Consider the following 288,358-nt stretch of genomic DNA (forward strand, 5'->3'; position numbering starts at 1 on the left):
CTGCGCCGCGCCCCGCCCGATCCTGGGAGGGGTGAGGTGGGGAGGTTGGGGGGGGCACATCTAAGCCAATTTTGATTTCGCCTATAATGAGTGCCGGGCGAAGGCTGGAGAAGGCCTCTGGAACTTTAAATAAGAAAAACGTTGCTAATGCTATAATAGAAGGGGGAAGTCGGAGGGCTGGGATTGCGTCGCTCTGAGCCCCCCTTTTCGGAGGCGGCTTTTCTTATTCAAAACAGGCCCACAATGGGCTTCACAGTGCGCCTCGCCACGGCCCCATCTGACGAGCGGCCATTCATCAGGCCGGCTGGCCTATCAATGACATTGCTCCCATCGGGGCTCCTATAAAATGATGCTTTTTCCCATGAAACATCCGCAAACATTTTGACGGGTTTGGCTTTGCCCGGCTGGATTACTGAGTGTCCCCTCGCTCGCTCGCTCTCCCCCTTCTGCGTTCGCTCGCTCACTCTCTCTTTTCTTCTTTCTCTTTTCTTCTTTCTCTTTCTTTTCCTTTGCTCTTTTATCTTTTTTTCCCCCTCTCTCTTTTACTCTTGCACGCTCTCAGCCTTTGCTTCTCTCCTTCTCCGTTCCCTTTTGCTCCCTGGGCATCTCTAGCACAGGGGGATCCCCAGGCATCAGGACTTTTGGGGGGCGCCTGTGCTGTCCATGGGAAGAGCATGCATTGTGGGTTACTGGAGGAACCCGACATGGATTCCACAGGTTAGTCCTGCTGCTGGGGCTGGGGGCGATGTCGGGAGGGAAAGCCAAGGGGGGGGGGGCGGAATGGGGGGAACTTTCGAAAGAGTTGCAGAAAAGTTCAGCAGGGTCATCTTGACAGCGGGACCCCAGGGAAGGGCGGAGGACGTGCACACACAAGTCTCCGACCCGGCGCGCTGTGCGGTGGTGTGCAAGCCGATGCACAGAAACGTGTGCGAGTCTGTGGACGCGTGTGATTGTGCGGGTAGATGTGTGTGCGCGCGCGCTCGCCCCGGACACAAAGTTACGTAAAGATTCTCTGGCTCGCGGCGAACTCGAGGTGCCACTGGCAAAAACTTTGCGAGCCGACCGCCCCCTGCCAGGCCCGGCTCCTCCCCCGGGTTTGCAAGCCCCCCACCCCCGCCAACCCCCCATCCCCCCCCAACCCCCGAATAGCGGTGCGCTCTGCGCTGCCCGCGAGGGCTAGGAAGCCGAGCGGAACGCCCCGGAGGCGGGGGAGGGTGATGCTTGAGTCCCGCGCCTGGGAGGTGGGAACCGAGGCGCGGGCTGGTGGAATCGCGCGGCTGGCGAGAGTCGCGGAGGCCCAGCCGCTGTTCCCGAGGGAATCCGGGCGGTCCGGAGGTGGAGACCCCGGGTCCCCGCTGTTGGATTGGAGATGTGACCTCCTTCCGCGCCGGGGCACCGGGCCGCTGCAGAGCTGAGCCCGCTGGAGAGAGCGCGGGGCGCAGCGTGGCCGGCGAGGCCTGGCGGCAGGCTGTGCCGAATACTGTGCGTCCGGGGGGAGGAGGCCTTGGAGGCAAGTGGGGTCAGGGGTTGGAGTCGCGCGGCCCGCCGGTCCATCAGGACGGAGGGGGTTGAGGAATGTATATACAACGAAAGCGCCCGGGAGGCTTCTGGTCCTTTCTCCGGTAGCGCTAAAGCCACCGCCCACTTCTAGCACCTTTGAAGGAGCCGCCAAACTTCCCTATCGGCGCCCGGAGCCCCCAAGTCACATTGGGGGGCGGGGGAGAAGGTTCAACCCGTCCTCATAGTCTTTCAAGCAGTCGCACCTTCCAAGCAGCTCGCTGCAGTCTCGGGGTCCTGGAGGAGAGGGGATTAGGGAGAGGCAGGGATGAGTTGGGGGGCGGGGGTCTGTCGGCAGCTGGCGACGGTGGGAGCGGCCTGGAGCTTTCCGCTGCAACAAGTGTCCAGCCTCTGCCAGACCCCAACGCACATGCGACCCTTCAGCTCCCAGCGAAAAAACAAAGCCTCACCCGCGCCCCCAGCTCCACCCCTAGCAGCCTGGAAATGGGATGTGGGCTGAGGGCAGGGGTCGTCTAGGTGGAGCCCCGGATGGTTCTTCTAGGGCCCCTGAGAAAGCTTTCCAGCCCCTGCAGGCCCCACACCGTCCCCCTCTCTGAGCAGCGGGATGTTCGGCTCCCAGAGTCCTTGTCTCTGACCCCAAGGTCGACCACCCTCTCCACTGCACTGTCCGCAGTGGGTATGACCCCCTGGGAGTGGGGCAAGGCTGAGCCCCAAAGTCCTCCTGGCTGTATACTATGAGGAAGACAGGCAAGAAGAGGCATAACCCGAGCTGGTCAGGGTGCTGGTGTATGCATCATTGTGTGTGTTGGGGGGGGGGGGGTAGTGCGTACTGGGATCCCCTCTGCTAGCTCTGAGGAAAGCTCCCTCTAGAATGCATTATTCTATCAAGTAGCTAGCACTGCTGCAGCCTCCTCAACTTTAAAGAACCTTCTTGCACAAAACTAAACCCACGTCTGCATTGTTTGCCAAAAATCTGACCTGGGGGTTTCATAGAGGGAATTGGGGTCTCCTGCTCAGACATCCAGCATTGCCCATGAAGTAGGGGGGGCATTGGCTGCCCCCCTCTAACTAACGACTTGCGTTTCTGCATGTGTTTTGGAGAGTGCTGGGCTCTGGAAGCCTTCTGCTTTCGGTCACTTTGGGTCACAGCTATGTGGCCACTTTACCCTCCGTGGCAAACACCCCAAACATGTTGTGAAACCGAAATTTCTCCCCCTCCGCCCCCCCCCCCCCAGCACTCCCCGACCAGACCATTCGGAAAATCCGAGGATTCCCCCTCTCCCCATAACCTAAACTCCAAAGGAAAAGTGTGGGGAGCCGGCCAGCGAGGAGAGGACATGAGGGCGCACCCGGGGCTCGCCAAAGCCGTGAGCGGGGCCTCGCGCTCGGTGCGGTCGGGCGCGGGGGCCCTTCGCTCAGCTCCACTTAATCCAATTAGTTTTTCTCCTGCGTCCTCCGTGGTAGGTACAGATTATTTCCCGCGGCTGGCCGAGACCCGGGAGGCTAGGTCCTGCTCCTTTCACCGACGGCGCGACACCCAGCCACGTCATATTAACGATTCCATTCCGAAAGGGCTTTGGAGGCTGGCGACGCGCAGCGAGGCCGAAGTCGGGAGCGTCCCGGATCAGAGGGGCCGGCGAGCGGGGCCTCCGTCCCCTACTCCTTAACAGGAAAATCCCCGCCAAGTGCCTCGGGCCCGCGAGAGCGGTTTTGCAGGGGCCGGGGCTCTAGGAGCCGGCCTGGGGGCCACTTCAGCGTGACCTGCGGAAACGCTCCCCTTTGTTCCGCGCACCGAGCCGGTAATAGATTCCTCAAGTTTTTTTTCTAAAATACTCCACAAGTGGGGGGCTAAGACAATAGCCCCGTCGGGGGGAGGCCGGGAGCCGGCGCGCGCCTCCTGGGCCTGGGGCTTGGAGGCGGCGGAGCGTAACCTCGCGGAGCCGCGATCCCCCGAGCCCCACCGCCGCGCAGCCCAGCTCGGGCTGCAGCCGGGGAGTGCCGGAGTCGCGCGGGACCGTGGACGCAACGTCCAGTCGGCCGGGCCGCGCTTTGCCGTTCGGGCGGGTGAGCGACCCGGGCTGGGCGCTCCGGCCCCACGTGCGCGCAGCCTCGCGCGCACCGACCCCACGCGCGCAGCAGTCGGCGGCGGCGGCGTGTCGTGGCCGGCGGGGCCAATCAGGTGCGTCCTGCCCACACCTCTCACCCCCTCCTCCCCACCCGAGGCGAGCGTTGCTCGGCTACTCAAGGTACCCGGAAGATTCGAGAACGTGGGTGGGGGGTGGGGGTAAACGTAGGTAGAATGTTAGGCCGCTGAGAACGTGCGCAAATTGGGCTGGGCCCGCGGGGTCGCCTACGCAACAGAGGGGTTGTTTCTTGCTAACCGGGGTGGCGCGTTAGAGACCCAGGGAGCCGGGGCCGAACTGGAAACTTCTGCCTCTAGCCACTTTCCGTCCCGGTCGCCAGAGTCCGGAGCTCGGGCGGTCCGAACCCCCCTGGAACGGGATTTGAGCCCCTCGAGACCGCAACGGCGGGGAGGCACGTTTGTCTGCAGGCCCCCGGCCCAACACAAGGTCCAATCTGGCTCCGTGGGACCCCAGGTGGGAATATAAATATTGCCCTTGGCGCCGGGCCCTCGAGGCAAAGAGCGTCTGGGGGTGGGAGCGCGCCCCGGGCTGCGACCATCCTCTCTCAGGCGCCGGCGGCCACCCGGAGCCTTGGCCGGCAAAGGCCCAGGGGTTTGAGCTCTGCTCCCTCGCCCCCTCCCCTCCCCAGGCCTGTGTGTGTGGCCGGAAAGGGGCTCGCGCGCCCCCCACCCTCACCACCTGCCAAGCGGCGGCGTCTGGCTTGGGCTGCAGGGTCAAGGCAGTGCCGCGTGGTCCCGGGCTGTCCAGGCCGGTGGCCGCCACCCTCGCAGCGCGGACGCGTCGGACCGGGGGAAACCCCGCACCCGAGCCCGCGCAACGGCCGGGCCCAGCCAGCCAGCCTGCCAGCCAGCCAGACAGACAGACAGCGCGTTTTCCCACCCGGCCCTCAGGACCCCGAGAGCCAGGAAAGTTTACAGGGGTCGCGGGGTGGCGCGGGCCAGAGATTTCCAGAGCTGCGCCCGTCCCCCGCAGCCCCGCGTTACCATGGAGACTGCTGGAAGTCGGCTGGGGGGAAAACAGACCTGGCGCAAAGCAAAATATTATGAGTGCAGTTGGGGTGACTTCAGGGGGGCCGGGGACCGGAGGCAGGAGCGGGAGCCAGAGGCAGGGGCGGACAACAAAAGGCCGAGTGGGGTTTGGACGGGGCCTCCCCGCGGCGGGCCGAGAGCTGGACCGTCCTGCTTTCCCAGAGGCACCGCGGACTCTTAATTTCTCTCCAGCAGCTACACCTTTTCCCAGCCCGCCTGCCCGCCCCCGCCCACCCCTCCTCTGCGGGTGCGCGTCCAGCCTCGAGGTTAGGCGCCAGCTGGGCACTGCGCCGGCCTCCTCCACGACCCCCAACGTGAAAAGTTCGGGCTTTTCTTCTCCAAGACCCGTGGGTCGCCCGGGATGAGTTTCTCACCGCCCCCCCCCCCCCCCCTTCGCCCTTCTCCTCCAAGATCTGAAAGGGTGAGGGGTTAGGCTAGGGCGGGAAAGAGAAGAGGAGGAGGAGGGGGGTCCCTATTTGGTCGGAATAGGTGGTAAATATCGGGGCTGGGGGGCAGGCGGGGGATGGGGAGGACGCTCAGGCTGGTGTGTAGTCAGTGAAAGGGTGTGTGTGTGTGTGTGTGTGTGTGTGTGTGTGTGTGTGTGTCTGGATTAATTTCCTCCGGACAGTGGGAGAAGCTGTGAGCTGTAATTCGGATGCGGACACTTGTCTAGTTAGCTAAACTATACTCGCCTTCTGAGATTGCTTTTCATGGCCTGCAGAAAAAGAAAAAGGGGGTTCCAAGGAGCTCAACCACCCGGGGTTGGACCAAATTGCAGATCCAGGAAGAAGTATGTGAACCGGTTCCCCCCAACAGCCTTGCTCTGGGACTTGCTTCCCACGCCCTGAAGTCATTGCAGATCAGATGGAAGCCCAACCCCCTGTGGTGGCAGTTCTCAGTGCTCCTCAGGTCGCTTGAGACCCCAGCTGGGATAGGGCTGCTTCAGTGTGGAGTTAGGAGACTCTTGAGATGCTTCAGAGCATCAGATTTGACTGGCCTCTGCAGTGCCAACACGTTGCCATCCAAGGGAAACTGGAATCCACCCACACCCTTCGTCTGTAAAAGAATGGGCTGGACTTGATCAAAAGTCCAACTGCTCCATGAGGTGCTGGTGCCCCTGATGGCATCTGCCCTAGCTTATTCATGGAGTTTTTTCCATGAAGTTTTTTTGTTTTTTTTTTCATAAAGTGGTTCATGAAGTTTTTCAGGTGCTCAGAGTCTGCTGTGAGCTGGGCTGGGAGGCGTAGTTCCACCCAGAACCAAACTCAGGGTTTCTCAGTCAAGTGACTGTTCTGCGTGGCATCTTGGCCATGAAAGGTGGAGGCTGTATAATGTGGAATTCCAGTCTGCAGGTTTCTGTGGAACTTCCCCCCAACTCCCACCCCTTCCCCTGAGGCTCGCCTGACTTTTGTTACAGGAACCCTGGGCACTGGGTGTGTGTGGTGGGGTGGGCACATGAGCTCTGGCAGGCATTCCTGCTGGTTGTCATCTTTCCCTGTCATTGCAGAGCACGTTGCCAGTTTTATGAAGGTTTAGGGGAGAGAGGATGAACTCAGAAGATGGATTATTTGTATAGTTAGATAAACTATACCCACTAGGTGGGTCCTGTGCACCTGTGGGAGAAGGAGGGTAGGGCTGTGGTCAGGGTCTGAGGATGCATTTGAGGTGAGAAGACAGAGACTCTCGGGAGTGGGGGATTATGTGACTCAAAGGGGCAGTCCTCCTGGGGAGCACCCACACCAAAAGAAAGAGTCGCTTTCTTTTGTCTTCATAGGCTAGTCAACTACTTTCCCTTAATACAATTGCCGCCTATCTCTTTTTAGGATGATGGAGGGTCTGGCCCATGGTGGGGATGGGTCACAAGCTTTACGTGGCAGAACTGGAAGAGAGACCAGATTGGGAAAGCCACTCCTTCCCTACACCCACCCATCCTTTCCCTCTGGAAGGTTCCAGAGCCTAGCCTGGGCTTGCTCACAGGGCTCTGCCATCAGATGACTGGAACCCCACGTAAAGAGGGGATGGATGGAGGAGTGTACGCATCCCGGACTGTACTCTTAGGGCCCCGGAGAAAACCTCCCCATTGGTCTGTGCTTCTGCATTTGAAGAGGCTTTTTAAATGACATCAGTGGTCACTGTCACTGTCACTGTCCTCCCGTTGTTCATCGATTTGCTCGAGCAGGCCCAGTAACGTCTCCATTGGAGACTTTGTTGTTACTGTGTTTGGCATATCGAATACGTCACGGGGAGCTTGCCAGGGGCAAGAGTGTCTCGGTAGCTTGCCGGGTTCTCCGAGAGGGGCAGAGGAATCGAACTCGAGTCGGCCATGTTGACTGCGTGCAAGGCAAACGCCCTACCGCTGTGCTATCATAGTGGTTGTGGTTGATTTGGGACATATAAAGTTTTAGTCTACTTCATGCATTCATTCACCCATTCATTCATTCATTCATTCAAGAAAACTGCTCACCACCCATGGTGGGCCTGGTACATTGTCAGATACAAGGCTTAATAAAAATATCTTCTAGGCTCCTCAGAAACCTAAATTCTAGAGAATTTACATAGATTGGGCTAGAGAGAGTACAGGGATTAAGGCATTTGCTTTTTACATGACTTCTCCAGGTTTGATTCCTCAAACCACATATGGTCTCCCAAGGAGTGATCCCTGAATGCAGAGCCAGAGCGAATCCTGAATACAGCCTGGTATGAGCCCCAAACCAGAAACAGAAAAACAAAAAAACAATTTATGTAGGTTAATACATAATATATATTTTGTCGGCAAATGCATGTTATGTCACTGTCACTGTCACTGTCTTCCCATTGTTCATCGATTTTCTCGAGCAGGTCCAGTAACGTCTCTATCGTGAGACTTTGTTGTTACTGTGTTTAGCATATCGAATACATCACAGGTAGCTTGCCAGGCTTTGCCGTGCAGGCGAGATGCTCTCGGTAGCTTGTCAGGCTCTCCGAGAAGGGCAGAGGAATCGAACTCGGTTTGGCCATGTTGGCTGCGTGTAAGGCAAATGCTCTACCTGCTGTGCTATCACTCCAGCCCCATGTGATGTAGGTAAATATAAAAACAGCTGGTTTCAGATGAGGGAGTAGCATCCTGAAGGGGAACCTCTCAGTAATGAAGTGACTACATTACATGGGCAGAAGGTGATTCCCTTGCAGATGCCTTTCTTCCCAGAGGCCACAGGCCAATGGCCTGGAAGCTTCGCTAGGCTGAGATGAAATTTCCATAGGGACTGACTTGCTGCTATTTGAAGGCTGCTGTGATCCAGCCCGGTTAAGGAGCCCCTGAGAACGTGCAGATCTTGCTGATGATGTGTCTCCACCTGGATGCACAGTTTAGTCTAAATGTAGAACCTAAAACAGTGCCTAGACCAAATGTCTACCATTAATCACAGCCAGTATGGGCTGACGACAAAGTTCTGAGCTGGAAATGAAGGTGTTGAATGAGTTTTGCTGCTCTTGCAGGTTCTGGTAACACAGACCTCGGTGGCCAGGAGCAAGATATATCAAAATTGCGTGGGCCACAGGTGTTTCTGTTTCAGGGCCACACTTGGTGGCTCTCAGGGCTGCCTCCTGGATCTATGCCCAGGGATCATTCTGGGTGAGGCTTGAAGAGCCGTACGGGGTACCGAGGGACAAACCCAGCTTAGGGACAAACATGCAAGGCAAGCGCCCTACCTGCTGTACTATCGCTCCAGCCCACACATGCCTGATACGGAATGTAAGTCACACAGTTAACTTTTCCTTGGTATTTTTAAGACTGCTCTTTATGACATGGGGCTGAAGCGATAGCACAGTGGGTAGGGCATTTGCCTTGCAAGCGGCCAACATGGCCAATCTGAGTTCGATTCCTCCGCCCCTCTCGGAGAGCCCAGCAAGCTACCGAGAGTATCTCCCCCACACCGCAAAGCCTGGCAAGCTACCCGTGACGTATTCGATATGCCAAACACAGTAACAATTGTCACAATGGAGACATTACTGGGCCTGCTTGAGTAAATCGATGAACAACGGGAGGACAATGTGACAGTGTGACAGTCCTGTGGCAGGCATGCACGAAGCCTTTCCAGGGAACTCTTAGTTCCAATGTCAACCTCCATGGTGGAACCTGTTATCTATTCCATCTTATGCAGTGGGGCATGGGGGTAGATAAATATTAAGAAGAGGGGAAGGAGCCTAACCCGAGCCCATCCCCGCTTTCTCCGGGCCCCACACTCTCTGTGTCCAGAGTCCGAGGGCGAGGATGGTGGAAGGGATGCCAGGAAAGTGTTTCTCCCTGTAGCAAGAGCCAGACTATTTCTCCTCTTGATATCAAAGTGTTCTTTGTAGAGACTATTGTTGATAAAAACCAGGACTCAAATCAAAATATGCCCCCCTCCTTTTTTTTTTTTTTTTTACTACATGTAGGAAATGCACATTAGTCTTTAGAATTCCTTTGATGGTCAGTTGGGATTTATTTTGTTTCTGAGAATGGCAAGGCTCTGCATGGCTCGGTGCCCCTGTCCCTTCCCCTGCTCCCCAGGAAACACAGATCAGCCAGGGAGAGCCACTGGGAAAGATGTGTGTAATTTAACAAACAGGGTAGCAGCCAAGAGCCTGTCACAGCTCGGAGGCAACCTGTAATGCCAGATGTACGTGGTGTGGCTTAGTGCAAAGATCGTGAGCTCTGTTATCCGGACCCCCAAGGCTTCAAGCCCAGCTCTTATCATTTCCCAGTTGGGTCGCCCCAGGTGAAGGATCAAACTCTTCTAAGCTTGTTTTCCTCCTTAATGAAACCCTCACTATGCAGGGCTGTTAGGAGAGTAAAATGGCTCCTTTAAAATTGCCTGGGAGGTTCAGCTATTAAAAATACCTGATTTCCCTGGGGTGGGGTCCGAGTTGGGTAATGGGATTGGAACCTTGGTGGGCAGTTGGGGAGCTGGGTCAGGGTGGGGAATAGACATCTTCAGCATCTGGAAGTTTCCTGTGCTGCGAAGCTCTACCGCGTCTTGGTTGAGACCAGTCATTCTCTCATGTTCTGGAGAGCAGGATTTGTTTCTTTTCTACATGTTTTAAGGCATTTGATGTGTGTGTGTGTGTGTGTGTGTGTGTGTGTGTGTGTGTGTGTGTGATCTTGGTTGCCTTCTGGTGTTTTCCTGTTGGTTGAAGTAACTGGCAAATATGACTCTAGTGGTAACACCTCGTGGCTGGGATTTTGGTCCTGGAGTAGATTCCATAAGTCCTCAGGGAAAATAGACACAGGCTAAAGCTCCTGCCAATGTAGCGCCCTCCCACGCCCTCCCCGTGTGTGTGTGTGTGTGTGTGTGTGTGTGTGTGTGGCTCCCGCTCTCCTACCTGACACAGAACGTGGCGGCTCAGCCTCCTCACGGCCTTCTCAGAGCCAGCTTTCGACTTGTAAGCAGCATTGTTTACAGCATTACTTCTTTAGGCCACACCGGTGGGCCTACTTCTGGCTCTGCACTCCAGGATCACTCCTCGAGGGACTTGGGGTACCATACGTGGTGCAGAGGGTTGAACCCGGGTCGGCTGCATGCAAGGCAGGCACCCTACCCACCCAATTATCATTCCAGCTCCAAGCAGCATTGTTTTAAAGATGGAACAGGGTTGGAGCGATAGCACAGCGGGTAGGGTGTTTGCCTTACATGCGGCCGACCTAGGTTTGATTCCCAGCATCCCACATGTTCCTCCGGGCACTGCTAATTCCTGAGTGCATGAACCAGGAGTAACTCCTGTGTATCGCCGGGTGTGACCCAAAAAAGCCAAAAATAAAAAGAGCCTTTCTCAGAAATTCGTTTTAGCAGGATTCAGAAAGGTGGTAGTTTTTTTTTTTTTCACGGCAGAGCCTGGCAAGCTCCCTGTGATGTATTCGATATGCCAGACACAGTAACAACAAAGTCTCCAATGGAGATGTTACTGGGTCCGCTCGAGCAAATCGATGAACAACGGGAGGGCCTTTACCTTTACCATTTTACCTTTTTTTTTTTTTTTTGCCTTTCTTGCCTTTTGTTCTGTTTTGGTTTTGCTTGGGGAGCACACCTGAATCTGTTCGGGGTCACACCTGCTCTGTGCTCAGAGGTCACTCCCCGCTTGACTTGGGGACTATGTGGCTCTGGGAATCGAACCCAGGTCTCCAGCACGCAGAGCTATCGGCCTCTGCATGTTTTTTTCTTTTTCCTTTTGAGAAAATAATCCATGTTTTATTTCTATCTTTTTTGTTTGTTTGTTTCATTTTACCTTTGAATGTTAACCATCTTCTCTGAGAGCGATGAAGAAGAAGCCCTTATTAAAAAAAAAAAAAAGAGCAAAAGCCACAGATTATGTTCACCACGGAGTGTGGTCCCCTGTGGGACCTGTGTGGCTGTGGATGGTTTGATTTCACTTGTGCCCCAGCTGACACTCAGAGCTGACCCCTGGGCGGTGGCTTAAACTTCAGTAAACCAGCAACAGGTGATTCGCCCTGTGCAATTTAGAGTTATCTGTGGGCAGGGGACTCTGGACGGGTGGGGTCTATGTGGTGGCCGGCGTTCTACTTTATTTAAAGGGACAGGGTGGCCTTTGAGAAGGCTATCTCCCAGCCAAGGCTGGACGGGGCTGCCTGGCCTGAGCGCTTGCTCCCTCCCAACTGTGCTAAAGGTCAGTGCGGTTTAAAAACAGCTTCAGGGAGGTTGCTGGCTTTAGCAGGTTTTGAGTCAGACCTAGTGGAAAAGGACCCTTCCTAAGCAGTGAACCCCCCAAATCCCTTCTCTGGCAACAGAGGTGCCCTTGTCTGCACGCGTGAACTTCTCCTCAACTTTGTTGAGTTTGAACTGTCATTTGAAGAAGCTCACGTGTGACGAGCGATTGCTGATCACATTGCGAGCATCTGATTTTTGAGGCATTTTGTGGCGGGATAAAAAAAAGTCAATGTGTTTGTGTTGAATGATTTTGGGAAGAGGACACATTTCCTTTGCCCGTTCCCTGAGTAGAAGTCATCATTTCAAACAAAACGAGCCTGCACGGCCTTGTGGAGCCCATGGCAGCCGTTTCTGACGGGTTCATCTGGGTTTTGGGTGTTCACCCAGATAATACATATCTTTCTGATTTGTGGACTATCCTGAATGCTCCTGGGCAGGCCCAGTTTCTGTTGAAATTGTCAGGCTTTTGTAAAACTCCAGGCTGGGGTTTGTGACCTAAACTCTAATCTTAGGATGAAATTGATCAGTTACGTGAAACATTTTGCTTGGTCTTTGTGAGGTTCAGTTATGAGGTTCAGTTCCCTTGGCTGTTAGGAGAGGGAGAATGGTGCCTTTGTGAGTTGCCTGCCCCAGAGAAAATCCACTAATTTGGGGACCATGGAGATAGTACAGCGAGTAGGTCTTTGCAAGTGGCCCACTTGCGGTTTGACAACTGGTATTCCATATGTGTTCCTCAAAACCTGCCCCTCCCCCGTGCCCCCACCAATAGAGATTCCTGAGTACTGCCAGAAGGATCCCCAAAACAACCCCCCGAAAAATCCACTAATTTTTTTTTATTAGTAAAACACCATGAGGTACAGTTGTATTCTTACAACGATCAAGTACCCTTCCCTAAAAATCCACTAATTTTGCGACATCCTACATTACCACTAAATTGGTGGAAATTTTGTTTCTCAGAGTTTTATTTCTCTCCTGGTTTTGCAAACTTGTCTCTTTGCAAAGCAGCAGCGGTTTCCCCAAGGCTTTCTTTGCCAGTGGAGAAGAGAACTGTGAAAGCCCTGGGCACTTCAGGAGCAGGGTGTGAGGGGGCCCAAGGAGGAGCTGTGAGCAGGGCAAAGACGCTTTCTAAAGCTGGGCCCTGTCCTCGTGAGAGGCCTTGGGTTTCCCTGAACTTTTATTTTCAGCTCGGTGGGCAGAGTTGCTGAGGTTACTGTGGCTTGAGTAGGGGACCTTTTCAGAAATGTCAGGCTTTCCAAAAACAAACAAAAAAGCCCCATAGCTTTTCTTTTCATCAAGACTTGGTGTTAAAGTTTGGAAACTTAGCTGTGGTGAGAAGAATGGATTCTTTCTCTGCTTCTTTGGGGTTTCCTCTAAGCACCCAGGATGCAGATTATTCTACCTCATAGGGATCGGCAGCTGGAGCTTAGGGATGGGCAGAGCTGCTGGTCTATGAGCCAGAGTCAGGCCCAGTGGGGGAAGTTCCTGGGGGTCCCGGACAGGAGAAAGCCAAAGAAAGGAGTCCCATTGGGACTGTCGGTTGGCCAACTTTTTTTTTTTTTTATCTGAAAACACCAAAGCTGTGTGAGTGCAGCAAGTATCCTAGACCAGGTAATGATACATACATGCTTTTAGAGATGGAGGAAGGGGAGAGGGAGAAAGGAGATCATAGGAAGGCAGCAGAGCGGGCGTAAGAGGACAGGAAGGGCTTGAAGTCGTTTTGGTCATTACAGGCTTAATAAGCTATTCTCACAATTTTCTCTCCATACATATTTCAAGAAAGGGACTCCCTTCTTGAGATTGAATAGGGAGATTAATAAAATTTGTAATCTTGGGGCGGGGGAGAGAGGAGGGGCAAAATGAGGTGGTCTGGGAGTCATTTAAGCAGCGTGGTGGAAGGGTGCACTGGGTGGCAGTGAGCTGAGGAGCTGGACAGCGAAGCCTTAAACAGGAGCGCTGCTGTAAACTGGCACCCCAATTACAAAGAGAGAGAGAAAGAGGTGTCATCTTTTCTAAGGACTGTGCTCAACACTTAGACCTGTCACCTCTTTTTATCATTATTGCTCTGAAATTATGAGGCGATTGTCCTTGTTTATGGACGAGGAAACAGAGTCGGGGCAGAGAGCACAAAGAAGGATGAGGTAGCACTGTCCTCCTGTTGTTCATCGATTTGCTCGAGCGGGCCCAGTAACGTCTCCATTGTGAGACTTGTTGTTACTGTGTTTGGCATATCGAATACATCACGGGGAGCTTGCCAGGCTTTGCCCTGCGGGCGAGATACTCTTGGTAGCTTGCTGGGCTCTCTGAGGGGGTGAAGGAATAGAACCCAGCTCGGCCGGGCCAGCCACTTGCAAGGCAAATGCCTTACCGCTCTGCTATCACTCCAGCTACAAAGAAGGATGTGAACCCAGAATGCTCTGGAACCCATGCCAGGCCCCCTCTGCAGCTACTAAAACCCTGAGCTAGAAGGTAGAGATGTCCACACCCGTTACCCTCTGTACCAGAGAGTTCCAAGCACCAGCCTCCCCTCACCCAGACAGCAGATCCCAGTGTAGTAGGGTACACTCTCTGGGTGTATAGGAGTACTTTCTCTGGTGTAGTGCAGGTACTCCCTGGGTGTATGGGAGTATTCTCTCTTTGGGTGTAGTGGGGATACTCCCTTGGTATAGTGGGAATACTCCCTGGGTATATGGGAGTACTCTCTCTGGGCAGAGTGGAAATATTCTCTGGGTGTATGGGAGTACTCTCTCTAGGTGTAGTGGGGGATATTTCATGGGTAAGTAGGAATATTCCCTGGGTATATGGGAGTACTCCCTCTAGGTAGTGGGGTTACTCCTTGGGTATATGGGAGTATTCTCTCTGTGTGTAGGGGGGGTACTCCATGGATAAATGGGAATACTCCCTGGGTGTATGAGAGTACTCTCTCAGGGTAGTGCAGCTACTTCCTGGGTGTATGGGAGTACTCTCTCTGGGTATACTGGGCACACCTGCTGTCAGGTGCACTTGGAGATGACTCTGGCTGCAGGATGCTGCTGACCCCTAGGGTGCGCCTTCCGGGGCTGCTTTGTACTGCCCTGCTTTGAGTGCAGCCTTCTACTTCCCAGTGGAGAAAATGCCCCGCCCACCACTTACTTTGGCAGATGTGGACTCTGATCCCCCACACCCCCTTTCCAGGGTTTTGTCTGTTTATTTATACACAATTTTTCTCTTTTGGAGCTTACATTTTTTTTTTTTTGAGGTAAGATTGTTCATTTATAGGGGTGGGAGATGTCCGACCTGCAAAATCCTATTGCCTGGCCCTGGAGTGTTGGGGGCAGACACGGGTGCCTGTGGCCCATCTGCTATACTGTGTGACTCAGGAATGGTGTTATAAACCTCATGGCCCAGGGCAGGAAAAAGCTCCTCATCCCTTCTAACAGTAGGATCCGGTGTCCAGCTCTGTGTGGTTTTTTTGTTTGTTTTGCTTTGTTTTAATTTTTTTTTAAAAGAATCACCGTGAGATACAATTGCAGACTTACAAACTTTCGTGATTACGTTTCAGTCATACAGTGATCGAGTACCCATCCCTCCACCAGTGCCCATTCTTTACCAATGTTCCCAGTATCCCTCCCGCCACCCCCCATCCCCCTCTGCCTCTGTGGCAGGCACATTCCCTTTTACTGTCTCTTTCCTTTTGGGTGTTACGGTTTGCAATACGGGTACTAAGTGGCCATCATGTTGGGTCCATAGTCTACTTTCAGCATGCATCTCCCATCCTGAGCGAGCCCTCCAAGCATCCTTTACTTAGTGGTCCCTTCTCTATCTCAGCAGCGCAGTTTTAATGTCTGTGGCTACCACCTAATCTGACTCCCTCCAGAATCGATCCCATTTCCTGACCTACCTATCACCGGCCAGCCCCTCCCCGCTGGCCACCACCATGGGACTCTCATAGCTAAGAACCCATTTTAGTTTTGTCTTGTTTGTTTCTCGTAACTCTGGCTTTCCCAGGAGAGGGCAGTCATTTTGTCTTTTTTTGACTCTTCACTGGATATGATACCCTCTGGGTCCATCCTTGTCACAGTGCAGGGTTTCTTGTTTTAGTAGCTGAACACTCTTCTGTTGGGTCTCTGTTCCACATCATCCATCACTGTCTGTTTCCAAACCTCAGCTATTATCAGTAACGCCACAGTGAATATAAGGGTGCGTGCATCTTTTCAAATTAGTGCTTCAGGTGAAGGAGCCCGAAAAGGACTAGCTGGACCATCGGGTATTTGGCATCTTCATTTTTTGAGTAATCGTCACGCAGTTTTTCTATGGTGTCGGCATCATTTTACATAAGAGGAAGCATTATTAAATATGGAGAACACTAGCGCATGAGTCTGAATAATGGCGGAGTGAGCCTTTGGCAGAACGAGCCAGCTGACTTTTGCGTGCCTTAATGACATTTTCAGGATGACTTCTGATGGTCCCTGTTATGTGTTCCAGTGTGGAACCCCGCCCACACTGATGCTCAGAGCCCATGGCATTGCTGTGACGTTGTGGCTTACAGTGCCTATTCATTGTCAGTTGTGGGAGAGTTGGCAGCTAGTAAGCCGGCTGTTAGGATCATCATGCAACCAGTGGCCACTATTGGCGCAGTCATTGTAGCGAGGGCCCTGGTGGCTTTGCCCTAGGCTGGCTGCATGAACTCAGCTTCACTGTACCTCAATGTGCTTTTCAGCACGGTGGCAACTTGAAGTGGACTTACCTGCAAGGTTAGATAAAGCCATGCAGCCAAAGCTAAGCACGGGCCCTGGGCCATATGCTAAAAGTCAGCAGAGAGCCTTTGGGTCACCTGCTGCTTCTCCTTCTGGCCCCATACCCCTTGGACGGGTGCCACAGAGCCCCCATCTGTGGCTCTGTCAATATGCTCCCTTACTGCCCGTGAGTGAGGATCGTCCCCATCCCAGGGAAACTTGCCCCCCGGGATGCAGCCTTGCACACAGCCTCAGGACCCCGCACACTGGAGTTTCCTGTGCCCCCACAGTGGCCAGGAAGGTCCCCTCCACACCAGGGCGGCCTCTCGACTCGTCCTCACAGGGCACTGACCCTTGCTGCCCAATAGCACTGCCCGGCCTGATGGAGGCACCTTCCTCTGTTCCCCCACATCCATACCCATTGTGTCAGGATCTGGATATGGCACCTACCAGAGCTGCCTCCAGCATAAGCCCATGCTCCCTCCGTCCATGGGGATGGACCCGCGGACCTCTCTGTTTGCTTTCTGGGACTGGCTGGGTCTGTGCACGTGGCACCTGGCACGTCCATGTGGGTGAGCAACTCTCTGAAACTGCCTTCAGGTGCCAGGCAGTGTCAACATCTTGATCGCTTCCGTGCCTCTCTGTATGTCCCTTTTCCCTCTCCTTGATGACTTGCTCTTCTGTGACAAGCAGACCTGGTCCCAAACACAGGGCTGAGGGCTAAGGACACCCAGTGAGTCCTGGAGGAACTTAATAGTATTTCTCTTAGCCTTCATAATAACCTCTTTCTCACAATAACCTCATGAGGAGATCGTTCTTTTTTTCTTTTTCCTTTTTGGGTCACACCCAGAGATGTTCAAGGGTTACTCCTGATTCTGCACTCTGCAAACGAGACAGCATCCCTAATTCTTGACCATCAACAGAGGTCAGAACTCTGAATTCTTTCTCTCATTTGAGTGAAGCATGATACTCCAAGCATAGCTCTTTTGATTCCTCTTTGGGAGACCCGAGTAACGTTCTCATCCTGGTACAGGGGCAAGGGCTAAATTTAGGGCTCATCCAAGGGTTTTATTTATTTTTTTTTATGGGAGCTCGCCTACAGAGAGAGAGGGCATCGAGCTCACTCTGTGGGGCTGGGCAATGCTACGGAGAACTCAGAGAGACTCTGAGGATGTGTGTGGTTCAGCATCTGGGTTCATAGTCAGGGCACAGCCGGGTTCAAATCCCGACTCAGCTGCTGACTGGCTGTGGGTCCTGGAGCCGTGCCATTGCTGGGACCGGGATGGGGGTGAAGATGAAGGTGCTTAACCTGGACACCGCAGTCCTGCAGATGTCACTGTGTCCCCTGCTCACCTGGAGCCGGCCGCAATTGAGGCCCCAGAGGATGGGGGAGAGACAGCCGAATCCTGGTCACATGGATGGTCCAGCGGGGAGGATGCATTAGTGTCATAGGACATAGCTCTTAGCTGTGCTCATCCAGGCTTTCTCCCCCTCACTTCCGCCCTACCATTCTCTCTGGCCTTGCTTTATTGTGATAAGGGGGCATAATAATACCCACATGTGGGGCTGAAGTAATGGTAAAGTGGATAGGGAGTTTGGCTGGCACATGGTTCTACCTGGGTTCGATCCCTGGCACTCCATTTGGTCCCCTGAGCCACTGCCAAGAGTGATCCCTTGAGCACAGAGCCAGGATTAAGCCCCGAGCACTGTCAGGTCTGGCCTCAAAACAACATCAACAACAAAAAAAATCATTCTTGCACTCAGGATTTACAAAAAGAGCATTGTAAATGGTTCAGTACTGTGTGGGGTTCAAGTGTTGGCCCATATGCCTCATGGGTGTGAGGTGCTGGGTCCCATGCCTGGGACCACGTGCCCCAGGCCCTTTGGAGTGTTGCTGGGAGTTCAGTGTTTTTGGATGAGGGCTGGAAGAAAAGTGATTCTTTATATATATGTGTATATATATGTGTGTGTGTATATATATACATACATATATAATTTTCATAAAAGTAGTTTACAATAGTTCATTACAGATAATATTCAAACACCAATCCCACCATTTAAGCCTGTAGATAAGAGAATACAAGCAAGTATGTTAAAACCAAACAAATGTGTGTCATTTTTGATAAGTAAGTGAGATAGAGAGTAAGAAAGAGCTCTTGGGGCCGTGAATGCAGATGCGCGCTCCAGGAAATTCTGTGTTGTTCTCTTCTGGGAGCTTTAGTTTATAGTCTCTAGGTCTTGGCCATTGATGAGATTACATGGCACTGGGGGCAGTTTGTGGGTGTGACTGCCAAGCTACTGGAAAACTGGGGAGCTGGGGGGAGGAGGAGGCCCAGTCCTGATCTGAGCATGCTTGGAGATTTCAGTCATGGGTCCTGCATATCTGGGCTTTTCTGCTGGTCCCGTCTTGGGTGAGGTTCATCCTCTCTTAAGTGAGGCTCATTCGAGCGTGTGGACAGTAGCCTTGAGCATGGTGGTGGTTGGGTTCTGGAGGTTTTCGGCTACCGGAGTTCTGCTTGGGGTGGGGAGGGAAACTCAACCCAACCCCCTACGAGGTGCCCCTCGTAGCTCTAAGAGGCAGGCAGCAGACTCAGGAAGGATCCAGAATCGGGCAGGTCCATGGAACTGGGGCACCAGAAGCCTTTACATGTCTGATCTCCTCCTCCTCTTCACTGTGTGAACCCCCAGGCCCCTGCCCTCAGGAGAGACTCTCTCACTCTAGTGGAGAGTTAGGTTGGCACAAGCATCTGCTCCCATGGGAAGTTTCCCCTGTTGCCGATGCAAGACAGACAGAGCGGACAGGCTGGAAGAGTCTGGGGAGACAATGGGAAGCAGAGTGGCTGGGGAGGTTGGAGGGTACCGAGGCTGCCAGGGCAGTCAGTGATGAGGAATGGAGATGAGAGCACCTTGCACCATGAGCACTGTAGCTTCTATTAATGATATCTGCATGCCTCCCTCCTCCTCCTCCTCCTCCTCTTTCTCCACCCCTTCTTCCTCCTCCTCCTCCTCCTCCTCCTCCACCTTCTCCTCCTCCTCCTCCTCACTCCACCCATGAGCTTTATCAGGAGGCCTCTGGAGCCCATGTTTCCGTTGGAATGACTGGACACTGAGGTGCACACACAAAGGGCAGTTTGGGGAAGATGCGTTTTTAAGGGAAATAGAGTCAGGAGATCCTAGTGGTGAAAACCCAGTTGGAATTTTTTTCTTTTGGCGGGGATGGGTGGGACTGGGGGCACACCCAGAAGTTCTCGGGGCTTACTGCTGGCTCTGTGCTCAGGCATTACTCCTGGTGGGGCTGGGAGGGTCATCTGGGGGACTGGGCCTTGAACCTGGACTGGCTGTGTGTTCGGCCAGCACCAGAATCTGCTGTACTCGCTCTCCAATCGCCCACCCCACCCAGGCTAAGGTACTTGAAGACAGGTGGAAAGGGGTGAGTGGGCTGCCGGGCCTGGGGCTCACACATGGCCTTGCATGGTCAGTCCCACGTTCCATCCCTGGAACAGTCGCCCTGCTCCCAGAAAAAGGCAGACGGATGAGGTTCTTTCAGCTGAGCAGGCAGGGTGGGCAGGACGGGGGTAGGGAGTTGGTCTCCGAGTGAATGGCTGCTCTGAAGGAGGGAGCAGAGCCTCCCGGGGGAGGCGGGGGGGGGGGGGGGAGGGGGCTGGGGAGAGCCAGGCCTCGTGGGCTGGTGCAGGTTCCCTTAGGCCCTGCTTCCTGCCCACAATGGTGACGTTTCAGCCCCAGGGGCTGTAGGAGCGAGCGCCTCCTGGTCATGGACAGAGAGGCCGCAGAGGCCACCCGCGGCCCTCTTTGTCCAGGCCAGGCAGTGTGGTCTCCCTCCCTCTCTGTGACCTGGGCAGTGTCAGGGCGCCGTTCCACCACTGCTGGGACAGAAGTGGACACTTCCCCACAGTGGGGGCACAAAGCAGCCGCAGAGAAACGGGCAGTGAGAACGCTGGTGGTGCTCTTGGGGAGGCCGCGTCTCGGCAGCCCGACCCCTGACACGCTTGCGTCCAGCTGCAAATTGGGCTCCGGGGATGGGGTGCGGTGCGGGGATCCTGTGGCAGGGACTGGCTGGGTAAGGGCACCAGTGACACACAGTGTCCATTCCCGAGACTCTAGTCATGGCTTCCTGCCCATGTGTGCATGTGCATGTGCATGTGTGTGTGTATGTGTGTGTGTGCATGCATGTATCTGTGTGTGTGCATATGTGTATGTGTGTAATTATGGGTGGATATGTGTGTTATGTGTTAGATGAGTGGGTGTAATTATGGGTGTGTGTGGGTCATATGATGTATGTGTGTATATGCATGTAGTTATGTGTTACATGAGTAAATATATGTTGTTACATGAGTAAATATATGTTATATGAGTGTATGTATATGTGTGCATATTTGTATCACTGTATCACTGTCATCCTGTTGTTCATTGATTTCCTCAAGCAGGCACCAGTAACGTCTCCTTCGTCCTAGCCCTGAGATTTTAGAAAGTGCCACACAGGAGGCTCTTTCAGGGTCAGGAGAATGAGACCCATCATTGTTACTGGTTTTTGGCATACTGAATACGCCGCGGGGAGTTTGCCAGACTCTGCCGGGTGGGCAGGATACTTTTGGTAGCCTGCCAGGTTCTCCACACTAAGAACTAGATAATAAGATGTTGCGTGGCTGCGAATGTGGCCGCGCGCTTCCGGGAGCTGGGTTTTATAGTCTCTGGGTCTTGGCCGTTGATGGTATTACACGGTGCCGGCAGGCAATTGGTGTGTGTAACGCCTACCTATTGGAAGATGGGGAATCTGCATGGAGGAGGCCCCAGTCCTAATCCGAGCAGGCTTGGAGATCTACGCCCTGGGTCCTGCACACCTGAGTTCCTCTGCTGGTTCCTTCATGCTTGAGGCTTGTCCGAACATGTGGAGTGGTCTTAAGCATGGCTGTGGCTGGAACTGGAGGTCTTCAGCTGCCGGGGCTCTGCTTGGGGTGGGGAGGGAAACTCAACCCACCCTCCTCCAAGGGGCCCCGGTGAGGACAGCCAGGCATGGAGGCAGGAGACTCTGCGCTGTTCTCTTCCCAGAGCTGGATATGTGTATGCATGTATATAGGCACAGATGCATAGATGTGTGTATATATGTACATGTGTGTATGTGTGTGTGTGTATGCGTGTGTCTGTATGAAGCCTGGGACCCTCCCGGGCTAGGGTGAGCCTGGACATGAGCCAGCAGTGCCCCTGGCATGCTCTGAAGTGCCCAGGTCTGCAGCAGAAGCGAGGGGTGCCCACTCCCCATCCCGGCCTCCTGCCTCCCCACTTCTCTTTGTGTGGGGTGGCATTTAGCGACTGCTCTGCCTGTGTTGTGCTCCTTGGGAACTCAGAGGGGTTCCCAGCCAACTGGGCCCTAGACTCACGGCTCCTCTCTTGGGCCTGTGTGTGGGCTGATGCCCACGCAGGGCCCAGTGCCCAGCCCCCCGGGGAACGAACCGCTCAGGCCAGGCCTTGAGTGTGTGGCTCTGATGCTGGGTCTCCTGCCCGCCTGCTGAGGTGGCTCCTCCCGTGGGGCTGCCTCCTCTTTCTAGAACCTCCCATTTCCGATTCTTGAGTGCGTCCAAGGAGCTGCTTCCTCCAAGCAGTCTCTCTGGCTTGCAAAGATGGGGCCACCCCTGGCAGCTCCTGGTCTGTGCTGGAGCGCTGGGTGGGTATGGGTGGATGGTGGGGGCGCGTCTCTGTGTGACCATGTCACGGCTCACGCCCATCTATTCCCGGAGCCTACAGAAGAGGCCGGGTCCGGTTGTTCCTTGGCAGGGCCCTCTGGAAACACCTCTCAGGGGACTTCAGCAGGAGCTCCCTGGCTGAGCTGAGATAGTTGGGGTCCCAGGGGAGGGGTCTCTCTCCCAGCTCCCCTCTACTCCCTCCCGTGCCCTCCTGCTCAGGCCTGGCCCCAGCTCTAACTCCTGCAGAGAGGCCTTTGGTGACCCCGCTCCTTGGGTCAGCCCCTGCCGGCCCCGTCTCTCTGTCCCATTCATTTCCTCGCTCTGATGCCCCTTGTAGCCTGAGCTTGCTGTCCTTACTCGCGGCCTCCTGGGGCCCAGGCGCTGCAAACAGCAGGCGTTTCATGGGGCTCTCGGGTGAGGGAGAAATAAAAGAAGGGTGGGAGCTGGGTCTGCCTCTGGGGGGTGCAGAGAGGCTCCCCCTCCCCCCCAGGGCAGGACCTCATCACCATGGCAACCCACTGACCCCCCTTCAGGCACCCACCGGGCCCCCAGCTGTGCCCCCTGGTCCCAGACTTTCCTGTGTGTCCCTGTGGGGTAGGGAAGGAGGCTGAGAGAATAATCAGGCAGAAAGCGCCCAGTCCTGAGAGCAGGCCATGTCGGCCCTCTTCCAGGGTGATGAACAGGGGTCCCAAGGGGGGACATGGGCACAGAGGATGGGAGGGACTGGATCTTTCTCGGTAGCTGCCAGGGCAGCTCCCCAGCCCTTTCATGGGGGTTTCCACAGCTGTGGGCTCCTCAGCTAGGCCCAGTGCAGTGCAGGGGCAGGGAGTGCCCAGAGGCCTTTAGTTAACATTGGGGTGCCTTCCAGAGTCTCCTTAGGGGGTGTACCCTCCAGGACCCCCTTGCTTCCTGCACTTAAGGAGCATGGCAGGCCAGTTGCCCCTCCCATGGCTTGCCTTCCCAGGGGGTCTTTCTGCCTGCGGCTTCTTGGTCTAATGATGGGTGGGGGCGGGGGTCATCACAGCCTGCTTCCACCATGCCCCTTTCCCCCCTGTCTGCCACTACTCCTGGGGTCACAGGTCAGCGGACTCTTCACTCTTCCAAGAGCCCACTCATGACCTTTGTCCCTGAGACCCTGCTTTCCCCCATGGCCTGTCACCTGCCCCTGGCTGTGGGGGCCCCAGGGAAGCAGTCTGGAATGCTGGGGACGCCCATCCCTCTGCCTCCCTGATCAGGTTAGTGATACACATAGGGCTCCTGTGGCTCTGCATTCAGGAATTACTCCTGGCAGTGCTTGGAGGACCATATGGGGACCACATATGGAACCGGGGATTGAACTTGGGTCGGCTGCATGTGAGGCCAGCACCCTAGCTGCACTGGTCTCTCTCCATCCCTCTCCATGAAGATCCTTGATAAGGACCCCCGGCCCTTAGGTTCTGTTCTGTCATTCTCTTGAATCCATCCCTGGCAGCCCTATCTGCCTTTGTGCCTGATAATTCTCCAGTTACGGGGCCTGAACTCTGAACGTGATAGGCCAGGCCATCAGAACTTCTAGTGTTCATGGGGGAGAACAAGTAAAGAGATCATGATTTTCAGGTTCTGAGATTCTGGTCTCAGAGATAATCTGCATTTATTCACTTCCTGTTAAATAACTTATCTATTAGGATTTGGCATAGAAAGTGCTTGCCAAATGGATGAATTGGTGGCTGGGTGGATGAATAGACAGATGGGTGGATGGATGAATGGACGGATGGACAGGTTGAGTGAGTAGATGGATGGGTGGACATATGAATGAACAGACGGATGAATGAGTGGATGGATGAATGGTCAATGGGTAACTGGATGGATGGGTGGATGTATGGACAAGTGGATAGGTGGATATATAGGTGGGTGGGTAGATGGGTAGATGGATGGATGGAGAGGCAGGTGTGAGGGTGGATGGGTAGATGGGTGAGTGGATAGATGGGTAGATGGGTAGATGGGTGGATGTAAATGCAGGTGGGTGGGTGGATGGATGGATGGATGGAGGGACAAGCAAGTGGGTGGGTGGATGTGTGGGTGGACGGATGGGTGGGTGGGTGGGTGGATGGGTGGATATGGACAGACAGGTGAATAGATGGGCAGACAGACGGGTGGGGAGATAGTGTAAGAGAGATCAGCCAGTCTGTGCACAGTGAGCTGTCAGAGAATAAGCATAAGATCTAGAAATTGAATATCTGGATTTGAATATTAATACCTTCTAACGGTGTGACCCTGACTGACCTTTTCCAAACAGGTCACTTCCGTGTTCTTGATTGACCCCAGTTTCCTCATCTGTAAAGCGGGGTGCATGTTCTATCTCCTGAGGTCGATGGTGAAGTTCAGGTCACCTTCTCCATGGCAACATGTTCCATAAAAACTCCAGGGCCTACCAGGCTTTTGACAGCCCAGGTTGCTGCATATTCATGACGCCCTGCCCCGAGCCTGGATGCCTGGTGCTCGCTCTGTCCATGCCTTCACCTCTTCAGTTCTTTGCGCCTAGGAAGGGAACAGAGTCACCTAGAAAAACCCAATGTCTCTCATGGCTCTGCCCAGCCTCATTATTTGAAACAGGATTCCTTTTCAATTTGGATCTCTCAAATCTTTGATCCCGAGTGGGGAAGTGCCGAGGAAGATCTGTCTCCCAGAAGTGCGGATTAAACTTGTTAAAGTGAGAACCTGCCAGACCTTCTCAGCACCCACCCGCCTCTGTCCAGGGTCCCAGACAGATTGAGGCCAGTCACCTACACTCTCCGCCCACCACTGGATAATGCTGTTGGCCACTTAGAACAAGCTTGATCCTTAGTAAAAGATCCAGTGGCATGCATGGGCCAAGAGGAGGCCAATCAGGAACAGGAAGTTAGCCGGCATGGATTGTGGCATGGATCACAGTCTATCTTGTATTAGAACTGCTGCTTTGAGACATAGAATGGCTCCATTCATTTGTGGAATATAAAATATAATATGAGACTAACACCCAAAGATAGTAGAGACGGTGCCAGGAAGATTGCTCCATGGTTGGAAGCCTGCCTCATGAGCTGGCGGAGAAGGCAGCTGGGATAGAGAAAGGATCACTAAGTTAATGATGGTTGGAGGGATTGCTTGGGATGGGAGATGTGTGCTGAAAGTAGATAAAGGACCAAACATGATGGCCTCTCAGTATTTGTATTATAAGCCATGATGCCCAAAAGTAGAGAGAAAAAGTAAGAAGGAAATTGTCTGCCACGGAGGCAGGGGGTGTGGTGGGATGGTGGGGGTAGGGATGCTGGGAACATTGGTGGTGGAAATTGTACTCTGGTGGAGGAATGGGTGTTTAATCATTGTATGACTGAAACTGAAACATGAAAGCTTTGTAACTATCTCATGATTTAGTAAAACAAACAAACAAACAAACAAACAAAAACTTGCTGCTTCAAATCTCTATTTCCACATTCCTCCTTAGCACTATTCAAACCTATCCCACCAGTATTACTCTGTGCTTTCACTTAGACCACTGGGGACACACATTGTACTGTGCGTGCGGTAGGAACTTAAGGTTGCATTTCCAAAGCAGCAGTGCATTCCACAGCATCTGTATCTGCAGCACCAATGAGGCCAGGGGCAGAGAAAGCCACTGTCCAAAGAACACCAGTGACCAGTCCCTGCATTCATGAGTGGCAGGGTAGCATTTGCCTGGCTTCCTAAATCACCACAAAGGGCAGGAGCCAGCCGTTCTCATTCCTGGATCTCTCAGAGCTTTCGCTACCATAGCTGCTCTTCTTGTATGTAAAAAATGCTAAGTAAATGTTGCTGGAATTTTGTTGTTTCTTTTCTTTGCACCACACCCAGTGGTGCTTGGTGTTGCTCTTGGCTCAGTGCTTGGGGAGCCATGCAGTGCCAGGGAAGAAACTCAGACCCACTTTGTGCCAAGTATGCACTCCAGCCTGAATTTTGCTCTCTTCATAAGGGACCTTACCTTTAACTTTGATGGGTTGTGCTTTTTCATGCCTTTAAAAAGGGCTGGGGGAGGATCAGGACATTTTGTAGTCCAGTAGATATGTTCGTTTAGGTGCAGTGCATTCTTCGATGTCCTGTGTGTCAGTGATGAAGTGTTTATTTTTACTTTATTTTATTTTTATCGAATCACTGTGAGATACAGTTACAAAGCTTTCATGATTGAGTTTCAGTCATACAATGATTGAACACCCATGCACCAGTGCACATTTTCCACCACCAATGTCCCCAGTATCCCTCCCCCACCACGCCCCACCTCTATGGCAGGCACTTTCTTTCTTACTCTCTCTCTCCTTTGGGACATCATGATTTGTAATACAGATAATGAGAGGACATCATGTTTGGTCCATAGTCTACTTTCAGCACACATCTCCCATCCCAAGTGATCCCTCCAGCCATCACTGACTTAGAGGTGCCTTCTCTATCCCAACTTCCTTCTCCCCCAGCTCGTAAGGCAGGCTTCCAAACTGTGGAGCAATCCTCCTGTCTTCTGTCTCCTCTGTCCTTGGGTGTCACTCTCATGTTATGTTATGAAATGTTGATTGTGGCCGGACTACTGGAAGAACTTTGTTGCCGGCATTGGCGGAGGGTCAAAAGCAATGAAAGGGCAAATGGGTTCCTTTCTTAAATAATCTGAGCTCTAAAGCAAAGAACCTGCTATGTATAAAGGCCTGACAAAGAAATATACTAGGGAATTTGGCAAAAATGATCATATGTAACTAGGGTTCTAATACAAGTTCTAAAGCTATGTGACCTGGTGTCCATAATGTAATGTTGGTATTGTGTGCTATCGACTGTATAGGGAACATCAGAAAGTAATTCAGTTCATAGCAGGAGAAAGAAAAATGGTGATTATGCCCTGAGTTCAGATGCCGGCCCTGCCAAGTGACTTGGAAAAGTTACCTAATGTTTCTGAGCATCTTCTCACCTCTAAAGTGGACATATTCATGGCAACTAATTCATCCACTTGTAATGAGCTGTGGCATTACAGTGCAGATGATAGTGGTTTATAATATACATTTCTTTGCCTAAAGCCTGGTCTGCAAGAGCTCAGTTTGTGGTGGCTTTTATATTTAAGTCACACAATCTGCAGATAAATAACAGATGAGCATAGTACTTTATTAAAACCTTAATATACATGCCATTCCGCTCAGGTACTTGTCGGTATTTACAAGGCCTATACCCAGTTACATTTGAAGGTATCTGAACTGTCTCTTCAGGGGTCATAAGTAGAGACCTCTCATCACACAGAGCGTTCTCCTTTGTGTGGCACAAATTGCAGATGAGCCAGGGAGAAGACAAAGGGCAAGTTTACCTGTGTGAATAAGGTCTGTGGTGTGATGGCATATTTCATCGTGCATACATGCAATCTGAATTGCCAGAGCTTTATTTAGAATGCATTCACATGTCTAGAACAAGAGGAACAATGGTTCTGCCATTCTTGACCCTGCCCAGACCCATCCCAGGGACCAAGTAGCCCAGTGGTCATTGGTTCAGAAGACAGCCAGCAGAGTGAGGAGACGAGAAGGGTTTCCTCCCAGGGGAAACAGAAACAAGAGGGGTGCTTTGATAGATCAACAGAAATGTTTTCTCTCCCCACATCCCCTTATTTCCGCTTCCTGTAAGGGACACGGCCTTCCTCTCCGTAGGGCACAGTGAGTGGGGGAAGGGTTTCTGGGTGAGCCTTCTCTTTTTCTCATGGCATTACCGTGTAAACCGTAGTTTCTGGGTTCTTATGGATGGCAGCGTACCAGCCACTAGTCGCCTTCCGCATTAGGCTGTTACGCTCTTTTGTTCTTTCTAGCTCACAAGAGGTCATCAGCAACCTCTGTTAGGACAGGCCCCAGGGGCTGCCTTGCAGTAGCAGCTCTCCCCATGGCTCCTTCTCCCCGGCTCTCCTTTGGATTTTGTTGGAAGAAAGAGCTCCACGGCTAATTCACAAGTCTGTGAAAGGCCCCCCCAGTACCACTCAGTTGACCAAACTTGCTTTGAAAATGACCTGAGCACAGCAGTGCTTATTTGTCAAGAAAGAGAATCTTCAGTTGGTTCTGTTGGGCTGTTGAATATTTCAAAATTCATAAATTGGTGTTGTTGTTGTTGTTGGTGGTGGTGGATTTGCACCATACATTGTGTTGCAGGTGAAGGCTGGGTGGGCAGAGGGTGTCCGCTCCTACTGGTTCTGTGTTCAGGGATGACTCCCAGTGATGCTCAGGATCCCAAGCAATGGTGGGGACTAAACTGGGATCAACTGCGTGCAAGTCAAGCACCTTAACCCCTGCATTACTTCTCTGGCTCTGGAATGAATGAAATTTGACCAAGAACCATTCAAATGGGGCTCCCAGTGACCATCTTGCCTGCTGGATACTGAGCAGGGGGTCCTCAGCCCATGCACTGGGGGAAGCTCCATGCATTCTATCTCCTCCCCTGAGCAGAGCCCAGGTGACGCAGGGTGGCTGTGCTCTGAAATCTCTCGTGGAGAGTGCCCCTCCGCCCCTCCTACCTCCCCCCCTCCACCCGTAAGCAGTTCTGTGATTTTCTTTCTTTCTTTCTCTTTCTAGAGAGCTGGATTGAAAGATGTCTCAATGAAAGTGAAAACAAACGTTATTCCAGCCACACATCTCTGGGGAATGTTTCTAATGACGAAAGTAAGTGCTTGCTCCAGCCTTGTCCGAGGTCTCCTGGTGACCCATGTCTGGGTGAGCGGGACGGTGCTTCCGGGACCCAGTCTGAAAGGGGCAGTCGCCATGGGGGTCCTGGTGGCTAGAGACTCTCCATCCCTTGGGAGAGGGTCCCCACCTGCCTGGTAAGAGTTTGCAGCTGGGGTCCGCTGCCCTCAGGTCAGCGTGGAATAGGACCAGGGCCCAACTTGGCTGTTTCTGGATTCCTGTGGCCCGAGAGGGGTCCCCAGAGAGCCCGCAAAGGTGAAGGCCCAGGGGGGGAAATGTGGGATATGAGTGGGAAAGAGCCTTCTTGGGGTCACCGTGAGTGAATTTATTGTAGCCGTGCTGTGAGATGATGACTTAGAGCCACAAGTGTCCTTCCACGGGTGAGGCCAACTGGCTCCTGGCTTGTGGGCTGGGCAACTGGAGGCAGTGGCCCCATGTGAGCAGCCTGTCTCTCTCTGCCTTATGGCCTAATGCTGGGTCAGGGCATCTGGCAGCAAAACCAGGTGATATGGGACTTGTAGTGGCCCCTTAAACGCTACAAATGGGGGAGAGCTTGTTTAAAAATGTCCTTTCCAGGGACTGCAGTGATAGCACAGTGGGTAGGGTCTTTGTCTTGCATGTAGCCACCCCGGGTTCGATTCTCAACATCCCATATGGTCCCCCGAGCACCGCCAGGAGTAATTCCTGAGTTCAGAGTTAGGAGTAAGCCCTGAGCATCACTCGGTATGACCCAAAAAGTAAAAAAGTAATAATAATAATCATAATAGTAATAATCACTGTCACTGTCACTGTCCTCCCGTTGTTCATTGATTTGCTGGAGCAGGCCCAGTAACATTGTGAGACTTGTTGTTACTGTGTTTGGCATATCAAATATGTCATGAGTAGGTTGCCAGGCTTTACCGTGTGGGCGAGATACTCTTGGTAGCTTGCTGGGCTCTCCGAGAGGGGCGGAGGAATTGAAGGTGGAGGAATCGAACTCGGGTCAGCCAGGTCGGCTGCGTGCAAGGCAAATACCCTACCTGCTGTGCTATCGCTCCAACCCATTAATAATAATAATAATAATAATAATAATAATAATAATAGTGTCCTTTCCAGCCCCAGTGGGAAGCATCTTTCTCCTTTGTTGGGCAAAAGGCATCTCTTAGCTCCATTTTCTCAGAGCTCTGCAGACCCTCCCTCCACCCAACCCCCCTTGCCATATACCGCCCTTGGCTTCCTTCTATCATCACCATTTTACTCATTTGATAAGATTGAGATGCACTGACCGTGGAGTATGTGGGTCTTGAGTGAATTGTAGGATGCATTTTTTAAAACAACAGTGGTTGTTGGTGTTGGATCCCCGCCGGGGTGTGAAAAGCTTGTGCTCTGCCACTGAGCGACACCCCATCCTACCTATCGGTCACTTTTATACCGATAGTCCACCTGGAGTTCTTGTGTGAAGTGTGAGGGAGGAGTCAAAGCCCTTTCTATATATTTGATTTGATTGGGGTGGGGGTGGGGGTGGCAGGGCTCATTCCTAAAAAATCCCTGTCAACAGGGTGGGCAGTTCAACACTTGGGTCAGGCAGTGTGACACTGCTCAGGTCCAGTGGTGCTGGAGGCCACCAGGGTGACACCTGGAGGGGCTCAGGGGACCCTGTGTTACTGGGGATCAGACCTCGTCTCCTGAATGCCAGGCCTGTGCTCCAGCCTGCTGAACCCTCTCTCTCGCCCCTGATTTAATTTTTCACTGCCAGAGTAGACATTTCGGAGAAGAAGATCCTTCCCCCACTGCTCATGTATCATATCCTGTCCATGTGGAAGGGATCTGTTGTGGCCTCAGCTTGGAATCAGTGCTCTCCTTGTCTGCTTTGTTGGGCCAATATCAGTCTTTATTGCTGCATCTTTGCAGTGTCTGGGGCCAGAGGACCCCTTCTTCAAGACCATTTTGACTTGTTCTTAGTAAAGATTTTTGAATCGGCTTGCTTGTGTCACATAGCCTCCAGTCTACTAGGATTTTCATGGGGTTTCTGTTGAATTTGAAATAAATTTGCTAAGAGTTGACTTATTATCAGCCTCACATTTCTGTTTTTTTCTGCATTATTAAATTTAATTTATTAAATTAAAACAAGAATATATACTGCACTATAAGGAAAAACACTTTTGATATATCTGGTAATGAAAGAACAGGAGATATTTTAGGGAAGTTACAGGGTTTTTTTTTTCATTTGTCTTTTTTTTTTTTAATTTGATTTTTGTTAGTGAAACACCATGAGGTACGGTTGTAGACTTTCGTCCTTGGGTTTCATTCATCCAATGATCGAGTACCCATCCCTCAACCAATGCCCACTCTCCATCACCAATGATCCTAGTAACCCTCCCACCCCCCACCCCATCACCCACCCACCCCCACCTCTGTGGCAGGGCATTTCCTTTTGCTCTTTCTTTCCTTTAGGGTGTTGTGGCTGAGCCTCACATTTCTAATCTACAACTGTGGCTCTGGTGCTTTGTGTCTTAATTAGCCTCAATGTCCTCTCGAGCATATTGTAGATTTCAACATAGAGGTTTTGTATACTTGTCATGAGATGTATTCCTGATTTTTTTTTCAGTGCAATTTAAATGTAATTGGGCTTTCTGTGTTAATTGAAGTAGAATTATTATTTTTTTCTATGAAAATATAGTTGGCTTTTTTGAGGGGCTCTAAGTGGTGCTTAGAGAGCATGAGGCCAAATCTGGTGATCCTTGAGCAGTAGGGCCCACGATTCAGTGGAGGGACCCAAGGATGCCATGTGTCCCCTGTAGTGCAGGGGACCACCAGGGCCACACCAGCGATGTTCAGGGATCTGATGAGGCTGAGGACGGAACCAGAGTTGATCCACATGTGGGGTATATGTTCTGACCACTGGACAGTATCCATGGCCCCAGTTTTTAGCAGTTCTGTTAGTCAAATAATTCTTACTTATTGTGAGCCCGCCTTTTCTTTTTCTACTTATTTTCCTTCCTTCTTTCCTTCCTTCCTTCCTTCCTTCCTTCCTTCCTTCCTTCCTTCCTTCCTTCCTTCCTTCCTTTTCTTTCTTTTCTTTCTTCCCTCCTTCCTCCCTCCCTCCCTCTCTCCCTTCCCTTCTTTCCCCCTCCCTCCCTCCCTCCCTTCCTTCCTTCCCTCTCTTTCTCCCTCTCTCCTTCCTTCCTTCCTTCCTTCCTTCCTTCCTTCCTTCCTTCCTTCCTTCCTTTTCTTTCTTTCTTCTTTTCTTTCTTCCCTCCCTCCTCCCTCCTTCCCTCCCTTCCTTTCCCTTCTCTCCCTCCCTCCCTCCCTCCCTCCCTCCCTCCCTCCCTCCCTTCCTTCCTTCCCTCTCTCTCTCCCCCTTCCTTCCTTCCTTCCTTCCTTCCTTCCTTCCTTCCTTCCTTCCTTCCTTCCACAATTTTCTATCAACATCATCATATCTAAGAACAACAATAGCTTGCAATCACCTCTTGTTGTTGAATCTTAGTGCACACTGCCTGGGACCCAGTGCAGGACTGACTTGAAGTGACAGACAGTAATAGCCTTGATATGCTAAGGGGACAAAGCAAGGCTCAACACTTCACCCTTAGGGATCATGTTTTTTGTGGAGTATTTACAGCTACCTGCAAATCATGATCAAATTTCTGGTTTGTCAAGAGAATTTTCTTAAAGGGGTGTTGGACTCTATAGAACATTTTCTCTGCATCTCTTGAGATGCTCATGTTTTTCACCTTTATTCTATGAATGTTGTGAATTTATGGCGATTGGTTTTGTATATTAAGGCTTTCTTGTAATCCCTGAAACAAATTATACTCAGTCAGAAGTATTATCTTTATATATATTATATATCATATATATATTTCTAAATAGAATCATCAACTTTGGAGGTTTTGGCATCAGTGCCCATTTTGGCATCATTGTTTATGAGATTTATTGACCTCTGATTTTTCCTTTCTTATAATATCCTTGTCCAATTTTTGTCAGGATTATAGACCTCATAAAAAGAGCTAAAAAGTTTTCTCTTTTTTATTTTGAAGAGTTTGTGTAAGATGGGCCACTATTTATTAAATATTAGGAAAAATTCAGTACTGAAGTCCTCTGGATTGGAGTTTACTTTCAGTTTTTAAAGTAGCAATGGGATTATTCTCATTTTCCTTTTTCTGATTTTTTTTGTCATTTTATTTTCTTTTAGAAAATTGTTATTTTCAAATTCTAGTCTACTTGTCATTGTTTAAGCTTTCCCTTTGCTAATTTTTATCTCTTTTTACATATCCCTTTTCTTCTGGATATTGGGAGTTTGTGCTTTTTTTTTTTTGGTTTTTCTTAAACACTCTTGCCAGAGCTTATTATCAATTTTAGTATTTTCTAGGGTCCAACTTTTTAAAATTGTTTTTCCCAGTTTGAGACTTTTTCATTTATTTCTGCTGCGTTTTCTTCTTCCACCTGGGTGTTTCTTTATCTGTCTTTAAAGAGATAATTAGACCCATTGGCATTCAGCCTCTTCTAAGACAGGCATTTAACATGATATATTGTTCTCAAATTTATTGCTTTTATTGTTCTGTTTTTATAGCTTTAATGAGATTTTTTTAGTACTGGGTTCAAACCCCAGGGCCCTAGTGTCACACGTGCCTGCCACTGAGATACAGACTATTTCTAATTCGTTAATACTTATTCTTTCCAAGATTCTTCAATCAGCATGTACATACATGACTTATCTTGACCATCTTCATGATAGCCCAAAGAAAATCCTTTAATACTTCTGCAAGTACAGCACAGATCATGTGACATGTCTTTACTTCACCCATATTTTTGAAGGGCAGTTGTTCTCGACATTGCACTCGAATCAGCATTTCTTTTCAACTTTCTAAAGTGCTCGATTCATTGTAGTTTGACTTCCAGCATTCTGTTGAAAAATTGGTCCTTCAGCTTGTTTTTACTTCTTGGAAGGTATTGTCTCTGGCTACCCTTAAAGTGGCTTTCTTTTATTGTAAGTCTTCAGCAATTTGCTGGTGTTTGTCCGTAAATGCAGTTTTCTGATATTTGTTGTTCATGAGCGTTCACTGAGCTTCTTGAACCTGTGGGTTGTTGTTCAACAAATTTGTAAAAGTCTTGGCCATTGTCTCTTCAAATAATTTTTCCTATTTTCCAGCCCTCGGCTCCTAATTTAGAAATTAATTAGGAAAAGTAGATGAAAAGTGGGTCTAATCTACTGTGAGGCATCCACGTGATCTTAATTTCATCTATTATATTTTCCTCTATGATAGATGTTCATTTAATTCTTTTTTTCCTTTCCTCTCTTCCTCTTCTTTTTTTGTTGTGATGTCATTAATCAAACTCACTTGTTTTTTAAAAAGTCTTCCTTGAGAATCTCGGTCTTAGAGATTCTTTTTCATCACCGTGTCTATTTTTGAGCATGCTTTCCTCTGTCTCCTTACCCGTGTTAACTAAGGAGGTAGTTGTTTTTAAAGTCCTTGCATGACAGCTCCGAGAGCTTAGCCGTTTCTGTTTCTGTGAGAAATCTTGTGTGTGCTGGGGCCCTTGCTGCCAACCGGGAGCCTGGACAGGAGTGGGTGACGCGGACGAAACTCGCCGAGTTCCCACTGCCAACTGGCACCAGTGCTGTTTTTACCGCAGGAGGTGCCGATAGGTGGGTTTCTGTTCCCCAGCCCCAAGGAGCAAGGCCGAGACTGCACAGCTCTCCCTGGTCCCTACCATCAGGGTGGGCACCCGGCAGAAGCTGGCCCAGTGTTCCGTGAGGAAGGGGAGAACAGGGGTGGAAATGTAAAGTGTTTCAGCCCGGCCTAACCAGAGCCACGAATAACTGCAACCCCTGGGAGTGAGGTGTGTTTTGCTGTCCAACTCGCCGAGAGTCTTGCATCCATATGTTGTGGGGCTGGTCCAGTGTCAGGCCAAGTACACGGAGTCTCAGGTGACCCCGTCGGAACGATACGGCATGGGGTAGTGGCACCGCCAGCTTGCGAGGAATGCAGGGTCCTGGCCCCTGCTTCAGGGCCTCAGGCTCATGCTGTGACTCAGCAAGGCCTTTGGGTGCCGGGGTGGCCTGCTAAGGGGGGGCGGGGCTGCGGCAAGAGAACTGCGGGTCAGGGAGGCTAGAGGAGGAGACGGCAGCTCTGGACCTTCAAGGGTCAATGGTAGGGGGAAAGGGCGGAGTGACAGAAAGCCACAGGCAGGTTTCCTGCTTGCGGAGTGTTCTAGATCATTCTAAGGAGAAAGAAAGAGAGAAAGAGAGAGAGACAGAGAGAGACAGAGAGACAGAGACAGAGAGAGACAGAGTGAGACAGAGAGAGAGAGAATGAGAGATGACCAGAACTAGGGCTGAAAGGCCATTGGGACTGTGTTGTTGGTGGGTTTGAGATTCCTGATTTCTAGCTCAGGTCCCAGGGAAGGAGGCGGTACTGCCCCCCACACAGCTGGAGAGGTGTGTCTGTGTGTCTGTGTGTCTGGTTATCTGTGTGTGGAGCAGTCAGTGGTGGGTCAGAGCACAGGGCACGGCAGGGGCACCCCGCCTCTGGTATTGGTGACAGGACTGGGGCGGAGTGAGCAGGATGGAGAGAACCTGGGAGACCAGGGAGAAAGTAGAGTCACCCAGCAGGGACCCCGGCAGGACCCCTCAGATTTCCTGTTGCCATCCCTGGGAACTCTGTGTGTGTCTGGTACATGTTGCTAGGCGTGTATTGGTGTGTTGGTGTGTTGGTGTCTGTGCGTGTTTCTGTGCGTGCGTTGCTGAGTTTGTGTGCTGGTTGTATATGTGTCTGTGTGTCTGTGTGTGTGATGTGTGTTGCTGGGTGTGTGTTTCTCCCTGTCTCTGTGTGCTCGGTGTGTCTCTGTGGGTATATATGTATGATGCATGTTGTTGTGTGTGTGTCTTTGTGCTATGTGTTGCTGTGTGTATGTCTTTGTGTGTGCTATGTGTTGCTGTGTGTGTGTGTGCTGGATACATGCCTGTATGTGTCTGTGGTGTGGTGTGTGTTGCTGGGTATGTCTGTTTCTGTGTGTGATGTGTATTGCTGAGTGGGTGTGTATTGAGTGTGTTTTGTGTGTTTGTGTCTGTTTGTGTTTCTGAGGTATGTGTGCTATGTGTGTGTTTGTCTGTGATATGTGCGTTATTGGGTGCGTGCCTGTGTGTCTATGTCTGTGTATGTCTGTGTATGTGTGTGTGTGTGTGTGTGTGTGTGTGTGTGTGTGTTGCTGGGTAGGGGAGCTGCATTTTCTCCCTGCCGAGACATCCACCCAGCCCTTCCTTACTGACCTGGTGAGCACGAGGGCGCTGTGGCATGGTGACTTAGAATTGGGGTCCCAGCTCAGTGACTCATCATTATCTTATTAAATATCATTCCATCTGTGGGCCCTGCTATGCCCCCCCCCAACTCTCTCTCTGTTTCTTATACTGCTTGGGTCATTAAAGATCTCTCATAGGGGTCCAGGAGACAAGGAAGCAGTTAAACACTCCTCAACATGTGATGCTCAGTCCCCCCATCGCCCCCCGCCCCCAAAGAAAGGCCTCCAGCTGGCAGGGGCCTGAGCTTGCCCTGTTGAGGGGCGCCCTCCAGGGACCCCAGGAAGCTGTGCTCAGGGGTGGAGGTGGGCATGAAAGCCTGGGGGGACCTCAGCGGGTAGCTGCAGCAGCCTCTACCCTGGCTGGGAAGCAAGCTGTGGTCTGCTAATGGCCCAGCACCCCCCCGCCCCCCCAGAGTCTCCTGGCCTTCCCCCCTCCCTCCTCTTCCCCCCTCCCCCCCCACCCCCGAGTCTCTGCCCAGCTTCTTTGGAATCTTCCAGCACCTCTGCATTCCACACAGAGGAAAGGGTCTGTGTGGGTTGGGCTGACCCTCAGCACTTGCTCTCACCAAACCAGTGAAATGTTCCCTCGGGCGTTTCTTGTGTGTCCCGGGAACCCTGACACTCGCCATGGGGCGGGAACCTTCCTTCAAATGCTTCCCGTGCAGCAAGGCAGGAGCTTGTCGTTTGTGCGTGCTCGAGTGTCTCCCCTCCTTCCCTTCCCCTTGCCGTGTTGCTTCACAGGCCCAGTGTGGACCCGAGGGTCCCCGTCTGTGCTTGTCTGTGGTGCTTGTACACACTCGCTGTGTGGGAGATCACACACTTTCTTGTTGCTTCCCAGATTCTAGTTAGCGTGTATGTGTGTGTGCGTGGGGGGGGGGGAGGGGGAAGTGCCAGAGATCAAACTTGGGGCCTCAGGTCTGCCAGGCAGGTGCTCTGCCCTGGAGGTATCCCAAAATTAAGATGGAACAGGTCATGAATGGAATAGGTTGGATGGTCACAGTGCCTTAAAATGACAGCAATGTTGTCCCCCTCTCCCCCAATCCTGCCTTCCCATCTCGGCTTCCTATGGGAAATAAAGTAATAGTAAAGTAAAGGCCCTCCCATTGTTCGTCGATTTGCTCGAGTGGGCCCAGTAACGTCTCCATTGGAGACTTTGTTGTTACTGTGTTTGGCATATCGAATACGTCACGGGGAGCTTGCCAGGCTCTGCCGTGCGGGCGAGATACTCTCGGTAGCTTGCTGGGCTCTCTGAGAGGGGCAGAGGAATCGAACTTGGGTCGGCCATGTTGGCTGCGTGCAAGGCAAACGCCCTACCGCTGTGCTATTGCTCTAGCCCATATTTAAAACATGGGAAATAAGCACTTTTTATAAATTTATTATTATTTTTTTATTTTTGGGTCACATCCGGCAATGCTCAGAGGTTACTCCTGGCTCATGCACTCAGGAATTACTCCTGGCGATGCTCAGGGGACTATATGGGATGCTGGGAATCGAACCCGGGTCGGCCACGTGCAAGGCAAACGTCCTACCCTCTGTGCTATCACTTCAGCCCCATGCACTTTTGATATTTTGCTTGGTTTGTCATCTGTCCTCCCAGCATTCCTGTATGCAAATGTAAATTCTGGTGCATCACTCTGGCGGGTTTCATACTCAAGAGGAGCATCTTGCAGGCGTCCTGCTGTGGCTCGCTCTGTTCCCGCGAGGCTTAACCCTGGAGGGGCGCCTTCAGCAAGGACTTCGAGCATCCCCTTGCTCCCTCGTGGCTTCGAGTCCTTTCCCACAGTCATGTCGCCTCCCATGCTGAGCCTGCGTCCAGCTCTCCTGAGCCGGCTGAGCCGGGGGCCGTTTCCCAGCTTTGCTACCATGGAGGCAGCTGCAATGACTGACCCGTATGCAGGCATGTCCTGGGTGCGGGGGGCAGTGGGGTCCACTCCCTGGTGTGGGGCAAGTGGGTAGGATGTCACTATCTGCTAAGCCATCTTGCACCTGGGCAGGCTGCCATTGACACCCCCAGCCTCGTCAGGGAGAGGCACCTGTCCCCCGCCACCGCAGTGGGTGGAGTTGGTGCCAGTCTGTTGAGAAGTGGGCTTCCAGTGTGGTGCTCACATTGGTTAATGGAAACCAACCACCTTTCTGCTTTTTAAAAATGCTGTGCCTGTGCTCTCAGCTGTCTGTGTTATGCTGTGCCCATGTCCTCTGGGTCCCCAATCTCTTCCTCTTTTTTTTTTTATGCTCTTCTGTCACCTGGCCCAGAGGTATGTGGCATGACAGCAGTTTTCATGGTCTTACAGGGCTTGGTTTCTGATTGGTTGGTTGGTTTCTAGCACAGAAGCATTGGATTAGGGAGCGGAGTATGGGGGAGGGTCTCCCACAGTGCTCAGGAACTTAGGGCCACACTCCTGCAGTGACAGCTGATCCCGAGAGAGAGAGAGAGAGAGAGAGAGAGAGAGAGAGACAGAAGGCTTGAACTCTGTGTGCGTGTGTGGTACGTGTGTACGTGCATGTGTGTGTGCGTGTGTGTTCATGTGTGCATGTGTGTGCACATATGTGCGTGCATGTGTGTGTGCGTGTGTGCATGTGTGTGCATGTGTGTATATGTGTATATGTGTGTGTGGGTGTGTATGTGTGTTTGTGCGTGTGTGTATGTGTGTGTGCGCGCGGGTGTGTGTATGTGTGTTTGTGTGTGTGTGGTGTGTGCGTGCGTGTTTGCGCGTGGCTTTTCTGATGGAATCAAGTGTATCAGCATTTCCTTTGCAGGCTCTCGGGTTGCCTGTCAGAGTGGGAAGGGCCCTTCCTCCTCCAGGGTTCTGAAGGAATTCACCCAGCGGGGTGAGAAGGGCAGGTGTCCCCCCCACCCCCATGCCAGGCAGCGCTGCCAACATCACAGTTTTGCTTGGGACTCAGCCCTGTTCCCACGGGGAGGAGGCTTTGCTGCCCGCGGCTGGAGGCCCCGGGGCTCGGGCACCCCGAAAATTGGCTGGTGAGGTCGCTGCTGCCAGCAAGGAGGCAGAAGCAGGGGAATGCGGCCACTTGGCAGCCCTCTCGTGTCCCCGACGGGGGAGGTCCGGCCAGGTGCAGCCAGAGTCTTCGAATGAAAGGAAATAGAATTAGAACTTGGAAGCGAAACTCGAGATTCACATCAACTTGAACCTTTCCTGGGATTTGTGAGAAGTAATTACTTTAGAAACTTTCTCCCGGGAGGGCGAAAGGGCCCAGGCAGCTGACCCCAGACAGGGAAGGTTCTAGAACGGGGTTCCCAGATACGGGGAGAGGCCAGAGGAGAGATTGGCAGGGGATGGGTTCCCTTAAACGACAGCTTCTTCTGGCCAGCCCTGCAGGTTTGGTGGTTGGGGCTCAGAGGTGGCTTTTGACAACAGCTAGACAGAGCCCCTCCCTGGGCTCCACCGGTCACTGTGACCATTTTCCCTCTTCCCCTGATGGAGCCACACACTGATTAGGCTCCATCCTGGTACAAATCCAGCTGTGCTCTGATGGATGTGACGCGCCCCCTTCCCGCCCCACCCCCATCATCTCAGCAGCCATGGATATAAAACACACTCACGGGCAGGATTAGTATTTTATTCTATTTTATTTTATTGGGCTGGAGCGATAGCACAGCGGTAGGGCATTTGCCTTGCACGCAGTCGGCCTGGCTGAGCTGGGTTCGATTCCTCCGCCCCTGGCAAGCTACTGAGAGTATCTCGCCCTCACGGCAAAGCCTGGCAAGCTACCTATAAAGTATTCAATATGCCAAACACAGTAACGAGTCTCACAATGGAGACATTACTGGGCCCGCTCGAGCAAATTGATGAACAACGGGAGGACAGTGACAGTGATATTTTATTGGGGGTGATGGAGGGGTGGGGAAGTATATGGGAATGCATGCCACAGTGCTCAGGGCTTACTCCTGGCTCTGTGCTCAGCGACCGCCCCTGGTGGTGCTGGGGGATGAGGGTGGGGACCGGAGGAGCTGGGGACTGAACCTGGGGCCAACCAGACACTGGGCAGCATGCTGTGTCTTTCAGCCAGCTGCGTGGTGCACCAAGTTGGGTGGGCCGGCTCGGCGTGTCCTTTGCTCCCGGGACCGCCGTGCCCCCTAGAGTGGGCAGGTGATGAGACCCGCAGTGAGTTTGGTCTCTGCCTACCAAGCTCATGGACTTCCGGGTTGGCGAGTGGGCAGTGCCCCCTTCTTGTACCACGGCTGTGCTTTCCACCCCACCCCGGTGTGGTGCATTCAGAGGTATGACTTGTCCCAGGTGTGGCACTGCAGAAGCCGAGTGGGCAGGACAGGGTCCCAGGGGTGCAGGGTGCCTCTGTCCACCCTCACCGCCCGTGCCTGGTCCCCTGAGCACCCCCTCTTTTGCAGACAAGGAAAACTACGGCCCCACAGGTTGTTGAGGGTGGGCACTGAGGGCTTGAGCCTGGACCCGTCACACACCCCTCCTCCCTAAGTGTCTGTTGGGGACACAGAAATACTCAGCCCTAGAACTTGGTTTGTGAATGGCTTTGGGGTGCTGGGGGCGGGGTATGAGGAAGCATCCCTGCCAAGTGGAGCAGAGCAGAGTGGCATGAAGAGCAGCCTCCGGGGGCCTCTCTGGAGAGGGGTGGAAACCAGCTGCTGTTCCTGGCTCTGGTCCACACTTGGGCAGGTGGGCCTTGAGGCCGGACGACCGGGCATGAGCCGTGAGTGCTCGGGGATCGGCCTTACGCCACCTGCGAAGGCCTTTGTGCCTGTTCCAGTGAAAAGGAGCAGTGGGCTCGAGAGACAGTACAGCGGGGAGGGCACTTGCTGTGCTTGCAGTCAACCCCGGTTCCATCCCCAACACTCCACAGGGTCCCCAGAACCCCACCAGGAGGGATCCCTGAGCGCAGAGCCAGGAGTCATCCCTGAGCACCGTCGGGTGTGGCCCCAAAAATAAGGCATGAAAAAGCAAAGCAAAGCTCTGGAGCGGGACTGAGACTCAGTCTCGGGCTGCTGTCTCTGCTGTCTCTGTCTCCCCCTGACCCTCCTGTCGTGTCACCCCACTGGCCCCCACTTCCCCTTCAAGGCTGGGTTTGGGCTTGCTCCCCACCATGGCTATGCCCTGGCCCCCAGCAGCCCCCCGCCCGGCTCTTACTCCACACTCACGTCCACCCTGCTGGCCGCTGCTCTCCGCTCCAGTCAGGCCGCAGAGACACGGTGGTTCCCTCCCACCCTGCCTGCCTGGCACTGGGCAGGCTAGAGGAGACATTGGTGACATTTGATGAATGAATGAGTGTGTAACCAGCATGTGGGGAGAGTGAGGCCAGGGCACAGCGGGGAGGAAGGGGACACATTGCCCTCCCCCCAACTTAGGGCATTCAGGTGCTGTGTGACGGCTCTGCTGCTCTGAGGGGAGAGGGGCCTGCCAAGGTGGGCACCTGTTTTAATGACCGAGCAGAAGGTGTCTGTTGACTGACCGGCACGCTGCCCTCATTCTGATACCACTGCCCACCACTGTCCACTGCTCGCGAGTCCAGCCCACACGTTGTCTGCCTCCTAGCGTGGCCCTTGCCTGTAATGCCCGCGGTCAGAGGCGGCACGGCTGGCCGGTCAGCGTGGGGCAGGAACAGAGCCGGTAGAGGGGGAAGCGAGGAGCCGACCATGGACGTGCTTGGCTGGCAAAGGCTGCTCCTGCATATGTCAGCCCAGATGTGGACAGAGAGGAGAGTCCTGGTGGTGGAGGGCCCTGGGTGTGGGCGAGTCCAGTGACAGACTCTGGCTTGCACTCCGAGTTGGGCAGAGTTGGGACCCCAGGCCAGGCCAGCCTGCCCTCAGAGTCAGTTTGCTTCCACTGGCGGATGTTGGGAAGGATCGCAGCTCAGGGTGGAGGGGATCCAACCCAGGTGTCAGTAGGACAGGAGACACTGCAGTGAGGCCCGAACCCCCAGCCCAGTGGACCTTGGGAGTGTTGCCCCTCCCCGAGGCTCCCTCCTTTGCACAACCCCAGCTGCAGTGAAGAAGAGTAAAACACCAACGTTTAGTTGGCTTAGTCATGACCAGTAAGTCTTAGAACTGGCTCTAGGGAGCGATAGCACAGTGGGTAGGGTGTTTGCCTTGCACACGGCGGGCCCAGGTTCAATTCCCAGCATCTCATATGGTCCAGGAGCACCGCCAGGAGTAATTCCTTAGTGCATGAGCCAGGAGTAACCCCAGTGCATTGCTGGTTGTGACCCAAAAAGCAAAAAAAAAAAACCAAAAAACAAAAAAAACCTGGCTCTAGAAGAGAAGGTCTAGGACACATCAAGTCCAGAGGGATGTGCTGAAATTTGAAGAAGCAACAGGGTGAGGGGCAGAGCAGGGCAGAGCGGGGTGGTGTCAGTCCTATTGGAAACAAGTTTTACGGGTGCCAGCAGAGCAAAGGGGAGATATATTGAGGTGGGTTAGATATTTTGTTTATGTACTTTTCCTTGTTTAAAAAAATGTAGATCAGGTCAGAGAGGTAGTACAGTGGATGGGGTGCTTGCCTTACATTCAGCCGGCCCATATTGAATCCCCAGCACCCCATATGGTCCTCTGAGCCCCACCAGGAGTGATCCCTGAGCACAGAGCCAGGAGAAAGCCCTGATCACCACCAGTGTGACCAGAAAAAAAATCTAAATAAGTGAAAGAATAGCACTTTGTTATTCATGCCTGCCATTGTTCATCAATTTGCTCGAGTGGGCACCAGTAACATCTCCACTTTGAGACTTGTTACTGTGTTTGGCATATCAAATATGTCACGGGGAGCTTGCCAGGCTTTGCTGTGCGGGTGGAATACTCTCAGTAGCTTGCCGGGCTCTCCGAGAGGGGCAGAGGAATTGAACCTGCGTCGGCTGTGTGCAAGGCAAATGCCCTACCTGCTATGCTATTGCTCCAGCCCAAGTAAAAGAATAAAAAATTAAAAGGAAATTATATTTTATAACAAAACCTTTTTTATTTTGAAGTCAGTGGCCCCCCAAAGAATAACTTATGTGAGGCAGAGAGAAGAGAGGTGACCACTTTCACCTGGTCCACCTCTGCCACCTCGGGACTGGCTGGAAAGGCTCGGACTGATGAAGTTCGTAATGGACTCCTATGTGGCACAGGCCAGAGTCCTGCCAGCCCCACTAGGTAGCTGTCAAGCCCCACCTGACGCCCACTTGTTCTGCCTGGTACTGGACTTAATCCCCACCAGCCAATTTCTCGGGGAGCCATGGACTCAGGCTGGAGCCAGGAACTGCTCTTTGCAAGAAAAGGAAAACCAGGCTTAGGCCTTATCCAGGGCTTTGGGGTTCTTGTCTTTCTCACAGAAAAGAATTTCAGGAGTGGATGCCCAGAGAAGTGCAAAACAGATTTATTTGGAGGCTTTGAGGAGGGAGGGAGGGGAGAGAGAGAGAGAGAGAGAGAGAGAGAGAGAGAGAGAGAGAGAGAGAGAGAGAGAGAGGCGAGTAAGTAATGCGCTTGAGAGAGAATGGGACTTCTCCAAAGGTGGGGAGAGGCCCAGTACTCATCTCAAGATGGGAGATGCAGGTGGCATGTGTGCTCAGGTACCACACGTTCTTGGCCATGAGAACACCAGCAGCACATGGGCTCAGGCAGCGTATGCACATGCTTCCTTGGTTCAGGTTGACTTTTTTTTTTTTTTTAGGATTTTTACAAGCTGCCCCATGAGGGGCTTTCTAGCTAGATAAGAGTCCGGTTGCTAGGGTGGTTGCCACGGGGGTAGAGTTGAGATGGTCTTTTTGAACCCTCTTTTCTTCACCTTTGTTCCTGTCGGAGCTTCTCTTGGAGCATGGGTCCAGCCTTCTCAGGTCTGGGCTAGCTCCAGGTAAAGTCTTACCAGGCCTTAGTTCCTGAGCTCTCAGGGTGGGTCCTGCGAGGGCTAGGTCCCCCTCCTTATGAAAGCTCATTCCGTCTCCCTGTTTTCACAGCCCCGCTGTTGTGGAGGGGTGGGAGAACAAGGTGTTTTAAAATGGGGGGGGGGAGCTGGGAGGCCTCTTTTTGTTTCTCCCCTCTAAGTCGGCGTCTTTTTCTTGCCTTTAACAGATGAGGAAAAAGAAAATAATAGAGCATCCAAGCCCCACTCCACGCCAGCGACTCTGCAATGGTAAGTTTCACTCCCAGCTCATACTGGGCGGGGCGGGGGTGGGGGGGACACACTCCTGTGTCTCTCCCAACTGCAGGGGCTGCTGTTCTATGGAGAGTTTGACACCATGTTTAATTTGCAGCAGTGTGATACATGCTCAACGTAGATGCAATCTGGAGTTTTCTTTCCTTTCATCAAAACCCTGGGGCAAGGGCCGGACTCTCCATGGATGTACCAGTACACTGAAATGGGCTCGCTTTGGATAACCAGTGGTATTGCCGCAAGTGATAGAAAGCGCAGATCTGATTTCATACGTTGGAGCGATGACTATAAGTCTTTCTTTTTTCTTTTTTCATAATTTTATTTATTTATTTATTTTTCTTCTTATATTTATTTATTGAATCACTGAGGGAAAAGTTACAAAGCTTTCAGGTTTAAGTCTCGGTCATACGATGATCAAACACCTTTCCCTTCACCAGTACTCATTTTTCACCACCAAGAACCCCAATATACGCCCCCCTCCCACCCCTCCCAATGCCTGTGAGGCAGATGATTTCCACTTAACTCTTCTCTACATTGATTACATTCATTATTTCGTCTGTCAGCAGCTGTAGCATGAACAGAAACGATATCCTTGGGGCGGATGGAAGGGCAGGGAAACTTCTCTTAATATTTACAGGCCTCTCTGAGCTGTCATGGGCTGGAACTATAGCACAGCGGGTAGGGCATTTGCCTTGCATGTGGCCAACCCGGCCGACCCAGATTTGATTCCTCCAGCCCCTCTCGGAGAGCCCAGCAAGCTACTGAGAGTATCTCACTCGCATGGCAAAGCCTGGCAAGCTCCCCATGACGTATTCGATATGCCAGACACAGTAACAAGAAGTCTCACAATGGAGAAGTTACTGGGCCCGCTCGAGCAAATCAGTGAACAGCGGGAGGACAGTGCTACAGTGCTGAGCTGTCATACTCTGAGTGACTGCATGTATATTTGCTTTTTTTTTTTTCCCCAAGTGAGTCCTCCCTCTGGGAGCTTTATTTCACTTCCCAGTTACATCGCAGCTTTGACACTCGGGCTCTCGGTGCCGTGACTCCAGCCCTCAGATCTTGTCAATGAAGGGCGGCCGTGAGATCGCCCGCAGTGAAGCTCAGCAAGCACAGCGGGAAGAGAGGAGCCGGCAGGGAAAGAAACTAAGGCACTGTACTCCAGCCGGCCTCCATGCCCAGCACCCAGGGGGAGCCCTGCCCTGCCCTTTGACACTGTTCCTCTGAAGTAGGCCAAGCCTTCTGCCGAAAACACCCAGCCACCCAGGGGCGAGAGGTGGCTTAGGCGCTTAACGTGCAGAGCCCCAGCAGTGGCGCAAAGGAGGAGAAAAATGGGGCAGGATGGAGGGAGAGGGGATCTGAAGAGGAAGTACCCGGGCTTTGCTGGGCAGATACCAAGAGTCGCTGGTCTAATCCATCCCAGGGGCAAAGGACGCTTTCAGGAAGTAACTGGATCCTCGGGAATGGGAGTGCCAGCCCTCACTAAGCTCCCTGGCCACCAGAGTCGCTCAGGATGTTTTGGGGCGCTCCCTTCCCAGCCTTCTGGCCAGTTTCCATCACTTAGTCCCCTCCCGTCTATTCTCATGGCATTTGCTGCTCTTTACTTTATTGAAAATTTGACTCTGCTCCCCTTGTCAAATTTCCCCCATGCCCTGCCTCCCCCACCACCATCACCCTGCCTCCAAATCCCGCCTGCGTATCAAAATTCCTGTTGCTCTCATACTTTGAAGGAGGTGGCAAGGACCTGTGGGGGTGAAGGGGACCGGACAGGGACATACACTTTAATAACTGAGCAGGTCGGTTTTTCTCAGGAGGAAAACTTTGAAAGAGGCTAAAAGAAAGCCCTCTTTTTCTGTGTCCATTTCTCTGGGGTTCGTGACTCGGGTCACAAAAGGACCGTGGCTGGAGCAGTCTCTTCAGCATCTGCCACGCCTTTGGCCCCAGCTCTGCTGTTTGGGTGTGACTCAGGACAAGGTCCCTGAGCTCTCTCCGCGTTAGTCTGTTCACCTCTGTGCTGGTTGGGACTCCTAAGGCGCCTGGACGGCCCCAGGTGTAGTGTGGGCACCCAGTCAGTCCTAGAGGCCACCACTCGGTGCGGGGCTTCCTCCTGGCCAGTGCACACAGCGTTTTCCTCCTCCCCTGTCTGTCCGAGGCAGCCACTTTTCTACCAAAGGCCACGTAGATTATCCGGGAAAACATTTTCATCTTCCAATCGTGGGTTGTGGCGGGGGATTTTGCACAGCTATGCCGCTATTTCCACCTCTTCTGTATGTTGCTGTTCAAGGTCAACGCAGATCTGAGAACTGGCCCATTTTGGTTCATCAAAAGTCACCAGATTGGGGCTGGAGTGACAGTACACTAGGTAGGGTGTTTGCCTTGCACACTGCTGCCCCAGGTTTGATCACCGGCATCCCATATGGTCCCCCAGTACCACCAGGAGTAATTCCTGAGTGCAGAGCCAGGAGTAATGCCTGTGCATCCCCAGGTGTGACCCAAATGCAAAAAAAATAACAAAAAAAAAAAACAGTCACCAGGTTGTTCGGACATCAAGTTGTCCTTCCATTTCATTCATATTTTTGCCTGGAGGTAGAGGAGAGAGGCGTCTGGGGTCACCCAGAGGTGCTTGAGGCTTCTCTGGGATCAGGGCCTGGGCAATCAGTCCTGGTGGTACCCGGCGATGTGCAGTGGTGAGCCCGGGCTCAGCCAAGGAGCCATCTCCCTGTCTCTGAGGCTCCACGGGGCACAGAATTTCCACTGGTTACTCAGGAAGCGGGAGCTGAGCGGCCAGTCTTTGCTGGATTCAGAAAATGCAGCAGTGGACTAGAGCCCGGTGTGGGTGGCAAGGAAGGGTAATTGTTTGTCAAATGGTCACATTCATGAGATGCAGGTGGGACTCCACCCATGTGACAGGCGACACGACACGTGGCCTATCCTATGCGTCCAGCATTTATCACACTGGGCTCGACCATTGGCCCCAGTCATAAGCTGCTGTCTCTGTTGCCTGGTGGAAGCGGTGGCCTGGAAGGTGATGTTTTTGCTGATAAGGTGACAGTGTCAGAATTGGGGGCCCAGAGAGCAACTTCACCCAAGGCAGACTGAGCAGAGAGGGGGCATCTGGGTGGTTTATAGGGCATCCTCCTAGGCGTGAGGGGTGCTGGAACCAGCAGAGTGTGTGAGGGGCTGCCAGGAGGCTTCCCACAGGCTTCTGCTCCCTGGGGGGAGTTCTGGTCCCTCCAATTGGCCCTTTCTAGACGGCTGGGATGGAGGAACAGGTCCCCTCAATATTTCCATCCCTTTACCTTGCCTGAGGAGACTGTTCCTCTCATCCGGGGGTTCAGCATTCTAAATTACTAGAAGATCTGCTCAAGGGGGGAATTTTGTCTAAGGGCGTATTAACTTTCTCCTTTCCTTAGCTAGTAATCCATTTAAATAATCATTAAATTTACTTCTTACTTCTTTACTTCTTACGTCTAGTCATTTTCTACGAACACAGTGGAAAGATAGATTAGGTTTAAGGGTGGCTCTTCCTGGGAACATCTCGCTATACATTCCAAACTACAGTCCTCAGGCCAGGTTAGTCTTTGCTAACCCCATCAGGGTCCTTATTCAGTTACTTCTTTTTGGGTCATGACAGGGTTTGTTCCGTGACTGTGCTCTTAACTCATTATACTTCTTATGGTGCTTAGCTTGTCCCTTTTCGATGCTAGGGTAGCTTACAGCTTGCCCTGATTCCATCCAAATCCCTCACTGGGACCCTCCTTTATGGGGGTGTTAGGAAGTAAGGGCAACTGAAACTTATGTCAGGTAAATATGATGGATGCCCAGGAGTAAATATTATTTGGAGTCAATTAACTCCTATGTTACAAAGGCATAGCATCAACTGTCTTCCTGTGTCTATACAAAAAGGACATTGCTAAGCCATGCAAAGAACATAAAGGAAAGAGAAAAACCAAAATCAGATTAGAGTGCCTAAAGGAATTGGGTGTGCCCCGGGAGCACTGTTGTGGGAGTATCACTGCACTGAACTGTCATACTGTTGTCCCATTGTTCATCGATTTGCTCAAGCGGGCACCAGTAACATCTCCATTGTGAGACTTGTTACTGTTTTTGGCATATTGAATATGCCACGGGGAGTTTGCCAGGCTCTACCGTGCGGGTCGGATACTCTCGGTACCTTGCTGGGCTCTCCGAGAGGGATGAAGGAATCGAACCTGGGTCGACCGCGTGCAAGGCAAACACCCTACCTGCTGTGCTATTGCTCCAGTTCATAGTGGGAGTGACTCAATAAATCTAAGCTCCCTGCGGCAGGAGCAAGGACAAACCAATGTTTTTTTGTTTTTGTTTGTTTTTTTGTTTGTTTTTATTTTCTTTTTGGGTCACAACCAGCGATGCACAGGGGTTACTCCTGGCTCATGCACTCAGAAATTACTTCTGGCAGTACTCAGGGGACCATATGAGATGCTGGGAGTTGAACCTGGGTCTGCCGCGTGCAGGGAAAATGCCCTGCCCGCTGTGCTGTCGCTCCAGCCCTGGACAAACCAGTGTTATCCAACACTTCCCCTCCACTTAAGTAGGACCCCACACATCAGGCTTCAGACTCTCCTGAGGGCTCCCCAAATGCGACTCCAGCTGTTGTGTCACCCACGGGTGGCAGATGACCTGTCAGAGGACCCATTGCCTCCTCCCCCATGCCACATCCTGACGCTTTAGGGTGCCAGCAGAAGCACCCTGTTCTAGGGCCCCACCCCTGGGTGCCCAGGAGAGGCAGTACTGGCCCCTCCCTGGACAGTCCATGCCTGGCCTTCCTGCAGGTGCTGCCCAGAGCTCATCCCCACTGTTCCCTGCAGGGCCCCATGACGCACCTGCCAGGTGCCCCTTTGCACCCCTGCAGAAGTGAAGTGCATGTATTCTTGCACCAGGCACAGCAAGTGCTCTCGGGAGCACCAAGAGGGCTGCACCACCTCAAGTCTGTCCCCCGGCAGAGCACACAATGCTTCCTCAGCACACAGCTCTGGCTCTGACCCTCAGCTGACATCCCCTCAACCCGGGGGGGAGGCAAAACAGGGTGCCTCAGGATAGTAAGGGTGTGACGGGAAGGGAAGGTTCCAGCCTCTGCCATGGGGCTGCTCTGCCCCAGAGTGCCCAGCTCAGCAGCAGCACCCGGGGTATGGGTGAGGAGCCAAGAGCCTCCTCCCTCCCCTCCCCCCTCCCCCCTCCAGCACCCCAGAGACCGTTCCCCCTGTGCTTACAACATACAACGCAGCCGCCAGGCAGCCCGAAATAATCAGGGCCACGTGATCGGGAGGCCTCTCCCAGCAGAAAACAGGCAAATATTGTCGAAATGCCTTTGGCCAAGCCCTTCTCCAGCCTCCCGGGTCACGAGGTTAGTGCCCCCCTTCACTCCCCCCTGGGGAACGGGGAGCCACAGTTGGAATCCCGGCGTACAATGACCTCTATTCACGGGAGGATCTGGGCACGAAAGCCCCAGTCCCTCCCTCCCAGCCTGCCTGCTGCCCGCACATGCCCCTCTCCCCACTCCCAAGTCCTGATCTTACTCACCTCCTGCCACCCTGTCACCCCCGGCTCGCCCAGAGACCGCCCAGTCAAGTCTGCAAGACCGGATGGACGGTCACTGGTGAGGCAGCCGAGAGAGTGGGGGAGGGCACGACATTTTCTTGTCTTCTTCTGAAGAAGTGCAAAGGAGGTCTGCGATGGTTGATAGACTTTACATATCTTAGATTTGTATGAAGAGCGTTTCTGCTTGAAATGCCCTCTGAAGCCTCTGGTTGAAAATTCACTTGGGGCCGATTTAAAGGGCCTTTGATAGTTGTTGGGGTGGGTTGTGATTCCCTGACCAGGCCTGAGAGTTTCTGGACTTTTCTTACTTGATTTTCCCCCACCTTGGGGCGGTGTGTGTATGTGTGTGTTTGTGTGTGTGTGGCGGGGGGGGGGGGGGGGGGGGGAGAGACAGGATGCATGTGAGATCTGCAATCCAGGCTTCTTACATGCAAAGCATACATACCCTGTCCACCACTTGACAGGACTCCTCAGTCCTGACTTGGTTCTTTTTCTCCCCCCACCAACTTAATTTGCAAACATTACGGTTTGCAAAGTTGTTCATGATGGTCTGTTCCAGGCATTCAGTATTCCCACATCAATCCCACCATCATGCCACCTTCCCTCCACCATTATCTCCATTTTCCCAACCACCCCTCTAGCCTGCCCTGATAGCAGGCCCACAGTCATTTATTTTCTATTGCTCGTTACCATTAAATGTCAAAAAGAACGATCCAAAATTATTTCCATAGAAGAAAATTTGCGAAAATTATGGTACCTCACCATAGGGACTCTTAGTCCTTGTCTGAGACTTTACTAAGCTGTTTTTGCAGGCTAAGCCTTCTGTGTTAGTGTTTTTGTTAGTCGAGATTGGTTGTCTTCTGCGTTACATCCCACCCAATCTGATGTGCTACTACTGGGATGTCAGTGTTGGAGAGTTTGGTCTCATCGCATGGCCATGTTTGTGTGCTCTCCAAAATTCCAGAATATTTAGCTGGGCAGTTAACTGGGCAGTTACATATTTTTAATATATTTTTAATTATAATTTTTTGACATATTGAATATGCCAGACACAGTAACAACAAAGTCTCCAATGGAGACGTTACTGGGCCCGCTCGAGCAAATCGACGATCAACGGGAGGGCCTTTACCTTTACCTTTAATTATAATTTTTTAATTACGGTGCCATGAGGTACAGTAACAAAACTTTCATGTTTGAGCTTCGATCATACGGTCATCAAACACCCATTCCTTCAGCAGTGCACGTTTTCCACCACCAAAATCCCCAGTATCTCCCCCACCCCCGCCATTCCACACCTCCCCCTGCCTGTGTGTCGGACAGTTTACAAAATACTCTTTCTCTACTTTAGTTACCTTTGATATTTTGAGACCAGTCCAACCACCCCTCATTCCTGCCGAATATGCAATGCTAGACAATGTGTTTTGTATTGCTTCTTGTGGATGTAATATAATGTCACGAGGCCCTCTAGGAATTCTAAGATTTTAATAATTAGGGTCTGAAGAAAATCGCTGCAGCAAGTTGCTCGGGTCCAAGATTTGTTTGTGTGTCTCTGGATCGTGGCTGTGTGGGAGCTTAAGTAGACAGTGGGCGGATGTGGCATCATCTTGGAGTCCCATCGGGGCAGAGGGAAGGAGAAGGGCCTACTCCTCCCCTGTTCCATGAGCCTTGGGATTTTCCATCACCACCACTCATACCTGGAGCTTCTTGCTGACTTCTAGAAAATGGCGGCTGCCAGAACTCTTAAAGGGCAGGTGGAGGGACAACACCTGCCCCCGCCTGGAGCAGCCCAGTGGAGAAGCCAGCATGAGCCAAAGTCCAGGGCCATCTCCGCTGCAAGTTGCTCAGGTTCGAGATTCATTTGTGTGTCTCGCAGTTACATATTTAACTGGGCATGGCAGCTGGGTCTTCCACCGCGAAACCAGCAAGTTGAGTCTGAAGGCATAAACTGTCCATTGCCAGGACGGAAGTGCACGTATCTAAAGAAGAGGGATAAGAAGCTGAGATCGCAGATGGGGTGAGCCCTTGCCTGACCTGGTTTTTGTGGGGCACATTCAGACCACTGTTTAGCTCTTAGAGCAAGTCCCCCACATATACCCACTCAGATAAGCCCCTTAGCAAGTTACTGTGACCATTTTTTCAAAAATCAGTTTTCTACTGGGCCTGCTTGAGCAAAATTGATGAACAACGGGAGGACAGTGACAGTGACAGAAATAGAAGAATAGCGTTCGTTCTGGACAGTTTCTCCAAGGAATGAACAGAGTGGAGGGTGCTTTGAGCTGAAGGCCCGTGTGGAAGTGTCAGAACATGCAGAGTAAGGACAATTGGGCAGGGCGTGAGAAAGACATGTGCCATCGTGCAGCTCTGGGATGGATGTGCCTCCCGTTGCTCTGGGGCCCCACATGCCCCCCATACCTGGCAAGGAGGTGTCTAAAGATTGACCGCACGGATAATGGCTCGTGCTGGCTCTGAGACTGAGTTCATTATCTGCACATAATAGGCTCGGCTCAATTCAAATATGATCAAGAAGTTGTTAAGTAGAAAATCAGAAAGTGGAAGAAACAGGGAAGTGTGTGTGTGTGTGTGTGTGTGTGTGTGTGTGTGTGTGTGTATGCACGCGTGCGTGTGATCATTACGAAAACCCAGGTAATAATGGAGCGTATTGTTCACCGAGTCAGGCTAATGAGACCCTCTCCAAGAGAGGAGGACAGGGAGAAGTTTCATCCGATATGAGAAGAAATAATTAATGGCCTTTCTTGCCGCCTCTGCCTCGCCTGGGGAAGCGGACATTCCAATTAGCAACCCCAGAGGACACGCGGACCCTCTGGATCTCGTGAGGAGGCTGGGGCGGCGCCGTGACGTTCTTCCTCTTAGAGAAACTCATCAGGCGTCCGAGGTACCCTGCATGCCAATTACATTTCTCCCCTCATGGAACTTATTAAAATGCTTCATAGTCATAAGCCGCCTAGGTGCCTTGTGACGAGGAAGGTCGAATGAGGGAAACACGTCTCTGGCCATCGGGCCATCAGGCTCCCAGAAGGCACAGGCCTTCAGCTGGTGACCGCTTCATTAGTCGGCTTGCAGAAACTCACGCAGATGCTGAGATCCATCTCATTCAAACGGTCCGTTGCTGCTAGGGGCTCCTGGAATGGGGCGTTGATTTTTAAAACCTTGATCTCGGGGGCTGGAGAGATAGCACAGCAAGGTGAGATGCTTGTTTTATACGTGGCTGACCCAGCTCCCCAGGTGGTATCCCAAGCTTGCCAATAGCAATCCGTGAGCAGAGAAAACCAGGAGTGAGCCCTGAGCACCACTGAGTATGTCCCCCCAGACCAAAATAAAATAAAATAAAATAAAACAAAACTTTGGTCTTGAAGTTTTTATCTTGGGGAGGTCACACCCGGATTTTTTTTTTTTAATTTTTATTAGTGAAACACCATGAGGTACAGTTGTAGACTTAGAAATTTTTGTGCTTGGGTTTCAGTTATACAATGATTGAGTACCCATCCCTCCATCAGTGCCCATTCCCCACTTCCTATGCTCCCAGCATACCTCCCACCCCCTACCCCCATCCCACCACACCCCTGTAGTAGGGCATTCCCTTTTGTTCTCTCTCTCCTTTTGGGTGCTGTAGTTTGCAAAAGAGGCATTGAGTGGCAATCATGTTTGGTCCATAGTCAACTTTCAGCATGCATCTCTCATCATGGGAGGATCCCCCGAACACCCTTTACTTGGTGCTCCCCTCTCTATCTGAGCTCCCTTCTCCCCCGGCATGTGTGGCTGACCTCCAAACCATGGAGTGAACTTCCTGTTACTTATCTTGGCTATTCTTGGGTGTTAGTCTCCCATTTTGTTACTTTATATTCCCCAGATGAATGCAGTCTTTATGTCTGTCCCTCTCTTTCTGACTCATTTCACTTAGCATGATACTTTCCATGTAGTACCACTTGTATGTAAATTTCATGAATTCATATTTTCTAACAGCTGCATAGTACTCCATTTTTTAGATGTACCAAGGTTTCTTTAACCAGTCATCTGTTTTCGGCTACTCGACACCCGGATGTTTTTTCATTCCTCTCTCTTGGTCAGATTTAATGGGCAAACAAGACACTAGATTGACATATAGAAACTGGTCCAGAGGCCATAAGTACACTAGGGAGCAAGGAGGAAGCAGAGAGCTACCCAGAAGTGGGGGCCCTCTAGTACCTCTCCTCTCCCAAGTAGTTGGGTCTCCTGCCCCTGTCAGTCACAGAGGGAATTGGAACCCCTGTTCAGCCATTCAGCCCAGACACCCTAATGGTCCCCTTCGAGAGACACCCTAAAATGTTCACCCCCTCCTTCAGCCCTTTTTGCGTGGACTGCTGGAGCATCCCTTAACTGGTATGAGATGAGTTCTTCATATATTTTGGATATTCACCTTTATCCGATGTATGATAGCCTTTGTCCATCCCTTCATTCATTCAACAAGAACTACCAGTTTCCCTATGCCAGGCCTCAGCTGTCCACCTTGCTCAACCCCTCCCCCCCCCACCCATAGAGAGGTGCTGCTGTGACCTTTTCAAAGGATAGGAGTGGTCCTCCCAAAAGCCTGAGTGACTCTCTCTTATTCCCCAGGAGCATGTGACTTCGTCTGGGTTGAAATACAGACCCCCAGCCAAAGCTACGCTTAGGAAATTATTAGCATGACAGCTTCATTTTGTTGCTCAGTGGTTTTGGGTTTTTGTTTGTTTTGAGGGCCACACCCAGCGGTGTTTAGGGGCTACTCCTGGCCCTTCACTCAAGGATCACTCCTGTCGGTGCTCAGGGGACCATTATGGAGTGCTGGGTCGGCCATGTGTAAGGCAAATGCCCTACCTGTTTCTCTTCCCCTCCCCACATTCCTGCAAAAAGTTCCAAGGAACCCATGTTCTTTGTGTGTCCATCATTCTGGAAAATGTTCTGTTGTACAATAGTCTAAAGAGTTGGAGCCAAGACTCTGTAAAGGTACTGCTTAGTGGGACAGTCAGTGCTATGAAAAACCTAGGGACTGTGGGTATATGTTTTTACGATCTTCTCAATCCAAATGGAACATTTACATACGTGACATATTTAATATGCCAAACACAGTAAATAACAATTGTCACAATGGAGACGTTACTGGGCCCGCTCAAGCAAATCAATGAACAACGGGAGTACAGTGACGTGACAGCGATTAATTATTGTAACCTAAATGGCTTTACATTATTATTCGTTACTGTTGTTATGGGCTGGAGCTGATAGCACAGCGGTAGGGCGGTTGCCTTGCACACAGCCAACATGGCCGACCCATGTTCAAGTCCTCCGCCCGTCTCGGAGAGCCCAGCAAGCTACTGAGAGTATCTCGCCCGCACGGCAGAGCCTGGCAAGCTCCCCGTGACGTATTTGATATGCCAGACACAGTAACAACAAAGTCTCTAATAGAGACGTTACTGGGCCTGCTCGAGCAAATCGATGAACAACGGGAGGACAGTGACAGTGACTGTTGTTATTGGTCAGATTATTAGTCCTGCAGCATTCCAGAAGCACTCAGCCGCCGTTCTCTATTTCTCCAGCTTGCTAGGAACATCAAGTCCATTTCCTCCTGAACTTAGCCTCTGCACAGTTACTCTTTCCTTCCGTGTCATATTCTTAGGTAGTATCAAAAGATTCCTGTACTTGCCTCTGCCTGGCTCTTCCCTTTTGGACCTATCTTTACCAGCTTCCTGTCCTTTCCTCCTCCTTTCCTCCCAGCCTCCAAAGTATGGCCCATGTTCGTCACATCTTTGCCATTCTCCTAGTTTGCACCCCTCCTCCAACCTGGGCACAGTACCCAGTGGTCGGCTTATTTAACTTTTTTGCCTTTGGGGGTTATACCTCCGGGTGCTCAGGACCTACTCCTGGCCATGCTTGGATAGTTAGTGGTTTCGAGAGACACACACCCTATTTCCAATTTCCTCAGGGAAATGAGAGTCATTCTCTCAGCCTTGGTGTCCCCATTTAAAACCTGGCAAAAGGGGCTGTGGAGGTAGCCCAGGAGTAAGGAGTGTGTATTTTGCACACATAAGACCCATTCTAGCGCACCATGTGGGCCCCTGGGCACTGTGGACATGGCCCTGGAGCCCCCCAGCACTACCAGTGGGGAGGCCATCCTCAGGTTCCAGCATTGAACCAGCCAGTGGGATTGTACCGATGTCGCTGGGACTGCCCTGGGGAGCCACCAGGCACATCCCCCAGAAAAACAAAACCCAAACCACATGGTCATTAAACCTGCCTGATTTGATTATCATAAAAACTGAGCAAATTATAGGATCACCAGTGCCTGGCACTTAGTAAAAACTCCAGACACTGGCTGCAGTTTCAAAGTACCCGTCTCAGTTCATTCAGGACCCCTTAATTATTGCCTTCCACGGACACCCTCATCGTGGGTGCCTTATCTTCAACTGCAGCTGCAAGGTGATAGTACTTAAATATTTTTTTAAAAAATACACAAATCTTCATGCATGATCACTCTTTATTTTGTTGTTGGGTAATTTGGGATATTTATTTGTTTTGAAGGCCCCAGGGTTCCTACTGTCTCTGCAATCAGGAATCACTCCTGGTAGTGCTCAGGGGACCTTTATGGGGTACCAGAAATCGAACCTGGGTTGCCCACGTGTAAGGCAAGTGCCTTCCCCGCTGAACTCTCTCTCTCTCCAAATCCTTTAATATTCTTATTTCTGGGCCTGACTCTCCCCTGGACAGGCAGCAAAGGGAACTAGGGCATAGATCGGGTCTTATGTCAACACGGCAGTCTGCGAGACCCAGGCAGGGAACAGAAAAATAGACTTGGGTGGAAGGAAAATGGGGAGGAGTGAGGACGTGGGCCAAGCGGGGGGCACACGTCCCTCTGGCCAATTGTTGCCGTGCGGGAATATGGGCCCAGCATTGCCACATCTCAGCCTTTTCAAAAGGAGCCAGAAATCCAGATTCATCAGCGAAATGTCCTGAATTTCAGAAGTTGGGCCAACAGTGTGCAGGCCAAACAAAGCAGGCCTGTGAGACCCCAATTTGTGAAAACGGTCTCATTCACATGGCCCCAACACGTTCGTGCGCAAGCTGGTTATTTGGACCTTTGAACTCACTTTCACAGAGAGAAGCGGCTCTGAATGGCTCAGGCGGGTGGGGGGCTCCTGGCCCAGCTAGGAGATGGATTCCTGTCTGTTCCCCCTCACCCACTGCCCCTCCAAAACCACCACCACCACCACCACACACAAACACACACACACACACACACACACACAGTGCTCAGGATAGTTCTAAGGAAGCGCAGTTCAAGCTGGGCCCGTGAAGGTGGGGAGTGTGGACAGACCAGCGTGAGGGTCCGCTCGTTGCTGTTTCCATAATGTCCCGGGTACTGCCAGACCCTGGAATGAAAGGTCACCTGAGTCTCTCTAACCCTCTGTCCACCTCTCAGCTGTTCCGTAGACGCAGACAAGGACCATGTTGTTCCCCAGGGCCGCTCCAGCCCCCGGCAGGTGTTAAGATCTCAATACATAGCTATGGAATGAATCTAAGGCCCAGGCCAGCTCTCCGGCATTCATTATTGAGCCCCTGGTGTGTGCCAAGGATGTAGGAGTGAATCAGACACTGGCCCGGTGTCCGGGAATTACTTGAGGAGAGAGATGGCCTAGATTAAAAGCCCAGAAAGGATTGCTTAAACGGTTTCCTGGAGCTGATCTAAAAATTGACCAGGTTTCCTCTGTTCCCCTTCCCGGAAGAGCAGGGGATGGGCGAAGTGACCTGGGGGTCGGGTCTCCTTCCTCCTCCTGAGCCCTCCTGAGCCCTTCGCCCCAACCCCGGGTTCCATCCACCCACAGGGCCGGGCCATGCCATGGCTGCTCTGAGCCACTTTCCCCGTGTGGTGGCTCGAGTCCAGTACCCGCCGCTCTTTCAAGTGGGCACCTTGGGAGGCCGTGTCCTCATTCCACTGGAGTGACGATGGCGCTGGACTGCTGCTTTGGCGAGTGTCCTCGGAGAAAGTTAGAAGCCACTGGGGGGACATTTATTTCGTCGCTTTAGAATTAATTGTGTCTTGTTTTTTGACTCAGAAAGAAAAGAAATGTTGGGAGAAAAGGGTTATTCTTCGTTTCAAGTGACTCTGGGCGGTTTTCTAAAATCCAGTTTATGATCAGAGGAGAAATCTTTGCTGCCGGTGACTCACGGAGCCAGGATCCTAAGGCAGCAGGGGTCTAGAGAGGGCGAGCGGCTTGGGGGGCAGCTTGGAGGAATTCTCGACTGTGGATAAGAGGCAGGGGTCCCGGGGAGACCTACATTCTGGGGTTTGATTAAAACGGGAAAATGACCTGTGAATCTCATTCACTCTTTGTTTTTATTTTGGGGAACACACCCAGCGGTGCTCAGAAGCTGCTCCCAAGGTGTTTGGGACCATGCAGTGCCAGGGTTCAAACCCAGGCCTTCCACATGCAAAGCTCATGCTCTGGCCATTCGCTTGAGCTCCTCTGTGACCTCCGATCTGCTTTATTATCACAGAGCCTCAATATCTAGCACAGATTTTAGACCTATAGGTGTCCCCCAAATTGATTTGTAGGGAGGAAAAATGGAAGGGGGGGAGCAAGGAGGAGGAGGAGGAGGAGAAGGAGGAGGAGGAGGCGGCGTCACATCTAAGTCCTCCTTGTGCCAGGCACGATTGTCTCTGATTGTCACCGCAAGCTTATGGATTAGACAATGTCACCTGCGGAGGAAACTCCAACTAGGGGTTTGAGAAATGTACCCAAGGCCACCAAGCCAAAGAATGACCAAGTTGGGGTTGAACTCCAGTGGAAAGCTGTTACCCCCTGAATTCCTAACCTTTCCTCACCGGGTAGGTGGAGGGTCTGGCAGGGAGAGTGAGTCTGGGGGAAACTCCCTCCCGAGATCCCATACTTCCTCACTTAACAGGTTGGTGGAAGTGCCAACCACAGGTCTTCCTGGCCATCATGCGCAGCTCCTCTTATTAGCCAAGGAGTTCCAAGGTTTGAACACTGAGTCTAAATGGCTCCTCGAGAGGGTAGAGAGGTAGTACAGTGGGGAGGGTCCTTGCTTTGCATGCGGTCAACCTGGGTTAGGATCCCCGGCATCCCATGATGGTCTCGGGAGCCCCCCCGCAGGAGTAAGTCGTGAATGTAGAGCCACAGTAACTCTGAGCATTGCTGGGTGCGACCACAAAACAAAAAACAAAATACCAAAACACACACACACAAAAGAAAGAGAAAGAGAGAGTGAGAGAGTGAGAGAGAAAGAAAGAGAGAGAAAGAAAGAAAGAAAGGAAGGAAGGAAGGAAGGAAGGAAGGAAGGAAGGAAGGAAAGAAAGAGAAGAAAGGAAGGAAGAAAAAAGAGAAAGAGAAAGAGAAAGAGAAAAGAAAGAAAGAGAGAAAGAAGAGAAAAAGAAAGAAAGAAAGAAAGAAAGAAAGAAAGAAAGAAAGAGAAGAAAGAAAGGAAGGGAGAAAAAAGAGAAAGAAAGATAAAGAAGAAAGAGAGAAAGGAAGGAAAGAAAGAAAGAAAGAAAGAAAGGAAAGAAAGAAAGAAAGAAAGAAAGAAAGAAAGAAAGAAAGAAAGAAAGAAAGAGAATGGAAAGAAAAAAAGAAATGGCTCCCGGGAGGGTGTCTGGCTGGCTGACCGGAATTCCTGCAGAGCTCAGCAAGGTTTGGGGGGGAGTTCTGTAGAATGTGACTTCTCAGGAATATGGTCAGGCCAATGAAGCACAGAGGAAGGACAGGGGATTTGGGCTGGAAAAGTGACCGGAGTGCTGACTGACCATCCCACTCCATGCCCCTGTGCCTCATCTCCCCACCTGCAGGAAACTTGTTATGCCCAGGCTCTGGGAAGCGGAGCTCTTGCCTCTTGCGTGCCTGCGGGCTTCTCACCCGCCCCTTTCTCTCCCCAGGCTGGAGGAGAACTATGAGATCGCGGAAGGAGTGTGCATCCCCCGCAGCGCCCTCTACATGCACTACCTGGATTTCTGCGAGAAGAATGACACACAGCCCGTCAACGCCGCCAGCTTTGGGAAGGTGGGTCCAGGGGCACCGGGCTGGCGCCTGCTCCCTTTCTCAAGTGCGAGTCACTTGTGTGCGGTTCCTCCTCCTCGCTTAAACTCGGAGATCGAGTCTTTAATGTTGCATATGTAACTTTTGCTCTCGGAGTTTGCTGCTGAAAGTTTGAATGCTTGCAAACCCAGTAATACCATGCCACACGCTAAGACATCAAAAGTAATAATATCAAAGCTTTTTTTTTCTTTTAAAAAATCAAGATGGTTCAAATGCTGTAAAAGAAGAGGTGACTTTAATTTGAATTTCCCTGGTAGGAAATTGGAAGACTGGGGTGGAGAGAAAAACTTAAGGTTTGAAAATGGGACAAAACCAGACATCCTGCAGGGGAAGGGCATCGTGCAGGGCCTTTTCTTGGTCCTGAGGGCAAGGAGAACATGAGGCGGTCACAGAGTGACCAGGGGGCTTGTCCCCAAGGCAGTGCCGGCCTCACATGGAGCATTGGCAAGCAGGTGAGTTTTCTGTCCAGCCTTGCACAATTCAGGCTGGTGAGTCACTGTTTGTCTGAAGGATTCAGAACCGTGGCTGTAATGGCACCGAGGGGTGGGACCCAGCACCTAAACCGGGATGGGTGAAGGGAGTGAAGGAGAGCCTAGAGTTCTTAGCACCCTAACAGGGGGAAGGGTTTCTTCCCACATCCCATGGACAGGGCCAAAACTGCACAAGGGCCAAGTGTCCAGGAGAGCTGGGGTTCTCCGTCAAGACGTTCTTTAGGCTTCTTGTTGCACAGGGACTTGTGAGGATGTGTGTGGGTGGGAGGAAATGTTCCAGTGCCACTGACAGCTGCCAGGGCGCCCCGATCCCAGGCATTCCTGCTCCTACTTCCTCTCCCCGACACAGAGGGGGCTCCCTGGGGGAGGAGGGAGGGACTCACACACACACACACACACACACACACACACACACACAGCCTATCTCCAGAGCCCAGATGTGCAATCGGGTTTCTCTGCTGGCTTCACGGCAAAACCTTTTCCCTTTGGAGAAATGGGCTTCATGGCCCTCAGGGATGCTCTCCGCAGAGCATCTTCCCATTTCTGGAGGGGAATCCATCTGGGAGCTGATAAGGGACTCCTCGAGGCTTCTAAACTGACCCTTTTCTGACACTTCCATCTCTTTTGTGCCCCCGAGGGTGGAGTAAACTGGTGAGAAACTGCAGGTGAAGCCAGTGGGCCTGGTATGCTGGTATGGTTCCCCGATGCGTGAAAAAAACTTCAGCGAGGAGAAAGAAGCTCATGAGAGGAGAGAGTTTGATGTATGGACTCAAATCAGGAATATTGGGGGTATAAATTATGGGCGGGGTTCTGGAGGGATGGTCTCCCAAGCAGTGCTCAAAGGCTCAGGGGGTCCCTCCAGAGCTGAACTCCGGTGCACAGGCCTGAGGGTGGGTACTGGAACTTCGTGGGTTCCTGGTGGTACTCAGGAATCTCTGGGGGGTGCTGTTTGTGATTCTTGGGGGCAGAGGGAGTAGGAGCAGTTAGTTGTTCAGTTAACCCTTGTCACCATTGGCAGCCTCTGAGCAGAGCTGTCCCGACTTCAGGGTGCACCTGTGGAGCTTTTCACGCAGTCTCTGAGGCCCCGATGCCTCTGCTCAGCATTCAGGACCAAAAAGAAGAAAGAAATAAACGGAACCAGCTCAGCACTGGTCTCTCCAGCTGTCTGAGTGGGTTTGAGTGAAACAGAGCCCAGCAAGGGGGCTCCCGGTGGCCCCTGCCTGGGTCTTCCGTAGCCTCCCTCGACCCACCCACCCCCAAGCTGGCAGCCGGTTCCGATGGTGATGGTAGCTGGCCTTTGCTGCCAGGAAGACCTGCAGTGACCCAGCCCTCTGGGCACCAAGGCTCCCGGAACTGCTGAAGCTCCTCACTGGCCCGGTCTGGTTCAGAACACAGAGAGGTGCTCTAGGCTGAGTCACTTCCCACATCCCCGTGCCCGCATCCTGGTCCTTGCGTGGGCGATAATTCCTCTCAGGGTACTCCAGGGGTAAAGCAGGACAGAGCTTCTGAGGGATTTTCTTGGGGGGTGGGGTGGGTTTCATCAAGGTGCCAGGGATCAACCCCAGGACTCTTGCATGTTATCACTCATTTTACCAGTGAGTCATCATCTCTCTCCTATTAAGGGGGCAATTAGGAAAGCCAAGGGAAGAAAACATTGACTGTGGCTCAAAGTGGCCCTGTTCTTTTCTCCTTTTTCTTAATACAGTTGAACTAGTCTATGTTATAGCATATGATTGATTACAAATATATATCACAGCAAATTGACTAGTTATGACATAATAGCCATATCTAAGAATTTGCTTGAGCACTGTCCTCTTGTTATTCATCGATTTGCTTGAGTGGGCACCAGTAACGTCTCACAACAAATTGTGAGACTTGTTACTGTTTTTGGCATATTGAATATATCATGGGTAGCTTGCCAGGCTCTGCCATGCGGGCGGGATACTCTCGGTAGCTTTTCAGACTCTCCGAGAGGGGGGAGGAATCAAATCTGGATTGGCCGTGTGCAAGGCAAACGCCCTACCCGCTGTGCTAATGCTCTAAGAATTTATCTACAAAATCATCACATCTTCTCTAAGCAAGTGCCTCTTAAACTTTTTTCTCTCAGGGGCTCTTGTCACCTGAGAAATTTTTGCATGGCCTCCAGGTCTGTAGGTATTGAAAATGGATTTATAAGTGCTGGGGAGGTGGGTCGGTGGGCTGAGTGCATGTGTGTGAGGCATGGGTTTGATCCCTGCCACTCACTGCATGTCCCCCATGCACCCCTGGGAGTGAGCTCAGGGCGGGGTGTAACCCAGATACAAAGATTAGAATAGGGATTTAAAAAAAATCCACCCACAAACTAATAATAAAGGAATTTATATTAAAAGGCTGGAGAGGTAGAACAGCTGGTTGGGCGTGTGGAATCTGGGGGCGCTGGAAAGTACAGGGTTAAGGTGCTTGCCTTGTACAAGGCTAACCCCAGTTCTTTCCCCAACATGGCAGATGGTGCCCTGAACCCTGCCCAAAGTGATCCCCCTGGGCTTAGCCAGGAGTAGCCCCTCAGCACTGCCAGTGTACCCCCGGAGGAGAGAGGAATCTCTCCTGGCCTCTGGTATTGGTGATACTTGAAGCCCAGAGCTCCAAGACATACCTGGGATCTCTCAAGCCTGGATGACTGGAAGGAAGGAACCCAATGCCCAAGGACAAGCCTCCCCTAGCCCAAACTACCCATAATCACACGTTCCCTAGGGAAGAGGCAGAGTTGATGCAAACTATTCAGATGCGTATACACACCCCCAGACTCCCTTGCTCTGCCCCCCCCACCCCAGATTCCTTATCATATGTTTCCCACCTCTTTTGTGACACGCGTGCACAGACACCAGAACAAGACAGTCCGGGTTTGAATCCTGTTACCACCACTTACCACCTGTGAGAGCTCAGGCGATTTCCCAGCAGCTCTGAGCCTCAATCCTCTCATCTGTGAAGTGGGCAGTGTTGGCCGCCTTCTGCAGAATGGTTGTTCAAAGGGCTGTGGCTGGCCGGTGTGAACTCCAGTCCAGTGAGCTATGGTTGGCACTTCCGTTTGCCACAGCAACGGTTCATGCTTTTCATTACTTCTTAACATGTCATCACGAATATAGCATGTTTCAACCTAGCTGCTCTTCCTTCTGAACAATTACGAGAACAATTGTTCTAAAAATTCTCATCACACACATACACAATGCCATCACCACCCTCACCCTCTCTTATTACTGTCTTCAGAATCTTTCCATTTCTGACTTACCCCATGTCTTATGTAACTCACCTCCTTCTAGCTGAATTGGTGTGTGATGACTGACTGTGTCACAGTCACACATGTGACCCCCTCCTCCAGTCAGCCGAGGGACCAGGCTGGGTTCACAGGGGTATTTGAAAACCCCTCAGCTGTCGATGGCTCCCCGCTATAAGCTATGGGTTCCCGGGTTCCCTGTAGCCTCTCGAACCCTCCCTCCACCCCCAGGCCTGATTTGCATCTCACTGCAGCAGAAGTGAAGTCTTAGTGTTTTGTTTTATTTTTTTTTTTTGGCATTTCTATCATGGAATATTCAGTAGAACCTGTAGCCTTCTCTATCCTCTCAGCCCCAGTGTGTGGTATTAAAAAAATAATAATTGCCAAGGGGTTGGGGAGACAGTACAGCGGGCTTGAAAGTACACTTGGTATGCTTTAGATTGGAACTTTCTTTTTTCTTTTCTTTTTATTGAATCACTGAGATACACAGTTACAAAGCTGTTCATAGTCAGGTTTCAGACATACAGTGTTCCAATACTCATCCCTCCACCAGTGTTCATTCCCCAGCACCAATGTTCCCGGTATCCCTCCTGCCACCCTGTCCCCAGTCTGTCTATGACAGGCCCTTCTCCCTCCCCACTCTCTCTCTCTCTCTCTCTCTCTCTCTCTCTCTCTCTCTCTCTCTCTCTCTCTCTTTCCTCCCCCTCTCTTTCTCTCCATCCTTTTAGGCACTGTGCTTTGCTATACAAATACTGAGAGGCCATCATATTTGTTCCTTTACCTGTTTTCAGCATGCAGTCCTTATCCAGAATGGTCATTTCCAACTATCATTGCCATAGTGGTCCCTTCTCCATCCCAACTGCCTCCTCCCCCAGCACTTAAGGCAGGCTTCCAACTGTAAACCAATCCTCCTGGCCCTTGTTTCTACTTAGACCCTGATTGTGCTCCCCCTCCCACCGTGTGACTCCCAGACCCCCACTGGGGGTGGCCCTGATGGCTCCCAGCACAGCTGAGCTGAGCACTGGGCTGTCAGGCCCACAGAGCTGGGTCGAGTAGCACCAGGGGGAGTATCTCCTGGGCTCCCCTGAGCCCTCCTGGGTAGACACCCCCGCCCCGCCCAAAGAGTTGCTGATGAGGTAGAGTTACAGCAGCATTATCCAAGTACTCGGGCCAGCCCCCACTTCTAGATAGAATCACTGAGGGTTGGGTGCTTCCCAGCCCTTCCCCAGACCACCTGAAGGAGGGGGTGAGGCTTATGGTCTTAAAAGAAATTAGGTTGCTCCAGGGAGATGGCTTCAAGGGCTGGAGCATGTGCTGTCCCTGAAGGAGCCCCCTGCCCCGAGTTTGATCCCTGGCACTGCAGGGTCTCCTGAGGATGCCTGGGAGAAATCCCGCAGAACATGGAGCTGCTGACAAGATCCCCGAGCACTGTTGATTGGAGAAAGAGAGAGGAGAGAGAGAGAGAGAAAGAAAGAGAGAGAGAGAGAGGAGAGAGAGAGGAGAAGAGAGAGCAGAGAGGAGAGAGAGGGAGAGGAGTGAAAAAGAGAGGAGAGAGGAGACAGAGGAGAGAGAAGAAAAGAAAGTAGATTTTCCATGTTTAAACTTAAACTTCCAGCAATTAGAAGTTCCTTTAGTCACCCTGGCTCCCAAATCATTTCTCTTCTGTTAAAAAGAAAGAAATGCGTGTTTCCAGCGAGAGTCCGAGACTCCTGCATCATTTCTGCATCAAATGGTTCTAAAACAGCATTTGTCATTGAACCGCTACTCTCACTTTTTGCCTTTTACAAAGCACTTCTTGGGACCTGAGAGGTAGAACAGCAGGTAGGGCGCTTCCCTCGCATGCTGCTGACCTGGGTTCAATCTCTGTCCCCCACCCCCCAAATATTCCCCTGAACCCCAGCCAGGAGTGATCTCTAAACGCAGAGTCAGGAGTAAGCCTTGAGCACAGCTAGGTGTGCCCCCCCTCCAAAAAAACAAACTCATACAAAAAGGCACTTCTCCCTCCCACCCCTGGTCCCAAGTGACTTGTGCAGTGAACCCAAGGGACCCTGACTGGGTAACTTTCCGGCTGTGTGTCCCTGATGCATGAGTCTGCATGACCATCTGCCACGCTCCAAGTGTAGAAGGACCCCGTGGAACCCTGACCCTCAGCTTCCCAGGAGCCAGCTCTGGTCAGTGGCAGGTCTTTGCTTACTAGGCAAGGACTGAAACTGTCAGACCCACCAAAGCCCCAAAGCCTGCCCATCCCGACTGCAGCTCCTTCCCTAAACACTGAGGGTGGCCATGAAGCCAGGTGCTGATGCTGGACTCACATGGGACACGGCACAAGCGGAGCCAGTTTGGGTCGGGCCACCTTGGATTACCCTGGTTCTCATTCAGGAATTGGGTTCCTGCAAACTCCCTGGGACTGTTCATGGTGGGTGGTGCCTCGTGTCCACGTCTCATCCAGTGCAGGCCAACTCCTCTTCCTCATCTTCAAGAAGAGGGCAGGGTCTCGAGCAGACCATATGAGGGACTTTGGCTTAAAATAAATCAAGCCAAGATTTGACCTCAGGTGGTCCAATCACTCACCTGTGGGTTTTGTTGTTGTTGTTGTTTGTTGGTTTTTTTTTTTTTTGAGCCCTAACCAACGGTGCACAGGGCTTACTCCTGCTGGGGCTCAGGGGACCATATGGAATACCAGGAATTGAATCCCAGGTCAGCCCTTAACCACTGTCCTATTTCTCTGGCTCCACTCATGTTTCTCTTTAAAAAAAAAAATGCAGCCTAGAGAGAGAGCTCAGAGGGCTAGAATGCAGGCCTAGCATCCATGAGACCCCAAGAGTTGAATCCCAGAACTTCTTTCCCAACCCCTCACCCCCACAGGGGCCCTGGTGACACCCCCCAGACCATTACTGCTGGTCCAGAGCGGCACTGAGCAGTGCTCCCCAAAATGCACCCTCCAAATGATTTCAGGGTCAGCCGCAGGCTGATGTCCAACTGGGAGGGAGGAGAGAGTATGGTTTGGGAGAAGCTGCCTGGGCAGAGAAGGGATCACCTCTGGTTCCCGGGGCCCTAAAGAAAGGACTGGAACAGTCCCGCCCGCCACCCTCCAGGAGAGTGGGCCAGAAACCCCCCACTCCACAAAGCCCCCCTCCACTCCTGCGTCCTGCCTTCCCGGGCTGAAAGGGAGAGTCGGGGTGATGTGGTGGTGGGGGGGGGAAGCGCTTCTCAGTCATTAAAGGGAATTTGGAAGCCGGGATGTTGCGGAATGTTAGATCAGTGGCTGGAACAGCGTGTGGCGTTCTTTAAGCAGGCTTCATTGAGCCCACACAAAGGGGCTGCCTGCCCGTCTGCTCATTTATGCAGCCGCCCGGCTCCCCCTCGCACCCGCCACAAAAGTGCTGCTCAGCCGGTCCCCGGGCTCTGTCCGGGAATGAAAAGCAGCCGGGCCCGGCCGGCCGACCCAGGAGTTTCAAGAGGCAAAAACTCCTCTCGGAGGGGTTGGACTTGGGGAAGCTGGGACCGGGCAGTTACTGGGTGAAAGGCAACGAAGACCGTTTGTGATCTGCAACCCCGAAGAAGAAACGTTTGAATAGGGAAGAGCAGCCCGCCCCCCCCCCTTCTTCCCAGAAATAATGTGTGTGCTGGGAGGAGGAGGAGACCCACGCCCTCCCTGGCGGTCCTCGCCCTCCTCTAACCTGGGGGCGGGGGGGCGGTTGAGCTTCCTTCTCTGGGCAAAACATGGTCACCGCACCCCCGAGGCCCCCGCCTTGGACATTTCCTCTCCTCTGAGTTCCTTATTGGAAATGACTTTCTTCTATTTGGGGGAGGAGGATGAGAGGATTTGGCCACCAAGTATTCTTTTAGATCAAAAGTTTGGTGTGTTTTTTTTTTCCTCCCCAACGGAAGAAAGACTCCAGCTGCACAGCTGTGGAGTCCTGGGGAGCCCCCAGCCCTGGCAGGAATGAGGGGCCACGCACAGGGCCTCCAGCTGCCTGGGAAGGGATTAAGGAGGACACAGGAGGCCAGACGGGGGGACACAGAGATTGGCAGAGGGGGACCCTCCCTGGCAGCTGGTCACCCCTCTCCTGCCAGGCGACCAACCCAAGCCACCCTCCTCCTGGCCTTGGGACTGCTGAAGCCCAGGGGCCCGGCTGGACACTCACTCCCCGCTCCTGCCCTCTTCAGCTGGCCCGCGTGTTGAGCTGGGCCAGTGCATCTGCATTATCAGATCTTCCAAGACACTTGGTGCTCCAAGGGAAAAAAGAGAGAAAGCTCCTTTTCAGTCTTTGGATTTAGTACATTTTTTTAAGAGGCTGAGGGTGGCAGAGTCGGGGGAATGACTCGGTGTGTGTGTGTGTGTGTGTGTGTGTGTGTGTGTGTGTGTGTGTTGGGGGACTTGAGCATCACACATATATCTAGTGATGCTCAGGGCTTCCTTCTGGCTCTGTGCTCAGGTATCACTTCTAGCACTGCTCAGGGGATCATATGAGAGACTGGGAGTCGAACCAGCTTGGCTGCATACAAGGCAAGTGCCCGACCCGCTGTACTATCCCTCCAACCCCAAGACTCAGGGTTTAAAAGCACCTTCCTTGCAAGCACAAGGCCTTGAGTTCGATCCCCAGTGCCACCCGCATGCACTGGACACAGTCCCTGCAGCTCGGCCATCTGAGACCCCTGGTGCCACCTCAGAGCAGGGGCCTCCAGCACACACCAGGGGAGCAACACCGAGACCCCCACGAGTGCTCCACAACGAAGTGTGTGCGACTCTCCCCTCCTTCCCCTCTACCCCCTGCCCCTCCCACCCCACCTCTCGCTCAATCACCCCAGCCAGAGAAGCAACAAAGGGACAGGACAGGGGAGCATGTGTTAGGCTTCTGTGCCTCGCAGGAAGCACCTGGGCCATGGTGGTTGGAGAACCTTTAGGTCTTCTTGAGGCTTGCAGGAAGGAAGCCCTGAGCATCACTAGATATGTGTGTGATGCTCAAAGCCCCCAACACACACACACACACACACACACACACACACACATCCCGAGTCATTCCTGTGTTGGATCCCAGCTCAGAGGTGGACCCTTGCTTCTTGTGTACATGGCCCCGTGTTCAATCTCTGGCTCCATAAAAGAAAAAATAAAATTAAATCAACAGCTCTACCCTTGAAAAACTATTGGGAAGGGGAAAGCACCTTCAAACTTAAAAATAAAAATTCCAGGGCTGGAGCCATAGTACAGCAGGGAGGGCGTTTGCCTTGCACGCGCCGACCCAGGTTCGAGTCCAACATCCTACATGGTCCCTCAAGCACCTCCAGAAGTAATTCCTGAGTGCATGAGCCAGGAGTAATCCCTGAGCATCGCTGAGTGTGACCCAAAAAGCAAAAAAAAAAAAAAAAAAAACCCAAAAGAAAAAGAAAGAAAGAAAGATAGAAAGATAGATAGATAGATAGATAGATACATAGATACATAGATACATAGATAGATAGATAGATAGATAGATAGATAGATAGATAGATAGATAAAAAAAAAATGCCCCACTACAGAATAGCACGAGGAACATAAGGAGCTCCAGGCTCGCAGCACGACTGAGCTCAGCACCACCCTGGCACCGGTCTCAGGGGGACACGGGGTTGGGACAGCACTCATGCTTCCGCCCCAACCCACCCCACAGAGCAGGGCATGAGCCCACCCATTTCCTCCATGGGCGCCCGTTCTCCCTGCAGCCCACTGGTGCTCCTTATTCCCCTCCCACAGCCAAAGGGACCCGTTGGAAAGGGAAGTCGAGTCTTGCCCCCAACTCCGGGCTGAAAGGCCTAGAGTCAGCCTGGCTGTCTCAGAGTGTGTTGACTGCCCGAGACCTGGCAAACGACTCTCCATTCACCCCTGCTGGCCTCCTGGCAACAGCGGCTTCCCCAGAGCAGCCCCAGCTCCTGCTACCTGGCACTGCCGGTCCCCCACCTACCCCCCAAACCCGGCTGGCCAGCTGACTGCTCTCGCCTCTCTGCTCAGCCCTCCTGCCCCCCAGCTATGCTCCAGGTCGATTCTCTCCCTCCAAGAGGCCACTCAGATGCCATGAACCACAGAGTCCTCAGCACCTTCTGGGAAAGGACAGCCCCGTTCCCTACCTGACCCTGTTGCTCTCCCTCAGCACCCCCTAGCTCCCAGCTGAGGTCAGAGGCCAGTGACTTCGTCCCTTGTCCGGCGCCCACCAGAAGCTGCTTGATTGTGTTTCACTGGTTGTGTTTTGCTCAGTGGTGACGGTGGCATCTTCTTCGTGTCTTGCGAGGAGTTTGGCCCATAGCAGAGGTTCAGTAGTTAGCGTCGATGGGAGCGGCTGCATGCCAGGCACGGGGAGGCATGACAGATGGTGACAGTGGCACAGGCTCCGGACTCCACGGACACCATGCTGACACCACGCATGCAGCCCTGGAGGGCTTCTGGGGAGAAGTAAGATTCATGCTAAGCCCGGAAGTCTCAGCAGATGTTAGACTGTCATGGGGCCTGGGGAGTGAGTTCTGAGTTCTGGAAAATCAAGGCCAGAGCCATGGCCTGGGGCTGGAGCCCGGGAACATGGAGAGATGGGGGCCTGGGATGAAGGCAGGGCCGATCCTCAGGGACTGGCTGACTGGGAGCTGGTGTGGGGGGTGCCTGATGTGATGACAAGGAAGAGCTCTTAAGCCGAGACTGTGCTCCAACATCAGGCTCTCTCCCAGGCCCCTGACTTGGTTGAAACACTGGCAGATGCTTTTTTAATACAGTGATCTTCTGCCTTTTGGGTTGGGTGCCATGCCTGGCAGTGCTTGCTCCTGGCTTGCTCCTGGCTCTGTGCTCAGAGATCACTCCTGGTGGGCCTCAGGGGACCAGATGCAGTTCTAGGGATCAAACCTGGCTTGGCCGTGGGCAGGGCAAGGCAAGTCCCTTATCCCATGGATTATCCCTTGGGGTTTTCCTGAAGCAGAAATGTTCAGTTGCCAGATTTCCATCTTCTAGGGTTTCAGGTTGATTTCTTTCCTTCCTTCCTTCCTTCCTTCCTTCCTTCCTTCCTTCCTTCCTTCCTTCCTTCCTCTTTTCTTTCTTTCTTTCTCCTTTCTTTCTTTCTTTCTTCCTTTCTTTCTTTCTTTCTTTCTTTCTTTCTTTCTTTCTTTCTTTCTTTCTCTCTCTCTCCCCTTCCTCTTTCTTTCTTTCTTTCTTTCTTTCTTTCTTTCTTTCTTTCTTTCTCCTTCCTTCCTTCCTTCCTTCCCTCCTTCCTCTTTCTTTCTTTATTTCTTTCCTTCCTTCTTTCTTTCATCACCATGAGAGATAGACCCTTACAAAGCTGCTTGTGCTTGGGGTTCAGTCGTTTTAACACCTGTCCCTCCACCAGGGTAATTTCCCAGCATCAGTATCCCAAGTTTCCCTCCCACCCCTCCCTGCCACCCCCACCCCTGCCTGCTTCTATGGCCGGCACCTCTCTCTCTTTCCCTGGTGCAGGTTGGTTTAATAGGAGGGGGGACGCTGGCTGCCTGTCACCAACCTTTCAGCAACCTTCCCCGGCCACCACACCCTCTTTCCCCAGCTCGTGTGGAGGTGAGGCCTCAGATACTGCTGAGGGCAGGAACTGCCCGAAAGGAAGTGCCTAATGCGTCTGGCATAGCAGGGCAGGGAAGTGCTGCAAATGGACGAGAGGCTGCTGTTGGTAGAAGGAAAGGGGAATCTTGGGGGGCTCGGGGACCCCCGGGTTCTCAGAGGCAATAGTGTGGCTATGGGCAAGCCAGCTGCTCTGCCTCTGGTGAGATACGTGGCCTCAGTTTACCTCCTGTGCTGAGGAACTAGCACTAGGCTTGTCGCTTGTCTGGTTGGAGTGCCTCGTTGAGCCCCCCGTGAAGCAGTGGGGAGGGGGCGTGTCTAAACCAGGCCTTGAACCCGGGCAAGCCCAGTCCCACCAGGACCTGGGAGCCCAGGTATTTATAGCAGCTGTGGGACATCTGGGGATGGGGTGAGACTCGGAGGAAGGGGAGAGCTCCTTAGGGGTGCAGGGATGGGGACAGTGTGAATTCAGCGTTCTGGGCAGAAGGAGCGATGTGGGGGGACTCGCAGACCCAGCTCGGGCTGGGGGGCACGGAAAGGCGTGGTTGAGTCCATCACCCAGGGCTTGGGGGGCAGGCCTCACTGTTCTGTTTGTTGCTTTTTTGGGGGGGTGGTGAAGGGGGGACTCTACCCAGCAGTGCTCAGAGGCAAGTCCAGGCTCTGTGCTCAGGAGAGGGGCGAAGCACCCAGTGGCATTCAGAGACATAGTGGCGAGGATCAAACATGGGTCTGTCACAAGCCAAGGCCATGCGCAGTGTTTCAAGCTTCATCTCTGCCCTGGCCCCAGCGTCCTCAACAAGGAGATGAACTTGGCCTTTTGGTTTCCAGAAAGACCCTGCCGGCAGGGTCAGCGTGACTGCCGCAGGGGCCGTCCATGGGGAGGATGAGGCTGGGGTCAGGTGCGAGGTGGTCATGGTGGTGGGCAGGGGCCATGGGGGGAATGGGGAGAAGAGCGGAGCTCCAGATGCCCTGAGCAGAATGGCCAGCATGTGGTGGGTACAAGGGGACCCCTCCCCCCCAAACCACCACCACCGAATCCCGTGTCTTCTGCTCTCGTGGTGGGTACGTCAGTGGCGGGTCTTGCCACGGAGACAGTGAGACAGCATGTGTCCCACACAGCCCACTGAGCACCAGTGGATGGGGGCCTGGAGACAGCTGAGGGGTAAAGGCACTCACTGGGTTCTAGCCCTGGCACCCCTATGCCCCAGGACGCAGGGACCCCGCAGCACCATGTCTCAGCACTTAGCTCACAGGCAGGCGGGTGGGCTGCAAAGGGGTACTGATACATACCGGCAAGGTGGATGCAAGCCCCGTGGACTGCCTAGCTTCCATGGCAGAATCTGGGACTCCCATGATCACAGCCAAGGCCAGGCACTGCTCACTCCTTACCCTGTCATGGGGCAGCATTGGGATAAACACCAGGACCGTGTCAAACCTTCACCCAGGCTCTTAACGGATCTCAGAAATACCCACCAACACATGGCTTCTCCCAGCTCTTCCTCTACATATTATTGGCAGGGGATAGAGTGTCTTACTGTTGTTGTTTTTTTTTTCAAAGAAAAAGTTGAAAAAGGAAAAGAAACCTCCACTCTAACTACTTCAGTAGACTTTTGGTGAATATTCTCCGTGATCTTGAACTTCGCTTGTCATAACTGAACATTTCTAGTGGGATAATCCTTTGCATTCACACCGACAAAAAAGATTAATTTCGTACATAAATGCTGTACATAAATTTTTTTGTGGTAAGCACAATCTCACTACTCTAACAAACAGCATTTTTATTGTTTCACATTCCCTTTCCATGACCTCTGTGTACAAACATAAATTATGACCCCAGTGTTGCCCCAGAATGATTTAGTTACCAATTATGTTGTAATTTATGTTGTGCAGTAATTTAACATTTGGTCATAATGTTTTATTTTTGTCACGGCAATGTTTTTCACATCATTTTTAATGCTGGTGATGCTTTATTGAATATGCCTACAATCTTTTAGTCAGTTCCCTATCATTGACTATTTATGTTGCTTTTGTATTTTCATTTTCAGGAGCTCGAGTTCTGGGCCAGAAAGACAGTACAGTGGTTAGGGTGCTTGCCTTGCATGCATCTGACCCAGGTTCTATCCCCAGCACCATGTCTAGTCTCCCAATCCCCACCAGGAGTATCCCTAAACTTAGAACCTCAAATAAGCCCTGAACGCCACTGGGTGTGGCCCCAAAACAAACAAGTCCTACATGTTTGATTTTTTTTTTCTTTTTGGGTCATACCCAGCGATACACAGGGGTTACTCCTGGCTCTGCTCTCAGGAATTACCCCTGGCGGTGCTCAGGGTACCATATGGGATGCTGGGAATCGAACCCGGGTTGGCCATGTGCAAGGCAAACGCCCTACCCACTGTGCTATGGCTCCAGCCCCAAGATGTTTGTTATTTTTAGATTCTTTCCTTGAACCAAAGAGATCACAGCGCATGAAGAGTCTGTGTTTCTTAATAAATTTAAAACTGCCTTGTGGAAGGGTTTACTTAAAAAGGACACTAGGCACTGGAGGGATTGTAGGGTGGATTAAGGCCCTAGCCTTGCTCATGGTCAACTCCGGGTCCTATGCCTGGCACCACATATGATCCCTGAACCCTGTCAGGAGTAAGCCCTGAACACAGCTAGTGGCCCACAAACAAACAAAAATTCAAAACAAATAAAATTAAAAAAAAAAAAAACCCAAACCAGATACTAGCCGCATCCTTCACCGTCTCACACTCCACACCCAGATCTCTGTCAGTGGAACGTTCTTCAAATGTCTGCGAGTAGTAGGGAGTTAAAGTTGGTGCCTGAGAGAGTCAGGTCCAAAGTCACAATAGGCCAGAAATAGAGAGTAATCTCTGCTTTCCCTAAACCTGGTGTATGTTTATCTTATGAATAATGTGACTCCCATGACATTCTTTTTTTGCTTGCTTTTGTGTGTGTGTGTGTGTGTGCGTGTTTGGGTTTGTGTTTTTGTGTGTGTGTTGGTACCATATCTGGAGGTGGTGCTCAAGGCTTTTGCCTGCCTCTGTGCTCGGGGATCACTCCTGGTGGGCACGGGGTGACCCTATGGGATCAAACCCGGGTCAGTCACACACAAGGCAAATACCCTACCTGCTGTACTATCGCTCTGGTCCCACTAGTAACATTCCTGTGTTCTCTTGGCCTGGGTGGACGGGAAAATCAGACCCCAAGTTACAACTCACTGCGAACTAATGTGAAGTGTTTCTCTGTAATGCTTTTCTCATTTCCTTCTCACCCTCTCCTGGCATCCAGATGCCTCCTCTGTGGCCTACCTTTGTGGACAGCTGCTTCAGATCTTGGCCTTGAAACCCAAAAAGCGCTCAGAGCCTGGCAGGTGTGCGTGGCCAAGGATAAAAGGTGTGGCCACAGCCAGGAGCCCCCTTGCCCTTGGGGTGGCCTCAGCGTGAGGCTGACAGACTGTGTGCACCCCCCATCCCCGTCAGCCCTGGTATAACCCTGAAGACTTCCGGGTTGCCACTGTTTGGAGGATGAGGAGGGTTGGGGAGGACATAGCAGAGTGAACAACAGCTTACATCCTCAATTTCTAGCTCAGATCCAAGTTAAGCAAGACTATGGCACTTGTAAGAGTACCCCTGATACTTAACTGCCTGGGGAGATACCATGAACATGAAGGTGGTTTTCCCAGGGCGAGGCTTATCTATCCATTGTACTCTGGATGTGTTGACCCCTGCAATTTCCCCAAATGTGGGAAACTCGACTGCAGAATTTGTGGTAGTGGAGGGCTATGTTCATGCTTTCCCCGAAAGAAAAAAACTGTCCCCCTGAAGAGTTCTGGGAGTCCAAACCTTGTGGGTTCAGCATCATTTTGGAGACAGTATTTCAGAGCCGTGGTTTCCAGCTGCTTCTGGGTAATGTGGCAGCTGCATTGACTTTCTGGCAAATGAATTTCTGTCGACCCGCACCAAATTGCAAACCAATTTGAAGGCCACTTTCAGAGGTTCTTTTTGTTTCCAAAAGCGCTGGGTTTTGTTTGTTTGTTTTGTGGGATGGGGTAGGGAGCTCCCTAACAGTGCTTAAGTGGACCCCATGGTGCTGGGGAGCAAAACTGGGGCTCTCCCGTGTAGGTTAGTCCTTTGAGGGTTCTCCCTGCGTACCCCTCAAAGTGGTCTGTCCTGTACCCTCATGAGATCTTGTAGCCAGTGTGGTGGTACCACACTGAACAGAGGAAACAGTGCATCCATTCTGCACCCCGGAAATGCACAGGTCCACCCAATATAGACGTGAACCAGCGTCTCACTCCCCACCCCTGAGCTCGGGCTCCCTCCACGGCATCTGCCTCTGCCTTGGGTGGATGCTGGTTCACCACGGCCCATCATCATCATCATCATCATCCATGTGGGGCAGGGAAGCCGCACACAGACTTCTGAGCCTTCCCGGGCAGAGCAGGAAGGGAAACATCTGCGCAGAATCAGATGCCGGCAAGGCGTGAGCATGTGTGTAGAGGCACAAGCAAACGGATGAGAGGGACGTTCGGTGCGGATGGGCGGATCGCAGGATCCAGGGGCGCACTGGACCCAGGGACACTGCTCCTTCCTGGCAGTGGGAAACCAGCCAAACAGCACCCTTCCATGGTGGACAGCCCGTGGGCTCTCCCTCTCCAGCCACGCAGCCTGGACTAGAGGGAAAGCACGAGGTCGGCCTTCAGAGGAAATCCCCACAGTGGGTTGGAGCTCCTACTTTGTAGGAGAGAGGCTCCAAGTTCAATCCCTGGAACCACATCCACCCCCTCCTGCCCCAACACTGCTGGGGTCATCCTGGTGGTCCCCAGCACCTGTTGGGCTGCATGGCATGACTGGGCCCTAACACTGAACCACCTGAAAGGGTGCTAAGTGCAACCCCCCCCCCCACGTTTCAAATTATTTGCTTAAGAATTGTGGGGTGGAGGCGGGGGGAGATAGTACAGCAGCAGGTAGGGCGGTTCCCTTGCATGTGGCCAACCTGGGTTCAATCCCCAACATCCCATATGGTCCCCTGAGTCTCCCAGGAGTGATCCCTGAGTACAGAGCCAGGAGTACTCCCGGAGCACAGACAGATGTGGCCCCCAAAACAAAACCAAAGAATTGTGTAGGGTAGGGTTTTTTTAATCCAATTTCACAAATGAGGAAACGGAGTCATGGGAAGGTTCAATGAATTGCCTAGAGCAGTCCCCAGTGCTGGTGCAGGCACCCCCTTCTCTTCAGTGCTGGGCCTGAGGCTCTGGGGCTGGGTTTCCACCCTGGCAGAAGGTCTCCTGGCCAGGTCACTTGCCTAGGGTGCATCAGGAGGGCAAGAGCCCCACTCCAGGGCAAGAACGGGCTTTGGGGGGTCAATCTGGATTGAACGGGAGCCTCAGGCTTCCCTGAAGGGAAGACTCAGGAGAGCCAACAAGGTGGATATACATGCCATGTGAGATGCCACGTGAGGGGCCACGTGAGGGACCACGTGAGGAAGATCAGATAGCAGGGCCATGTGGGCTGGTCGGGGTCCTCAGAGCAGACAGTAGCCTTGGCCCAGGGCCCCCCCCACCCAGGCTGGAGGACAAGGCGCCCCTCTTGGGAAGGTCTGGGTTCAGCCTCAGTGTGGGCCAAGGGTGCCCCATGAGGAGGAAGCCCAGAAGTGTCTTGGGAACAGGAAAAAATCCTCACTGAGGGGCTGCGGCTGTAGGCTGAGGCTTTTGTTCCGGGGCTCTAGAAGCTTCTGGAAGGCTTCAAACAAGGGAGAGGCCAGTACTGGCAATCTCCCTACACTGTGAGCTGGGTGAATAGCACACGGAGCTGCCGGGGGTGGGGTGGGGTGGGGGAAGTGACCTCCAGGCTCCAGAGCCCCCCAGAGTCCCCACTCACATGGATGCTGCCCTACCCCCCCCCCAGGATTTGGGTCTACCTCCCTGCCTCGGGTGCTGCGTGTCACCCCACTTTCTCCGACGGGTAACCGATTCTTGTGTTGACTTGCAGATCATAAGGCAGCAGTTTCCTCAGCTAACCACCAGAAGGCTTGGCACCCGTGGACAGTCCAAGTAAGCGCCCAGCTCGCCCGTTCTGTGGTACCCTGCACCCCAGCCTTGCGGGAAAGAAGTGTGACTGGAGGAGCATAGAGAAGCACAGAGGAGCAGCTGTGGACGGCTGGGTGCCCTCTCCGAGAGAGAGAAAGGCTTGGCACCAGCCCAGAGCCCGCCAGTCCTGCACCAGGACCTGAGGCTTTGGGGGGTCCTAGATGTGGGCAGCAGTGAAAGATGCCCCTTGAGGCCTCCAGGAACCATCCGCAGCTCACTTGGGTGTCTTGACTGGAAACTTTCTGCAGGCATCCAGTGGGCCAGAGAGCCCGCCCTGACCCTTGCCGAGTGAGAGATTGGGGGGAAGACTCAGGTCATGGCAGGTTGACTGCCTCCCTGTCATCTGCTGCACTTGGCATATCAAATGCAGATGCAAAGTCTCGGAGTGTGAGAGCAGAAATACAGATGGGGAAGAAGGGGGGGGGGTCCTGAAGTAGAAGGGGGGCCTAAGAAGGTGACCCAAGTGCATGTGAGAAAGGCCTGAATTTGAGCCCCAGCTTTGTGTGGTCTCTAAACACTGCTGGGACCCAGCGGCTCCTAGACTCCAGCAAATCTGCTGGACAGAGCCCCACAACTCTGCCCGTGTGAGCCCGGGCAGAGGTCACTCACTGATGGTGAAGAGAGTTGTTCCTGGGAAACCCAGAGGGGAGGCCTGGTTGGGGCGGTCTGTGGAAGAGATGGGTGGGTGGGTGGGTGGGTGGGTGGGTGGGTATGAGCGAGGGGTGCGGGGTCTCTGCCTCAAGGGCTCAGGCTGCCATCAAAGCTGCATTTTTCTAAACTCAAGTGATTTAGTATGGGGAGGGGGGGAGAAGGATTCAGACATTGTTGGACATTCATAAGCGTCCCTTGCAAAGGGGCTGGTGACCTCAGTCTGAGGTGGATGGGTTCCCTGATGGCAGAATCCTCCAAACCTTTGATACACCAACATAGATATGGCTGTGCTCCAAGGGGGCCTCATTAAGTAGTGGGGTGAAACTCTTCAACAGGGCAATGCCTACTGATTTATCCATTACCATCGCAGCTTCCCAAAAGTCACCGAGACTTGTGTCCAGGGGGGGTTTCCAAAGCACCCCCTCCCAGGTGGCCTGTCATCACCATCCTGAGGGATATGGGTGTGACTTTGCAACCAAGTTAGGTTAAAAAAGAAAGAAAAAAAAAGAATTATCAAACCTGAAAAGAAAAAAGTCTTAGTCAAATTCCCCCCAAATGTAGACTCACTTGTGTGTATATGTATGTCAGAAGCTCTCGAGGCAATTGCCAAGAGAAAAATCTTCGAGTACAGGAGATTTGGGAATAAGTACCTAGGGCTTTCCCAAGGGAGTCACACTTTTGTACTAAGAAGTTCTGGTATTGGTTTGACAATGGCGATTGAGCCTTGGTACAAGGATCCCTGAGAGTACAAAAGCCAGAATCTTCCTCATGTGTCTGTTGGTCAGCCCAGTGCTTAGTGCCCAACGGCCAATTCAATGTGCTGCTTGGACAGATGAATGGATGGCCGGCAGAATGTTGGACAAAGGGTCGGGGGGGGGGGTGATCGTTTATATGTGCGAGATCCTGGGTTTGATTCACCTCGCAGTGGGGGAAATAAAAGAAAGGAAGTTGAGTAAATAAAAATTGATTGGTTTCCTCCTCCAGCTTAGAGGTCTTCAAAGAGTCACAGTCTCTGAAACATTGGTTCCCATTACTAAGAAGAGTAGAAATAGAAAGACAGGGAGTGGAACAGAGAAGGGAAACATTTTCCATCCTACAATAATGCAGCGCAAATCTCCTCCCTTCTATGTACTAGAACCTAAATAGTCTTTGCTATTTGCTTGTTTTGGTTTTGATTTTTGTTAGCCTAGAGATTGGCAGAATGGGGTGGTGTCTTCTTAAAAGTCCGGGTATAGTCAGTTTCACCCTCTCCCCCATCATGGGAAGTTCTCATTTCTCCCTAGCCCCCCATACCCAACTCCCCAGCCTCAGTCACTTGGCCTTACAAGGGGGGAGTGGGAAATTCCTTGCCAGGATCAGTTGGAGGGAGTGTCTCTGGAGAGCGCGTGGATGTGCCCTATAGAACAGGAATGGGCCCAGTCAGTGGCAGTGGATATGCTAGTTAGCGATGAACTCAGCCAAATGCTCCCTGTGGCCAGCAGCGGCCTTAGCTGAAGCTCATTCTCACTTGGACTCAAGGAAATGATCCATCCAGGGGAGCTTTGTCTAGTTAAGGTGGGGGGCAGGGTGGCTCATAACTGCCCTCCCCACCTGCAGGAGGCTTCTGGAACTACCGGAACCCATCCCCTCCCCCTCCCGGGAGAGCCTTTCAGAGGGAGAGGCAGTTATGACAGTTGGGAAGTAGAAGGTCCAGAAGATAGATATCAGCTCAACACAAAAGAAGAACTCTCTGATAACTGATAACTAGACGGACCAAAGATGAACTGGGCCACCTTCGGAGGGTCTGAGTTCTTCGTGCCAGGAGGCATTCAGATAGACACGAGATGCCCGCTGAGCCCGCTGAGCACCAATATCACAGAATGGTATCAGGAGGAGGGAAGTTGGTGGGAGGCTCCGGGCTCCCCTCCCCAGGGTGGCTACTGGCCGCCTCGTCTCCATGAGTGGAGGAAGCGCAGTGAAGATGTGACGGTTTTGATTAGACTTGGATTCCCATTGTCACACGTTGGCAGGAACCTAACTCCAGACTTAACTCAGGGTCTCTGTGGCCTGGAGCCCAGGGGACTGGCGCGTCAAGATGTTTTATAGGCGACTCTCACCAGTGCTGGGGGCTGAGCGTCCTCGGCTGAGTTGGTGAAAACCTTCTAAAGTTTCATCTCGGCCTCTTACTCACAGGGGCCATCCTTGGGGTGGTTCTTAAATTCTCTGGGCTTCAGATTCCTGGTCTGTAAAAAGGGGACAGGAGTTAGCTAAGCCTCAATGGGGTGGAGGGGTATGAAATTAAATCAGGAAGTGTGTGTCAAGTACTTAGCACGCAGGTAAGTAATGAGCAAACCACCCCATTTTTAATGGTAGAGACCGGTTTCTCCTACATGGGGGTTGGAAGTCAGAAGGGTACCCAGCGGGTTCCTGGTGGGCCTGTGATGGCTATTTCTCTCCCGAGGCTTGGGGCCTTGTGCCCTTATGCTGACTCCATCATTTGAGGTGGGACTGGGGGAAACTGTTTCCCTCTGGATCCTGACTCTGCCCTATACCTGCATGTATTTTCCTGCTGGTCTAGTGGAGATGCTTGTAGTCACAGAGCCCGGCTTGGGTAGGTCACCTCCAGGTTCTCAATGTACAGGGTGAGGAGGAACCCCCCTCTCAGTAAGATGGTTTTTTCTCAAAAGGCACTGGAAGGTCTGCCTCTAGGTAAACATCCCTTTGATTGTAATTATCAATCCAAATGGAGCCCCCTTGGGCCCTGTCCTCATTGGAAGTATCTCCATTATGAGCTGGGTTTTTTTTAATTATTTTTTTTTTGCTTTTGGGGTCACACCCGGCGATGCTCAGGCGTTACTCCTGGCTCTGAGCTCAGGAATTACTCCTGGCGGTGCTTGGGGGACCATATGGGATGCTGGGAATCGAACCCGGGTTGGCTGCGTGCAAGGCAAACGCCCTACCTGCTGTGCTATCACTCTAGCCCCTATGAGCTGTTTTTTGAGGTAACCGGAAGCTAACTTTTTATGCCCTAGTCTATGTGAACTGAAGCTCTGAATGTATCTCTTTAATGTTCCTTAAGAGTATCCTTTTTTTTTTTTTCAAAGAAAAACATCAGCCAATTTTTGGTTGGTTTCATTAACAGTTGTAAACACAGTCTTATTTGGGGTCCCCACAGATGGTGGGGGTGGGGGGTGGAGGCTCTCAAGTACTGTGTCTATGGAATCATATTTGGCTACATAAAGTACAGATGGGTTTTTTAATTTTTTTCCCAGCCACCTTTTTGCTTTGCAAAGTATTTGACTTCACATTTTCTGTAGGAGGCAATTTTGGTTATTTTTACCTGCTTGATTGATGCCTGGCAACATGGAACTTTGACTTAATTCTAGATCCCAGAAAAGTGGAGCCTGACAGAAGTCTTAACTCCTGGGACCCTGGGCTGGAGGGGTGGGGTGGGGTGGGCTCAGCATCCTTGGCTTTGGGCAACCCCCCCGCAACCCCACCTGCTAACAGTGCCTGATTATCTATCTCTGTGGCCCAGGTACCATTACTATGGCATTGCGGTGAAGGAAAGCTCCCAGTATTATGATGTGATGTATTCCAAGAAAGGGGCTGCCTGGGTGAGCGAGACGGGCAAGAAGGAAGTGAGCAGACAGACGGTGGCCTACTCGCCCCGCTCCAAGCTCGGGACGCTGCTGCCCGAGTTTCCAAATGTCAAAGACCTCAACCTGCCAGCGAGTCTGCCGGAAGAGAAGGTGATGGAGTCGAAGGGTTACCGGGTCTGAGTTCTCTCCTACCCCTCTCTCCTCTCCCCTTCCCCCCATTCCTTCTCTCACTTCCACTTACCACACACACACACACACACACACACACACACACACACACTCACACACACATACACTCACATACACTCACATACACTCAAACACACATACACTCATACACGCTCACACTCAAACACACACACACTCACATACACTCACACACACACTCACACATATACACACATACACACTCAATACACATACTCAAACACACACACATACTCACACACTCATACACGCACAAACACACACCCTCACATACACACACTCACATACACTCACACACACATACTCACATACACACTCACACACATACTCACATACACACACATATTCACATACACTCACACACACACATACACACTCAATACACATACTCAAACACACACTCACACACATACTCACATACATACACTCACATACACACAAACACACACCCTCACATATACACTAGCACACTCACACTCATACACTCACATACACACATACATACACACACTCACATACACACTCACACACATACACTCACACACACATACACTCACACACACATACACTCACACACACATAACTAATACACACAGACTCACATACACACACTCAAACACACACATACACTCACACTCACACACACACATATACACAGATACACAATACAGATACTCAAACACACACTCGCACACATACTCACATACACACACACCCTCACATATACACTCACACACTCACACTCATACACTCACATACACACACATACTCACATACACACATAACTCACATACACTCACACACATAATCACATACACACACTCAAACACACACACACACACACACACACACACCCTTACTGCAAACACAGCAAGTGTAAAATAAAAATAAATGAACTTAAGTGTGGACTTCAGCGAATGACCACAGCTCATCCTTGCCCAATACCTGTGACCGAAGGGCCGACCTCTTGCAGCGCTTGGCAGGAGAGGTCACGGGCGGTGAGGGCTCGGGAACTCCGTTTATTCCTTCCCTGCAAACCCAGCAGCGCCTCTTTCCCCGTCTAGCTTCCCTCCGGACTCACCTGCCTCCCCTCACGCGGGAGGACGGCCCTCTTCCCCTCTTTGGGACCACTTCTTTGCATTCAGAGGGTGAAGTTGGCGGCCTCGGTGCCAGCCGACGCCAGAAGCTGCACAAAGTGATGGGGATCTGCTAGGGTTGGGGCTCGGTTAGCTGGAGTGAGTTAAGCAGGGACTCGCAGGAAATGCCTGCAAATACAATACCTTTGCTGGGCTCTCATTTCTCTCAGAGCCCAGCCAGAAGTCACCCCAAACACCCAGAGGTGCTGTGCGTTGGAACCTGGGCTGAAGGGGAAGAGGGCAGTGCTCGCTGTAGCTGCCTCTGTCCCCTGGGACAGACTCTCCCTGCAGAGTGCTTGACACTAAGAACCAGACTCCCCCACCTCAAATTTGCTCTTTAAAATAAAAAAATTTGAAAAGCTCCCTAAATGATAGCTGCAAAAAGTCTTGCCCAGCTGGAGCAGGAGAAGAAATTCTCCTGAACAGATTCTAGAGAACATCTCAGGGTGCTTTGGTGTGGCATTGGTGTGGCGGTGTGAATGTAGCAGAATCACTGCTTCTTAGAGATGCACCCAGGGTCGGGCGTGGGGGTGGGTGGAGAGATGGGACAGCAGGCTGGGTGCTTGCCTTGCACGCAGCCACTGGGTTCAATCCCTGGCCCCCCATATGGTGCCCCAAGCCCATTAGGAATGATTCCTGCATGTAGAGCCAAGTAAGCCCTGAGCATGGAGGGGGTGGGGGGGAAGGAAGGGAGGGAGGGAGGGAAGGAAATAAAGGAGGGAGGGAAGGGAACAGAAGGGAAGGAAGGAAGGAAGGAAGGAAGGAAGGAAGGAAGGGAAGGAAGGAAGGAAGGAAAAATGGAAGGGAGGGAGGGAGGGAGGAAAAAAGAAAGGGAGAAAGAAAGGGAGGAAGGGAGGGAGGGAGGGAGGGATGGAGGGAGGGAGGAAAAAAGGAAGAAAGGGAGGAATGAAGGAAGGAAGGAAGAGAGAAAGGAAGGAAGGAATGAAGGAAGGAAGGAAGGAAGGAAGGAAGGAAGGAAGGAAGGACGGAAGAGAGAAAGGAAGGAAGGAAGGAAGGAAGGAAGGAAGGAAGGAAGGAAGGAAGGAAGGAAGGACATGCACACATGCCTGGGTTTCTGCTTTGCAGTCCTGGGGGAGTTGGGGGGGAGAATTTGGCTCTAGTCCCCTTTCCAGCTCCTCCGGGCTAATGAGCCACATGGGAGGAGGGCGAGGTGAAGACCAGGGGCTCTGAAGGGCTGACACCCCCACATTGTGCTGAATAGCTAGAGGAGGGGCAGAAAGGGGACTCCTGGGGCCTCTGGGGTTTGGACTCCCGGACGAAAGCTACAGACCTGAGAGGAGCACCCCAGGGGGGCGGGGGGAGCGGGACTCCGTGTTCTCGGGCACCCTTGTTGTTGACCCCTCCCCACCCCTTAGGTCTCCACCTTCATCATGATGTACAGGACACACTGTCAGCGAATCCTGGACACTGTCATAAGAGCCAACTTCGATGAGGTAGGTCCTCCCGCACGGGGCTGGGGACACTTGGGACTGACATCCAGATCCCTCGCGTCCGGCCGGGAAGCTGCTCCTGCCAGGTACCAGGCCTGCTGGAAGCCCCTTTGTGCCCCACAGTCACCCTTGTTGCTCGGGTCCAAGTGTGAACAGCCCGGGGCTGGCCTTTCCCTGGCCCAGGGGAAGCAAAGCTTTGTTGAGGGCGGCAGCACCGCGGGAACCACGAGATCCGAGCCATGGACGGAAGGGATTGGGCCTAGCTCTGTCCTGGCGGGCCCCTTAGGCTCTGTCACTCCGGGTGCTTCAGGGGCTTCTTCCCTCTCCTCTCAAGGTCTGGCGCACCCAGAGAGCACGACCACCGGGACAGCTTAACAAAGCAGGCAGTGGGTTCTCCTTGACCTAGACTGTTTTCGGTCAGAAAGGAGAAGCATGAAAGCAGCTGAGAGACAGCAGCACCTGGCTGACCATACCATCTCAAAGGCCCTTCTAGAGGGGTAGCATTGAACCACATTGTTCACCCCCTTCCCCATAAACTAAGACTTTTCTAGAGAAAACACTTTGCAGGATGGGGCCGGAAAGATGATACAGTGGGTAGGGCGTTTGCCTTGTACATGACCCACCTGGGTTCGATCCCCGGCATCCCCTATGGTCCCCTGAGCACCGCCAGGAGTAATTCCTGAGTACAGAGCCAGGAGTAACCCCTGAGCATTGCTGGGTGTGGCCCAAAACACACATACACACACACACAGACCTTGCAGGAAAGAACAACTCCCCATCCTCCCCCCAAAAAAGACAACCTGGGGATTGGGTGACATGACATTCAGTTTGGAGGCAAGTAATGCAGACTCTCAAAGGTCTTAGAACACCAGTAGGAACTGGTGGGAAAGATTCCAGAGCTCTCCTGGGTGTTCAAGGGGGGTTGAGCCCTGTCGCAGGTGGTGGGCTACAAATGCTTCACTCCACTGCCCCGCCTGTCCCCGCTGGGTCTCAAAGCACTGGGCGTTCACTGGGCTTTTGCTTTACTGGGTGTTAGGACCCTCTTGGTCCCACAGACAATGCACGGGGCAGTTGGCTTCTGTCAGCCATGCCTTGACTCACCCAGCTCCAGAGGAGAGGATTGTCTTAGTAAAGAAATGCTAGATTGGGGCTGGAGCGATAGCACAGCAGGTAGGGCATTTGCCTGGCATGCAGCCAACTTGGGTTCGATTCCCAGCATCCCATATGGTCCCTCTAGCACCACCAGGAGTGATTCCTGAGTGCAGAGCCAGGAGTAACCCCTGAGCATTGCTGGGTGTGACCCCAAAAAGCAAAAAAAACCAAAAAAACCAAAAAAAACCCCTGCTAATTTGAGGTGGGGGAGGGGCGTGGGGGAGATAGTACAGCAGGTAGGGTGCTGGCCTTGCATGAAGCAGACCTTTTTGAGCCCTAGAACTCCATATGGTCCCCTGAGTCTGCCAAGAGTGACCACTGAGCACAGAGTCAGGAGTAATCCCTGAGAACCGGAGAACAGTTTCTCTCTCCAGAAGAAACACTAGTCTGTATTCTTGTGACTGTTGCATACTAAGATTTTATTTTATTTTTTTGTTTTTGGGGCCACACCCAGCAGTGCCCAGAGTGTGGACCCAGGACCTGATTCCCATAGGAAAGCATCCGTCCCTTTTTCTAGAAGTGACAGCAGAAACAATAGCCTGCCTGTCTAAATCAGGCAGGATGATTGGGAGGTGAGACATGTCTGGCCAGAGCTTTCTGTAGATAGTAAAGGGTCTTACAATGCTGGTTCTTATCAGGTCAGTCAGCTGATGAGTCACACTGACCAGAGTTGATTCTGGCTGACACCTGGACAAGTGCCTTGGTCACCAGACACCTCCAACCCCATATTCTTCCCACCCTCCTGGCAGGAATATTTGGTGACCAGGTTTTTTTCTTTTCTTTTTGAGTCACACCCGGCGATGCACAGCGGTTACTACTGACTCTATGCTCAGGAATTACTCCTGGTGGTGCTTGGGGGACCATATGGGATGCTGGAATTTGAACCCGGGTTAGCCACACGCAAGGCAACCACCCTACCGCTATTATCGCTCCAGCCCCTGGTGACCAGTTTTACGATGATTAATTGTGATGTAGTTCAACTCTAGCCTCCACCAAAGAATTAAGGGGATGAAAGGGGGATAGTTTATATAGTCTGGATTTCTCTGCCAGCTGAGAAAGGACCATGGCAAGTGGATGGTGGGTGCCTAACACACCCTCGCTGTGCTCTGATGAGGTCCTCAAGATCTTAAATTTGTGTTGAGGTGACCACTTTTGCTACTTTGACATATAACATTGCCTTATTTGTTGGTTTGTTGTCTGCTTTCTGGAATCACAGTGGAAGGTTTTGTGGATGGGATCTCACCTGTCCAGGCCAGCCATACTCTTAGGGTCTCAGTAAACAGTAGTTGGGTAAGTCTATGAACAGCAAACAGCTTGGATGGGTGGATGGGGGGATGAATGGATAGGAGGGTGGATGTAACAACTTGAGGCATATCGGACAAGTCCACTAGGCATTATGGCCAAGTTCGCCTGAGGGGCCTTGCTGCAGAACATCTTCCAGGTCAGGTTGCACAAAGATCTGTGACAGCAGAGAATGGGTGAGACCCAGTGCTGCCACTAGTAGCTCGTAACGTCTTTGAGCTCCGTATTTGTTTGATTTTTCTCGAAACAGACAAGAATCATATTTGGCTCACAAAATTGTGAGTACATGGCAAGTGTCTGCTTTTGAACGCAAGGGCGTAGTAAAGGGTCGCTGAGTGGTTTGTGCTGGTTGCCATCTCTTCTGCACTGTGGCAGTTCATTGGAATTCATCAGATGTGCTTCCTTCCTTCTTCCACAAAGGGACCAATCCATTAGCAGTGAGCTGAAACTGAGACAGAAATTAAAAAAACATATTGATATTCTTTTTTTTTCCTTTTTGGCTCACACCCAGCGATGCTCAGGGGTTACTCCTGGCTCTGCACTCAGGAATTACTCCTGGCAGTGCTTGGGGGACCATATGGGATGCTGGGAATCAAACTCGGGTCGGCCACGTGCAAGGCAAACACTCTGCCCGCTGTGCTATTACTCTAGCCCCTATATTGATATTCTTAAGGAAAGGATCACCGAATACGTCAGGGTTGAGACTTAAGGGAACTGAAGCAGATCCTTCTGGCTTATTTTACCCGTTTTCCGTCACTCCACGGATCCTTCCGCCATTCACACTCAGGAGGAGTGACGAGACTCCCTTCTGTCGGACGACAGCTTTTCGTTTGTGCAAAGCCTCCCCTGTGCCAGGCATTCTACATATGTTATTGCACTCTGCAAATAGCTCTGACAGTAGTATTTTGCCTAAAAGCTGATAAAACTCGTATTTTTAGTCCTCGGCACCAGACTGAATTGACATCCCACTTAACATGGTCAAATCAGACCTGCAATTTTCTGCCTCAGCTGTTTCTGCCGAATCTTTGATGCCTGTGCCTCTTGTTTCTAAAGCTGCAGACCTCTCTCTCTCTCTCTCTCTCTCTCTCTCTCTCTCTCTCTCTCGTTCTTCAGACTCCACTAGGAGGTCGCAGTTGGCTCTTCCCCTCCCCCCCCGCCCCGATTCCAACTCTTGCATCTGTCGGTTCACCTTGAGATTTCGTGTCTGCCTGTTAAAACCATCTTCCCCCCTGTTCCTTCTCACTCCAGGACCCAGGATTACTGGGGCGGGAGATGGTCTGGAACACAGAGAGCAGTGAAAGGAGGTCCCCACACAGCAACACACACACACACACACACACACACACACACACACACACACACACACACACCTGTCTCCAGAAATTCCTGGAGATGGAGGAGTCATGCTCTGTGCCACGCGACAGGCTGTAGGCAGGCAGGGAGAGGCCTGCGCACGGCACTGATTTCTCCACAGATTTGTTGAACCTACACAGCCATGGTTCTTTTCCAAAATTTCTGCTAGAAATTGACTGCTCGTTTTTTTTTTAAAAAAAAAAAGTGTCAATGCCTGCAAGGAGAGCTCCGGGAAGCAGATGAACTGGAATCTGCCAGATCCAGGAATCAGCTGGGCAGAGCTGCTCTCTTAAGAGATTGTCTTTTTGTGTTTGTGTGTGTGTGTGAGTGTGTGTGTGTGTGTGTGTTGGGGCCACCCCAGGCGATGCTCAGGGGTCACTCTTGTCTCTGCGCTCATGAATCACTCCTGGTGGTGCTCAGGGGACCACGTAATCCAGGGCTCGAACCTGGGGCAGCCACATGCAAGGCACCATGGCTCTGGCCCCTTCAGAGATGTCCTTAAGTGCTGAAGGACAGCAGGGAATGACCCCCAGGTACCAGCCCGAGGCTGGTGCGCCCACAGGCTCGCGTCCCGGCCAGGGAGCAGAGGAGGGCCTGCAGAGGGCAAGGTCCTTGTCCAGGACCCAGGACCATCTGCGGGCAAAACCAGCATCAGCCACCAGGTGTCCCAGTGACAGAACAAGAGCACTGGCAGGGGAGCAGAGCCACGGTGGGAATCCTGACTGAGAGATGCCCAAAGTCAGGCCCAGCTCTCCCCGGTGCTGAGGGCAAGGCCCTGACTTCCTGGCAAGTCCCAGGGGTGACAGCACATCAGGTCCCCTCTATTTCACATTCACCCCGTCCATCTTTGCCATAAGCGCTTTTAAGGAATTTTTTCCCCAAACCTATGCCCCAACATTCTCACTTCAAAGGTAAAGAAAAGTACCTCTAGGGGTTGGAGCGATAGTACAGTGGGTAGGGCAAATACACGCGGCCGACCTGGGTTCGATTTCCAGCATCCCATATGATCCCCTGAGCACTGCCAGGAGTGATTCCTGAGTGCAGAGCCAGGAGTAACTTCTGTGCATTGTCAGGTGTGACCCAAAAAGCAAACAACAACAACAAAACCCACGTACCTCTAGAGCTAAGAGATAGGCCAACAGGTAAGGCGCTTGCCTTGCATGCAGTGGACCTAGGCCTGGCCCCCAGCACTACGTGTGGTCCCCTGAGCCCCCCCCCCCCCCCCCCGGCAGGAGTGATCCCTGAGCAGAGGTGGTCTCCGACCCAAACATCATCTCTAAGCTGAAAGACCGGCTCCCAGGGTCCAGGATTGAAACCCTGGGCTGTGGCCTTCAGGCAGCTGGAGTTTCTTGGCTTGCGCTGCCGTCTGGGGGCAGAAGGGGCAGGGTCTGTCCTGTTTGGGCAATAAATTCAGCTGTGTCCTGCCGTTCTCACTGGGCACACCTGCCTCCTCTCGCCACATTGCTCCTGCTTTGGGTCATTCACCATCTCCCCCACTTGCTAGGAAGCCCAGGATGGGGCTGGGGGCTGCTTTCCTCCCTAACCCTTGACCCCAGACCTCCCATCAGTACCTGCACCTGGGAGGTCCGGGCAAGCTGCAGAGCAGACTGAGCAGTGGGCTGAGGGGTGGGGGGGCGGGGGCAGGGAAGCCTAGTGAGAGGAGAAGCAGGCAGTGAGGCAAGGAAAGACGGGCTCAGGGATGGGGAGGGCCCGGGTCAGCGCGGGAAAGGCAGAGTGGCCCTGGGGAACAGACTGCGCAGGCTCCAGCTTCTCCCTCTCTGGCCCTGGCTGCCTTGGGCTGGGCATTCCGGGAGGGAGAGGGAACAGGCGCTGACTTCACTCTCGGCAATAGCCAATGACTCTCGCCAATGGCAGGAGCAGTCCTGTAGCTGACCCTTCGGACCAGTCGCTAAATGGTGCCTGGTGTGGGATCAGGATGGTTCATGTGGCTCCTGGTGCACATAGTGGGGCTTCGGGTGTGCTCCTCCAGCAGACGGGGAGAGGGCTGCAGAGTCCCGGAACTAAACTGGGCCAGGAGGGATGCACGGGTTTGGGTCATTGTCCCTTAGCTGCAGGGGAAACCGCCCTCAGGCACTAGCCACAGTCCGGGTATTTCCCGAGTCTGTCTCCACCTCCGTGAACTGCCGCCTCCTGTTGCCCCTCACGCCCTTGTTTCGTGCCCCCTCTTCACCCCTGCCTTCTTTCCCCCCGCCCCAACTTGCACTAGGATGGAGGTGCAGGGTCCTAAGGGGGGCTGTGCAGTTCTGCCCATGCTCAGCACTCACCCAGCTGGGGCCCAGCTGCTGCCCAAAGAACAAGAACCGGCCCGTTTTGGAGCTCCTACTACTGTGTTCCTTTCTGTGCTACTGGTTGGGATTGGGGTGTCCGTGTAGCCCGAGAATGGCTGTGTAAGGCACCTGCAGCTACATCTCAGAATGGCCACTGCCCAGGGCTCTTGGGGGACGTGGAGGCATTTGGTTGGAGACCCTTGCTCAGCGTCCAGCATCAGTGTCCAGTTAACTGAACAAGTTGGCATGAGGGAATTTTCACTCTGGCTCCCTCTCTCGTTCCTTCCATACACCCACAAACCTCCCTTCCTCTTTCTCTTCCTCCCTCCCTCCCTCCCCTCCTTTCTTCCCTCCTTTCTCTCCCTCCTTTCCTCTCTTCCTTCCACCCTCCCTCCCTTCATTTCTTCCCTCCCTCCTTCCCTCCAACCTTCCCTCCTCCTTTCCCACCCTCCCATCCTACCTCCCTCCTTCTCTCCCTCTCCCTCCCTCCCTTCTTCCCTCCCTTCCTCCATTCCTTTCTTCCTTCCTTCCACCCTGACTCCCTCCCTTCATTCCTCTTTCCTTTCCCTTTATCTTCCTTCTTCCTTCATTCCTCCCTCCCTCCCTCCTTCCCTTCTTCCTCCCTCCCTCCCTCCCTCCCTCCCTCCCTCCCTCCCTCCTTCCTTCCTTCCTTCCTTCCTTCCCTCCCTCCCTCTTTCCTTCTGCCTTTTCTCCCTCCCTTCCTCACTCCCCTCCCTCCTTCCCTTTCTCTTGCTTCTTTCTTCCTTCTTCCTTCTTTCTTTTATTCTTTCATCCCTTTCTCTTCTTCCCTCCTTCCCTCCCCCCTCCCTCTCTCCTTCCTTCCTAGACCCCACAGCTCCCCCACACCCCTAGGGCTGCGGGGACTGCAATGAGCCCCTCATCCTGGGCTTTCTAAGGCAGTAACCACCCTCCCCTTCCTCACACTCCCAGCACCTAGTCAGAGTGAGGGGGCCATGGCTTCCCACACCCTTCCCATGGGGCACAGGAGAACCCCAGCTGTCCACCCCTCTGGAGCCCTGTGGAGTGCACCGGGCAGAGACTAGGGGCAGGAGAAAGAAGTCCGCGGGGCCGGGACGGGTGCGGAGAGGCTGGCGCGGTGGGCCGGGCCAGCCTTGTGACTCCTGGCTCTTGTCCCCTGGGCCCTGCAGGTTCAGAGTTTCCTTCTGCACTTTTGGCAAGGCATGCCGCCGCACATGCTCCCCGTGCTGGGCTCGGCGACTGTGGTCAACATCGTTGGCGTGTGTGACTCCATCCTCTACAAGGCCATCTCCGGGGTGCTGATGCCCACCGTGCTGCAGGCCCTGCCCGACAGGTACGCACACCTCTCCCCTGCCTCCTGCCTTTCCCTACCTCCCCCCACCACCACCACCAATGACAGTCTCATGTGTGTGAGGGGCCGTCCCCAGCCCCTCTCTCCCTCGGGATGGTTCTCTGGGTGCAGGGCATCAGGGAACGTCTCCGGCTGGTGCAGCAGCTCTGATGGGCTGGGGATACGGTGGGACTCCTAGTGTCTGTCCATGCTTCCTGGACTTGTTCCTTGGCAGGAAATGCTCAGGTCTGCAGGTAGTGTGGCCCATGGCACCCCTGGTTGACGGGCTGCTTCAGGCTGCCTTTCCCACACCTTCCTGGGGCTACAGTTATAGGCACTAAAGCCTTGTGTGTTTTTGTGTGTGGCGGGGTGTGGGGGGAGGTGACACCCTGGCTTTGCAATACTGTTGATGATAGTTTCTTGCATAAAATAGAATATTTCAGCACCACACCGTCCGCCAAAGCGCTCACTTCCCACTACCATCGTCCCAGAGTCCACCCCCCACCTGCCGGGAGCTTCCTGCTGACCACCAGTCTCCAGCCTCTGTTGCCTTCATGGCACCGGTTATTCCCCTACTGTGTTTCTTTATGCCCTACATATGCGAGAGGTCGTTCTGTGCCCGTCTCTCTTCCTCTCACTTCACTCAGAATCAAACTCTCCAGATATGCCCATGAAACAGCAGATGGTGTGATTTCCTCTTCTCTCATAGCCAAGGAGTGTTCCAGTGTGTGTGTGTGTGTGTGTGTGTGTGTGTGTGTGTGTGTGTGGCAGTTTCTTTACGCAGGCATCTACCTGTCCTTGGGCACTTGGGTTGTTTCCAGACTTGGGCCGGTGTGGCAGCGAATATTGGAGCGCATATGTCTTTCCCGAATCGAGCTTTTGGGCCCTTAGGGTAGATGCCAAGAAGTGCAGTTGCTGGGTCCTATGGAAGGTCCATTCCTAAGTTTTTGGAAGAGTTCCCATATTGATCTTCAAAAAGGCTAGACCAGATACCAGAGCATAGTGGGGTAGGGCACCTGCCTTGCATGGGGCCAACCTGAGTTTGATCCCCGACACCATATATGGTGCCCCAAGCCCACCTGGAGTGATTCCTGGGTGCTGATCCAGGAGGAAGCCCTGAGCATCGCCAAATGTGGACCCTGAAAACAAAACAACGACAATAAAAGTAAAGGCTAGGCAAATGGACGTCCCCACCAGCAGCGAACGAGGGTCCCTTTCCCCACATTCATGCACGTTTGCATTTTTTAAATTACCAGGATAGGTGGATTGCTCATCTTTCCTTGGTTCATTGAACATTTTATAAAAAGTGATTACTATTATCCACTTGGGTCGGCCATGTTGGCCGCTTGCAAGGCAAACGCCCTACCGGCTGCACTATCGCTCCAGCCAGGGGCCTGATCGAGCAAATGGGTGAACAACGGGAGGACAGTGACAGTGACAGTGACGATTATCCACTGCTTTTTATTACCCAGAGAAATGACAATTGTTCCCTAATACTGAACGATTTCACATTCCTACAAGAAACCCCACTTAGTATCGGATTTTCTATAATTATCTAGGATTTTGTTTGCTAATGCCTTATTTATTTAGAATTTCTGCACCAAAAGTTATTTTTTTTTCAGTAATAATGGTTTATTTAGGGGTGAGCAATATGGATTTGTAGATTATTTCCTTTGTGTCTGGTTATTTCTGCTATTCTGCATTTCAGCATGGAGTTTATAAGTTTTCTGCCATTTCTGGCAGAACTGGCTACCTGTTTTTCAATAAATAAGCTCTTGAACATGTGCTGCTGCTCTTACTATTTTTCCTTAGGAAAATTTTTAGGAAAACCATATGTGATGCTGAAAATCAAACCAGGGTTGGCCCTGTGCAAGGCAAGCACTTTACCCACTGTACTCTCATTTCTGTCCACTCTTGATTCATTTATTCAACATATATTTATTGAGTGGGGCTGGAGCAATAGCACAGCAGTAGGGCGTTTGCCTTGCACGCAGCCAGCATGGCCGACCTGAGTTCAATTCCTCCGCCCCTCTCGGAGAGCCCGGCAAGCTACCGAGACTATCTCGCCCGCACGGCAGAGCCTGGCAAGCTCCCCGTGACATACTTGATATGCCAAACACAGTAACAACAAAGTCTCCAATGGAGACGTTACTGGGCCCGCTCGAGCAAATTGATGAACAACGGGAGGACCGGACCAGACATAAAGACTGGACATAGTTATTGAGTGCCTCCACTTTTGTATCTGGTCGAATCCTGAGTTGCTTGAGGTAGACTGGTGACCAAAAAGAACTTGCCAAAAATTTGCTTTATTTACTTGCTTTATTTCTTACATTCTTGTTTAGTAACATAAATATTTTACGTTGGGATTTTTCTATGAACACTATTTTTATTGTAATTAAGATTTTGGTTTCTGGAGCACACTCAGTGATGCTCAGTGGCTACTCCTGTGTCATTTGTTTACTATTATTATGAAGTCATAATAAAATAATTTATTATAATAATAAAATGAATTTTATTTTTGTATTTTATAAATGAAGGTCATTTTCCCTACCCATCCCCATCCTCGAGCACTAGGTTAGTTGTATCCCCTGGATTTTGATGAGTAACTTTTTTTTTTAACTTTTTTTTTTGATGGGTAACATTTTAAAATTTTATTTTCAAAATATTTTGCAGCTTTGTCTGGGGTGATAGTAGAAGTGGGTAGGGCACTGGCCTTGCACGTGGCCAACCTGGGTTTGATCCCCTGAACCGCTTGTGGTCCCCTGAGTCCTGCCAGGAGTGATTTCTGAGAGCATAGCCAGGAGTAAGCCCAGAGCACAGCAGATGTGCTGCCCTCCCTCGATGTTTGGGGAGGTGGGGGGGGGTTGCAGCTTTAGAGTTTGAACTAAGAATCTCAAAAGAGCACTTTAAAATTTCCACTTGTTAGGAACAGTTTTCTGGTTATTTTAACTTTTATTGCTTTGTGATTTAGTGGCATCTTCCAAACTTTTTTCTCTTGAAAGTCTGTTAAATGCTTTTTGTTGTTTTAATATATGGTCAGTTTTGCAACGCTTGGAAAGAAAAGAAGTGCTCTGTCTTCAAGGTGCATTCCTTGAGAAAACTGTTATCTGCATTGTCGTCAATTCTCTTGTTTGTTTTTGGGCCACATCTGGTGGTGCTTAGGGTTCACTCCTGACTCTGTTCTCAGGGATTATTCCAGGATTGTTGGGGGGTTAGGGAGATGAGGGTGTCATATGGAGATAGATCCCTGGTTGGCCTCGTACAAGGCAAATGCCCTACCCACTGCACTATCTCTGTGGCCCTGTTGTCAGTTCTTTATTTTCATCTCTGTAAGACTGAAAGTGAATTGAGCTCTAACTCTCTTATGAACCCGTGTTAACCTGTTTTACCACACATCTCCTATAGCTTGAATTTTGGAAAGCTCATGCCATGTTCATTGTGCATGGTAGTACCAACTATGAAGTGTTATTTTTTTCCCCTTTGAATGTTACTGATGCTTGATTGTTATCCAATGTTTAACCTCCTTTGGACTGTTGTTGTTATTTTTTTTAATTCATGGGGTTTTAAAATTGAATCACCAAATCAACACTAAATCAATCACCAATCAACACAAGTTACAAAGTTGTCATGGTTGTGTTTCAGTATTGCAATGTTCCAGCACCCATCCCTTCACCAGTACACATTTCCCATCACCAACGTCCCCACTGAAGTGTCATATCTTGGCTTTGTAAATTTTCGTTGCAATTTTTGTTTCTTGGCCAAAATCCTAACTTGTCTGATAATCTGGATCATAAATGCCTGTTTGTAATTTGATTTCATTTGCTTAAATACCTCTCTCTCTCTCTCTCTCTCTCTCTCTCTCTCTCTCTCTCTCTCTCTCTCTCTCTCTCTCTCTCTCTCTCTCCTTTTCTACCTTTGTGACTTGTCTGTTGTCATTAACATTCACTGTTTTAAAACAAAATGGTTTCTTTCCCTCCAAAATTTCCCTCTGGGCTCCCGTGTCATCCTAACATTTCCCCTCTGCCAGTCTTGGTAACCACACCTGTCTCTTCTGTCTTTCTGCTTTCCCCTTTCCAAAAATGCCTGTCAGTGGGATGCTGCACCAAGTAGCCTCCAGAGTTAGACGTTCTTCTCCTAGCGTAGCTCACACTGTGGGTGTCAGGGACGGGACCTTTCTATCCATGCATTAGCCAGACTGTTTGCTCTGCTCACCAGCCGAAGGGCATTGGAGTGGTTTCCAGTCTGGGGCCCTTTGGCATCTCTCCCATAGTATCACTTCCCACACAGGTTTTTGTGTGTTTGTTTCCTTTGCTTAAATACCGGGAAGTGGAATTACCGAGTTAAGGGCTGAGTGTAGGTTTCACATTACAAGAACCTGCCAAACTGTCTTTCACAGTGGGTCCCTGCAAACAATGCTGCTTGCGGCTGCTGTGACACTGAGCCCTGATGGGGACTTGGTGTGGGAGCCATCCGCGGGGCTGTATAATGACATCTCGTGGCTGTCAGTTGCATCTCCAAATAGTCAAATGAATGATGTTAAACTAGTTTTTTTAAGGCTCTTATTTGCTATCCACGTATTTTTTTTCTTAAGTATCTGTTCAAACATTTTGCCAACTTTTTGGTCATTGAGTTTTCTTGGTGTGGCAAAGAGCGACACCTGGCAGTCCTAGGGCTGTGGGGCCACTGCAGTGGATTTCCGTCTGGTGATTGCAATAGTTCTCAGCCCAGAGATACTCAGGGGTGACTAGGACCAGAACCATCCCCAGTAGCAGTGTTCAGGGGCCCCCAGGGTTACCTAAACAAGTGGTGCTAGGGAAGGAATTCGAGGCTACACATGATCTCTCTGGCCGCAAATTGTTTTATTTTGTTACTGAGAATTATTTGTATATTCTGGGAATAGTTCTTTATCAGATGTATATTTTGAAAATACCTCCCCCCCAGTCATGGTTTTTAATTGGAAGGAATTATCATTTGAAGAATAGAACCTTTAAGTCTTGTTAACACCCAACTTATTTTATTTAGTGGACTTTTCCTTGGTGCTCTACTAATTCTTTGTCAAGACAGGTTGCAATATTTTCTCACACATTCTTTTCCAAAAGTATTACATCCTTTCCAGAATATAAGGTTTCGTATTTTTTTAAATTTTATGATATTGTTGACTGATTACTTTTCTAGACCTTATTTCAATTGATTCATTTTGAGTTTTTTTGTATGGTATGAGGTATGGAGATAAAGGTTTGTTTTTGCTTTTGCAGATGAAGGTACAAATGGTATAGTACCATTTTCCAAAATGACTAACCATTCTCTATTAATTTGCTTTCACATTTTATGGCATATTGGCCAGATGCGTTCAGTATTTCTGGATGCCCAGTTCTATTCTATTCCCCTCCCCCTCTCTCCTTTCCCCATCCTGCAGTCTGCTGATTACTATAGTTTTATCCTGTCTTCCAGTTCAGTAGTATGAGTTTTCAGTTTTATTCTTTCCCAAAGTTATTTTTTCTAATGATTTTATAAAGCCATCAAAAGTGGGATTGCATTGACTCTGGAACTAAATTTTGAAATAATTGACATTTTCATAACATTGTGTCCTCCAGTCCAACGCCAGGTACACCAGGTGCCCCTGTCCATCCATCCCTTTGGGTTTTGACTTTTGAAGTTGTGAACATAAAAATCTCAGCACATTATTTCAGGCTCTTTGGTGCTATAGTGTTTTTGGCTTTATAAAAATAATGATTTTGTATCATGGTGTTGTATTCAACTCACTCATTCGAAAGTTTCTTTTTTATTTTTTATTTTTGTAGATTCTGATTTTCTATAAGTATTAACCTATAATGTCAGAATAGAGACACTTTCATTTCTTTATTCCCAATCTCTATTTCTTTCCCTCCCTTTCTTATTGTGCAGAATGAGTCCTCAGGTGGAGTGGCCCACTTTGGCCTTGAAGGGAAAGCACTTACTCTTAAAAAAAAAACATGGTGCTGGCCCTAGGATTGTTCTAGATGCCCAAGATCAACTTGACAGATTCCCTTCCATTCCGACTTTGCCGAGAACTTCTATCACGAAAGGTTCCTGAACTTTGTTAAGGACATTTTTATGTTGAGAGCACATATTTTGTCTTCATCATTTGGTTCATGTTATGGATTGTCTTATTTTTCTTCTTATTTTTTTTTTAATTTTGGGTTTGAGGGGCCATATTTCACTCCTAGCTCATGGATCCAAGGATCAAACTGGGTTTCTGCAAGGTGAATCCTTTAGTTCCTATTCTGTCTCTGGGCCCTTGACTTTGCCACTCAGCCTTTCACACTTAAGGTGGGCGCTCCAAGTCAAGGCTCCATTCCATATACACAGAACTGCTAGGCTCCGATTGCTACCGTTATCTTGAGGGTTGTGTTGTCCGGATTCATGCTCTGGCCCAGTTGTGAGAAAACCCTTTGGGTCTGCCCTTATTCCCTGAGAGAGACATCTCTGGTCCCCTGAGCCCTGTAGTATCTCCCAGGCCAGAGCTTGTGGGGGTTTCCCAGTGTTCTCTGCCTTCCTCCTTGTTAGGGTCACATGGCTTCTGCTCCAGGGAGAATGCCTAGGTAGGCTTGATGCTTTGCCATGGCAGGGTTGTGGCTCCTCCAAGAAGCATCTCTAGAAGGAAACTTGGTCTTTTCTGCATCCTCTCAGATCTGCCCCCCAATCCCTGTCCCCAGTCTTTATCACAGAAGATAAGCCCCCCCCTCTCACCTGGTGAGGTCTGTAGAGAAGAGCTGGAGAATCGATCAGAACTTCCTCCCAGAGCTCTCTCTGTCTCTCTGTCTATCTGTCTATATCTCTCTGTGTGTCTGTCTCTGTCTCTATGTCTCTGTCTTTCTCTGTCTCTGTCTCTCTCTCTCTCTGTCTTTCTCTGCTGCTAGCTCACCCTCAACCTTTGGCAATTTGTTGGAAAATTGGAACTCATTTCTTTCTACCTCATAGTGGGGATGATCACGCCCCTCCTCTCGTACAGAGGGGCTGTCTCCAAGTCCTTCTGTCTTTGAGGCACCTGTCTTCCGGGTAGTTCCAGCTTAGGAGGTGCTCAGGGATCACGTCCAAAGTGCTGGGAGATGATGTGAGGGAGACCAGGTGGTGCTGGGATCTAAACTAGGGCCCCCAGCCTTTGTTTTTAAATATATATGTGAGGGCCAGAGAGATAGTGCAGGGGCTTAGGAGCTGGCCTTGCATGTACCAACCCTGGTTTGATCCCTGGTACCACATGTGGTTCTCCAAGCACAAGCAGGAGTGATCCCTGAGCACAGAGATAGGAGTAAGCCCTGAACAAAACCATGTGTGCCCTTAAAACACACACACATATAAATAATAAGGCCCTCCCATTGATCGTCGATTTGCTCGAGCGGGCCCAGTAACGTCTCCATTGGAGACTTTGTTGTTACTGCGTTTGGCATATTGAATACGTCACGGGCAGCTTGCCAGGCTCTGCCCTGCGGGCGAGATACTCTCGGTAGCTTGCCGGGCTCTCCGAGAGGGGCAGAGGAATCGAACTCAGGTCGGCCATGTTGGCTGCGTGCAAGGCAAACTCCCTACCGCTGTGCTATCGCTCCAGCCCCACACACATATATTATATATAATATATATAAATCATACAGACCCCTTTCATCTTTGAGTCACTAAATTCCTTTTTACATGCTGGATAAATTCACTTGGTACTAATCTTTGCCTTCATTTTGGGCTAAAAGCATACCTAGCCTTATAAGAGAACTTCATAAGCTTTTTAAGTACTTCTAATTGTGCTTTACAGGGGTTCACTCATCCGACACATGTCTAGTTTATTGTCAAGTGGTTCACGGGGTAGAAACAAAATGCTAACCCAGCCCTACCTCCTCCCCAGCTGGCTTCTTTTTATAGATGTAGTTGTTGAAGTTTAAGAACTGAGATTTCTTGGGGCTGGAAAGATAAACGAGGCAGCCGGGCCCCAAGAACCATCATGTGCTGGCACCGGGCTGGGCTCTGGGGGAGCCTCAGGGAGGGAACGCATGCTCCCTGCCCTCGGTGACCTGACAGTCGGCCAGGGGCTTGCATAACAACCAGTGTGATCTTTGACTTAGAAATCCAGTGCCCTTTCCATTACATCAGGAAGACAAAGTCATTCACAAGATCAGAGCTGATCCGATGGCTGACGTCGGAGTTTCATGCATCCATCCAGCCCCTAGGTGGTGCTTCCTGTGAGTCAGGCCCAGCTTCCTCTCCGGGCGGAAGTGAGAAGGGCTTCTCCTTTCTTCCTTATTTTGTTGTTTGGGGGCCACTCCCAGTGGGGATACTCCAGGTTCCCTCCTGGCTCTGTGCTCAGGGTTCCCTCCTGGCGGTGCTCAGAGGACCAGAGGAGGTGCTGGGGATGGAACCCGGGCCGGCCGCATACAAGGCCAGCGCCCTACCTGCGGCACTGTCGCTCTGGCCCCACGTTCTTCTTTTGTGAAATGCTCACTCTGCACCCAGGCAGCCCGGGCTGAGACTGTGCTCCTAGCCCCCATTCTCAGACCCACCATTGTCTTCCCAAGCCAGTAAAGTGGATTGAAACTCACAAGACAGGATTCGAGAAATGCCACCACTGTAGATAAGAAAGCCAGCCATCCTCCAATGTGGCCCTCCTCTCTGTTCTTGGCAGTGGGCGTTACTGATGAGTTAGGTTAAGCAGGAGATAGTACAGGGATTGGGTGCTTGCCTTGTGCATGGCCTGGCCTGCCTCTTGGGTCTCCAGCACTATGTGGTCCCCCTGACACTCTCAGGAGCAATCCCCCCCAAGCACAGAGCCAGGAGTAGCCCTATGGCCCCAGAGAGTACCGCTTCTTTTGACCCAAACGAATGAAATGTGATGAGTGACGTAACAGAAGGAAGAAAAAAGGCAAGGGTATGCGTGCGTGTGTGCGTGCGTGCGTGTGTGTATGTGTGCATGAGTGCATGCATGACTGTTGGGGTATGGGCAGTGGACAGGCAGACAAGAGCTGGGGGCAGAGACACAGAGATGACCGAGGACAGAGTCCGGGCACTGAAGCACTAGCTGGGCCACTGATGACCAGGCAGAAGTGCCCGATCTGGAGATGGGGCTCGAATCTGGCTTCTTCCACTTCCCTGCAGACACACCCATACAGACAGCTGAAATCACTTCTTTGGGCCTCAGTTTCTCACGCTCTCAGGGATGAACTGCACAGGCCTGCTGAGTATGGGCTTGCCGTCAGGAGGCAGTGAAACCCTGGTGGGAAGTGCTTGGTGCTGGGTCCGAGGCAGCTGACCTCTGACCTCTGCTGACCTCTACTGCTGATGCAGCTTCATAGTGCTGGCGGGTGGGGGATGGGGGGGATCAGTGGCAGCAGGAGAGTTGTGAGTGGGGAAGTCAGAGGCGGGGAGGGTGGGGAGATGGCCCACAGGGTAAGCGTGTGGTCTTGGCCCCACCAGAAGTGACCTTGGAGCAGAGTCAGGAGTAAGCCCCGAGCACCGCCGCACGTGGCCCCCAAAACAAAAACTTAGGCAAGAGGAAGGTCCCAGATAGACTCTATATCCGGAGGCCACCTGCAAGCATGACCCCCACAAGGACAGGGTGAACTGGCGCCATGGCAGCCTGGGAGAAGGTTCTGCAGTCGTGGGCTGGCCCTGCGTGTGTGAGACCCTCGTTGGGCGGGAGTGGACGCAGGGTCCCTGGTGCATCCCAGAATGCCCGACCCCTGTGAGATCGGCTCAGTTCCTCCTGAGATGCAGGTAGGTGGCGCTGTTGCAGGAAGAGGTGAGTGGGAGGCAGCCCCCCTCCACCTGCTCAGGGGACCCCAGAATAGAGCTGGCTGATTGTTTAGCTGACTCTGCCGCCCGGGGTCCCAAAATAGAACCTATTCCAGGCTGAACCTTCCCTGCCGTTCTTCACTTTACAAAAAAAAAATCGCACGATTGCCCCAGAGGCAGGCAGGCTGCATCTGCCCGCCAGCGGGCTAGCTCTCTGCTTCCAGACGGTGGTGGCCAGTGGCCAGGGCCCCGATCCGGGGATGAGGGTCCCCACTCCGAACTGGGCTGGGTTTCCGGCAGCCACAACTTGGGGGCTCCCAGCACCCCTCCAGACCGTGGACCCTTCACTTCGAAGTTGGACGATGCACGCTAAGAGCACAGTGCCAGAGCTTTGCCTCTTCCAGACAAATGTTCTTTGGGGCGACTCGCATTTCCCAGCAGCGTTTCTTACGCTCCTGCTGTGTGTCACGCCCTCCGCTAGACACAAGGGTGCATATGGCCCTTTTCTTTCCAGAAGACAGACACGGGACAGGCATGGGACTTGGTGCACTCAGGGCCCCTGGCCTCACCGTCATGGCCCCAGTGGCCACCCCCATCCGGCCCCCTTTCACCCCTGGAGTCCCCAAGTCACTTCCCAGCGTGCTGCCAGTCCTTGCCTTCCTGGCATTGATTTGCTTGGTTTGTTTCTCTTTTTTGGTTTTGGAGCCACACCTGGCAGTGCTCGGGGTCGCTCCTGCTGGTGTTCAGGAGTGGGGTGGGGTGGGGGCACCATAAGGGATGCCGCAGCTGGGACCCGGGTCAGTCACGTACCAGGCAAGCACCTTACCCACTGTGCTGTCACTCTAGTTCCTCCTCCTCATTTTCTTTCCAAGGTCAAAATGATTTCTGAAAACAGCTGATAGCACAGAGAGCGTGGGCTGGGGGGTGGGCTGGGGGGTGGGGTGGGGGGTGGGGTGGGGTTAGGGGTGCAGGGACCAGGCATTTCAAATACTGCAGCGACCTGCAAACACATACATAGGTGCTGGCTGGGGCAGGGACCTTCCTAAGGAGAGGAAAGAGCTGGGGGGGGGGGGGGGGGGCGGGGTTGGCCGAGTAGGGACACGAGCTCAGTCATGGCCTGGGACACAGAAAGGAGGAGGATGCTGGGAGTAGAGAGGGGGAGATGGAGGGCTCATGGGGGGCTTCAGAGGGACCAGTTGTGAGGCCTCCGCATCGTTTTACATTTGGGTATGCCTGCGAGTGACTGGCACTCTGCTGGGTGCAGGGCAGATAGCGAGAAGCAAAACAGACACAGGCCCTGCCCTCTGCCTGCCCAGGGAGGGGCCAGGCAACCCATGCCCAAGTTGGGGGGGGGGGCAGTGCAGAGTCCTTCAGAGGCTGGCACTGTCAGGGGGCCTCTGACTTGGCCCCGCGGGCCACAAGTTCCCAGGTTCCTCTGAGAGGGGAGAGGAAAAAGAGGGGAGGAGGTAAGGGGAGATGCTCTCAGGAGGGGTGAGGAGGAAAGGTCAAGTGAAGGTGGAGAGGAAGACCAAGGCCTGAACGGTGGAACGGCGAGGGGGGGGGCAGGAACAGCAGAGGGGGGGCAGGGATGAGGGAATGGGGTGGGGTGGCATCATGGGTGAGGATTTGGGAGCATTGAGGACATTTAACCAGTGGGTGAGGTCCATTGGGGGGAAGCCCCTTCAAGCCTTGTCCCATGGAAGATGGGGAGTGTGGGGTGGAGGGATGCAGGGGGGAGGAGGACAGGGTGGAAAAGGCTCAGGAGACAATGCAGGGGCCCAGGTGAAGGAGGCTGGGAGCTGGAGATGGGGAGAAGCCGCTCCTGGGGAACTCCTGGGAAGAGGGGCTTCTGCCCAAGTGTTGGGAACAGAGGCAGGTGGGCTGCAGGCCAGGTGGGGTTCAGGGCTCAGAGACCTCTCGTCATGTTTCCTCGCCCAGTAGTCCCGCACCTGTGTCCAATCAGATCTTTCAGCCAAACGGCCCAGCTTCCAGGAAGCACACAGGACAGAGGAGCAGGCTAAATGACACTACACAGATGAAATCAAATCAAAACGTGGGACCTTTTAGGAACCAAGAATATGGCATTGCCAATGGCGCGCAGTAGGATTTTTTTCTTAGGACTTAGTGGATAGAACAAGGCAATGTTCTATTTCTTTTTTTATGTAATGTCTAGACCCTTGTTTGGATCTGAGTCGAACCACGAAAATGAAGTCTTAGAGAAATTTAAATACAAATGGGTCTATAGGTAATATTAAGGAATTACTAGTCGTGTGTGTGTGTGTGTGTGTGTTATTTTTTGGTTCGTTTTGCTTGGTGCCCTCCTCACCCCCGCCAAGCTCCAGCTACCCATCCCATCTCTCTTTGGGCTCACTACTCTGCGTGGCGCTTCTGGGTAGCTGCCAATAAGGGATGAGGGGCACTAAATTCCTCTTAAGAGTAGAGGGTGGCGGCTGTTGGGAGGAGCAGGCAATACAGTATGTGCATGTTCCTTGGGGGCCAGAGCCATAGTCCAGCAGGTAGGGTGCTTGCCTTGCACTTGAATGGCCCGGGTTCAATCCCTGGCACCACATGTGATCCCCTGCAAGCCATCCAGGAGTGATGCCTGAGCACAGAGCACAGCTGGGTGCGGCCCCCACAATCCCAAAACAAGAACCAAAGTGTATTCTTTGGGGACTGGAGCGATAGTACTATGGGTAGGACACTTGCCTTGCATGAGGCCACCTGGATTTGATCCCCTACATCCCTTAACATTCTCCTGAGCTCCACCAGGAGTGATTCCTGAGTGTAGAGCCAGGAGTAACCTCTGAGCATCGCTGGGTGTGACCCCTCCCGCTTAAAAAAAAAAACTGGGGCTGGAGAGATAGCACAGCCGGTAGGGCTGTTTGCCTTGCAAACGGCCGACCCGGGTTCAATTCCCAGCATCCCATATGGTCCCATGAGCACCACCAGGAGTAACTCCTGAGTGCAGAGCCAGGAGCAACCCCTGTGCATCGCCGGGTGTGATTCCCCCCCCAAAAAAGGGAAAAAAAAAACCTAAAAAAATATGATTTCTTCTTGCAGTTTGACTCAGGTGATTCGCAAGTTTGCCAAGCAGCTGGACGAGTGGCTCAAGGTGGCTCTCCATGACCTCCCAGAGAATTTGCGCAACATCAAGTTTGAACGTAAGTACAGAGGAGTTTGGGAGCAGAGCCAGGAAGAACGGTGTTTTGGTGCCAGATGTTTGACATTCTGGGTTGATGATGATGATGATAACAACAACAACAGTAATAATGATAATAACTGCTATGTACTGTGCCCCTACAAAGTCCCAGGGAGTCCGACGGGCCCTTTCCCTGCCTCCACTCATTGAATCCTTGTTGATTGGGGTGACAGCCCTCCTCTTGCAGACCTAGGTTGCTCCTGGGTCCTTTCCAGGCCAGATTCTGCTCATGCTGGCCTTCCTTCCTCACCTCATCCTGAACTGCAGATGAGGCTCAGAGAGGCAGGGGAATGTCCGCAGAATCACACAGCGTCACCTGATACTCCTCCCTCTTCCACCTCTTCCCCCCGCCCCAACCCCCCCACCCCTGCACCATCTCTACCCAAACTCGGACATTTCCCAGGAGCTCCTGCTTGGTAATGACTCGGGATTCATGTGCTGAATTTTCTGCGTAATGAGAAAACCAAATGGAGAGCTCTGGTCCGTGTGAGCGTGTGGCTCCCCCGCCATCCCGCGACCTCCCCCTCCCACTCCCCCCGCCGGGAATCTGCCTCTGCCTCTGTGCCCTGTGTGTGGGGGGGCTGTGGCCGACCCACGTGCTGCCCAATTCAAGATGACACGATGTTTAGGCCAACCGACGGTGTTGACCAGGGCCCCTGAATACTGCAGCTTTGGCCTGTCTGGTCCGTGAAAGTGCGAGTGAGGGAGGACGGGGGAAGGGGGATCAAATTACCCAGGCACCGGGCCGGGAGCCTTTCAGAGGGGCTTTGAGGCCGCCTGCGGTGCCCATCACCTATTGATAAAGCCGCTTTATTTCACGCCTCTCACTTCTTTTCTTTGCACCAGCACTAAATTCCACATCACAAAGTTAAAGAAAAAGTAATTAAGGAGAGGGATTAACGATTGATCAGCCTGGAAAATTAGAAGTTCATCTGTCCCCATTCCTCACCCCCCTGCCCCCCCCTCCACCTCCTATATCCCAACCCTGCACGGGTGCGCACACGTGTGCGCACACACACACACACACACGCACGCACGCATGCACACACACACACATTCGTACCCTTCCCCAACCCAACAATGTCTGTGTTGTGGGATATTTATTTATTTATTTATTTATTTTTAGTTCAGAGACTAGTCTTCCTAGGAAGAATAGTCCTAGGGAAGTTTCTTGTTTCTTGACCAGTTCAGAAATTAGTGAGAAGAATGCCCCCTTCCCCTTGACACGATGCTGGCAAAACACCCGAGGCCGAGATGGGGCGGGCCTCGGGGCCTCGTACCTGAGGGTTGCCAGGAGGCAGACTTTTCTCCCCAGTGCCTGACTCCAAGGACTCTCTTGTCAGAGTGAGTTTTGGCCTGTCAGCTTCAGACCCCACAGACGCACGACCACCCGCCTCCCCTGAGTACGGGAGATGGAACTGTCTCCGCATGCAAAGGAGCCTTTGATGGGTCCCGAGTGTCCCCAAGGTGCTCCACACACCTTTGCGGTTTCTGTTAGCTGCTGCACTACTTAACAGGGCCTTCTTCAAAGCTGCCTCTTGATGTCTGCAATTACTCCCTGCACGAAGTGATTGCACTCGCAATTAGTGAAATGAAAGACAAGTAAATAATTGCTCTTACTCACGGTTGATTGACGCCACAAGTTCTCACACCTGCCAGGGCAGCCTGTCCATGTGACTTGAAATCCCAATGCCCACCCTACCCCCCCACCCCCACCCCATCCCACCAGCACCGCTATCTCTGTGAGGCCAGTCATCTCCCAAGAATAAAGACTCAAATGCTGGGGTTAGCGCAAGCAGGGATGGGATGGGATGGAAGCAGGCGGGGTGGGGCGGGGGGGGGTAGGGAAAGTCAGGCAAAGCAGGAAACCAGAGTTTGGATTCTGTCCCCTGCAGCGTTCAAGGGAGGGGCATGGAAAACGCAAGTATTTTAAATGAACTCTTTGCTTCTTGCAGTGTCAAGAAGGTTCTCCCAAATTCTGCGGCGCCAGACATCTCTAAATCATCTCTGCCAGGTAGTTGTCCTGTGTTATGTGTTCTAAGTGCTGCTAAGGTGTTGCGCATCAGGGACAGTCCCACGAAACGACTCCCTCTGGGACCAGAGAGGTAACTCGGGAGCACAGGCTTTGCGTGCAGGAAGCCCAGGGTCCCTTCCTGGTACCCGCCCATCCCCGCCAGACCCATCCAGAAGCATCCTGAGAATAGAACCAGGTGCAGCCCCCAAGCCCTCCCAGGTATGGTCCAAAGACCATCCCGCTCAAAACACTCTGCTCCCTGCCTTTGAATGGAACCTCCTGCCTGGCCTGTGCTGGGGCCTGAGCTTGATCCCCAGCATCACAGACCTCCCCAGCTGACTAAGCAGCAGCATCATGGGGGGCACCTCCCCGAATAAGAGCAATTGCAGGATCTTACAGGAAGCTGTTGATACTAGTTTCAGCAACAATAAGAATTATTTTTACCTCCCTGCCCCCCCCCCCCCCCCCGCCCGCTGTTCCCGTTTTGGAAAAGGACAGTACCTGGGACTTCACACATCTGATGCTTGTGCTCCACCCCTGCATCTCCAGCCCCCAAATGCATAAATTTCTAAACCACCAGTTTCCCTTAAACCTGCTGGACATGTTTTGAAGCCACAATTTTCTGCTTCCTTTCAAGTTAAATTGGGATGTCCCAGCCACTGCTACCACTTGAGTTGGGTGATCCTTTGCCCTGGGGACATGGGCTGTGCATTGCAGATGTTCACTTTTGTAGATTGTACATGTAGATTTTGTGTTGACACCGTAGATGTTTGATATAACCAGTGGTCTGTACCCACTGGCTGCCAGTAACCTGCCTATCCCAAATACCACGTGAGTTGAGACCATCTAGGAAGTCACCACACATTGCCAGAGAACCCAGAGGGTGGGTCTGGGGGTGCAGAATCACCCCTGGCCATGAAGCACTGAGATACATGAACCCAAACAAATAGAGGTGTGTGTGTGTGTGTGTGTGTGTGTGTGTGTGTGTGTTTGAGAGAGAGACAGAGACAGAGATCTAAAAGAATTTAAAGCCCGAGTTTATTCAACAATTACTGGATTTTGTTTATTCTTCCAAATTTCTATTCTTTTTTTAGCACAAGTGACTTACAGGGTCTCCAACATTTCAAACATAACTACTCTGTCTCTAGACCACAGAGGGTGAACCTGCCCCCTTCTAACTCCATCGTTCAAGTCTGATGATGTAAAACCTTTCCACCCCTCTTAGTTTAGTACATGACGGAGGGGAATTTAACTCTTCAATCTTAGGCCTCTCTTCCTGAGTCACCAGTATCAGTGGACTTAGAGCAGAGGGGGTCAATGCAGGTCACAGGTCATATGTACGGATACTCTTATGTTTGCTTGTACACACACACACACACACAAATATTTACACAGTTGAAGCTGGGAGGTAACAGCCCCAATATGCAGCTCTCGAACCACATTTCCCCGGGGCTGCCCTGGTTCTGCCAGTGTCCACCCCAGTGTCACCCCTCTCCCTCCCTCACCATGTGCCCATTCCCATCCCTTTCTGTCTGCTCGAGGTTCCCACACCCCTCTGGGGCTTTGCAGCTCCCACCCACTGCACTGTTGCTTCTGGGCAGATGCTGGTTGGCTAAGGGTAAAGTGGAGTGGTGAAGCCCGAGCAGGCAGGAGAGAGGCGCGAGGCCGGGACAAGAACATTTGCTCCGAGGCTCACCAGCCTCTGCTGCTCCTGGCAGCAGAAGAGATAGCACAGGCTGGGACCTGGAGACTGGGGAGAACCGTTGGCAGTCGTGCTGCCAGAGTGGGCGGTGTTGGGGCACAGCTCAGAGCCTGATGGATTAGTGGGGGTCGAGGGAAGGGAATGTTGGCCAGGCTCAGCGAGAGCCGTCTCTCTAAGCATCCTTGCCCGTCTCTCGCCAGTCCGTCTTCTCTCAACCCTTCCTGAGAAGGGTGTGTGGGGCTGTGTTGTCTTTTGCATACATCAGAGAACACTCACACTCAGAAGAAAGCCCGCGCTATGCCAAGATGGGCACTGTGATTCATCCCTGACGGAAATGGTCTATGTGGGATGAGTGCACCTATGATCCGTAATATCCCCCAGCTTGGAAGAGCCCAGCCAGGATCCTCACAGGGAACCAGACACGGGTTTGGTGGCTCCCTCTGGGGCTTAGACTGTTGAGTGCCCATGTAGGTGAGTTTCTACACCACGGCATGCTTGTGCATATAATCTTTCTCCATTTTCCACACAAGCAGCACCTAACTAACGCACAAACGCTGCTTGTCCGTTTTCACTGGACAACTCCCAGGCGCATTCCTGGGCCAGCCAGGGGAACTGGGCTTTGATGCTGGCACCGAAGCACCATGGAATTTAAGTCCCTGCTCCTATCCCTGTGACCTTTCCTGCTCACGCACAGGATGAGCCAGACTAAACAACCCCCGTCAAAAGCTCACCCTCCAAGGCTTAATCCAAGATCCAAATATTCAAGTCTTGGTGGGTAAACTAAGCAAGGAACCTGGCATTCACATCTCAGTCATTTGTTCCCCTCTCCCCAAATCTGTTTTCAGTCTCTGCTTTGTGCCAGGCCTTATGCTTAGTGGTACTTATGCTTAGAGTAGGTAAAAAGTACCATCCCTCCCCTCCAAAAAAATACCTCCCGCCAGATGATGATAATGGAACTTTTTTTTGGGGGGGGGGGAGGGGGTGGGCCGCACCTGGCGATGCACAGGGGTTACTCCCAGTTCATGCACTCGGGAATTACTCCTGGCGGTGCTCGGGGGACCAAATGGGATGTTGGGAATCGAACCCAGGTTGGCCACATGCAAGGCAAATGCTTTCCCACTGTGCTATCGCTTCAGCCCCAATAATGGAGCATTTTGATCCTATTACATGGGTAGGAGAAGGCCTCTCCGTTGGGATAATGCTTAGGCTGTGGCACACACAGAGTGGCAAGGTTGTTGCAGGGTAAGGGAATGAGAAGAACGTTCTAGTTGACTACAAGACCATGTACAAAAGCCCAGGGGGTTGGCGTGTTGTGCCTTCTTCAGCCCCCAACCCCCCAGACCCCCATATCCCAAGGCCAAAGGCTGCCTCCCTCCTCCCTGTGCTCTGCGTTTTCGAGCATCATCACCCACCCACCTTCAGTAAGTTCTGCTCCATCTCCATCAAGTGGAGGGCTGCAGCTGGAGAGATAGTACAGTGGGTAAGGCGCTTGCCTTGTCCGTGGCTGGCCCCAGGTTCAATCCCCAGCACTGCATCTGGACCCCTAAGGCCCCTCCCTCTAGGAGTGATCCCCGAGCACTTCCAGGTGGAGCCTCAAAACAAGAATAAAACAAAAGCAAACTCCCCCCCCCCTCAAACGGAGGTTCATCTGCTTGCAGCTGTCGTCAGTAAAGGCAGGGTGCTGGGATCCAGGACCCCGTCATGGTGAGGCTGGTTCTGTAGCTATGATGATTCCAGCAAGGATGAATAACTCAGAGGGAAGAAGAAGGGAATTCGCATTGACTAGAGCTTGACCCATCTCCTGCATGCCTGTCCTCTATACTGAGGTGCTGGGATTAAAGTCGAGGCCTGAACACACCTGGCAAGAGCCTCACTGCTCACACACACCCTTGCCCTGGATCCAGGAACTCTAGGCCTCTGCTAGCTTGAGGGAATTCTAATAGTTTTGAGTATGATTTTTACTGATGCTTGGACGGCCTGGGAATGACGAAGGATTATCAGTGTTTACCGTTACCTGGACATTCACAGCGCATTAGGAGACTCCCAATGTCCGTGTGTATTTGAAATTTTACTAACGACATTTATTTAAAAAAAAAATGCAAGGAAAGCAAGTGGTCCCGGAAATGTTTTTCTTTGTTTTTTATCAGTCCCTGTTCCAGTTCGATTACCCCCAGCATTATTGCTTCAGCTTTGCAAATTCAAGTTCAACTAATGGGGATTTGTGTGGAGAAAGTCAGGAATTAGAACACACACAGACACACGCAGACACACACACACACACACACACACACACACACACACACACACGTATAAGTGAGCCCAGAAGGTTAATTCCCTTTTCCTTCCATCTCAGTTTTTCGTCCTTGCTGGAATCATAGTTACATAAAAAGTAAAATGCAGACCGGTGGCGGGCAGCTTCAGGATACTTTTATTCAGAGTGAAGTCCCCCCGTAGAATCTATTACTGGCCTGAGGCAGCAGGAATGCTCTTAGCTATCTGCTGTCCGGTCTTGGGTGCTGGAGACACATGGGTTATCTAGCAAAGGGCCCCCATCGTCCTCATCCTTACATCCAAAGGCTGACAGCCTCCAGGCCCGCACCCAGTTGTTCCGCAGGCTGTCCTGGGCAGCAGGGTTGGATCTGGCCTGGACTCCCTGGAGTAGCTGCAGAGAGAGAGAGAGAGAGAGAGAGAGAGAGAGAGAGAGAGAGAGGAGGAGGAATGAAGAGACAGAGGAGAGAGAGAAGAGAGAGAGGGGGGAGGGGGAGGGGGGGAGGGGGGAGAGAGGGGAGAGAGGGGAGAGAGAGAGGGGAGAGAGAGGAGAGAGGAGAGAGGAGGAGGAGTGAAGAGACAGAGGAGAGAGAGAAGAGAGAGAGAAAAAGAGGGTGGGCATCAAGCAAACAGGGCATAGCTCTTCTGGGTTCTGGCTCTCCTACTGGTTTCCTGAAATGAGCTTTCCTGCGTTTCGAAGCAGTTTGCTGACTGCCCTCACCACACACATTAGAACAGTGCGAAAGGTTGCCGAGCAGACAGAGGGGCTTGGACCGACGGGCCCTGAGCTCATGAGCTCTCGCCCTGGCTTGCAGGCATCCCGCACGGTGATCCACAGCGCAGACATCACCTTCCAGATGCTGGAGGACTGGAGGAACGTGGACCTCAACAGCATCACCAAGCAGACGCTCTACACCATGGAGGACTCGCGGGACGAGCACCGCAAGCTCATCATCCAGTGTAAGGCGTGCCGCCAGGGCTGGGGTGTTCTGCTTATTTTTAAAAGAAAGAAAAGAAAGAGGCCAGGGCGATAGTACAGCAGATAGAGCGCTTGCCTGGCACGCAGCTCGCCTGGCTTTGATCCCTGGCACCACATAGGGGCCCCCGAACCCCACCAGGAGTGATCCCTGAGCACCACTGGGTGTGACCCAAAGTCCTACCCTTCCCCCACACCCCCAAAAGAAAACAAAACGAGAAAAGAAAAAAATTGTCTCGGTGAATATTTGAGTGGCATTGTTTGCCCCAGCATCCTTTAACCTCGGTTTCCTCCCTCCCGTTTCCAACAAACATCAGTGTTGCTGCAAAAAAGGGGTTGGGGACCCCTTAGGCAGCACCCAGTATTATGCAAGTATCTGCCCACACGTGGCCCAAAGTGTCATGTGCGTCAGCTCATCTGTTGAACAGCTGACCCCTTGGATCCTCTTGGGTGTTTGAGAGAAGAGGGTGGATGGTGGGTCGCTGCTGTGAATGTCTCTTGTGTCCTGGTGGACAGAGATGGTGGCAAGACCGCCCCGGGGTCTGTCCCAATTTGGTCAGCGGGCTGGTGTTCAGGTGGCATGGCCCCGTGGTTCCTCCTGGGGCTGCCCGCTCATGTCCTCTGCTGCCCAGGGCAGCCCCCTTGCCTGGGTCTCTGGCGGCTGGCCCAGCCATGGTCTGGTGACCGCTTCTGTGCTGGGCTCTGCCTTCCTTTCTCATGCCTGGGGAAGGGTGTGGGGGCCGGTGGGGGCCGGGAGGGGGGACCTGACCAGGGTTGCAGAGCGGAACTTTGGGCTTCACTGCCCACTTGCCCTGCACACACCACTGAGGCTCGGGGTGGCAGCACCCCACCCCTTCAACCAGACCGCTGGGAAGATGCCACTGGATCCAATCAGCTGGACCACAGGTCACCTACAGCAAAGTCGGGGGCTCTGGGAGCCCCTCTGCCGAGAGTCAGTTGATGAGCTTGAGGAAGGGCGTGGTGGTGAGCCTGGCCCAGAAAGTTCCTACCCCTCCCCTCCAAGGGCGCCAGGGCACAGAAGCACAAGCCAACAGGCAATGAGGTGCTAAGAGCCTGGGGCTGAATGCCCCCACAAAATTTGATGGCAGTCTGGCTCTTGTGTGCTCCAGACCTCCACGATGTGGAGGATGCCGGGGACTCAGCTGGGCAGCGGGTGGCTGCAGTGCAGTGTGGGAGGCAGATCATAAGTAAGTCTGGCTGTGTCTGAGCTGCTCCTCGGCCACTCACTTAGGGGAGTCCTGTTGGGACGTGAGTGATTGCTGAGTGCCTCAGTTTCCTCATTCGTCCAATGGGGGGGCAGGGGTAAGTAATAGTACCTACCTTGGGTTGGTCCTATGTTCATTCCCTGAACATTTAAGCCCTCACTACAGGGCAGGCACTTTTGTAGGTGCCGGAGTAGGACACAGCTGCCACGACTCAGTTCTGGCCTCATGACAGTCACAGTGATCTAGGGCTGCCTAGAGTCAGACGGGCACAGTTCCATGCAGCGTCTAGATGAATGCGAGGGTAGCAAGCTCTTGCCACTGTTCCCGTCGGGCGAAGCTCAGATACATGGTGTTGGGAAAGGGCGGAGAGGAACTTGGAGAAATTCAGAGCAAGGGAGACAGGTCCTGCACTACCCCGAACCCTGAGTTTGAGGGAATCACTTCACTCAGATGCTCAAAAACAGTAGAATTACATGATTCTCTGTGATGCTGGACCACTGATTCCATAGCGGTGACTTGGGGGAGAGGGGGTGCAGGTTTGGCTGCTGAGGCTTCCAGCCACACAGGGTGATGATGGAGGAGGCTTCCTACCCCCCTCCCCTCCAAGAAGACCCAACAGTTTTCAGCCCCCGTCCCCAAACTGATATACCTGTAAGTTTCATCTGTGTGGCATTCCTGCAGAGATTAGCTGTGGAGAAGCAGTGAAGTCGGGCCATTTGTGTGGTCATGACTGGGGGGGAGGGGGCAGTCAGCCAGGGCTTAGCAGGGTAGGGGACTCTCAGCCTACCCCTCTGCCGCTAACAGCTCCCCAGAGTCTTCAACCCGAAGACTCATGTCCCTGAGAGTTTTGGCAGCGTGGCTTGCATCTCTACCGAGATTAGTTGTGAAACTGTGGTTTGATTTTTTTTTTTCAGATTCTAGATTAGTCGTGAAGCTGTGGTTTGATTTTTTTTTTTCCCCAGATTCGGTTGTTTGACTTGAGGCTAAAGACAGGCTAGATAGAAAATGGTCTTTTTGTCTCTTATGAAGTGGAAATGGGGGAGGGGGGCACAGAGTTGACTTCCCTTAACCCCCCCCAATACTAATCAGACCTCAACTATCTGTTGAGCATTGGGAGGCCAGGTTGGCTACTTGTTTGATCTAGTTGTGATTCTAGAATGTTTTAGAATGTCTGATCACATGTGCCTGACCCTGAGGCGGAGGGCAAGGGCACAGTCATGGGCAGGTGTGCATGGGAGAGAAGCTTTAACGTGCAGTGATATAGCAGCTCAGAAAGGGCTAAGACAGAACCCTAGGAGGGACATACACACACACACACACACACACGCATGCACACACATACACACACATGCATGCACACAGGCACACACAGGCATGTGCACACACATGTATGCACACACATGCATGCTCACACACACGCACACATGCACATGTGCACATGTGCACATGTGCACACACATGTATGCACACACATGCACACATGCATGTGCATATACGTGTGCACACATACGCATACCCCTAACTAGAACATATTTTTTAATGATACAATGCAAGTAGAATATAGATAACAGTGTGGTGAAAGTATAGAAAAGGGAGTGGTCAGTTCTGTCGAGGAGGGTCGCTTCAGCTGGGTCACAGTGAGCCACAGGGTCCCTGCAGCAGGAGCTGCCCAAGAAAGAACAGCCTAGAAGCTGTGGGAAAGCAGGGCTTAGTGGGGGGGGGGGGAGAGGATGGTGGTGAGGGGAGGGTGGAAGTGATAGGGGGTGACCTGCCTTTAGAAAGGTCCCAGTGGTGACCTGGGTGGAGTTCAATGAGACAACACACGTTTTGCATGTCTAAGGTCCTAGTTACAGTCCCTGGCACCTGCACCCAACCCCCAAGAAACCCAACAAGGCATCCACAGGCTTGGAATAGGTGAGTCAGAGCCTGTTTCAGTTGCCGTCAGGGCTTGGCAAAGGCCTCGGGGTCTGACGCTGTCCCTCTACTGCCTTTGCTCTGGAATGGCGCAGTGACGTGTGTTTTCCCTCCCTCGACAGTGTACCAGGAGTTTGACCACCTCCTGGAGGAGCAGTCTCCCATTGAGTCCTACATCGAGTGGCTGGACACCATGGTGGACCGGTGTGTGGTGAAGGTGAGTCCGTCCCAGCAGCCTGTTCGTGGGCTTTGTGGCACTGGGGAAACACTGGCCCCCACCTCACTTCGAGCCATCTGGGCTCTCCCTAGGAAGGGAAGGGAGGGACAGGGCTCAGAGGACCCCACCGGATCCACCCAGCTCCATGTCTCTCATTTCTATTATGTTCTTGCGTTTTGGAGGACAACTTACTGGTACTCTTTCTGCCCCTAAAAACACAAAGTTGGGGGCTGCTGCTTCCAGCCTCCCCGTGTCTTCTCGGAGGGTGAAAGGGCATGCTCCTCCCCCCACCCCATTAATCCTGTTCCCCTGCCTCTAGGTGGCCGCCAAGCGACAAGGGTCCCTGAAGAAGGTGGCCCAGCAGTTCCTCCTGATGTGGTCGTGCTTTGGCACCCGGGTCATCCGGGACATGACCTTGCACAGTGCCCCTAGCTTTGGTAAGCCACCCCACCCCCCACCCCGCCGAGCCCTCCCACACTCCACCTCTGGGCTCCACATCTGGCGCCCACCTTGCAGAGCTACCCCAGCTGTCTCTGGGGTCACTAAAACACCACACAGGAGCGTGTTTGTTCTGGGGGGCACAGATGGTATTCAGACTTGCGGGAAGAACAATGGCATTTGTGCACCTGTTGACTCATAGACAAGTATTGGGGTCTAGATGAGAAATAGCGGTGACATGGCGCCTCGTAGACCTCGTGCTGCTTCCTAGTTGGCTGCTCCTAGGGGCTACCCACGCTGGGCCCATGAAGAGTCTCTGAATTGGAACACTGGCCGGTGACCTGAGTGCCCACTCTGCCTGGTCCCCCTCTGAGAATCAGTGTCCTAGTGTTCCTCAGTGACACAACTGAGGAGAGAGCCTTAGCATTCTCCCTTTGTTTGATGGGCCCCTGGGTGTTGGATCTCTTTTAGGAGACCACTGCCCCGATCCCTCAGCATAACTGAGATTTGAAATCTCTGCCCAGAGGTACTGGGGACACTCTCTGTGGGCAGGAACCTAATTGCTGATGAGGGCGGTAAATGCTTTCTACATTGGGGGACAGGCTTGCGTGCTTTCCCCTAGAAAGAACTGAGTGGGTACCGAGTCTGGGTCATCATTAGCCGAGAGCGGTGGGACTCGGAGGCATTGGCCAAGCCTCTGAAACCTCAGACGGCGGGAGCCTCTGTGTCCTGGGCGTTTCGACAGAGGGCTGTCGGTAGAATTTTCTGGGTAATTGCTTCAGCTCTCTATTTTGCCTCGCACGTTGAGATGTGGTTTCCTTTCTCATTATCTCCAATTAAGCCCAGCAGCTCTGGGTTTCTGCTCTGGGTTTAATTTGACACGTTTCCATCTAGCTTTTTTTTAGGGCCCTGTCACCATTTTCCAGTTGTGCTATACAACCCAGGGGGAGTGTGGCGAAACAAAGGAGGCAGTATTTTTTCCAAACAGCTCGGTTCCCTGAAAGACTGTGTTTACCCAATTGGAGAAGCGTTTTGTGGTGGCTTTTTCTTTCATCTCAGCCCTTGGCAAGTTCCCTGAACCTGCCCCCAGATGGAGGACGTGCTCTCTGCGCTGGGGGGAGACAGGGCCTGAGGGCTGTCACCTGGGCAGGGCCCATCCGACCTGGGTTTTTCGCTGACTCATTCTCACTCGATTGTTCAGCAGTGTTAGCGTTAGCACATGATAGCTGTGCGTCAGGAAAACTGTTCATGCAGAACGGTTTTCAGTTAGGCAGATGGTGGAAAACTCTTTGAGATGGTTCTCATTTGCCTCAGAGTCAGAATGAACACCAACACTCACATACTCACACACACACATACACACACACGCACAAACACACACGCACCCACAAAGCAAGCACCCTGTCCTAGCGTTTATCCCTTACTCTTCAATTTGCTATTTCTAAACCTGTGGCTATGTATATGGCCAAGTCTGCTTCATTAGACAGGGAGAGTAATTCTCTTTGCAGTTGTCTTTGAAACCCCCTTGTTTTTGCTATTAACAGTCAATGCGAACAAGAGGTTTGGACAGTAGAACAATGAGAGTCCTGTGAATGGGTTGAGTGTAGTACTAAGAAAGCCCATTCCTAAACTTTTTTTTCTTTTCTTTTTTAAAAAATTTTTATAAGTGAAACACCATGGGTACAGTTGTAGACTTATAAATTTTTGTGCTTGGGTTTCAGTTATACAATGATCGAATACCCATCCCTCCACCAGTGCCCATTCTCCACCACCATGGGTCCCAGTGTCCTTCCCACCTTCCATCCCCCCATCCCATCCTACCTCTGTGGCAGGGCATTCCCTTTTGTTCTCTCTCTCTCCTTTTGAGTGCTGTGGTTTGCTGAACTTTTTTTTTTAACCACACGCAACACGTGCACGCACGAATGCACACACACACATACCTACACACATGGACACAATCGTTGGAAAGAGCAGGCACGTGGGCACCCTGCAGGCAACGTCACGAATCTTAGAGAGGAGATACTGCATTGCGGTATCTTTGCAGTTTTCACTTTCACAGCACGTGAGGTGGAACCATACCTGAGTGTCATTCCCCGCCCTCCCCGCCCCCCCCCATCCATTGAACAAGCGCTCTGAAAAGGCCCTGCTCATCCACCTCGTGGTAGCTTTCTGTGGCTTGGGGGGTGACAGGCAAGCTGAAAGAATGCGTGGCAGACAAAAGCCCAGCTCCCCCTTTCTGCCTGGATGTGTCAAAGACACAGTCGGTAGCTTGTGTTTGGGTCATGTGTTTGCTGGATGGAAACAGCTCATTAGGAGAAAGTGCCGCCGTTCCCGCCCCTCCCCCGCCCGTGGGGTATCTTCTCACTCCCACACCCTCCTGCCCGCACTGTGCGGCTGTGAATGGTGGCGGGGTTTGGTGTCAGTGGAGCGGGCTGTGGTGACAGTGATGGAGTGGGTCGCCACATGGATGCGGGGGGGGGGGGGTGGGGGGGAGGGGGGAGAGGAGCAGGGACTCAATCACCTCTCCCCAGAACAGCCTCTTTCAAAGGTAGTTGACTCCTTTCTTTTTAATTCCTCCTTTTTTTCTCTCTGATTCCTTTTCACGACAGATTCTAGTCTTTCTCTGCTGCTGAGCAGTGGTGTGTGTGTGTGTGTGTGTGTGAGAGAGAGAGAGAGAGAGAGACGTGCGTGCATGTGTGTTTTTAGCAAAATTAGGCAGCAAAGGTAAGGCAGCAGGCAATGAACTTTGAGTCCTCATGGAGCTGAGCAAATCGACATCTTCTAGAGAAGAGAGAGAGACAGAGACAAACAGACAGAGTCAGAGAAGATGAGAAAGAGAAGGAGAGAGAGAGGGAGAAAGAGGAGAGAGACAGAGAGGAAAGAAAGGGAGAGAGAGAGAGAGAGAGAGAGAGAGAGAGAGAGAGAGAGAGAGAGAGAGAGGAGAGGCAGAGAGACTTTTGGGTCTTTTTGGGTCACACCCAGCTATGTACAGGGGTTACTGCTGGCTCACGCACTCAGGAATTACTCCTGGCGATGCTTGTGGTGGCGGCATATGGGATGTTGGGATTGAACTTGGGTTGGCCGCTTGCAAGGCAAATGCCCTACCCACTGTATTATTGCTCCGGCCTTAGATTTCTAATTCTTCTTTTTATTTTTTTTCCTTTTTGGGTGGGCTGGAGCAGATAGCACAGTGGGTAGGGTATTTGCCTTGCACACGGCCGACCTGGCTGACCCAGATTCGATTCCTCCACCCCTCTCCGAGAGCCTGGCAAGCTACCGAGAGTATCTTGCCCACATGGCAAAGCCTGGCAAGCTCCTCATGACATATTTGATATGCCAAACACAGTAACAAATGTCACAATGGAGACGTTACTCGAGCAAATCGATGAACAACGAGAGGACAGTGACAGTGACAGTGCTTTTTGCATCACACCCGGCAATGCTCAGGGGTTACTCCTGGCTGCACTCAGGAGTTACTCCTGGTGGTGCTTGGGGGACCATATGGGATGCTGGGAATCAAATCCGGATTGGCCGCGTACAAGGCAAACGCCCTACCCACTGTGCTATCTCTTCAGCCCCTCGGATTTCTAATTCTTAATCCCCCCTTTGAATTTTGATTATTTGAAGTTTAAATTCATATGAAAAACAAAAGGCTAAGAGGAGTAGAAAGGTTGAAGGTAAAGACGCAGGTGTGGGGACATGATGCCCTGACGTGCAGGTTTGTTCTGGAGTCAGAAAGTGTGGACTTTCTGTTAAACAGTTAAACAGTTAAACAGTTCTGGTCATGATATGGAGCAGTGGTACCTGGGAGACACTCCAGCCAGCTTGTCTTCACCCCATCAGAATGCATCCATTGTGTGGCAGGGATACACAATGGTGGCACTGATCTTTGTAAAGAAATACAATTAGACCTCATCCCTACAGCTTCTCAGAAGGAACTGTGATTTTGGGGAAGAAAATAGGGAATAGTATGTTTACTAGGAAAGTGATTGCTTTAAAAGGATAAATCATTCCCCCCAAATTGCCAAAACTGATTCCATTTGGGTTTTAAACCTCAACAGAAAGCTGGAAAGGAAAACAATCAGCTCACCCATGGGGGGCACTGGGACTGGGGCTAGAGATTGAGTGCCTGCCTTGCAGGTGGGGGCCTGGCTTCCGTCCAGGGCACTGCAGACAAAAGTCGGGTCAGATAGCTTAAAGGGGATGTGGAGGAGCTAAGTTCTATCCCCAGTTCTGAATGGCCCCCAGCCAATGGCAGGTGTGACCCCAAGTGGTCCCCTTTATGACTGGACCTGAGCTTTGAACAGCCAGATCCCAAGTACCTCTGGGTGTGGTCCTCTAGCCCCCCTGAGCACTAATTTGGAGGTCCCCCCCCCAATAGAAGCCATAGAAAGTGAGGAGATGTTTTGCAATGCAATAACAAAGAATTATTTTCTAGAACATGCGATAAATCCCTCTAGTTTAAAAGAGTCTATACCCCAGTTAGAATGAATGGGCAAAGAATGTGATGAATAGGAGGAAAATCAAGTGGATAATCATATGAAATATATGTGGCTTTCTAGTAAGTAGAAAAACACTGATTATAAAGACACTTAAGACACCCTTCATACACTCTTGAGACTGGCAGATATATTTTATACACTACCAGTTAGAAATGTTAAAATTTTGATGAGCAAATTTATAAGACTTATTTATGCAGGGGAGTCTTATAAGACTTGAGATGTAGATTGTCTTGAACCCTGAAATAGACTTCCTAACCTAGGCACAGGGAACCAGTTACACCAACATTCATGGGCCATAGTATCCAATAGTAAAGAACGGGACACGACCACATAACTAAGTCATGGTCCCTTCACTGGAGTCCCCTGTGTCCACATGGAAAGACTGCCCAAAGCAGGTTGCAGAGTACTCTGTAAATAAGATGCCGTTTAGATCAAGTGTGAAATATATCCTCTTTTGTTTGTGGCTACAGAAATGTGTGTAGATAAAATGCACATGAACAACAAACACCAAATTTCAGCAGAATAATAGAATGAAGTGGAGATTTCCAGGGACCTCTAGCTTCAATTTTTAAACACGGTCCGGTCTTCCCGTTGTTCATCAATTTGCTCGAGCGGGCCCAGTAACGTCTCCATCATGAGACTTGTTGTTACTGTGTTTGGCATATCAAATACGTCACGGGGAGCTTGCCAGGCTCTGCCGTGCGGGCGAGATACTCTCGGTAGCTTGCTGGGCTCTCCGAGAGGGGCGGAGGAATAGAACTCGGGTCGGCCATGTTGGCTGCGTGCAAGGCAAACGCCCTACAACTGTGCTATCGCTAAACATCTTTTTCAAATAGAGTAAAAGATAGAGGAATCTGGGCATAGATAGGTGTTCATGGGGCTGGAGCGATAGTACTGCAGGTAGGGCATTTGCCTTGCACATGGCTGACCTAGGTTTGGTCCCTGGCATTCCATATGGTCCCCTGAGCACCACCAGGAGTACTTCCTGAGCGCAGAGTCAGGAGTAACCCCTGAGCATCGCCACATGTGACCCAAAAAGCCAAAAAATAAAAGTTTATAAAATGTGGTAACAGTGATACCATGTAACAACAACAATTATCCTCCTTTGGTCACTGGTGCTTTTTCCATGACAGACCCTTGCTTTCTTTAGTTCTCTGACTTTACACAAGTTCTGAGGCTTCCCCAGGTATTCACTGAAGACTGTGCTCCTACTGTCTTCAGAACCGGTGGTGCAAAGTTTAGAGGACTTACCATAGTACACCTGCTGAGTGCTCAGTACCTGCCCCTTGGATTCATTCATCTAAAATACTGAGTCTTGGGGCTGGAGTGATAGTACAGCGGGTAAGGTGTTTGCCTTGCATGCGGCCAACCCGGGTTCGATTCCCAGCATCCCATATGGTCCCCTGAGCAGTGCCAGGAGTAATTCCTGAGTGCAGAGCCAGGAGTTAACCCCTGTGCATAGCTGGGCGTGATCCAAAAATTTAAAAAATAAATTATCTCAGGTATTAAAATACTGAGTCTTTGCATGTGGTTGGCCCCATTCTGGATGCTAGGTAGAGAACAGAAAGGGGGGAAAATGCTGTGTTTCTAGAACTCACATTCTAGTGTCGGGAGGCACGTGATCGAGATAACTAGTGTAGCAGATGGTGCTAGGCAGCGAGGAGAGAAAGTGTCGGAGATGTTAGTAATTGCCTCTTTCCTGTCTGTGTCTCGGCAGCGTCTCTCTTCCTCTCCCCTCCTTCTCCTCCGCACCATCTCCACCTCCTCCCCCCACCAGTCTTTCTGTGTTTCCTCTTTTATTTTCCTTTCCTCTCTTCTGTTTGCACTGCCCCCCCGCCCCCCGAGCCCTGACGCCCTGGCACACAACTTGGCGTTGCTCAATCACCCTAATGATTGATTTCTGCTTACTAAGGACACTGGCTGTTGTGGCCTTCTGGACCGACCTTTTAAAAGTTCCCCTTGGATTCCAAGCTCATAGCCTCTAACAGTCGGCAGGTAGCAGTAGCTTTCCGAATTCTTGCTGAAAAGGTGACTGAAAAGTATCCTGCCATTGGGGCTGGAACAGAGGGTAGGGTGCTTGCCTTGCTTGTGGCCAACCCGGATTTGATCCCTACCACCCCAACCGGCCCCTGAGTGATCACCAGGAGTGATCCCTGGATGCAGAGCCAGGGGTAAACCTGAGCACTTGTGGGTGTGTTCCAAAAATTAAACATGAAAAAAAGGAAAATTACCCATCCAATTGGGTCATTGATCAGAGCCATTAACAAAGGGAGCTTCAAGTCCCAAAGCAAAAGCAGCACCCCGTGGAGGATTGAGTGGTGCGGAACCCCATCTCGAGAGCTGGTGGTTTGTAACCCTGGTCTGAGGGCAGTTTTATGCCACAGGGTCGTCTTTCTTTTGTCTAAGCAGGAGAGACATGCACATAGCTTCCAGGACAGCTGCCTGTTCTGAACCTGCTTTGATTTTCTAGAATTTTCCATCCTTTATTTGTTGATGTAATTCCCCCCCCCCCCCCATTGTTCACTTAGAGCAAATATTTCTTCATTTGGGATGTCCTTAGTAAGAACCTGGTGCTTTTCTGTTTTACTTCTTTGACTCTGTGGACTAGAATCTCACCTGCAGGTTTCAGCACACTCGTAGCCAAGGGGACTTCGGGATTTGCAACTGCGCTGACTCACACTTCTGTAACCTAGGCTTTGCTCCTGGTAGAGAGTCCTGTTGTCTTGAGATGGACCGGCAGCTTGAGAATCAGACAGTCCCGGGTTCAAGCCCTGGGCTCTTCCACTTATCGATAACTGACAATGTTCTCTAACTTCTGTGAGTCACAAATGGGGAGTGTGGCCCATCTCATACTTTAAGGATTGGCTGTGACAGTAAGTCTGCCGTGTGAATGCAGGGGAGTGATGTAGATGCTATAGGTGAGTAGCTGGGTAGCCAGAGCCTCATACTGCAGCAACATTGCACTCTCCCACTGAGCCCCGAGCCCTGCCCAGGAGTGGCCTATCTGAGGCCAATGCGCCAACTCCTCCAGAGTCCATGGAGAGAAGTGACTGTGAAGTTCAGAGTTGGCATCTGCCTTCACAGTGACTCAGCAAAACCTGCATCTTGCTGGATTCTAAACAGGATTGGAAAACAGACACAGCACCCAGGGGGATGGAAGGAAATGTGGATAAAGTGAAGAATGGAGGGCCGGGGGCAGCCCCAGGGCTAGAGGCTGGGACTTCAGCTCTCCGCAGAGAGGAGTAAGTCCCTGGAGAGATGGGCATGACCTGCCTGAGAGTCATCCTCCTGGACCGAAAGAATTCATTTACTTGGGTTTTATTCTGTTTTGTTTGGAGGAGAGAACATAGGGGTAGTGCTCAGGGCTTATTCCTGGCTCTGTGCTCAGGGTTCACTCCTGGCAGTACTCAGGGAACCACCTGAGCTACTTGGGATCAAACGGATGGACCAAATGCAAGAGTCTTCCCCCATACTACTCACCAGTTCAAACAAGTATTTGAAAAAAAGAGGTGTGTGTGTGTGTGTGTGTGTGTGTGTGTGTGTGTGTATACAGGTGCACAGACTACTGTATAAGCTGGGCACAGAAAGGAGAAAATTAACAACCAATTCCATCAAGAGAGAGTCTCCCCAAATCCTCCAACCCCCCATCTTATTTGTAAGGGAATAGCCCCACAAAATGCCCCTTCGCTGGATCAAGTTCTTTTTGCCATGTGGCCCTTGTGTATCCCCATCTGTGCTATGATGATGTGAAGAGAAATGGGTACAGATTCTGTAAGCCAGAACAAACAGAGGCGAAGCCCTACTTCATTTCCTTAATAGAGAAACTCACATTCTAGTCTGCAGGCACTTCTATTAGACAAGATTGGTTTTTAGTGTTTCGCATTGTTCGCTCATGGCATAGAGTAAGCATTAAGTAAATGGTAGATGTGATAAGGAGAAAATGATGGACAGTGACATGATGGTGGTGGTCATGATGGCAGAATCACCAGTAAAACAATGCCAGAATGGCCAAAGTCCAAGGCTCCCAAGAAAGCAAGTTGGGTGGGTGGGGTATGTCTGTGTGTGTGTGGGTGGGGTGGGGGGGGGTGATCAGGAAGGGGATGCTGGACAAGATGCTTTGGACATTTTATAGGACAGCAAATATCCTTGTGAAGATATGGCCCTTGGGAGTTGGAGTCAAGGGGGTGGAGACAAAGGCTCAGCCCTTCTTTTTGACTCTTGCATCCATCTTAGACCAGACACTAAAGGAAGCTCCTACCACCTCCCCTCCACCCAGTACCAGTTCCCCTGTGATCTGAAAGAAGGACAATCCTATTGGGTAGAATTTGGAAGGTTATTTATGGGTCTTGGAACACTCAAGAGCTCTTTTAATGTGAAATTAATGGTAATTGCATTTCCAGACTGCAAAATAACCCACCAAATCAGACCAATTAGAAAAGTGCTTTCAGAGAGCCAGGGGGAAATGGCTGTGTGGTTCATTGCAGTGTCCACAGTGATAGCAGGACCTGCAAGAAAAGATTCCTTCAAAATATTGCATTGTCTGCTAGTGGGGTCATCATGTACCAAAGTTAACTTACAAAATAGGAATGAAACCTACAGGGTAGTTATAGAGATTATATTCAAGAATGTAGAACTGAGCAGAAGCTTAATATGTGGAAATAGTTAAACATTATTATTCACATCCCTTCTAATGACATAACCTGCTCTAAGTTGAAAATAAATATTACTTGGAAATATGAAGTCTTTTTCATTTAAGATCTTTTCCCAGAACCAAATGCTAAATGGGGGTCTCAGAAACATTTAAGAAAATAGCTCAAGAAAAAAAATGATAAAGAGCTCAGCTGCTTAGAATTGGAATTCTGTCAGATATGTGGGTCCATCCAGTGAACTAGAAGGAAAAGCCCCTGCCATGAACGTTCTGAAGTCCAGTCAGAGGAAGAAATAATTATGGAAGAAATAAAAATAAAACACGAGGACTGGAGCAATAGCACAGCGGGTAGGGCGTTTGCCTTGCACGCGGCCAACCCGAGTCCAATTCCCAGCATCCCATATGGTCCCCTGAGCACCACCAGGGGTGATTCCTGAGTGCAGAGCCAGGAGTGACCCCTGTGAATCGCCAGATGTGACCCAAAAAGCAAAACAAATAAATAAAACACAAAGGCAATAGATAGTGAACGAAGTGAAAGATATACAGATGGGGGGAGTGGGGGGGTTCAGAAGCACCTAGAGAAGATGACTCAACGGGCCAGTTTTGATGATGTCACATTATTACAGTTGAGCAAGGAAATTGACTGCTTGCCATGACATTTCTTACTCTTACTGCCAAGGAAGAAACTAAATTATATATAGAGCAAAGAAGCGCCTTTTCTGAAAATGAGGTCCCAACTGACTGGGGATGGGGAGTGTAGCTGAACAGTTCCAGATTTGGGCGAGGAGATCCCAGACACAAGGGAACAGAAGCTCTAGAAAGGAGCATGAGAGCACCGGTACCTCTGCCTTTGGGGCTAGTCTGTGAGGTGCCCAGACTCACCTTTGGATCTTCTCTCCTCAGGGTCTTTTCACCTAATTCACTTGATGTTTGATGACTACGTGCTCTACCTGTTAGAATCCCTGCACTGTCAGGAGCGGGCCAGTGAGCTCATGCGTGCCATGAAGGGAGAAGGCAGCTCTGGTAAGCCAGCCTCGTCAAGGGGGGGTCTCCTCCTCTCCAGCAGCTCAACTGTTGTCCTTCCTTCTGTGCTCTGTCTCTAACTCACCTGCCAAAGAATCGAGTTTGGGCCAGCACAAGTGGCACGATGAGACCCACAGTCAGTCTCCCTTCTAGAGGGGCAGGTATGCATGCGTGTGTGTGTGTGTGTGTGTGTGTGTGTGTGTGTGTGTGTGTAGCATTGCCAGGCATGTGTGATGGTGATGGAAAGGAGGGCATCAGTGTGTGCCACCCATGGACCTCACTTGAATGTGGTTGAAACAACACAACATCAAGAGAACATTTGAGTCTAAGAGCCCACTTTGTCTTCCCCACAGCAGAAGCCCAGGAAGAGATCATCCTGACTGAGGCCACCCCACCCTCTCCTTCCCCAGTGCCATCGTTCTCTCCAGTGAAGCCCCCCACATCCGTAGAAGTGCCGACTCCCTCGTCTCCTATGGGCAACCCGTCCCCCGAGTTCACGGGCCTCAGCACTACAGGTAAATGGGGGCTGAGAGGCCTCTCCAGAAAGTAGGACTAGGGGGGCTGGAGTGATAGCACAGCGGGTAGGATGCTTGCCTTGCAGGTGGCCAACCCGGGTTCAATCCCCAGCATCCCATATCCCATGGTACTTGAGTCCACCAGGAGTGATTCCTGAGCACAGAGCCAGGAGTCATCCCTGAGCACCATTGGTATGGCCCCCAAATCAAACACCTCCTTAACCCACCTCCAGAAAAAGAAAACAAAAACAGGAAGTAGGGATGATGGGATGCCAGATGCCAATCCATTGCCCCCAGAGTGGGGACAGGGGCCTGAATAGAGTTAGTCAGGAGCCAAGCTGGGGCTGCCCTGCACTGGGATGTGGGGCTGATGCCCACAGAGCCCACCAGGTGCACAGAATTGGTGGATTATGAGCTCATGGCCAAGAATCGTGCCAGTCTGGGTATATCTCTCTCAGCAGAGATATGAAGTGATATTTGCACACTCAAGTTCATAGCAGAGTCATTCCAACAGCCAGAAGGTGGATGCACCCTCTGATGTACCCTCCCTGTGCACATCAGAGAGAGAAAGGATAAATAAAACGTGGTCTTGGAACCTCAGGAAGTGAGCGTATAACATCGGGGCACTTGCTTTGAAAGAAGAAGCCCTAGTTTTTGTCCCCACCAAGCACCACCAGGAGTGACAGACAAAACAACACCAAACGTGGCCTGTCCATATGCAGGAATATTAAGCAGACTTAGAAATGAAATTCTTTCACTTGCTAAACTGGTGGATGAACTGTGAAGATGTCATTCCAAGTGAAACCATCCTGACCAACAAGCAACATTGTCGGATGCCCCTTGCAGAAAGTTCACAGAGAAGGAGGAATAGTGGATCCCAGAGCCTGTGCAGGCAGAGCAGAGGGTGTGGAGTTCCTGGTCAACAGGAACAAACTTTACGTTGAGGAGGATGGAAGCTTCTGGAGACAAGTGGTGGTGATGGAGGCATAGCAAGGTGAATAATGACACTGAACTCTACATTTCATAATGATAAAAATGGCAAATTTAGTGTCATGTCATATATTTTTTCTTCATATTTTACAATGCACAAAAAAATTCATCTCAGGAAGCCCTACCCTATGAAAGAAGAAGAAAAGTTTAAATATGAATAAATGAAGTAGATTCCTGAAAAAGATTTTAACATGAGAATTAAAGGGGTTAGAAAGAAAATACAGGGGTTCAGCACATGTCCCGTACACGACTGACCCAAGTTTATCCCTGGCACTGTATATGACCTCTCCAGGGTGACCCCTGAGCACAGAGCCAGGAGAAAGTCTTGAGCACTGCTGGGTGTGCCCCCCCCACCACCAAAAAAGCAAAACCTTTTAAAATAGATGATAATTTTAAAAAAGGAATCACAAACCCATGAAAATTAAGATCTCAGAAAAGAGATAATTGTCAATTGGTAAGAAGATGATTAGTTTCCCACAAAAGAGAATTAGTACCTGAACTAAAGACTGAAATAAAGAACTTCTGATGTGACACAGAGACTATGGAATGTTGACCTATGAAAGCAATCCAAGTGAACGAGCCAACAAATTCAGAAACTCCAATATTCATCGAATTAGTGTTCACAGTGTGAATGATAAGGTGGAGAAATCATAGATGTACATTTAAAAAAATGCATACCCATGCATAGACACGGGACTCTGGAGTCAAAGACTTCATGGCATTTTCCCACCCTCTACATCTGAATTCTTCATATAGTGAAGCTTTTCTAGAACAGAGAAAAAGAGAAGCCTTCTCTGGTAGAAAGCTCTGAGTACTGTGTTAAAAAATACAGGAAAGGTCGGGGACTTGGCTCAAAGGGCTGAGCACGTGCTCTGCATGCAGAGGGCTGGATTCTTCCCCACCCTCACCAGGAGGGACTCCTGAGCACAGAACCTCAGACTTGAGGTGTTTACTAGGTGCCAAACTGCATGTGTCCCTGAGCCCCACTCGGCGTGGCTCAAAATCAAACAAAAATGTACATGGGTAAAGGGAGTAAGTAAGTAAAGTAGAGGCCCTCCGTTGATCATCAATTTGCTTGAGCGGGCCCAGTAACGTCTCCATTGGAGACTTTGTTGTTACTGTGTCTGGCATATCGAATACTCTCGGTAGCTTGCCGGGCTCTCCGAGAGGGGCGGAGGAATCGAACTCGGGTCGGCCATGTTGGCTGCATGCAAGGCAAACGCCCTACCACTGTGCTATCACCCCAGCCCTCTAAGGTAAAGGGAACAGTCACAAAATCACCTGCTGGCTCACTGGGAAAAAAAAATAAAGGCGATTAATCAGGTCCCCAAATGATTAAAAACATCTTTAACCACCTCCAAATAGAAGAAAATTCAGACTCCTCACCAGCTTTGTTGGATTCACTCTATGAGGAATTCAGACACAACGCAGAAAATGCATATTTTCTCTGAAACACTCTCTCTGCTCCCAGTTGTGTGCTGGGCACTATAGCACTGTAGCACTGTCCTCCCATTGTTCATCGATTTGCTCGAGCGGGCTCAGTAACATCTCCATTGTGAGACTTGTTGTTACTGTGTTTGGCGTATCGAATACATCACAGGTAACTTGCCAGGCTTTGCTATGTGGGCAAGATACTCTCGGTAGCTTGGGGGATCTCAGAGAGGGGCAGAGAAATTGAACCCGGGTCAGCCGGGTCAGCCTCGTGCAAGGAAAATGCCCTACCCACTGTGCTATCGCTCAATAATTTTTTTTTTAAGATATGCTGGGCAATATGGGAAATATGCAGATTAATATAGTCTCACACTGAGGACAACACACAGGACAGTGGCGATGGAAGGAAACATGTGGCAGGTGCAGTGACAAGATACACGAATGCTTACGGGGTCACCAAGGGAGGAGGAGGTGCTGGAAGTATCCCCGACAGCCTCCCGCAGGAGAGGGTGAGCTGGAACCTGACTTGACTTGGCTGAGGAGGAGCAGAGGGGCTTTCTCAGGTGAAGTGAGTGCGAGGGCCGGGGGGCGTGTCTACTTCCCAGAGAGGGGCAGCCGCCAGCGGAAATGTCAGAGATCCAAGGCTGGAAATACAAACTGGAGCCATAGCCCAGAGAAGCCTGAAGGTCAAAGACAAGCTTGGGAAGTAGAAGAGATATTTTCAAGGCTAGTGACAGCGCCTGGGGCTGTGTCTGAGAGTGACTCTGAACACACAGAGGGGTCTTTTTGTGACTGAGCCCCATGACGTGTGCAAGGTCGATGCTGTTTCATTTTATGGAAGAGGCAGAGAACTCAGGCGTGGAGAAGAGAGTCAAATCCTCATAGGACCAGGTACCAGAGCTGATGGTAGACAAAAACAAATTCCTGCACTCACTCAATTCCTTGTTCACGTGCCTTGGGGAAACGGTACATTGCATATGGGCTCTTGTCTATGGCATATTAGCAGAGAAGATGATGTTTGTGTACGTGTGTCCCCACTTTATCCCAAAGGATTGCTGAGGGGAGCCAAGTGAGATAAGAGCTTCTAAGGGCTTTGTGAACAGCGAAGGGTGCTCTGCCCACTGGCCTGTGGCCTCCTGGGCTGCCTCTCCTGCAGGGCCGGGCCCAGGAATGGCCTCAAGCTCCTTTATTCTCCAAATCACTTGTCACACTCACCCTGTCCCAGCTCTGCTCCTTCCGCCCTCTCTTTCCACAAAATCCCTGTCTGCTCTCCAAAGGAGACTTTTCCTTTGCACCCTCATCACGTGGGCTAGTTATAGCCAAGTTGTACTTAGAAAAAGCAGATGAACCTGGGCCTAAGTGTTCAGCACTGTGCGAGGGTAGGGCCTGTCTCTTTGGCCATGGTTTACCACCACCACCCCTTCCTGCTTAGTCTAGCCTTCTTTCAAGTAGTGATTTTTCTAGTGCTTCTCTGTGTCGGATACTTCGGAGGACTGGTGATTGGCTGACATGGGGAGTGGGTTGTCTAGAGCAGAGATTTTTGGTCGCTGGTTCATGGGAAAATTATAGCAGCTTACCTCATCATATTCCTGGATCACAGAGTGACGCGGTTATCAATATTGAACTCTTCCTAATCACTTAAAACATGGTTTTCATTTCTGCCTTAGCTGTCAGTTCAAATAGTTCTTCCTTTTCCGTGGGTCAGCAGTTAAGGTGGGAAGTCACTGTTTTAGAGGTGATGGTTCTGATGAGCAGGCTCCTGGTTATGACAGAAGGCGATGAACACAAAGCTAGAAGGAGGGTGCGGGTGTCCGAGCAGCCCAGGCACCCTCCAGCCTGGATCTGGTGGCCTGGAAAGGCTGATACGTGAGTAGGTAGATGATGCCCTGAGCAGAGGAGGTGCATAGCCCAAAGACCTGCAGCCCAGGAAGTGCCTGTGAGTTTCAGGACGTTTATTCTCACTCCCTGGAATCTCGAGGAATCTTTCCCTGCAGAACTAGACCTACTTAAGAGAAGGAGTGAGCAGGGAGAGCCCCTGATGTGCCACTCTTGCATACTCTTCCAGGGGCACAAACTTGCCAACAAACTCAGTATCCTTTGACAAGGGACTGCTAAGGAGATAGGATTCTTCTGAACACTGACAAGTAATCTGTTGAGTGGGGCTGTGATTTCACTTTGAGTTCACAGCTAGTGACTGCCCTCCTCCTCCTAAGGATTTTGGGTGAGACCATCCCTATGCTTATTACAGAGGTGCCCTCAAGTCACGTTCGTTCTTTGCTTTGAGAAGGATGAACACCGGTCCCTCCCTCCCTGCCATATGCTCTCTGTAGAAGGTGGCTATAGTTACTGCTCAGATCCAGGCTAGGGGGAGAGAAGTGTTAAGGAACAGAAGAGCTTCATTCCCTGGAAGTGAAAACAGGGAAAGGGGGCCCAGGGATGTGGCTCAGTGGTAAAACTTCAACCTGGCCGGTGAGAGACTGTGATCAATTCCTGGTAACTGTACAAAGACAGTGATGACAATAAAGGGAAGCGAATGAGGGAAGGGAGGGAAAAAATGGTCAAAATGAGACCACTTTAAAAAATAAAGAAGTGGGAAGTTTCTAAGACTGGATTCATGGGGAACCATCCCAAGATGCCCAGTTTCTCCAGGAAGAATGCCAGGATTCACTGTAATGGCATAATTTTGCCCGTGTTCCGAGAGTACCACCCCAGGAGACGGGACCTTTAAGTCAGTGATCACAGACTTACTCTGAAAACAGAGACATTGCACAGAATAAAACAGCTCTTGCAGAAAGAACTTGGGTTGAATGTTTTCTTCCCATGCCAGGAGAAAGGCAGGAAAGCCAGGGAGGGCAGGCAAGTGCAGGAAAAGGTTCTAGCGTCTTCTTCCTAGTTCCCCTCCAGCTGGTGAGCGGGCTTGGCTTACTTTGCAGCAACTTGGAGGCCTCTGGGCACAGGAGTGGCAAGCCTGTACCCCTACATTTCTGTGCAATGTGTTCAGGCACCATAAAAGTGGCTTCTCAGAAATAACAAATGTGAAACAGGTTCTCTTGTGATGCTTATAACCTTTGAAGATTTGGGCACATTCCAGCTTTGTTCTCCACTATCTCTAGGGGGCATTAAAAATGTCATCCTATATGAAACTATGCGTAATATTTTCCTCCCAGTTCTACTTCTGAAACACTCCATTGCTCAATTAGGCTGGACCTTGCCATGCATGGCAGATCATGGTCTTGGAGGTTTTAGGGCTATTCCGTTTTAAGGCACAGATTATTAATCCATGCTGTACGCCTAAAATTTAGGAAACTGCTCCGATAAGCTGCTTAAGTTGGGGAACTTGTGCACTCCTTCATTGACTACTATAAATTGGAAAAACAGTTATTATAACCCTTATAAAATTTATTGCCAGTGTTTCTTCTTTTACATAAAAGTTATAACAACATATGGTTCGAACACCCAGTTAATTTTTATTTCCACCTTAAAGTTATTGCTTGATTTATATAACACGACTTTCTCCCGAAGTATCTGAAGTGCTTCACAATGAAAAACAATTTTTTTTTTTTTACAAAGGACCCTAACGAGGAAGCAAGTAATGTAAAAGAAAAATAGGAAACAAATTCTGGGCTAAAGAGAAAAAAAAAAAACACAATTTATGAATTGATCCCTTAAGTAGAATTGCCCGTAATCTCCGGTGACTTGGCTGGGTCACTAGCATGCGCAGGGCCTGCTGACCAGACTGGGGATGCGCTATCGAGTCCAATGCCCTGATCAAGGTCATGCCGGTCTCTGCAGCTCTTCCACAAATCAAAGTCTCACTTTGCATGGACACTTCCCCATTTTTCAGCTGGAGAGAGAGAGAGAGAAAAAGAGAGAGAGAGAGAGAACAGCATTGTTTGAGCACGATAAGCACAGATAAAACATTGCATCTTTGTTCACAGGGATCTGGCACCCTAGTAGTTAGGATGTGTGCATGCGTGCGCGCGCGCGCACACACACACACACACACACACACACACACACTTCTCTGGCCCTAACTATAGGTAAAAGGTAAAAGGCCCTAACTATATGTATTCCTAAATGTTTTCTAACCACCGTGGGGTATTTTTTCCTGCTTTTTAGTTTTATTTTTTTTATTTTATTTTTTTTTTGCTTTTTTTTTTGGGTCACACCCAGCGATGCACAGGGGTTACTCCTGGTTCATGCACTCAGGAATTACTCCTGGCCGTGCTTGGGGGACCATATGGGATGCTGGGAATCGAACCCGGGTCGGCCGCGTGCAAGGCAAACGCCCTACCCGCTGTGCTATCACTCCAGCCCCTTAGTTTTATTTTTTAATTGAGTCACTGGTGAGCTATACAGTGACAAAGCTGGTCACGATCAGTTTTCAGACATACAATGATCTAGTAGCCATCCCTCCACCAGTGTCCATTTCCTACCACCAATGACCCCTCCTGCTACCCCCCTCTTCCCCATCTTGCCTCTATGGCTCTAGGGTTTCTTTCCTTCCTCACGCCTTCCCCCACAATCCCACATTCTTCTGGGCACTATGGTCTGCAACACAGACACTGAGATAACCACTGTGTTTAAAAAGTGTGTGTGTGTGTGTGTGTGTGTGTGTGTGTGTGTGTGTTTGCATGTATGTCTGGAGTTTGCAGGAAACAGCAGTGGCAAAGAGAGTGAAAGAGGAGTATCAGGAGGATCAGCGTGTGCCCAGCCTGGGCCTGGCAGGTGAAAGTCTGACATGATAAGAGATTGATTCAAGGATTCCATCATAACATTTCCACAAAGTCAAGTCTACCCCCCACACTTTTGCGGGTTCACCAACTCCTTTGTGATTCAGCAATGTGCAAGGCCCTTGACTTCGTGAAGGAGAGACTGCCATCCACCCCTGTGGAGCCAGGTGGGTGGTGCCAACCTGGGCCGACCGCTTCACATGACGTGGTGCTGGGCTGCATTTCTTTCCCACCCTGGAAAGCACTGGGTGAAGCGGCTGCTCTTGCCCTGGGCAGGCCCCCAAAGGGTTCTAAGGCCTCATTTACGATATCCCCTTAAGTAGTCACTCCTTCAGCAATGACAATAAAAGTTAACAATTAAACTCAATGTTTTCAACTTCCCACCATGGCTTCCCTGCAACACAAAACCAGCGCATGAAATCATTGCGATGCAGGGCTGCCTCAAGGAATAAAGGCCTACTCCTCCTAAAAGGCTTCACCAGAGCACATCTGGCCCGTGCAGCTGTACCTTCTCTGTGGTCACTGGAGGGTGTAACAAAGATAATTGGTCCCAGGCCCTTGCGTATAACAAAAGCTCAGGGATTCGGAGGGTGGCTCCCAGTGGGCTCTGTTGGGCCCTCAATGACTCATTTATAGAATCTTGATGGCCACTGCCAGGGAGATGCCCCCACTTCCATTCCAGGGGCTCCCCTGTCTTTAAAAGAACAAAATTCAGAAATGTAAACTGCGACCCAAGCTAAGTCTGTTGAATCTGCTCTTGCCGTCACCACCAGCAAGTGTTGGCTTGGTTAGTATTTTCTTGTCCAGTTGTTCCATCAACAAATTATGTTGGATCAGTGCCATGTTCAGGGGTTATGGGAATGGGGTTTCAAGTGAATAAAACCCAACTGGCAGTGTCTGTTATATGACATGGGCATTCGAATGCATAGGAATAAAGAACAAAAGTCAACCATCAGCGATGCACATCATTTCAAATGGCCATCCATGCTCTGAACAGAGTGCTCTCAAATAGTAGTAAATGGGGACCTTCCTTCCCCAGAGAGGAGATAGTTATCTGGAGACCTGAAGTATCACAAGGAGTCACTTGCATGAAGGATGGGGAGAGCAAAAGATCATTCTAGATGACAGGCGATAGCGTGTGTGTGTGTGTGTGTGTGTGTGTGTGTGTGTGTGTGAAATCTTCTGTCTCAAAGTTACAAGAAATGTTTGTGAAGCATCAATTACCATCAAGCAATATGGTCAAATAGAACTTGACAGACGGAAGCGGACCTTGGTGAAGGAATTAGTTGTATGTATGTATGTCTGTAACTCAGTCATGACTAACTTTCTGATTCACGGTGACTTCATTAAATTTTTTCAAATGAAATTGAAAAAAAATTTTAAAAAAACACCCTGCTGTGATACTGTAGTGATAGAAAAGATTGGATTTTATTTTCCAGTTTGAGCTGTCCCAGGCAGTAACACCAAGCCCACATAGCTGCTGAGTGACTGAAATATGGCTCATGCCACTAAGGAACTGAATGTTTTAATTATGTTTCATTTTGGTTGATTTAATTTATCCTGTCTGTAAACCTACATATATAGGGCAGGGCACCTCGAGAATCCAGACAGACTAAAAGGAGAGATATCTCAGGGTGGCACTAACAAAGACTTGGGTTAGTTCAAAACTTGAGCAACGCCCTTGAGGATTCTTAAAACCTTAGTGTTGGGGGTGGGGGGTGGTTAGGGAGGTGGATCAGTGCTAGTTACTTGGCTTGTCTCTGGCAGGTGCCACAAAGGAATTAGTCCCTGATCTAAAGGGTGGAAGGGCATGGCCTGCCCGCCTGCCTGGGAATTCTAAATTCTAAATTGTCCTGAGTCTTGACCAGAACCTCACCATTTCTGATTTGGGTGGCCCTGCGCTGCTTGGAAGCAGGCCACAAGGCCTTGAACCCAAAAGCCTGGCCATTCATAACGTGCTCCAGGGACCAGCCACGCATCATCATCTGGGACCAGCCTGTGGCCAGTGCAGAATTCCCAGCCTCCCTCCCGACCTCCTGAATCAGAACCGCATTGCTAACAAGATGATTCCGCGCTTCCAACGGAAGCAGTGCTTTCAAGTGTGAGACTCAGCAGCTGTTGGGTTGGAAAGGAACTGGAGTTGGGCAGACCTAGATTCAGACCCCAACCCTGCCGCTGACCTGGGGGGAAACTTGGGCTTCACCTTTCCCAACTGAAGAAGAGAATAGTATGACTGATGATAACAGGCTCTGGTGAGAAGCCAAGGAGTCAATACGGAAAAGAAACTCTGTTGTTTATTACATGGTAATTCATTTTTCAACAGTTCATTATAGTCTATTCTATTCCAAACGCCCCTGTCCTGTGCTTAAAATTCCTCTTAAATCAACCAAAAGGGTGGGGGAAACTCAGTGCAGAATGCTGTTTTGTTGGGGATGGAAGGGAAAGAAAAGGCAGTGGCAATCCCGTAACATGGATGACAGCTTCTCTTTGGAGGATTCACAGACCTTTAGACTCTTTGCAGGATATTCCCAACCATCAGGCGCCCCCACCGCCCGCCTCAGCTGACCACCACTCCTCATTGCTCGATGGAGCAATGAGAAGAGGCCAATAAGATCCGGGACTTAGACAAAACGGGGGAACGTTTGTTATTGTTTTGCCAGCAAATAAAAAGGCATTAGAGCTGTCTTAAAAATTAAGCACAAACTGTTAACCGCACAGATTTTCTTTTATGAGTCTGAAAAAGAAGAAGCGGCCAGTCTCGCTGGAGGTCCCCCTGGTAGGAAAGGGAATGCAAGGGGGGTTTCTTTTCTGCTCCCCAGGCAAAGAGGGTTTCTCCCCCATGCCAGTAGGTGTTAATCTGCTTAAGCCTGCCTGAGTGGGTTTGTTAGATTGCTGGCACATGGCCATTTAGTGGTTTTGTTTCCCAGACCACAGGAGCCCATTTTTCCAAGAGTTCCACTAGCTTTTTGTTTGATAACGTCTATTTCCAGCAGCCTTTACTCCTTCAACAACAAATTCAATGGAACAAAAATTTACTGAACACCTACTATTTGGCAAGCCCCACTGTTGGGGACACAGAGATGAATAAAGAACAGTTGCTGGGCTCCCGGAACGCACACAAAAGTAACTTCTGCTGCATTCTCTCAGGTGATGGCGATTATCACTGCGTCTTCCCTCCGCTTGGGGAAAAAGAAAAAGAAAAAAAACCCTTTGGCTTCCCGAGCTGCCCCCTTTAAATACCCATTGACCTGGCAGTGCTTTGCCAAGGTCCCAGGGGCTTGAAGGGTTAATCACTTGACAGTGGTGGCAGCTTCATTGTTCTCCCAAACTTCCCACCCCCCTTCAATTCCGTTTCCAACTGTAAAGTTGTCTAATATAGTTTAATAGTGCTTTTCTTTTCTCAGAGACCATCCACAGACTCCACAGAAAAAAAAACAAGATAATCCAAACAAAGATGACATAAAACAAAAAGAACCAAGTGGGTAGAGCAATTGCCTTGCATGCAACCAACCCAGATTTGATCCCCAACACCCCAGATAGTCCCCCACCACCACCCCTTGAACCCATCAGGAATGATCCCTAAGTGCAAAGCCAGGAGGAAGCCCTAAGCACCACTAGGTATTGCCTCAAATTTTTTAAATGCTCGAGCAGGCCCAGTAACGTCTCCATTGGAGACTTTGTTATTACTGTGTTTGGCATATTGAATACATCACGGGCGGCTTGCCAGGCTCTGCCGTGCGGGCGAGATACTCTCAGTAGCTTGCCAGGCTCTCTGAGAGGGGTGGAGGAGTCGAACTCGGGCCGGCCATGTTGGCTGCGTGCAAGGCAAACGCCCTACCGCTGTGCTATCGCTCCAGCCCAAAATTTTGAAATAATGAAAATAAATACACACAATAAAAAAAAGCAAATTTCTCCGTTCCCCAGCACCCAGAGAGAACCCTTTATTAGTATCAGCGGTGTTTTTTCAAAATGGTCACAGCTGTAGGATTTCCTATGAATTTAGAGGAGAGCTGTCACTCACATTTTAATCATCTGAAATGTCTTTTTTGTTGTGTGTGGGGAGGCCGGGTGGTTCTTCTAGTCTTCCTGAAGGTGGTTATAAATGATTCTTAAGGTCAGGTCAGGGAGTGAGTTGCGGTGTTTCTTGTGTACAGCCCCCTGAGCACTGGGGGATGTGGTCCTGGTGTTTCCCAGAATCCGGGGATCAACATTGAAACATCCAACTGGGTTGGCTAAGAGTTTCTAAGAAGCTCCTCGAGCAGAGTTTGGCAGCCCCCCCCCCCAATAAGTATAACTAACGCAGAGCCTACTTAGTGATGGGGTTGGGTGGAAATATGGGAAACAGAAAGAGGGACTTTCTAGCCATCCTCGTAGATGTGGGCACATGTGAGTTTTGTAGGAAAACATGTTTAGAAGTTGGCTATAATTAGCATTTAGCCATTTCTCTTCCATTGTTGTCACCTCTGGTGACAGGATGTGACCCAAGCAAGTTGTCTTTAGTTCTTGGAATCCGAAACGGGAAATTCCGAATTTTCTACTCTTAAGAAAGTCTGACATAAAACCATCTGAACTCACCGTGAAAGTGTACTGGAATATTATTAAAAAGCCCAACACAATGCCAAGGTTTTTGACACGTTGTCTAAGCTTCTCCTCACAATGATCCAACACAGGTAGATGCCACCATTTCTGTGTGAGAGATGAGAGAAGGGCTGAAAGGGAGAGGCCTGGTCAGTGTCCCCAGAAGAGAGGGATGGGATCCAGCATGAAAGAAATCCCTGTGTGAGCTGAATTCCAGGACAGTCTGCTCGCAAGCCTGGGCCCACTGTTCTAGATGCCCAGTCACCAGGTGTCCCTCTTGGAAGTTGAACCTTTTGGGGCAGAGCCTATTTGTCTCATTCTTGATGATACACTTTTGTTTTTGCTCTACTCTGTCTTATTCTGTCTCATTTCTTTCACTCCTACTTTCGTTGGGGCGGGGACTGGAGGAGTTGTGCTCAGGGCTTATTCCTGGCTCTGTACTCAGGGGTCACTCCAGCAGGTTCTGGGGACAGTATAGAGTGCCAGGTGCTGGGGATGGAGCCCGGGTCAGCCACGCACAAGACAAGCACTTTACCGACCGTGCTACCTCTCCAGCCCCCTTCACTCCTACTTTTATATTCTTGAATCTTCCATAGTCCCGAGTTCTCCACTCAATTTGTAATTCTTGAAGTTCTTTATTTATGAACTGGGGCAAGTGTTTCTTTAAGGACCTATATTAGATGCCATTTTAAGGGTCTAGTAGATGAGACAAGGGACTGACTGGGTCACCTGACTTAGATACTGTATTTCTCATGCTGGGAATGAAAAAGAAAGGAAGAAAGGAGAAAGGAAGAAAGAAAAAGAAAGGAAGGGAAGGAAGGAAGGAAGGAAGGAAGGAAGGAAGGAAGAGAGGAAGAAATCCTCAGTATATGCATCCCAAAAGATATTCTGATTTACAAAAACATTTTATACAAAGTTCTTTTAATAACGGTATTAAAGAGGCTTCCTTCTGCCAGGCCTTTCTGTGCGTTTCTCACTGAGTGTCTGTCGTGCCACGAACAGTGCCGAACCTAACTCCACTTTCCCTGCTGCTCCGTGACAGGGCAGCGGCCCTCCTGTGCTATCTGCCTAAACAAATAGACCGGATTTCTTAAATGCGCCCTTTGTCTTCCTGGAATTTTAAGATAGAAACGGTCTGCAGAAGAAAATGCAGAATTGGAGGAGCACATTTCCCCCTCTCCCTTTAGGTTAAGAGTAGCCTCTCGGGATGCCAACACTGATGGCGGGTCCGGAGTTGGACTGAAACTCTGTTAGTAACAGGATTGTAAATCGTGCCACCTAAATAAAAGCTAAAGAACAGCCTTCCCTTCCCATGCACCTTCAAGGGGATGTTGGATCCTCTTCACCTGCCTTCACAACAGATTCAATGCTCTCCAGCCTATCACTGTTGTAACATTTCCCAGAATCACACTGATGGGTTTACTATCCCTTTGAGTGAGTGAGTTCTAAAATGTCTCGTGACATTCTCCAGCGTGTGGAGCATTCAGTGTTGTCATTTTCTTTTCCCAGCGCCCAGCATTTTCAGGGTATCCAATTAAAAAGTAAATTAATGGCACTAATAGTGTGTATGGAATAGGTCACCGTTAAGGTCACTGTCTAATAATCTTCAAAAAGACCTGAGCTTGGCCGCCCCTGGTAATCTGCTTATGCTGCTGAGAGCAATTTGTTGGATCCTTCACACCTGTTGAGTGTTGAGACATTATTTTGCCCTTCCTGTCTGAGCTACACGGCCCCCAAGCTCTCTTTGTCCTCTCTCCTTCAGTCTTTCTTTTGGGGGTTGGGGGCAGGGGTTGAGCCCACATCAGCTGTGCTCAGGGCTTACTCCTAGCTCTGAGCTCAGGGATCATTCCTGACAGTGCTCAGGGGACCATATGGGTACCTGGGGTCCAACCCCAAGTCAGCCGCGTGCAAAGCAGACACCTTGACCCCTGTACTGTCTGTCTGGTTCCCCTCTTTAAAAAAAAAAAATCTTCACTATCCCCTTTCTTCCTCTTCTTCCTTCAAAAGTTTGTATTAGCCATCATTGCCCTCCTTCAAACCGGGCTTTTATATTAAGCTGATGGGGATCCAATAGTGGAAAAAATAGGAACCCCTCCCAGACCCCCTCTCCCCACACCCTGGCCTGGGAGATTACAGGCTGCCTGGGAGTGGAGAATAGACACGCCTCAGATTGTGCTGATCAGTGGGCGTTGCAGGTAGCAGCAGGATGAGGGGAGATCCGATCTGGTCAGGGGTTAGGAGGGTTAGGAGGCTACATCATTCTCTCTTGAAAAATGAAGACCTCAGGTACCAGGAGGAGAGAGGGGGTCCAGGCAGCAGCAGCAACAGCAGGGGAGAGACACCGCTGTACTGGAGCTCCAGGTGTCCTGGAAGAAATGAAAGGAGCAGCGGTGTGGTTGGATGCACTAGAACAAAGGTGGGGGGACTTCCAGTGAGAGGTGGGCGGGGCCATGAACTCTGGTTTTGTAATGGTTGTGGGGGGAGGGGGGACGGGCAGAGACAAACTGAGGACATTGGTGACCGGGAAATGTACACTGATGAAGGGATGGGTATTGGAACATTGTATGACTGAAACCCGATCATGAACAACTTTGTACCTGCGTATCTCACAGTGACACAATAAAAAAAAATCAATGCAAAAAATAATAAATAATGAACAATTTGGGGGCTGGAGCGATATCACAGCGGGTGGGGTGTTTGCCTTGCACACAACCAGCCCGGCCGAGCCGGGTTCGATTCCTCCGCCCCTCTTGGAGAGCCCAGCAAGCTACTGAGAGTATCTCACCCGCACAGCAAAGCCTGGCAAGGTACCCGTGACATATTCGATATGCCAAACACAGTAACAACAAGTCTCACGATGGAGACATTACTGGGCCCGCTTGAGCAAATCGATGAACAACGGGAGGACCGTGACCTGTGACCCGTGAACAATTTGGACTTGGGCTGAAGAGCGCTGGGATGGCTCAGGAACGTTTCCACGAAGTAGGTGTGACCGACGCCCCTTGATTTGTCTCCACAGGCGCCATGCAGTCCTACACCTGGTCTCTGACCTACACGGTGACCACGGCGGCGGGGTCCCCCGCGGAGAGCTCCCAGCAGCTGCCCTGTATGAGGAGTACCCACGTGCCTTCTTCCTCTGTCACCCACAGGATCCCAGTCTACCCCCACCGAGAGGAGCACGGGTAGGTGATGCTCCTTGCCCACCTGCTGCAAGTGAGTGAGTGAGCGAGTGAGCGAGCACTGGTTTCCTGGAGGAACTTTGGGAAGGGTGGGTGGTTCTGGCAGGGTGCTCAGCATGATTCCCCACTGTCATTCCCCGTGACAGTCAGCGGAAGTGAGCGTCAGGGACCCCATTTTTCAGGTGAGCACATTGAGTTGGGGCTAGTTCAGTGCAGTTTCCCTGGGGCTCATGGGGCTGCTAATCCTGGGACGGCAGCACCTTCTGGGCTCTACCCACAGCCCATGTGTTTTTCCTTATTCCTTCATCCCTTGCCCAAAACTCCCTTCTAGCTGTTCCCCTCCGTGGCACTGTGCAGCCTTAGAAAGCTTCAGAGTAGGTCTTTGATGACGATGACTCATGCCCAGGATGGCTTCCCTGCTGGCCTGCTGAGGGATGGGGATCCCTGGGGGATGGCAGTTATTAATGGGGATTAGGGGAACCTCTTGGTGTCCTTTGGTACCTTGCCCCAGAAGAAGAAAATCAGTCATTTTTCCCAATTGAAAAAAAAGAATTCTATGTAGTAAAGTGGCGACAAATGAACTATAAATTCACTTGGAAGAGTTAGCTGAATCGGAGTATGCTTTTGGCTGCTGCATTATACCTTGTCCTTAGAAGATACCAATCATATAGTGTCATGGGGGCAGGTGCTGATAACCACTCATGGCGTTTTAAAAGGAGGCAGAAGTGATAGTACAGCAGGTCGCATGCTTGCTTTGCATGCGTGGCCAACCTGGGTTCAGCCCCTGCCCCCCCCCCCACCCCTCGAGTATTGCTAGTAGGGGTCCCTGAGCACAGAGCCAGGAGTAAGCCCTGAGCCCAGCCAGGTGTGGTAAAAAATTAAATAAATAAGTAAAAAATTAAAAGGCCCTTATCTAGGACAGTCACCAAGCCTCATGGACTGGGTTCCCATAGACCAACTGAGGAGAAGACCTTTCGAGTCCTTTCTTCATGGCTGTCCAGCAAAACGATAGCAAGGTGGTGACCCCAAGCCATGACGCAGACTTAGATGTTAGTGTCCATCATTTCTAAATGTTCAGGCCCCCTGACCAGGTAGGAGGGCAGCCAATATTCTACCATGGGGCCTCTAAGAGAAGTCTTCCACGCTTTTTGGAAGAGACTGAAAATGATTTCCGCGAGCTCTTGGGTTCTGCAGGAATGGCAGATCAGACAAGCTCAGGGTCACGTGTTGGCAAATTGGCTGGAAAGTTGTGAAAAGGAAGAGCAGTCAGAGCCAGTGTTTCCCAGGACTGACTTCCGGTGTTAGAGGCCATCTTTATCTCTCTGACTTCGGCTCTCTGACAGAATGCAAACTAGCTGAGGAGGAGCCTATGGCCCCCTGGAGAGAGAGTCGGGCTTACAATGGAGGGTCCTTGAGGCCTGCCTGGGAAAGGCTCACGCTAATGCACTAGGTCCTTCCCTGCTTGGGCAAGCAGAGACCTGAATCCCAGAACAGAAATTCCAGTCATTTCTTCCTTCTTCCCTACTTGACTTCAGGTTATATTACGGGACTCTCAAACACCATGGGAGCAGGGGTTCTCATAGCTAATTATGTTTTGCTCAAGGCTGGCTTGCTTTCCCCACCCCCAAGAGCCCCAGCCTGGAGGTAAGGGAGGTACACTGGGATGTCTGGGGTGGGGGGAGTGGGAGGGGCACGGAAACTCACCTTGGGGATTGAAACTTAACACAAGGCCACAGAGTGGAGAAGTTGAGGATTGCAAGGAAGAAAAGTTGGGCCATGGGGGACAGGAAGAGAGAAGAGAGAGAGAAAAAAAGAGGGAACTTTAGGGAAGTTGAATTTTAGAGGTGCCCTGTCCCCACCGTACCCCCTTTATTCCCCCCGGCCCTGTGAGTGACCCCTGTGTCAACGTGTCTTAGGTACACAGGTAGCTATAACTACGGCAGCTATGGAAACCAGCATGCTCACCCGATGCAGAGCCAGTACCCGGCTCTCCCTCATGACACGGCCATCTCGGGACCGCTTCACTATGCCCCTTACCACAGGGGCTCTGCACAGGTGAGTCGCTGGGCCTGCTGGCTTTGTCCAGGCCGGGGAGGCATGATGCCAGGTCTGCTCAACTTAACACAGTGAACGAGCACCTTCTGTCAATTGTGTGTTAAAAAAAAAAAGTGGGGGAGGTGGTGGGAAGGTATTTCCCTCAGGGTCATCACCCATGCCCAAGGGAGCTCAGCTGTGTACTCACTCACTCACTCACTCACAAGACACTCATGCAAGAGACTTTGAAAACAGTTTCCTAGAGTTCTTGGGTTCTGTGGGAATGGCAGAACGGACAAGCACACCATCAGGAGGCGGCAGATTTGCTGGAAAGTTTGCCTCGAGCAAACAGGAGCAGGGCCGACCAGCTGTCTCTTCTCTTTGACCTCGCCATCCCAAGGTCAAGTCAGCCACACTCTCTGTGGCCCTTTTCAGGAGGTCCTCCCATTCTCGGAAGGGAAGTCAGTCCTCTTTCCCTTCACCCTCCTCCTCATCTCCACTGAGGACCGTCATCTGTACTGCTGTCTATCTCCCATTTCCACTCCTTTTCAGCCCACCTCCACCCCTTCATGATTTTACCAGGAGGGACCTTCCAAAGTGGATCTTTGGTCAGATTCGTCCCCACCTTGTGTATTTTCTGGAGAGTGCTTGGTGTCCAGCTAGCCTTGTCTGTGCTCTGAGGTGACTCTTCATGGTGGTAACAGCCGGAGCAGTTGGTACCTTTTGTTGTCCTCCTCTCACACTGTCCCGGACACTACAGCTTGCCCATGCATTCAGTTGTCCGTACACAGTGGCTCTGCACCCCCACGACCCTTGCCTCTGCTTAGGTCTTGGGGATGGTGAAAACCTTCCCATTGGTCTCAGTCCCTGTCTCTGCTCCACCCCCTGGCACTGTAACTGGAGGGGTCTTTTGGACAAAAATCAACTGGCCATGTCTTTCCCTCTTTGGCACATCTCCATTTTCGGGTCAAGTTCAGTTCTTTAGTATGTCTCTCAAGAACCGGCACCATCTGGCCTCCGCCTGCCTTGCTGGCCTCAAACCCTCCTCTGCCCCCACTCCCAACACACACACACACACACACACACACACACACACACACACACACACACAAACTGTGTGTGTGTAGTTCTCCACATCTTCGGAGAGATTTCTCTCTGTCTGGCTTCCCCCCCCCCCCCCCGCCCCCGATCTTGACGACTTGCTGTTCAGGACAAGCGTTGCTCTGTCTTTGTGGCATTTCCTGAGATTGCCACCCGCTTCCTTCCTCTTAGCCGAGGTCAGGTCAGGTACCCACCCTCGACTCCCTCAGTACCCTAGGCTTCCCTCTGTTGATCTAACGTCTTGCCCACATTTCCCGTCACTGACTTTCCTGACGCCCATGACAGAACCCAATACTCGTGGAGAGCAAAATGAAGTCCACCATCTCTGGGCCACAGGACGCGGCCTCTGTCCCAAAGGGACTCACTGGTTCCGAGCACTTATCATGGGCCGGTTCTGCATGAGCACTTCACGCAGCCCTCTGGTAATGCTTCTAGAAAAGGGCATGAGGGTAGGTTATACCCATCACAGGTCATCAACTACATGATGGGAGTACTGAAGTGAGGAGTCAGCAGTAGGCGCGGCAGCTTAGACATGGGTGCGGGCTGGGGGTACACACTTGCCATGGGCGTGGGGCCCAGGGGAAGTCACTGTATCATGGGTAGCATGTGGAGTCTGGCCCAAGAAAGAGCATTTTCGGGTGATCTGTGTGAGCTAGAGATGGAAGAGCCACCAGAGGTAGGCGCTCGGCTCTGAGGAGCTTATAGGAGTCTAGAAAAGACATGGCAGCCCTCATGCTAGGTGCGGGCCACATTACATCAGCTGTCGGCACACAGATGGGCCTCTGAGGGAGCTCGGCGTCTCCACAATACGGGGCGCTGAGGGCACACAGGCGTCTGTTTTGCTTTCCATCGGTAGCGCCAAGGGGGAACCTTGGTTTGGTCCCAAGACAGTGCAGAAGTTGATTCCACTAAATCACCACCTGGGGGATTCATTATAGGGCTCCGACTGCGTCACGAAGCCTGCAGATAGCAGTGCTGGTACTCCCTCCTGCCATCCTAGGAATAACTCGAAGTTGCCACCGTGGGCGGGGTCCTACTCAGCAAGTCTAAGCAGCTCACACTGTCACTCAGGCATTCCGTCCCCAGGCACGTCCTGGGCACCCATTCTGTGAGGACACAGTGGAGAAGGGGAACAGGAGACCCCAGTGTCTACACGGGTGGTGAGAGGGAGTCATGCACCCTCCCAGCCCCCCAGTCACAGCTCCCAGAATTAGTGCCCCTCTGTCTTCACTCTTCCATCCCTGTTCATGAGATACGAGACTCCTGGAGCTGGTTATTTTTGGGTTGTTTTTGTTTTTGTTGTTGTTGTTTGTTTTTTGGGTCACACCTGGTGATGTTCAGGGGTTACTCCTGGCTCTGCACTCAGGAATTACTCCTGGCAGTGCTCAGGGGACCATATGGGATGCTGGGAATTGAACCTGGGTCGGTTGTGTGTAAGGTCAAAGCCTTACCCACTGTGCTATCACTCCAGTCCCTGGAGCTGGTTTTCTTGGGTGATCACTCCAAAACCATGGCCGTGAAGAGAAGCTAAGGTCTCCTCCAGGCCCATATAGATGCTGGCCTGAAGAGAGAGGCCCTTAGATAAAGTTCTTATTATAACTTCTGCCTATACACATGTCCCCACGCACGTGCGCGCGCGCGCGCGCGCACACACACACACACACACACACACACACAATAGTTCCTGTCTCAGTCTCGTTTGTAAGGAGCTGTGGGGGTAGGGGACAGTGACTTCACGTCTCTACCCCAGCTGGTGGGTGAAGCCAGCAGCTCTCAGAGCTGTGGGGAAGGCACAACCCCAAAACCCATTCTTCCTTGATTCTCATGAGCACATCATGCCTCAAGCTCAGTTCTAGGCATTTTTCCTCCACAGAACCATAGCTCACAGCAGGCTTGAGAAGGCACGTGTCTCAAAGAGGAGGAAATCGCCTCAAGAAGCCATTGGCCCCAGCTCATATGGCCAGCTAGGCGCCAAAGCAGACTCAGATTAAAAATTCCCCAAGTCTGACCCCCCAAGTTCACGGCCACTCAACCACCATGCTGATCATGGAGGGTGGGTGGGAGGTAAATTCTAGAAATCATCATTAATACACTCAGTGTCACACACCCAAGATCCTATGCTTCATTCCTTTCCTGGTCCTCTGGCGGGAGCTTGAGCGTGGAGGGGGAAATTCACGGTAAGACTCCTCGGTGTTAGCTTTCCAGAGCAGAGATCAGGCCCTTCCAGTTCCGAGGACTGAACATCACACTTTATTATATCAAGAATCACTAGGGAAACAGCTCATCTACATTGATGGAGGCAGGGAATCACCGTTTAGAGAAGAACAGTGTTGAAGAATATGTTGGCCATTAACATAGGAGTAACTGAAACTGAGTTGGCATGCACAACCCCCACCCCACCCCATTCCCACCTACCCCTTAGCTAAGTTACTTGCCCTGTCTACAAGGTGCTGTGATAGTGGACCTTCTTCGGGCATTTCCACACTCAAAATAACTGGAAGTCCTTTGGGGTGTTTTTTGTTTTGTTTTGTTTTTCCAATCTACTCTGCCTGTGTTTTTGTTCATGCTGCTTATTTGCACAACACAGGCTCTCTTCCAGGGTAACACAAAGGTAAAATGTCCAACCCTGTTCCACTGCTCTTAATTTCTCAATCAGTGAATCCAGACTAAGGAGACTACCCAGTGTAAGGTTTGATACACAGCAGAACAACACCCCTCTGGCCCCTGTGAGTGACAGGGGGCTGGTGGCCACCACCCCTGCCCTAGCTTCCTGCTCTCATTCCCGACTCACAGGAGAACACAGAGCAAAGGCACAAACTGCAAAGTATTGCTGAGCCTCTTTCAACGCATGTCCGTGCAACCACTACTCTGACTGCAGCCATGAAAGGGCATTGGACCTTTGAGGGCCACTGGATTTGGGCTAGAACCATTCCTAGGATGGCTAGAAACCCACCTAGAGTGCACCAAAAAAAAAAAAAAACTGTTTCTTTTGTCTATGTGCCCCTCCCCCACCCCTGTCTTCACTCCTCTGTCCCTGTTCACAAGACACGAGACTCCTGGAGCTGGAGCTAGAGTTTTTTTTTTTTGCTTCCCGTGGCAGAGATCTGATGACTGCTCCAAGATTTGTGTAGGGCACTCACAGTGGGAAAGTACCTTGGGCCAAAGGACCAAAGGGGGTACAGCTCATTCTGTCATTGTGGTGGGTGATTTTGCCCTAGGGTCAGACTCAGGATACAGACCCTAGCTCTCTGCTCCTGAGTAGCTCCATGCCTTAGTTTTCCTCATCCGAAATATAATTCTAGTAGCTATCTCCTAGAATTTTTGTGAGGATTAGATGGGTGAATAAAGGTCTGAACAGGGCCTGGCTGGTAGTCAACACTATCTGTGTAGTAGTAATAGTAGAATTTGAATTTGTAACACTGCAGTTAATGTAGCATATGTTGTATATAAAGTTTGTGTTGGTCTCTGTCACTGCACTAGCTCTGTGAAGTTGTCTGACCGTTATATTCCAAAGTCCTGGGACAAGTTCAGCCCTTACCATGTCAGTGCAGTGAATGAGGGGCTGAATTCTTAGCGTGGAACTGAGTTGCTGGGTGACCTCTCTTGACCCCAGTTCTCTTATCTGTAATATGAAAGACAGGACAGTCACTGAGGCCCCATCAGGAATGGCTCATGGTCCACTGAGGCCCAGAAGAATGCTAGCTAGAGCTACCCCATTTCAGAAACTAACTTCAGGGGCATCTTTTGGTAACTCACACTCACTAAGCCCGTTCATCCTGGCCTGAAAAAGCTCAGCGGACAAGAACAGAGATTTGTGGGGTGCCGTGTCCTCTTCCCCCATGAGGTTAGGAGGAAGGCTGGCGGGGCCAGACCCACGGGCAGCACTCGGGTGCGGTGAGAGACGCCTTTCATAGGGAGACAGTTTGCACTCCTGACTGGGCCACCTCTCACCCCTTGCTCAAGTAGCAGCCCATTCAGGAAGGGTCAGGGATAAAGGGCTCATTCTTCCCTCTCCATGGGCAGGAAAGTCAGCCCTTGGTGTGGGGAGTCGCTTCTCAAAATAGAACTTCCTAATATGGTTCCAAAGAGGCCCAGAGTCCATTGCAGCTGAGGACGGTCTTACACCATAGCTATTTGACAGAGCAAGTGACCACGCACACACATGCACGCAAACACACCATATACAGGCACCCTTCCCCAGCAGGCCCACCCCCCGTGGCAAAACACACACACACACACACACACACACACACACACACACACACACACACTTCACCACACCACATGTACCTCTCAAAAGGTGTGAGCTGGTGGTTGACAAATACATCAGTAGCAACAGTGTGTGATTTGCTACACAACACAGTCACTTCCTGTTATGGGCCTTCCACAAAAAGCGCCTTTATCCTGTGCAGAGCTCTCTGGACCCCCGGGTTTGTGCCCGGCCTGCCCAAAGGGCCCTGCACGAACCCGGATGTGAAGTGTGAGAGGTGAGGCGGGTGCCACAGGCCAGCCAGGGCTCTCCCGCCAGACTAAATAGACGTTTCATTGGTGGCGTTCACCACCAGGCCCAGGCAGCAGGCCTGTGGGCCGCTCGTCTTTCAATGGGCTCTTCACCACGGGAAAACGCGTGCCTGACTCATTTGCAATTAGCTGACCTAACGGCACAGAATTTTCCATGCCGGATTCTGTGGTAACAGAATTTTATTGTCACATTGGAGATATTTTGAGCCAGTCTCATTTCCAGGCAATTACTCCTTTGAGTCTGTGACACAAACCGCTGGGTTACAGCTGCATGGACGGTCCTTGACGGGGCACAAAAGCCACATACTATTGGTTCTGTGGGCAGGAGACTTTGACATTTTACCTACAGAAGGCAGCGCATGTGAGGGCTTGGTTTGGAACCAGCAAGATGAGGCCGAACTGAGAGGGAAGAACACTGTGATATGTAGGAGTGGAGATAGTCACGGCGATTCATGTTTCATGGTCCGAGTTTCCCAAGGGGAGAGCCCTTCCTCGACCATGCGGTTCAGTCATGGTGGATCACCATTGTGGGGGGCAGATTGTTGTGGGGGCCATGTGGGGAACCCAACCACAGCTCTGGGGTTGGGCCAGCTCTTCCACATCTCATGATGTGACTCCACAGGATGCCAGGGAGGTCGTGGGGGAAGGAAACAGTGGGGTCACAGTGGGTAATGTCAGGAAACGCCAGGGGTTCCAGTTTTCTTCCCTGTACTGGAAGCTTGGATCCCTAAGGTTCTTTCTAATGTTACTGTCCAAGCATTGGTTCACCCAATAGCTTTCACTGCCCACTGGGTGTCAGGCATGATTCCAGAGGTTGAGTATATGGCACTAAGCAGGAATACAAGCTGGTGGAAAGAGACAGCTGCCATGTGGGGATGGTTAGCTCTTGAGCTGAGGGGCAGAGTGGGGACCATTGCTTGGCTCCAGGCAATGAGGCAATGAAGCATTCAGAAAGGGCTCTTCCCTGAGGGGATAGTTGATAGACTTGAAAAGTGCGGACATGCAAGAAAGTGGAGGGCTCAGGCCGTAGTGTTCTAGACAGAGGAAAGAGGTGGGATGGGAGTTCCTGAGATGGGAACCATCTGGGCAGGCTGTGGCACCAGCGTAGAGAGCCCAGCCACAAAGAGCACTGTGAGCTGAGGTGACACATGTCCTGGGAGTTGACAGAGTATCAGGAGAGAGGAAAAAAAAAAGACCACTTGGGTATGACTCTTTTTTTTTGTTTGTTTTTTTGCTTTTTGGGGGGGTCACACCAGCGATGCACAGGGGTTACTCCTGGCTCTACACTCAGGGATTACTCCTAGTGGTGCTCAGGGGACCATATGGGATGCTGGGAATCGAACCAGGGTCGGCTTGTAAGGCAAATGCCCTACCTGCTGTGCTATCACTCCAGCCCCAGGATATGACTCTTTCTTGAGCTGAACTGTTTCACAGAGCTGGGATTTCCTTTCATGGACAAGGCCTAATTGACCTGGTCTCTGAGGTAAATCCCACAGTGTGAGCCTGCTAGACACTCAGGGCTGAGGCCTGAGGACCCGCCCCGGCTGCCTAGCCAGTGGCCTGCTGTCCATCCTTGCACTGCAGAGCACACATGGGCATCTTTCATGTTTCTTCGTGTTCTCCGTTGGGCCTCCAGAGAGCCTGCAGTCTCCCTGGCAACGGACCTTGATGTTTTCTCCCTTGCTTCTCAGACACCAGGGCCACCTCTCCAAGGTGGAGTTTCCTGCTCTGTTGACACTGGAGTGGCTACACGGTGCATTATGACACGGGCTCTCCTGTGTGGGAGAACTCTGTCAGTACTGGAGGCCAGAGCCATCTTAATACCTGGACCCCTGAATCGCTGCTTCTCTTGCAGTGTTTCAAGTCTAACAAACCCCCTTCCCCTGCTCCCCTAGGCTCCCCCTCAGAAAGGCAGAAGTGTTCTCTTCGGTCTCCTAGACTACAGCAGCCATTGTTGTCATTGCCCCTTCTCCGGCTGTCTAGGCTTCAGCCGGTCTGTCTCCCTCACAGGAGGCAGCCACCCACCTAATCCCTCAGGGGCTCCATTTTCCAACTGTCAGGAAGACAGCTGGGGAGCAGCAGAATTCAGGCTCACACTCTCTCACCCAGGCTCACTGTCCAGGCCCTCCCTGACTGGCTCCTGCTCCTCCATGAGCGACTCTGACTTTTGCACAGTGAGAGAGGACTGGCTGGCACACAGGGGCCACACAGGGAGCCCACATTTCCTCTCCTTCCTCCCCTCTATGGAAAAGGGACTTCTGCGCATAGCAGACTCAGAAACAGCAAAGAATAGAAAGGAAGAAACGCTTCACAGGAGCTTCTCTGATAACTGATTCTTTCTAGACTGCTTTCCCTTCTTCCTGTAGCTCCTGAACACCCCTTTCCACTGACCTCTGGAGAAGTACCCCTTCCCTCCCCTCTCAGTTGGCCTCTCTTGATGCCTTCATCCACCATCACCCTGGCCAAATAACCTACCATTTCCTACCTGCGAATCTCCTAGGACCTCCGTGAATGTAAACTAAAAAGAGATGTTCTCTAAGTGATCAGCACTAATAATAACCTTGGAAGCTGTTGACTTGCTTCCTCTTCAAAAGCCTGCTTTGAAACTGCAGTTCATAATTGAATTCAACTGTAAAATGCTATTTTTAATCATGTCATTGTGTTTTACTTGGCAGTGTTCTCTTGGATTGATGGAGTGGGACCTATCACATCTCCACAACCCATGATAAAACTCACAACCATCCATCCAGCCATCCATAGCTATCTGGACAGGCTGTTGCACGCGTGCACACACACACACACACACACACACACACACACGCACACCCCGCTTTATTCCCATGGGGCTATTCCTTCTTTTGGGTTTGACTTCCCAAAACATTCTCGATTAAGAGCATAACGTCCTCTTTCCTTGCTGAGTGTACATCAGCCAACTCCGCCTATGACATCCTTTCCATATCTTCTGTTGATAACTTCCTAGACCACGGACTTTTAGAAATGTATTGATTCCTCCCCATGAACTTTCAGGGGTACACCTTAAGAAATGTAACTTGAAACAGATTGGAAACATGACTGATTATGTGTGTGTGTGTGTGTGTATGTGCGTGCGTGCATGCATGCGTGAGTGCGTGTGTGTGTGTGTGTGTGTGTGTGTGTGTGTGTGTAACTTCAAGCTAACTTTAACTTTATGGAATTTCTTTCCCCTTGACAAGTACCCTTTTAATAGCCCCACTTCCCGGATGGAACCTTGTTTGATGAGCAGTACTCCCAGACTGCATCCTACCCCAGTCACTCCCCGCTGGCCAGAGGTGCCCACAGCCAACACGTGCTACACAAGCCCGTCTGTGCACTCCACGAGGTACGGAAACTCTAGTGACATGTACACCCCCTTGACCACGCGCAGGAATTCTGAGTATGAGCACATGCAACACTTCCCTGGCTTTGCTTACATCAATGGAGAGGCCCCCACAGGATGGGCTAAGTGACTGCTATCATAGGAATCCATATTTAATATTAATAATTATTAATAATAATAATAAACCCAACAGCTACCCCTCTCCCCCGAAGACTTTGTCTCTCTACATCGTAACTTGTGGACTATTCCTAGGTGTCCAGTTTCCTAATGAATGCGAGGCTGGGATTCAGTGTGGGTTGAGTAAACGTTAGTTCAGAAACAGGACTCTCAAAGTCCATGAGATCGGGCTCCTGGAGCCCAGCCAGACGTGGCTGTTGGATAGAGCACTGTCTCTGCCAGGCCAGTCTGTGCCTTTTTCCTCGGTTCCGTGGCTTTGCTTTGTGTTGGCAACCACTCCCAGTAAGTTACTTCTTTTCCTGTTGACAAAAGCTCTTTTTAGTCTTGAAGGATGGATACTAGAGATGGAATCTGGTGTTGTGTTCTTGGATAGGCACATAATTTGCCAAGAGCACTCACCTTGCCATCTGTCATCTCACCTACAATGAACAGCTCTCAGCCATGCCATGCATTCCTTCTTCCTGGTGATGTCATCGCTAGTTCCCAGAGCACCAGGGCAAAATGTGGGGATCCGGAAACTCCAGATTCTCTGTTCACACTCAAGTATGTCACAGTCCCTGCATTGTCTTGGAGTGTAAGCACTGTCTAGAGGGAAAGAGAGGCCTGTTTTATATGCCTTAAGTTAATGGAGGTCTGTAGGGGACTGGTTCTTCTACATCTAAGTATATGCCCTAAGTTTGCACAATGGCCAGTGTCAGCAAAAAGGCAGGAGAGAGTTGTAAAGTCATATGAGAATGTGGGTTTGTGGCACTGAGTATCACACTCAGCTTTGTTATATATATCAACTTTGTGAAACTGAATGGGCCAAACCTTAATGTACCAAGAACTCCGTGTGAAAGTGACTTTTGTGGTTCCTTCATAAGACTATAAACATTTCCGACACTTTGATAGAAAAAAAAATTCAAAGCTGTGCCTTTGAGTCTATACTATACTGTGTATGTGTGGAAATAAAAATGTATTGTACTTTTGGAAATTTTTTTCGTAGGCATTTTTCTGTCAGATTTGTAGTAATATGAGTTTGTTAGAGATTAACATAGGTTTTCTTTCTGTATTATAAAATGCACCAAGCAATTATGGTGGACCTATTACCCTATGGGTAAGAAACAAATGGAAATATGACATCGGATGTTTTAGCAATTGTTCTGTAAATAAAAATATTTGATCACACCCCTAAGTGTGATAATCATGTCTACAGCTAAAATGGAAATAGTTTTATCTGTACAGTTGTGCAAGAAAAGAACGGTTTCACACTCAAATAAAAAGTATTGAAATGCTCTGCTTTCTTCATTTTCATTTTGCATTTGCTGACCTCTGTAGCAAACAATATTCTGAATTTTGGGGTGGAAGTGGAAAAAAAAGCCCTAAATGGTCTTCGAAGGTTAGGTTTATCGAGTTTCCTGCCATGTGTAAAACAAGAGTCAAGGAGAAATCACTCATCCGGTCCTTGAATGCCAACTTCACAGTGACATAGGGTTGGGGTATGTTAGGGTCCAGAGGCCAGCACTTTCAGCAGGGATTTCTCTTGTCTTTGCACAGTGACCACTGCCAGCCAGTCAAGGACATAAGACTTCCAACCCTTACAGGGAATATTATTCTCCAACACCAACATCATTAAGTGGTCCCCTGACACTTAGTGCCTGATGCTTTAATGATCACCGGTGTAAAGTCATTTCAAGTGCAGTGCTTTAAAGCTAATAAACATCTGAAACACAACAATAACATTATGGATAGCTAATAAGTGCAACAAGAGTTCTTCTCCTGGGCTACATTTTGATTCTGGAGCTGAGTATTGAGACTATAGAAAGGTCAAAGGAAAAAAAAAAGAGTATTTTACCAGACTTTAGGGAAAACTAAGATCTCTGAGAAATTCAGAGCCTCAGACTCCAAGAAATTGCAGGAGTGACTATTTTAACTAAAATGCATGAGAATCTGACAACTCAATTTGCATTTTCAAAGATTTATTTTTAAAGGCAAGCTCTTACTTGCTATTATGTAACCTTTATAACCTGCACTAACTTGAAGATTAAAATGATCTGCTGTATATACCATCCCCTTCAACTATTTAGCAAAGTTGCTACCAAAAGCCAGCAGAGGTTGATTTCACTATTTGAAGGTAAACGGATTTGCCTGTTTAGGTCCAGGCCTCTGGATTGGTTCTTTGTGGAAAGGAAAGGAGAGAAAGAATATGTAAGATTGTCACTGAATAAAATAACCCTAATGCCATCCAGGCCAGTGGCTCTCTTACAGTTCAGAGCTGGTACTCCACAAACAAAAGGGTCTAAGTAGGACTTTGGGCTTAACTAAGCACACCCCAAATGAGGGAATAGCCAAATTCTGTGGTTGGTCAGCATCAGTGTATAATCAGCAAAGCCCAGGTATGGGAAACAGCCATGAGCTCATTAAATGCACACACTTCTTTAGACAGGAGGCAAAGAGGGCCTAATTCTTAGAGCCGGATGCTCACTTCCAGAAGTGGCCGGGAGGGCATCTGCAGGCTGCATCTCCCAGTACACCCAAGAACTGGGAGCTGGTGGCGCTGCCAAAAGGAAGCAACTTCCAGTAAAGACAAGTGGCCCCTGCTGGTTCTTTCTAGGGTCCCAGGTACCCATCTCTGGGGAGCTCTGCCCTGCCTCTATTCCCAGTTAATTTCAGCCTTCCACTCTCGAATTGAGAAGGATCTGCTCAGGAAATGACCACAGCTGCTGGGAGCCCAGGACTTGAGGGCACCTTCCTGGCATCTGAGGGGGTCTTAGCCCATTGCCAGAATGGGGGGTAGACAGGCAGGCCCCTGGGAGTGGGGCCAGTCACTTGTCAAAGGAAGACCAGTGGAGCCTTGGCAATCACGGGGCACGCCCCTCTTTAGGACCCTTTCAGAAAAGGACTCTGGCAGCTTGAAAGTTACAAACGTCAGGAACAGCAGCCAGGCGGGCTCACCCATGTGGCAGCCTTGGCTGTCCTTGTCTGCAGACAGGAAAAGGGAGTCTACAGAAGCCAAGTCACGGCCCGGTTCAAAAACACCTGTCATGGAGTATGCTGCCCTCCACGGGGGGAAAACACTGAAAGGGACCTCAGAGCGGTCACCTCCCTACTCCTGGACCTGGTGTGCAAATCCTCCGCCTATGGCATCCCGAGTTCTTGTCTGTGTGATGGAGCAGGGATGGAGTGGCGGGCTTGAGGGCAGAGGTGTACAGCTTAAGAGAAATAGAGGGCTGGCTTCTGGGCAGGGTTTTGGGGAACTCCAAGAAGGTGACAGCTGCTCTACCAACTGGTGCTACCAAGTGCAACCGACTGTGGCTTGTGGCCATAACTCAGCCCTCCACCCCAGGCTCATCCCCAAGCTTTGGCCCTTCCTCACATCCTCACGCCCTCAGAGGACTGGCTTGGGTGACTACTGTGGGGGTCTCTGCTCATTTTCTTCTCCCTCCAGAACTGTCTTTCACATTCGTTTCTAAGTGACTATCGAAATGGCAGAAGTCTGAAAAAGGCAAAGGGAAAAGCAAAACAAAAGCTATTTGTCCCATCCTATATATCTTTTTTTTTTTTTTTTGCTTTCTGGGTCACATCTGGTGAAGCACAGAGGTTACTCCTGGCTCTATACTCAGGAGACCATATGGGATGCTGGGAATCGAACCTGGGTCGGCCATGTGCAAGGCAAATGCCCTACCCACTGTGCTATCACTCCAGCCCCGCACCCTATATATCCTTTAAAGGCAGTGGTAGAACATCACTTGTTTTATAAGGGTGAGGCCGTGGGTCTGCCCCTCACCCCCACCCCCAGTACCACATGCACATGCACACAAATACTTTTAGAAAGGAAAATTTAAAAAAACCCTTTGACAGGGGAGGGGGGAAAAGGGGCTCCCAGAGTCTGGAGAAAAACATTAAGTCTGAATTATGCGAAGCATCATCCCTGGGGTCTAAAAAAAAAAAGAAAAATTGAAAGTGCCTTCAAAGTTAGGTAGAAGTGAGATGAAGTCCTGGATCTACCAAGGACCGTGTGGCAGGGGCAGGGGCACTGTAGCACTGTCCTCCCGTTGTTCACAGAGGGCCCAGTAATTTCTCCATTGTGAGACTTGGGAGTTACTGTGTTTGGCATATCGAATACGTCACGGGTAGCTTGCCAGGCTTTGCTGTGTGGCAAGATACTCTTGGTAACTTGCCGGGTTCTCCGAGAGGGGCAGAGGAATCGAACTCTGGTCGGCTGCGTGGTCTGTGTGCAGGGCAAACGCCCTACCTGCTGTGCTATCGCTCCAGCCCATGGCAGGGGAATTTCCACTCTTAAGTTCAACTGGCCATCAGGGGTTCTCAGCCCTGGTTGCTTACTGGTCCCCCAGTCATTGGTGTGGGGGGGATGGAGAGGTCCCACCCACAGTAATTAAGCTGTAATGAGACACAGCAATCTGTCCCCGCAGCAATCCAGGTGATTCTAACACATCCTAACATCCACCTTGAAGCTCTAGGATGCAGGGATGGCTTTGCACTCCCCGTTTTTGAAAGGCGTCCGGGGTGTCCTGTGTGGAGGTGAGTGGTGGCTTGGGGAAGAGTCTCGGCTGTTTACGTTTTCCCCACCGCTGACAGGCCTTTCCCGAACGGCTCCATTGTGTTGGGCCCTGCCACCCAGCCCCTGCCACGCTGCCGCCTGCCCTTCTAACCCGGAGCTCCTCGGCTTCGTTCAGTTCCTTGGCAGGCGAAGCCAGCTCCACACAGCCCGGGTGGTTTCCTCTCCTTCTGAGGTCAGAACCTTTTGTGCTTCGGCAACCTCCTCCCTGAAGTTCTTCCCCCGGCCCTCTGCCTCCTGCCCCTCCCCCGTGGCCCTCCTCCACTCCCACCTCCGTCACCCCCAGACTTTTGCTGCTACTGGTGTAGGTGGGACGGAAGCCGTGGGCCCTGAGAGTGGAGGGGAGGGGGGGGGGGAGGGAAGGAGCCGTTGCTAGGAAAGGAGGGTGGGAGAACAGAGCTGGTGGGCGGGAGAAATGGGGCTCCCCGGCTTGATTCCTCCGCCTGTCATCATCAGTGCCTCAAGAGCAAAAACCAGTTGTTTAAGAACTATTATGAAATATAATGAGGCCTGACCGTGACAGGAGGGGTGCGAGCAGCCGCCGCAGAGACAGCTGTTGGTGTTTCTAAGAGTCTTTTATGAGACTTGGTATTTATAAGCATCTCCCCATAGGGAGGGGAAAGTCACTAGTGGTGGTGGTGATTTGGAGGGGGGACAGAGAGGAAGTCGAAAGGGAATGCTCCAGGACTTGCCACCCATACCCCCGATTGGGGATGGTCCCCCACAGGTGGGGGTCCCTGTTGGGTCTGTCACAAACTGCGACTGCGGAATCTTCTAAAGCACCTGGGAGCCCATCGGGGGCAACCAGGAAGCTGTCGCAGGCTCTCCTCATTCCACCCACCCATTCTCCGGGCTCCCAGCTGGGTAGGGGAAGAGGGGCTGCTCCGTGCCGGGCCCTCACCTGGAGGCATTACCTCCCCCTTCCCCTAGGCACCCTGCAACGCCAGCGTGCTCATCCATTCTGTTTACAGGTAAGGAAAGAGGCTGTGGGCAGTCTAGTGCCCCCTCACCAGAAGCCACAGGAAGTGCAGAGTAGGGACCAGCACAGTGGACTGCCCTCCCCTCTGCCTGCGCACCCATTCTTCCTACCATTCTTCCTTCCTTTCACCCATGGTTCCCACCCTCATCTGCGCCCCAGCCCCCTTCTTCCCCTTAAGCAGCTTTGCAGTTTCTAAATCAACCTTGACCCTGGCAAAAAGTGGTTCAGGAGTTCTGAGAGACTCCTGCACGCCTGGTGAGGGCGGTTTCTAAGTTGGGCACGAATCAGTACTCCCCTCACCCCAGCTGAGGTGCCACGCTGTCCTTCCTGATCTCATTTCCCAGGGTGCCTAGGCAGTATCAGACTGAGATTAGGTGGCTCTATAGGAAAAGGAGCCCCCTTCCCCCAAATCACTAATAAGGTAAGAAACCAAACCGGGTCACAGGAGGATTTTGATTAGCAGTTTGGGGGTCTGGGGGTGGGGGGCTCTGCAGGAGAGCAGTCTGGAGGGGAGAGTTCACTAGAATGAAATAATTGAGGGGCTACAGGGAGGGGCAGGGTCTGGCCACCTCTTACTGTTCAGGTCACTACCCTTTGTCAGCGGTGGCCTCTGACCCCAGTCACCTTACAATTCTGTTTTGACTGACCCCGAAACCCATGAAATTCAGATGTAGGCACTGTCCAAAAGTTGATAGAGCTGACTAATATGGGAAAAGCTCCTGGATGTGCCCCCAGCTGAAAAGAGCTGGCAGTTCTCTGGCAGTTGATTCTATCCTCCTCCTTTCAGGAAAATGCTAATCCCTCATAGGCAAGCAGAGGGGACGACTAGAATGTGTTGATGATGAATGGCAATAATCCTTTGTCTGTGGCCACCTCTTCCCAGGGTGGAACCTTAGGAGTTTAATCAAATGTTGATAAGTAAATTAATACTTGACCGCACTCGAGAGTTATAAAAGGAGGGTGGTGGGAAGAAGGGTTGTGAGAATGGATTTCCTCTGACTTGGAAGTCTCTGGCACTTAATTGAACACTGCACTGCACTGTTCTCCCGTTGTTCATTGATTAGCTCAAGCGGGCCCAGTAACGTCTCCATTGTGAGACTTCTTGTTACTGTTTTTGGCATATCGAATACGTCATGGGTAGTTTGCCAAGCTTTGCCCTGCGGGCGAGAAACTCTCGGTAGCTTGTTGGCCTCTCCGAGAGGGGCGGAGGAATTGAACTTGGGTCGGCCCGGTTGGCAGCGTGCAAGGCAAACGCCCTACCCACTGTGCTATTGCTCCAGCCCACTTAATTGCAAAGACACAAACAAAGTGTGTTGTATGTAGGGTGTTTCAGACTCTTGTACACACAGGAGAGTCACTCTATCACAGTAATGGCTAAGGCCATTACTGTCAAGGTTTAAATCTCTAAGTGGCATATTGGAATTTTCTGTTCTGACAAGTAGCAGCAGCAGCAGCAGCAAGAACAATAAAACATGCATTGGTGTGACAAGTACATGACTTTCATCCCTAAACTTCACCAAGTCATCCTGAGGAAAGGTTGCATTTTTCATGCTGCTCCAGTTCCAGGTTTGCCATGCTGGCCACTTTGACAGCCATCTCTTTAAAATCTTACAATGTCCCACCAAGGTGGTATGTTCGCGGGAGTTGAGAAAAACTAATGCGCAAAGAGGCATGCTGACTTATCCTTGAACACTCAGGCAAAGTTCAAATTCAAATTTGGCTTTTTCAGGTTCTCCCACTGGATAAAAATAAAATAAAAATTTTAAAAAAAAAGGTTGCCAGAGGGTTTTAAGGAATTTGTCTAATGGTCTGCTTTGGAGACTCACATGGTGAGTCAGGGCTAAAACCAGGTTTTCAATTCCCAGTCCAGGTTCTTTCGCCACATTACAGCATGCCACCCAAAGTGCTGGGTTTTCCCCAGAGGTGTGGGGATGGGATTCCAAGCCAGCCAGATGCAAATAAGTATGACCCACATTCCAGCTCTTGGATAAAATTAAAAAAATAAAAAAATTTATAAAACCTCCAAAAGGGTAGAGGCCATTTATGTGCTAAGTTTGAGAGTCTTACTGTCAATAGTCAATATTAAGCAAAGGTGGGCACATTTGCCATGGACTAACAGCCATTGTATTTTACATGGAGTGAGTGCTCAAAGGCTGGATCAAGCCATACATTTTTAAAAGTTTGAGTTTTTAAAAGTCCTTGAAATACTCTAGCCTAATGCTGATTTTATGTGAGGCCAGAAAAATTGAAATAAGTACATGGACTGGATGTTGGCTTTCGCCTGATTCTGCTCACTTTATGGGATCTGGCATGTGCTGGAATACTTTGTTTTCAGAACTGTAACACATTGAAAGCTGAAATTAGATTGGCTGGTTAGAGCATCATTGCCATTAGTTATGAAATGCCTCTCCGATTTAACTTTCCCCTAGCCCGCTGACAAACTGACCTCAGAGATCTCCATCGCTAGCTTTCAAATTCACAAAATTGGGAGCAGTTTTCAATCACTGTCTTAATAATTTTAGCCTCCTGAACTCCCTCTCCATTCATGCTGCTCAGCTCTGTCTAGCAACCAACCCTCTAAGCTCTCCTCTTGTCTCTCTCAATGGTCTACTTCCTCCAAGAAGTCTTCTCAAGGTACTGTATTTTTACCACCAGTGTTTGTCTTTGACTTTCAAAGAATTTCAGTTTGTTCCACCCTATCAGCAGAAAATATTAGTTTACTGTCAGACTGTTTCTTATATCCCTGAAGGACAGGATCAATCATTTTCATTTTTTATGGCATCTCAGACAATGCTATACACCAGTAAGCACCAAATCTTTGTTAAATAAAAAAAAAACAACAAAAAAACAAAAACATGTTAAATAACTTTCCAGCTGAAAGGGAGACTTCACCCTTGATAGACAATGCAATTAAAATAACTTTCATCTTGCTAGTTGTTTCTCAAGGTTGAGTCACGTGCATGAGTTTGGCAGTCTGACAAAAACCAAGTTAACTGGTGGTTACTCTATCAAAACATTGACCCAGTGGTTCGGGCTAGCTGCTTATGTGAATCAGTTGAGCAGCCTGCAAAACTACCAGTACTCAGGTCTCACCACAGACAAGTGACTCCATCTTTGCAGAATGTGCAAGCAATGATTTATATAAATCATATTGCTAGTTCATCTGTATATTGATCCAACCTCAGTCTTTTCCTAATGAATGGATGTGTTCAAATATGATTTTGTTCTCAGAATTATAAATGCTTTAACCTTAGGGAGAATAAAAATACTATCTGGAGCAGTATCTTTACTTTGCTACAGATGACACTGTGGTTTGGGTGACAGAGACTCTTGTCAATCCTGATGGTTGTTGAGTGACAGATTTAATCTTCAGTGAGGAAAACTCTCTGAACTCTAATTCTGGAGCTAGGCAGTGACTGGACCAAGTTGTTTAGCTTTTTAATTTCTTCTTCCTAGAGGGAAGAAAAGGTGGAAAACGGTGACATGTGAAAGATCTGGATTTTAAAAGTAGTAACAGGTACTCCTTAAAAAAAAACATTCAATTTGGCACATTTCAACTATCCCATTGTCATGAGAGGAAACGCCACAGCAGGATATATCAAAGTCCAAAATAAATGACTATTATCTATTTGTAGGCTTTCCCACTGGCCCTGACCTGAAAGTCCAGAGTGGTTTATAATATCAGAGCCCAGAACACTTATAGCCCTATAGCCCTTAACTCTACCACTTATTAGCAGACTGATTGCTTATGAGCCAGCTAATCAACATCCTGAACTTCCCTTTTCTCTATAAAAAGGAAGATAGTGCCTGTCCTACTGACCTTGTATTTTTCAGCTATTATAAGGATTAAATAAAATTATGTGAGGGATGGAGCAAATCTATAGCTCATAGGACACTTATCTTGTACCTGGTCAACCTGGGTTCGATCCCTGAGACCACACATGGTCCTTCAAGCCCTTCCAGGAGAGATAATTGAGCACAGAGCCAAGAGTAAGCCTTGAAACACAGCTGAGTGGGTTTCAAAAAGCAAAAGAAAAAAATTTTATGTAGAGGGGGCCAGAGAAATAGTATGGCAGGTAGAGTGTTTGCCTTGTAGGCAGCTGGCCTGGGTTCAATCCTCTGCACCCTATATGATCCCCTGAGCCCTCCAGGAGTAACCCCCAAGCACAGAAGCAGGAATAGGCTCTGAGCACAGCCAAGTGTGTGCCCACCCCTCCCATCCAAAAAAAAAAATGCACATGGAGATATTCTGATTGAAGCACTAACCATAGATATGTACCAAGATACACTACTGTCTCTCAGAGCAGTTGACTTGTGAATAATTCATTGCATTGATGACCCAGGTTTCAAAGCCTATATAGTACTACATCATTCCCAAGTCAACAGGAACTGGAGTCTAGAGGCTGTAGAACATACTATTGCTAAATATTCAGGAAGGTAAATGATGTAGGGACTCAGGATTTGGCCAGTCTAGGCTCTAGTCCCAGAGTCTGCTTCTAACTATTGACTTTGGACAAGTCACTTAATTTTTCTAGGACCAGAGTCTCGTCAGTGGTCAAAGGAAGACTTGAATTAGAGTCAAAGATCCTTTTGATTTATAAAATCAGAATATTAGCACTTAATTAAAGTGACTAAAGTACAACTTCCCAAACTGTTAACTTGTGTGGTTTCACATTAAAAGTTTTTCTTTTTAGAAGTACATAGTTGGAGCCTAAAAGCATAAACCTATTTTTGTTAAACAGGTCTTTCAAGCACATCCTCTTTAAAAGAAGCATTTGTAGGACTGGAAAGATAGCTCAATAGCGTGAGCACATGCTGTGCCTGCAGGAGGCCTGAGTTCTGTCCCTGGTACCACATGGTCCCCTGAGTACTGCCACAAGCAATTCCAGAGCACAGACTAAGAGTAGTTTCTGGGTACTAACAGGTATGGCTCAATGAATAAATAAATAAATAGAAAAACATTTACATTCAGATACTTTCTGCTCTTCAGTATCCTATCAAGGAGTTCTTGTTCATTAATCTACAGTAACCCCCCCCCCAAAAAAAAGCACATTAACAGTACTGGACATAAAGCAGCATCCAAATTTTTATTATAGCTCTGAATTTCAGTTCATGTTACTAGTACATTTGAATCAGCTTTTCTTTTATGTGGGGATACTACTTTCTTCAAAGTTCCAATGAGACTGTGTATATGAAAATGTTTTGTACACTGTTAGAAACAATTGCAATATTTATAGTTACTAAAGGAATGTAGTGCACCATCCTGTGACCTAAGTGTGCTTTTTCAAAGAAATGAATAAAAAATTTCCTGGCTTATTATGTACACAGCACCTACCCCAAAGCCTGGCTCAACATGGGTGCCTAGGGCAGACAACATTCACATTGGTGTAAAAAATCTACAACTAACAAAAAAGTCCAATCTCTCTAGTATGTTTAATGTTTGCTTAAGGAAAAGTATAACCTTCCCACAGAAAGACCAAAAGCTCCAGGGGTTCAAATTGCTTATTTTTATCTCCAAGTTTACAGACAAAAGAGATATCTGATACAGAAGAACTTCAGTAATTATTAGTGTATAAATGTTTGCCACCTTTACTTCCTATTCAGTACAACTCAAGAAGAGATTTGGAATGCACAACTGGAGATTTCTTGGAGAATCCATCCATTACCAAACCATCTGGGAAAGGAACAAAAAAGAGCCTAGACTCTGAGTTCAAATTCAGTTTCCAAATTCTGCAATCTCAGGAAATTAACCTCTCCAATATTCCATTTCCTCGTGCGAGAATGAGAACTGCTACTTCCCTCCTAAGTCTAAACACTCGAATGGAAAGCTTGAACAAGCGTGGGGACCACTATTTGGACAAGCCCTACTGTATTTACAATGAACAGTGATGCAATGAGCTAAAGAGCAGTAGTTGGCCCAGCAGAGGTTCTCGAACATTCATTCACATTAGGAACCTGCACAAGACTGAACTACAGGGCAAATATGCAGTCCAATGCCCTTTATGCTAACGAGCTCTTGCCACAGGTGAGCCTCTGTCACCCCCTTTATCATCCCTACCACCATCAGCACCACAGAATCAGATCATCCTCCTCACCACCATCCTCACCATCATCAACAACCAGCAACCACATCACCATCCTCCTCACCACCATCCTCTTCATCACCACCATCCTCATCACCAAGACTGTACTCTCCACCGTCACCTCATCCATCCTCACCACCACCATCATTCACCATCATTGTCCTCCTCCTCCACGTCGACACCACCACCAGCACCCACCACCACTGTTAGTGTGTCAGGATCACAACATTTACTGGGGAGGGCAGAGCAGAAGCCTGGAGGGGTGAGGGGAGTGTGAGTGTGTGTGTGAGTGTGTGTGTGTGTGTGTGTGTATGTGTTGGGGGGAGTGGTGTCTCAAAATTGGATTCAAACCGCGACGACCCCCATGGACCGGCTCTGGGACACGGAGCACGGGCACCTGGGCTTGCCTGCCACCAAAGCAGCTCCCGTTTCGCGAGCAGGAGCGGCTCCCTGGAGGCGGCGGTCGTCACGGGGGGCAGGTAACACTACCTGCGGCTCTCCCCCCACTCTCCCACCCCCCGGCATCGCCGCCAACGCGGCAGGAAGCCAGGACTTTCCCCGAGAAGGAAACCGCTATACGCGCGCGAGGAGGGCGTGAAACCGGGCTCTGACACCTCCCACCCACGGGGGTGCCAAGCGGCGTCCGGGGCTGGCCAAGCGCTCCGAGCCGAGCCTTGCGCTCCAACAGGTCCGCGCTCGGGCACGGTCGGGAACTAAAAAAAAAAGAGAAAAAGAAAAAGAAAAAAAAAAAATGAAGTCAACGGCGGCAGCAGCCGCGGCGGCAGCAGCAGCAGCAGCCGCGGCTGCAGCAGCGCCGCCAACGCGCTGACCCTCCCCCTAACGGTCTCGGAGCCGCTGGCCTCAGGCGGCCGCCAGCCTCCCGCTTCCGGCCGCCGCCGGACCACACTTCCCAGCATGCCGCGGGCGGGAAGTCGGCTCCCGCGGGAGGACTACGACTCCCGGCAGGCCGCGCGGCCCGCCCGTAAGGGAGAGGGCAGCGCGGAGCGCGCCCGGTGCACGCCGGGAAGCGTAGTCCGTCCCGCGGCCGGCGCTTCAGAGAGGGGCAGCTTAGAGCCGGGCTCGCTCTCGTCAGCTGAGGAGAATGATTCAGAGCGGAGGGTCCGGGGCGCACAGTCGGGTCTGCGAGCGCCCCCGGAACGGGGCGGACGCCTCCGTGCGGGCGGGAGAGGCCGGGGCGCCGGCCGCGCCCCGGGCCTGACCCCGCCTCGGGCCCTCGCCAGGCCTGGTCTCCCGCGCCCCGGGGCCTTGTCGGGGGCGGCCTCGAGGCGCCGGTTGCTGGGGGAGCGGTGACGTTGCGGGGTGAAAGTTGAGGGGCGGTGACGTCGGGGCCTCCCGGGCGGAGGCTGGCGGGTTGGGAGGCAGGAGGGAGGGAGGGAAGGAGGGAAGGAAGGAAGCTGGGAAGCCGCGAGCGAGCGAGCGAGGGAGCGAACGAGCGAGCGGGCGGGCGGGCGGGCGAGCGAGCGGGGGCGCGAGGCGTTTACCTGGAGGCAGCGGCTGGGGCGCGCAGCGCGGCCGCGGCTCCCCCGCACCTGCGGCCATGGATGAGGAGCGCGCCCTCTACATCGTCCGGGCCGGCGAGGCAGCGGCTATCGAGCGGGTCCTGCGGGAGTACAGCGAGAAGGTAAGAGAGCCCCGGCCCCCCCCACCCCCCACCCCAAGCACCCCACCCCGGGCGCGCGCGCGATCGCGCCCCCCGGGCCGCCCGCCGGGCTGGCACTTGGCACCCGCCTCCGCCCCCCACCCCCGCCGCCCTCCCGCCCCTCATTCCGGGGATGCGCGTGGCTCTTCCCACCCCCCCTCCCCCTGAAAAAAACGTTTCCGGCTTGGGCATGCGTGGTGGTGCCCCCCAGCCTTTTTTTTTTTTTGGTAACCCCCTCCCGCGGTGCATCCTGCATCCCCCTCCACACCTCCACCCCTTCCACCCCGCCCCCGCGCGGGCGCCCACTCCTCGGCTCCCGGCCCCCCGCGGGCTGTCTCTGCCCTCCCCGGCAGCGGCGGCGGCGTGCAGGCACACCCCCGGAATCCCCGGTTGCGGGTGCGCCACGCGCCCCGCTGCGGGATGCACGGATGCATGGATGCCCGCCCCGCCGGGGGTCCGGAGGTGGGGAGGGGGTGTTGTCTCACCTGTCGAGTGTGGCCCGGGCGAGATTGCGCGGCTCCACGACATCCAAGGCAGCCCCTGGCTGGCACCGCGCACGCGGGTCCGCCACGACGGCAGCGCTCTCGCCCCCACCCCCTCCGCCATGGACCCCCAACCCCCCGGCACGGGCGCTGCTCTGCTCGGGGCTCACCTGCTTCCCAGGCTGGTTCTAAGCCGAGGTGGGGTGGGGGTGGTGGGGGAGCCGCTCCTGCTGCCCCATTTTAGAGATGAGCAAACGGAGGCACACGGCAGCCCTGCCAAGGTCACTGGCGAGTTGTGTTCTGAGTAGGGGGACGCGGGAACTGCCCGCTGACCCCCCCCCCACCCCCCGCCGACGAACGCCTTGCAGCATCTTCGCAGCACCCCCCCCTTCACCCCCCATCCCTCATCTCTTTTCATCTTGACAGCAGCCCCTGGGAGGGTGTTTTGGTTTTTGGGTTTTTGGGGTTTTTTTTTTAAATCAAAGAGTTTGGCCATGCGGAATCTCCTTTTCATTAAGTAACTTGCCCAAGGTCATACTTGTGAGTGGGAATTCCAACCTGGGTCTTCAAACGACCCATTCATTGTGCGTTCCTCTTGACAGCTCTGCAGTTGGAAAAAAAAAAAAAGAGTACCTGTCTGGAAGTCACTTCTCTGAATCTCCCTTCTAGAACCCTAGGCTCTCTGTTCCTTTTCCTTCTAGGAATTTGACATGCTCCTTTCAAGAGGTAGTAGCCACCTCCTAACTCCTTCATCTAGATTGGAATAATAGATCATTATTCAGAAACCAACACCGAGTCACACTCTAGGCCTAACATCTCTCTGTCTCTGTCTCTGTCTCTGTCTCTCTCTCGGTTTTATTTCTTTCCATTCATTGTTTCCCCTTCTATGCCCACCACTGCGCATTCATATATTTTGGAGCTGCCAGGAAGCTCTGCTTGTCCTAGGAGGAGAAGACTCCAAAATAAGACATCTTCGCTCCTGTTTAATCCTCATGCCAGTCCTCTGAGTGATATTCCTCAAAGTGGTATTCCTCATCTCACAAATGATAACGTTTAGAATAATGTCCATGATCTGCACCACCATCGAGAGATGGGGCTGAGATTTGAACCTAGGTGGTCTGACTACTCTTTGGGAAGATGCATGGATTCGTTTCTGTTCATACTTTAGCTCCTTCACTCAACTGATAATGTTCTATGGGTACATAGGCACCTAATTGAGAAATTGATTTAATACATTGGTGTGCATTATTATGGAGAGTATTAGCATCTACCGTGATTTATAACTTTTCGGAAAAAGATGTGAGGCAGATTTGCAAAAGACAGAAATACTACCAAAAACCTGGTCTTTGGGTGAAATCAATTAATGACCATCTAGCACTTACTATATGCCAGATAGCCATCAATAAATAGGAGCTTTGCATCTTGTCACCTCCATCTCTAATTCTCCTTCCCTTCTTGGTAAAACTGAATTAGGACTCGAAATTGCCTTCCTCCAGTTCATCTCTTCCTCTCATTGACCTTCCCCCAGGTTGGTTTTTTCTTAGCATTCTTGGCCAAGTGCAGTCAGAGCTTAAGTTTGGGACATGTCCAGCTCCCCTTCCACATGGGGAATGTTTTTAATATTGTAATTCCCAATATATGTTAAGAGATGGTGTTCCTGAAGTGTTTGGGAGTATTCTGAAACACTTGAAATTTGGGCCCTAACCCTGAGAATGCTCAGGCTTCATGTGTACCAGACCACCCATGTTAAGTAAAGAACATTTGTGTTTATAGTGAGACTGATTATAGCGGAGCTAGGGTAAAAGAGATAGCTGAATTTTATGTTGGCAGTGGGGCATTACCCCTCTAGGAAAGAGGGTTTAGGAACAGAGGAACAGGAAGGGGCAGTAATGACCACAGTGACTGAGTCTAAGCATGGAGAGGTGGAATTAAAAAACATGGAGTCTACAGCTCTAACAGAGTAGCTGGATACCATGGGACTCATCTTCCTTATGGGAAAAACAGATTCGAGAAATGTTCAGCGTATGGAATGATAATGAAGCATTGAGTCTTGGTTAGACTTAACCAGGAAAAGAAATGAATGACATAGAGAATGATTGGTTCACTGTGGTGGGGAAGGTTCTCTTCTGCAACCTTATTTCTCAGACAGGTCCAATTCTTAGAAAGAAGGTATTCAAATAGAGTGAGAAGGTGGAATTTGTAGTCAAATGAACCTGGGTTCAAATGGGTCATCTAGTAACTTCATGATTATGGATGTGATTTTCAAGTCTTTGAGGATCAGTTTCTTTATCTGTAAGGAACAGATCAGATACTTATCTTCTAAGTTACTGTGAGATTTAAATGAAATGTAGTGCTGGATACTGGGTAGTGTACTCAGAAGGCATTTACTTAGATAACGTTTATAATAGTCAAGGTGCTCGAGTCTTGTGGCCAGAGCACAGGCTGTAAACTGGATTCTGATCCTCACTTAACCTTCTGTGAGGTCTAGGACAAGTTATTTAACTTTGTTGTGTTTCATTTTCCTCATTTGCCAAACAGGAATAATAATAGTGCCAATAGCAACATGGATTTGTTGTCAAGATTAAATGAGATGTATATGTAAAGCTCTCAGAACAGTGTTTACCACTGAGGAAAAAATCATGTGTTTTAGTTTTGTTTATGGTTTTGGTTTTTGAAGTGGAGGTTTTGAACCATACCTGAAAGTGCTTGGATCCTGCTCCTAGCTCTGTACTTGGGGGAGTCACTCCTAGTGGTGCTCAAGAGACCACACTGCCCAGGGAATCAAGCCAAGGTTAGCTACACACGAGAAAAGACCCTTCATCCCTGTACTATCTCTACAGCCTGTAGCTGTTAATTTTGAACCAAAAAGGACAGAAATTAAGCCTGTGGCACTGTTTAAAGCCTGAATGCCTGTGGCACCTAAGCTGTTGACGTAGCCCAATAAAACATTTTGGAATATGCTCCATTTCTTCTTTTGCCTTGATAGTTACTGTTCTTCTGTTGGGTAGCAAAATACATTCTACCATGTTTAGAGCGTAGTTCCCTGTATGACTCTGGGTAACTATGTCGAAGTTGTGCTGTGTTGCAGAAACTTTCATTTCCAGCTTTGCTTTTTTCATTCTCTGTCCCTTGGTAGATCTGTGGATCCCATAGAAATGGAAAGTTGTCTGTTTCACAAGGACATAATGCGAGTTTCCCTGTACAGAAAAGTATTGTCCTGTCCTGTCCTCCCGTTGTTCATTGATTTGCTCAAGCAGGCCCAGTAACGTCTCCATTGTGAGACTTCTTGTTACTTTGTTTGGCATATTGAATACTCTCGGTTAGCTTGCCAGGCTAAACAAAAAAACAAAAAGGAGTACCCCACCTGAACATAGCCTAACCTGTCCCTGTGTCTCTCCAGAGCTACCAGGTATGGCGCATGTAGCCTTTGAGTCCTCTGGCCATGTTGGTCTGCACTCTACCAGGAGTGGCCCCAATAAAAAATAAGTAATATCAGAATTTTCTTCACTCTTTTCAATTCACCTCTTAACATTTTTGAGTATCTGCTTTGTACTAGAGCACAGCGGGTAGGGCATTTGCCTTGCACGCGGCTGAACTGGGTTTGAGTCCTTTGTCCTTCTCGGAGAGCCCGGCAAGCTACCGAGAGTATCCTTCCTGCATGGCAGAGCATAAAGCTCCCATTGGCGTATTCGATATGCCAAACACAGTAACAACAAGTCTCACAATGGAGACGTTACTGGTACCTGCTCGAGCAGGTCAATGCTACAGTTCTACAGTACGATGTACTATGTATTACTCTGAATGCTTTTCACTTGTCATCACGCATAATCTTATGTGAAAACTTTCAGAAGAAACTGGATGTGCTTTTGTGTGTGGAGGGGGAGTGGCTGGGGAGGGGGTACTTCATTATGAAACTGATTTTCATAATGACAGACTGACTGTGGGGTCAAGAAAACCAAGTTAGAAAGTGACATTCTTGTCTTAGATTCCCAAGATCACAGTTGCCTTTATCCTGTCAGAAGTAAGCTCTTTTTAGGAGTACTGTAGTGTACATCTCCTTTGGCGACTACAAAACCCTGATCATCTCCGCTATAGTTACAGAATGAGCTATTAATTATGGCAAATATATATTATCCTAGCTAGCTGTCCAAGCTTTCTTTTTCCCTCCTTCCGGGCCTGTTATGTATTTAGTAGAGGTTGGTTGCCATTGCTATAATCAACAACAAATAGTCATCAAAGGCCCTGAAGTACATGCTAGTACCACAGTTGCTTGAATCATGGCTATTTAGACTAGAAGGAAACTCAAAAATAATTGAATCCAACCTCCTCAGTTAATAGGTAAAGACACTGAGACCTAGAGTTATCAACCATGATGATAGTCGGAGAGATGGTTTGGCAGCCACAGGTGCCATCTGGGCATATTATTTCCCTATAATAGGCTCCAGCAGGCTTCCACTTTGGAATTATAGCTGGTTAATGGTCAATGAAAGGTAAAAGTTATGTAATATTACAGATAAAACGGTAGGTCTCCAGGAGTAGTCCTCAGAGGAGATGAAAATTATACTAATAGCAATATTGTCCTTTATGTGGTGGAAGAATCTGATTGATAGGACCTAATATTAGGACAGTTCTCAAAAACAGAGCCTCCACATTTCATAGGGTATATATCTATTTTGTATATATCTATTTTGGACTGTGAAAGAACATTTTACTTTCCACTTGGAGTTTGGACTCTCATTCCACAGGCCTTTGAAGAGGTGTGTTTAGTGGGTTGTTCTTTTGTTATACCTTGTTCTTCTTTCCACAGTGAGTTAGATTATCTCAGTTACTGGTGTTTAGTTCCAGAAATAAACCCTGTTCATGAAACAGTACATGTATATACCTACCTCTTTTTGGTTAATTCTCATGTATTGATACTTTTCTTTGAGGATTCATTTGAAATAATACCTATTTTTTTTTCCCCTTTATTGTATTTTATTTTTTTAATACCTAGTTTTTAACAGACCAGTATTTGGCCAGATGCCACATCACAGGCCACACAGTAATACCACCAGTGACCCTTTACTGAACACCGGCTATATGCAGGGTGCTGTCCATAAAGATAAGAAAGCTAGTGAGCAGTAAAACTGAGTACTTGATCAAGTTGAATACTTGACCAAAGTCACACACTTAATAAGTAATTTCAGACTCTTTGCTACCGAGAGTATTCGATATGCCAAACACAGTAACAACAAAGTCTCCAATGGAGACGTTACTGGGCCTGCTCGAGCAAATCGACGATCAACGGGAGGGCCTTTACCTTTACCTTGTATAGCATTACATACCAGTATATTTTCTTTCTTTAGTTGTTTTGTTTGGTGGTGGGTTTTTGGGGGGGGCGGGGGGGGGTTGGTTTAGTTTTGTTGCTGTTGTTGTTGTTGTTGTTGTTACCAGGGACTGGGGGAAAGAGAGGAGTGGGGAGTTAGTGTAGTTTTGTTGCTGTTATTGTTTTGTGGTGCCAGGGACCAAACCCAGGGCCTCCTGCATTCTGCCACTAAGCTACATCCCAGCCCTATGTATTTTCTAACTAAATTCAGCTGTGATGGATGAGTGATAATTAAGAACTAGAGCACTTTCCTTGTTTGTGACCAATCCCAGTTTGATTGCCAGCACCACTTGGGCCCTCGAACCACTGCTGAAAGTGAACCCCCAAGCACAGAACTGGAAGTAGCCCCCAAGCAATGAAAAGTATGGTCCAAATCCCACCCTGCTAAGACAATTCCGCCCTCATGGAAAGGGAGATAATTTAGAGGACCAGCGCGCGTACTCTTTATGCTGGAATCCCAGGTTCTATCCCTGACTCTAGATGGTCCCCTTGGGTGCTGGTGGGACCAACATCTGAGCTCTAGTGTTGGGAATAGCCCCCAAGTATGCGGGGGTTTGGCACAGAAATCCAAAGGGGGGCAAATGTAGTCCTTATGCTAGTTAGAAAAGGCTTTTGAAAGCTTTTCTTTCAATGTTGCAGTTTTATGACAGAATCAAGCTTGCATTTAAACATCAAGAAAAAAAATTAGCCTGAGATAGTTATAAGTTATCACCTTAAAAAAATTAATTCTGCAGGGACACTTTGAAACGTATTTTTCTATCTTTCAAGGGTCTTTTTTCAAGAGTTTCTTTTACTGTCCCTTTTGCCATAAATGTCAAAAAAAGATTATCATGGCATCCAGATTACTTATAGAATTAATATTTCACATATAATGAAGAAACAAAATTTTCTGGTTCCTAAGTATAGTTCTTTTCATTTGTGTTGGACCCTTCCTAAGCTTCAGTTTTCAACCTTAGTTTGATATCTGGCACTGCTTCATCTTTTATCTGATGTTAGTCTCACTGACTTCATGTCTATAAAATTCTAAGTTACAGCCTTCAGGTTTCCAACTTGTTCTTTCTTCCTTCCCTTAGTTTTTTCTTTTAATTAGTTTGTCTTTTATTTTTAAATTTTCTCTTTTAATTATAAAAATGTTATTCCAGCAATGAGTTTTGTCATAGAAATAACCAGAAATAATACCATTCTATTTTAGTTGCTTTTATTTTTTTACACTCAGATTTTGAATACATGCAAATATTTACATAGGTACTGTCATCATAAATATATAATTCAATGTTTTACTATTTTTGATGCTGTCATAAGTAATTTCCCTTGTTGAAGAGCTTTTTGGTCATCTTATAGCAGAAAGAAAAAAAAAATCATATCTGATGGATGCATCCACAACAGTTGGTAAATTTTGTTGAATATTCAGGTTTTTCCTCTTTTTCATTCTATTAAGTAAATGCTACAGTGAATATGCTTACAAACATGATCTCTCATTCTGGATGACTTCTTTAGGATAAATTCCTTGGAGTAGAAATTCTGGGTCAAAGGGTATGAATATTTTTATAGTTTCTAATATGTGTTGCTAAATCACTTTCCCTTTTAAGTTTGTGTCATTTTATACTGCTGCCAGCAACATCACTCTGGGAATATTAATTCCTGTATCTCAGAGAGCTTTATGTCCTTAGTCTTGCGCTCTTCAGATTTGGCCTTTAAAGTAGTGTCCAAAATACTCTTCCAGAATGCTCTACTCTTCAACCAAAGACTCTTTTATAGTCTTTGGTTGCCTAGCTGCCAGTATAGGTATACATTTTAAAATTCTAACCCTTTCCTCCTAATTTCATCCATTTTCATTGTTTTGCCAACCATATTTGAGGCAGCCTCTCTTAGCTTTCTTCAAAGGACCTTTTCTATCTAACCTTTTAAGTCTTCCCTCTGACCACCTCTTATGTTCAGGGCTGTGTTTCAGTTCCATCTCATTTAGTTTCCAAAATTGCTTCTTTTAGAGTGGTCAATCACAACTACCTCTAATAGTGAGATATTTAGTACTTAGTGTACTTAATACCTGATAGATTTCGAGTCAATGTCAGTGTGGTAATGAAAGAAATACAGCAGAAAAGCAGAAAGATACTTAGTGAATTTTTTTTTAAAGGAGCAGAATTCCTGAGTATATGTTAATAAACTCAAGAATGAGAAATTCTTTAAATTTTGGGTGCTTTCACTTTTTCTGTGACAAGTCAGCTTAGTCTATACTCAATTTTATCTTTTAGGAGAAAAATACTGTGTTCAGCCAATCATTTCAGGAGAGTAATAACACTGTCTTTTCTTTCAGTTGTTGTTTACTCAGTATTGTTATCATTGTCTTTATAACTCTAATAATTCTAATATATGCTGAGTGTTTGCTTTGTACCGGGAACTGTGACCCGTTATGTGCCTTAGTACTATAAACTCTCATAGCAGCTCAGTGAATTAGGCAGACCCTCTTTTCACATGACAATTCCAAGTATAATTTGAAGTAATCGTTAGTAAGTGACCATGATCCTTATCCTCATTCAGCTTTCTTTCTAAAATGCAATTATAACAAGTCTTCTCTACCTACAGTTCTCTGATGTTACTTACTACATAAGAAAAAGAAAATAAACTCCTCAGCGCAGTTGGAAGGGTCCTTCAAATCTCTGAACAATCCATCTTTCTATTTTGATCTTTTTCCTCTCCTCTTGTTGTCTAACATTTGTTCTGTTTTTTTCCTGATACAACTGTTCACTTCACACCATTTCCACATTTGAGTCTTTGTTTCTATCTCTGGACTGCTTTCTGTTTACCTCCTGATAAACCCCTCTTCATTTCTCAAGGTTTGTCTCAGATGCTCTATACTTTACACAAAACATTCTAGATCTCCCTGGGCTCAGTTAGTGACTTGGTACCATGTTGTCCTTGGTACCGTGTTGTTTTGGTATATATTTCTCCTGTAGTTTTTTTTTTTACACTGCTTCTTGATTATTTGCTTATGTGCCTTTTCTCTTAAATAACAATATTAAGTTATGTTATAGGAAGGCATAATTTTTACAAAGACATTCAGAATTTTAGATCTGTATATTTAAAATAACATTGTTTCCCTTTTTTCCCATTCAGCATAGGGCTACTTTCAAATTTGAGTCAACTGATGAAGATAAACGAAAGGTAAGTTTTGTTAACTCTGTGTGTGTGTGTGTGTGTGTGCGCGTATGTGTGTGTTTTTCATGCATTTTCTAAGAGGCAGACTTGTTTTCATCCTATGGTTGTTGATTAGCTTTAGTTTTCCTTCAGTTTGTGTATTAGAAAAAATTCTGAGAAGAAAGGTAAGTTCCAGATTTAGTGTGGGTTTTACACAACTCCCTTCTCCATAGGACTATTACACTCCTATGGAGAAGGGAGTAAAAAAGAGAGTGTAAAAAAAGTGAAACTTAGTTCTTCGATCTTGACTCATCTCCAGAGATTGACTTTGGTTGGTGGCAGGACTGTAGACTGCCCAAAATGGAATATTATAAAGCTTGGCTTTATAATCAAGTTGGCTCTGGGTTGCCTTTTGGGAAAGCAGCCATTCAGTTGGGAAAGCATTCATGCTATTGCCCCTTGACCAAATCCTGTTCTCTGTTTGCAGTATATATGTTGTTTGACTGTTGTTTAGGTCCTTGTCTAGGTGATTTCATGGGCATAGTGAAAATGAAGTTGAGAGTCACCAAATAGGTTACTACTACAAGAGAGGCTTTGTCAGAGGTTTGACCTTGTAGTACTGAGTTTGCCTGTTGGGGGTGTGTATATTTGTTTTACTTAGTTGATTAGAGCACGATGCTAAAGGAGCAGCTCACCAGTTCTGCCTATGCTGGGCCCCATATGTCTTTCCTTGACTGTATATACGTCAAGACCAGGTAAAAGAACATGATCAAATCAGAGTAAACCTGTCACAACTTCTGGAGAAATAACTTGAATTAGTGCTTTACTGGTAGTTTTTTATTTTATTTTATTTGTCTATTTATTTTTGCTTTTTCGGTCATACCTGGCAATGCTCAGGGGTTGCTTCTGGTTCATGCACTCAGGAATTACTCCTAGCGGTGCTTGGGGGACAGTATGGGATGCTGGGAATCGAACCTGTGTCAGCCATGTTGGCTGCGTACAAGGCAAATGCCCTACCCGCTGTGCTATCGCTCCAGCCCATCTGGTAGTTTTTTATAAGCTTTAAAATTATTCCTTCATTTCCTCTTGATCTTCACATCTGGTGTCTATATTGTGCTCATTTTGCTTAAGATTTCTTCAATCCATTCTTCCTTTAATACTGTCCTATTTCAGTTTATTTGAATTACTGTACCAAGTTTCTTATTCTTTCTTTTTCCAGTTAGTTGCTCTCTAGTTCATCATCTGTTAAGTCTAAAAGAGTAAGACAATAATCTGATTGTGTCACTCCCGGTCTTAAAATCCTTGAGTGTTTTCTTTCCTTATGTAGAAAAAGGAAATGTATAAATATAGAAGAAAGTTTTGACTTCTTAACATAATAAACTAGATGCTCAGTGATCTCATCTCTGTCTAGTTTTGCAACTTATTGTTTCTCTAGCTAGTATTTTAGGGCTGGAGCGATAGCACAGTGGGTAGGGCGTCTGCCTTGCACGCAGCCAACATGGCCGACCCGAGTTCGATTCCTCCGCCCCTCTCGGAGAGCCCGGCAAGCTACCGAGAGTATTCGATATGCCAGACACAGTAACAACAAAGTCTCCAATGGAGACGTTACTGGGCCCGCTCGAGCAAATCGACGATCAACGGGAGGGCCTTTACTTACTTACTTACTTTAGCTAGTATTTTATGCCTTAGTAATAGGAAATGTTTCCAGTAACACATGCATCCTTCCTCTCTCTTACTTCTTGTCTTTGCACGTTATTTTCTACCTTCAATGCTCCACCTCTCTTCTATACCATTACCATTTGGATAATTGCTATTGAGCTCAGGAGCACCTCCTTTAGAAAGTTGCTTGTGGCACTCCTGTTCTGGTGAATTACCCCATTTTAGTATTGCCACTAACTATGTAAGTCTCTAGCTCTGTGCTTATACATCGTTTCATAATTATGTATCTGGTGTTGTTTTATATATATATATATATATACATATATATATACAAACACACACATATGTGTGTATATGTATATATATTCTGTAGTACCCAGCACACAGTTGCCACTGAAAACATATCCAGTAAATGACTGATGTGATGTACACTGAGGGGCAGAAACTTAGCTGATTTTGTTTTGGATTTGAATAATATATACTAGACTGGAATACTTGGACGAGCAGGTTTTTTTAACCAGGGATATGCAATTTTCAAGATAAGTCTGCTCATGTCTATTCTTTTATCTACTGAGTCAGAATTTGGAGGGTGGAATTCTGGCAAATTAATTTTTATGAATAATCTTCAGGAAATAAATGCTCATACATTTGATCTTAGTGCAAAATAGTAGAGTCCCTCTTGCACAGAAACTGGCACATCTACCAAAATTACAAATGCAGTTTGAAGGCTTGTTCATCAAGCCTGTGCTCTCCCTCAAACACCTCTCTTGCCTGCTTGTCTTCCATGTTTCTTGGCTTGCCTGTTTTCGCTCTAGAGAAGCCTGTATTCTCGCTTGAACATGTTCTTTCTCTCTCCCCCCTCATACGTCTCTTAATAAGTTTCAATAAAAACCTTGCTTCACACACACAAAAAGCATTTTTCACTTTGCCTGCTTATTAAGCAGAGGCGTTGTATGTAGTAGCAAAATTTAATAAATGGGAGTCCAGAAGTTAGGAAATTTGAAAATATTTTTGAGCACTTCTACATATTGGAACGTAGTACTACAATTAGAGAGTTAGAGGGAAAAAGAGACTGACTGATATGCTGGTGAGAAAATTAATTGGGGGAAAAAGTGCTAAAAAAGGACTTTTTTTGCATACTTGGGAGATATGTATAGACTAGAAAGGCAGCTACTGTTGTATAGTTTAGCTAAAAGAACCTTCTGCATCTTTAGATTCATAATGTCTTAGAAATATGGCACTAGAATTTTTGTTAGTGCTTTTATCTGATGAAAATGTATACATCAAGACATATATTCCATATAACTTTCAGTAGAGGGAAAAAGTTTTTCCATGCAGCTATTATAAGCATATTGATTTCCTATAGGGTAATAGCAAAACCCAACATTTTCAAAGTATTGTCTTGTACTGCCTTTTAGATAATTGGAGAACTAACTACTGTGCTGGTATTATTTTTCCACCATAGTGTAAATTTCTGCTTCCTGGAGATCTAACATAAACAAATGTCACTAGGGACCTAGCTGTGTAATCTTCATTAATGGAAAAAACATTGGCAAACAAATCCATTTTGGTCTCCAAGGGTTAAAGCCATTAGTGACTCTTTCATGGTTAATACCTAAAACAACTTTGAAATCAGAGCTATTGAACTGCTCCAAAGGATTTACATCCCAGTAGCTTTTCAAGTTCACTTCTAGTGTAAGATGACACAGATTATTAGGTATATCTCCATATTAAAACCAGTCTGAATAAGAGGAACTAAAATTACAGTCCAATTTGTTTTGCTTCTCTTGTTTTCTTTTTCTCTTTTCTAAACAAGTCTCTGGAGTCTTCTGCTAGCAGTTCATTGGTAGTATCAGCATTAGTTTGAATGTATTGCTCATGCCATCTCTCTGAAAAGAAAACAATGCCTTTTTATCTGTTTCTTTTTGTTTTGGGGTCATACCTGGCAAGTAAGCTCAGGGCTTACTCCTGGATCTGCGCTCAGATATCACACTTGGTGGGGCTTGGGGGTCCATATGTGGTGCCAGGGATCAAACACAGGTAGGCCACTCGGCAACCTACTGTACTATCATTCTGATCCCCGCAATACTTTTCTTATTAAAAGCTATGTAACAAGTTGTAAGGGAATAATTCCTTTAAAAAATTAATCTTGGGGGACTGGAGAGATAGCACAGTGGGTAGGGCGTTTGCCTTGCTCGCGGCCGACCTGAGTTCGATTCCCAGCATCCCGTATGGTCCCCTGAGCACCGCCAGGGAGTAACTCCTGAGTGCAGAGCCAGGAGTAACCCCTGTGCATCGCCAGGTGTGACCCAAAAAGCAAAAAAAAAAAAAATTAATCTTGGTTATACTTGACTTTTAAAGAGATGATTATAAATTATTCTTAGGGTTAATTCCTAACTTGTAGCATTTTGCATTTTCACAAAGATTTACATCACTGCAGCCATGCTGTATGTTGAAAATACTACCATTCCTAGTTTATGGATAAGAAAACAAACTCTCAGGGCCAAAGTACAAAGGGTAGGGTTCTTGCCTTGCACTCAGCTGATCGAGGTTTGATACGTGGTACCCCATATATTTCCCCTGAGCCTGCCAGGAGTGATGATTTGAGCACTGATGGGTGTGGCCCCAAAACTAAAAAAACAAAGTCTCACATTAATGATAAATTTTTAACACTTACTTTACTTGTAAGTGATAGTACCTAAAAAAAAACAACAATAGATTTTCAGTTAGATGCAGCTCCTTGACTAAGTGTCATAGCTCCCACTCATTACCACTTGAGATATATTTCAGAAGGTTTGGAATTACGACTTAATACCTTGCCTTATTTCTTATTTCATACCTTAAGATACCATTTAGGCAAATAGATATAAATTGAATGATAATAAAGAAGAATTGCCAACTAGGAGTGCTTAAATTCTTCCTGAGAATTGAAATTAGATACAACTGCTAATGTTTGTGCATATAATGCAGATAGTTTCAGGTACGTGTGGATCTTTGTGTATTGGGATATGCACCTGTGCTTATTGAAGCATTTGCTATAATCTTCTACCTAAATTGGTACTGTTATCTCCTCCCACAGAAACAAATGTCTCATGCAAATATACAGGATTAGAAGAGTTATGATAAAAAAAATCCACATTTTTTATTGACTTCTAGAACAAGTGATCAAGCAAGATCAGTCACTGTCACTGTCACTGCCCTCCCCGTCGTTCATCGATTTGCTCGGGCGGGTCCATTACCATCTCCATTGTGACACTAGTTACTGTGTTTGGCATATCAAATACCCATGGGTAGCTTGCCAGGCATTGCCATGTGGGCTAGATACTCTCAGTAGCTTACCTGGCTCTCCGTGAGGGGTGGAGGAATCGAACCTGGGTTGGCCGCATGCAAGGCAAATGCCCTACCCGCTATGCTATCACTCCAGATCAGTAAGGACTATTAGTTGCAATATGCTTTTAAAATGCGGGTGATGAAATAAGTTTTTGTATACATAGTAATTTTTTTTTTTTACCAAACTTAAGTAAAAAATAGTCAAATTTCATTATCTTCAAACTCACACAGGTAAGATTTTATTTTTTGTGAAGGCAGAGAGATATTGCTAAGTTGAAAACTCTTTGAGAACAAGAATTCTGGTTTCCTTTTTTTCTTTCCCTTTCTTTTTTCTTTAAGCCTTCACATTGCATACTTACACAAAACAAGTATCTACAATAAATATCTGTTAGGTGAATAAAAAGAACTTGGAGATTTAGTGGAGAAAATAATGTTTATGATTTACATGATGTTTTGAGTTTGATATTTTCTTAACTACATAGCAGAATCTCAAGCATATTCCATATTGTTTACTGAAAAAGGAGGACAGAAAAGTATTCATGTAGTATGATTATACCTTGTAAAACTAATGAAAACTGTACAAAGAAAATTGACAAGGAAATTCTCTGGATATTATTACCATGGATAGTTACTTTCCCTGTTTTTGAACTTTAAATATTTATATTGTTCATTTCTAATAGTGTAGAGGCATGTATTGGAGACATAAGCAAAGACTGCAAGAAGTAGAAGTGCTAAAGCGTTACTCCTGGCAGAGCTTAGGGGATCAGTGCAGTGCTGGGAGCTGAACCTAGATCTCCTGTATGCAAAATGTATGCTCCATCCCTTGAACTATTTCTTTAGCTCAAAGATCAATATTTTTCAAAAATCATTTTACTTTCTCTAAAATTGAACTCTTTTGATTATCTTAAATAATCCTTTTGGAGGAGTATACAGTTGCTGTTAGGAGGTCAGGAAGATAGCATAGGGTTTAAAGGCTCATTCTCTGCCTGCTCAGGACTCCAGTTCAGTCTACAGCACTGTATGCATGCTCCTCACAACAGCACCAAGTGTAGCCTTGAGGCCCCAGGCTGCTGGGACAGCTTTAGTGGTTTACAGCTTCTCCGGTTCTGAGTGTTCACATCCGTTGAACTGTCTGTTTCACATCCATTGAGCTGTCTGGTCCAGTTGGCCAGGTGCTGTTGGGTGTTGCCTCTAGGTCCCCTGTACTCAGGGGACTATATGTCGTGCTGGGAATTGAACCCCAGTTGATTACATGCAAGGCAAATGCCCTACCCACAGTACTGTCCCTCTGTTCCCAAACTGTACGCTTACTTAAATTATTTGAAAGTGTTGTACTCCAGTTTTAACCAAAACAATGAGCTTTGTATACTTTGAAAATCTGATTTGTTTTATTTGGTGTCTCACACTGGGGCTATTTTAATGTATAATTCAAGTACAGTTCTCATTTAGAAACTCAAAACTAATTAACTTAAAAATAACTATTTTTAATATCTTGATCTCTTTAAACACACACACACACACACACACACACACACACACATCCCAAATCCTTCAGGGACCTGGCACAAAACTTGATTAAAAGGGCTGAGTTATACCATAGGCCAAGAATATGATTTACCTGTTATGAATTTCAAATCCATTTCATACTTATTTTATCATATAAAAATCTTATCAAAGAACTCTGCTTCTAGCCATGATGTGAGGAGCTCTATGGGAGTCTATTCTGCAACCAAACTGCTAAAAATTGTATTTTAAAAGTAATTTAAAGTCTCTGTTGATACTCCTAAGAACACATGTTGATGAACCTTCAAGACTTAGAAAGAAAATTGGAAGCTTGTATTTGAGCTATGATCTGCACCCTCCCCCTATTTCATCTGAGTAAGATGGCAACTCTCCTCCAAATCCATGTACTCAGGTACCCAAGAACACAGAGCTCCCACTTCCTCAGTTGAAGAGTTGTTTCCAGATAGTAACAGGAAGACATCAGCATCTCTCATTATATCCCAGCTATCCTTTGTGACAGTAAATTCTAGGTGAGTGATAATAGAGATGGTGGTTCCTTCCTTTCACCAGTCTCCACTAATTGGAAAGAGTGTGACCTTTTTTCAAAACTAGTGAATACTCACCTAGAGAGAAGCATGCCACTGATTGCATCCACCATCAACTCAGAATAATTCCCAGGGGGATGCAACAGACCTTAAAACTGCTCTGAAGCTCACTCCAAAGAAACCACTTCATTTGCAGCAGCCTGTGGAGAAGTTCTTGACCAAAGGTGAAGGAAAATTCCTGACAAAGATGAAAGGCCATGGAGAGAAATTGACAGATTTATTGGAGATGATAGGTCAACCTAAAGGCTGACTAGTTTCTAGAGAAAATGGAGACAGCTATGAGGAACCCTGCTATAGTCAGAACAAATCTTAGATTTTGACCTCAGTATCATTCTTCAAAGGAATGCTAATAGAGTGTCTTAGTTTATGGAGCAATTTATGTCCCGGGATATGGTAAAGACAGTAGAGCAATCAGCTGGCAGTTAGTGGAGCATAACTGCTAGATGTGGTCTGGGAAAGAGCCCAAAAGAAGGGCCTGCCAAGCTTTATCCTAGAGTGGCTCTGAGCATACACACGAGGGACAATCCCCCTACAGAGCAGCATACCAACTATACATGAGATAATGGTTTATAAGAGTATATTGCAACTTGAACGTTATACCATGTACAAAAATTGACTATGCAGTCCAGAGAGATGGTACAGCTAGTAGGGTGCTTGCTTTGCATAAGGTACCTGGCACAGCATATGGTCCTTAGAGCACCTCTAGGTGTGACAAGAGGAAGCCCTGAGCACAGCAGGGTTTGGCCCCAAAACAAAAGGGGGAAAAAAAGGGCAAAATAAATCAAAAGTTTACTATAGACAAGACCTAGATGTAAGAGTTAAAAATCATAAAACTCGGGGTTGGAGCAGTAGTACAGAAGGTAGGGCATTTGCCTTGCTTGCAGTCAGCCTGGGTTCCCATATGGTCCCCTGAGCACTGCCAGGACTAACTTGTGACTAACTTGACTAACTGGGTATGACCCAAACAGCCAAAGGAAAAAAAATCATAAAACTAACAAAAGACATAATAAATCATCATAACTTGATTTAGCAGTGAGTTCTTATCTATGACACCAAAAGAACAAGCAACAAAAGAAAAAAGTAGATCAAGTGGACTTCATCAAAGTTAGCTTTTTGTGTTTCAAAGAGTCCTATCAAGAGAGACTACCACAGAATGATAGACAGTATTTTCAAGTCATCTCTGAGAAGAGACTTATATGTAGAATATATAAACAACTCAATAATAAAGACATCCCACGAATAATGATAAAAAAGATAATCCAAGTTAAAAACCCTTTGCAGAAGCTGGGAGAGAGCTAAGTGAGCTGAAGCAATTGCTTTACATGTAGGAGGCCTGAATGTGATCCCCAGTACTACATGATCGCCCAATCACTACCAGAAGTGACCTCTGAACACCCTAGCCCTTGAGAACCACCCGATGGTATGCCCCCACCCCAGTATAGGAGCCAGAGAGAACGAGCACAGGGATTAAGATGCTTACCTTGCATGAAACCAGACTCTGCTCAATCCCCAGCACTGCATAAAGTTCTTTAAGATCTCCTCAGTGATCTCTGAGCATTGCTGGGTATGGCCCTTCTTCCCCCAAAATGTTCTTTTACAAAGGATCCAAATAGATGTTTCCAAAAAGAGATTGGCCAGTAGCACTGTAGCACTGTACTCCCGTTGTTCATTGATTTGCTCAAGCGGGCACCAGTAACGTCTCACAAAGAATTGTGAGACTTGTTGTTACTGTTTTTGGTATATCGAATACGTCACAGGTAGCTTGCCAGGCTTTGCTGTGCAGGCGGGATACTCTTGGTAGCTTGCTGGGCTCTCTGAGAGGGGTAGAGGAATCAAACCCGGGTCAGCTGTGTGCAACGCAAACGCCCTACCCGCAGTGCTATCATTCCAGCCCATCACTAACTACTTCAAATAAAAACTTTTAAAAAATCTGTTTTGGGGCGCAGAGTAATAGTATAAGCAGAATGCTTACCTTGCATGTACACAACCAGGGTTTGATTCCCAGCACCTCATATGCTCCCCTGAGCAAACTCAGGAATGATTCCTGAGCACAGGAATAAGTAAGCCCTGAGCATGGCCAGATATGCCCCCATCCACCCCTAAAAACAGATGCTTTGAAAGCACATAAACAAAAACCTTCAAAAAATAAAACAAAGTATTGTAAAAGATATGAGAGGAATAATCAACCATGCACAACTGCTATCTTAGCAGAAGATTAGACCCTACTATCAACAGAATAATGTGTAAACTCTTGCATTCAGAAATTCTATTTCTGGCAGGAGAGACTAAAGAAAAGTCCCACATATGTGCTCATGGTTGTAGAAACAAGGATTTTTCAGGGTATACTTGACTTTAACTATAAATGTGTGCATTAACAGCAAAAATAGTTTAACAATGGTACACAGAATGCCACAAAATTAATAAATGAAAAGATGAGAGAAAAATGAATGTAAAGACACAGATATTTGACATTATTAATCATTAGGCAAATCAAAACTACGGTGAATTACGATTATGCACTCTAATATGGCTCAAATCAAAGTCAGCTAAGAGGTTGGAGGGCTGGCACAGCACAGTGCGAGAGTCCCTGCTACATGCGCTGGAGGCCCAGTTCAGTTCCTAGCACCACTAGGAGCAACCCTCCGGGACAGATCTTGAAGTAATTCCTTAACATCTCCAGGGATGGCCCAATATCCCTCCCCACACCAAAGAGATTGTACATTTTTCCAGGGTGAACTATAGGATATGAGAATTATATTTCGGTAAAGTTATATATTTGGTTTTCATTTTGTTTTGGAGCCATATCTGGCGATGTACAGGGATTACTCGAAGATCTGTGCTCAGGAGTCACTTCTGGTGGTGTTCAGGGAACCATGTGGGATGCCAGGAATCAAACCCGAGTTGACTGAATGCAAGGCAAATGCCCTACCCAGTGCATTACCACTCCAGCCTCTAAAGTTATATTTGTAGTTTACATCGTGCATGTCCAGCATCATTCCAAGCACTGTACAAATATTAACACATTTAATCCTCCCAAGGCCATGGAGTAGGCACCATTGTTTTGCTTATTCATTGTTTTGCTTATTTCACTAAGACACACAGAAATTACTTCAATTAGTAAAGTGGGAGGCCCTGATTCACGCCTAGGCAGTCTGGCTCCATAGCCCATATGCTACTATTCATTAATAATTGAATTGCCTTGTTACATAGCTTATGAATTTATTCTATTCATTTTCTGATCTTAGGCACCCAAAATTTGAGTCTTGATGCAGAGCATAAACTAAGCTTTGGCATCAAACTAATTATTGGCACTTACAGGAAATAGAAGTTTCCAGTGTAAATGAACAGATAGTAATAGGATATCTGCTGTCAGTTCTCCCTTAAGTGTACAGTACTTAACCTAAAGGAGTTAGTTAAGCTTGCTGCAAACCTTTGTTTTCAGATTCCTCTTTTTTTTTTTTGGCCAAAAATTAAGATTTGTTTTTAGCAAAAGCTATTTTCTTCCTTACAAATTTGATAAATGTTAAAAGTGAAATAGAAAACGTGCACATCTTCATTAATAAATGGTTAGTTGGTCAGACACTTCTGCTATTCCCAATATTCCCATTTTTAGATGAGCAACTGAGGGATTAGCTTGTTTTTTCTTTGTTTTTGAGCCATTTCTGCCAGTGCTTAGGACTTACTCCTGGCCCTGCACTCAAGGATCATTCCTAGAGGGACTTGGGAAATACAAGGAGTGCTGGAGATTGAACCCAGATGGACAGGGCCTCTCTTACCAGGCGAGTACCCTGACCTGCTGTACTATCTCTTTGGCCCCAACAGTTGATTTGCCTAAGATTACAATGAGAAGTAGAGCTGGGACTCAGGTCAGGTCCTCTGTCTCCATTTCTGCTTCCACTGATCATTCTTTACAAGGGCTTCTCCTCAGGAAACTGTAGTTTCGGTATGAGACCCATAATGTCTTTCAGTACTGTATTTCTTCCTCTTGAACCTTGTGCCAAGCAGTATCACACTTGAATACTTAGTAGGTAGAAAGCTTAGTAGTTGCTTTACCATTGGAAAACTTTGTTAGAAAGCTTTTACTTTAATAAACTCTAAATCTGCTTGGCATCTTCCTACTTCATTGATATTCCTCACTACCTCTATGTTTGCCTACCATTTGCCTGACTTCTGTCACTTTGTCTCTAATTTTATTTGCCTCATTTGATACCCAGCACTCATGTTTCTCAAGAAGTTTTCTCTGGGGCTGGAGAGATAGTACAGCACACAGGGCATTTGCTTTGCACACAGTCATCCTGGGTTTGAGCCTCAATATCCCTATGTGGTCCCCTAAGCCCGCTAGGAGTAATTTCTGAGTTCAGAGCCAGGAGTTACCTTAGAGCATCACAGGTGTGACCCAAAAGCCACACAAAAAAAGAAGCTTTATCTGGCTAAAATTTTTATAATTTATTCCTCCAGTCTTTCAGTATAGTTTAAATTGTTATACTTTGAAAGATACACTCCTTGTTATATTCATTCACACATTCAGCCCTCCTAACATTACAAATGAGATAACTGCTTTTTGAAAATTCCTCACCCAAAATAAACTTCTTGTCACTCAAAATTAATTTCTCTTGACTAGCTTAAACTTACATGCATTTAAATTTTAAACTTACTGTATTCTGAGTTATATGCCTGTACTAAGGTCTCTCTGTTCTAGTGTTTGGTAATAGGCACTCCAAATAGAAACCATAGAATCTATAAAATTAATGCAAAATTCAGATACATTTACAACATCAGCACTTTTCTTTCTAAAGTGACTTTGCCATTAAAAAGCAATACAGTTAAAAACTTCCTAGTCTTATGCCATTGTAGGGTGTCCTTTTAGTGTGTCTTGATCTATTTGTACACCTAGCCATCTTTATAATGTAATGTGCATTAGCTTCTGCTCTACCCCAAGCACTGTGCTAAAGATTTTTAAATTCATAATTTTATTTATTATTTATGAACTTTAGATGTTATTCCTATTTTTAGAGCTGAGGAATGAGACACAAGTGATTTCAAGAAATTCATCTCACGATTATATAACCACAAGGGACATTGTATTTGCACCCAGGTGCTTTATTTACTCTTAACTGTACTATTTACCAACATGTAATATATATGTAATATGCATCCTAGATATGTTATCTCAGGTGCTATGTTTACTAATTATAATAATTCTGTGACATATAGATGTTTTAGGCGTAAGGAAATTTAGCCTCAGAGAGATTAATTACTCAGATCCAAGTTCATAAAATAGTAGAACTAAGAATTAGAGAAAAGAGAGGAAGAGGGGCTGGAGTGATAGCACAATGGGTAGGGCGTTTGCCTTGCATGTGGCTGACCAGGGTTCGATGCCCAGCATCCCATATGGTACCCCGAGCACCGCCAGGAGTAATTCCTGTACAGAACCAGGAGTTACCTCTGTGCATTGCCGGGTGTTACCCCCCCCCCCAAAAAAGAGAGGAAGAACCCACATAGTGTTAACTTCCCTATTTTCAACTATTCTAGTTGGCTCAGGCTGCTACAATATAATACCACAAACTGGGTAACTTAAATAACAGAACTTTAAGGCTTGAGAGAGTTCAGGGATTAAGGTGTTTGCCTTGCAAACAGTCAACTTCAGTTTGATTCCCAGCATCACATGTGGTCCCCTGAATGCTGTCAGGAATGATCCTAGAGCACAGATCCAGGAGTATGCCCTAAGCATAGCCTTGTATAACACTACCAAATACCCAAACAAGCAAAACATTTTTGTTCATCATAATTTGAAAGGGTGGGAAGCCCTAAATCAATCAAGGTGAAGTCAGGGTTGATTCCATTCTAAAGCCTTGTGGTTTCCAGGTGGCTACCACCTTTCTGCATGTTTACTTGATTTCTTCTTTTTGCAGAGCGGAGCCATGGGGAGAAATACAAGTGAAATAGCTTTCTGCTGTCTCACTAATTCCATCAGTTCAGAACATCACTTTCATGATGTCATCTAACCTAATTACCTCTCCTTAACCTCATCTCCATATACCTTTATACTAGGTGTTAGATTTTATGTTCGATCTCGATCGTGGTAGAGGGGACACAAACATTCAGTCATAATATCACTGTACCAGTAGAGTTCCATCCTCTATACATGCCTGGGTTAGAGAACAGAGAACTAGGGATTCTGAGTGAATTGTTGGGTCTTAGAAGGTAGATGATAGTGGAGACAAAGAAATTTTAAAGAGTTTATATATAGAGCACTGCACTGTAGCACTGTCCTCCCATTGTTCATCAGTTTGCTTGAGCGGGCCCAGTAATATTGTGAGACTTGTTACTGTGTTTGGCATATCGAATACATCATGGGTAGCTTGCCAGGCTCTGCTGTGCGGGTGAGATACTCTCGGTAGCTTGCCGGGCTCTCAGAGAGGGGTGGAGGAATCGAACTTGGGTCAGCCAGTTCAGCTGTGTGCAAGGCAAATGCCGTATCCGCTGTGCTATTGCTCCAGCCCATTATATATAGAAAGACATTGAAAAGAGGATGTAGAAGTCCACGGAACCAGTTCTGTTTCAGTCATTACAGTATGAGGTGTATATTGTTTTGGTGGAAACTTGTTAGTATACTATAGACTTTAACTTGTGCTAAGAATTCATTGGATTAAATGAGATCACTTTACCTTATTTGGTAAATTCTAATGTGCAGCAATAGTGATACTTCTACATTTACCAGTATATCAACTTAAAGTATTAAACCATCTGTTAGTGGGGGCAATGCTTTCTGAAACATTTAAAAAATAAGACTCATATAAAAAATAAGGTGTTTGATCGTTGTGTAAGTTTAACCCAAACATGAAAGCTTGTAACTATCTCACAGTGATTCAATAAAATTGAAAAAAAGAAGGTAGAAAAAAATCAAGGTATTTTAAAACAGAATAAATCAGTATCATAAAACAAAACAAAAAAATAAGTTGTATAAGGAAAAGAATTGGCTGGAGCTTTATTTGAAGAGAAGCTTGACATGTCCATTTATGCCCTCTGTCAAGAAAAGAAGGGTAGCTAATTGGTTTTATAACTTTGATTTATACCTAAACCGTCTTTCCTATGTATTAAATATGTGATGGTGTGACATTTCTTTCTCGGAATTCCTAGTTAGAAAAGAAACTTGACCCAAACTAAGCGTTGTTATCCTGAACTCTTTTTAGATTTTTTTGGACAGGAGTACTGTGATACGGGACATAGCCTGAAGGATTGTATTTCAGAAAAATGTAGATGTGTAAGAAAAGAAGCTAGAGATGAAATACAGGAATCAAGATAAAATCACAGGAACAGTATTCATTAAATAGAAAGTGAAAATTACACAGCCTTCAATCTACAAGCTGGAAACCCCCAAAAGAGCTAAATATAACTACTACTAAATATAACAAATATAACATTATACTAATTAACATATATGGTCGCACCTATATGAGTATATTTATAAAATTTCATTTTGGTCTATTTATAATTAAAAATGTGACCTCCAGAATCCTCTCTCTTCATTTTTTTTTTAAAAGCTTGGCGGATTTTATTTATTTATTTATTCTTTTTGGGTCACACCCAGTGATGCCCAGGGGTTACCCGTGGCTCTGCACTTAGGAATCACTCCTGGCGGTGCTGAGAGACCATATGGGATGCCAGGGGGATCAAACCCAGGTCAGCCACGTGCAAGGCAAACGCCCTACCCACTGTACTATCACTCCAGCCCCTCTCTTCATTCTTTATTATAGTATTCATTATTATGATACTCTACGTTACATTTTAATGTATTTTAGAATATATTGTATTTAATATAATTATATTTTATATTTATATATTTTAGTATATTTCACATTTAAAATATATTTTAGAGTTCTGGCAATAAATCATCACTATTTAGTATTTTTGTAAAATAAAGATTTTGAGTAGGTCTGTTGTGGGAGTGATAACATTGTTCCAGCAGTTAATTATATAGTAAGATGACTTTAGGATTAAATTTTTTCTCTTTTTGCCTTGCGTGCACACATACATGCTCATGCACGCACGTGTGTGCACACACATAATCTGTACTTAGAGAGCAAAAGTTTAGAACGATCAGATTTAAGTGACTGACCTTCAGTTCCACTTAGAACTAAAATTAGATCTTTGTGGAATATATATCAAGTAACATCCATCAGAGGAAAGTGAAGGAATAACCTTGAGAGGCCAGGGAAAGATCCAAGGGATCTTGCCTTAATTGCAAAATCCTTTTGACTTCTCATATTTTATCTTAAAGGTTTTTTGTATTATGATTTGAGTCTATTATTTTTAATGCAGAAACTTTTCTCCACCCACTCCCAAGAAATCTTTCAGTGAAACAGTGGTTAAAGGCTACACTAAGATCGACCTGTGGTTTTAAGTATCCCTGGCCCTGTCCAGCCTCTCCCAGAAGAATATGCATAGGCTATTTTGAGAGCAAGGTCCTATGCTTTGCTCTCATTATTACTATAGGAATACTGTTTGATTGGAAAGAGAGTGCAAGTAAAGTCAGTAGCTAATATTGTAAGTATAATGGGTAAAAAAAGGCAAAGGGTGGGAGATTCCATGCCTTTACAAGAAAATGTAGAAGGCTATAAAGATAGGTATTTCACTACCACTACAGTAAAGGTAAAGGTAAAGGTAAAGGTCGATTTGCTCGAGCGGCCCGTAACGTCTCCATTGGAGACTTTGTTGTTACTGTGTCTGGCATAGAAGAACAGAAACATTCAAAATATTAAGTTTCACAACCATGTATGTGTATGTTTGAGGAGAAAAAAAGTCCTTGTTACTTTTTTCATAGGGCTAGCTTCCCAAAATTATTTTCAGTGTTGGAACATCCATTTTTGCTTTATATATATGTTTATTTTTTTATTGAATCACTGTGAGATACGCAGTTACAAAGTCGTTGTGATTGGGTTTCATTCATACAAAGTTCCAACACTGTCCCTTCACCAGTGTACATTTCCCACCACCAGTGTCTTTGGTTTCCCTGAATACCATCAGATGATGAAAGAAACAATAGTAGGACTGAGTCATATAAAAATATTAATTCCTTTTCCTCTTGTCCCTTGATGTGCTACCACAAGTGAAGCATTTAGCCTCTCTAGGAACCAGTTTTCTTGTCTTAAAGATAAAAGAAATATCCTCTAGTCCTGTATATGTTATCAGGTTTTTCTATTTTAAGAATTTTTATGGTCAGATAAAGGAAATAATTTTGGTTTGTTTTGAGGGTGGGGCTGTTGGGCCACACCTGGCAGTGCTATGGGTGAGGGGTGGGGTCATCCTGCTCCCAGTGGTGCTGGGGATTGAACTTGGGTCACTGCATGCAAGTCAGGTGCCTTAACTCCTGCACTGTCTCTCCAGCCCCAGGAAAAAGTGAATTTTAAAAAATTAAATAGGTTTTTCCACCCATAATAAAACTGGGAATCTTTAATAATGATGCCTTTCACATTCCCTGACCTTTTTTTTTTTTTTATTGGATCGCTGTGAGATATGTCCTTACAAAGCTGTTCATGATTGCATTTCAGTCACAGTATTCCAAAACCCATTCCTCCACCACTGGTGTACATTTCCTAGTACCTGTGTCCCCAGGTTCCCTCCATCACCCTCCCCCCCCACTCCCTGCCTGCCTCTATGGTAGGCGGCAGGCGCTTTTCTTTCTTTCTCTCTCTCTCTCTCTCTCTCTCTCTCCCATTCCCTCCCTCCCTCTCTCTCTTTTTTTGGGGGGCATTGGTCCCTATCATTTTTTTTAAAGAAAATTATAAGTCTCCTATGAAAATAAAGGAAATAGATAAAATGAACACAAAAATTTTACTTGTCCATTTAAAAGGAAACTAGTGAGTGGTTACAGTGGAATAAAAGAAGATGCAAGGAACAGTTAACTATGTAGGCTATCAGGAACATTAAAACTGATATTAGGCTTTTCTTTTTTTAATTGAATCATCATGAGAAATTGTTACAAAATTGTTCATGATTTGGTTTCAATCATACGGTTTTTATGACAACCATCCTTTCACCAGTGTACATTTTCCTCCACTATAGTCCAGTCCCCAGTTACCCTCAGTGCCCACCCCCCACCCCCACCTCCAGCCTGTGTCTGTGGCACACGTAGGCTTGTCTTTTGCAGTATTCATTTTTTAAAATTTTTGGTATTCTCTGTTGTTTCATTTTAGTCATTGGCCAGTTTATGGTCTAAAATCTATTAATCTTTACCTGATTTCTACCAGCTAATAGTAAGTGGTTTTTTTTTTTTGAAAAAAAAATCTCTTGGTAAGTGCTGTCTGAGAGAATCTTCATATTAAGTCTGTATGTAGTTCTATTATTTCAATTAGAAAAAAAGCCTCTTTTAAGATATTGCTATTGGCTGAGATCCTTAATTACAGATCTTGTTCTTAGAAATACACTGTTTTACACTCTTGCTCTGTTCCATTGTCTTAGTTAATAAAAGAGTACTATAATAAATACTGAAGGTATTTTCTCCAGTTAGCTCGTAATGGAACTAAAGCTCAGAAGAGCCACATACTTGTGCAGATGCAGAAGATAGTAACAAAGTGAGGTCTGTCTGTCATTTATATTTTGTTATGCCTTGTAGTCTTTTAGCAGTGTATAGAATATGTCATCATATGTTTCATAGCTAGAATGTTAAGTAACATTTGAGTATTTTATTCTAGGACAGTATACACATATTTCATTTACTTTTTCCAAACCCTATATATAGAACCCATTTCAAATATAAGGAAATTAAAGATATCTAATTTCTTACTATCAAATTAGTAAGTTGCAACTAGGCATTAAACCAGAGCCTTAATGGCAGGTGAGCAACTGTAATAATACTCTTCTAGCACATGGTACCTTGAAGATGTCACACAAACTGTTTGCGTGTGAATAAGTTTTTGATAGCATGTTTGCATCTATTAAAGATTAAGAAAAACACCACACAAGTTCTGCCCCTTCCTTAGAAGCTGGTGAGAGTTAAGAAGTTACCATATATGTAATTTAAGGTCAGACATTTTAAATGCTATAAAAGTCATAGAGATTAAGTTTGGAGGCTTTAGTGAAGGAAGATACTATGTATGTAATAACAATTTTTGAACTACCTTTTGAGTAGCACTTGCCTCAAAAGTGTTTTTTGACAACCTATTTGGAGTGCCAAAATATAGAATAGACTAAACTTTGTTGGTTTTTTTTTAATGTATAAAACTTAAATGTTTAGTATTTCTGAAAAATCACCTCTTAAATCATAAAGGTATTTGAGTGCTCATACAGGCTCCTTAGCATGTTTTGCATGTTCGTAGCGAAGTAGCTAATGATGAAGCTGATCCTAGTTTACAGATTCCTAATGAAGCTGTGTACCTTTCTGAAACTGAATGAAGATAGCCTAAAAGGAATAAAGAGGCCTAATAAAGCAAAATGCTAAAGATCACATTTAATAAACATGACAACATTAATTGATTTACACATGGGAATAAGATTAGCTGGATTGATTCAAGGACTTCGAGTTCTTGGCTCACTGTTCTTAATCATTTAAAGAATCATGTAGCACATCTTAGATTAAGAATATGCATTATTTTTTGATAAGCTACAGCATATTAAGCAAATAGAATTGCTTAATCATTATAATTATAAAGTGATCTCTTCTAGTGTTAAGTCTGCTTTTTCTATACTGCTGGATATTTATTAAGAATTGAAGTTCTACTTAATTCTTCACATAAAATTATATTTATAATGACCCTTAGCAATGTGAGGAAATGCTATTAATAGTAAAATAATGTTGAAAAGTCAGGAAGCAAAATTATATACATGATGGTTGTTCTTCTGCATTAAAGTAATATTCTACTTGAGATTCAAGTAGATGAAGGATAAATAAACCCTTATGTCCACTGCATATCAGGCAGTATATTTATGAAAGTGGTTTTCTGGTTTTTTTTAATGGTTTGGTTATTTTCCATTTTATTTTTTATGGCAATCTCTCCAGCAGTGCTTGGGGCTCTAGGGGCATGAATGTAACAGTTCATTGAAGTTCTATTACATTCTGGCCAGGCATTGTTGAGGATCACTGGGGCCACACTGGCGGAGAATAATTCAGAGGCTTGCAAATGCAAGGCATATACTCCTTTGAATTGTCTCCCCAGCCCTAGAACATCATGTAGAGAAACATCTTAATGCTTCTCATATGAACAAACTGTCCAACCAGCATAAGCATAAGAATAGCTTTTACTACTTCTCTCTTCTAAAAAAAATGTCAGGCAACATTAATAGAGTCTAATGCTTTACATTTTGGAAACTTTTAGGTAAAGGTAAAGGTAAAGGCCCTCCCGTTGTTCGTCGATTTGCTCGAGCGGGCCCAGTAACGTCTCCATTGGAGACTTTGTTGTTACTGTGTTTGGCATATCAAACACGTCATGGGGAGCTTGCCAGGCTCTGCCGTGCGGGCGAGATACTCTTGGTAGCTTGCCGGGCTCTCGAGAGGGGCGGAGGAATCGAACTTGGGTCGGCCATGTTGGCTGCGTGCAAGGCAAACTCCCTACCGCTGTGCTATCGCTGCAGTTTATATTTTGAGTGGGTACTGTGTGCTTGTTACTATGTTAATTATAAGGGTTATAAAGAAATGGAGCATAACACACTGTTCAAAGATATTATATCCTATTGTCTTTTATTTTTACAATAGTTGTATTAGATATAAGTGATATTATTCTCATTTTACAAGTGGGAAACTGAGGCTCAAAAAAAGTTCAGTAACATGTCTGAATCATATAACTGGCAAAAAAAATCTCAGTAGTTGAAATCCAGGTATTAAATCCAAATTCTTCTTATTCAAAACCCCTGCTATACCTTTTCTTCTCTTTAAAAAAAAGAAAAAAAAAGGAAAGGAAAGGAAAAAAAAGTCCTTTCTGTCCTGAGGAAAAGTCATCAAAAAACAAAACAACAACAAAAACCAAACTAACAGAATATGCTGAGTACTAAATGATGTCTAAAAATTGTGAATTGAGTAATCTTTGGAGAGGAAGAATATGTTTGGGATGTAAAGTTTAGGTTTTTGATCAAAGGTGAGTTTTAAGCCTGCTTTTAGAAAATGGGTAAAACTTTAGAAATGGTTTAAAATAGTCGAAAGGGGAACAGAACTGATTGATGGAAGGGGAGAAAGTAAAGGCAAAGAACTTAATGTGAGATAATAATGGAAGGAATATAGCCAAAGAAGGGCTTGAGAGGGGATTATACAAAAGACTGAAAGTCAAATGGAGGGTAGTTGTTTTTTTTTAAATTGAGATAACATTAGCTTACCCAACTCTATGAGTTTCAGGGGTACAATTTCAGCTTCTTCAAAGTATATGTTGCTAAACCACAGTCACACCAAAGTACCAATGTCCTTCCAACTCTGCAGTCTGAGTCCACAAGTTTGTTTCCATTGGTTTTGTCTGTTCCCGTACTTCGTTACTCTTTATCACACACATAAGTGAGATCATCTGCTTTATCCATCTACCTTATTATACTTATTATCACCTCCCTCCAGTTAGATGGAGGTGGGAGGGGGAAGGTTAAATAAATACTAAGCTGAAAACTGGTTGTTTTTTTTTTTTAATTAAATCACCATGACATACACAGTTACAAAGTTGTTCATGATTGGGTTTCAGTCAGTGTTCTAACACCAGTATACATTTCTCACCATCGGTTTCCCCAGTTTCCCCCCAACACCCAACCTGCCTCTAAGGCAGATGCCAGATCTCTCTCTCTCTCTCTCTCTCTCTCTCTCTCTCTCTCTCTCTCTCTCTCCATTCAGCACTCAGTTCTTGTCCAGAGTGATCATTTCCAGCAATCATTGTCATTCTCTGTTCTAACTGTACTTTCCTGTAACTTGTGGCAAGCTTCCTACCAAGGTTTGGTCTTCTGGCCCTCATTTCTACTGTCTTTGAGTATTATTAAAGCTACATTTTTTACATCCTACAACTGAGGGCAATCATTCCCCATCCCTCTCCCCTCTGACTCATTTCACTCAGTATTATACTCCATATCCATCCATTTATAAGCAAATTTCATGACTTCAGTTTTTGTAACAGCTATATAGTGTTCCATTGTATAGATATACCATAATTTCTTTACCCAGTCATCTGTTTTCAGGCACTTGGATTGTTTCCGGATTCTGGCAATTGTGAATAGTGCTGCAGTGAACATAGGGGAGCAGATGGCTTTTCTGCATTGTATTTTTAGACCCCCAGGGTATATTCCCAGGAGTGGTATTGCTGGGTCAAATGGGAGCTCAGTTTCAGGTATTTTGAAGAATGTCCATATTGTTTTCCAAAAAAGGCTGGGCCAGTCAGTGTTCCCACCAGCACTGAATGAGAAACCATGCTAGCACTGGTTGTTCTTGTTCTTTTTGATGTATGCTAGTTTCTGTGGCATAAGATGATATCTTATTGTTGCTTTGATTTGCATTTCCCTGATGATTAGTGATGTAGAACATTATTTTATGTTCCTTTCGGCCATTTCTATTTCTTTGAGGAAGTTTCTCTTCATCTCTCATCCCCATATTTCAATGGGGTTGGATGTATTTTTCTCATCAAGTTCTACCGGAGCCTATATATCTTTGAAATTAAAACTGTATCAGATGGGTGTCAAGTAAATACTTTTTCCCGGACTGTGGGATATGGACTGTGTTCATATCCTGGTAATCATTTCCTTCAAGGTGTAGGAACTTCTTAATGTAATCCTATTTGTTTATCTTTGCTTCCACTTGCTTGGTCAGTGGTGTTTCATTCCTAAAGATGTCTTTATTTATTTGTTTTGCTTTTGGGGTCACACCCGGTGATGCACTGGGATTACTCCTGGCTCTTCACTCAGAAATTACTCCTTGCAGCACTCGGGGGACCATATGGGATGCTGGGGATTGAACCCGGGTTGGCCACGTGCAAGGCAAATGCCCTACCCACTGTGCTATCGCTCTAGCCCCCAAAGATGTCTTTAGCTTCAGTGTCATGGAGGGGTCTGCCTGTGTTTTTTCTCTATGCAGCTTATGGATTCAGGTCTGATATTGAAGTCCTTAGTCGATTTTGATTAGTCATTTTTGTGCATGGTGTTCGAGGTCTGAGTTATCTTTTTGCATGTGACTGATCAGTTTTCTCAGCACCACTTGTTGAAGAAACTTTACTTGCTCCACTTCATATTTTTTTTGCTCCTTTATTGAAAATTAACTGATATATATCTGAGGGTCTCTCTCAGAATATTCAATTCTGTTCCATTGATCTGAGCATCTGTCTTTATTCCAATACTGTTCTCTTTTAATTACCACTATGTTGTACAATTTCAAATTGTGGAAAGTTATGCCTCCCATCTTCTTTTTCGCAAGAATTGCTTTAGCTACTCGATGGTGTTTATTGTTGGTATTTTTATCTTACATAAAAGATTCCCAGTATCAAACACTTATTGACTGAGCCTACAGTAAGTGCTGTTCAGGTGTGATGCCATTTATTTTTCAGAGTTAATGAGGCTCAGAGAAGCTCAGTAACTTGCTAAGGTTAATAAACAGAAGAACCAAGGTTTAAACACAAAGCAGTTTAAATCCAGAGTTCTTGCTTTAATGCATTGTTGTGGTTATAGAGTTTCTGATAGGATGAACAAGTTTCAATCTTAGGTCTTTATATCCCTAGTAGCTTCTAACATTTAAGGCAGTTCAGATAGAGAAGGGAGCACCAAATAAAGGATGTTTGGAGGATCCTCCCAGGAGGGGAGATGCATGTCGAAAGTAGACTATGGACTGAACATGTTTGCCACTCAATGCCTCTTTTGCAGACCACAACACCCAAACGGAGAGAGAGAACACAGGGGATTGCCCTGCCACAGAGGCGGGGGGGATGGCGGGATGGGGGTGGGAGGGATATTATCCATGGTGGTGAAAAACGGGCACTGGTGGAGGGATGGGTATCTGATCATTGTATAATTGAAACCCAAGCACAAAAAATTGTAAATCTACAACTGTAAAAAAAATAAAAATTAAAAAATTAAAAAAAAAAAAGGAATAGAAATATTAAAAAAAAAAAAAAAAGAAAGGTGATGTGATCTGGCTCTGATACCCTGTTCTCATCCCTGCTGCCATCACTGGATAGTCATGGAAAAGTTAGTTGTGCTAATGCTTTCAGCTTTGTCTGCTTTTCTGTGCTCATCTGGTCAGTTCCTCACACTTAACCCCAACTCCTTAACTCTGAGATATGTCAAACCATTGTTAACCATAGTTCAGAGTTTGTAGCCTTACTCCAGGCTATGGGTGACAGACATGTGTTGTAGCAAAACTTCTTGATGAGTATGTTGTATGTTCAACTTTGAAAGCTACTATTGTAGTAGGGTATCAGTTAGGTATAGACTACAACTATTTTCCAACTAGCATTGGGAAACTATTTGTGATAATACTCCTAAGTCTCTGCTCCTGGACCAACTCTCTTTATAGATGTAACCAAGGGATAGTAAATTAATGAGCATTTTAATTTTATTCTTTTAACCATGAAGTGACATTATAGTACTATTTTATTTATATTTCAGGCATACAGTATTACTGCTCTATACTCACCACCAAGAGTGCCAGTATCCCTCTTCCTTTGTTACTGCATTTCTGCACCTATTCTCCTGCCCCCTAGTTTTAGGAGCTTGAGTTATATTATCTCATTCTATGGGGGGGGCTTCATTTTAAAAAATTATCTTTTTTTTTTAATTTGCTTACAAGACTGTAAATATCTGAATATTGGGGAGTACCTTACTGATATCATGAACACAACTGAACATTTTAAAAGGCTTTTTCTCAGGCTCTTTGAGTCTTAGTAATTATGCTTTGTAAAATACCTAACCATTTCTTACAATTTTAATTCACTCATGAAATCTTGTTCTCTAAGTGAAAACCTGACCTCTAAGTGAAAGTAACTAAATCAGAAAATATTTTCATTAATTTTGTTTGTTTATTTTGCTGAGCCCAAGGAGTGAACTGCAAGGGCTCATTCATGCAAGGCAGGTGCTTTACCACTGAGTTACACCCCTGGTCCTTTTCAGTTACTTTCAGTGGAAAAACTGTACCATTAATATCTTACTAAGATTCCAAATAATTTCAGATTAAGAACTGTACTACTTGAACAATGTAAACAAATTTGTAGAACCAAATGCTTTGAAAATAAAACCTGGGACAAGTGAAGTAGCTTAGGGGTTGGGGTATTGTGTGTACAAGGATCCATTTTCATTTCTCTATTGCCCAACCCACAATGATCCCCCAAGTGCTACTGGGTATAGCACCGGTGGTCCCTGGCACCACAGGACCCTCGTGGCATTGCTTCTCTGAGCTCAAGCATTAAACCATCCAGCCTGATGGCTGAATATTACCAGGAATGGAATGACCCACACGTTCTCTGAGGCCTGCTTGGTTGACCCAAGCCCCACAAAAAAAGAAATACCTAAGATCTTTAGTAATGGAATATTATTTTACTTCTGGGCTGGAGCGATATAGCACAGCGGGTAGGGTGTTTGCCTTGCACGCAGCCAACCGGGTTCAATTCCTCCATCCTTCTTGGGAGAGCCAGACAAGCTACCAAGAGTATCCTGTCTGCACGGCAGAGCCTGGCAAGCTCCCTGTGGCGTATTCAGTATGCCAAAACAGTAACAAGACTCACAGTAGAGACGTTACTGGTGCCTGCTCGAACAAATCGATGAACAACGGGAGGACAGTGCTACAGTGCTATTATTTTACTTCTAAAAATCAAAGAGAAGACACTGTAGTGTGTGATGATAGCTTTTGGGATAGGAGTTGCAAGAAATTTGAGTAGTTGACTGTAAGGCAGGTAATCTTCAGGATTTGTGATTGTCTTGCACTTAAAAATAGCTAAAGGAAATCTGGCCAGCTACTGGAATGCAGATGAAAACATTAACCTTTGTTCACCTGTAACCTGAAGAAGGGATAAGATGTAGCTACACCTCTATAACAAGGTGAAAAACCAAGTGTTGAAGACAGACAGTGTGCAGAGGGGGTAGTGTGTCTGGGAAGGCTTATAGACCTTTCAGTCCTCAAACTAAGGAGAGAAGGGTAGTATCCTGACTGGCACACAGCATGGCAGGCTTTGCTGTGCTGAAAGAACAATGTGAGACTACTCAGGACATGTGGTCAGGGAACTGAAGGTCAGTTTGGAAACCTTGGGAAAGAAAAGGGCTGTGACAACAGAAGAAAAAGGGATTGTCAGTTTATGTCATTATGTGTTGGGGGCAACAACGAGCTATGAAAAGTGTCTGAGGAGAGCAGGACCTGTTTTAGGAAGAGTGAAGTCAGCTGAAAGATAGTTGCGGCACACACACACAAAATTGAGCCACCTCTTTGGCCCCTTGTTTACTGCTTTGGTTTTAAAATGAAGGTATGAAATGATAGAGTACATGCCTAGCATGTACTTAGCTCTGGGTTCAACAGAGTGTAGCATGATGGTTCTCACAACAGTAGTTAACAAAACATTTTGAATGATTGGACTGGAGAGACAGTACAGTAGGTAGGGTGCTTGCCTGGCACAAGTCCAATCCAGGTTCTATCCTTGGCACCATAGATGGTCCCCTGAGCACAGAGCCAGGAGTAAGCCCTGAACACCATCAGGTATGCTCCTCCGATTTTTTTAAGTATGATTTGATTTAGGACAGAAAATATTTTATTAGATGTGTAAATAAAGTTGTAGAAACTTCGTAAAATCTTTTGTTGCTTGGGGCCATACCTGGCAGTGCTCAGGGCTTATTTCTGGTCCTGAGATTAGTAGTGCCTGGTGGTGCTCTGGGAACTCTAAGGGGGACAGGATCAAACCCTGATCAGTTTGTGCAAGATAGATTTTACCCTACCTGCTGTACTATCTCTCTGGCCTCAAAACTTTGTAAAATTTTACATTGGGCATAGTTGTTGGAATGGGATCAGAAATAGTAGTGAAATAGTTATACCTCCTTGCTCCACATAAAGTAGGACTTTGATAGGTCCAAATTTATAGTGATAGTTGGGTGCTGAATTTTCCAATTTTTTCTTTTTTTTATTTTATTGAATCCTGTGAGATATAGTTACAAGCTTTCATGTTTGAATTACAATTACGCAGTGATCAAACACCCATCCCTCTACCAGTGCACATACTGCTGAGATACTGAGAGATACTGAGATACTGAGAGGTTATCATGCTTTCTCTTTTATCTACTTTCAGCACACATCTCCCATCCGTACCGATTCCTCTAACCATCATTTTCTTAGTGATTCCTTCTCTATTCCAACTGCCTTCTCCATCCACCTCAAGCCCCCCCCCCCCGCTCATGAGGCAGGCTTCCAGCTATGGAGCAGTGTTCCTGGCCCTGGTATCTACTGTCCTTGGGTGTCAGCCTCATGTTATTTTATACTCCACAAAAGGACACTGAATTTTTAAAGAATGATCTGCATTTCTTAATTTGGCAATGATAGAAATATTTTTCAAAAAAATACAGACTACTTGATGAGGGAAGAAGTAGCTAATTGGTAGCACACGTGCCTTGCATATAGGAGGGCTTGGGTTCAATTCCTGGCACCATAAAAATTAACTTTTTTAAATATGCAGGAAATGAAAAAAGTTTTCCTGAGATACAGTATCAGGATTTGCAGCTTGGACTACTCATGTATTTGTGTGGTCCGTGCCCTTCACCAGGAGAGCAAAAGGGAACTGTGACCATGTTCACATGCTGAACCAAGCCGTGTGTCCTGGCACTGGCCTCCCAGAAACACAGGAACTTTTAGTTCACCCAGTAGGAATACTCTTTTGTAGTTAGTTGGCAGGGAGAGGTGTGTGTGTGTTGGGGAGACACCTTTGGCTCAAAGTCTCCATATGTGTTACTAAGAACTTGGAACCCAGTACTGTGAAATTTTTTCAGCAGAAGTTAGACTCTGAGGTCATTTGATGATTAAAATGTTACTAGATGTTAGCTTGTAAAAATTCTATGGGTTATAAAACGTAGGCCTACTGCCATAAATTCAGATTAAATAGTACAACTGTTCAAACTAGCAGAAGTGTATGTGTCTCTTAGTTATTTTATAGGAGCTGGTATTGTGGGTAATTGTGAATCAATTCTTGGGGCTTTATATCTGGGAAAAAATATTTATGATAGAGACTGACTTCCTTCCTGAGATTATGTGTAGTGTAATGTTAAAAATTTATTCAGAATCAAGCTATGTAAGGCATCTGAAACTAGTTTATAAGAGATTTGGTGATTTTTATAGAAAGAATATTAAATTGAAAGTTAGAAAACCCAGATTCCAGCTCTTACTACCCCACTAATTCACTGCCCAGTTTCTGTATGTGCAGGGTGACAGAAGTGCACCAAAAATAAGATCTCTTTCCATTCCAGCATGTTGTGATTTAAAAGCTACATAATATTTTGGGCCAGATTCTTAACTGTTATTAAATATGTTGATAATTGTTTTAAACCATTTCAGTCAAATAGTAAATTTTCATACTCATTCTTGTTTTTTCAGAAACTCTGTGAAGGCATATTTAAAGTCCTAGTGAAGGACATCCCAACAACATGTCAAGTGTCCTGCCTGGAAGTTCTCCGCATTCTCTCTAGAGACAAAAAGGTTTTAGTTCCTGTAACAACCAAGGAAAATATGCAGATACTATTGCGACTAGCCAAGCTCAATGAGTCGGATGATTCTTTGGAGAAGGTGTCAGAGTTCCCGGTTATTGTGGAGTCATTGAAATGTCTGTGTAACATAGTGTTCAATAGTCAGATGGCACAGCAGCTCAGTCTGGAACTTAACCTTGCTGCAAAGCTTTGTAACCTCCTGAGAAAGTGCAAGGACCGAAAGTTTATCAATGACATTAAGTGCTTTGACTTGCGCTTGCTCTTCCTCTTGTCACTTTTGCACACCGACATCAGGTCACAATTGCGCTACGAGCTCCAGGGACTACCGCTGCTAACCCAGATCTTGGAAAGTGCCTTTAGCATCAAGTGGACTGATGAGTATGAATCGTCCATAGATCATAATGGACCGCCTCTCTCAGCTCAGGAGACAGACTGTGCCATTGAGGCCCTCAAAGCTCTCTTCAATGTGACAGTAGACAGTTGGAAAGTGCATAAAGAGGTAAGACTGGGGAAACTCATATATACCTGAAATTAAATTGGTCTGGGCACCCAACAATCTACCTGCAAGGGAGTAACGCTTAATATTGCTGAGTCTGGAGATGGGAAAAGTTTCCAAGTTATCTACTTATTGGTTGTGAATCAGGATACTTTCCTTAAGCATTCCAAGTCTCATTCTTTCTTTTATGACACTTAGCAGAAGAATAGAGTGAAGTTTTATAGATGATAAACTCAGTTTCTTTTCTGAGTTGTACTGCTCTTTCAACAACAAGGATTAAGTGATTTGAAGAGCAATAAAAAATGTAGTTCATAAAAGTATAGGCATTTGCAGTGGCTGTTACTGTAAAGAAAAGTTAAGATAGGGGCCAGAGTCATAATACAATGGATAGGGCATTTGTGTTTCAGGCGGCTGACCCAGGTTTAGTCTCCAGCACCCCATATGGTCCCCTGAACACCACCATGAGTGATCTCTGAGCATAGAGTCAGGATAAGTCCTGAGTTTCTCCAAGTGTGCTCCCAACCCCTCCCCCCCAAAAAAAAAACAAAGATAAATCAAGCTTATTGAAGTCGATTAATCAAAATTGATGTTTGCTGTGAGAGGAAAAGATGCTATGTGTTTCATTTATCATCCCAATCTTGTAGAGTGTTCTTTTATAGTATTAGATAACAATCAGAGGGGTAGGACTACAACTAGATATCTGTGCTTGTACATAGTCCCAGAAAACAGCATAATTATACCAGAATGTGGGAAAGACCATTTTATATCACTTGACTTACTTGGATTCTAAAATCCTTTTCTGTGGTCTGGACCTTCTAGCAACCCAAAGTGAAGCAGATTTGATAGTTTATAATTAAATATCCACAAGAACGATATGCTAATAAACAAGAAACTTAGTATAAGGAAATCACCAGTTTTAAGTGAAGTGGACATCAACTCTTTTCCTTTCTTCTAGACTTATGGCAGAGGAAGCCCAGGGCCTGTTGGCTTCATACCCCAGTATTAAGGATGAGCTCTGGAGGACCATCCATAGGTTTAGCAGACAGCTCAGGAAACCCCGCTACTTTTCCATCTTCCCACCCCCTGCCTCCCAGCTCTGTGACAGGGCCTCTGGGGGACAACTCCCCACCTCCTCATACACTCCCTCGAAGTAAAACTAAAACAAACTAAACCCTCTATCTTTACTTTTAAATAACTGGTGAAACCCAGCCCCTGCCTTTAAAAAAAAGAAAGGTGGTTTTGTTGCCAGAGCAAATTATCTTTTCTGATAATTTACTTTAAGACATAGCTAATTTTTTGCTGTGTGGATTTGAAGCAGTCCTCACCATGAATAAAAATCTGTTTTTGCCAGAAGCCTACTGTGAATGGATTATCCAAGTGCAGTACAGTGGGAGTATGCAGGCATCTGAGTTCTAAAGTGCAAATAGGTCTATATTTTGAAGCCAAATATTTGAAGCTAGTCCTAACAGCTGTTCTGGATGACTGTAGTATGGTCAGTTTTTCCTGGGACTTGGCAGGAGAAGATGTGGAAAGCCCACATGCTCCATTTATGCTTTAAAACCAAATATTTGGAAATATTTAAAATGTTATGTTTCTATGCTTATTTGGTACCTTGTATGGTTATTTTTTCTACACTGTTTGTTTTGGTGTTTTTAGGTCCGCCGTTTAGTTGCTTTGAGCTCTTCTAAGACTATTATTTTGCTATTGTTGGAGTTTTTATTTAAATTATACTTAGAATATTTGTTTATGTTGTTAAAATAATCTGACAAAAAGATTTATAATTCGGTGACTACACTTCAGTATATGTGTGGGATAATGTAGTATCAGTAAGTTAAATTAACTAAAAAATAAGTATTCTGTAGGTAGTAGTGAAGAAGAAACTCTAATAGTATTGAGGTGGGAAATGCTGATTTTGTGTTAATCAATGTTTCTTCTCCAAAAAATGATTGAGAAAGCATCAGTAGCACTTAAGTAGGCATCTCCCCAGACCCATTACCTCCTCTACAAGATGGATCAATTGATCAGCCATTATAAAATGTGCCTAATCAATTTGATTTTGGCTGGTATTTAAATTATGAGAAATTTAAGAATTTAAGAAAGTTAAGCCAGGAGTAAACCCCTGAGCATCTCCAAGTGTGACCAAAAAGCCTAAATAAGTAAAAAAATAATTTTAAAAGGATAATCATAATATTTTTCTTTTCTGTGAAAATGACACATGCTTATTGTAGAAGATACAGCCCCAAAAACACTAATAAGCAACAAAAAAATACAAATTGCCTATTACTCTCAACTGAAAGATAAGTATTAGCCAGGACTGGAGAGATAGTACAATGGGTAACGTGCTTGCCTTACACAAACCTAACCCTGGTTCAGTCCCCAGTATCCTATATGGTCCTGAGCACCACCAGTAGTAACTCTTTTATTTATTTATTTATTTTGAGGCCTGTGTCACTCTCTTCCAGGAGTTTTATTTGAGTCTCTGGATCTTGGCCATTGAGGAGATTATATGGCATCAGGGGCAGTTTGTAGATGTGACTGCCAAGCTGCTGGTCAACTTGGGAGATGAGGGAAGGATGCCATTCCTGCTCCAAGCCAGCTTGGAGATTTCAGCCACGAGTCCCTCATACCTGGGTTTTTCTGCTTATTCACTCATGTGTGAGGCTCGTTGGAGCCTGTGGAGAGCAGCTGTGAGCATGGCAGCAGTTGAGTTCTGGAGGTGTTTGGTTGCCGGGGCTCTGTTGGGGCAGGGAGGGCAACTCAACCCGCCCCCCCTCTGAGTTTCCCCATGAAAGAGCTTGGAGTGGGGATCTGGACGTGCTATGTTGCTCTCTGAGGAATAACTCTTGAGTGTAGTGTGAGGAATAAACCCTGGGCATCACAGATATGCCCCCCCCCCCCCGCAAAAGAAAAGAAAAGCATGCTTGCATTTTTATGCATGTCTTTTGGCCCATTCTCCCTTTATAATATAGAAATATAAACATGATATATAATATTTTTTACTAAAACAGTCACTTTATAATCTTGAAATTTTGGGGTGTTTGGGGGGAGTCTTTGGTTTTTCTTACAGTAAATTTCCTTAAAGAGAAATGGTTTTTAAAATGCATTCCTTGGGACCATAGAGTTTCTAAGTCTACTCTCTGCTAAAAAGCAGGCACTGTTCTGGGTTTTCCACCCTCACTTTAAGAAGGGTGCCTCTAGGGTGGGACAGATAGTACAGCAGATGGGGTACTTGCTTTGAATGCAGCCAGCTTGGGGTCAGTCTTCATATACTCTTACCCCGAGCCCCATTTGAAGTGATCCTTGAGCACAGAACCAAGAGTGAGTCCTAAGCACTGCAAATTGTGGTTCAGAAACCAAAATAAAATAGCAAAGGTGCATTTGCTTTTTACTATTGCTTTTCTTTACATCTAAATTATAACTGGATTTAATTTGGGAGATGGAGTTCTTATTCCCCTCCCCCCCACAGCTCCCCTGACAAGGCTTTGACAATCATTTTCTTTTCTTAATTTGTTAAAGCCAGGGAGGGCCACACACTGCTATGCTCAGGGCTTACTCCTTGCCACTACTTTCAGGAATCTCAGGTTGCCTGCATCAAGGTAAATACAGCCTTACAGCTATACTATTTCTTAGGCCCCATGGGTGATATATTCTTTTAAAGGAATAATTAAGCACAAAATAAAAGCATTTTAATTCAATTTATTTTTATTTATTTATTTTTTACTTATAAGTCTGGAGTGATAGCACAGCGGGTAGGGCATTTGCCTTGCATGCGGGGTTTGATTCCTCCGCCCCTCTTGGAGAGCTCGGCAAGCTACCGAGAGTGTCTTACCCGCACGGCAAAGCCTGGCAAGCTACCCGTGGCGTATTCAATGTGCCAAACACAGTAACAACAAGTCTCACAATGGAGACGAGCAAATCGATAAACATCGGAGGTTAGTGACAGTGACTTATAAGTATCTTAAATGCTAAAAATATTCATAGGAATTTATCAACATTAAACAAACCCCTGTGTGTAGATATCTGTTTGCCTCTTTGTTTTAATTGGATCACCATGAATTACAACATTACAAAGTTGTCATGATTAAGTTTCAGGCCTACCGTATTCAAGCACCAATCCCTTTACCAGTCTCCACTTCCCTCCACCAGTGTCCCCAGTTTTCCTCCTGCCCTCAGCCTGTCCCTATGGCAGGCACTTTTCCCCTCCATCATTATATTACTGTTCCCTCCCCTGACATCCCAACTTTTAACCCAGTGGCAAGCATCCTACTGAAGATCAGTTTTCATGCTCTTCATTTCTGTTGCCCTTTGGGCATTTGTTATTCCCCTACCATTTTTCTTTAGATCCCACATGTGAGAGTGATCATTCTGTGTCTGTCCTTCTCCTGCATCTTTAGGGATGCAGTGCTATTGGCTAAGCAAGTGGAAGCAAAGATAAACAAATGAAACTACGTTATAAGAAACTTCTATATCTCAGAGGAAATGGTAAAGAGAATACAAAGACTCCCCATAGACTCAGGGAAATTATTTACCCATTGGAGTAAAGGTTAATATCCAAGACAATTAAAGCACTGGTAGAACAGTCCCTCCCCCCCACCCCACCAAAAAAAAAAAATCCAACTCTATCAACAAGTGGGGAAAAGGGATGAGTGAAAACAACTTCAAAGAAAAAATACAGCCGGCCAAAACACAAATGAAAAAATGCTCTACACAATTCATCAGGGAAATGCAAATTAGAACAACAATGAGGTATGACCTCATACCACAGAGACTGGCATCAAAAAGAACAACCAGTGGGGATGTGAATGGGGGGAATGTCGACTGGTCCAGCTTTTTGTAGAAAATAGTGTGAACATTCCTCAAAAAACTTGGAATTGGGCTTCCATATGATCTAGCAGTTCCACTTGTTAGAATATACCCCAAGGGTTTAAGGGCACAGTTGTTTGCTATTTAAAATAATAATATGAATTTTCTTGTCAAATGTTATAAATTCCTGAGATTGCTGGGCCAAAGGGTTTTAAAAACTTTTAAGGTTTTATTTTTTCTTTCGTATATATTGCCAAATTGATCTTAAACTGCTGCTACTTTATTCCTTGTCAAACCCTGGATATTTCACTTGTAAAAATCTATTTTTTGGAGGGTGGCTGAGTAAGGGGTCACCTGGTGTGGTGCCGGGGATCAACTTGTGGCCTCCTGCATGAAAGTCGTGGTCCAGAAGAATTTAATCTCTTTTATCTCTTTGCCCCTTTTTTAAAATTTTTTTTTCCTATTTCGTAACTCAGCCATTATAGAAAAATGCAGTTTAGCTCTGGGTTTGGCTGTTACTATGATTGTCATTTTAAAAGTTCACCAAAACCAGATTAATAGCAAGTTTTCTCTTGAGATCTAACAAATTTGTGCCATTCATTTATGAATTTCTTGTCTCACTGTTAAATTCCTTCTGTTCTAACACCATCCAAAGATTACTTTAGAGATTTCTCTCCATTTAGTGAAAAAGTGTCTGCCTTATATCTACATGTATTGTGAGTTTTTCACTCTTCCCCCCCACCACTCCCCCCACTTCCCATCTCTATTTCCCATTCCTAAATAATGTAGTATGTTTTAAAAGGACAGATAATTCCTTTATAGGACCTGGAGGAAGGTTTTTGTTTGTTTGTTTGTTTGTTTAATTATTCTAGCATTACAAAGCCGTTCATGATTGGATTTCAGTCATACAGTGCTCCAACACCCATCCTTCCACAGTCTACATTTCTCAGCACCAGTGTCCCCAGGTTCCCTCCCATCACCCTGCCACTCCCCACCCCCTGCCTGCCTCTTTGGCAAGTGCTCCTGAAGGCAGTTTTAGTAAAAGTAATTGACCTTGTTTTCCTCTTTAACACTGCTAAATATGTTGATGAAGAAAGCTTGTTGTTATTCTGGTAATCCCTTGCACACATTTTCTTGTGCAATGCTTTCCAGATACCATTCCAATGTAAAGAGAAAATACACTGACCAACAGACAGTGTTAGAACCAATAAAGTGCAGAGAAGTAAAAAAAATAGATGACTAGTCAGGATACACTGTTTGTGAGCCCATTGCAGTTTAATTAGGAATGTCACATTGCAGCAGTTTCATTTGGTGATTATTATTTTTTTTTCCTTTGGAAAACTTTATTAATATTACCTGACTGGGCTGGAGCGATAGCACAGCAGTAGGGCGTTTGCCTTGCATGCAGCCAACATGGCCGACCCGAGTTTGATTCCTCCGCCCCTCTTGGAGAGCCCAGCAAGCTACTGAGAGTATCTCGCCCGCACGGCAGAGCCTGGCAAGCCACCCGTGATGTATTCGATATGCCAAACACAGTAACAACAAAGTCTCCAATGGAGATGTTACTGGGCCCGCTCGAGCAAATCGATGAACAACGGGAGGGCCTTTACCTTTACCTGACTATTAGAAAAATAACTTTTTAAGCAAGTGAAGTTCATTGAAATTATTTTATAGTATTGATTATTTTTTAAAAAGTTAAGGAAATGTAAAAGACTTAGTTAAAATACTTAGTACTTAGTTAAAACTAAAGCTTGGGGGCTGGAGCAATAGCACGGTGGGTAGCGCATTTGCCTTACACTCGACTGATCGGAGTTCGATTTCCAGCATCTCATATGGTCCCCTGAGCACCACCAGGAGTAATTCCTGAGTGAAGAGCCAGGAGTAACCCCTGTGCATTGCCCGGTGTGACCCCCCTTCCCCCCCCAAAAAAAACCCTAAAGCTTGGATCTTGCTATTTTGTTTTTTTTTCTGAATTAGTTTTTGACAAACATTTTTAAGTTCTTAGAATGGTCCAAAATTCTTATAGGCACAGAGATACAAAATAAAGCAATCTCAGCAAACAATATACAGTATATAGGCTCTCAGACACAGTAAATATTTAGTGAAAAATAAAATGATATTTTGATATCTATAAAGCAGAAAAATATAGAGAAATAGCCCAAAGTTGATAGGGACGAAGGAAAATTTATAATACTTTTTAATCTTCAGAAGATTTTTAACAGCATTAGTTAGAACAGCATTTAAAAATTTTTTATTGAGGTACTGGGGTTTACAATATGTTAATTATACTTTTCATGCATACATCATTCGAACATTAGACCCATCACCACGTGCTGGCTTTGCTTCACCATTGTCCTAAGAGCCCCTCCCAGCCACTTCTGCTCTCTGGTAAACTCAATTCTACAGGCAAAATCTCCAGGTCCGATGATTTGTTATCCCTTTACTATGTTTCTTTATATCCCATATATAAGAGAGATTATTTTTGTTGGTTGGTTCATTTTATTTTGGGGCCATACTCGGGCTTACTCCTGGCTCGGCACTCAGGGACCATTCCTGGAAATCTCAGAAGACCATGGAATGCCAGTGGTCACATGCAAGGCAAGTGCCTTATCCATTGTACTATCTCTCTGCCTCCCGTAAATTCCTTTTTTGATCATACTCCTTTCGATATTCTTTCATTGTCTTCACGTTTGGCTTTTATTATTCTGATTATAAAGTGTATTGGAGTTTCTCTGGGACCATTTTCGCTAGGTCTCTTTTAGCCTCTTGGATTTCAGTACCTGTCTTCCTCAACTCTGGGAAATTTTTAGCTATGATTTCTTGGCTCTTCATTGAATTTATCCTCCCATGTTTCAAGGACTCCAGCGATTCTTATGTAACCTCGTTCCATAGTTCTCTGATGTGCTATTTATTTCCATTCACACTTCTTTTCATTTTCTATTGTTTTCTAAATATGTTTCCTGCATCTCATGGAGCTCCTTGATCTTTTCCTCAGCTGCTGTTATTCTGCTGCTCAGACTATTGAGTTTCTTTTTTTACATCACCTACCATATACTCTTCATTTCTGTCACTCTTGAATGTAGTGTAGTTTTCTCATTTCCACTCTCATACTGTGCTTTGCCATCTCTTTTATGAGCCTATTAAATATCCTCAACAATGGTGTTACTAAAGTCATTCTCTTAAGAGTATACTTATAGAACTGGTTGATACTGGTAGAACTCTCTGTGGTATTATTTTCACTCATTGAACTTGGCATGGTTCCCCTTATCTTCCTCATTGTGCTTGCTGTGTTCCTGCTGTGCTGAGGATGAATCTTTAGAATTTAGTCCTCCTGGGAGTCTCAGGGATTAGACTGGGTGCTGCTCTTTTCATTCTCTGCCTGTCTTCACCCAGAGACACGTGTAAGTGTGAGCTGTGTGAGGTATGATGAGTAGAGCTGCTGGGCATGGAGGCTACCTGGACCGAGTTAGGAATGGGGGAATCTGCCTCCATATCCAAAAAGGCCGGATGATCGTCCGTCAAGAGATTAACCTCACCTGGAGGCTTGGAATAGCAAGCAGAGGTTCGGGAGAGTTGGACATGGGCCTGCTGAGCTGTTTAGAGCAGCATATTTTTTGCCTTTTTGGGGAGTTACAACACACTTCTTTATAGAATTTATATCTCCTTTTAAAAGTTTATTACAAAGAAATGCCTGTTTTATTCCCCGTACTCTGCTATGAACAATGCTAGATGCAGAAAAAAAATATGGGGGTAAAATACATCATCTATAAGAAGGCATTTTTAAGTATAGTTTAGAAGGACAAATAACTTTGACAGAGGTAAGCAAAAGGGCTAGGGTAAAATATAGACTTAAGTGCTTCTTGACATATAGCTAGATTTCCAGGTAAGAATGCAAGTGTGTTGGGAGCCAAAGTGATAATACAGCAGGTAAGGTGCTTGCCTTGCATGCAGCCAATCTGGGTTTGATCCCTAGCACCCCAATATCATCCCCAAGCTGACCAAGAATTGTCCCTGAGTACAGAGCGAGGAGTAAACCCTGAACACAGCCAGGTGTGTCCCCAAAAAACAAAGAGTACAAGCGTACACATATCTTTATCATTCACTTTTTATATAAGTGAGACATTTTTCTTAATTTTTTTTTCTAAAAATTTTCTTGAATTTTTCCTAAGTGGATAGGACTCTTGCCTTGCACACGGCCTACCTCGGTTCGATCCCTGGTATTCCATATGGTTCCCCCAGGTTATGACAGGAGTGATCCTGAGAACCACCAGATATGATTCCAAAACAATAAAAGAAAATCTGAATGAGAAAGAGAGCCATACAAAAGCAGAATCTTCCACAGAAGTTCGCACAGGAGAAAGAAAAGCAACAACATAGGAAGTGAGCCTATGTAAAGAGCTCTAAGAAGTGAGCTATGTGAGGAGATTCCTTGAGCCTTTACTTCTCCTTTCATTTTGATTTCCACTATCCCACAGGCCTGCTTTTCCTCTTCCTCCTCTGTCTTTTTTGGGGTTATTTTTCCTCCTTTGCCTCAGGAGATGGTGTCATTTTAGACAAGAATATTTCAGTGCCTCAGTATATAAAAACAAAGGTTGTGGAGCAAGTTACTGACAATTGTGGTACAACTATGTTGATGTAGTATTTTACAAAGATTGGTTGTATTTAATCTATCATTCTTGTGAGATAAGAGCATTAACCCCACTTGATGAGAACACTGATGATTAGAGTTTGATTTATTTATGGAATTACACCCAACAGAATGAATAGTTGTTGGAGATTTTATGTTCTATGTAGGGCCCTTGCCTTACAAGCAGCAACATGGCTGACCCGAGTTCAATTCCTCCGCCCCTCTCGGAGAGCCTGGCAAGCTACCGAGAGTATCTCGCCCCCCACGGCAGAGCCTGGCAAGCTATCCATGACATATTCGATATGCCAAACACAGTAACAACAAGTCTCATGATGGAGATGTTACTGGGCCTGCTCTAGCAAATCAATGAACAATGGGAGGACCGTGACCATGACCGTAGCCTTCATTAAAAATTCTTAAAGGATGGCACTCACTCAGCAATTAGAGATATAGACTGATCAAGTAGAATAAGGAGAATAGATAAAAAACAAATACATGCACAGTCAATAGATTTATGATACAGACAATATTAAAGTGCTATTTGAATAATGGGCTTTTAATAAATGGTACCAGATGAGTTATGTAGCTCTATGGAAGAAATTAATTTGAATCCCTGTCTCACACCTTACACCAAAAAATGGACGCCCCTCTCAGAGAGCCTGGCAAGCTACAAGAGTATCTCGCCTGCATGGCAAAGCTGGCAAGCTACCCGTGACGTATTCAATACGCCAAACACGGTAACAACAAGTCTCACGATGGAGACGTTACTGGGCCCGCTCGAGCAAATCGATGAATAACAGGAGGATCGTGTCCGTGACCTAAATACAAAAGATAAAATAATAAAGTTTTTAGGAGAAAATAGAATCTTGTCTTTATGACTTTTTTAAATAAGTCAGATACTTCTTAAATAGACTTCTAAAATAGGAAAAAATAAAGATAAAACCATAGAAGGAAAAACAGACCACTTGGTCTTTATTAAAATGAAGAAAAATTAAAAAGACCACCAAATGAGAAAAAGATATTTGCCACATAATAAATCCATTACATATTTGAAGTCTATGTAAATATAGAGAAGCCTATCTAGAGTATTTTAAAAAGCTCTAAAATTTCATTTTGCCAACTCAGAAATTAGGTCAAGGGCTTGAATAGGCATTTCACAAAAGGGTTATTAAATGATTCATAGACATATAAAGAGTTTTAAATTTTATTAGTTACCAAGAAAATGTATAATGAAGTCAGTGAGACCACTGCAAGCCCATAAAAGTGACCCAAAAAAAAATAATACTGACAATATGAATAGTTGGTACAGCTATGAACATCTGATAGAAGTTAAATGGGTGAAAATACCTTGAAACAGTTTGGCAGTGCTTTCTAAAGCTTCACATACGCACACGCACACAAACATATTATGTATGTACACATTTAGAGAGCGAGAGAAATACACACACATTTAGAGAGGGAGAGCATACACACGTACACACACACTACAGACGCCCAAGGGCCCAGCATAGTAAAGGACATGTTTGTTTTTTTGTTTTTCAAATTAAGTATGTTGTTCAGGTAGCGATAGTACAGCAGGTAGGATGTTTGCCTTACATGCGGCCAACCCAGGTTCACTCCCTGGTATGTATTCCATTTGGATCTCTAGCACTGTCAGGAGTAATTTCTGAGTGCAGAGTCAGGAGTAACCCCTGAGCATCACTGGGTTTGACCCAAAAAAGCCAAAGAGTGATTGTATTTAGTTCATCATCCTTGTGAGATAAGAGCAAAAAATTTAAAAATAAATATGTTCATGACAATACTCTTCAGCAGCCCCAAACTGGAAATAAGTCAGGTGTCCATCATCAGTAGGTTAAATAAGTATGTGTTCGTTGTAATGTTGTCATTGTATTCAGTGGTGTTTGCTTAACCTAAATGTGGACCAGGTTCTTTTCTCTATTAAAGTAAAGCCTTTGGCAGCCGGAGTACAGCAGGTAGGGCAAAGTACAGCAGGTAGAGCATTTGCCTTGCACTTGACCAACCCGGGTTTGATCCCTGGCATCCCGTATGGTCCTTCAAGCACAGCCAGGAATAATTCCTGGGTGCAGAGCCAGGAGTAACCCCTGAGCATCGCTGGGTGTGACCCAAAAAGCAAAAATAAATAAAGTAGCTGCTCGAAGGGAAAAAATGAATAAATAAAGTAAAACCATTTTGTGATACATACGATAATCACTCAAAACATTTTTATATGTTCACTAACATTCTGTACTTAAGGCATTGCAAATTAGTGGCAAACAGTGATCCACAAGAACCATGCTTCAAATTACCATGATTTACAGCAGTGAAAACAAGCAGACTGCATTGATGCAGCATGGACAACTCACAAACACAAGAGTCTGTATTTTCTTCTTTTTTAGAGTTGGAGGTGAGGGGTCCACACCCAGCAGTGCTCGGGGCTTATTCCTGGCTCTGCGCTTAGACAGGACTCATGGGACTATATGTGGTGCCAGGATCTAACCCAGGTCAGCCACATGCAAATCCAGGACTCTATGCTCTGTATTCTCTTTCCGGCACATGAATGTATTTTTTTTATATATGGAATTTACTGACAACAAAATCACTGACACTTGGTGTTAGAAGTTAGGGTTACACTTGAAGAATCAGAAGTTGTCATTTGAAGGGCCCATGAGGGAATTCTGTAGTTCTTAATTTTGGCATTGTGTCATTTTGCTGCTGGCTATGTGGATTTGTTCATTTCTTGAAAGTTTATCTAGCTGTACTCTTAACAGTTTGGGCTATTTTCTGTTTATATATATTACACTTAACCATTTACATTAAAAATAATTCAACACCTATTAAACAGATGCCCTCCAAACTTATGAAGGTAGTGGTTTAATGGGGAAAAAAACAACATGCAAGCGTTTCAACAAATGTGGAATTACAGATTATGTGTTCATGATAAAAATCACAGCAACATTGAGTGATAGAGAATAATTGAAGGAAGGCAACTCTTCATATAAGCCTCTCTGACAAGATACTTCAGCTCAGATCTGAAGGATGAAAAGAAATTAGTGCTGCCAAAGAAATCACATCAGTGGTAAACAATCCAAAAGCTGTTTTGAATAGAGAAAAAAAACTTAAAGGGTTGGAGCAATAGCACAGCGGGTAGGATGTTTGCCTTGTACACAGCCAACCCGGGTTCTAATCCCAGCATCCCATATGGTCCCCTGAGCACCGCCAGGAGTAATTCCTGAGTGCAGAGCCAGGAGGAACCCCTGTTCATTGCCAGGTGTAACACAAAAAAAAAAAAAAAAAGAAAGAAAAAGGCAAGAAAAACTTAAACGAATTTATATTAAAACAGGCCATTGCAGACATAGGGTACAAATTGGTGTTCAGGACAGTAAGAAATGAAATAGAAAGAAGTAAGATTTTAGTTTACAGTTGCAAATAATGGAAAGATTAAAATGGATAATTTTTCAAAAGAGGCCTGTTAATAGTGGCATAGATGCTGAAAAGAAAAGAATAGAAAAGAGTAAGATAGGTGAGAATTTACTTTAAAAGGAAGTGCATAGTGCATTTCCAGTTAATTTTCTAAACCAGACATATATGTTCTTAAGAATTAATGGAAGATTGGGGCTGGAGTGATAGTACAGTGGGTAGGACTTTTCTCTTGTATATGACTGATCCCCAGCAACTCATATGGTCCCCTGCGCATTGCCAGGAGTAATTCCTGAGTGCAGAGCCAGGAGTAACCCCTGAGCATCACTGAGTGTGACCAAAAAGGATTTTTAAAAAAAGGAATTAATGGAAGAATTTCTCATGGGTTTCAGTGTACTTCTTGTAATCTGGATAAATGAAAGTGTACATATTGGAGAATTTCTATTTAGGCATTTGAAGTTGGATGTGAATGAATGCTGTCCATTCATTCTGACCTTGCAAATCTTGGTTGTTTCTGGCATACTTCTGGTCCTGTTTCCCCTTATCCTTCCTCAGAACACAATTATTTTGTTTCTTCTCATTTCAGCTCTACCTTTTTTTTGTGTTTGTAAAATTGTGTTTGTTTCCTTCCTTCTTTTTCTTTCACCCTCAGAATCAAATATTTTAGATTTGTCATCAAAAAACATCCTCCTTCAAATATTTCATTCCAAGTAAGCACTTTAATGTGTATCATCATAGTATAGTCCTTTTTTTTTTTAACCCTAACAGTTTCCTATTTATGAGGATGTATATGGGGAAATTTTGGTTCAGAGAAACTACATACCTTGTCTGAGGTCACAACTAAGGCTTTAGACCCCAAATGCGGTGCTTTTTCCATTAAACATCTGAGGCCTTCATTGCTTCCAAATCAAAACATGATGATAATGTGTTCAAAATGTTGGCATCCGCATCCTGAATATTGAAAGTATACCTTGTTATTTTTATGAGTTACCTTCCTAGGAGAAAGGTATCTGTAATATATACTATATTATATAAAGGTAAAGGCCCTCCCGTTGTTCGTCGATTTGCTCAAGCGGGCCCAGTAACGTCTCCATTGGAGACTTTGTTGTTACTGTGTTTGGCATATCGGATACGCCACGGGTAGCTTGCCAGGCTCTGCCCTGTGGGCGAGATACTCTTGGTAGCTTGCCGGGTTCTCCGAGAGGGGCGGAGGAATTGAACTCGGGTCGGCCTTGTTGGCTGCATGCAAGGCAAACGCCCTACCGCTGTGCTATCAATTTTATATACATATGTAGTATTTATGTACATGTATAAGTATATTTCACCTTAGATAGATATGAGATCAGTTATATTAAGTGTTAGAAGTGATAATCATAGTTTCAGAGGCCAGAGAGAGTACAAGAAGTAACACTTGTCTTGTATGTTGCCACTTCTTATGAACTTGTTCAATACTGGGTAGCACATGTGGTCCCCAGAACACCACCAGGGATCACTATTGAACACCATTAGGGACCATACAATAATAATTATCACTACTTTCATTTGTCTTACTGAAAATCTGAAAGAAGATAGGATCTTTCTGCCGATGTAGCTGATTAAAGAAATTCTAGTAGAAATTTTAGTATCACTGAAAACAAGGAGTGTTGGATATGATTGAGTGATTGTTGAGAGCTTAATTTTTTCCATACTTCATTCTGACTCTCTGTGTCTCACAAATGTCACTAACAGTGAGTGGATGGTGGGAAAACAAAAGATAAAATAAGTTTTCATCATTTGTTGGTAGCCCTGGAACACTGTTTCCCAAAGTAGGCAGTAATACCCGCCAGGAGTTGCTGGAACAATCCAGGATGGGAGTGGTAATAGTTGGACTACAGTAGGGAGGGCACTTTATGTTTGTTCATTTTAAAAAAGGTAGATTTCCAGGTGGATACTGCATCGTCTTTTTTTTCTGAAGGGAATTTTTACTCAAGAAATTACGAATTTGATTTTGTGGAACTGGGAAATTAAGATAATTTAAAATAACAAAGTTTATAGCCTCTTTTGCTTTTGAATGTTGAAAAGACATTTTATTACAAATGTGCAACCCACTCCTAAATTATTTTAGAGCAATTTACATTTGTACTTTCATAATGGCTAGTCAAATGAAGCAGACTATTATAGAAGAAGAAAGCTAGACTTTCTGGAACTGGAAGTGATCCCTGGTTGAATTGAATCTTTATGTAAAAGAGTAGGTAACACATGGGTGCTGATCACTTCTCCTGAAAGTCATGTATTTCGAAAACTATTGTAAGGGAGTGGCTTGATCAACTTCTGGCTTCAGCTTTGTCTGGCTATTCAAATAAGACAGTGGTTGTTCACTTGGTACTACTTTGGGAATTCTTCGTAGGTTATCTTAAATTCTGTGTGGGGGTGCTGGAGTGATAGCACAGCGCGTAGGGCGTTTGCCTTGCACGCAGCCAACCTGGGTTCGATTCCCAGCATCCCATATGGTCCCCTGGGCACCGCCAGGAGTAATTCCTGAGTGCAGAGCCAGGAGGAATCCCAGGTGTGACCCAAAAAGCAGAAAAAAAAATGGGAAAAAAATTCTTCTGTGTGTGGTGTAAGAATGGCTTTACAAAGGGGCCTTGAGATGACTATACAACTATACAACCTCAAGAGATGTTGTAATATACCAAATTCTGTAGGAAGTCATTCAATCCCCAATTTTCCCTTTCCTCTCGTTTGTCATAGAGTGATTCTCATCAGTTCCGAGTCATGGCAGCTGTCCTTCGCCATTGTTTACTAATTGTAGGTCCAACAGAAGAAAAAACAGAAGAGCTGCACAGGTAGGTCACCTCCGTATTGATACCTCATTGAAGAGCATCACCAGGTTTTGTTTTTATGTATCCAGTTTTAATTGTCTATTTAGAGCAGTAAATAAGTAACTGGTACATTAAAAATCATCAAGTGCCATTACTGAATATTTATGGTGTGACATCATCCCAAGTTCTTTATAAAGATTAACTTCTTTAATCATCATACTAACTTCATAGTAGGTAGGTATCACTGTTTTTCCGTCTCCATAGATAATGAAACTGAGGCAGTTTCTCCCATAGCACTCAGCCCAAATAACTGAAAGAACTTGGATTTGAACCCCGTTTTTAATTGCTACATTTAATCTAATACTCTCACAAATGTCATTCCTAAAAAGTATTTACCAAGGACAGGTGATATAGTTCAGCAGTGGAGCGCTTGTTCTGATCATTTCAGGTCTTAGGTGTGAACCCTAGCACTGCAAAAAATGTGGGAACCCAAGCACGGTTCCACATCTTCTGGCTCTAATACTGAATCCCCGGCCCTGTTGGCTCAGTAACATCATGAGTGGCCCTGGGAATCCTGAACACTGCTTGGGGTATCTCCCCCAAGTAACTGATAATGTTTTATAAGAATACAAATGGTATTTTAAAAAATTTAAATAGGGCTGGGAAGATAGAAGTGGGGCTAGGGAACTTGCTTTGCATGTGGCAGACACCGGTTTGATCCCTGAGCATTCCACCTAACACTCAACCCCCAAATTGAAACTTTGAATTGTTTCAAAGAAACAATTCTGTTTTACAAATAGTTCTTAAATTGTGGGGGTTTTTTCATAGTAAAAATTACCTTTTCAGCATTTAAAATACATGTTTTTACACATACAGTTTATGGGATAGGGACGTGGCTCAGTCAGTGACAGCGTGCCTGCCTCACATGTGTGAGATTTGGAGTTTGATTCCCAGCACTGCACAAAAACAAGCCAAAAAAGAAAAGAAAATCCTCAAAATATAGTGTAAGTAAAGCTTTGTACAAACAGAGCCAAATATAAAATGAAACGTCCTTTGTGACTAGACAGTACAGCAGGACTTGAAAGACAGTATAGTGTATTGAAACAAAAACACCTATTTTTCAGTCACATATTATCTTACATTGGACATTATATTAAGTTCATCAGTAGGTTATCTTTGTATTCTCTGCCATGCAAGCCTTTATAAGGTTATTTTTCTCACAATGAAAAAACATAGTATTGTACATGACAGGGTATGCATAGTATAGCAGGTAGAACACTTGCCTTGCACTTGGCCAACCTGGGTTCAATCCTCATTACCACAAGAACTGTCAGGAGTATTTCCTGAGCACAGAGCACTAGGTGTGGCCCAAAACCAAAAGCATAATGTAGTAAGTAGCTCTGTCTTTTAAAAAAAATCAGATAAACTATGATACATCATATTCTTTAAGAATTACATTAAACATTTTTACTTACTATTTTTTTCATAACCAAGAAACAACAGAACTCTAGAATCTATAAAAGAGTTTACAAAAAGTAAGTTTCATTTTCAGATAGATATCAATCAACTATGCAGGGAATTGAGGATCAGGTGTTTTGACTAGAATTTTCAACTAACCACAAAACAAGTGTTCTCTAAGGTAAAGGTAAAGGTAAAGGCCCTCCCGTTGATCGTCGATTTGCTTGAGCGGGCCCAGTAACGTCTCCATTGGAGACTTTTGTTGTTACTGTGTCTGGCATATCGAATACTCTCGGTAGCTTGCCGGGCTCTCCGAGAGGGGCGGAGGAATCGAACTCGGGTCGGCCATGTTGGCCGTGTGTAAGGCGAACGCCCTACCCGCTGTGCTATCGCTCCAGCCCGCAAGTGTTCTCTAAGAGTGAATTTAACAGGGAACCACTGTTTCTCAAAAGAGCAAAACTGCATAGAGCGGGACTGGAGCGATAGCACAGAGGATAGGGCATTTGCCTTGCACGTGGTCAACCCGGGTTCAATTCCCAGCATCCCATATGGTCCTCGAAGCACCGCCAGGAGTAATTTCTGAGTGCAGAACCAGGAGTAACCCCTGTGCATCACTGGGTGTGACACAAAAAGCAAAACAAAAAAAAATTTTTTTAAAGTGCATAGAGCTTTTAAAACCTAATTTAAAAGAAAATACAGTTTCTTCATTTTCTATTATGGTATTTGATTTAAGTGTTTCTTTTTCTTAGATGATTCTAAAGATATTTTTCTTAAATTAGCTAAGTCTTATTGCTTTGATGAAATACCCATTAGAAGTTGTGTAAGGGATAGAAGGGATATCCTAGGGCTGGAGAGATAATACAGCAAGTGGGGTGCTTTCCTTGCATGTGGCTGATTTGGGTTTGGTCTCCAGCACTCTCTATGTTCCTCTAACCCCTGGCCAGGAGTGATCTCTGAATACTTCCAGATACAGCCCAAATACCAAAAAGAAAAAAAGTAAAAGAAGAAAAAAAAATAAAGGATGTCCCTAGGGACTGGGAACATACTACAGGGGTTAAGATATGTGCTTTGCAGTGCCCAACCCCTGTTCAGTCCCCAGCACCATATGGTCCCCTAAAGTACCACAAGGTGTGTTTCTGGTGGCTCCCAGGCACCACCAGAGGGGCACAAGTGGTACCCCCAGCATTGCAGGGCCTGAACAGCACAACATGGTTGCCTCTTGCATTGAATTCCTCACCTGGTTAGCAGAGAATTGCCAGAAGTAATGGCTGGATCATCACTTAGGAGGCTTCCTCCTCAAAAGGGGTGGGGTGGGGGTGTAAAGAAAGAATGTCTTTGGCTTGGGAGTTGGCTCAGAGACACATCCTTTGCCTGTGAAAGGACCTGCGTTCAGTCCAGAGCGCCCCACAGCCCCCAACACTGCAGTGTGTAGTCATTGGGTGTGAGCAGCACAACACTTGGGCCTTGTATTAAACCATCTTGCCTGATTGGAGAGTTGCCGTGGGACTCCCTGAGCACTGCCTGGGAAATCCCCACTCTTTTATCCCTCCCCTGCCCCATCCCTGCAGAGAGAGAGAGAGAGAGAAAGAGAGAGAGAGAGAGTCTTCTTAGAGCCACTAACAGCATTTACTAGTATGTCTCAAAGATGTTACTGGGAAAATTGAGTGCTTCTTAACTTGACAGCTTATCTGAAATGGACCTGCATGTCTCTTTAATCAGAATTAAATTGATTAGTATCATCTTGAGCAGTAGTAATGATGCTAGTCTAGTCCATTTAAATATAGAGAAAACTGTACCACTCTCAAAGGGCAATGTTGGGAATTTTACTAGTACTCTAACACCTACCTAGTTGTATTAATTTATAGTCATCCTGAAAATAGTTTTACTGTTTATCTTTAAGAAATCATTTTTTAAAAACTCTCTTGAGTTTTTAAAGGTTTAAGTGTTTTAAAGTAAACTCTTACTCCATTTCTCAGTTATTTTCTAAGTTATTCTATTTCTGTTTTCTAGCTTTGGAGATGACATTAATTCTTTTTTTAAGAAAAACTATATATAAAGTAAGCGTGAATAGTGTGTATGACTTGTCATCAAATGCAAAGGATTATGATGGTGATTTAATGCCAGATTTATAAAGCACTTCTTCCCTAGCGCTGAGTAAGCCCTTAGCTGCTGGCCCCTCCCCAGAACAGCTGTCTTTGCTGCCTTAGTGATGTTGTTGTACAAGAATATGGGCTTTTAGGTCCAGAATTTCATTCTAAACATGTTCTTAAAGTTGATTCTTGATTTTAGTAATTTGTTTAGGAACACATTTCTATATGTATTTTGTGATCGTGTAGAGAAAAGTTGTAAGCTAATCTATTTTCCCAGGTCAGCTATATTCTGTGATACAGACATAGCAGTAGCATAATAAGGTATCCAGAAGTTGAGACAGTAAAAATAATGGTTTAGCTTTTTCTGATGTGTTGTTTCTGTAAGACAGTGTTCTTTATTGTTTTCGATGCTGGGGATCAAACACAGGACCTAACACTTGGCAGGCATGCGCTTTACTACTGAGCCATATCCCTGGCCTATTGTCTTTCTTTTTCCCCCAAAGAAGTCAGAAGGATATGAGCATAGAGATAAAATTAGTTCACAAATAGAGTTGACCTCGACCTTTATTTTTACTAATCAGCATCTTAGGTCACTTTAAAAAATCTATTGCATTTCCTTTTATCTATACCATTGGTAACAAAAAGTTGGTATTATCTACCTTTTATTTTTTTTTCTTTTTTTTCCTTTTGCTTTTTGGGTCACACCCAGCGATGCTCAGGGGTCACTTCTGGCTCTGCACTCTGGAATTACTCCTGGCAGTGCTTGGGGGACCATATGAGATGCCGGGGATCAAACCCAGGTCGGCTGAGTGCAAGGCAAATGCCCTACCGGCTGTGCTATATCACTCCGGCCCCAACCTTTTTATCTTTCATTTGTTTGCTTGGTTTTCATTCCTGAGCCACACTCAGCAGTGCTCAGGGGACCCCACAGAGCCAGGAATTGAAACCAGGGTTCTAGCATGTATATCAAGTGCTCCAGCTAGTTGAGCTGCCTCTTTTGCCTCTAAACAGAACGGCCTACTTCTGTTCATCTCTGTTTTCTATCTGAAAGGGTCTTTTTGTTTTGATGTGTTTTGGGTTTGTTTTGATGTATTTGGGAATGGGGAAGGAGGTGGTCACACCAAGGATCACTCCTGGTAGGCTCAGAGGACCATATGGAGTGCTGGGATTCGAACCTAGGTTGGCTCTGTGCAAGACAAATACCCTGCCCACTGTACTGTCTCTTTGACCTCTAACTGAAAGAATTTTCAGCATTTTTATTCATTATCAAAAAGCACATACATAAGCACTTAGCCAGAAAAGAAGTATGTGGATACGATTTTGTTTTATTTTGGAGAGGAGAGGTGTACCTGACTTATACTGCAGAGGACAGAAGAGGAGAGGAAAATTGAAAATTTTAAGTTCTCAGTTTCATTTCTTCCACTCAGCAGTTGTCATCTTTGAAGATTTTTTATTGTCAGTTTTGTTTTTAGACCGTCTCATTTCATCTTATGTACTGAGTACCTAATGACACCTCATTACTGTGCTAAACATAGTCTTTTTTCTTTTCTAGCTTTTACAAGATTTTATTGACATGTTACACTGTAAAGTTAAGGTATTGAATGTATTTACTTGATATACTTATCTATTACAAAATAATGATTTGATAGACTTATGCACTGCAAAATGATAACCACTGTAGTATTAGCTAAGCTTAATGTCTTACATGTGGTAGGCTTAATAAATGGTTGGCAGTTGGATGATTTTATTTCATGTTGTATTAGGTACGAGGTGTTAGGCACTTAGTTGAGCTCCAGGGCATCAAAGATGAATCTGGTACTATTACAGTTCCTCAGAACTCAACCAGCTAGTGGATTAGACAGACTTAAAAGAAGTACAATTTTGGTTTTGTTTGTTTGTTGTTTGTTGGGGGGTTGTTTGTTTTTCTTTTTTGGACCACATTCATTGGTGCTCAGGGTTTACCCCTGACTCTTACTCCTGGTGGGTCATGGGGGACCAGATGGGTGCCAGGGATTGAACGAGGGTCAGCCACAGGTAAGGCAAACACCTTACCTACTGTACTCTCTTATCAGTTCCTTAAAGTACAGTTTTGATGAATCTGTGTTTTTTTTTTTTTTGGGGGGGGGGCTACATCCAATAGTGTTCAGGGCTTACTCCTAGCTCTGTGCTTAGTGTCACTACTGGCGGGGCTCTTAGGACCATATGAGCTGCCAGGGATCAAACCCAGGTTGGCTGTGTACAAGGCAAATGCTCTCCTCCCTGTATTAACACTCAAACCTAGTTTTAATCAGTCTTATATAAGACATAAATTTATATAGGTAGAAAGTAAAATAGCTTACTCTACAGAGATTGAAAAGTAGCTTTATTGTTTTGTTATCATTAAAGCTTTTTGTTCATTTTTAACAGTTTCTTACTGAGTATAGCATTTTCTAGGTGATCAGATACTTTCTGAGCTATCGCTATGCATCACATCCATGCACAAAAGACTCCGTAGTACATCCTGTGGAGGACAAAGAAGTCTAATGGGAAGATAGAGCATAAAGATTATGAGAAGTGTAAAAACAGGACAGGAATGGAGGAGATAGAGCGAGGTAGTTTTTGAATGTTCTCCTAGTAAATTAATTTTTAAATTTATCTACAAATTTAGTTATATACAAACATATAATTAGATTTTTTTCAGCCAAATAATTTTGAAGAGAGTTCAAACAAGATCACTGTGGTCTGACTCCCTGAACTTCATTTCTCCGTCTACTCCTTTTTCTCCTATTAGACCCTTTGCAGGGTTATCTTCTTCTCTCTGTATTCTAAAGCATAAAGATTATGATCTGTATTTTAGCCTCGCTCTCAACCCTCATTGCCCTGTTCTGCCAATTTTCAACATCTGTCATCCTGCCTTCTTTATCCATGTCTAAACTCATGCAGTTAGTCCCATTATCCATCCTGACAGAGGGCTCTCTTCCCTCTGTACCACATAGAGTTGTTTGTTCAAAGGGAAATTCCTGCTTAGAGTTCTTTCGTAGTTTCCCTCTGTCTTTATGACTAAGAGAAAACTTTCCTGGTAGAGAAGGGGAGTTTGGGGGCCACACATAGGTGCTTCAGAGATGCTCCAGGCTCTGTGCTTGGGAATGCTCAACGGCTCTGGGGATCAAAGCAGGACAGGCCGCTAGAGAAAACTTCTTTTATGGCTATATATATTTGCTAATTACCTGAGCTCCTTCTCTTGTCCTCTCTTTAAGATTGCAAGCCATGTTTGCCATTCTCAGACGCAACCTTCCTGAGCAGATACTGCTTTTGACTTAGAAATTATGTTTATTTTGGATGATTTTTGGGAGAGCTGAACATTCTACACTAGGCACAACCATTGAAGATTAGTTATCTGACAACTGAACTGAGTCTCAGTTTTCTCCAGTTTTTAGGAGGACAGTCATACAAAAAGTGTCAGGCTATCCTTAATCTTTTTGGATTATGTTCTCATTATGACAATGTTCTAGTAACATAGATTTCATGTGCATGACAAAAACTATCTCTGATTATATTGTATCAGATGAATTCACAGCATTGGACCTCAGGCATTGGCCTCATATTTGACAGCATTCACTTTGTTACCACTCAAAATATTTCATGGCAGTGATAGAGAGCTATATCATTCCATGATCCAGATAATTCTTTACTAAAGCTGATCTGCTCTAGTTTCTCTTATTCATAATAATCTGCTTATTAAGGCCTTTATATTTGCCCTGTTTGCTATTTAAAATGTTTTTATATGGAGCTGGAGAGATAGTACTGTAGTTACAGCGCTTTCTTGCATGCAGCCAACCCAGGTTCAATCCCCAGCATCCCACTGCCAGGAGTAATTCTTGAGTGCAAAGTCAGGAGTATCTCCTGAGCATCACTGGGTGTGGCTCAAAAACCTAAAAAAAAAAGAAAGAAACTGAAAAGAAGGAAGGTAGGAAAGAAGGAAGGGAGCGAGGGAAGAGAAGAGAAGAGAAGAGAAGAGAAGAGAAGAGAAGAGAAGAGAAGAGAAGAGAAGAGAAGAGAAGAGAAGAGAAGAGAAGAGAAATACAGTTGGGTCTTACTTGTCACTTAGAATTGAGCCGAGATAGCTCCCCCTCTGTCAGGCCTTCCCAACTTAAATGGATACATACACAAGTGCACACACATGATAGAACATGTACAAGCACACACTATCACTCTTTGTCTCTTTATCATATTAATTTTTTTCCCTTTATTTTATTTTATTTTTTTTTACAGTTGTAGATTTACAATTTTTTGTGCTTTGGTTTCAATTATACAATGATCAGATACCCATCCCTCCACCAGTGCCCATTTTCCACCACCATGGATTATATCCCTCCCACCCCCTCCCCCCATCCCCCCTGTCTCTGTGGCAGGGCAATCCCCTGTGTTCTCTCTCTCCTTTTAGGTGTTGTGGTCTGCAAAAGAGGCATTGAGTGGCAAACATGTTCAGTCCATAGTCTACTTTCGACATGCATCTCCCCTCCTGGGAGGATCCTCCAAACATCCTTTATTTGGTGCTCCCTTCTCTATCTGAACTGCCCTTTCCTCTAGGATACCCGGCTGGCCTCTAAGTTATGGAGTAATCGTCCTGGTGCTGATCTCAGCTATTCTTGGGTATTAATCTCATACTTTGTTACTTTATATCCCCCAGATGAATGCAATCTTTCTATGTCTATCCCTCTCTTTCTGACTCATTTCGCTTAGCATGATACTTTCCATATTGTACCACTTGTATGTAAATTTCATGACTTCATCTTTTCTAACAGCTACATAGTACTCCATTGTGTAGATGTACCAAAGTTTCTTTAACCAGTCATCTGTTCTTGGGCATTCAGGTTTCTTCAAGTTTCTGGCTATTGTAAAGAGTGCTGCAATGAACAAACAAGTGCAGATGTCACTTCGACTATACATTTTTGCCTCTCTGGGATATATTCCCAGGAGTGGTATTGCTGGGTCAAATGGGAGCTCAATTTCTAATTTTTTGAGAATTGTCCATACTGTTTTCCAGAAGGACTGAACCAGTGGACATTCCCACCAACAGTGAAGGAGTGTCCCTTTCTCGCCACATCCACGCCAGCATTGATTGCTTTTGTTCTTTTGAATGTGGGCCAGTCTCTGAGGTGTGAGATGGTATCTCATTGTGGTTTTGATCTGCATCTCCCTGATGATTAATGATGTAGAGCATTTTCTCATGTGCTTTTTTGCCATTCGGATTTCTTCTTTGAGAAAGTTTCTGTTCATTTCATTGCCCCATTTTTGGATGGGGTTGGATGTTTTCTTCTTGTGGAGTTTAACCAGTATTTTGTATATCCTGGATATCAACCCCTTGTCAGATGTGTATTCGGCGAATATCCTTTCCCATTCTGTAGACTGTCTTTGTATTTTGGTCACTGTTTCTTTGGAGGTGCAGAAGCTTCTTAGTTTAAGATAGTCCCATTTATCTATCTCTGTTTTCACTTGCTTGGCCAGTGGCGTGGCATCTTTGAAGATACCATTAGCTTCAATGTCATGGAGGGTTTTGCCAACTTTATCTTCAATGTACCTTATGGTTTCTGGTCTGATGTTGAGGTCTTTAATCCATTTTGATCTTACTTTTGTACATGGTGTTAGGCAGAGTTCTGAGCCTATTTTTTTGCATGTAGCCGTCCAGTGATGCCAACACAATTTATTAAAGAGGCTCTCCTTACTCCACTTCACATTACTTGCACCTTTATCAAAGATTAGATGAGCATATGATTGAGGGGAGATGTCAGTGTATTCAACCCTGTTCCATTGGTCTGCAGTTCTGCCTTTGTTCCAGTACCATGCTGTTTTAATTATTACTGCTTTGTAGTACAGTTTGAAGTTCGGGAGATTGATTCCTCCCATTTTCTTTTTCCCAAGAATTATCATATTAATTTTTATAGGACTTATTACCAATGAAATAATCTTGTTCTTTTATTTTTCTACATGGTCACTGTTGCTCCCCTCACTAAATTATAAACTTAACAAGAGTAAAGATTTTGTCTCTTTTGTTCCACACTGTATCACTAATACCTAGAAAAGGTAGGTGTACATTGTACATAATAAATATTGGTGGCAGAGTGAATATCCTTGTTAGTCACTTATCAGTGTTGCTGGGAACTGCAGAAAGATCTTCCTCAAGTTCTTACTTCCTACTCCTTGCTATAAATTTAATCTGTATTCATTCTTTCATATTTTCTGCTAATCTCAGAAAATCGAGTGATTTTTTTCCAATCCAAGGCTAGCTTCCATAATTTTTTTTCTTGCCTCTTTAAACCTTATTCTAGCATTTAATTCCTCTGTACCTTCTTTTTGGGCTTTCTTCCTTCAAAATGCCGAGGTCTATCCCAGGTAGAAGGGAAATCTATTAAACTTTTTCTCCTGTCAGAGTTATCAACCTCTCTCTCCTTTCTTTCACAGTTATGTTTTTTGCTGGTGTTTTTCATACCATTGATCGCTAAACATTTGAATCAAATCTTAATCTATAAACTGTATGAATATGCTACTTCATATATCTTTTTACATATAAATTACATATGTATGTACTGCTATGTATGTTAATACATTAGGTACATGTACTATTAAACTATATATGAATTAAATAAAAATATATTAAAAAATTAGAAGATATGTAAATGTACATATACATTTATATGTATATTTATTACATATAAATGTAATTTTAGTACTTAAATTTCTCCCCACACCAATAGATTATCTTTATATTTTCAGGGTTTGCAAGACTGCTGATTTGTAACTTGCTGTTTCCATAACTTTACTCTCTTCTCTTTTCATTCGCCAGCACAGTTCTAGTGTAAGTTCTTCGGTAATACATCTAGCCATGTATCCTTCTCATCACAGCAGTCCCCATTACAGTCCAGCCCACTTCACGTATGGACATATGCACCTTCTCACCTCACTGTCAACTAAAGCGGTGCAGAGGCCTTGTCCTTTGCTTTACAGTTAGGTTTTCACTTCCCCACTGTTGCCATATTCTGTCATCTCTCTAGAGTTTTTCTCTTACCACCTGTAGTGTCATATGTCTACTGTTCAAAAGTAGTTTGCCACTTACTAAGTGCTTGGAAGAGTTTTGCATGGTTTTGGTGTTTTGTTTTGTTTCTTTTTATTTTTGGTAATCCTTACAATCAGCTGGTGGGAGAGGCCATATCTGTAGCACCATAGGAAAGTATTTTCTCTAGATGTCTGAGGCCCTGGATATGATATTTTCTTGGTCCAAGAAAAACAAAAAATAAATGTTATTGGAATAGTGGAATACATTTATCTCTTTTCACTTTAGGGATAAAGATACTAACACTCAGAAGGAGCCATGTAGTGTGGTCAAGGCATTTTTTTTTTCCTGAAGAGACAACCTAAAATTCAACCCATTGCTCCAAATCGTGCTTTGGTGGCTTCTTTTAGAAAAAGAGGTATTAGCTTTTATTTTTTGTTTGTAGCCCCTACTGTAAGGCATAGTGAATATTGGTTGAGAACAAAGTGAGGTTTCAGCTAGCATTAAGGAATGTGCATGTTTTGGTCAAGAAAAAATAAGGACTGTATAAAAGTGGGAATATGTGTTTGTCACATTTAGAAAACAATGACCAGATCACTGGGTTAAAAGGATATACTGTGCTGAGAGTTGCGGCCAGGGGCCTTTCCATTCTGTAACGTAATCAAAGTTTTCTTGACACTGCCTCAGCTCTTGCTTCTCTAGACTTCTCTTGTCCTCTGCCATTAAAACTCCTCTAAGTGGCAACTATCTGGAGCTTCTGCTATTCTCTTTTGAAACAGGCAGTTTCACTCTTCTGCCAGCCTATTACTGGGGAGAGTACTTTGTCAGTTGTCATCTTGCTTCATCTGTCTGTCTTACATCACTTGACATAAGTGAGCACTCTATTCTTTCTCATGTACTTTCTTCCAGGATACCACCCTGACAAGTTATTCTGTCTTCTTTTGCTTAGCTCTGGATAGAATACCCCAAACTCTTGGCCTTCATAAATTTTTTGGTCCATACCCAAGCCTTTACTTGAGACTCAGTAAATTACTTACTTAACTCAGTCTAATATCTTTAACTGTTATCTATGTGCAGACTCTTTGGTTTATACCTCTAATCCAGCTTTCTCTCCCTAAACTTTAAAGTTATAGCTAAGTTTCTGACCAGCATTTCCACTTGGAAATCTGATAACATATCCCAAATCTAATTTTTCCCAAATTAAAACCAGTTTTCCCCTTGATAAGACTGTGTTTCCAGCAGTATTTCTCATTTCAGCTTTGGACACTTACAGAGTTCTACTTTCCAAGTCTAAAAATCTTAAATTCTCACTCCATAACTGGTCAGGAGATCAGGAGATCTTTCACAGTGTATCTGCATCTGACTTTTTCCTCTCTTAGCACTCTGCTCATTTGTTACAGTCCTGACTGGTCCTTCTCACTTTGGCATCTTCCAGAGTAGCCAGAATGACTTTTTTAACATAAGACAGAATGTATCACTGTGCGAAGCCATGCAGGGACTCACCTTTTGCTCCAGATAAAAGCTAAAGTCATAATAGCTGACAGAACCAATCAGACCCTTTGGCTACCTGTCTGATATACCCTACTGCGCTGTGAGTACTTGGCCCACCACACCTACCTCTTTGTAAGTCTTCCAATCTGCCACTACTCTTAGCCTGGGCACTTTGCCCTTGCTCTGTCTGAATACCCTTTCCACATGACTCGCCCCCTAACTTTCTGTAAGTCTTTGCTTAAATACGCCCATACTCATTGGGGTCTGCCATAATCACCCCATTCAAAATTTCACCTGCATGTCTTGACTCTCTTTCCCTTCTGGGTTTTCCCCTTAGATTACTGACCACTTTTTAGAAAGCTATTTAGCTGACTTGTTTCATTTTCTTTCCACTAACTAATCTCTCTACGATGGGGAAAAAAACCCCATGTATTCTGTGTGTGTTTATACATTCATATATACACACATACATATAATATGTATGTGTGTATATATATAAGCTGTTTTAATATAAAGGTGCAGGTTTTTTAATGTGCCTTTTCATGCTCCTCAGTGTTATTTGGTATTATATTTAATCCAGCAACTGATACAGAACTATATTTTAGATTATCTTCCCTCTACCACAAGGGAATAGGACTTTAATCAGGGCATTCAGGAGCTCTAAATAGGCCTTGCTTTTGAATCTGCATATCAGGAGGGGGCTGGGAGCCTGAGTGGGAGGATGTCATGTCCCAGTGATTAATGATCCCAAGGAAGCTGAAAAGGGGAGAGTAATATACACAGTATTTCTACCCCCTGGAGTAGGAATGCAAACACCATTGTGCAGATCTGTGCATAGTCACTGACTTCCTGGTAGCTGGAGAATTTCATACACTCTTCTACCACAAATAAAACTGTCAGAGAAGTGACAGAGCTCAAAAAAACTGGCCTTCCTTACTTAAAAAGAATAGCTCAAACACAGTGAGCCAGAAAATTAATTTTGTAGTTGTTTGGGAACCCAGTTGTTTAATAAGGAACAGGGAAATGGGAACTTTTCTTGAAAAGCCTAAAACCTCCAAATATTTGTTGAATCAGACTTGATGTTTGGTTTCTTAAATTTACCAAGTTCCTGGAAACTACTTATTTTAAATGAATTTCAGGGAGACATTCCTCTATAATGAAATGAATGGTCTTAAACTTACTTAGTGTGGTCTATAGTAGATTTAGAGAATCATGCTATGGATAGACTCCAGAGCCCATAATCCCATGAATTGGAAAAAATAAATCCTATTTATACAGTTTTAGAAAATAATTTTTAAGATTTTTGGCTTTTTTCCCTTTGTCTTTTAGTGAATCCATATTCAGTAGTAATTTTCAAATGCTTAAACCACAAGGAAAACATCAGCAACAGACAAGAATCTACAGATATTTGCAAAATGTTCAAGTTTCAACCAAATTGTGATTATATACAAGTAATAGTAATAATAATCACTCTTTTGGTAGTAGTAAATTCATTGTAGTATTCATAGCAGAAGTAGTAGACAACAGTAGATTTTTAGTGAATACAATCAAAGAATCTTCTTACTTATTAGGACCCATTTATTGATAGGATTTTTCCAATTATTTTATTTTTTTTAATCTTACCACCCTTCCACACTAATTCTTAAACTTGGATTTCTTATGAATTTTTCCATAATATTAAAAAAAAAAGAATGTAGAACCACTCTTCAAAGAGAAAAGAAAATTGTGATTGTTTTTTCAGAAAACAGTTGTTTTGCTATTTTGTATTATTGTTGAGGTTTCATTACAATCTAAATTAAAAGGAATTTCTGTATCTAAATTAAGACATCACACCGATTAAGCGCTGAATTTGGTTTCCAAATGGTTAGACGTTTAAATTGCATTTGCAGGAGTTTATTTTTAGTCAGGATGTGGTTATTTTTAGCTCTGCTTCTCTGTCACTAGGAAATGTAATGTCTGTCTTTCCATTGTTGTTTATCAGGAAGTTCTGAAGCACAGGCTTTTAAAACTCAGCACAGCCTCTCCTTTCAGATGAAAGAAATATGAAATGTTGCATGGGGAAAAATTATATTTGTGAATATGTCTATTGGGGATTGGAGGGATGCTGAGCCACTCCCCGCGGCCCTCCGGGGACCACGCAGGAGGAGGGATTGAACCTGGGACTCCTGCATGCAGAGCATATGCTCCAGCCTTTTGATCTATTTCCCCAGCTCTTGAAGAACTCTCAGTTTTTGTTAGTGTGATTTTGGTCTTTTATACACTGAGCAGCAACAACAGCAAAAGAGAATCCAAAAATAACATGGTTTGGGTTCCCCCTACTGGTGTACCCAGACTCATGTTCTCATTAATTAATACCTAGCAAAAGCTCTGGCAGAAATTCAAAATCACTGTGTTGACTTCTTTCAAAGAAACCTAGTGATAAGAGAATGAGGAGAAAAAAAAAATCCCCAAAAAAACATTGTATATCAATGTTTTAATCAAAACCAGGATGATACAAAAATTATATTTTCTACATCTACAAAGAACAAAATTTCATCTTACAATATTCGATTTCTAGTATTGTTGCATCTATATAAGCTGCTTATATACAATGCTTCTCGGTGTTTCATATTATAATCTAAGGAATAATAAAACACCAGTAGATACACAAAAGGATTTAAAACCCCAAGGGGAGAAAAGCAGGGCTAGTATTGTATAATAATAAAAATGAAGAGCTGGTGTTAAAGCTTACTAATTCCTATTTTAGCCATTTCAAAAAGTGACATGGCATTATGTGATTATGTGCCTATTTAACATCTGTTCATTATAATTTGTCTTATGTGTATTTGAAACAGTTCTTTATTTTCTATCTCTTAGTAAAATACTAAGTGGCATTAATGGTTCGTTTTGAAAATGAAAAATTTTAATTGACTCCTGAAAGTCGCTTCTGAACTTATTATCTTTGCATTTTAAAGGACTATTCAATCAAATTGAAATACTGTATTTTTAAATTGCTTTCCAGCAATGCAGTCAACCTTTTAAGCAATGTTCCAGTCTCTTGTTTGGATGTTCTCATTTGTCCATTAACCCATGAAGAAACTGCACAAGAGGCAACGACTTTAGATGAAATACCCAGTGATAAAACAGATGAGAAAGAAACAGTTTTGAAAAACAATACCATGGTATACAATGGTATGAATATGGAGGCCATTCATGTTTTACTCAGTTTTATGGAGAAAAGAATAGACAAGGTAAGGCTGATAAAATGGAGATCTTGGGAAGAGGCTTTAATGAATATAAATGTTCTATATAAGCATCACAGGTGTGTTTTTTTTTTTAAATTGAGGCTTTGTATATAGCTGGTATCTTTCATTATTGTTTGTAGTCTAGAAAGCATTTTTATTATTGTAATATATGATAGATTGCTAAAACCAAGTGAATTTGTATTGATACAACACCAAAATTATGACTGGTTCCTAAAAACAGGAAAAATAATTACTTTTTGTGTACTCTTTTATAAGTCTTAAAGTTATCCCCAAAAAGACTTCATTGTACATACTTAAAAATACTACATTATATCAGACATATCTTTATTAAAATTAGAGCTTTCCATTTATTGTGAGCTACTTAATCTGGTTTGTCACATGATTTGTCAGGTAACTATAACAAAAGGAAGAAAGGTAGTATGGATGGGTTATCCAAACTTTTCCCTCATCAAAATCCATTAACCTAGAAAATGTAGGGGGAAATCTAGGAAAGATAAAAATGGGTATTAGTAAATCAAAAGATAATAAAATGGGAGTAGGAAATAATTTTCCCTTTTTCAATTCATTTATTGTTCATTTCCAATATTACAGAATTTCAAGGGGATAATTTAATATTTCTGTATGTGTTTAAGATTCACAGCATCTACCACCAAAGCTCTCGTGCCATCCTACCACCAAAAAGATGCCCTCTAATTTGGACAGTTTTGATAGTTTAAGATGTCTCTTCCTCAGAAAGAGAATTTAAATATGCTCAGTTATGTGGTAGGAAGTAAGACTATTAAGAAACTTAACTAATGTAGTGTGTATGCCTTTTTTTCTAGGGAAGCAGCTATAGAGAGGGTCTAACTCCAGTTCTCAGCTTATTAACAGAATGTTCCCGAGCCCATCGAAACATCAGAAAATTTCTCAAAGATCAGGTAACTGCTCAGTTCATTTTATACCTTGAAGTTAATCTTAGATGTAGTGTTTGGTGTGTATGTGTTTTAACATAAAATGAGTTGAATTCTTTCCCCTAAAAATTTTTTTAGAAAGTCAGAAAAGTTAGTTTAGTTTTGACATCTTTCTAATCAAGAGATAAAAATGAGCCTGTTTATTTTTAAATCATTTGTTCAAAAATACGTATTATCTACTATGTATTGTGTTAAGTACCTTTCTAAGCATTAAAAGGATTAAAAGGTGAAGTCTTCATTTTGTGGAGTTTGCTTTATAGTAAGGAGGAGGGCAAAAAGTAAACAAATATAATATGACAAGCAGTGATGAATATTATCAAGAACAATATGGAAAGATATGCAAGACTTGAGAGAATTGTGAAGGGCCTCTCTGAGAAATGACATTTGAGCAACATCTTGAATAAAACAAAAAAAAGGATCAGAGACCGTCTGGAAGTTTTGTACACCAAAGAGAGCAAAAGTCCCTTAAGATGTCGTGATTCTGGGGCCAGAGAGATAGTACAGCGGGTAGGGGTTTGCCTTGCACGTGACTGCCCTGGTTCTATCCCTGGCATCCTATGTGGTCTCCCGAGCCCCACTAGGAATAATTTCATCAGGAGTAACCCTAGAGCAATGCTGGGTGTGGGCCCCACCCCCCAAAAAAAATAAGGTGATGTTTTTGTATAGCTTAAGGAATAGTCAACTAGAGAAAGAGCACAAAGGGGAGAGTAGTAGATGAAGTAAGGGAAGTACAAAGAACCAAGTTACGTCAGAATACATGGTACTTTTGATTTTAAGTGAGATGAAACAGTATTGGTCCACTTTTTATTCCTTTTCTTTCCCCCTTGTTTTGGGGCCCTATCTGCCAATGCTCAGAAATTACTCCTGCCAGAGCTTGAGGGAACCATATGGGGTGCCAGGGATTGAACCTGGTTCTGCCTTGTGCAGGGCTAGTGCTCTACTCGCTGTACTATTGGACCATCCCCACATTGGTCCATTTTAAGAAGGGCACTGATCTCATTTATATTTAAAGACATGAAAGCTGCAATTTGCGGGATTAGGTAAGAGGATTGTGAGTAGATACAGGCAGGCCACTCTAAGAGAGAGCTGATGATGAAGAGCTGAAGTAGAATGGAAAGATTTAAGAGTTTAGGATAAATTAAAAGAAACTCCATCTTTCCACCACTGCATGTACAATTGTAAGCGTATGTACTGCTATATTTTTGTTAATTGCCGTGCATGAATTTGTCTCTGCTTATTATTATTTCTGTGGCCAGCCACCACATTTGTGTCCTGGATCTGTTTCCCTTTCAACTTCTCAAAAACTTCTGCTCTACATTTATTCCTTCTCTTTATTCTTAGATTACTTTTTTTGTTTTTTTTGATTTTTGTTTTTTAATGTTCTGGATCATTTCTGTCTAAAAACATCTTTCATGTTAAAAACAACAAAACAGATACTTAAATTCCATGTCTCATGTTGCCTTCCATTTCGCTGCTTTTCCTTATGTAGTGTTCCTTAGAGTGTTTTCTATATTCATTCACTCCGAAACCCCACGTATTAAGATTTTATGTTTTCTGTCTCTCCACTGCAGGTCTCATTCCAATATTGCTAAATCTAATAGTGGTCAAGTTTCCTTCCAAAAGCATATTGATTTATTAAATATTTCTTCCATGAAATACTTTGTTCATTTGGTTTCTAAGACATAGGGAGTGCAGTGTTTGAGTGACCCAAGGCATTTTTGCTTTATCTCCATATTTAGTTATTTGGTGATCTCTGTAGTCATTGTTTTGAAAGTCATTTATATGTAGATGACTCTTAAGTGTATATATTTAGCACTTACCACTAAACTCTTGGGCTTAACGGCCTTATACTCATCTGCTCCCCTTACACTCATCTGCTCCCCTTGGAGATGTAATAGGTATCTTTAGTTTAACATATTTCAAGCTAATCTCTCTTTCTCTCTTTCTCTTCCTCCCACCCTCCCTCTCTCCGTCTCTCTCTCTGTCTCTGTCTCTCTCACTGTCTTTCTCTCTCTCTCTCTCTCTCTGTGTGTGTGTGTGTGTGTGTGTGTGTGTGTGTGTGTGTGTGTGTGTGTCTATCTCCTCTTTTCTAAAGGGAGGTGGGTTTTCCCAGAGAACAGCCCCTGGACCATTCTCAGGACCTGGCTGCATAGGTTTACTATAAGGGCCAGAGACAGATTGCTGCTTGAGTGCTGCCAGGGTTATCCCAGGAGTGTTTGGGGGCTTCTAGGGCTACACTTGACAATTCTCTGAGGATTGTGTGGTGCTTGGAATGAACCTGGGTAAGTCATATGCAAGCCACATATCCTAATATTTACACTATTTTCTCCCCCAGTCCCATTTCTTGATTACTTATTCCACCAACGTATTTCTTCTCCTCCTTTCTACATTTCAATACATGTTACCGTCATTCACCCCATTGTCCATTTATTGATAAGAATTTTCCCTAATAGAGGCTAGAGCGATAGTACAGCTGGTGGGGCGCTTGCCTTGGAGGCAGCTGACCAGGGTTCAATTCCCAGCATCCCATATGGTCCCCTGAGCACCGCCAGGAGTAATTCTTGAGTGCAAAGACAGGAGTAACCCCTGTGCATCACTGGGTGTGACCCAAAAAGAAAAAAAAAAAAAATTCCCTAATAAATTAACAGGGTTCAATTTTTTCCCTTCTTTTTGTGGTCCAGATTTAGTAAGTACTTAAATATGTCAAGCACATTATTGGACTGCTGGTAGGGGGAGACTAGAAAGTAGGACCTGGGGCCAGAAAGCTAATATAGGGTTCAAGTGCTTGCCTAGCACACAGCCAGCAGCACTGCTCCCCACCCCTGGACCTCCAGAGCAGTTCTTGGAGATCCCCTTGCCAAAAGAAGTTGAGACTCTAACATAGAAGAGTACTCAGGTTCCTCTTCAGATTGTATAAATCTCATAGTTTAGTCTGTCTTGTAAAAAAAAAAAAAATGGAAAAAAAAAGTGAAAGCATGACAATTATTTAAACAATATGAACCCTTAATTGACAGATACAGATTACAAGGACTTGGTAAAGAATAATAAATAGAATTTGTGTTTTGGCTTTTATTATATAAAGGACACAAGAGAGTCCCCTGAAATTCACCATTTTGTGAAAACTCTGACCACACATTTTGTAGAAGCAAAAGGTTATTAAGACTTACTCCCTGTCCTCAAAGAAACACTGCAGTATAGGTAAAGAGTTATATATTACAGAATGCAGGGCTAACTGCAAAAATCAGCTTTCCCTCTGAAGGATGCACTGTGGACTATAACTATCTAGAAAGGCAGAACTTAAACAGATGATTAACTTTGATTATACCTTACAATGAATACTTGACTAAATCCAACTCATAGCCAAAGGAAATTGGTTGTGAGTATTTTTATTTGGACAGGCAGAGAAGAACAGATGAGAACAGTTGCTGACCCAGATGAGTTGATCTGGAGAAACTTAGAGATGATGATTCTAGGGATTTGAAAAATTATGCAAGATTTTTCTGAAAAAGAAAATATGTATGTATTGGAGATGGAGGAATAGTAAGGTTCCATGCATCTGTACTTTGTCTGAAAGTGCTATATAATAGCAATAGCAGCAACAAAATTTTATTTAGAAACTTTTTGTTTCTTTCCTTACACCACATTTGGCTATATTCAGGACTTACTCCTTGCTCTGTGCTCAGGGGACCATATGTGGTGCCAGATATTGAACCCAGGTTGTCTAGATGCAAGGCAAGCTTCTTACTTTCCATACTGTGTTTCTAGATCCTAGAAAACTTGTTGTAAGGAACCCAAAACAACTAGCAAAATCACATTTTCACATGTGTCATTCTTCTAGTCAAATGAGATAACTTATGGTTAGCTGACCCAAATAATAAGAATTTATTGTGAAATTACTTTGTATTACACTGTGGTTTTCCCTACCAAATATATTGAAATGTGGATTTTGCAAATACTATGTGTAGCTTACTCAGTTTTCTGAGAGTTAATTTTCATTTATGTACACAGCAAGCATTTTTTACTTAGTTTCTAACTTCATTTCTAGCATAGTTCCTAGCTTGTAAAAGTCACTTAAAAATTACTTGAGTTGGGGCTGGAGCGATAGCACAGCGGGTAGGGTGTTTGCCTAGCACGCAGCAGACCTGGGTTCGATTCCCAGCATCCCATATGGTCCCCCGAGCATCACCAGGAGTAATTTCTGAGTGCATGAGTAACCCACTGGTGTGACCCAAAAAAAAAAAAAATTAATTGAGTTAATTCATTCTTTCTTCAGTCAGCTGTACTTTACTGAATATTTGTAGTATGCTGAACCCTGATTAGTAAACAAAACAGATTTGAGTTTTCTACGTTCTTGTAATAAAAGGGTAAATATATACTGGGCAAAATGGTGATAAGTACTCTGAGAAAGATTAAGACACAGGCAGGGATGGGGGAAGAGGGTGTAAAGAATAATGCTGAGGAGAAAAAAAAAAGAAAAGAATGCTGAGGTTGAGTAATATTGTGGTCAGTGAATGACTTCCTGTCAGGGACATCTGAACAAAAAAGACCTGAAGAAAGAAAATGAAACCTGCAAGTTTCTAAAAAAAGAGGTTTGGGGCAGGGAGACAGGCAAATACAAAGATCACGAGACAAGAATGTCGCATGTTTCATCAAGTTTTTAAATGATTTCCATGATTTTAAAAGGCATTCCATGAAGATCTGTGTGGCTTTAGCAATCTAACTAGCAGTGAAGTAGAAATGGAGCAGCAGAGAAGCTAGACTGTAGAACCTACGGGAGTTGTAAGACCTTTGTCTCTTACAATGAGTGAGAAGATGAGAAACCATAGAAACTGTTAAACATTGAGAAGAGGATTGACAGGATCTGATTTTTTGTTGTTGTTGTTGTTGTTTGGGGTTTTTTTTTTTTTTTTGGCTTTTTGGGTCACATCTGGCAATTCACGGGGTTTACTCCTGGTTCTGAACTCAGGAATTACCACTGGCGGTGCTCAGGGGACCATACGGGATGATGGGAATCAAACCCGGGTTGGCCACGTGCTAGAAAAATGCCCTACCCACTGTGCTCCAGTCCCAACAGGATCTGATTTTAAGGGATCACTGTATCCCTGTATCACTGTCATCCCGTTGTTACTCAATTTACTTGAGTGGGCGCTAGTAACGTCTCTATTCCTCCCAGCCTGAGATTTTAGCAGCCTCTCCTTACTCATCTTTCCCAATGATTAGAGGCTCTTTCAGGGTCAGGAGAATGAGATCTGCTATCGTTACTGTTTTTGGCATATCAAATACACCATGGGGAGCTTGCCAGGCTCTGCCCAGGCGGGTGGGATACTCTTGGTAGCTTGCCGGGCTCTCTGAGAGGTATATATACATACATACACACACACACACACACACACAATATATATACATTTTATATATAGAGAGAGAGTTCTCTCTATGATTTTGTTGCCTACTGTCTGAACCCCATCAAATATGGTGTGGTAATTATGGAAAATGGGTAGGAAGTGTCTTATGATGTGTCGTGCAGCCACAAAGTGGCCACGAGGTCAGGGAAGTGGCCTGAAGTGTGGCAGCAGTTGGGTAGTGGAGGTTAGCTGCCAGGGCTGGGTCCCTTGGGGCGTGGAGAGCTCTCACCCACCACACTCTGGGGCGCCCCGAGTAAAAACAGTAAAAACAGCCTGGCCCGGAGTCATCAAGGAATCTGCTTCTCCCCCTGACTCCTTGGTAGTCTGCTAGTGGGAGACCCTCGCCTCTGATTTTTAAGGGACGTAGAGAATAAATCATAGAATGACTATGCTAGATGCTAGGGTCAATTAGGAGAATGTCCAGTGAGGCAAGATGTATTGGATGTGGTCACATTGTTAGTGAGAAATTGCTGAATTACTAATATGTTTCTGAGGTAGAACCAAACTAATTGTTTCTGAATTACCTTTCTTTATATTTATATATGTGTATCATAAGAACACTTAAGATCTTATTTCTCAGGTACTCTGAGTGTGAATCGTAAAAGAGGCAAGCCAAGAGTATTTTCAAGGATTATGTATTAAACAGCTGGAATAACAGACTTACCACTTAATAAGATGGAAATAATAGAAAGAATGGCTTTGGTGGGAGTATAGTGAGTTCTGTTTATGACATGCTAACTTTCAGAGTCCTATAAAAGTCTGAAAGTCAGGGAAGAAGTATATTCGAAAATATAATTTCAGAAATTTATGAGAATTTCAAGAGCTTATAAAGCTTAGAAGACCTACCAACAGAATGAGTAAAAGCAGTGAAGTAAAGTTTCTCCAGAGCACAATGGTTGAAAACAAGAAAAGAGAGTCTGAAGCATTAATATAGCGGGTAGGGTGCTTGCCTTGCATGGGGCCAACCCAGGAAGAATTGTCTGGGTGAATGAGTGAGTGAATGAAAGAATGGATGGGTAAAGCAAACAAGCTAGGTAAACCCTCTGATGACCAGTCCATAATCATCCCAGAATGGTGGTGTTACTGCTTCCTTAACAAAATTACTGTGGAAATTGACCACAAATCACAAATCATCCTGTTATTCGTCGATTGCCTCGAGCAGGCCCCAGTAACGTCTCCATCCTAGACCTGAGATTATATTCAAGGCTCTTTAGGAGAATGAGACCCATCATTGTTACTGGTATTTGGCATATTGGGTACGCTACAGGGAGTTTGCCAGACTCTGCCGTGTGGGCAGGCTACATTCGATAGCCTGCCAGTTTGTCCAAAGTAGGAATGAGATAATAAGATGTCATAAGATGTCCCGTGCGGTTCTGGGAGCTGGTTTTTATAGTCTCTGAGTCTTGGCCGTTGCTGGGATTACATGGCGCCAGGGGGCCAGTTGGTGGGTGTGACCCCCGCCTACTGGAATTTGGAGGATCTGGGTGGAGGATGCTCGACTCCAATCCGAGTAGGCTTGGAGATCTCGGCCCCGGAACCCACGTGACTTTGTCCCTCTGCCAGTACCTTCATGTGTACGGAGAGTGGTCTCAGCATGGTGGTGGCTGGTCCTGGAGGTCTTTGGCTGCCGGAGCCCTGGTCAGGGCGGGGAGGAAAGCTCAACCCGCTCCCTTCCAAGGGGCCCCGGCGAGGACAGCCAGGCGCGGGGGCAGCTCCTGGAAGAGAACAGTGCAGTGGAAATTGATCATAGAGAATATTTGTTTTATCATCTTTCATAGCAACTGGCACATAAGTACTCAATAAATAATAGCTGTTTTATTACAAACTAAAACAACTAGAAAACATCAGTACATATTTTTGTAATGAACACTGAAAATGCTACTGTAAACATCAGTATGCATCAGGAAGTATCTTTGGAAGAAAGAGAAACTTGACCCGGACTTTTAAATGAACTTTGATAGAGGGGATAGTGAAATTGTACAGAAGTTAAGGAATGTGCCTTGTACACAGTTGGCCCATGTGAGTTCCTGGCACTGAGCACCACCGGATATGGCCTACCCATTCCAGAAATAAATTTGGTAGAGTCAACAGAGGTGCTGAGCTGAGTGAAAACTTGAAAATAAATTTGAATATAACATGGTGGTGCAGTGAAGAGATGTTTCTCTTCAAATTAAATCCATTATAGACATAAAATTATTTGAGGTTGTTGTTAGGTTAGAAAGCCAAGACATTTATTTTAACTTTTTCCCCCCCACATTCTTCCAAAGTTGACCTCGGCAGACATAACACTGACCAGTTGGTACATTCCTTGCTGCTTCTAACATTTGCAGTTAATGAAGGCATTTGCATTTGTGTCGTTAGGTTTTACCGCCGTTGAGGGACGTGACAAATCGACCTGAAGTCGGCTCAACTGTGAGAAATAAGCTGGTGCGCCTCATGACACATGTTGACCTCGGAGTCAAGCAGATCGCTGCTGAATTTCTTTTTGTCCTTTGTAAAGAGAGAGGTAAGCTGAACTTTCTTGGTTCTCTAGGTTTTCTTTTTTTTTTTTAATCTTTCTGAGGGAATTTGAGCAATTGTTCTGTTCTAAGTGACCATGTCTTCCACTCTTCTCAGAGCACACTTTTCTATTTGTTCTGTTAAAGGGCTTGAAGAACGTTAAAACTGTTGATTTTAAAACATTTTCTGCATACTTCTGAATTTATTTAGATACAGAGATGCACTACCAGACCTACACACACTTAAACTTTCCCTTTTGTATCCTTAACCCATCATCTTGATGAGTCGGAAGTGGAACCATTATTTCACAACTGCTTAAGTAATTCAGAACCTGCTATTTTTAATAACTAGTAAAGCCCTGGATTAGTTCACCTTTTTAAAAATTTTCTTGGGAATTAAATTCTTCTGGGAGTGTTGGTTTCTCTAAACTCTTTAATCAATCAATAATTACTAAGTGGAAACTATAGAATATACAGAATGAAAGTACAAAAATGCATATGATAATACCTCTTATCCTTAAAATTCAGGTAAGATAGTAGAAAAAGAAAATTTAAAATAACTGTCTAGACTAGAACAAATACTATTCTATTAGTATTCATTTATACAAAGTGTTTATCTTCTGAGATACATGTCATAAAAATAATGCCTAATATTTACCTGGCAGTGGAGATACCATGATCACGAAGGTGATTTTCTCAGGGCGAGGCTTATCCATTGCACTCTGCATGTGCTGACCCCTGCAGTTCCCCAAAATGAGGGAAACCAACTGCATAATTTGTAGTAGTGGGGGGGAAAATAATGCTAAAATCATGTGAGTTATTTGTTCTGCAAAAGACAAATTTTTCAAATAAGAAACATCAGCTGAGTTAAACAGATATTTTTACCTATCTTTTTCTTCATTTCCTCAAGAATAAATGTACTAGTACAGAAGTCCTAAGCAGGGGCCAGAGTGATAGTACATCAGGTAGAATGTTTGCCTTACATGTGGCCGATCCGAGTTCGATCCCCGGCATCCCATATGTTTGCCTGAGTACTGCCAGGAGTTATTTCTGAGTGCCAGGAGTAACCCCTGAGCATGGCCGACTGTGATCCAAAAAGTCAAAAAAATTAAGAAGAAAAAGTCCTACGCTTATGTAAGCATATTTATATTCCAGTTTTTAAAGTACCCTAGTTTTGTGAGAGCTAATTTGGAGATAGAAAATGCCACTTTTTTCGAATCTTTTTTTTCTTGGGAGAGAGGCAGAGGTCACATCCATTGGAGTTTATGCTTTACTCCTGGCTCTGTGCTCAAAGATCACTCCTATTGGTATCCAGGGTACCATATATGGGGCCAGGGATTGAATCTGAGTCAGCCATTTGCAAGACAAGTATCTTACCTGCTATACAATCTCTCTGGCCCAGATTCCTCTCAAAAAAAAAATTTGGAGAGGAGGGTTGGACCACACCCAGCTATGCTCAGGGCTTACTCTTGGCTTTGTGCTCAGGGATTACTCCTGAGATGCTCAGGGACCAGTATGGGGTGCCAGTGATTGAACCCAGGTCTGCTCACTGTACTGACTCACCATTCCCCCCTCTCAAATTTTACATCAACTGACTTCTTCCCTCTACCCAATTTTATTGAGGTCTGATTAACAAAATTGTATGTATTTAAATTATGTAATGTTATGATTTTATTCTTACTCTTATTCTTTAATCCTTGCTCTCAGAGAACCCGGCAGTCTCCTGAGAGTATTATACCCGCATATATGCCTGATTGGGAACACCTGTAAAGGTGATTAGAGGCTGTCCCAAAAGCCTCCATCCCTCTCAGAGAGCCCAGCCAGCTACCAAGAGTATCCCGCCCACACGGCAGAGCCTGGCAAGCTCCCCGTGGCGTGCTCGATATGCCAAAAACAGTAACAATGATGGTCCTCATTCCCCTGACTCTGAAAGAGCCCCCATTATGTCATCGGGCTACACTAGCACATGACAGGGACAAATGGAGACGTTACTGGGCACGCTCGAGCAAATCGATGAACAACGGGGTGATAGTGATAGTGATGATTTGATACAGATACACATTGTGGAATGATTTTTATAGCAAGGCTAATTTGTATATCACCATCTTACATGCTACTGTTTTTATGTGTGTATGTGTACGTATGGTAAAAATGCTTAAGATTTCTAGGCAGAATTCAAGTGTAGAATACAGTGTTAATTGAAGTTACCATTGTTTTGACAAAATGTTACTCTTATTACTGAAAGTTTGTTCCCTTTGATCAGCATCATCTTCCCTTTCCCCCTCCAGAGGTGATTAACCTCTAGTCACTACTATTCTACTGTTTCAGCGAGTTTGACATTTTTTTCAGATTTCATATACAAGTGAAATCATAGAGTACTTCTCTCCGTTCTGATTTATTTCATCCAGCAAAATGCTCTCTAAGTCTGTCCCTATTGTCACAAGTGGTAGAATTTCTTTGTTGTAGTTGAATAGTTCTATTTTTATGTGTCTGCATGTAATGTGTGTTCCACAGATTCTTTTTCCAGTTCATCATTCAGCAGATGCCTAGATTGTTGCTGAATCTTTGTGTGTGTGTGTGTGTGTGTGTGTGTGTGTGTGTGTGTGTGTGTGTGTTGCTGAATCTTGACCGTTATGAATAATGCTGCAGTGATGTGGAGCACTGATGTCTCTTAGGAATACTGATTTTGATTGCTGGGGATATATACTCAAAGAGATTACTAGATCAGATAGATGATAATTTTGTTACTATTTTGAGGAACCTCCATACCATTTTTCCATAATGGATGTATCAGTTTACATGTCCGTTAACATTGCTAACATTTTTGTCATTTTTGACAAAAGCTGTCTTAATAGTTATAGAGTGATACTTCATTGAGGTTTTGATTTGCATTTCCTGATGTTGAGCATCTTTCCATATACCTGTCACTCATTTTTGGGAAAAAGAACTACCTATTTCAGGTCCTTGCCCATTTTTAAAAAATTCTTTGTATTGAGTTGTATCATTGAATTCTTAAACTATTTCTGACTGATTCAATCACTTTAGTCACTGTTAAGAATTATTATCAGTATAATTTGATCAACATCACTATATCACTGTCATCCTGTTGTTCATCGATTTACTCAAGCGGGCACCAGTAACGTTTTCATTAGTTCCAGCCCTGAGATTTTAGCAGCCTCTCCTTACTCATCTTTCCCAAGGCTGCCATATTGGAGGCTCTTTCAGGGTCAGGGGAATGAGACCTGTTATTGTTACAGTTTTTGGTATATCGAATACACCACAGGGAGCTTGGCAGGCTAGAATAATATTTTATTCAAGAATAATTATTAGTCTTAATACTCACTGTCACCCACTGTCCTCCCGTTGTTCATCAATTTGCTCGAGTGGGCACCAGTAACGTCTCACAACAAATTGTGAGACTTGTTGTTACTGTTTTTGGCATATTGAATACGTCACAGGGAGCTTACCAGGCTTTGCCGTGTGGGCGATATACTCTCAGTAGCTCGCTGGGATCTCCGAGAGGGATGGAGGAATCGAATTGGGGTCAGCCCTATCAGCCATGTGCAAGGCAAATGCCTTACCCGCTGTGCTAAGAATTATTATCAATATAATTTGATCAACGTAACAATGATAATAAATTTAACTCATGTATTGTGATGTTATGTGTTGGACATTAAATCATTCTTTTGGGTTTTTATTGGGGTTTTTTTGGTTTTTTGGGGGTTTTTTTTTTTTTTTTTTGCTTTTTTGGGTTTTTTTTTTTTTTGCTTTTTTGGGGTTTTTTTTTTTTTGCTTTTTTGGGTCATACCCAATGATGCTCAGGGATTATTCCTGGCTCTGCACTCAGGAATTCCTCCTGGCGTGCTTGGGGGACTATATGGGATGCCAGGGATCGAACCCAGGTTGGCTGCATGCAAGGCAAACACCGTAGTCACTGTACTATCACTCCGGCCTCTACATCATTTTTTAAAAAGTCCTTCTAAGGTACATATTACTTCTCTTTCATAAAAGAGGTAGCCAGGCTCTTGAAAACCTTCAGTATCTTATCCAGGGTCATATACTTGCTTAGGATTAGAGCCTGAAATTGAGTCCTGCTTACTCTGCCATTTTTCTTCTGTCTTGTTCATAAAGGTGGTACCTATCTGTATAGACAATAAATCTTAGATACAGTCTTCATTAACATCAGTTTCTGGCTGTTACATATTTTATATGATATATTATTAATATAATCTGTGTAATTTATATAGGCTACAGATTATAGTCTATAGGTTACAGACTATCATTTGATCCTTTTAAGCAAGTCACTTCTTTCGTGACTTGAAAAATGTTGATTTAGCGTCTTGGAATTAAGTCACTAATTTCAAAGTAGTTTCTGCATGTAAAAGTAAGTACTTAGACTTTTAAAGTATTTTTGTATATATGACGATCTAAGTCACATACGTGTGTCCGTTATTTTGTTTATTTATGGTTTAAGGTGACTCCTGCCTCTGCACTCAGAATTACTCCTGGGGATCAAAACTGGGTTGGCCATGAGCAAGGCAAACACCCTATCTGCCACACTATAGCTCCAGCCTCTCTGTTACTTTTAAAAAGATTAGCAAAGTATTATCTATTGTTACCTTGAACAGTAGAATGACTTTGGTTAATCCTCAGTTTTGGGGTGGGGAGACAGTTTGGGCAACACTTAGAGGTGCTCAGGGCTTACTCCTGGCTCTGCATTCAGGCATCACTCCTGGCAGAGTTTGGGATGCCAAGGGATTGCACCCGGTTTGGCCGTATGTTAAACAAATACTCTGCCCACTGTACTATCACTCTGGCTCCTACTTCTCAGTATTTTATAATTTTTCTACAACATGCTTTCCTTTCTTGTGTTTTTTTTATCTTTAGGAGAAAAATAAAGAATATTCTTTTTTACATATATAAATATATATAGACATATACTATCAAAATACACAAATTACATATGTAAAAGGGATTATCAGTACTGAGTGTTATTACAAATATGGCATATAAATGAATCTGTCATTTGACATTTGAAATGATTAGTTAATGGTTAAAGAAAATATTAATTTTCCTTTTACCCAATATTTGAGTTTCACAATCCTAATAACTTATCCCAAAGCTAAGCATTTAGCAAAATTATATATTTCTATGTATGAAGCAAAATAGATTTTTATTGAAGCTGATATAGGAGAGGGGCAATGAGAGGGATAGAGAGGAAGAGAAGGAAGGAGGGAGGAGAGAGAGGAAAAGAGAGAGGTGTCTCAAATAGCTTTGGGGAGGTTATATTCAACTCCTCTAAATGGTTTTGGCCTGGAAGTCTCTGCATATATCACAGTTAACCCATGTCACAGGGAAAGCCTTGCACTCAAAGCCATTTTATCATGACCTTTAGATTCTTCTGTAGCTTCTCCTTTTCTGGATGGGGCCCACCCTTTTCTCGGTGGGGTCTGGCAATTCTGCAGCTGGGTTGTGCTTCAGTTTCTCTATCTCCAAATAGCTCGAAGGGGTATCTTCATATATCTTCATGCCTCTTGGCTGCTTCAGAACTGGCAGTTTCTTCCCCTTTTTCTTTTTGTTTGAAGTAAAACATTTTATTTGGAGGTTTTTAGGAAGCAGAAGTAGGGAGAGAAAGTAAGAGAGAGTAACATGCTCAAGAGAGAACACAGGCTTCTCCAAAGACGGAGAGAGCCCCTACATATACTCCAGTGTTAGACATGGAGGCATGAAAGTCCACATCTCAAGAGGGGAGATACAGGTGCCACATGTGTTCGGGCACCTGGGTACAAGCAGCACATGGGCTCCGGCAGTATATGCTCTGGGCAGTTTCTTAAGTTTTATTTCCCAAAAGCTCATTACCGGGACATTCTCACCCCCCTCTGCCCCGAGATTTCACCCCCTTAAATCTTTAAGAGGTATACAGGTGAAGCACCATCTTCTGTTATCTTCTCCGTGCAGACAAATGAACTTAGCCCTTTCCTGTGTAAGGGAATGAAAGACATCCTAAAGACAAATGAGGTAGAGTAGACTACTTTAAAAATCATTAGGTCCTGCAATAGAAATGAAGAATAAGTCTTCTGTAGGAAGTTTCCCAGGGGGCAGGGACTAAGACCCCAGAACAAATGGAAGGAGTCAGCTAGGAGGGGAGAGGGTATTGAAAGGTGGCCAAGCGTCATGCATGAAACCCTTTCAGTCACAAGACTGAAAGCCACGGTACCAAAAATGTATTAAAAAGTGTCGTGGAGACAGGCTCCTGGGTAGGAAGGAAACTGGGGACATTGGTGGAGGGAAGTAGACACTAGTGAGAGGATTGGCGTTAGAACATTGTATGCTAAAACCCAATCATGAATAATTTTGTGATTCATGGTGACTAAATAAAAATATAATTTAAATGAGTTAAAAAATATTTTTAAAAAATGGACCCTGGAGGAGAAAGCCTTTTCTTTCTTTTCTCTCTCTTTCTTTCTTTCTTTCTTTCTTTCTCTCTCTCTCTCTTTCTTTCTTTCTTTCTTTCTTTTTTTCTTTCTTTCTTTCTTTCTAATCACCGTGAGATAGTTACAAAGCTTTCATGTTTGAGTTTCAGTCATACAATGATCGAACACCCATTCCTCCACCAGTGTACTTTCTCCATCACCAGTGTCCCCAGTATACACCCCCCATCTCAAACCTCTCCCTGGTCCTATGGCAGACAATTTCCCCCATACTCACTCTCTCTACTTTTGGGATTATGGTTTGCAATACAGATACTGAGAGACTTCATGTTTGATCCTTTATCTACTTCCAGCACACAACTATCCATCCAACCATCATTGACTTAGTGATCCCTTCTCTATTCCAGCTGCCTTCTCCCCCAGCTCATGAGGCAGGCTACCAACCATGGAGCAAAATTCCTGGCCCTGTCTCTACTCTCCTTGGGTGTCCATCTCATATTATTTTATATTCTACAAATGAGTGCAGTCCTTCTCTGTCTGTCCCTCTCTTTCTGACTCATTTCACTTAGCATGATATTTCACTTAGCATGATACTCTCCATGACCATCCACTTATAAGCAAATTTTATGACTTCATCTTTCCTAACAGCTGCATAGTATTCCATTGTGTAGATGTGCCAAAGATTCTTTAACCAGTCGTCTGTTCTCAGGCACTCAAATTGTTTCCAGATTCTGGCTATTGTGAACAGTGCTACAACGAACATACAGGTGCATATGTCATTTCTACCATGCTTTTTTTGCACCCTCAGGATATATTCCCAGATGTAGTATTACAGAGTCAGATGGAAGCTCAATTTCTAGTTTTTTAAGGAATGGCCATATTGTTTTCCAAAAAGACTGGACCAGTCGGCATTCCCACCTACAATAAGAGTTCTTTTCTTCCTACATCCTCACCAGCACTTTGTTCTTGTTCTTTTTGTTATGTGCCAATCTCTGTGGTGTGAGATGATATCTCATTGTTGTTTTGATTTGCATCTTCCTGATGATTAGTGTTGTAGACCATGTTTTTATGTGCCTTTTGGCCATTTGTATTTCTTTATTGAGGAAGCTTCTATTCATTTCTTCTCCCCATTTTTTCATGGGGTTGGAGGTTTTTTTCTTGTACAATTCTACTAGTGTCTTGTATATCCTGGATATTAACCCCTTGCTAGATGGGTATTGGGTAAATATTCTTTCCCATTCCATGGGCTCTCTCTATATATTGGTCACTATTTCCTTTAAGGTGGAGAAGCTTCTTAGTTTAATTTGTTTGTAGTCCTATTTGTTTATATTTGTTTCCACTTGCTTGGTCAGTGGTGTTTCATCCTTAACGATGCTTTTAGCTTCAATGTCATGGAGGGAACGTTCTGCCTACATTTTCTTCCATGTACCTTACAGATTCAGGTCTAATACTGAAGTTTTTAATCCACTTTGATCTGACTTTTGTGAGAAACGCTTTTTCTGACCCAAGAAAGGCAGAGTGTTTAAGGACACAAGAAAATAATAGCCAGTGTAAATTTTTGTTCTTTCTTTTGAATGCTGACAAAAGAATTAGTTTCTGTTTTTACTCACCACCTTATTCAAAGTTAACAGACATATAACTTAGCTTTTATTGTTGGGTTTGCTGAATGAGAAGTTTCAATTCCTCAGCAGGTTTACAGCAGTAGTTTGATTCGCAGTCTGTCCTTCTGGCCACTGGATGACGTTGATGGAGCTTGTTTTATTATGCAGAGATGAACCCAGTGAGAAATTACCTTCAGCTTTACATCAGTGGCAGTGCTTAAGATAGATAACTGAATAAGGTCCCTATTGTTTAGGAAGTAGTTGATCAAAAGGGATCCGGTTTTCTAGTTTTTTAGGAAGACCCAGCTGGGACTCTAACATCTCCCAAATCCTGCCAGCCCAAAGGATCTTCAGTTGCTTCCTAGTTTGCGGTGCCCTGAATATGAGATCCAAAGAGAGATCCTCAGGAGTAAATAATGCCCTAAATATTTAACTTTTGTTTTGTTTGGGGCCCATACTCAGCTGTGCTCAGGGTCTACTCGTGGCTCTGCGCTCAGGAATTATTCCAGGCCGACTCAGGGGACTATGTGGGGTGTTGGAGATTGAACCCAGCTTGGCCACGTGCAAGGCAAACACCCTCCCCACTGTACTAGCACTCCAGCTGAGAGTAGAGCCCAGGCAGTGGTCACAAGTATGCACGTTCTATGTTTCCCACAGCAGGGATATTTCCAGTTCTTCTTTGAGCTGGCCTGCCTCTAGGGTCTCCCTGAGATTGACAGGGTACTAGATACTAGTAAACCTTACATGCAGCTGACCTGAAGTTGATCCCCAGCACCTCGTATGGTCCTCCTGAACATAACCAGTAGTGATCCCTGAGTTTAGAGCCAGAAGTAAACCCTGAGCAAAGCCGGGTGTGGCCCAAAAAATTAAAATGAAAAAACTCTACAGCTGTCAAGGAGAAAAGCAAATGTTTCTCACTTAACTCACCATAAGAGTTTGCAATTTACCCATTTGCTGTGTGGCTCAGAAGTCAGGAGTTGTTCAAATCTGAAGTAGAGGTAGAGCATACAGTTTTAAACAGTATTGTATTTAATTCATTTAATCCCATGTTGAAAACCTTGATTTCCTGTAATTTTTTGGTGTTCATTTTTTTAAAAGCACTATAACTTTGTCATTTGTTTTATGATGATCCTGGAGCATCTAAGACCGTTTTTTCATAGATGTCTCCAAATAAAAGTATTCAAACAATTCTGCAAATACAATTTAAAGAACTCCTTATCCAGTCCAGTTTGACCATGCAGTTTCTTTCCCTAAAACACAATCTTCAAACCTTTTACACATTTCTTTATATTCTTTATGCCCTGTAACTGTTCAGGACAAAACCGGTTTCACTTAAGACATTTGTTTTTCCTCAAAATGATACCTCCTTCCATTATCTTTCATACTTAAAATACCTATCCAGGGACTAGAGAGATAATACTGCAAATTGGGTACTTGCCATGCACATAGTCGACCGGGGTTCTATCTCTGGTATCCCATAGGGCTTCCTATGGGATGCCCTATGCACCGCGACGAGTGATTTCTGAGTGCAAAACCAGGAGTTAACTCCTGAGCATCACCAGGTGTGGCCAAAAAATAAATAATTTTTAAAAAAAAAATTCATCCATACTCTTTATAGTCACAGTTTCTTACTCTCTTTCTTACTAAATTTAGTACAACTTGATTTCCTTTGATTTGGAAATTACTTGCTAATGATTTATTTTTATCATGACAAAGGTGTACCCTGCAGTACTTATTAAGTCTTTTCTCTTTAGAGCCTTCTGAACATAAGACAGAGGAACAGTTCTATAAAATTGCATTCACAATCAAAGATCTTATGGCATACAATACATTTTACAAGAAAGTTTGCTCCATGCTGTGCAATTAATTAGAACATACTTGTTTTTAGGAGTTTTATTCTTAGAATTCTGATTTCTAGGGAATCAAGGGTCTTAAGGTGTTTAAAACATACATAGGTTACATGAAACAAGCAAAGATTTCACACTTGAAGATAAAATTTCCCTCTCTGAAATTCAAATGAGGTTAGAGAGCTGGAGACAAAATTGGCATAAAATAGTTATTTAATAACATGTATTTCCACATACTAGGCCGACTAAGAGTGTACTCTTTTTTTTTTCCTTAGTCTGTTTTAGCTAATGATGTTCATGAAACATTTATGGCATATTGGATACCTCGATAGATATAATAAGTTAATGCCACTCTTGATCAATATTAAGCTTTAGAATGGACATGTAGTTTAATTCCACATGTCTGAAGATTTAAATACTATCCTTTCTGTACGTATTCCCAGAGCTACCTTTTCATGTTTACCTAAAAGTATACATATATGCATACCAGATACAGAAAAACACAATATTATTTAAACATATGTAGTCATAGCTACATATATAATATGCCCTATCTACATCTATATTCGAACTTGCATATGCCTCATAGTTTACATATTTCATACATCATAATTTATTTGTATATAGTATGATATAATAAATATCACTGGAGCGATAGCACAGCAGGTAGGTTGTTTGCCTTGCATGCGGCCTACCCAGGTTTGATTCCTCTGTCCCTTTCAGAGAGCCCGGCAAGCTACCGACAGTCTCCCGCTCACACCACAGAGCCTGGCAAGCTCTCTGTGGCGTATTCAATATGCCAAAAACAGTAATAACAAGTCTCACAATGGAGATGTTACTGGTGCCCGCTCAAGCAAATCGTTGAACAACGGGAGGACAGTGCTACAGTGCTAGTCTATTTCAGCAGCTTCATTAGTCAGTAGGCAAATTCTTTGGACTGGATGTTTCCTCCATGGAGGGGTGAGAACCAGAGCTAAGCACAGCTGTCCAGGTGTGCCTGCAAGCCTTAGGTCTTTGTGTTTTTGGTCTCTTCCCTGAGCACCCTTCAGGGAAGTATTTCAGACTGAGAAACTGAGGCCTTGCTTCCCTCCTTTTGCATCCTTACTAGTAGCAGCCTAGAAAGTGAGAGGAAAAACTAAGGAATGGGATGTTTCAGACCTTCTCATTTTCAGGTTGGTTTTTAATTCTTCTCCCAACAAACTCTCAGGTACTTGTGACTAATGTCTCAGAGATGACGCTTAACAGTGACCTTAAAAGGTCGCAGGAGAGGACAATAGTCCCACGCCCTGCCTAAAAGGATCCCCGAGTTGCAGGAGGGGACACCACACCATGCCCTGGCACAGACAACCTCAGAACTTTCATGGGAATCGTTGAAATTGAACATCTCCATTAGTGATCTTGACCCACAACCTCAGGCGTGCCTGATGGAAAAATGTGCCTTCGGGCATGCCCATAGCAGCTTGCCTAGCCAAGAGTCTCAAGTGTGTTCCTTCCTGGTGTGGTTCACTACCCCAAAACTTGTGTGAGAGTCAATTCCAGTGGACATCTCCATCACTGACCTCTGAACTCCATCCATCCGAGTCTGTCCTGGGAGTGCAACCCAGCTCCTTCCAGCAGCCACTCTGCGCACATGGTCTAGATCCTGTAGCTGTGGCTTCACGAAACCCTGTCACTGATTCTTGCTAGAGATGACTGCTTCGCCTAATGTCTGATGGTCTGCATCCCTTTGCTTTAGATTCTGCTGCCTACACTTCTTTCTGTTCACTCAAATCTGCTCCCTCCATTTATATTCTCTGTAGGACTGTGTCTCTGTTCTGGCTTCAATAGCATACTTAGAGATCTGTAGTTACTGAATTGGAGGAGGAGAGTAAGGGAAAGTACGTGGCATACTTGTCTGAGGGTGAAATTTCCCATAAAGACTGGAAAGGACATTTTCCCAGGGGAGCATACCTACACCGCAGGTTTTCATAGGGTTATTTCTTCTTTCTCTCCTCCTGTATGGCTCACCGAGCAGGTGACTGTGTAAATTGAGGAGTGAGGGAGGTAGCCTCAAGAAAGAGTGCTTCCACCTCTCTGCTCATCCCATCTCTGCCACCTGGGGAAATGCCTGCTATGGATCAGATTGGTAAAGTCTGCTCCAAACAGCTGCACAGTATGGACACTTATCTCCCACCACCCCGTGAGGCAGCTGTCAAGCTCTCTGGAGTGGGGGGTTGGCAGAGATACTATTCAAGAGATAACATGGGCTTGAAAAATCGAGCGCTTATTATTTTTTTTTATTTGACCTTGACAGTTCTTTTTATTTTTATTTTGGGATTCCTGGCATCAGACTTAGAGTGAGGCATGGGCTCTACCCTTTAGCTGTATCTTCAGCTCTCTTTGACAGTTCTGTAAACATTCATCTGCTTTTCCAGTTAGATGATAAATGTAGTTAAAGAGCTCTCCTGGGTACATAATCCATTAACAAATACATTATGATGGGGGTTGGAGTGATAGTACAGCACATAAGGCACTTGCCTTGTATGTGGCTGACCTGGGTTTGATATTCAGCACCCCATACAGTCCCCCAAGCTTGCCAGAAGTGACTCCTGTGTACAGAGCCAGGAGTAAGCCCTGAGCACTACAGGGTGTGACCCCCAAACAGTTTATAAGTCATCATATTTTGGAACTTGGGTTGAGTTTGGAGGCAAACTACGTCAAGATGAAAATAAATTTTAACTTTATCATAGTGACTCAATTTTGTTTTTAAGGATGTTCAAAGTGAAATTTGAAAGTAAGATTCCATGATGAAGACTTAAAGGTTATACCACTTAGAGGAGATATAGGAAACATTCTCAAATTGGGTTAGAAACACAATGACTGAATCAAGAAGGAAAATTGAAATGGGATGAAGTAGGAAGGGCAATTTTTAATGAGAAGGCTTGGCACAGAAAGAGCCACCAAAATGTCTTAAGTGCCCATTTAAATGCCAGATTAAACTGCATCTCGCTTAATAATGACTGGAGATTAGCTGATTCTCATGTTTCCAACTTGTTATATTGAGCCTTGGGAAAACAGTGTCCATTGCCTGCTGTGCCCACTGGGTGCATTCTACTGGCGACCTTTAAATTGTACATGACTGGGGCTGGAGCGATAGCAAAGCAGGTAGAGTATTTGCCTTGCACGCGGCCAACCCAGGTTCGATTCCCAGCATCCCATATGGTCCCCTGAGTACCGCCAGGAGTAATTCCTGAGTGCAGATCCAGGAGTAACCCCTGAGCATTGCCGGGTGTGACCTAAAAAAATCAAAAACAAAAAAAAATTGTACATGACTGTAGAAACCAAACTAATTTGTATAACAGCCCTCTCTCTGTGCGGGTTTCTCCCCCCCACACCCTTTTTTTTTTTTTTAAACACAATAATTCCCAGGATGTTCAAGGCATTGAGGTTTGGGGCTGGATTGCAGAGAGAATAAATAAGACTTGAATCCCCTTAGTATATAAGGTCAACCCTTCAACTTCCTTGATTTCTTTTCATTCCATCTCAGGGGAATGATGTCTCTCTCATTCAGAAATAACAGCCTTTCCTCTTAACCTTTTCTCTCTTCTCAGGCCGCACTCTGGCAGTTGTTGCCCTCCACTCTTGTTTTCTCAACTCGACCTGTTTTTCTCCACCTGTAGGTCATCATGTAGCTGTCTCTGGCATCATGGAAGATGAATGTCTTTATTTTTCGCATTCTTATTACCACTTAAGCTTCAGCCTGCTTCAGTCAGGCTTTTCGTTAGTGTCCCTGCTACCACTTAAGCAGTCCACTGCTAATGCTCTCAGTAAGGCCACAAATCGACTCATTTTTAATGGGTCTTTTTTCTGTCTTAATCAGCCTCTATATCCCCTAACTATATCAATTCTTTGTTTCTGTGCCACCACACACACTTGGGAGTGTCTCCATTGAACCTACCACTCCGTTTCTCTTTGCAGCTAACCCTATCTTTTTCCACGTATCATTAAAGGTGTTTGCGAAAATTCCTCCCCTGTCTTATTCCACATCGCTCCCTAAATAGTCTCTTCTCCTTTGGCTTCTGCGGCTGTCATTTTACTGGAGATTTCCAAATTTCCACAGCTGTTAAAAGTTATTAAAATAGTCATGTCTCAGTTGCTGGTCGTCTTACTCAGTCTGTCTTCAACATGACTAACAGAGGAATGTCTTAAAATATAAACATGATCTTGTCATTTTCCTTTGTAAAACTTTCGATGTAGCACATTCTAAATCTAAACCCTTGTAACACTTTCTGTTAAATCATACTACACTCTTTATTCTCGTGTGATTATATTGCACTGTTTTGTGGCATATCTGGGTGGCTTAGCAAATTCTATTCCTTTCGTAGGATATGCCTTTTCCCATATCAACATCAGTAAGTTGTTTTTGAAAATCAGCTTAAATTTTATCTTTATACAGATTTCTCTGATTATACTGGGTAGAGTTAGTCATTATCTGCCTTGTGCTTTTTTTAAATCTCTTTTTAATGCTTTTGATATCAGCTGTTATGACTTTTTAAAACAATTTTCACTCGTTTTATTGAGTTTATATAGATCAGAGATCATGTCATCTTTGTATTCCAGTATTCAGCAAAGTCCCTTGATAAATAGTAGGGGATGCCATAAATGTTTTGTGGTTTTGTTTTATTTATGGTGCCAGACATCGAACCCAAGGCCTCACACATGCAAGATAATTTCTTTACATATCTGTGCTACATACCTGGCCTGGTGCGCCATAAATGTTAATGAAAGAGCAGATATTTGTGCTCTCTATGAATTAATTTGTGAATATACGACAGTATTTCTCTGTATAAAGGAATAATTTCAGTAAACTCTGATAAATGCTGTAAGAAAGAAATGTACACTGGCATCTTAAAAGAGGGCTGATATGGGGAAGGTCAAAGAATTTCTTCAAATACATTATATTGAGGAAACATAAAGCAGAAAAAAAAGAATTTGTTCAAAGAAAGGAACATAAAAATGGGGAAATGCTTCGGTATGGACAGAAGAGGTGTGTGGTGTGTTCAAGGTGTGTGGAATCCATAATGCTCAGGGTAGGTAGTAAGAGATGACCTTGGAAAAGAAGACTGAGGTCACAAATTAAAGAACTCTTTAGGCCCTGTTACTGAACTTGATCTTTTGCATGGGAGAAAGGATTATAACTATAGAAATCCTCCTTGTGACAAAGAACAGTCACCTCCAGGTAGAATCTGGCTCTGCCATTTTGTCCTTGATAAGGGATCAAAACCTCTTTCCTATTTCATTGTGGGGGTAGTAAATCCCACACATGTGGAAGCAGAAATGCCACGATACCTGCACAGTTCTCTCTGTGCCACAGATGTGCTGGCCTCAGTCCATAGTGCCCTCTAGGATCTTGAGAAAACAATGATGAAATATTTTCTGCCACCTTTCTGACTGAATGTTAATTTGTTTTATTTTTGCAGCAGTTTGGCATAACTGCATGATAACCATGACAAAGAACAGATAAGAGGGGTGGAGGGAGGCAGGAGAGAATCCAGAAAATCTTTCCTTTGCCTAGAAACCTATTTTAATTTCAATGTTCTTGATTTCCTTTTTACTATTTTCCAATATCAAATAAAATATGATGCACTTAAAGATAGACTAAAAGGTGTCTATGGGAAAGGGAAAATGGACCAGGAATATCATTCAGTGATAGGGCATTTACCTTCATGTATGAGGCCCTGGATTCAGTCCCTAGTATGACACACACACACACACACACACACACACAGTAGCTCTCAAAACACTCCATATATTTAAAAATGTTTGTTTTACCAAGAGAAAAATAAAACTTGTCACTCTGAGAATTTTGTATTGTCTTTTCTCCCCTAGCCCTCAGTAAGTATTTTATCTTTCTAACAAAGGCAGGTGGGCTGACGGGGTTTGGGGGGTGTGGAGTAGGAGAGGAATCTGGGGACACCAGTGGAGAGAAATTGACATTGGTGGCAGAATTGTTTATGGGACATTGTATGTCAAAAATCCAAGTATGAATAACTTTGTGATTCATGGTGCTTTATTAAAATAAAATTTGGGAAAAAGAAAAGTTAATTTATAAAGTACTGGCTATATTACGTATATGAAATATAGCCAGTACTTTTGAAGACCTGGTGTTTTAAAAATCATCTTTATAAACCAAACTGTGATAAAGTTGGCATAAATGTTCCAGTAAATAAGTAATTGTTATTATTTTCATAAAAGTCTTAAAGGTTTATGCTATTAATAAGCGTCAACAAGATTCTGTTGCTTAAGAAAGCATGTTATTTAGTGTTACTTCTTTTCTATCTATTTCGGCCTTTCATAAATTTGAAATTTTTTTCCTTTTGTGTGTGTTTTTGTTTTTTGAGGTGCCACACATAGCCATGTTCAAGGGCCACCTTTGGTGCAGTACTTGGGGGGTCAGATAGTACTGGGAATTAAACCCAGACCTCACACGCAAAGCATGTACTCCAGCCCTTTGACCTTTTTCTCTTGCCCCCAAATTCCACATTTTCCCCTTTAAAAAAATTATTGTAATTAAAGTAACATGATTAACTTTATAATTTCGTGTTTACTCCACATTCTGTAGTCTCAGGGCTTATTCCTAGCTCTGTGTTAGGAATCACTCCTGGCACTGCTCAAGAGACCGTGTGGGATGCTGGGGATTGAACCTAGGTGGGGCATGTGCAGAGCAAGCAAATACCTTACTGACTACACTGTCTCTCTGGCCTCAGCTTTTATGATTTTAATGTACCAAGTTTACTACATCTTCAGCACCACCAAAATGCCCAAAACCTGTTCTTAATGTCATTTCCTGTCTGCCTTTAAGTTATACTAGAAAGATAAAGCAATCAAGACCAAGGTACTGAACTAAAAACAGACTACTGGAAAAGAATTGAGAGCCCAGAGGTAGAGCCTCAGAATTGTGCATAGTTAATCGATGTCAAACCAACTGGGTACATGAAGTAGAGCAAGGAAAATGTCTTTAACAAATTATGTTGGGGGTACTGGAGAGATAGTACAGTAAGTAGGGCACTTGTCTTACACACAGCCAACCCAGATTCAATCCCTACAACCACATATGGTCCCCCCAAGTCTTGATTGAAGTGATCGCAGAGGGCAGAGCTAGGATTAAACCCTGAGCATGACCAGATGTGGCCCCCAAACAAACAGACAAACAAATGTGTTGGGGAAACTGAATAGTTACATGCAAAACAAATCCTAGAACTGGATCTGTATCTCATACCATATACAAATTAATCCCAAATGGATTAAAACAAGATTAGATCAGAATCCATAAAATACTTTGAGGAAATATATTTTAGGTCGAACTTTCCAAGATGGAGACCTTAGAGGTGCCTTCAGTAATTTGACTCCATTAGCAGAGAAAACAGAAACAGAGTAAGGAAGCCTATATGTCAAACTAAAATGTTTCTACATGGCATAAGAAATTCCAGCTTTTACTGGGATGTTAAGGTTTTACTGTCCTCTCTCAGTGACTTAACTGCCCATGCACACTGCTCTAGTCCTATTTTATGGATTGGTTGTAATTTTAAGAATTTGTCTCTCCAGGAAGCCAATTTTCCGGCAAGGTCAGTGGGACCTGTCATTTCTGCCCAGTGACGCAATAGCCAAAGCCCAGGAAACATCTGTGGTGATTGGGTGACCCTGCTCTGACTCAGGCAGCCGCTCCTGGGCTTCTGGCCTTAGAAGTGGCCATACACCTCCAGAGCTGCCAAACTCTTTTAAACTAAATTTGGTTCAGGTCCACATTGGATTTGAATGATTGTGCTGCAGCTGACACACGAGTCTGAGAATAGACTCAGTAGAGCTGGGAAAAGAGAAAAAAACCTCCAGTTTAAAGAAAAGGAAGACACTCTGCTGACTAGGAGAAAAATATTTGCATGCTTATATTAAATAAGGACTAATGCCCAAGATATGTAAATCACTCATAACTCCCAACAACAGCAGAAACAGTAACCCCATCAAAAATTGGGGGTGAGCAGACTCTTCCCCCAAAAAGACATTCTTAAAGTATTTTAGTCTTTAACCAATGTGGGTAGTTATTTACATTTCTTGTGTTTTCACTGTTATTATTTTGTGTTTACGTACATTTATTTAAACCTTTTATTTACATTTGGGATTTCACAATTTCAGTCAATATCTTTCTAAAACCTATAAATGAATATTCTTACTCGTTTTTAAAAATGAATCTTAACAAAAAACAGTGAGAGCATCAGTGTCACGTGGGTCAGTATGGTCCATCTACCTCAGTGACTTTGTCTCAACATTTTGTAAATTCACATCGGAACTCAGTGAATATTAAAAATACACTGAGTGTTCACTTCCCCTAATGACCCATTAAGAATTACATGGTTTGGGGGATGGAGAAAGTTCAAGGCAAGCCTTGCATGTGATTGACCCCGGTTCCATCCCTGTCACCTCACAGAGCCAGGAATATCCCCCAAGCACCACCAGGTATGATCCATTCCCAGAATGATTCAGCAGTTTAGACCTGGGATATGGCTCAGATAACTGGGGTTTGGAATCAAGCCCCAGATTGAATCCCTGGCACTTCATCATCCCCCAAACACAGCTGAGTGTGACCCCACAAATTAATGACAATGAAAAGAAGCCAGTAATTTGAGGCCACGGAGAGAACTCAAAATAGTGGAACACAGGCTTTGCATGTGCATGACCCTGGGTTCAATCCCCTGGCACCAGAAGCTCTCTCCTGGTGTACCCTGAGGATTGCCAGTGATGTGGTGGCCTGAGCCTCTGAGCCCCACTGAGAAAGGCCCCTATTTTAAATAGTAATTTATCTAATTTACTCTCAACATGGAGAGGGAATGATGGTAAGAGGGAGCATATCCAGTCTATTCAGAGAACTTTCAAATTGTACCACTGATTTCTCAAGTTCTAATGTGATTTTATCTGGCCCTCACTAAGAATTATCTCGCAAAGAGACCACAGTTGCCTTGCCAAAAGTCTTGAAGGTAGAAATGATTTAAAGTAACTATTCTACACTTTACTTAACATGTTCATGTTGGCGTGTATCATTGGTACCTCTCAATATAGCTTAATTAACATAAAGTACAGCACTGAGTCTACATCTTAACATATTAATCTTCTTATATTAGTCTGTTTTCTTTTGCACAGATTTCACCAGTTTGCTATATTCTATGAAAGCAGGTCTTTTTATTTGTCCTAAACCCACCTGTTTTCTATGTTGAGAGAACTCACTACAAGTATTTGAAAATATATTAGTCAGCTCTATCCTGAAATATTCATCCTATCCGTAACCCTTCATGACTTCCAGTTCTGATCATATGTATATCCCCTTTTCTTACCAACGCTTCTAATATCCACTGCTTTTATCAAGCCTGCACTGCACTGTAGCACTGTTCTCCCATTGTTCATCGATTTGCTCGAGCAGGCCCAGTAACGTCTCCATCGTGAGACTTCTTTTTACTGTGTTTGGCATATTGAATATGTCACGGGGAGCTTGCCAGGCTTTGCCGTGCAGGTGAGATACTCTCAGTAGCTTGCTGGGCTCTCCTAGAGGGGCAGAGGAATCGAGCCCAGGTCGGCCAGGCAGGTCGCATGCAAGGGAAACGCCCTACCGCTATGCTATCACTCCAGCCCGTATCAAGCCTATTAAGTCATTTTCATTGCACTAATCTGAATCTTTTCCAACTTTTATCCTTTTTGAGCAAGTGATCTAAATTATGGTAGTATAACTTAAAGTTGTCTTTAGGATGATAATTTTACAAAAACTCTTAAAATATGCTTGTTTTTAATCTTTTAATTGAACAGTATACTGTTCACTTTGAAATTTTACCAGGACAAAAAGTTAAACCCTAATGAAAGCTGTTTAGTGTCTTCCTTAAAGGTCCAGTGCTTCTCTGCAAAAGTTCTACCTTTGCTTCTATTTGATCTGTTGTTACCTTACACTGTTGGCAGGGTAACAGTTACATAGGACGTGCATATCATTGGGCATGTTGTGGTTAAAATAGACTGAAAGCAGACTGGAGCAGTAGTACAGCAGGTAGGGCACTTGCTTTGCATTCAGCCAATTGGGTTTGATCCTTAACATTCCATATGTTCCCCCTGAGCACAGAGCCTGGAGTAAGACTTGAGAACCACTAGCTGTGACCCAAAAACAAAACAAAACTATATATATATATATAAATAATAATAATAAAGGCCCTCCCGTTGATCATCGATTTGTTCGAGCAGGCCCAGTAACGTCTCCATTGGAGACTTTGTTGTTACTGTGTTTGGCATATCGAATACGTCATGGGGAGCTTGCCAGGCTCTGCCATGCGGGCGAGATACTCTCAGTAGCTTGCCGGGTTCTCCGAGAGGGGCGGAGGAATCGAACTCGGTTCGGCCATGTTGGCTGCATGCAAGGCAAACACCCTACCGCAAATAATCGTACTGAAACAGTTCTAAAAATGATTATATTACCTGTACTGCCAGGGGGAAAAAATAAGTACCAGACTTCTTTTCTTTTTTTGACTATTTTGGGTCACACCCAGTGACGATTCTCAAGGGTTACTCATGGCTCTGCACTCAGGAATTACTCCTGGTGGTGCTTAGGGGACCATATGAAATGCTGGGGATTGAAACCAGGTCGGCCTCTTGCAAGGCAAACACCCTCCCTGCCTTACTATCTCTGAGGCCCAATACCAGATATTTTTTAAGCCCTTGCATTCATTAATCTATGAGGTTGCTTCAATTCTCCATCTTAGCAAATTGTGTATAGGGTGGCGGAATAATATACCCGAAGTCAACCGTGGTAGAGCTTTTACTGCAATCCAGCCAGGCTAACTCAGGCCTACTTCATGATTTCATATGCTCACGTGTATTTAGGGACTCATTTTTTTCCAGGATAGTTGTAACTTTATCTATAACATTCTTTCTCATTTCTTAGATTCTTTCTCTTTAGTTCTTTAATTTCAATTTCTAGGCATCATTTCTCTAAACTAGATAAAGGAATAAACACCTTTACCTACCAGTGGCCCAGTGAAGGCTCAGCTCCTGCCACACAACTTGTTTAGAATAACTCAGAATTTCTAGTTGAAAGGACTTTTGGAAAAAATGAAAGTTTTTGTTTTTGTTTTTGTCCTTAGAAGATAGAGAATTTGTAGGTAGCTCAGTATAACCACTACTATATTCTGAAAACCTTTCCATTTTACCACTTACTGCCATGACATATATCTCCAACCTCCCTTTGTTGGTGAATGGTTGGTCAGCAATGCTAGTGAGCACTCAAAGATTCCTGTCTAAAAACCTCTTCTGTTTTTGCAGTGGATAGCCTGCTGAAATACACTGGCTATGGGAATGCTGCAGGACTGTTGGCGGCCAGGGGCCTCTTGGCTGGAGGAAGAGGAGATAATTGGTACTCAGAGGACGAGGACACAGACACTGAAGAATACAAAAATGCAAAACCAAAGTATAGTATCAAGTTTCTTTTCATCTTACTATGCTTGTACCTTTGAGTTGGTTATTTGCCTTTCACTTCCTTTATTCTTATTTTTCAAGTGTTTCTTTGCTTTTGTGGATTTGGAAGCTTTCTGTTTAATAGTGGGTTTTTTTGAGGTTAGTTCATAGTTACTGCCTTAGAGAGTGACTGCATGTGATTGAGGATGAAGAGTATTGCTAGAAATGTTCAGTTCCATGCTCCTCGCAGTTCTTATGAGAGATGATGTCTTAGTTATCTATTGCCATAGTCTCTAAAATTATTATTGCTTACTTTTTGCTTTCCTTTTCATAGGTTGGTATTTTATAAGGTATGACCAAGATCAAGTATTTAAGTTGATTATTTGATGCTTTCATTTTTCTCAGTAATCTGAACATAGATTCCATACATGCTGATCTTACCTCTTTTATATAGTCTTTTTTGAGTCATTAAAATAAACCAGGAGGGGGCCAGGATATAGCTCAAATGATTGGGACGCATATTCAACTCCCCAATACTATGTAGCCACCTAAGCACCAGCAGGTGTAGCCCTGGTGACTCCCAGAACCCTTGGGAAGCTCCCGTCCAAAACAGACAGGTAAAATAAAATTAAGCAACAAGGCACATTACTTGAAAAATGAACAAAGTCTGATACCACGGTATTTTAGGTGATCATTTTTTTAAACAGATGGATCGGTGTGCTGAGTAGACAAACTGGAGACTTTTCTTGAAGTCTTCCTGGAATGGGTGTTTACAAACCAAAGGCATTAATTCTTGTACTCAAGTCAAAACACTTTCCTTCTACCCTCGCTCATTCTTTTCACCCCACTGAGTCCCATCCCAGGTAAATGTCTTAGTTTCCATTCCCTCGGAGTACTTGAGCTCAGTTATCTGGCTTCTCTGATTGTTGAAAGGGTTTGCCCTTCTCTTTGGCATTATTGGTGACGCTGCCATACTGTGTCTTTTACTGATAGTCTTCTAGAGCAGTGTTTCTCGACACAGCTATGTTCACCTTCCAACCTTGTTTCCTTCCTATGGCCCCCTGCCCTACTGGTTGGCTCCCTAATCTCATACTGTCACCCCATATTTATAGTTTTCTCATACTGTGTCCCCCTACCCACCTTGGAATATCTTGGGAGTCTAACAGGGGCTGTTCAGCCCTTGATTAAAAACACCGGTCTAGAGTTTGCTGTGGATCATGTAGTGGTTGAACAAAGGTAGAAAACCATCATCTACAAAATTAACTCCTCCTTTTACATATATATTGTAACCTAATAAAGTTCAGGGGGCATGACTGGAGATACAAGATTCTTCTCTAAATAGATAGAATTTACATGGGGCCTATATCACTGGTAAATTTAGGTCTGTACAATTAACATTTCTTTTGGCATGCCCAGTCCTATAAGTCTCAATAGGATCACATCATTATATGTTACAGAGGAGGCTTTTTGGAAGGAGAAGGTGGAGGAGATGAAGCAGTAAGTTGTTAAGGCTCCCAGCACTGGGGCCAAAGACGTGAGTTGGTGACAGAACACTTGCCTTACATGTTTGAGACCCTGGGACTACAGAGAAAGATCCACCACCATTTAGATGCTATAAAATGGGCAACTCCATCAAGTGTTTGAAGCTAAGATAGAGGAATCCTATAATTCTTCCTCTAAATATAGAAGTCATCATTTTAAGTTAGTCTAGCAAGCTCTTGATTTTTCTGTTCTGTTAACTTTTTCCATGTCAATATTTTACCAGTTTATTTAAGTCTCACCATTTGAAACATTAAAACTACTGGCAATGTCATTTTTAATTGTAGAAATTACATTCATTATGTCCCACATATGGATACAGTCAATATGAGTACTCAGAAGTGGTTGACATCATCACATCTTAGTGTAGATTGCTGATCTGTAGTGACTTCCTTGCAAACTCCAGAATGTTACTATAATACAAAGGAGCCCAGAGAAGATGCAGGAACACTGGGTCTCTCCCAACAAGGGAAGTAGAAATACATTGCATTATGGAAGCGATATCCTATTTCAGGAGAGTACCTTTTTTAAAAAACCAAAGATCCTGATGTACAGGACTGTTACTGTCTTAGCTTGCTGTCGGATTCTGTAACTTAAAATTCCCTCGCTGGAATCTTCTCTTTAGACCTGAACTAAAGTGATATTTATAGAAAGAAAGGGGAGAAGATGGTCACCATTATGAAACTTGTGTTTTTAAAACTTACTTATTTCAAGTATAAACGTGTTTCTTAAGTAGTAGTAGGAGGAGGAGGAGGAGTACATATTTCCACATCGATAGATTTTTTTTTTTTTTTGCATCTTTCCCCATTCAGGTAAAACAGTGTGGAGGGGTGTTTGTAATCTAACATACTTATTCAAATGGTCCCTGTGAAAGCAGCAAAGAACAAATTACTCAACAAGCAAGAGCTCTGTGCTGTGGGAAATGGCCCTCAGAACTCAAAGAATGTTTTCCCTAGATCATTCAGAAAACTTAGCAATCTAGCAAGTTTATAAAGTCAGCATTTGAAAGGATTGCTTAATCCCTCACTTCTTATTACCTGTCACCAGTTAACGTTCCCAAAATCAGTTTCTTTTCTATGATGCATTTACTCACAACAGTTGATGGTATTGGCAAAAGCAGAGAACTTACCCTTAACTTACCCTTGTTCTTAGTGCCATTGTCCAAAATTTAAGTGGATTCTGATTAACGCACCAAGGTAATCTGTAAACCTTTAGTGGAATCTAAAACCAAAAAGTATATGCTGCTTACATTTGGGCTGTGGGAGACAGGTAGTATCACAACAATTTTTTTTTCGGCAAGATAAATGTATATAATGGACTGGAAATGACTTTCTCAATTAGCACACTTATATGAAATACCTCGTAGATTCAAGTTACATACTGCACAGTATTGGTATAGATATTGGTATAGAAAGGAAAGATAGAATTCTTTCATATCCCCTGGAATCAAATCCAAGGACTCAAAAGCATCAAAAGCAAGTGCTTTACCACTGAACTGTATCTCTGACCCTCGTTCCATTTTTTTTCCCCCTCTGAGCCTACAGGTCCCTGGCTGTAACAGTGATATAATGTAGTACCTGTTAATATATAAGATCTAGACATCTTTCCAGACATCAAGATCAAGTATCAAGGGGCTGGAGATCATATGGCAAGCAGGGCATTTGCCTTGCTTGTACTGACATGGGTTCAATCCCCAGCACCCTGTTTGGTCCCTGATCACCACAGGAGTAATTCCTGAGTGCAGAGCCAGGAGTTACCCCTGAGCTTTGCTGGGTGTGGTTCAGAAACTAAAAGTGTGTGTGTGTGTGTGTGTGTGTGTGTGTGCCGAAAGACATTTGGCTGTTTCAAACCAACCTTATTTTTTTTTCACACTGTATATAAAGGAACTAGGGATCAAATTGGTATCTTTAAATAACCCTTATGTAGGGGCAGGTAAAGGGAATGACCAAAGTCCACAGAACTTTAGATCATGCTTGCCTTGCATGATACCAACCTGAGTTTAATCCTTAGCACCACACATGTTCCCCTGAGCACTGTGGATGTGCGCCCCCAACCCCACCAAATACATCCTTAAATACTGTTACTAACCCGCTCTAGTTCATATTCACATCAGAAATTGTTGTACTAAGCAAACTCAGGGCTTTTTCCCTTTTTGCTTGTTTTTATCTCAGGCCTTTTGTTATATTGCTAAAAGTCAGGTTTCACTATTATTGTCCCCATAGAGCTTTAATATTACTTTTTAATATGTACTGGAAAAAAAATGAACCAAAAATGAGGTATTCAAGATTTTTTGTCTAGCTTGAGCTTTGGTATATTGACATATTTTAGGATTTAAGTAGCATTTCTAGAATCTTGAGCTTTTTCACCATAAGCAAGCATGGAGCATGAACCAAAATTCAAATCCCTAAAAGACCAAAGTAGAAAGAAAAAGTATTGCCACATTTGCCAGGTGTACTGCTTCCATCCTTTATGGAAGTTTACCAACCTCTGTAATATTTGTCCACACTAGTTTTGCATTTCAAAATAAAGTTTTGTCCTTTTTATTTTGCATTATTAGTTTGGGTAAATGCCAGCAAGAGACCAAGTGTGTGGCTCAGTGTTTTAGTACTGAGTTTTCACCAGGTTTTATTTGCTGTGGATTCACAACTATTAGTTTTCTTGATTATCAAGAATAGCATATTTTTTAACTATAATTTTGGGGAGGGGGCAAGGTAAGGGGAGTGGTGTTGAATACTTCTTTTTAAAATACTGGTTCAAATCATTCTCTAAGGTCCTGATTCTAAATTTTCTAATTATATTGACACAAAAGTTGAAGAAAACATGACATAAAAACACAAAGAAGTGTAGTTATTTGATCGAGAGAAAGCTGCAGTTTGTAAGATTCCTTGAGTGAATCCTGAATAACTGCACTGCTTGCTTTTTTGTCTGATTCAAAGATTCAGTCAAATCCTTATTTTCCAAAATATTTCCTTGAGAAGTGGCAAGTGTCGGCAGAAAAGATGAATCCGATTAATATGTATAAATAGTAAAATTGTAGGAAGCCAAAACTAATGATCATAAATAAATTATGCTTATATAGCTTAAGTTCTTTTAAGACTTATTATCTTATAACAAATAGTAGGGCTGGAGCAATAGCACAGCAGGTAGGGTGTTTGCCTTGCTCGTGGCCGACCCGGGTTCGATTCCTCCGTTCTTCTCAGAGAGCTCTGCAAGCTACCAAGAGTATCCTGCCTGCATGGCAGAGCCTGGCAAGCAACTGTGGCATATTTGATATGCCAAAAACAGTAACAACAAGTCTCACAATGGGGACTTTACTTACTGGTGCCCGCTCAAGCAAATCGATGAATAGTGATTTATATATACAAACAATGGAGTATTATCCAGCCTATTAATTGTACTAATTGTACCACTCTGTATATTTATAAGGCTGATATGTGATAGACTTACTCAATATTTGATAGATTTTTTAAAAATCATATTACTCCTAGGTACCAGAGAGATAACATGCTTGCCTTGCATGATCCCAACCTGAGTTTAATCCTTAGCACCACACATGGTCCCCTGAGCACAGAGCCAGGAGTAAACCCTGAGCACCGTGGGTGCGCCCCCTCCACCCCCACAAAATCATAATACTTTAGTAATTTTTCCATGTTCTTTTCTAATAGACTGCAAAGACTTGTATTCAGAATGTGGTTTCATAATTTATCCTGCTTTAATTTGTGGAATCAGTATGTTCCATGTAAATGACAATTCTCAAATTACTTGAGACATCTTCCCTGAGACACCACTAACTGGTATCTCTTCAGAATAGCTAACTTGAACTGTAATGCACACCACAACATACCCAGTCGTAGTGCAGATCCTTCCTTATCGAGGGAGGGGAGGCATTTCTGTTTGCTTATTTCTAAGATTGTAGCACTTAGTCATTTTTTTTTCCTGAAAGAGGGACAGTAAGCTACTTAAGCTTGAGACCCTCCAGACTAGAGTAGCAATTCACTAAGTAATTCAAGTCACTGCCTTGCTCATTTCTCAGCAAGTGGCTTGCTGATGTTACTATTAGTAAATGGTGTTTATTAAGTGTTCAATATACGCCACGTGTTGTTCTGATACTTTGGGTAGGATTATTCCCCATTGCATAAATGAGAAAATGAAAGCGCAGGGACGTCCAAGCAACTTTTACAGCACACATAGTTTGGATCCATGCAGCCTGACTCCAGAGCTTGTGTGTCTGGGAATTTTTTTTCGTGAGTGTTGAAGATTGGCAATGCAAAGTTTTATTGTACTCTTCAGTTTGTTGTCTTCACTGGGGAACAAAATTCCACATAAAATTGATCATTTTAAGAGTGTTGGTCTGTGGCAGTACATACGTCCATGTTGCTGTGCAACCATCACCACCATCCATTGCGAGAACTTTTCCTTCTTCCCAGCTCTTGCCATATCCCCTGAAGAATCATCATTCTACATCTTCTGTGCATTCCACTAGGAACCTCGTATAAAGGAATCACTTATGTATGCCCTTTTGTGATTGGCTAACTTGAATTAATGTATTTGATATTTCCACGTTCTTTTCTAATAGACTGTAATTTATCCACATTATAGTATTTGTCAGGATTTCGTTCTATTTTTAAGGCTGGATAATACTCCATTGTTTGTATATACCACATGTTGTTTACTCACCTCTTGATGGAATCTTGGGTTGTTTCCAGTTTGGGGCTATTGTAAAATAATGTTGCTAATATGGCTCAACAGATGTCTGTGTTCTTGCATTTTTGTGTATAAATGTGGAAGAGAAGATGCTGGATCATATGGTAGTTCTAGGTTTAATTTTTTGAGGCAACAACACATATTTTACATCCCTCCTAGTGATGCACACGGGCCCCAATTTCTAAACATCTTTGTCAGTGCTTATTTTCTGTGTTGTTATTGTTGTTATTTAATAACCTCCAAATGGGGTGTGAAGTCATAGCTGGTATTTTAAGTACCTCTCTATTCTTTCTCAAAGCCAATGAAAGAGAGAGATGAGTTTGCCCTTCAATGGTTTTCTATTCTTAGACCAGCTGTTATTTTTATTGCCTATAACCACAATAGAAAATAAGGAAAAAGGTGCTTTTTATAAATGCTGATGTCAAAAAGCCTAAAAGTTCTATTCAATTCTTTTTTCTTTTTTTTTTTTTTTTTTTTGTTTCAGTTTTTGGACCACACCTGGCAGTGCTCAGAGATAACTCCTGGTTCAGTTCATTCTAATTCAAATAGCTTTTCCAGGCAATTGTGGCTCTTCCTTCATGGTACATTCAGAATCTGTCTATCCCTTGCTGCCTTCACCACTCCTGCTGGTTCAAGCCAAAATCAGGCGGGACCAGTGGTAAGGTCAGAAAAAAGGAGAATAAACAAAATCATCTCACTCTAAAACCATTTTAATAGCCACCTCACTGATCTCTTTGCTGCTGCTTCTATCCTCTTCATCTATTCTCAGCCCGGTAGTTAGTGTAATCCTTATAAAATGCCAATCACGTGCTGTCACTACGCAGATCTCTGCAGTGACTGAAGTCTGAAGTGCGCACTCATAGTGGCCTCGCTCCTGCCTGGAGCTTTTCCACTGGTTATTCTTCAGCCTGGAATGCTTACTCCCCAGACAGTAACATAGCTCACTCCTGCTCCACTGTCTAGTCTGTACTTAAGTATCATCTTCATAAAGCTTTTTCTCTTCCCTTATTAAAAATCACAGCTGGGCCGGAGAAATAACACAACGGGGAGGGCGTTTTTCTTGCACGCGGCTGACCCAGGTTTGATTCCCAGCATCCCATAGGGTCCCCTGAGCACTGCCAGGAGTAATTTCTGAGTGCAAAGCCAGGAGTAACCCCTGAGCATCGCCGGGTGTGACCCCAAAAGCAAAAAGAAAAAAAATCACAGCTTTCTTGTCTTCACCCTGGCCACATCACACTTCCTTATACTTTGACATTTCTCATCTTCTAATATACCAGATAAGTTACTTATTAGTTAAATCTCTTTTGCCCTCTAGGAGATAAGCTCCATGAGGGAAGAAGTACCTTTTGCATGTTTTTATTCTTTGGGTGGTCTTCAGAATAGTACCCAGCATGAGTGGGTACCCATTACATTTTTAATAATTTTCTGAATTGTTCAATTTTGTTCAGTTTAGATGATATTAGGATATCAAGATGATTGAGTTTCCTTTCCTCATCACTGTGTTTACTTGTGCAGTGGAAATCAAATTCAGGAAAATCAGTATATGGTAAATTTCTACTCTCTTTTTGGAGAGTAGGCAAATTCTCTCGGGAGGTTTTCCTGGAAAGACAATTTTAGCTTTATTTGCATCTGTTTCTTTTCTCACTGTCCTTCCCCGGTCTGTTGACAAATGCTTTTTCCTAAAAACCCCTTATCCTTTCCTTAGAGTTTCAATCTGTCAACCTGTAGCTTTGATTTAGCCCACAACTAGTTTCTGTATGACTTGCCCACGTTTCATTCGTTATTTGTGTTTGTGCTTTCTGTTTGTTGTAGTTCTTCTCAAAATAATTACTTACTGTGGCCTGAGAGATGTGGTACAGGAGGTAAGACGCTTGCTTTGTGTGCAGCTACCGCAGTTTGATCCCTAGTACCACATATCCCCGCTAAGCACTGATGAAATGACCCCTGAGTATAGAGCCTGGAGTAGCCCCCAAGCATCACTAGTTGTTGCCCCAAAACAAATAAGTTAACAGTTACTTGGTAAACATTAGAATTCAGTTTTACCAGATAAAAATCTGTATGTCTGACTTCTTTGGTTTTTTTTTGGGGGGGGGGGGGTGACTTGTTGCAGAGAGGGCCCAGAGAGGACCTCCTAAGCAGTGCTCAGGGACCCCATGGGCTACTCCTAGTGATCCTTGGCCAAACGGACTGGCAGTTTGGTGAGAAAGCCGGTGAAGATGGCATTGCTTAGATTCTTTGGTGCTCGGAAGGCCATGTGGCGCCAGGCTCAAACCTGACATGTTCTCAAATCCCTGTACTGCTTCCCTATGCCTGAATGTCTAACTTCTTTAGGGGAAAAAATGTTTTGGGGGGTGGGTGCTAGAGCGATAGTACAGCGGGTAGAGCATTTGCCTTGCACGTAGCCGACCTGGGTTCAATCCCCAGTATCCCATATGGTCCCTCAAGCACCACTAGGAGTGATTCCTGAGCACAGAGCCAGGAGTAACCCCTGAGCATCACCAAGTGTGACCTAAAAGGGAGACAAAAAGAAAGGGAAAATAATGTTTTTAAGAAGGAAGCTTGCATCTTACTAGGCCTGTGTTTCACGTGGAGATCTTGTGATGGAGTTTAGTGGTCCCCATCAGATGAGACATCGGCCCCTTTGGTTTGACTGCCCACCCTCTGCCTTACCGGTAGGAATTTGACTGTAGTCCCTTGAATAAAATCTAACTCATTTTTAAAGATAGGAGTTAGTTTTTATATAGCACAGATAAAGTAAGTAAAGTCCCTCCCGTTGATCATCGATTTGCTCGAGTGGGCCCAGTAACGTCTCCATTGGAGACTTTGTTGTTACTGTGTTTGGCATATCGAATACATCACGGGGAGCTTGCCAGGCTCTGCTGTGCGGGCGAGATACTCTCTGTAGCTTGCTGGGCTCTCCGAGAGGGGCGGAGGAATCGAACTCGGGTCGGCCATGTTGGCCGCTTGTAAGGCGAACGCCCTACCACTGTGCTATCGCTCACTTTCTTAATACATGATCTATTACTATTGCTGTTAGCCAAGTGTGTTAATAATATAAAGAGCAATCTTGAAATATATTTCAGCTTTTATGCATATGTTTATTTTGCTCATATATTTTTGGTATGTCTTCATCTTTTCTGCTCCAGACCCATAGCTTCTGTCAATTCCTAGATATTAGAAAATCCTTGATGAAGTATCAGAGATAAGAATTAAATATTTTTGTCTCCTTTTACATATTTATACGCATCTTCCTGGAATTGGAGAAATTGGGAAGATGGGTAATGAGCGTAATGGCACGTTAGGAAAAAAAATCATGACAAACACAAAATTGCCCAGTAAAATATCAGCCACAATTAATGTGCTTAAACATCTTAAAACTCAGTCTTAAAATAAAATCAACCCCAGAGTTTCACAGTGTTAACATTCAAGTCTCAGCCTGTCATAGTTGAGGTTATAAAGGTGGTGAGTTTATGTTTGAAAACCATTTTATGCAGCCTCACATCATTACTAGGGTGGTGACTATTATTTTCATTTTCCTCTTTGGGAAGAGAAACATGACACTAGATGGAAGTTGAGATAGGAGAGAACAACTCTGTATCTGCCTCCTTTGCAGCACGTCCGGTTGACATTTTTGCTGTAGGAGAATTGCACCCTAACTCAGTACCCCAACGCTTTATGTTTTCTGTGGTGATATGTGCTGCTTTTGAACAAACTGGTGGAGGGGGCCAGGGTTCAGGGGTGTCTTACTAGGAAAAAAATTAAACCCATATCCCTGAATGACTGTGAGGCATTGGAATGTTTTACTCCATGGGTAAAGCATGGTAAGTTTTTGCTCTCTAAGAATACATTTCTGACTGCTGCTTTTATGCAAAAGATTTTGGGTAAACAAAGGACTTGAAGGTATTCATAGCTAATTTCTAAGTAAGCCATTAAATCATTTATCAGTAGAGGACTTGATGTAAACTTGTAGAAAACAGACATTTCCACTGAGCCCTTAGAAGAACAAAAAAAAAACCAAAGGTGTCAGATCCAGCAGTTCTAATCCTGACTTGGTATACTGTGGTATCCACGTGCCACTGTGCCACTGTACTTAGCAAAGTGTCCTCCTGACACACTTCTCCCCTTGAGACACATGCTGGCTTATGCTGGCTGGCATTATATTATAGACCAGACTGGATCCGCTTATTTAAAATACCCCATTTAAATCAGATTGAACTTGATCCCCTCACCCCCCACTTCTCTCAGGAAACAAATAGGTACTATCTATGTTAGTTAATATAACTACTCTCTCTTATACTTTCTTCTAGGGCCTTGATTTCCTTTGCTTGTGATATTTGCCTATAATAAGTATCTTATTTATGAGACTGCTTATTTCTCTAATAGGTAGCAGACAAGAAATTAGTGAAAGCATATCCCATGGAGAGAGTATACCAGATAAGGTGCTTACCTTGCATGCAGCCAACCCAGCTTCGGTTCCCAACTCCACATAGGGAGCCCCAAACCCCGCCAGAAGTGATTGGTGAATGCAGAGCCAGGAGTAAGCCATGAACACTGCTGGGTGTGACCCCAAATCAAAAATTTTTAAGTGAAAAATTTTAATTTTCAGCATGATAGCTGGATTTATTATAAAAATTCCTTATAACTCAGAAGTCTTACTTGGATCCTTGTCTTGATTTTTGGAAAATACAATGACCTCGTGCAGTTTTTTAATGGCTGCTAGTTTGAAGTTATTTTTCCTCTTATGATCACCTAGGATAAAGAAGCAGAAATAATAGCAGACGGTGTCTGTATATCAATCGCTTGGAATGTAAAGATAAAAATAAATTTTTAAAAAAAATATGTTTATTCCCTCAATTCTCAGAGGAGGTCCAAGCCTTTTCTTTAAAGTTTCCCACATGATTGTGGTGCACAGTCAAAGTTAAGAATTACTGATGAGCCTGTGGGTTTTCAGGCTGTTTCCCAGAGTTCCTGAAAGGGCCTTAAGGACTGCCATGTCCATTTTATCCTTTCTGCTGAGTCTTCCTTTGTTTGTTTTATGCATTGACTTTCTGCGTAGACTTCAACTTTTAAAAATGGGTGTGGGGATGTTCCATTATTTTGAAGGAAAAGTTCTTTACCATGTCTCTGGACCTAGGTCTTATGCAAGAATGGGAAAGTTTTTGAGGATGGCTAGCACTGAATTCATCTACAAGACTCTGTCATTTAACCTCTGAGGAACATAGAGAAGGGAAAGAAATTTCTTAGTAATTGATAATTGCATCATGTGACCTAGGCTTTCCTCCAAACAGAAAAGCCTCGTTCAGTAAAATTCCCGAGTAAAAGTCAATGCAGGGCTACTGGAGCTAGCTTTCAAGAACTTAATTTAGCAGATTATCTTTGTTCAGGTCCTCATTTTTTTCTTCCATTGAGTTTGAGACTTCTCCAATTTACCAAAACCAATGACCAATACTCTACATTGTTTAAATCTTATCAGTTCTCTCATTCAAATGCCTGCTCCTTAATGCAATAGCTTCTAGACTGAAGAAAATAATTTCGTAGGAGTTTGCTATTAGCAATAATAATTTATATGGTCATTATAAACAAACCGTTTGTACATGTCAGGTATAAAAATACTGTAAACTCTTTGCTATTCCTCCAGAAAAAAAATATTTAAATCATAGAGATTTAGCATCTAATGTTAGAATTATCTTATTCTACCTTCTCAACAGAATAAAATGCGGAACTTTTTTTATCTAAGAGAATTACTTGTTTGATATTAGAACTATGTACAGAGTTTATGGAAAGTTTTCCTTTTAAGTACTATATTAAATCTATTTCCAGAAAGCCAGGTGGTATATCTGTCTCTTGGTAGGGTAGGTTGCATTACTTTTTTTTTTTAATGTAGGTCAGATCAAGTCTAATTAAAACTGTTCTTCTGCTTTATCTTTTATTATTTAAACATTCATTGCCTACTGTGGTCTCACTAATGGACTAATTTCCTGAGATTATAAATTGGCATGCTTTCATTTTCAGATTCCAGCCTCTCATTTTTCAGATTTTTTTTTACATATTCATTTTATGCTGTATTACAAAATAAATTTCTCCTCTGAAATCATTTGTCCCTTATAATTAATGAATAAGCTGTGCATCCAAGGATGTTTATCCTAACGGCACCAATCTTATTTCATATTTTTAAAAGCAGCCATGCCTTTAAAAGACGAAGTTGGCAAGTTAGTTTTACTTGGAATAAAAAAAATAGCTATTGCCCATTTCCCAAAACAAATTAGAAAAAGTTAAATTTTTAAATTTCTATAGCAGTTCTATACTATAAAATTGCTATTATTGCCAATTTTTTGGCTATTATACTCTTTCTTATTATAATTTACAATTTGGACCAGAAAAGTATAGAAAGAGCATAATTTTAAAACATACAGCATAACTTTTTTTTCTTTTTGTAGCATTAATCTTATCACTGGTCATTTAGAGGAACCAATGCCAAACCCCATAGATGAAATGACAGAAGAACAAAAAGAATATGAAGCCATGAAACTTGTCAACATGCTTGATAAACTTTCCAGGTATTGTATTCCCATCCATTTTTTGCTTGGTTTCTAAAAATGTTCTATTTCTTTGTCTCTCTCATTGAGAGTTACCATAGAACAGCAACTCCAGAGCTCCACGCTGATTGGAACAGGGAGTCCCATGCAGCAGTAGTTCTCTCTTTGCTACCAGGGTTTTTCTCCACGTGCCGCTTCTGGATGTGCATCCTTAAAAATTGACACTCTCAGAACTAGGATAGTAACTGCTAGATCACTGTGATACTTAACCCACTAACCTCCCTGTCTTCAAAAAGATGCTGAGTTAGGGTCAGTGGTTTTGCTGCTTCTTGTACTTTTTGTTTTAGTCTGTTTTGGGGATTTTTCATTCCAAATCATGATGCTTTTTATTTCTTTCATTTTCGGTGTGCAACTTTGCCATTCTCTCTCTTTGGGTTGCTGCTGAGAACCAAGAATTCTAAAACATAATGCACCTTTCAGGATAAAGTAAAGAATAGCGCAAATGATCGACTTTCTGAACGCAAGCAGTTGTGCTAATTAGGGGTTCTAAGAACAGTTTCCCTTTCTTGCTTCACGCTTCCTCCCCACTCCACCCCCACCCCCCGGAAAATAGCCAACTTTTAAAAATAATTAAATATATTCTAAATATCATCAACTAGTTGCCTTGGAGGGGTTATTAGAAAATATTAGTTCTTTTCACACTTGGCTGAATTGCTCTATTTTCTGGGTCATACACTGAGGCACTGTCTCTTTTAAGGTGTCTTGGGTGAGTGCTTTTGTGCGGTGCACGGCTTCTGCCACACAAAGGTGAATTCCTTCTGGTCATCATCTTTTCCACAACAACTTTGTAAAGACAAGCAGCCCTCCTCAAGAGAGTTAGCAACTGGAATGGGAAAGCCACAAAATTAACCAGTGAATGGATAGGTGTATTAAACAAGCAGAAGCTAAGAACATAGCGGGTAGCTTAGCTTAAAATGTCCAAAATGAGGTTGGCGTGTGGACTGTGGCTAGCATGGGTACTTGGCTGCTGCAGAGTCTGAGCTCTTTTTAAGTGATGCTGAGAATGTATGAGAATGTGATAGAAGTTACTTCATCATCTATAAAATAGGATGACTAGAACCTCATGATTTTTCAACTAGTCCTTTGATTCTTTCCCAGAAAGATTAGAATTTACTGGAACTTACTGTTACCATGGCCAGCAGGAATTATTAGCTGTTTGCAAATAACTTTCTTCACACCTTTGTCTAGAGCAGACCCTTTCCTTCCCTAAAGGAATTTACAAAGAGAAGATACTAGTAGAGCAACCCTTAGCGTTAAGTCCTGAGCCCTGTGATGGAAGCTGGAATATAAATGAGGATCTTAGTGGAACATTAATGTGCTGGGACATAAATCAGTAAAGCTGCAGAGATTTTATTTTCTTACCAATCAGATGAGCTCTTAAAGGTTAACACAGGTGCTGTTCAATTGGCTTATATATCCTGGCTGGGTAAACTCCAAGCTAAGAAAGTGGGATAATGCAGTATTATCCAGGTACTTCACATATGGAGAGGCAAGATCATATCTTGATCAGATCTTAAGGCATCCCTATAACAGGACATAAAAATGAAGGTGTTAATAACTCATTCTCTTTCATCTGAGGGAAATTCATATATTCTCTACAAAACTGCCAAAAAACAAATATACTGAAATCAACTTTAAAATATTCAGACCTCCCATTAGTTTAAACTCTGCCTTACAGAAAGTACATACTCACTAGAAGCACCCAGCACATGCCCAACTCAATCTGGAAAGAGAAATCAATTTTTCGTGTATAAAATCTGGCTAATACCTTGTGTTCACTTTGATGGTACCAATTTGGCCACTAAAGTAGAAGCAAAAGGCAACCTTCAGAGTAGTTACAAATATCATACCTTTTTGCATGATGTGTGGTGGGGTTTTTACACTGTCTGTCTTTGTGTGCTTTCTAACATTTCCTCTCACTAATAACCGTAAGTGATAAAACTGAACAGAGAGCAGCAGGAGGCATTCCAGAGCAGGAATGCAAAGAATGAAGCCATTCTTTATGCATCATACATGTTTGTCTGAAGTTTATTCTCTCTTTCCCTATTGTTTGTTCAGTTTTGTTTTGTTTTTGTATTTTGAGGTTAAAAAATGCCATATAGTCAAAGTAGACTAGAGTAGAATTCTAGGAACATTTATTAAGCAGCTACTGTGTGCTGATTCAGAGGTTAGCATGACAGTCTCTGTCTTTGGAAAATAGACATCTTAACGGAGGAAAACTCACATTTTAATGGAAGAGTAATCTAGTCTGAATTCAAGGTAGAAAGTAATAACAAAATAAGATCTGTGTTAACCTGTGTGCCCCAGGAAAAGCTGTTCATTCTGTCTGGATAAATGAGGACTGTTTCACAGGAAAATTAACATTTGTGCTCAGTCTTGAAGTTTAACAGGTATTTAATAGGCAAGTGGTGAAATAAACATTCCAGATGAGGGAAGTTTACTTTTGCCAATAAGATGAATGTTTGGTATTCACATATGCATCTAATTCTTCTAAAGAGCTCATGTTGTCTTACCATGATTTGATTAACATATTATCAGATTGATATGTGAAGGAAAGGAAGGCCCAACAAATTGCTTAGAATTTTCCAAGCTAATGACTGGCAATAACCCATTTCCTTTAACAGTTTATAGAGCATTGTCACTTACATTCTCTTTGTAGCTTTATAATAAAGTAAAACCAGGAATTTCATTTTCCGGAACTCAAGTCCTTTGCTTTGTCCACTGTGTTGCTGTCTGAGTCTTGAATCAGTGTTTACCGGAACACTTCCTGCTCATCCTCCTCAACACTGCTGGTTAGCTCCTATCACTCTCCCTGAGGAGATTCGCATTCCCCCTAGTCCATATTTACGCTGGAGTGTTACTATAGCTTTATCTGACTAACTTTCCTTTTCAAAAAATGAGCTCATTTGCTCCTGGGCCTCTACTGAACAGCATATGAGTACAGGTTAGGGTTGGAGGTGATGTGGCCAGTGAATGGACACTAGACACTTCCTTTTTTCCATCCTTAGGAGAGCAGATGTGAAGGACCTGCACCAAGATGGTGGTTAGCAACAGTGGCCCGTGCCAAAGCACTTACCACGGGAATGACTAAGGTTGGTCATGCCAGATCCCATTACTGAGCCTGGTGTAGAACGTAGATGTGATTTACTACCGAACCTATAAGTACCCCTGAAAGAAAACTGAAATTAAATTTCTGTTCTTCTTCCATGCTGAACACAGCCCCCTACCTTGAGGCGTTCTCAACCTTAGACCTTTACCTGTGCTATATTACCAATGATCCTGGAGAGATTATTGCTTACTTTCTAACCATGGGATGCCAACTGACTTGTTTTCCAAGCAATTTTGGTGGGGTTGTGGAGGTGTAAGGCTTGTATTTGTGGCGGGTATAGATAAAGAGGTTGGCAGTGGATTTCCAAGATTGAGAATAACCTGAACCCTGTCAGTCCCATCATGTCTAGCGAGCACAGTGTCTTGGATACTGTGGTTTCACTTGTGTGAAGACAAAATGACTACAGCTGACCCCAAAATTTTAAGGCCAGTTTTTTGTTCTCTAAAGAAGCCATCAGAGCTTCTTTAGAATATTCTTTAGAATTCTTTAGAATATTGAACCTTCTTTAGAATATTCATACAATATATTGGAATACTGTATGACTGAAACTCAGTCATGAGTAGCTTGTAACTGTATCTCATGGTGATTTAATTAAAAATTTAAAGAAATAAAAACAAATAAGTCTTTATAGCTTAAGACTATATTTTTACTAATTCCTTTTCTTAGCAAGATATTGTAAAATTCAGGACTGGAAAGGAATTCTGTAAGATACTTGGACCCACAATTGTCTCAAATATTAGGATAAATCACTTCTTTAATATAAAATTATAATTGTAGTTATCAGATGTATTTAGGTCTTAGTTATGAGAAAGTTTGATTTTGTCTTAATCTGAGAGTAGAGTTGAAAGAAGGATGGAATTTTCCTGCCTCTCCACCTCTGCTTTCTTCTCTGAAGTGAAAAAAGTAATAAACTCTACAACTTCAGTGGGAGATTAGAATGGGGGTCGTGCGTGGTTAAGCAGGTTTGGTGTGGCTAATACAATTGCCTCCGCCTTAACTGCAGCACACCATTATATGGTACTGCAGCCTTCTCTAGAAAAAGGGAGAGGGGATTGATCGGCTTACACTTAAACTAACCTGGGGAAGTAATACTTCACATTTCAGTTGTGTTTGGACTTTTCTAATATTAACCCTTTTGAGTCCTTAATTGGAACTAGGACTAACTACTCTTCTTCCTCTCCTCATATTCTTCTCCCTCTCCTTACTCAAGATACGTTGCTTTTTTTGCTTATATGCTCTACTCTAAAAGTATATCATCTAAATTTTACACTTACATAGTATTTCTTTACCCATTTCTTCCTATTCTCCTTATCTCCTTATTTCCACCCCAGCCATTATGTACAATTTGGGACATGACTTTCTGAATAAATGCAAGCAATATTATAGGAATAGTTTCCTAAAACTCAGGGATTATTTTTAAGTTTACCAAAGCTGATAGATGACATCCTATCCTCATGATAAAAAAATAATAAAGATGTTGTTTTTCTGCATACTAAGTACTTTAGTCTACTTACAAAAATAACTAATTACACACTTCTATGATGAGTTAGCCAAGCCACTACTTTTCAGTTACATTTTATTTTTAAAGCATTATGAAATCTGTTGTAGGTATGAAGTAAAAAGACTTTAATTGTTTACAAAAGAAATTGTTTGGGGGCCGGAGCAATAGCACAGCAGGTAGGGCATTTGCCTTGCACGCGGCCGACCCGGGTTCAATCCCCGGCATCCCATATGGTCCCCCAAGTACCACCAGGAGTAATTCCTGAGTGTAGTAGAGCCAGGAATAACCCCTGAGCATAGCTGGGTGTGACCCAAAAAGCAAAAAAAAAAAAAAGAAGAAGAAAAGAAAAGAAATTGTTTGGCTTTGGTGTCCAACATGATTCTTACTTGCTATATCTGATTGTTGAGCCTTTTAAATGTGGTTTGCCTGAATCAGGATGCCCTGTAAATGTTAAATATACTAATCAACTTAAAAAGAATGTAAATCCTCTATTAATTGATATCAATTTTATGTTGAAATTGGTTTTTTTTATATAATGGTTGAAATATGTTAAATTTGTATCCTTGTTTAGTGTGGCTATGAGAACGTTTAAGATTACTTGTATTGCTTGCATTTGCAGCTCATATTATACTCAGTACTGCAGTTCTACATGATTAAAATACAATGTACAAGGGTCAGGAAGAAAGCTGAAAGTGCTAGAGCATTCTTGAAGCACAAGTTTGATCCCTGGTGCTTAAGCATTCATCAGACTTGAGCACTGAACTAACTGGCTGGACAACTGGACCAAGTCTTACCAAGAATGGTCTTAGAGTCCCCTGAGCGCTGCTTAAGAGGCCCAAAGTAATAATAGCACTGTAGCACTGTCCTCCCGTTGTTACGGGTGCCCAGTTGAGCAAATCGATGAACGTCTCACAACAAACTATAAGAACTTGTTGTTACTGTTTTTGGCATATCGAATACGTCACGGGGAGCTTGCCAGGCTTTGCCATGCAGGCGAGATACTCTCGGTAGCTTGCCGGGTCTCCGAGAGGGGTAGAGGAACTATCAGCTGGGCTAACACCTTACCGCCCTACCTGCTGTGCTATCACTCCAGCCCCCTGGAAGGGTAAACCAACTAAATTAGCAAGTGAATAGAATTCACTATTGAGGTTAGGAGGGTCTGGAAATTCAGACTTTAGGGCTGACATTAACCCCTTAGCCACTTAGAACCCTTTGCTAAGTAGCTTTAAAATTTTTTGTTGCCAGAAGTCTCAGAGATCAAATAAAACCAGGTACGAAAAGTTTTGCAGCCAATTTTGCAATTCTGGAAACTCATATTTTAAACCAAAGCATTAATCTTTGAACCTATTTTCATATTCAATTATTTCAACTCACAAGATTCTCTAGGCCAAATATTCTATTCCAATGCAGATATAAATAAATATGCACCTTTAAACAATAGTCCTAGTACCTTAGTTATTTCAAATAATGAGCGTTTTACACCAGATACTTGACCGGTTCCGTAAGAATACAGATGTGCTTTCAGACACAGAAAAAGGCCCTTGGTTCTTACCAAACCTTGGTATTAGCGTAAGAAAATATTTGAACTGCCACTGTTTGTGAAAACATGAGGAAACTTTTATTTTAATGCCTTCTGTACCTCTATTGTTTGTAAAATGGCCTAATTTTTTCATTAAATTTGGCTGAGCTTGTAAGATAAAGCCTTGCATTCTTTGAGCTCTTATTTCACTTTAGTTTCTGGCTCTAGTTCAGTAGTTTTTCCTAGATAGTACAGATCCTGGAGTTCAAAACAATTTCAATTGTTAATAACTATTAATGTTATTAATAGTTAAAATAAGAATAGCGATAAAAATAATAATAAATTGTATGGCACTTAGAAGGTCAGTGATGAGAACAAGGATTCACATTATACACTTGTAAGGTGGCAAGGAATAATTTTTAAAAACATAGTGTATCCTTAAATTATAGGGGCTTCCACTAGTTAACTCCCGTGTAGGGTGTCTTGCTGCTTTTTGGATTGCCTTTTAGTCATCAGGATCCGTTAATTCAGCAGTGGGAATGACTAATTTAAAGCTCTTGGTTTAAGCACTAGATGAGGTGTCTTCTTTCTACTGGAGAAACACCAAATAAGAATACACACCACTAGCTCTTTGTTCTCGTGGTATCCTCTTCTAATTTAAGTCTTTTGGATTAAAAAGAATATGTAAGAACTTCACATTTCTACTACCTTTTTCAATAGTATCAGTTGGCATGCTGATCTCTTATGCTAATTTGAGCAACATGATAGAAACGTCGTTTGGAGAAGTTTTCAGGATGTTTTTCTACATAAACTTGATGTTAAAACAGTGTCATTCTTCTAGCACTTTCTCTGGATTTTCTAACTACACTATTTAATATGAAGTGGATACCAGATTTTTCAAAGCTTTGCATGTGATCTAACAGAAATGAGAATAAAAATGAACTAATGTTTATATTAAGACTTTAAAAAGTGCTTCCATTTATGTTGATTACACTGATCATTCAAACAGTCCTGTGAGCAATAGGAGTAAATGGAACCAGAGCGCAAGTGTCCAGCTCTGGGTCAGGCATCATTTGATGAGAGCTAGGCTTTAGTCTTCAGACTGCAGTTGCCATCAGCTATCCAGTGATTTGTAATAATATTCTACATTATAAACACAATGAGAAGCAGTCATAAGCATATTTACCTGAGAAAGAGAATTAAGGTTTGGAGGACCTGCCTTCCTGCTTTTTCATTGTTGAAATCTTCTCAAATATCAAGTCAGGTGCCAAAAAGTTAATACTGTATCAAAACACGCACAAAAATCTTTATGTGAAGGAAACCAGTAATACTGCTGTGATTCTGTACTATATTAATACAGGGTCTTGTAGTTAGTTTGAAAAGAATGACTATACGCATTCTGACCATTCTTATATTCAGTTACACTAAGAAAGGTCAACTTTTAAGATTTCTCTATGGCAGTGTTTCGCAGCCCTTTTTTTCCAACTGTGGCCCCCTTCTGAACTTATTTCCCTCTTGTGGGCCTCTTAGACTCAGGCTGTGACCACTTCCCCAATTTATGTGATTTTTCACCTGTGGCCTCTTGGAATATCCTGGAGTCCCAGAGGAGATAATGTGGCTGCTCTGTGGAACTGTTCACATAACTTCCAACTGTCTTTACCAGAGTTGAAGGGCATGGTGTGGACCATATCCTAAATCATTTGTCTTGGGATTGTTTTTATCCTGCATATTTTGCCATCCCAATTTGACCCTATCCCAGGGTTTGATGGTGAAAATGAGAGAAGGCTCCCAGGATTGTTTTCCTAGAATTTGCTGTGGAGATACCAAGAGTATATTCCTTTTGTCTACCGAGTTAACAACTTAAGTGAAAGATCACTGGCCCAGGCAGGCCTCAGAAGGCATCCACTGAAAAATGCAACAAAAGTGAAAGATTGGGCTCCCAGCCACTCTTTTTACAGAATGTAACTGAACATGTTAGCCAGTGCCAAAGGAAAAAATGAACTGAAAAAAAAAAGCCTCTTATAAATGCATAAAACCCTATCATTGACAGTATTATGAATTATGAATTATGGTGACTAAAATACAGTTTCTTTAAAATACCACAATTATTGGGAAATCCATTTCACTTTTGTAGATTGTGAACTGTATACTGAAATAAGAGTCCCACTCAGGCTTGGCATGAGAAGCAGAGATTACAGAGCTGCTTTGAGCAATACAAACGCCATTTTAGGAGGCATTTTTGGAAAAGCTCTGTTAATTAAAATGCTTTATATATTAATTTTGCCTATACCTTAAATGTGAAAAGGAATTAGATATGAAATGACTAATTTAAAATGTCAGGGTTCTTTTTCTTCCCAAGCCAACCATATATTAAGAGCAGGAATCCCTTCAAAGAAATGGTTCCCAATTATCCCTTCTTGGGTTTTCTTATACATTGTACAGGAGTCAACAAAACAAGTAGCACAACCTGCCTAAATAGCAGCTACCCTCATTAAAAACAGAGAATTAATCAGGGGGATGATTGAAGGAAGCGGTGCCTCAAAGCCCCCCCCCCTTTTCCTTTCTAATCATAGAACAAAATATGTTACATAAAAGGATCGGAACTATTATGCAGTGCTCAATTAGAGGGAGGTGAATAGGTCTCTAACATGCTGTTTTATCAAAAGAGCAGACTGGTGTTTGCATGACTGTTGTTTCATTACAGACCCTGTCATTAATTCCATGTGTCAATACTGCCCTGTAGTACACAGAGCAGACAAGAAAGAAGAGCCCTTGAAAACAAGGGAATGATTTTTGAGTCGTTATCAAGCTAAGTGGCAAGCGGGAAGCTGAAACTCGTATAGGTAAATTCGAAGGGACTCTTGGGAGATCTGCAAGTGGGAAGCAAGAATGCATTTTACCAACTGCTTAATTATGTCCTGGTTTTTAACAAGTACACTTGAATTGAATGCTTTGTTTGTATTGCACAAAAACATGTGCTGCGGGCAAGAGTATTCTCTTGCTTTCAGGTCAAGTAAGGTGTTTTATACACATACGCATCTGGCCTATTCTGTGTTGTCCAGTGGGGTATGTTAGTATCTGGACCCCAAAATGCACTGTAATTTTCTGGGCAAAGAGTTATGTAGAAATCAGAAGCTCTAAAAAGTGGAGCGACCTGTAAGGTTCTGAGAAGCTGAACAAGCCCAGGCATCCCAGAATTTCATACTTACAGGGAATTGGTGATTGAGGAAAATGTTAAAATATTTTTTCTGGAAAAGGAAACAGACTAGAACATTTTAAATATGATATAAGCCCCATACTCTCCCAACCCCTAAAATCCTAAAGGTATTTTGTTGTTGTTGTTTGTTTCCTGTAGCAGTCCCAAGGGTTAGGCTGGGCTAAAGTAGGGTTTCCTTTCTTGGACGTGCTTTATCTGTGTCCTCATGCCTGGCCAAGCCCTTATCGATTATGGTTCCTTATCGTTTAGTAAGATCAAATTTCTAAATGATGTTTCGTTCCAGTTGAACATTCTTGGAGGCTTATCTCTTCCCTGGCCAGATGCCTGATCAGATGAGAAGCCCGCCATGATACTGTCACAGTGCCTAGAATGGGCTCTTTATCCAGTAGACATCACTGTACTTTTTGATGATAACAAGGGCAGTCTTAACTTGTGTTAAGGCCTGTGTATAGCATTGAAGGTAAGTATGAAGGAGTTGTTGCTATATGAATATATTAATCCTGATGCACATTTAAGTATATAGTAGCGGTTTTACCATGTTTATATATCTGACACCTAGACATACTCTTCCGATGGGACCTTCATAATTTAGGAGCAGTAGTAACTTCATGAAATGGCCTATTCTGTTGAGGGCTATGGTTGAATTTAGAACCTTCCTTGTAAACTTTGCCACTGCTGTGATTTACTCCTATAATCATTTCAATCATCTGCTGTAGTTTTGCGGAAGTGATTTGTGGTCTTGAGGTTTGTCAGTGACAGGTGGGATGCTGTTTTACCATTGGGCTTAGAATGTCTTAATTAGAGGCTGGACTGTGATTAGGTACTTGCCTGGCACAGAGCTGAGTCAGCTTCATCCCTGACACCCAAATGGTCCTCTGAACCTTGCCAGAAATCATCAAGGAGCCCAGAGCCAGGAGTAAGTCCTGAGCACTGCTGGCTGTGGCTTGGAAAACAAGACAAAAAAGAGAATTATCTTGATTAGAGGCAAAGGTTAAACAGTCTTGAATTAGAGTGTTTTAATTCTAGCAGCTTTTAATTTTAGATTTTTTAAAAAAGAACCTTGGGGCTCATCTAGTCCAACCCCTTCATTTTATAGATGAGGAAATCCAAGCCCGGAGAAGGAAATGACATGCCCAAAAGTCCCCAGAGAGTTAGTGGGAGATTTAAGACTAGAATCTGGACGTCCTGCTATCCTAAGTAGCAGAAGCTCAGAAGTTGAGAATTCTAAGATGTGTGATACACAAGGGACATGATTTGTGCTGGACCATCAATGTCTGATGACTAATTCATCAGGAAATTCATATGAGAATGAGTCCTGATAAATGGTCTTTTACCATTCTCGTGTATGCTATGACCCATGTACTGTATTCCCCAGAGAGCTTTTGTCAGGCACTTGTAATGTGCTTCATCCTAAAGTAGAAACAGCAAATTGGAGCCAGGTAAGACATAGACTCTGCCGTCAAGTCTCAGTCTGAGAATGAAAAATTTCTGGAAAGCCTTATGCAACATTTCCTAGAGAACACTAATAGTATCTTTTCCAGCACTGTAAATCTTGATGATGAAAGCGAAACTCTTACCCAAAGGGCTAGCTTTTTTCTTTCATTGTTTATTTATTCTTGTTCCCATAAAACACTATGCCTTAACTTTCTCTGTGCAAGATGACTTCATCTATAACTATCTCCATTCATAAACCCTCATTGAGGATCTGCTCTCTGCAAGGCACTGAGCTAGATACATAGGGGTACAGAAGCTTAATGGAAGCATAGTCTTTTTTAAAAGTCCCAGCAAATGATCAGTTTTCAAACTATACAGTTATTTTTAATGAGTACTTTTTAATGTGGGGTTCTTGGAATAGAAGACAAAAATGCCTCTGTGATCAAATCCTCATTTGTCAGACTAGGATCTTAAAGTCTCCAGATTCTCTCTCCAACCTCATATCTGTCTTGAGCTTTCTTTTTCCTTTACCTCAGTCAAGCCAGCTTGCTTGCCAGTCTGTACACAACTAACTCTTGCTTCTATGCTTTTGCTTGACTGATTCTTCTGCTTCCAAGAGTTCTTTCTCCTCAGCCCATGTCCATCATTGCAACTGCAACCTGGCACTGCATCTGTCTCCTGCAAGGAGCCTGTGAACAGCATGCCCATGTGACATGTACACAGGCAGTCTGAGCTTCAGGGTGACAGTGCTGTGGTCTTCATTGCAGCTTCCCGTTCTGTGTTCACATCGTGCTGACTTAGGTACAGCAAACAGATCTTCATAAATGGAACGGTCCATTATAACCAGGTCATTTCCCAGACCTTGTCTAAGTGAGTCTCTGTCACAAAGATTTCATTTTGGGTCTGAGGGTCAGTCGTTGATCACAGCGTGGAAGTTTAGAACTGTTGAAACGGGGGTGTTGAGCGGCCTGGAGTGCCCAGTGAAATGATTACCTCGCTGTAAGTGATCTTTGCTCCTTCTGCTCTCAGGCAGTCAGGAAAAGGTTTTTTAAACTGATTTCCAATACAAAGAGAGTGTACAGACAAACTGCCAAGCGAGGGAAAGCAGAGCCTGCCTGTTAATCATCTCAAGCCTGTGTATTTGCTGTTCTGTGATTCGTTGAATATTGTTTAATATGTGTGTCTGTTTTTATATTTTGAACTGACCAAATGCTTCTTGAGGACAGGGATCATGTCTTTTATTTGCTTCTGCATATTCTTTCCCCACCTCTTCCCTGAGCGCCCTAATAAGCCTGGGAAAGCCTTCTTTAAG

General features: G+C 46.0%; 2 protein-coding genes and 2 non-coding genes across 10 annotated transcripts in view; all 4 read left to right on the plus strand.

The window, feature by feature from the left end:
* The first annotated feature begins 265 nt into the window (after positions 1-265).
* RFX4 (regulatory factor X4) lies at positions 266-153,079 on the plus strand. Of its 2 annotated transcripts, none has more exons than XM_056118722.1 (18): positions 266-717; positions 28,351-28,437; positions 43,763-43,823; positions 59,338-59,461; positions 76,772-76,833; positions 81,038-81,251; positions 83,821-83,898; positions 91,160-91,323; positions 104,131-104,231; positions 106,225-106,283; positions 111,069-111,213; positions 114,492-114,586; positions 114,906-115,023; positions 125,078-125,197; positions 125,554-125,712; positions 140,464-140,626; positions 142,540-142,678; positions 151,492-153,079. In XM_056118722.1, exons 1-18 carry the CDS (start codon positions 675-677, stop codon positions 151,762-151,764), a joined length of 2,205 nt encoding a protein of 734 aa, XP_055974697.1. In that variant the 5' UTR covers positions 266-674; the 3' UTR covers positions 151,765-153,079. The 2 variants fall into 2 exon arrangements, with proteins under 2 accessions (XP_055974697.1, XP_055974696.1); XM_056118721.1 differs by having other exon boundaries at positions 267-717; positions 125,551-125,712.
* LOC130029490 (U1 spliceosomal RNA) lies at positions 74,414-74,579 on the plus strand. Its single transcript, XR_008793357.1, has one exon. It is a non-coding gene; the product is annotated as a U1 spliceosomal RNA (small nuclear RNA).
* Positions 153,080-164,812: 11,733 nt separating the features above from the next.
* Positions 164,813-288,358, plus strand: part of RIC8B (RIC8 guanine nucleotide exchange factor B) — a 128,388-nt gene continuing 4,842 nt past the window's right edge. For 2 of the 6 annotated variants that reach the window (XR_008793145.1, XM_056118730.1), the window contains exons 1-10: positions 164,813-164,856; positions 164,905-165,073; positions 174,053-174,100; positions 201,674-202,282; positions 217,857-217,951; positions 232,998-233,226; positions 234,063-234,158; positions 241,955-242,099; positions 263,296-263,440; positions 276,108-276,227. Coding sequence is in view for 5 of the 6 variants with exons in the window: in XM_056118730.1 (XP_055974705.1) it covers positions 164,990-165,073; positions 174,053-174,100; positions 201,674-202,282; positions 217,857-217,951; positions 232,998-233,226; positions 234,063-234,158; positions 241,955-242,099; positions 263,296-263,440; positions 276,108-276,227 (1,571 nt within the window). In the remaining variant the exon portion in view is untranslated. Of the gene's footprint in view, positions 164,857-164,904; positions 165,074-174,052; positions 174,101-201,673; positions 202,283-217,856; positions 217,952-232,997; positions 233,227-234,062; positions 234,159-241,954; positions 242,100-263,295; positions 263,441-276,107; positions 276,228-279,274; positions 279,359-285,099; positions 285,702-288,358 lie in introns of those variants that run through there. The other 4 variants (XM_056118751.1, XM_056118744.1, XM_056118760.1 and 1 more) reach the window with 4 other exon arrangements.
* Positions 242,742-242,897, plus strand: LOC130029494 (U1 spliceosomal RNA). The gene has a single exon (XR_008793358.1). It is a non-coding gene; the product is annotated as a U1 spliceosomal RNA (small nuclear RNA).

This window comes from Sorex fumeus, unplaced genomic scaffold (genome assembly GCF_029834395.1).
Source record: "Sorex fumeus unplaced genomic scaffold, SorFum_2.1 ptg000003l, whole genome shotgun sequence".
Classification (NCBI taxonomy): domain Eukaryota; kingdom Metazoa; phylum Chordata; class Mammalia; order Eulipotyphla; family Soricidae; genus Sorex; species Sorex fumeus.

Bases quoted from the DNA above. Each gene is read 5' to 3' on its own strand.
- RFX4 (XM_056118721.1), top strand. From the start codon at position 675: ATGCATTGTGGGTTACTGGAGGAACCCGACATGGATTCCACAG. The intron at 76,834-81,037 runs GTAAGCGCCCAG...TCTGTGGCCCAG, and splicing joins GGCACCCGTGGACAGTCCAA to GTACCATTACTATGGCATTG. The intron at 125,198-125,550 runs GTAAGCCAGCCT...TCTTCCCCACAG, and splicing joins GAAGGGAGAAGGCAGCTCTG to CAGAAGCCCAGGAAGAGATC.